Consider the following 208,269-nt stretch of genomic DNA (forward strand, 5'->3'; position numbering starts at 1 on the left):
TTGGAGTATTTTACAAGACATAAAGTGGTTTTACTGAGTATATTTTTAAACAAAATTGGGTTGGAACAAAATGCAATGTGTAAAAGTGTGCCAAGAAAAGGAGGAAGGATTTTACATATGTTTTTATATTGTAAAGAACTGGTGGATTTTTTAAAGAAAGGTAAATGTGTGGTTCAAGATTTGACTGTGGATTGGGATGAAAATAGAATAGAATGGAACAGAGTGGTGATGTTTGGTTGGGAAAGGAAGTGTCAAAACAAAAAGTTTATAAATCTGTGGCTAATGTTGTTGAAAAGTGCGATATGGGAAAGGAGAATTGTGGCAAAAAAGGAAGGAATTGTATTGGATGTTTGGAGTGTGTTTAAAAGAAAAGTCGAAGTGTACATGGAAAGACTTTATGTGTATTTTAAAAGGTGAAAATATGTTAGATGATTTTATCAGGTTTTACTCCACAAGTTTGTTGTGTTTTTAAAAGATCTAATGTGGAAGCTGCCAGGAAGTGAAGGAGAATTCTGAATTATTTAATGTAAAGGTATGATGTAAGGTGGTGTATGATATGTGATGTAAAAGTGATTGTATAAGAATAATTGTAATTTTTATTGTTTTGGAATAAAAAAAACAAAATTAAAAAAAAAAAAAAAAAACCGCCCCCGATCTCGTTTGATCTCGGAAGGAAGCCAAACAGGGTTGGGCCTGATTAGTACTTGGGTGGGAGACTGCTTGGGAATACCAGGTGCTGTAAGCTTTTCACTTCTCTTTCCGATACAGCAGAGGCGCTGCTACTTCATCAGGGAGACAGATCTTTGTAAAGCAGAGCAGCTTAGCGCTCGACTTGAATTATAGCGTTTGTAATTATAGTATTTGCAGCATCTTTAGAAGGGACAGTTGTAAAGTGCAACTGTTGCTTGCGGCCATACCACTCTGAACACGGATGGTGCAGGTTGAGTAGGCATAAGCAAACAGCAGAGCACAGTAGAGAAGCGGAGAGGTTTTTTCTCCTCTCTTTTTAGTTTTAAATTGGTTTTATCGAGAATAAGTACTGGGCATCTTCAGTTAAATAGTTTTTGTTTAAATCCCCAACAGTTCTGTAACTGTTTGGGGGAATGCTTTTGTTTCTTCAGCGTTAAAACATTTCTCTGAGGTGTTTTTTTCTCTTTAAGCTAAACAGACGGACAACATGGCAACGGAAAGAGAGACAGTCAAATCCACAATGGCACAGATTAACGGACACAGAGGGAAAATAACGATAGAAAAGCGGAGAAGATAACAATCGATAGTAAGACGAAGAAAACAGTTAAAAAGTTTGATAAAACTTAGCGTGTGTGTGTGGAATTGCAAGGAGAAGGCAAAGTTACAACGCCAGAATTGAAGAAAGCTGTGCGGGAGTTATGCGGGGATTGCTAGCATGCCGGATGACGGGAGAGAAAAATACGAGCTGACAATGATGAATGAGAAAGGCAAAGAGAGACTACTGGAGGGGATGAAGATCGGTGAGGTTACAGCGATGGCCAGAGAGCTAAACAACGGTGAGCTCGTTGTCTCGTTTCTAAACTTGCCCGGCGTACATTGAGGACGAGGATATTTTGAACAAACTCAAAAGTTGGGGAGTGTCAGCATCTTCTCCCATCAAAAGACGCATGTGGCCGGGGACCAACGTGGCTGGCGGCACCCACTTTCTGAAGGTAAAATTCACGAAACGGGTACAGTCACTCCCATACTCCACCAAATTTGACACTGTCACGGGCATAGAATACTTTAGAGTAATACATGACAAACAAGTGAAGGTCTGTAGACTGTGCATACAGCCAGGGCACATCTAGGGAATGTCAGAATAAGACAGCCAAAAAAGTATGCGCTATGCTACAACCTAATGACAGAATGTGTGTGCAACGAAAAGTGACGAGAGTGGTGATAACATGTCTGAGCTGGAGCTAGAGTCTCCCAGCCGTGCTGGTGCTGGGCGTGATGAGTGTGGTGTGGTGTGGGTGCTGTGGAGGGGAGAGAAGAGGTGAGGTTGAGAACAAGCCATCTGGGGGAAAAGTCTGAAAATATGAGGATAGAGGCAATGCACAGCTGGACTCTAACCTGGATGGCACAAGAGTACACAGACTAAGATCTGGGAGTCTAAGATCATGGAGATGACTCTAGCACCAGCTCAGAGATGGAAATCACTCAAGTTGCACAGGTCAGGAAAAGGCATAGTAACAAAACAGAACGACTTAAGAAAAATAAAAATAGGAATGTTAAGTAAATTATGAAGCTCTTATCCACTCTCTTTTTATTAGGCATTACCGTGCTGCACATGGCATCTCTCAATGCCCATGGCCTCCGCACTAAGGCCAAGATGGAGTCTGTGTTCAATTCCCTTTAAAAACGGAAAATTGTATGTCTCAGGAAACTTGGTGGGACAAAACTTCCTTAGAACATGCCTTACAATGTTGGGATGGACACATCTATGTAAATTTTGGTTCAACTAGAGCGTGTGGGATAGCTATACTATTTCATAAAAACATAGCAAATAATATTACTGAGATATATATAAGGACAGTAAAGGTAGAGTTTTAATTATTGATTTCCACTATAACAAAAAAAAAATACAGGCTAATAAATATATATGCAGCAAATAAAGAGTGTGAAAGAAAACAACTATTTATGAGCATCAGCAAAGGGGTTTGTGGAAATGTGATGATCGTGGGGACTTCAATGTTGTACTATCTCCATAAACACTTTCAAAAAACAATCACAGCAGAAAAGCCCTAATGACTCTGATCAACTTGAACACAATCTAAACTCTACTAAAAGAAGCTTCTCTAGACGACAGGTTGTTATGGGTAAAATGAAGCAATCCAGAGTAGACTCATTTTTAAAATCATTGATAGACTATACTTTCAGTATTTGGAGTGATCACGCCCACCTAATCTGGCAAATTGGAGGATGTAAATAGCCAACTAATGAGGGTGTGTGGTGTTTAAACACCAGTTTATTAAAGTATAAAAGCTTTAAAAAAGAAAATTAGAAAATTAAATATTGTAGAAGAACTCAAATTAGAAGACAAATATGTTGATAAATGGGATAATATAAAAGACAGAATAAAGAAATCTTGTATAAATTATAGTAAAGAAAGAAGATGGAAAGAAAATCGAGAGGAAGAATCATTAAGGAATCTCTTAGTCAAAGAGCTAGAATTATTAGATATAGATCCACCTAGATGCAGCAAAAGATTATATAAAGCCAAACTAGATAACATAGAAACAAACAGGTGTAGAGGTGCTGCCATAAGAAGCAGGATACAGAACATTCTGGAAGGAGAAAAATGTACAGCCTTCTTTTTAGGCCTAGAGAAAGTCAAACAAAACAAAGCCTTCATTGAAGAGATATTAGATAAAGGAGATAAAATGATAAGTAAACAAGAAGATATTCTGACAACTATAAATGATTATTACAAGGACCTATATACTAGTCAGACACAAAACAGTCAATATGCCCAGAACATGTTAGACTGTATAGACAAGCGTTTATCCCTAGAAGAGATCAAGACTGCTATAGAGAGTCTAAGTAAAAACAAAAGTCCAGGACAGGATGGCTTACCAGTAGAGTTCTATATGGAGTTCAAAGAACAACTTGCTCCTGTACTCTTAAAGTTATATGAAGCCATAGAGTTACACTAAAGCGACGCCACTCTCTCTCAAGAAAGGCATCATCACTCTAATCTTCAAGAATAAGGGAAACAGGAATAGAATAGAAAACTATAGGCCAATACGTTTACTAAACACAGATTATAAAATATTAACCAAGGTATTAGCAAATAGAATCAAATCAGTAATCAGCACGATAATAAACATAGCTCAAGCGTATAGCATACCTCATAGAGACATAGCTGACACGATAGGAACTATTAGAGATATAGTGGAGAAAATGAATAAACAGAGTGGCATCCTGCTAGGAATAGACCTAAACAAAGCCTTCGACAGGGTTGAGCACCCGTTCCTCTGGTCAGTTCTAGAAAAATTCGGTTTTGGGCCTAAAATCATTCAATGGATCAAGATCTTATATACCAATTCATATAGCAGCATCAAATGCAATGGCTTACTTACTGAAGGGTTTCACTTACAACGCTCAGTGAGGCAAGGATGTCCACTCTCCTCCATGCCGTACAGTCTGGTGGTGGAGCCGCTGGCATTAAGTATACAAAAGGATAGCAATATTAAAGGAATAACTACATCGTCCGGGCTAGAAATCAAATTAACTCAGTGCAGCGGATGATATAAATATAACTGTCATAGATAATAAAAGTATAGATAGAGCGTTAATGCATATCAACAACTATGGTGAAGCGGCTGGAGCCAAAATCAATTACAACAAATCAGAAATTATGTATTGTGGACAACAAACAGATAGATTAAACAAATGGGGTTTTGTGGAATGTAAAGATTCCAGAGAAATCTTGGGCATATTCATCGGTAAAAAGCGGAGAAAAAGCGAGAGACCAAACTTGACAGAAGACTAAATCTGAGAGGGGAAAGTAACTGTGCTGAATGCTCTGCTCCTCTCCAAACTTAATCATGTCTTAGCAAATTGTGAAATGCCAAATTGGGCCTTGGCTAAATTAAATAGTCTGATTTCATCCCTCTTATGGAGGGCAAGGGAAACATGATCGCTCACAAAGTCATAACAGCACACAAAAAAAGATGGCGGCTTAAAACTAATAGACATAAACACCAAGAGGGCGCACTCACTTTTACTTACTAAAAGTAATCAGCAACTACCTAGACTCAACGCAGAAATATTTATGGAAGGACTTCTTTACAGACTGTCTAACAACATTTGGTGAGAAAGGGGTGTACAACCTCAGTGTAATCTCTCCCAAGAGGCCTTTGAGCACTTACCTGGTTTTTAACCGGGAAGTGCTTGAGGCGTGGGCAGAGTTCTACCCCATCTAAAACCAGAGTGCAGGAGCAGAGCACAGGTGACGCAGTTGCCTTTCCTCTCTAGTCCCTGGTTCACCTTCAAAGGGCAGAGGTTAGTTAACAACACTCTAGAAGCGGCCGGCATAACAAAAGTAGGCCGGGTCACAAACTTCAGAGGGGATTTTGATATAACTAAAGTCTGCGAAACCTTAAACAAGATAAAAATTAAGTACAAGAGATGGCAGATTACTGCATTCGGAGCAAAGTTTGATCAAAGCTGGCAAACTGCATGGAAGGAACTGTTCAAACTAAACGCTGGCAAAGTGCAGGGAGATGCTCTGAAGTTCCTCCTGTGTCTTGGAGACAAAGCCCTTGATGTGATATCTGTTAAAACAAAAATCTGGTACAATATCATGTTGACAAAAATTACAAGACGTCCCACATCAGAGAAAGCCTGGGGAAAGATTTTCCCCACACAAAACATAAACGATATTTGGGGAAATATTACCATCCCTTTAATGTCACCTGAATCCTTCCACCTAGATTACAAAATAAGGCACAGACGGATTTTCACAGGCATCGTCCTGCATCAGATAAATAAAAATGTCTCGACGATAGAACGTGTCCTGTCTGCAAGACTAAGGAGGAGGACTTAGAGCACTTGTTCATACACTGCCAGAAGTTGCAGACTCACAGGGAGAAAATTAAAGAACTTCTAATGAAACACTGCAATATGAAAGGAATGAGCACAGACAAGTGGAACTGGACATTGATGTTTGGCATACCAAACAAACACCCATCACTGAATGCAAATCTTACAAACATGATACTGGCTTTCTCCAGACAAGCCATATGGACTAATAGAAACCACGCATTCTATGAAGGGAAGATTTTAAATACCCACAAACTGTTTGTAATGCTGCTCAAAGGTCATCTGACAATACTACTGGAACACAAGAAAGACAAATGGTCTGATGCTTTGACTCAGAAACAAACTTTATTTCTACTAAAAGATGGCAGAAAAATAGAAATAGTTTTTGAAAATATGTGAAATGTATAATGAATGGAGTCTGGTAGATTCTGGTTTTATCCTTTATTTTTCCATGATCAGCGCCCGATCTCACTCTGATCTCGGAAGCCAAACAGGGTTGGGCCTGATTAGTACTTACCATGGGTGGTAGACTGCTTGGGAATACCAGGTGCTGTAAGCTTTTCCACTCTCTATCCGATACAGCAGAGGCGCGCTACTTCATCAGGAGAGACAGATCTTTGAAAAGCAGAGCTCCTGGACTCGACTTTGTTAATTTCATTGTAATTATAGAATTTGCAGCATCTTTAGAAGGGACGGTTGTAGGTGCAACTGTTGCTTTACGGCCATACCACTCTGAACGCGCCCGATCTCGTCTGATCTCGGAAGCCAAACAGGGTTGGGCCTGATTAGTACTTGGGTGGGAGACTGCTTGGGAATAGCAGGTGCTGTAAGCTTTCTCACTTCTCTTTCGAAACAGCAGAGGCGCTGCTACTTCACCAGGGTAGACAGATCTTTGAAAAGCAGAGCGCCTTGTCTCGACTCGACATTGTTAATTTCATTGTAATTATAGAATTTGCAGCATCTTTAGAAGGGACGGTTGTAGGTGCAACTGTTGCTTACGGCCATACCACTCTGAACGCGCCTGATCTCGTCTGATCTCGGAAGCCAAACAGGGTTGGGCCTGATTAGTACTTGGGTGGGAGACTGCTTGGGAATACCAGGTGCTGTAAGCTTTTTCACTTCTCCTTTCGAAACAGCAGAGGGCGCTGCTACTTCACCAGGGTAGACAGATCTTTGAAAAGCAGAGCGCCTTGTCTCGACTCGACATTGTTAATTTCATTGTAATTATAGAATTTGCAGCATCTTTAGAAGGGACGGTTGTAGGTGCAACTGTTGCTTACGGCCATACCACTCTGAACGCGCCTGATCTCGTCTGATCTCGGAAGCCAAACAGGGTTGGGCCTGATTAGTACTTGGGTGGGAGACTGCTTGGGAATACCAGGTGCTGTAAGCTTTTTCACTTCTCTTTCCGAAACAGCAGAGGGCGCTGCTACTTCACCAGGGTAGACAGATCTTTGAAAAGCAGAGCGCCTTGTCTCGACTCGACATTGTTAATTTCATTGTAATTATAGAATTTGCAGCATCTTTAGAAGGGACGGTTGTAGGTGCAACTGTTGCTTACGGCCATACCACTCTGAACGCGCCCGATCTCGTCTGATCTCGGAAGCCAAACAGGGTTGGGCCTGATTAGTACTTGGGTGGGAGACTGCTTGGGAATACCAGGTGCTGTAAGCTTTTTTCACTTCTCTTTTCGAAACAGCAGAGGGCGCTGCTACTTCACCAGGGTAGACAGATCTTTGAAAAGCAGAGCGCCTTGTCTCGACTCGACATTGTTAATTTCATTGTAATTATAGAATTTGCAGCATCTTTAGAAGGGACGGTTGTAGGTGCAACTGTTGCTTACGGCCATACCACTCTGAACGCGCCCGATCTCGTCTGATCTCGGAAGCCAAACAGGGTTGGGCCTGATTAGTACTTGGGTGGGAGACTGCTTGGGAATACCAGGTGCTGTAAGCTTCTTCACTTCTCTTTTCGAAACAGCAGAGGGCGCTGCTACTTCACCAGGGTAGACAGATCTTTGAAAAGCAGAGCGCCTTGTCTCGACTCGACATTGTTAATTTCATTGTAATTATAGAATTTGCAGCATCTTTAGAAGGGACGGTTGTAGGTGCAACTGTTGCTTACGGCCATACCACTCTGAACGCGCCCGATCTCGTCTGATCTCGGAAGCCAAACAGGGTTGGATTAGTACTTGGATGGGAGACTGCTTGGGAATACCAGGTGCTGTAAGCTTTTTCACTTCTCTTTCCGATACAGCAGAGGGCGCTGCTACTTCATCAGGGTAGACAGATCTTTGAAAAGCAGAGCAGCTTGGTGCTCGACTCCAATTATCCATCCATCCATTTTCTACCGCTTGGTCCCGTTAGGGGTCGCGGGTGACTGGAGCCTATCCCAGTGACTTTGGGCCTTAGGCAGGGTACACCCTGGACAGTGGCCAACTCGTCGCAGGGCTAACACAGACACAGACAAGGACAAGGACAGACAACCATTCACTCTCACATTCATTCAATACGGGCAATTTAGAGTTATCAATTAACCTACACATGCATGTCTTTGGACGGTGGGAGGAAGCCGGAGAACCCGGAGAGAACCCACGGTAACACGGGGAGGACATGCAGACTCCACCCAGAGAGATTGTGTGATGTTGGTCCGGTCCGGGAATCGATTCCACGAACCCACAATCTCCTTATTGGGAGGCAGGAGCTTTAGCCGCTCTGCCACCGTGCACCCCTGACTCCAATTATACCCTTTGTAATTATAAAACTTGCAGCTTCTTTAGAAGGGACGGTTGTAGGTGCAACTGTTGCTTACGGCCATACCACTCTGAACGCGCCCGATCTCGTCTGATCTCGGAAGCCAAACAGGGTTGGGCCTGATTAGTACTTGGGTGGTAGACTGCTTGGGAATACCAGGTGCTGTAAGCTTTTCCACTTCTCTATCCGATACAGCAGAGGGCGCTACTTCATCAGGAGAGACAGATCTTTGAAAAGCAGAGCTCCTGGACTCGACTTTGTTAATTTCATTGTAATTATAGAATTTGCAGCATCTTTAGAAGGGACGGTTGTAGGTGCAACTGTTGCTTACGGCCATACCACTCTGAACGCGCCCGATCTCGTCTGATCTCGGAAGCCAAACAGGGTTGGGCCTGATTAGTACTTGGGTGGGAGACTGCTTGGGAATACCAGGTGCTGTAAGCTTTCTCACTTCTCTTTTCGAAACAGCAGAGGGCGCTGCTACTTCACCAGGGTAGACAGATCTTTGAAAAGCAGAGCGCCTTGTCTCGACTCGACATTGTTAATTTCATTGTAATTATAGAATTTGCAGCATCTTTAGAAGGGACGGTTGTAGGTGCAACTGTTGCTTACGGCCATACCACTCTGAACGCGCCCGATCTCGTCTGATCTCGGAAGCCAAACAGGGTTGGGCCTGATTAGTACTTGGGTGGGAGACTGCTTGGGAATACCAGGTGCTGTAAGCTTTTTCACTTCTCTTTTCGAAACAGCAGAGGGCGCTGCTACTTCACCAGGGTAGACAGATCTTTGAAAAGCAGAGCTCCTCGACTCGACTTTGTTAATTTCATTGTAATTATAGTATTTGCAGCATCTTTAGAAGGGACGGTTGTAGGTGCAACTGTTGCTTACGGCCATACCACTCTGAACGCGCCCGATCTCGTCTGATCTCGGAAGCCAAACACAGGGTTGGGCCTGATTAGTTAGTGGGACTTGGGTGCCAGGTGCTGGAGACTCTCTTCCGATACAGGAATCACCAGGTGCTGTTTGAAAAGCAGCTTTTTCACTTCAATTATACCCTTTGTAATTATATAACTTGCAGCTTCAGAAGGGCGCTGCTACTTCACGGCCAGGGTAGACAGATCTTTGTACTTGGGCAGAGCTGCTTGGGAATACCAGGTGCTGTAAGTCTCCACTCTCTATCCGATACAGCAGAGAGGCGCTGCTACTTCACCAGGGTAGACAGATCTTTGAAAAGCAGAGCGCCTTGTCTCGACTTTGTTAATTTCATTGTAATTATACAATTTGCAGCATCTTTAGAAGGGACGGTTGTAGGTGCAACTGTTGCTTACGGCCATACCACTCTGAACGCGCCCGATCTCGTCTGATCTCGGAAGCCAAACAGGGTTGGGCCTGATTAGTACTTGTAGGTGGGAGACTGCTTGGGAATAGCCAGGTGCTGATCTCTCGGAAGCCAAACAGGTTGGGCCTGATTAGTACTTGGGTCACTTGGGAATTCTCTTTCGAAACAGCAGAGGGCGCTGCTACTTCACCAGGGTAGACAGATCTTTGAAAAGCAGAGCGCCTTGTCTCGACTCGACTTTGTTAATTTCATTGTAATTATAGAATTTGCAGCATCTTTAGAAGGGACGGTTGTAGGTGCAACTGTTGCTTACGGCCATACCACTCTGAACGCGCCTGATCTCGGAAGCCAAACAGGGTTGGGCCTGATTAGTACTTGGATGGGAGACTGCTTGGGAATACCAGGTGCTGTAAGCTTTTTCACTTCTCTTTCCGATACAGCAGAGGGCGCTGCTACTTCATCAGGGTAGACAGATCTTTGAAAAGCAGAGCAGCTTGGTGCTCGACTCCAATTATACCCTTTGTAATTATATAACTTGCAGATTCTTTAGAAGGGACGGTTGTAGGTGCAACTGTTGCTTACGGCCATACCACTCTGAACGCGCCCGATCTCGTCTGATCTCGGAAGCCAAACAGGGTTGGGCCTGATTAGTACTTGGGTGGTAGACTGCTTGGGAATACCAGGTGCTGTAAGCTTTTTCACTTCTGTTTCCGATACAGCAGAGGGCGCTGCTACTTCATCAGGGTAGACAGATCTTTGAAAAGCAGAGCAGCTTGGTGCTCGACTCCAATTATACCCTTTGTAATTATATAACTTGCAGCTTCTTTAGAAGGGACGGTTGTAGGTGCAACTGTTGCTTACGGCCATACCACTCTGAACGCGCCCGATCTCGTCTGATCTCGGAAGCCAAACAGGGTTGGGCCTGATTAGTACTTGGGTGGGAGACTGCTTGGGAATACCAGGTGCTGTAAGCTTTTTCACTTCTCCTTTCGAAACAGCAGAGGGCGCTGCTACTTCACCAGGGTAGACAGATCTTTGAAAAGCAGAGCGCCTTGTCTCGACTCGACTTTGTTAATTTCATTGTAATTATAGAATTTGCAGCATCTTTAGAAGGGACGGTTGTAGGTGCAACTGTTGCTTACGACCATACCACTCTGAACGCGCCTGATCTCGTCTGATCTCGGAAGCCAAACAGGGTTGGGCCTGATTAGTACTTGGGTGGGAGACTGCTTGGGAATACCAGGTGCTGTAAGCTTTCTCACTTCTCTTTTCGAAACAGCAGAGGGCGCTGCTACTTCACCAGGGTAGACAGATCTTTGAAAAGCAGAGCGCCTTGTCTCGACTCGACATTGTTAATTTCATTGTAATTATAGAATTTGCAGCATCTTTAGAAGGGACGGTTGTAGGTGCAACTGTTGCTTACGGCCATACCACTCTGAACGCGCCCGATCTCGTCTGATCTCGGAAGCCAAACAGGGTTGGGCCTGATTAGTACTTGGGTGGGAGACTGCTTGGGAATACCAGGTGCTGTAAGCTTTTTCACTTCTCTTTTCGAAACAGCAGAGGGCGCTGCTACTTCACCAGGGTAGACAGATCTTTGAATAGCAGAGCGCCTTGTCTCGACACGACATTGTTAATTTCATTGTAATTATAGTATTTGCAGCATCTTTAGAAGGGACGGTTGTAGGTGCAAGTGTTGCTTACGGCCATACCACTCTGAACGCGCCCGATCTCGTCTGATCTCGGAAGCCAAACAGGGTTGGGCCTGATTAGTACTTGGATGGGAGACTGCTTGGGAATACCAGGTGCTGTAAGCTTTTTCACTTCTCTTTTTGAAACAGCAGAGGGCGCTGCTACTTCACCAGGGTAGACAGATCTTTGAAAAGCAGAGCTCCTCGACTCGACTTTGTTAATTTTATTGTAATTATAGTATTTGCAGCATCTTTAGAAGGGACGGTTGTAGGTGCAACTGTTGCTTACGGCCATACCACTCTGAACGCGCCCGATCTCGTCTGATCTCGGAAGCCAAACAGGGTTGGGCCTGATTAGTACTTGGGTGGGAGACTGCTTGGGAATACCAGGTGCTGTAAGCTTTTTCACTTCTCTTTTCGAAACAGCAGAGGGCGCTGCTACTTCACCAGGGTAGACAGATCTTTGAAAAGCAGAGCGCCTTGTCTCGACTCGACTTTGTTAATTTCATTGTAATTATATAACTTGCAGCGTCGTTAGAAGGGACGGTTGTAGGTGCAACTGTTGCTTACGGCCATACCACTCTGAACGCGCCCGATCTCGTCTGATCTCGGAAGCCAAACAGGGTTGGGCCTGATTAGTACTTGGGTGGGAGACTGCTTGGGAATACCAGGTGCTGTAAGCTTTTCCACTTCTCTTTCCAATACAGCAGAGGGCGCTGCTACTTCATCAGGGTAGACAGATCTTTGAAAAGCAGAGCTCCTCGACTCGACTTTGTTAATTTTATTGTAATTATAGTATTTGCAGCATCTTTAGAAGGGACGGTTGTAGGTGCAACTGTTGCTTACGGCCATACCACTCTGAACGCGCCCGATCTCGTCTGATCTCGGAAGCCAAACAGGGTTGGGCCTGATTAGTACTTGGGTGGGAGACTGCTTGGGAATACCAGGTGCTGTAAGCTTTTTCACTTCTCTTTTCGAAACAGCAGAGGGCGCTGCTACTTCACCAGGGTAGACAGATCTTTGAAAAGCAGAGCGCCTTGTCTCGACTCGACTTTGTTAATTTCATTGTAATTATAGAATTTGCAGCATCTTTAGAAGGGACGGTTGTAGGTGCAACTGTTGCTTACGACCATACCACTCTGAACGCGCCCGATCTCGTTTGATCTCGGAAGCCAAACAGGGTTGGGCCTGATTAGTACTTGGGTGGGAGACTGCTTGGGAATACCAGGTGCTGTAAGCTTTTTCACTTCTCTTTCCAATACAGCAGAGGGCGCTGCTACTTCATCAGGGTAGACAGATCTTTGAAAAGCAGAGCTCCTCGACTCGACTTTGTTAATTTTATTGTAATTATAGTATTTGCAGCATCTTTAGAAGGGACGGTTGTAGGTGCAACTGTTGCTTACGGCCATACCACTCTGAACGCGCCCGATCTCGTCTGATCTCGGAAGCCAAACAGGGTTGGGCCTGATTAGTACTTGGGTGGTAGACTGCTTGGGAATACCAGGTGCTGTAAGCTTTTCCACTTCTCTTTCCGATACAGCAGAGGGCGCTGCTACTTCATCAGGAGAGACAGATCTTTGAAAAGCAGAGCTCCTCGACTCGACTTTGTTAATTTCATTGTAATTATAGTATTTGCAGCATCTTTAGAAGGGACGGTTGTAGGTGCAACTGTTGCTTACGGCCATACCACTCTGAACGCGCCCGATCTCGTCTGATCTCGGAAGCCAAACAGGGTTGGGCCTGATTAGTACTTGGGTGGGAGACTGCTTGGGAATACCAGGTGCTGTAAGCTTTTTCACTTCTCTTTCCAATACAGCAGAGGGCGCTGCTACTTCACCAGGGTAGACAGATCTTTGAAAAGCAGAGCGCCTTGTCTCGACTCGACTTTGTTAATTTCATTGTAATTATATAACTTGCAGCTTCTTTAGAAGGGACGGTTGTAGGTGCAACTGTTGCTTACGGCCATACCACTCTGAACGCGCCCGATCTCGTCTGATCTCGGAAGCCAAACAGGGTTGGGCCTGATTAGTACTTGGGTGGGAGACTGCTTGGGAATACCAGGTGCTGTAAGCTTTTTCACTTCTCTTTCCAATACAGCAGAGGGCGCTGCTACTTCATCAGGGTAGACAGATCTTTGAAAAGCAGAGCTACTCGACTTTGTTAATTTTATTGTAATTATAGTATTTGCAGCATCTTTAGAAGGGACGGTTGTAGGTGCAACTGTTGCTTACGGCCATACCACTCTGAACGCGCCCGATCTCGTCTGATCTCGGAAGCCAAACAGGGTTGGGCCTGATTAGTACTTGGGTGGTAGACTGCTTGGGAATACCAGGTGCTGTAAGCTTTTCCACTTCTCTTTCCGATACAGCAGAGGGCGCTGCTACTTCATCAGGAGAGACAGATCTTTGAAAAGCAGAGCTCCTCGACTCGACTCGACATTGTTAATTTCATTGTAATTATAGAATTTGCAGCATCTTTAGAAGGGACGGTTGTAGGTGCAACTGTTGCTTACGGCCATACCACTCTGAGGGCGCTAGAGAGCGTGAAGGAAGTGAGGTGGCTGCAGTCAGGAGAGGAAGGTTCTCCATTTTGTTGTTTCTACTTTTGTTTGTTTCCTTTGTTTTTGTGGACTTTTAAGCTAGTTTTTTTTTCTTTTTTCTGTTTGTAAACCACCTAACAGCAGCATCTTGCTGTCTGGAGGGTGGTTAAACTTTTTTCTTTTTCTTGCTTTTTTATAAAATGGACGGATTAACGGATAACGACACTGGACTGGCTGGAGGAACACGTATGGCAAATGACACCGGACTGGCAGGAGGAACACGCTTGGTTAACGACACTGGACTGGCAGGAGAAAAACGCACTGTAATGGACATGGGACTGGCAAGGGGAACACGAACGGCAAACGACACTGGACTGGCACGAGGAACACGAATGGCAAATGATACTGGACTGGACAAACGTTTACGAGCTGGAAATGGAAATAATGAAGTAAGTGGAAAATTTGTTGAGAGAAAATATTTGAAAGAAGCTACAGTGATTGTCAATGTGGAAAATGTGGATGAAGTGAGAGCGGGGGATATTATTAAAGCAGTTACAGAACAATGTGGACATGGAAAAATCTTAGCGTTAAGACCGAGACAAGGAAAGGAATTTGAACTTACAATGGAAAAAGAAGAAATGTGCGACAACCTAATGGATGGACTAAGAATAAAAGGTATGGACTGTGAAGTGAAAAGCTTGCAAAACCGTGATTACGTTGTTTCCTTCATGCACCTGCCCGTCTACCTGGATGATGGAAAAATTTTAGAGAAATTGGAGGGATGGGGAGTTGATCCCATAAGTAAAATTAAAAGGAGATGCTATCCGGGCACCGATATCGAGGACGGAACAAGGTTCCTTAAAGTCCGTTTCCCCAAGGAGGTGGCATCCCTGCCTTACAGCACGAGGCTTGAGACAGCCGAGGGGCAGCAGTATTTCCGGGTGATGCACAGCCATCAAGTGAAAACTTGTAGGCTGTGCATGAGCCCGGACCACCTGATGAAGGACTGCCCAAATTTCACGTGCTACAAATGTGAGGAGAGGGGACATTTTGCGAGAGATTGCAACGCTGTTAGGTGCCCGGAGTGTCAAGAGGTTTTAAATAAATGTGAATGCTGGATGGAGGGAGAGGAAGGAGGAAGGGAAAAACAGGTGGGCGGACAGGTGCATGAAGGAAACAACGAGGAAGATGGACAAACTGATGAAAGACAAGAGGAAGAAGGACAGAGCAACACAGAGGAAGGGGAAAGAGAAAAAGGCAACAGTAACAATGATGTACAAACAACAGAGCAGGACACTCAATGGACGGAAATGGAAGTATCGGACAGTTTTAATGCTTTTATGGAGGACGTGGAGAGAGATGAACATGGAAGGATGGATCAAAATAAAGAAACGGACAGTGAAGGAGAAATAAAGTTGGACAACATGGACAAAGACAGAGGGGGGAGAGGACAAAGAAGAAGAAGAACATTGAAGGTAAAACCAAATTTGGAAGGTGCAAGGAAAAAAATAATGACAGAAATGAGCAGATATGATGTGTTAAGGGGCTTGGAGGGAGACAATGGTGAATAATGGTTTTTAGGTATTTATTTGTATTTCTTTTAATGGTCTTGAGTTGTGTTACTTTTAATGCAAGGGGACTGTTGGACATTAGAAAATTTGAAAAAGTAAAAGAGAAATTTAAAAGGCAAGACATTATTGCACTACAGGAAACAAACTGGAGAAAAAATGTTATGATTGATTATAAAAGGAGATGGGATGGTGGTATTTTTTATAATAATGGAGATGGGAGGTTTGGAAGAGGTGTGGCTTTTTTAATGAAGGATGATGTTTTTAAAGTGAGTAAAGTTGTGTATATGGACAGGATGGGGAAATGTATGGTAGTTGAGACAAAGTATGAAGGAAGAGATTTGATTTTAGTAAATGTACATGCACCAGTGGAGGAGAAGGAAAAGAAAGAGTTTTTTAATGTTTTAAGAAATATTGTAAATAAGTATAAAGAAATAATAATGATGGGGGATTTTAATACAGTTTTTAGTAAACAAGATATGGCTGAGGGAATGGTTTTCAAAACTGATACGGGAAGGAAAGAATTAAAAGCATTAATGGAGGAGAATAATATGATAGATGTGTGGAGAGAAAGGAATGAACGGAAAAAAGAATTTTCAAGGAGACAAATAGTGGGGAGTTTTGTATGCCAAACCAGAATTGACTTTGTTTTATGTAGTAGAAATGTGGAGAATTTTATTGAAAAGATTAAGTATGAGGAAACAAGTTTTAGCGATCACAAGTTTTTATTTTTTATAGTGGACTGGAGTAAAATGCAAAGAGGGCCGGGAGTATGGATTTTAAATACGCAGATTTTAAAGAATGAAGATTATGTTGCAAAAGTTAAAGAAATAATAGAAAAAGAAAAGGAAAATGGAATGTATGAAGAGGATAAGAGAATATGGTGGGAGAATGTTAAGTTTTTAATAAAAAAATACTCGATCAAATATTGTAGTTTAATACAGAAATGTAAAAGATACAAAGAAAGAGAAATAAAAGCAAGTTTGGAAAAGGAATTGAACAAAGAAAATAAAGACATACAAAAGATAAGGGAAATAGAGGGAAAATTAAAAGAAATAGAAGAAAAAGAATACGAGGGAGCGAGGCTAAGAAGCAAAGCAAAATATGTGGTGGAGGGAGAAAAATGTACAAAGTTCTTTTTTGATCTAGAAAAAAAGAAGGGGAAAGCTGAAACGATAAAAGAAATAAGAGGAAAAAATGGGGAAATTGTAGAAAGTAATGAAAAGATTTTGGAAGAAATAAGGTATTTTTATGAGGATCTATTTAGTGCAAGAGGTGTGGAAGAGGAGGAAAAAAAGAAATTGTTAAATCAGATAAAAGCAAAGGTAGGCGAGCAAGACAAAAAAGATTGTGATCAAGAAATCAGAGAAGAAGAGATAGAAAGGGCAATAAGTCAACTGAATAAAAAGAAAAGTCCAGGAATAGATGGTTTGGGAACGGAATTTTATGTATGTTTTAAAGGGGTTTTAGTAAAGATTTTAAAGGATGTTTTTAAAGTTGTTTTTGAAAAAGAAGAAATTAATGAAAGAACAGGGATGGGGTTAATGAAACTGATATATAAAGGGAAAGGAGAGAAGGTAGATTTAAAAAACTATAGACCGATCACGATGCTGAACACAGATCTTAAGATTTTAGCAAAGATTTTAGCAAACAGGTTAAAAGAAGTAATGCCAAGTATAATTAAAACAAATCAAGCATATGGAGTAAAAGGGAAAGATATAGCGGATATAACAATGAGTATAAGAGATACAATATGGTACATGAACGAAAAAAATGATGAGGGATATATAATTAGTTTGGATTTTGAAAAAGCATTTGATAGGGTTGAGCATGGGTATTTATTTGATGTTTTAAGGAGTTTTGGTTTTGGCGAGAATTTTATTAAATGGATTAAGATTTTATATAAGGGTGAACTAACAAAGATAAAATGTAATGGATTTTTAACAGATTGTTTTAAAATAACACGGTCAATAAGACAGGGCTGTCCGCTTTCTGCGTTGCTATATTCACTTGTATCAGAACCGTTAGGATTGGCAATTAGACAAAAAGAGGAAATACATGGGATTGAAATAGAAGAAAATAAGGCTGAGGGGAAAGTTTTTCAATACGCTGATGATACGACAATAATTGTAAAGGGAAAAGGGAGCGTTAAAGAAGTAATGAATGTTGTAAATGAGTATTGTAGAGGGTCTGGGAGTAAAGTAAATGAGGATAAAACAGTATATATGAGATTTGGTAAAGCTATGGTTTTAACAGATTGTTTTAAGTTCAAGGAAGTGGAAGAAATGAGGATTTTAGGAATTTTAATGGGGAAGAATGAAAGGAAAGTAAGAGATGAAATGTGGGAGGAACTAGTGACAGATATAGAGAGGAGGTTAAATTTTTGGAAATTAAGAACTTTAAATTTGAAGGGGAAGGTTTTAATACTGAATGTTTTAATGGTTTCTAAGCTCTGGTATGTTTTATATGTGTCTGAAATGCCTTTATGGACAGAACAGAGGTTGAAGAAATGCTTTCTTGACTTTTTATGGGAGGAGAAACCAGCGAGAATTGCACATAACACGATTTTAGGGGCGGTAGAAAAGGGAGGCTTAGGTTTAATGGATGTGGAACAACGAAAAAATGCTTTGAGAGTAAAAATTGTTAAGAAATACCTAAATGAAGAAAACAAATCTGAGTGGAAGAAAACAATGAAATACTTTTTAAATAAATGTGGTGGTTTTAACATGGGGGATGGAATTTTATGGATGAAAACAAAAATTTGGATGACTGAAGGATTACCTGCATTTTATAGAGACATTTTTAGTGCTTGGGGAAAGTTTTTAACGAAAATTGAGTATGGTCCACGTGGGAGAGAAAACATTTTAAATCAGCCTCTGTTCTTAAATAGTAACATTTTGAGTGTGTGGAAGAAGAGCCAAAAGAAAAGAACATCTATGTTAAACTGGGGGAAAATTGTGTGATATTAAGGAATGTACTGTAAAAATGTTTTATTGTGTTTTTAGAGATGGTGTTTTTAAAGAACCAATTGTAAATAAGTACTGGGTGGAGAAATTTAAAGATTTAAAAGAAGAGAGTATATGGAGAAACATGAGGGGGAAATGTGTGGAGACAAAATTGGAATGTTTGGAGTATTTTACAAGACATAAAGTGGTTTTTACTGAGTATATTTTAAACAAAATTGGGTTGGAACAAAATGCAATGTGTAAAGTGTGCCAAGAAAAGGAGGAAGGGATTTTACATATGTTTTTATATTGTAAAGAACTGGTGGATTTTTTAAAGAAAGGTAAATGTGTGGTTCAAGATTTGACTGTGGATTGGGATGAAAATAGAATAGAATGGAACAGAGTGGTGATGTTTGGTTGGGAAAGGAAGTGTCAAAACAAAAAGTTTATAAATCTGTGGCTAATGTTGTTGAAAAGTGCGATATGGGAAAGGAGAATTGTGGCAAAAAAGGAAGGAATTGTATTGGATGTTTGGAGTGTGTTTAAAAGAAAAGTCGAAGTGTACATGGAAAGACTTTATGTGTATTTTAAAAGGTGAAAATATGTTAGATGATTTTTATCAGGTTTTTACTCCACAAGTTTGTTGTGTTTTTAAAGATCTAATGTGGAAGCTGCCAGGAAGTGAAGGAGAATTCTGAATTATTTAATGTAAAGGTATGATGTAAGGTGGTGTATGATATGTGATGTAAAAGTGATTGTATAAGAATAATTGTAATTTTTATTGTTTTGGAATAAAAAAATGAAAAAAAAAAAAAAAAAAAAAAAACCGCCCCCGATCTCGTTTGATCTCGGAAGCCAAACAGGGTTGGGCCTGATTAGTACTTGGGTGGGAGACTGCTTGGGAATACCAGGTGCTGTAAGCTTTTTCACTTCTCTTTCCGATACAGCAGAGGGCGCTGCTACTTCATCAGGGGAGACAGATCTTTGTAAAGCAGAGCAGCTTGGCGCTCGACTTGAATTATAGCGTTTGTAATTATAGTATTTGCAGCATCTTTAGAAGGGACAGTTGTAAGTGCAACTGTTGCTTACGGCCATACCACTCTGAACACGGATGCGCAGGTTGAGTAGGCATAAGCAAACAGCAGAGCACGAGTAGAGAAACGGAGAGGTTTTTTCTCCTCTCTTTTTTTAGTTTTAAATTGGTTTTGTCGAGAATAAGTACTGGGCATCTTCAGTTAAATAGTTTTTTGTTTAAATCCCCCAACAGTTCTGTAACTGTTTGGGGGGAATGCTTTTGTTTCTTCAGCGTTAAAACATTTCTCTGAGGTGTTTTTTTTTTTCTCTTTCGCTAAACAGACGGACAACATGGCAACGGAAAGAGAGACAGTCAAATCCACAATGGCACAGATTAACGGACACAGAGGGAAAATAACGATAGAAAACGGAGAAGATAACACCGATAGTAAGACGAAGAAAACAGTTAAAAAGTTTGATAAAAACTTAACGGTGTGTGTGGAATTGCAAGGAGAAGGCAAAGTTACAACGCCAGAATTGAAGAAAGCTGTACGGGAGTTATGCGGGGGATTGCTAGCATGCCGGATGACGGGAGAGAAAAAATACGAGCTGACAATGATGAATGAGAAAGGCAAAGAGAGACTACTGGAGGGGATGAAGATCGGTGAGGTTACAGCGATGGCCAGAGAGCTAAACAACGGTGAGCTCGTTGTCTCGTTTCTAAACTTGCCGGCGTACATTGAGGACGAGGATATTTTGAACAAACTCAAAAGTTGGGGAGTGTCAGCATCTTCTCCCATCAAAAGACGCATGTGGCCGGGGACCAACGTGGCTGACGGCACCCGCTTTCTGAAGGTAAAATTCACGGAAACGGTACAGTCACTCCCATACTCCACCAAATTTGACACTGTCACGGGCATAGAATACTTTAGAGTAATACATGACAAACAAGTGAAGGTCTGTAGACTGTGCATACAGCCAGGGCACATCTAGGGAATGTCAGAATAAGACAGCCAAAAAGTGTACGCTATGCTACAACCTAATGACAGAATGTGTGTGCAACGAAAGTGACGAGAGTGGTGATAACATGTCTGAGCTGGAGCTAGAGTCTCCCAGCCGTGCTGGTGCTGGGCGTGATGAGTGTGGTGTGGTGTGGGTGCTGTGGAGGGGAGAGAAGAGGTGAGGTTGAGAACAAGCCATCTGGGGGAAAAGTCTGAAAATATGAGGGATAGAGGCAATGCACAGCTGGACTCTAACCTGGATGGCACAAGAGTACACAGACTAAGATCTGGGGAGTCTAAGATCATGGAGATGACTCTAGCACCAGCTCAGAGATGGAAATCACTCAAGTTGCACAGGTCAGGAAAAGGCATAGTAACAAAACAGAACGACTTAAGAAAAATAAAAATAGGAATGTTAAGTAAATTATGAAGCTCTTATCCACTCTCTTTTTATTAGGCATTACCGTGCTGCACATGGCATCTCTCAATGCCCATGGCCTCCGCACTAAGGCCAAGATGGAGTCTGTGTTCAATTCCTTTTAAAAACGGAAAATTGTATGTCTCCAGGAAACTTGGTGGGACAAAACTTCCTTAGAACATGCCTTACAATGTTGGGATGGACACATCTATGTAAATTTTGGTTCAACTAGAGCGTGTGGGATAGCTATACTATTTCATAAAAACATAGCAAATAATATTACTGAGATATATATAAGGACAGTAAAGGTAGAGTTTTAATTATTGATTTCCACTATAACAAAAAAAAAATACAGGCTAATAAATATATATGCAGCAAATAAAGAGTGTGAAAGAAAACAACTATTTATGAGCATCAGCAAAGGGGTTTGTGGAAATGTGATGATCGTGGGGGACTTCAATGTTGTACTATCTCCATAAACACTTTCAAAAACAATCACAGCAGAAAAGCCCTAATGACTCTGATCAACGAACACAATCTAAACTCTACTAAAAGAAGCTTCTCTAGACGACAGGTTGTTATGGGTAAAATGAAGCAATCCAGAGTAGACTCATTTTTAAAATCATTGATAGACTATACTTTCAGTATTTGGAGTGATCACGCCCACCTAATCTGGCAAATTGGAGGATGTAAATAGCCAACTAATGGGGGTGTGTGGTGTTTAAACACCAGTTTATTAAAGTATAAAAGCTTTAAAAAGAAAATTAGAAAATTAAATATTGTAGAAGAACTCAAATTAGAAGACAAATATGTTGATAAATGGGATAATATAAAAGACAGAATAAAGAAATCTTGTATAAATTATAGTAAAGAAAGAAGATGGAAAGAAAATCGAGAGGAAGAATCATTAAGGAATCTCTTAGTCAAAGAGCTAGAATTATTAGATATAGATCCACCTAGATGCAGCAAAGATTATATAAAGCCAAACTAGATAACATAGAAACAAACAGGTGTAGAGGTGCTGCCATAAGAAGCAGGATACAGAACATTCTGGAAGGAGAAAAATGTACAGCCTTCTTTTTAGGCCTAGAGAAAGTCAAACAAAACAAAGCCTTCATTGAAGAGATATTAGATAAAGGAGATAAAATGATAAGTAAACAAGAAGATATTCTGACAACTATAAATGATTATTACAAGGACCTATATACTAGTCAGACACAAAACAGTCAATATGCCCAGAACATGTTAGACTGTATAGACAAGCGTTTATCCCTAGAAGAGATCAAGACTGCTATAGAGAGTCTAAGTAAAAACAAAAGTCCAGGACAGGATGGCTTACCAGTAGAGTTCTATATGGAGTTCAAAGAACAACTTGCTCCTGTACTCTTAAAGTTATATGAAGCCATAGAGTTACACGAAACGACGCCACTCTCTCTCAAGAAAGGCATCATCACTCTAATCTTCAAGAATAAGGGAAACAGGAATAGAATAGAAAACTATAGGCCAATACGTTTACTAAACACAGATTATAAAATATTAACCAAGGTATTAGCAAATAGAATCAAATCAGTAATCAGCACGATAATAAACATAGCTCAAGCGTATAGCATACCTCATAGAGACATAGCTGACACGATAGGAACTATTAGAGATATAGTGGAGAAAATGAATAAACAGAGTGGCATCCTGCTAGGAATAGACCTAAACAAAGCCTTCGACAGGGTTGAGCACCCGTTCCTCTGGTCAGTTCTAGAAAAATTCGGTTTTGGGCCTAAAATCATTCAATGGATCAAGATCTTATATACCAATTCATATAGCAGCATCAAATGCAATGGCTTACTTACTGAAGGGTTTCACTTACAACGCTCAGTGAGGCAAGGATGTCCACTCTCCTCCATACTGTACAGTCTGGTGGTGGAGCCGCTGGCATTAAGTATACAAAAGGATAGCAATATTAAAGGAATAACTACATCGTCCGGGCTAGAAATCAAATTAACTCAGTACGCGGATGATATAAATATAACTGTCATAGATAATAAAAGTATAGATAGAGCGTTAATGCATATCAACAACTATGGTGAAGCGGCTGGAGCCAAAATCAATTACAACAAATCAGAAATTATGTATTGTGGACAACAAACAGATAGATTAAACAAATGGGGTTTTGTGGAATGTAAAGATTCCAGAGAAATCTTGGGCATATTCATCGGTAAAAACGGAGAAAAAGCGAGAGACCAAACTTGACAGAAGACTAAATCTGAGAGGGAAAGTAACTGTGCTGAATGCTCTGCTCCTCTCCAAACTTAATCATGTCTTAGCAAATTGTGAAATGCCAAATTGGGCCTTGGCTAAATTAAATAGTCTGATTTCATCCCTCTTATGGAGGGGCAAGGGAAACATGATCGCTCACAAAGTCATAACAGCACACAAAAAAGATGGCGGCTTAAAACTAATAGACATAAACACCAAGAGGGACGCACTCACTTTTACTTACTAAAAGTAATCAGCAACTACCTAGACTCAACGCAGAAATATTTATGGAAGGACTTCTTTACAGACTGTCTAACAACATTTGGTGAGAAAGGGGTGTACAACCTCAGTGTAATCTCTCCCAAGAAGGCCTTTGAGCACTTACCTGGTTTTTAACCGGGAAGTGCTTGAGGCGTGGGGCAGAGTTCTACCCCATCTAAAACCAGAGTGCAGGAGCAGAGCACAGGTGACGCAGTTGCCTTTCCTCTCTAGTCCCTGGTTCACCTTCAAAGGGCAGAGGTTAGTTAACAACACTCTAGAAGCGGCCGGCATAACAAAAGTAGGCCGGGTCACAAACTTCAGAGGGGATTTTGATATAACTAAAGTCTGCGAAACCTTAAACAAGATAAAAATTAAGTACAAGAGATGGCAGATTACTGCATTCGGAGCAAAGTTTGATCAAAGCTGGCAAACTGCATGGAAGGAACTGTTCAAACTAAACGCTGGCAAAGTGCAGGGAGATGCTCTGAAGTTCCTCCTGTGTCTTGGAGACAAAGCCCTTGATGTGATATCTGTTAAAACAAAAATCTGGTACAATATCATGTTGACAAAAATTACAAGACGTCCCACATCAGAGAAAGCCTGGGGAAAGATTTTCCCCACACAAAACATAAACGATATTTGGGGAAATATTACCATCCCTTTAATGTCACCTGAATCCTTCCACCTAGATTACAAAATAAGGCACAGACGGATTTTCACAGGCATCGTCCTGCATCAGATAAATAAAAATGTCTACGATAGAACGTGTCCTGTCTGCAAGACTAAGGAGGAGGACTTAGAGCACTTGTTCATACACTGCCAGAAGTTGCAGACTCACAGGGAGAAAATTAAAGAACTTCTAATGAAACACTGCAATATGAAAGGAATGAGCACAGACAAGTGGAACTGGACATTGATGTTTGGCATACCAAACAAACACCCATCACTGAATGCAAATCTTACAAACATGATACTGGCTTTCTCCAGACAAGCCATATGGACTAATAGAAACCACGCATTCTATGAAGGGAAGATTTTAAATACCCACAAACTGTTTGTAATGCTGCTCAAAGGTCATCTGACAATACTACTGGAACACAAGAAAGACAAATGGTCTGATGCTTTGACTCAGAAACAAACTTTATTTCTACTAAAAGATGGCAGAAAAATAGAAATAGTTTTTGAAAATATGTGAAATGTATAATGAATGGAGTCTGGTAGATTCTGGTTTTATCCTTTATTTTTCCATGATCAGCAGTTTTTTTTCCTCATTTCGCGTCAGGCACTTTGGAGTTGCCCGTGTCTACATTGTGTTTCTGCTTTGGAATTGCTTTTTGGTCTTTGAAGGGATTGTTATTGGTCTTGGTGGATTCGGAACCATTGTGGGGTTGATGTGTGGGTGGGGATGTGGACAGGGATTTGTTTGCTCTTGTGCTGTCGTGGGTGCTTTGCGCTGCCGTTTTTTTTTCTCTGCCCAAACTGGTAAACATGTGGACAGATGTTGTCTCTCAGGGCACTGTGACTATGATCCAAACAGGCATACGGGACCCATGTGTCCCTTTATGAGCAGCTACTTTTACAGGGGATTATCTTTGATTATTAAAAACTAATGAATCAGTTTTGACTTTTTTAGCAAATTAGGAGCAGAGGTTTGGTTGTTTCTATGTCTTTTTGTGTGGGTTCCTTATCTTGATTGGTATCTTTGTCACTATAAATCTGTATATAAATGTATGAAAACTGTATTTTTGATAAATAAAAGATAAAAAAAAAAAAAAAAACGCGCCCGATCTCCTCTGATCTCGGAAGCCAAACAGGGTTGGGCCTGATTAGTACTTGGGTGGGAGACTGCTTGGGAATACCAGGTGCTGTAAGCTTTTTCACTTCTCTTTCCGATACAGCAGAGGGCGCTGCTACTTTATCAGGGGAGACAGATCTTTGAAAAGCAGAGCAGCTTGGCGCTCGACTCGAATTATAGCCTTTGTAATTATATAACTTGCAGCGTCTTTAGAAGGGACGGTTGTAGATCCAACTGTTGCTTACGGCCATACCACTCTGAGGGCGTTGTTGAGTCCACAGGAAGTGAGTTGGCAGTAGAAGGGAGAGGAAGGCTCTCCCACACCTGTGTTTGATTTAGTAGTTTTGTGTGAGTTTTGGTAGTATTTTGTTTGTTTTTTGAACGCTTTTTCATTTTGCAAACAGCAGCTTTACGCTGTCCGTAAGGTGGTTTTTTCTCGTTTAGCATGTTTTGTGCGTGATTTCTTTGCGTTTGTTTTTTTGTTTTGTTTGAAATGGACGGACCTGGAGTGAGTGACTTGGAAATGGCTGGAGGGACGCGGCGGGACAACGACAATGGTATGGAACAACGACGACAAGCTGGATGCGGAAGGGAGGAAGAAGGCGTAAAGAATGTGGAAGAGAGGAAATACCTGAAGGAGGCAACAGTGATTGTGAATGTAGAGGGAGCGAACGACACGAAGGCGGTGGATGTTATTAATGCGGTGGCAGATCGAATTGGAGGAGGAAAAATACTGGCGGTGAGACCGAGACAGGGTAAGGAATATGAACTGACGTTTGAGAGGAAGGAAATGTGTGAAGAACTTCTAGATGGGCTGACAATAAAGGGTTCTGAGTGTGAGGTTAAAAAACTGTAAAATAGAGACTACGTTGTTTCTTTCATGCATTTGCCTGTTTACCTGGAAGATAATGATATTTTGGATAAATTGGAGGGTTGGGGGGTTTGCCCCATTTCAGAAATCAAAAGGAGGTTGTATCCGGGCACTAATGTGGAGGATGGCACTAGATTTGTCAAAGTAAGGTTCCCGAGAGAGGTGGTGTCCCTGCCATACAGCACAAAGCTGGAAACAGCTGAAGGGCCTCAATATTTTAGGGTGATGCACAGCCACCAGGTGAAGACCTGTCGGCTGTGCATGAGCCCAGACCACCTGGTGAGGGATTGCCCTGATTTCAAATGCTACAAGTGTGAGGAAAGGGGACACTTTGCACGGGACTGTAACACCGTTACAGTTTTTCTCAGTCGCTTTGGTACATATCTCAGATCAATTGAAATTCTCAAAACTACCTGTTCAATTCTCACATCATTGTGTCACTTGTGCACATCAAAAAAGCAGTTTCTCATTTCTTTGAACAAGTTGCAAATGCTTTGGTACATCCATGCAAATGATTATGTAAAATTCTCTGTTGTTTCCTACATTATCAGTTGCTTATGTCATGTTGATCAAAATGTATTATATTGGGTCTCTGTTGAATAGTCTCACCCCCCACAACATTTAGGCACAAGCTCATAGCATAAGTCTTTACATGCAAAATGATGAGATTAGAGCCACACTCGTAGACCACGTTCTCAGTCATGGGCTTACAATGGCCGAGGCTGGTCGAAGGGTGCAGCCAAATGTTGGAAGAACAACTGTGTCCTCGATTATTCAGACTTTTCGTCGACAGAATAGGTATGTAATCAATAATAATAATAATAATAATCAACAATAGGCATTGTACACTGTACTTTCCTTACTAATTTTTTTTCCCCCCACATAGGACTGCAAGACAAATTCACAGGGGTGGCAGAGGGCCCCTTTTCACACGTGAACAGGAGGAGGCCATTTGCACCATGGTAATAGAAAACAATGCAATAAAGACTAAGGGATATAAAAAAGTGCCATTATAGAGGACAACAACATCTTTCAAAACAGTCAGCATCTCAACCATTGATAGGGTGCTGAAAAGACACCAAATGAATTTGAAGCAGCTCTACACTGTTCCGTTTGAAAGAAATGGTGAAAGAGTGAAGGAGCTGTGTTACCAATATGTACAGGTAAAACATGTATGAGCATGCAGCAACTGTACCTCAGAGTAAACAGTACAACATTGTATAGTGATATACAGTACAGTGTGAACTTGACACATTGCATCTTCTTTTCTACAGCCATAGCAAATATGTGCTGTATACATTTGATGTAACTGTATCTTGGCCAAAATGAAAATGCATGTAATTCATAAAACTCATTTTGTGTCTTTTGGATATAGCGTATAATGGAATTGGAAGCAAGTGAACCACCACACAGCTTCCTCTACATGGATGAAGCTGGCTTCAACCTAACAAAACGTAGAAGGTGTGGTCGAAATATCATCAGCCACAGAGCTACAGTTGATGTGCCAGGCCAACGGGGCGGAAACATAACCATGGGTTGTGCAATCTCTGAGAATGGTGTGCTAACGCATATTCCCATTATTGGGCCATACAATACAGAGCGTCTTGTCACCTTTTTAGACACTCTCTACAGGGATCTCATCCCTGAACAAGAGAGGGGTCAGATTGGAGATGACCTGCCAAAGTATGTGATCGTTTGGTACAATGTCAGTTTCCATCGTTCCAACATCATCAGGCAATGGTTTGCTGCCCATGACAGGATGCTGATGGAGTTCCTCCCACCCTACTCTCCATTCCTTAACCCCATTGAGGAATTTTTCTCAGCATGGAGATGGAAAGTATACGATCGTCAGCCACATACACAAATGACCCTTCTGGCTGCCATGGATGCAGCATGTGACGACATCACAGCAGATGCCTGCAGAAGCTGGATAAGACATTCAAAAAGATTCTTTCCACGCTGCATTGCAAGAGAAGATGTTCGTTGTGATGTGGATGAGAATTTGTGGCTCAACAGACAGGATCGTCAAGAGGTGTAGGAAGATTGTAATTCCTTAATGTAATTTCTACAGCACCGCATGTAGAGTTTCCTATGTTCACATTTCTTCTTTAGGTTTTTTTTTGTGTGCTATTCAGTGCTGTCTTTTCATTTCTGTATCTCAATGACATGTTCTGTCAATAAAATACAGTACAAACAGTAAGAGTGTAAATTTGAATCTTTTCCATTCTCTTGCAATTACACTCACACATACACTAAGATGTAACTTACAATTGACAATTATCATCAAAACTTTAGCCATACTTTCCATCAGAACATCCCTCCAGAGTAAACTGTTATATTGACAACATGACTAAACAATTTGACTGTCTTATCTGTACACAATGACACAAGGACTTGTCATTCTGATGGCACTGACATGTTCATTGACACAGATATTTACTTTTGAGAGATGAACTAAGGATTTTGAGTAAGAAAGTGGCTTTTGCAGGTTATCCATGGTGTTTTGCTATTTGTACAAATTGTTTTGAGAAATGCACTTACTGTTTTGCAAATTGTGAGTTTGATTCAAGAAATGTACCAAAGCGAATGAGAAAAACTGTAAGTGCCCGGAGTGCCAAAAGTTTTTAAATAAATGCGAGTGTTGGATGGAGGAGGAGGAAAGAGGGGGGGTGGACCAGGTGAGCAGGCAGATGCATGAAAGAAACAACGAGGGGGAAGGAAAATCTGATGAAGGACAAGCTGAAGAATGACTACAACAAAAAGAAACGTAAGAAGGAGCGAGCAACAGAGAGGAAGAGGAAAGAGACAAAGAGAATGCGATAAGGAACAAACAATGGAGCAGGTCACGCAATGGACGGAAATGGAGATATCTGACCGTTTTAACACTTTTATAGAGGACGTGGAGAGAGGAGGACAAGGAGAGGTGGATCAAAATAAAGAGTCGGACAGTGAAGAAGAAATCAAGTTGGACAGCATGGACAAAGACAGAAGGGCGAGAGGACAAGTAAGAAGGAGAGCATTGAAGGTAAAACCAAATTTGGAAGGTGCAAGAAAAAAAAATAATGACAGAAACAAGAAACAGATATGGTGCGTTAAAGGGACTGGAGGGAGAAAATTGTGAATGAAGGTTTTTAAATATGTACCTGGTTTTCTTTTACTGGTTTTAAGTTGTTACTTTTAATGCAAGGGGACTGTTGGATATTGGGAAGTTTGAAAAAGTAAAAGAATAATGTAAAAGGGAAGAAATTATTGCACTACAAGAAACAAACTGGAGAGAAAATGTTATGATTGATTATAAAAAGAAATGGGATGGTGGGATTTTATATAATAATGGAGATGGGAGGTTTGGGAGGGGGGTAGCTTTTTTAATGAAGGATGATGTTTATAAAGTGAGTAAAATTGTGTATGAAGACAGGATGGGGAAGTGTTTGGTAGTTGAGACCAAATATGAAGGAAGAGATTTGGCTTTAGTGAATTTACATGCACCAGTGGAGGAGAAGGAAAAGAAGGAGTTCTTTAATGTTTTAAGAAGTATTGTAAATAAGTATAAAGAAATAATAATGATGAGGGATTTTAACACAGTTTTTAGTAAGTAGGTTATGGCTGAAGGAATGGTTTTCAAAACTGATACAGGAAGAAAAGAATTAAAAGCTTTGATGGAAGAAAATAACATGATGTGTGGAGAGAAAGGAATGAGCAGAAAAAAGAATTTTCAAGGAGACAAATAGTGGGGCGTTTTGTATGCCAAACTAGAATTGACTTTGTTTTATGTAGCAGAAACAAGGAGAATTTTATTGAAAAGATTACGTATGAGGAAACAAGTTTTAGTGACCACAAGCTTTTATTTTTTAGAGTAGACTGGAGTAAAATGCAAAGAGGCCCGGGGAATGGATTTTATATACGCAGATTTTAAAGAATGAAGATTATGTTGTAAAAGTTAAAAGAATTATAGAAAAAAAAAAAGGAAAATGGAATGTATGAAGAGGATAAGAGAATATGGTGGGAGAATGTAAAGTTTTTAATTAAAAAATTCTCGATAAGATATTGTAGCTTAATACAGAAATGTAAAAGGTACAAGGAAAGAGAAATACAAAAAAGTTTGGAATTGGAATTGAATAAAGAAAATAAAGACATACAAAAGATAAAAGAAAGAGAAAACTGAAAGAAATAGAAAAGAAATATGAGGGGGCGAGACTAAGAAGCAAAAGCAAAATATGTGGTGGAGGGAGAAAAGTGTACAAAGTTCTTTTTTGATTTGGAAAAAAACAAAGGGAAAGCTGAAACGATAAAAGAAATAAGAGGGAAAAATGGGGAAATTGTAGAAAGAAATGAACAAATTAAAGAAGAAATTAGGTATTTTTATGAAGATCTTTTTAGGGCAAGAGGTGTGGAAGAGGACGAAAAAAAGAAACTGTTAAATCAGATAAAAGCAAAAGTAAGTGAGGAGGATAAAAAAAGAATGTGACCAGGAAATCAGAGAAGAAGAGATTGAAAGAGCAATTAGTCAACTGAATAAAAAGAAAAGTCTGGGAATAGATGGGTTGGGAACGGAATTTTATATATGCTTGAAGGAAGTTGTAGTAAAGATCTTAAAGGAGGTCTTTGAAGAGATTTTTGAAAAAGAAGAAATTAATGAAAGAACAAGGATGGGGTTAATGAAGTTGATATATAAAGGGAAGGGAGAGAAAGTAGATTTAAAGAATTATAGACCGATTACGATGCTGAACACGGATTAAGATTTTAGCAAAGAGTTTAGCAAACAGATTAAAAGAGGTAATGCCAAGCATAATTAAAACAAATCAGGCATATGGGGTTAAAGGAAGAGATATAGCTGATATAATTTTGAGCATAAGAAACAAAATCTGGTACATGAAAGAAAAAAATGAAGAGGGATATGTAATTAGCTTGGACTTCGAGAAAGCGTTTGATAGGGTTGAGCATAGTTATTTGACGTTTTAAAGAGCTTTGGGTTTGGTGAGGCTTTTATTAAATGGATTGAGATTTTATATAAGGGTGCACTAACAAGGATAAAATGTAATGGTTTTTTAACGGATTGTTTTAGAATAACACGGTCAATAAGGCAAGGTTGTCCACTTTCTGCGTTACTATACTCACCTGTATCGGAGCCGTTAGGTTTGGCAATTGGAAGGAAAGAAGGGATATATGGGATTGAAATAGAAGGGAATGAGGCTGAGGGGAAAGTTTTTCAATATGCGGATGATACGACAATAGTTGTAAAGGGAATAGGGAGTGTTAGAGAAGTAATGAAGGTTGTAAATGAGTATTGTAGAGGGTCTGGAAGTAAAGTAAATGAGGACAAAACGGAATATATGAGATATGGTAATGCGATGGTTTAAGTTTAAGGAAGTGGAAGAAATGAGGATTCTAGGATTTTTAATGGGGAGGAATGAAAGGAAAGTGAGGGACGAAATGTGGGAGAACTTAGTCACAGAGATAGAGAGGAGGTTAAGTTTCTGGAAATTAAGAGCTTTAAATTTAAAGGGGAAGGTTTTAGTTTTAAATGTCTTAATGGTTTCTAAATTGTGGTATGCTTTATATGTTTCCGAAATGCCTTTATGGACAGAGCAGAGGTTGAAGAAATGTTTTCTCGACTTTTTATGGGAGGGGAAGCCTGCGAGGACACACAACACAATTTTAGGGGCGGCCCAAAAGGGAAGGTTGGGGTTAATGGATTTGGAGCAACGGAAAAATGCGTTGAGAGTGAAAGTTGTAAGGAAATACCTAGATCAAGGGAACAATTCTGAGTGGAAGAAAACAAGGAAATACTTTAAATAAATGTGGTGGTTTTAATATGGGGGATGGAGTTTTATGGATGAAAACGAAATTCTGGATGACAGAAGGATTGCCTGGTTTTTATAGGGAAACTTTTAGTGCTTGGGGAAAGTTCTTGGCAAAAGTTGAGTACGATCCGCATGGCTAGAATGTTTGGAGTATTTCATTAGGCACAAGGTGGTTTTTATGGAGTTTATCCTAAACAAAATCAGGATGGAGAGAAATGCAATGTGTAAAGTGTGCCAAGAAAAGGAGGAATGGATTTTACATACGTTTTTATATTGTAAAGAGCTGGGAGATTTTTTAAGGAAAAGTAAATGTGTGGTTCAGGATCTGACTGTTGAGTGGGATGAAAACGTAATGAGTGGAACAAAGTGGTGATGTTTGGTTGGGAGATGAAAGGTCGAAACAAAAAGTTTATACATTTGTGGATAATGTTGATGAAAAGTGCGATATGGGAAAGAAGAATTGTGGCAAAAAAAAGAGAAAATTGTTTTGGATGTCTGGAATGTTTTTAAATGGAAATCAGAAGTGTACATGGAAAGGCTTTGTGTATTTTAAAAGGGGAGAATATGTTGTTGTGTTGAGAATATGTTTTTTATCATGTTTTTACTCCACAAGTTTGTCGAGTTTTAAAAAGACAAAGTGGAAGCTAAAAGGTAGTGAGAAAGATCCTGAACTATGTATTTTTTGATTTTATGATATAAATGTAAAACGTTTTGTTTATTGTATTATTTATTGTAATTTATTGTTTGCAATTAAAAAAACAAACAAAAAAAACACGCCTGATCTCGGAAGCTAAGCAGGGTCGGGCCTGGTTAGTACTTGGATGGGAGACTGCCTGGAAATACCAGGTGCTGTAAGCTTTTTCACTTCTCTTTCCGATACAGCAGAGGGCGCTGCTACTTCATCAGGGGAGACAGATCTTTGAAAAGCAGAGCGCCTTGTCTCGACTCGACTTTGTTTATGTCATTTCTAATTATAGAAGTTGCAGCATCTTTAGAAGGACGGCTGCAGGTGCAGCTGTTGCTTACGGCCATACCACTCTGAGGGCGCTATTGAGTCCGAAGGAAGAGTTTTGGCAGTAGAAGGCTCTCCCACACCTTTGTTTTGATTTAGTAGGTTTGGAGTTTTTCTGTAGTATTTTGTTTATTCTGTGATCGTTTTTTAATTTTTCTTCGTTTTGCAAACCACTTAACAGCAGCGCTGTTTGTGCGTGTTTTTCTTTCGTGTCTTTTCGTTTGAAACGACGGTTCTGGAATATTCTGACATGGAAATGGCTGGAGAGACGCGGCAGGTTAACGACTTTGGACTGGATCAACGACGACGAGTTGGACGCGGAAAGGAAGGAGAAGGTGAAAAGAGTGGTGAAGAGAGGAAATATTTTAAGGAGGCAACAGTGATTGTCAATATGGAAAGAGCTAACGATATAAAGGCGGTGGACATTATTAACGCGGTGGCGGAACGGATTGGAGGAGGGAAAATTCTAGCGGTGAGACCGAGGCAAGGTAAAGAATATGAGCTGACGCTGGAGAAGGAGGAGATGTGTGAAGAACTTCTGGATGGGCTGATGCTAAAGGGAGGTGAATGTGAGGTTAAAAAGCTGCAGAATAGAGACTACGTCGTCATGTTCATGCACCTGCCTGTTTACCTAGAGGATAGGGATGTTTTGGATAAATTGGAGGGTCTGCCCTATCTCAAAAATTAAAAGAAGGGTATATCCGGGCACTAATGTTGAAGATGGCACTAGGTTTGTGAAGGTCAGGTTCCCGAGGGAGGTGGTGGCCCTACCATATAGTACGAAGTTAGAAACGGCAGAAGGGCCCCAACATTTCAGGGTGATGCACAGCCACCAAGTGAAAACCTGTCGGCTGTGCATGAGCCCAGACCATCTGGTGAGGGATTGCCCTGACTTTAAATGTTATAAATGTGAGGAGAGAGGGCATTTCGCAAGAGACTGCAATGCTGTTAAGTGTCCGGAGTGCCAGGAGTTTCTAAATAAATGTGAGTGTTGGATGGAGGAGGAGGAAAGAGGGCAGGTGGACCAGAGGAGTGGACAAATGCTTAAAAGAAAAAACGAGGAGGAGGGACAATCTGAGGAAAGACAAGCTGAAGAGGGACTGCAACAAAAAGTAATTGAAGAAGGAGAAAGCATTGGAGGGGAGGAGGGAAGAGAAGAAGAGAGGGCTAAAGATAAGGAGCAGAAAATGGAGGTCACGCAATGGTCGGAGATGGAGTTACCGGACAGCTTTAACACTTTTATGGAGGACGTGGGGAGAGGCGGATCAAAAGAAGGAGTCGGACAGTGAAGAAGAAATTAAGCTGGGCAACATGGACAAAGACAGAGGGGCGAGGGGACAAGTAAGAAGGAGAGCTTTGAAGGTAAAACCCAATTTGGAAGGGGCTAGGAAAGAAATAATGACAGAAACAAGAATCAGATATGGAGGGTTAAAGGGCCGGGAGGGAGAAAATAGTGAATGAAGGTCTTTAACTATGTATTTGGCTTTCTTTTAATGGTTCTAAGTTGTGTTACTTTTAATGCTAGGGGACTGTTGGATGTAGGGAAGTTTGAAAGGGTTAGAGAAAAATGTAAAAGGGAAGATATCATTGCTCTACAAGAAATGAACTGGAGAGAAAATATTATGATGGATTTTACAGTTTTTCCTCCATTGGTTTGGCTCATTTCTTGAAACAGAAATTACATTCTCAAAACTACATGGACAAACCTCTAAACCACTTGGCAATTGTTCACAACAGAATTAAATTTCTCATTCATTTTGCAAATGTCTAAGTACATGTCTCAGTACATCTTTGCGAATGATTAAGTACAGGTAGCCTACATTTAGCACAATTTTCAAGTGAATAGATCTTGTTGATCTAAACTAATTGTCGATTCTCAGTCTAATGATTGTTTGCTCCAAAACGTGTCAGCGTCATTTCATCGTATAAGTCAGCACATGCACAATAGTTTGTTCAATTGTCAAAATTACTCAAGAACATAATACCATGAATACCATATATGAATCCTTGGAACATTTCATAAATTATTACAGCAATTGACAGTCAGGTGAAACTAGAACTTGACTAATGAAGGAGGAGTTTCACACATCTCAGATGACCAATCAAACAGTATGTTTAGTTACCTGACAGGTGCTGTCCATGACTGTGAATGCTGCCAAACATGTATGTAAAGAGCTTGACCATGCAGGACCAGTACAGTTTCTGAACATGGAGGCACCTGGCCAAGTAAATGAACAAGGGCAGCTACCTGCTTGAGGAAGAGGAAGGAGAAGAGGAGGAGGAGTAAGGGTGCGTGGTGGTGGAATAGGGGGAAGAGGCAGAGGAGGACGAAGACACCATGCTGTCTCGGATGAAATTCGGGCCACAATTATAGACCATGTCATCAACCATGGCCTCACAATGGCAGAGGCAGGTCGTCGAGTGCAGCCTAATGTGCCTTGCTCTACAGTCTCCTCCATCATCCAAACCTTTCGCAGGGAAAACAGGTATGTTGTCAGTCAATGATGGAATTATATGTTGTATAGGACAGGACACTGTGCATAGACCAAGAAATATATTTATTTACACATTTACCTATACCTATTATGATACTAAAAATGACTAGAAAAACATTGGAAAATAAACTATGGAATAGTTTATTTTCTACAGTATTGATGATACAGTTTAGAATTGTGGTAAAGTTACTGTAAGTAAAACAACAATACAATTGCATAGGTAACTCATTCCTTAAGGAATACATAAGGTATACATTACGAATGAAGTGTCCTTTGAATTCTATGTCTAGGATTGGACGACAACCTTGCACGGGTGGCAGAAGAAAACTTCTTAGTGAACAACAAGAACAAGAGATCAGTAACATGGTGATGGCAAATAATGCCATCACATTGAGAGAGATCCGTGCTGCAATCCTACAAGATAACGCCATATTCCAAAATGTCAACTCTATAAGCATCTCCACAATAGACCAGATATTGAAAAAGCATGAGATGACAATGAAGCAAATTTACAGGGTACCATTTGAGAGGAACTCTGATAGAGTGAAAGAGCTGCGGTACCAGTATGTACAAGTAAGTCGGTTACTGGTTGTCCATCATTATAACCTTTTTACAATTAAGCAGTGGTTCCCAAACTTTTTCGGCTCCAGTACCCACTTTACCTGATTTGCGTATCTAGGTAATCCAGGTATGAAAGTACTTGACTTATCTGACTTCAACATTTTGCCTAAAAACGGCAGCTTACTGTGTGATGCAATTATCATTATAATCCTTATTTTGAAGAATATAACATACAATAAGAAAAAGGTGCGTCCCATGTAAATCTAATACTGTGGGTTTTACTGTAACATTTCAGTAAGTCTAGTCATTGTTGATTTTCCCCCTCCCCTTTCAGTCAAATACCCCCTGTAGTACCTCTGCATAGAGGTACAAGTACCCCAGGTTTGGAACCACTGGAGTAGTGGCCAGTAGTATATTGAACTTGTGGAAAACATAGAACATGCCTGTGTAATTGTCTGTAACTGTAGTGTATGACGCTTCTGTATGACTGATTTGATGTTTTTTTTTTTTTTTTTTTTTTTTTTTTTTTTACACCATTGTAGAGAATAAGGACATTGGAAGGAAACGAGACCCCTCACATCCTCGTGTTTGTGGATGAAGCTGGCTTCAACCTAGCCAAGGGCCGAAGACGTGGCCGTAATATTATTGGCCACCGGGCCACGGTGGATGTTCCAGGCCAGCGAGGGGGCAATATAACCATGTGTGCTGCCATATCCAAGAATGGTGTGGCCACTCACATCCCTAGTCTTGGCCCATACAATACATAGAAGCTCCTCATCTTCTTGGACCGCCTTCATTTTGATTTGGTCCCTGAAAATGAGAGGTCTCATAGGGCCTCAATTACCACAATATGTTATTGTATGGGACAATGTGAATTTCCACCGTGGCCCGCTCATCAGGGCCTGGTTCACGACTCATCCAAGGATGGTCATGGTTTTCCTACCACCTTACTCTCCTTTCCTCAATCCTATTGAGGAGTTTTTCTCCGCTTGGGAGGTGTTGAGTGTATGAGCGTAGGGCTCAAGATCAGAGGTCCCTGCTCCATGCAATGGATGCAGCGTGTGACGATATTACAGGTGATAACTGTAGGGGATGGTTGAGACATGCACGTCGTTTCTTCCCACGTTGCATCGCAAGGGAGAATATACGCTGTGATGTGGACGAGAATCTGTGGCCAGACGGACAGCAGCGTGTGGATGGCCAGGAGGGTAAGGACGGTGGCCAGGAGAGGGAGGGTGAGGACAGCGACCAGTAAAGAACCTCTCTTTACAGCACTGTAGGCTGCATATAATTTTCATTGTTTTTTGTTTGTGTGTTTATATTACACTATATTATGCTGTATACATTTTCTTTTTACTTTTTTCTTGTGTGAATAAAAATGGTTACAATTTCCTTGGCAGTATGGGTGCAATGTGTGATGTCAAACCTTGGAGGCTACTCTTACCCTAAAATCATATATTTCTTTTTTTCAGTTTTATTTACACCATTGTATTCTGTTAGCTAGACAAAAAAAAAAAAACAGTACAGTAACCATTGTGCCATAGTAACAAAACATCTAAACATTTTGACTTGCAGTGCTTACACAATGCCAAAGGGACAAAGCCTTTTGGGGGCACTGACTGTTTAAATGAGAAGGAAATTTAGTTTTGACATGAGTAAAATGTTTTAGGTATGAGCTTTTGCAGGTAAACCATGGTGTTGTGCCGAACCATCCACATTATTTTGACAAAAGCACCAAGACTGTTGGGAATGTCCGGTCTGTTTTGAGAAATGAGCCAAAGCAATTGAGAAGGATCTTTGCCATTTCTGTGACACTGACTCTTTATATGGAAAAGGAATTTAGTTTTGAACCATGAGTGAACAGTTTTGGTAGAGATATGAGATTTTCCAAGTGAGCTATAGTGTGCTGAACTGTAAGACTGTTTTGCCAAATTATCTTAGAGTTTTGAGAATGTAATTTCTGTTTCAAAAAAATGAGCCAAACCAATGGAGAAAAACTGTAAAAAGAAATGGGATGGTGGGATCTTATATAATAATGGAGATGGGAGGTTTGGGAGGGGGGTGGCTTTTTTAATGAAGGATGATGTTTATAAAGAGAGTAAAATTGTGTATGAAGACAGGATGGGGAAGTGTTTGATAGTTGAGACAAAATATGAAGGAAGAGATTTGGCTTTAGTGAATTTACATGCACCAGTGGAGGAGAACGTTGGAGAATGTTTTAAGAATCTAATTGTAATTAATATTTATTCTAAACAAAATTGGGATGGAACGAAATGCAATGTGTAAAGTGTGCCAAGAAAAGGAGGAATGGATTTTACATATGTTTTTATATTGTAAAGAGCTGGGAGATTTTTTAAAGAAATGTAAATGTGTGGTTCAGGATCTGACTGTGGAGTGGGATGAAAATGTAATGGAGTGGAACAGAGTGGTGATGTTTGGTTGGGAAAAGAAGGGTCGAAACAAAAAGTTTATAAATCTGTGAAGAAGAATTGTGGCAAAAAAAGAAAAAAATTGTGTTGAATGTCTGGAATGTGTTTAAAAAGGAAATCAGAAGTGTACATGGAAAGGCTTTATGTGTATTTTAAAAAGGGGAGAATATGTTGGATGTTTTTTATCATGTTTTTACTCCACAAGTTTGTTCTGTTTTAAAAGACCTAATGTGGAAGCTATCAGGAAGTGAGAAAGAATCCTGAATTTTATAAATCTTTGATATAGGATGTAAATGTCATAGTATAATGGAAAACGTTTTTTTATTGTACTATTTATTGTATTGTAATTTAATGTTTGAAATTTCTTAAAAAACAAAACAAAAAACACGCCCGATCTCGGAAGCCAAACAGGGTTGGGCCTGATTAGTACTTGGGTGGGAGACTGCTTGGGAATACCAGGTGCTGTAAGCTTTTTCACTTCTCTTTCCGAAACAGCAGAGGGCGCTGCTGCTTCATCAGGGGAGACAGATCTTTGTAAAGCAGAGCGCCTTGTCTCGACATTGTTAATTTCATTGTAATTATAGAAGTTGCAGCTTCTTTAGAAGGACGGCTGTAGGTGCAGCTGTTGCTTACGGCCATACCACTCTGCGGGCGTTGTTGAGTCCACAGGAAGTGAGTTGGCAGTAGAAGGGAGAGAAAGGCTCTCCCACACCTTTGTTTGTTTTGTAGTTTTATGCAAGTTTTGTAGTATTGTTTGTTTTTTGAACGTTTTTTCGTTTGCAAGCCACCAAACAGCAGCTTTACGCTGTCTGTAATGTGTTTTTTTCTCGTTTAGCGTTGTTTGTGCGTGTTTTCGTTTTTTTGTTTTGTCTAAAACGGACGGATCTAAAGTTAACGACTTGGAAATGGCTGGAGGGACGCGGCAATACAACGACAATGGACTGGAACAACGGCGACGAGCTGTACACGGAAAGGACGGAGAAGACGGAAAATGCTTGGAAAGGAGGAGATAGAGGCAACAGTGATTGTAAATGTAGACGGAACAAACGACGTAAAGTGGTGGATAGTATTAATGCAGTATCAGAGCGAATTGGAGGAGGAAAAATACTGGCGGTGAGACCGAGACAAGGAAAGGAATATGAACTGACGCTTGAGGAGGAGGAAATGTGCGACGAACTTTTGGATGGACTGACAATGAAAAGGAACTGAGTGTGAGGAAGGGATGAAGATCGGTGAGGGTGCAGTGATGGCCAGAGAGCTAAACAACGGGGTATCGTTTCTAAACTTGCCGGCATACATTGAGGACGAGGACATCTTGAACAAGCTCAAAAGTTGGGGCGTGTCAGCGTCTTCTCCCATTAAAACTCCCATTAGACGCACGTGGCTGACGGCACCCGCTTTCTCAAATTCACTGAAACAGTACAACTGTCACAGGCATAGAATACTTTAGAGTCATACACGACAAACAAGTGAAGGTCTGTAGACTGTGCATACAGCCAGGGCACATCCTGCGAGATTGCCCAGAATTTCTATGTCACAAATGCGGAGGCCAAGGGCATTATGCCAGGGAATGTCAAAATAAGACAGCCAAGAAGTGTACGCTATGCTACAACCTAATGGGATAGCTATACTATTTCATAAAAACAAGCAAATAATATTACTATATATATATATATATATATATATATATATATATATATATATATATATATATATATATATATATATATACATATATATATAATATATATATGATATATATATATATATATATATATATATATATATATATATATATATATATATATATATAGTTTTAATTATTGATTTCCACTATAACAAAAAAAATACAGGCTAATAAATATATATGCAGCAAATAAAGAGTGTGAAAGAAAACAACTATTTATGAGCATCAGCAAAGGGGTTTGTGGAAATGTGATGATCGTGGGGGACTTCAATGTTGTACTATCTCCATAAACACTTTCAAAAACAATCACAGCAGAAAAGCCCTAATGACTCTGATCAACGAACACAATCTAAACTCTACTAAAAGAAGCTTCTCTAGACGACAGGTTGTTATGGGTAAAATGAAGCAATCCAGAGTAGACTCATTTTTAAAATCATTGATAGACTATACTTTCAGTATTTGGAGTGATCACGCCCACCTAATCTGGCAAATTGGAGGATGTAAATAGCCAACAAATGGGGGTGTGTGGTGTTTAAACACCAGTTTATTAAAGGATAAAAGCTTTAAAAAGAAAATTAGAAAATTAAATATTGTAGAAGAACTCAAATTAGAAGACAAATATGTTGATAAATGGGATAATATAAAAGACAGAATAAAGAAATCTTGTATAAATTATATTAAAGAAAGAAGATGGAAAGAAAACCGAGGGGAAGAATCATTAAGGAATCTCTTAGTCAAAGAGCTAGAATTATTAGATATAGATCCACCTAGATGCAGCAAAGATTATATAAAGCCAAACTAGATAACATAGAAACAAATAGGTGTAGAGGTGCTGCCATAAGAAGCAGGGTACAGAACATTCTGGAAGGAGAAAAATGTACAGCCTTCTTTTTAGGCCTAGAGAAAGTCAAACAAAACAAAGCCTTCATTGAAGAGATATTAGATAAAGGAGATAAAATGATAAGTAAACAAGAAGATATTCTGACAACTATAAATGATTATTACAAGGACCTATATACTAGTCAGACACAAAACAGTCAATATGCCCAGAACATGTTAGACTGTGTAGACAAGCGTTGATCTCTTCTAGGGAGAGAGGAGCGTCACACCATTCCTTGTCTTCAGGTGATAAAGACCCACAAACTGTTTGCAATGCTGCTCAAAGAGCACTTGACAATGCTACTGGAATACAAACATGACAAATGGTCTGATGCTTTGACTGAGAAGCAAACTTTATTTATACTAAAAGATGGCAGGAAAATAGAATTTAGTTTTTGAAAGCATGTGAAATGTATGGTGTCTCTTGTTTTATCTCTATTATGTTTGTGTTTCAGATTTGCTTAGCTTTTTAAATTTGCTTTTTGAAGGGATTATTTTTATGGATTTAAATATCATGGGGTTTATTTTACAGTTAGGGAAATGAACAGGGATTTTGTTATCTTGTGTGTTTTGTGTTTGATTTGGAATTTCACTACACATTTGGTATACACATGTAAGATGATTATGTCTTTCCTGATTATAGTAACAGCACCCTAATAGGCATATAGGACTTGAATGACTTTATTTGAGCAATAAAAACTTACTTTTTTAAAATCCTTATGCTGCATTTCCTCTCTCAATATTAATGGGCTTAAGGGAAAAGGGCAAAATAGACTCATTGTTAAAGGCTATAAGGGCTGATGTGCTGTGCTTACAAGAGACAAGGTGGGATGATGAGCTTGTTCGGTATGCAGCCAAGGCATGGAATGAGATTATACATGCAACAAATGGGTCGGCTTCCTCGTATGGCGTGGCCACTTTGTTTAGGACTGACCGAACCTCCAAAACCAAACCGGTCTTTGTTGACAAGCAGGGGAGGTTTTTAATTACGGACTTTGTACATGAAAGACATTTAGAATCATAGTAGGTGATTTTAAAACGCCAAGAGATGTAAGTTAATAATAAGTACAAGGGAGATTGCAGCAGAGCAGCTTTATATAATCTTATGAAAGTACAAACTTTGGTAGAAGTGTGGCGCGTAGCTCACCCAAATGAGAGGGGTTACTCCAGGAGGCAGGTCGTACTGGGGAGACTGAAACAATCTAGAATAGACTTGTGTCTTACATCATCTAATGCAGTCAGGATGGTGCATAATCTCCAGTATGGTACGAACTCCTGGAGTGACCACTCTTTTGTTCTTTTTTTTTTAACATTTGATTTTGGTCGTAGCTATGCTCATAAGGGAGGGGGTACCTGGTGCTTTAATGCCACTCTGGCCCAGGACCCCTCCTTTAAGAAAGCAATGATCAAATTACTAAATGATGCCACCTATGAGCTCTCCCTGGTATGTAACATCAACGAATGGTGGGAAAACCTTAAATTGAGAATTAAAAAGTGTATAAATTATAGCAAGGATTAGAAATAAAACTTAAGGGAAAAAGAGTTGAAGATGTCTTAATGATGAAATTAAATATTTAGCCATTCATATTTCTAGCACGTTTTAAATCACTATCAAAAGAACAGCTAGGCCTGATTGAGAGGAATAGATGCAGAGGTGCTGCGGTGAGGAGCAGGGTACAGTATATGATGGAGGGAGAGAGGTGTACAGCATTTTCTCTAGGAGAAAATTTTTTATTTTTATTTTTTTTTTTACACACTAATTATATATCTATATCTATCTATCTATATATCAAACTTGAAAATGAGCAGCAGACTACACCAGATTCATTTTAAAATACACAGATATCATAAATATAACAGTTAAAACATCTGAGGACAGGCTATAGAAGGCCTTAATAAAAACAAGCGTCCTGGGATAGATGGGTTGTCAGGGGAATTCTACTCCTGTTTTAAAGAGCACCTGGCACCCATTTTGCTTAAGCTATATAACATGCAAGCAGAGCAGAAGGCACCAAGTTCTCTTTCAACAGGACTAATTACGTTGATTTTTAAAAACAAAGGAGAAAGCAACAAATTAGAAAACTACAGGCCCATTAGCATCTTAAACAAAATACTATCAAAAATGTTGGCTAACCGACTTTAACCTGACATAGGGACACAGACATAATAAGCTAAGCTAGTGAATGATATGTCACTCCAGGGAGTGAAGCACAATTTTTTTGTGGAAGGTAGTTGAAAATTTGTATTTGGGAATAGATATATTGAGTGGATTAGGCTGTTGTGCACAAACGGTAAAAGTAGGGTCAAATGTAATGGGACACTTACTGACGACTGAACTTGAGAGGTCTGTGAGGCAAGGCTGTCTGCTGTCCTCCCTGTTATATAGTCTGGCAGCTGAACCATTAGCAATGTTGATCAATAAAGAATAAAGAAATACAGGGGTATCAGGGAAAGGGGAAGGAACAGGTCAAAATCCTGCAGTACACAGATGACACAAATATAATGGTCAAAAATTAGGAAATTTTAGATAGATAAAACACCTGAAAACACATGAGCTAGCATCAGAAGCTAGGGTAAACTACAACAAAACAGAAATAATGTATTATGGCAAAGTAAATAACACTAACAACTGATGGGGATTCAAAGAGGCCAAGGAGTATCTAAAAGTTCTAGGTGTATACTTAGGGAGGGACGAGGGGGCAGCCAGGGATAAAAACGTGGCAGGAAGTGATATACAGAATGAGTGACAGAATTAATTTGTGGAGAATGAGAGACCTATTGTTAAGAGGAAAGGTAACTATGGTGAATGCAGTTGTTTTATCACAGACAAATCACCTACTGAAAGTGTACGATCTGCTTGTGTGCGAATGGAGAGCAAGAATCACGGTTTCCCTCCCTCAGCAATTCCATGTTCATTAAACAAGGAAAGGTGTTAACCAGCTGTCATCTGGCTGCAGCTGGTGTAACAAGGACAGGGCAAGTAGTAAATAGGATGGGGCAGATAGACCGGGCAGGGATGCTAGGCGCCCTTAATAAAAAAGGAATAAAAATTGATGATTGCTTTTTGGTTCGGATGCACTGATTTTTTTTTATTTGTTTTATTTTGTGGGTTTGGATAAGGCATGATTGTTGTCTTTTGGTTCATTAGTACTGTTTAGAGGGTTTTGTGTGTGTATTTTTCTGTGGATATATCTTGCTTTTTAGTTTTTGATTATCATTTTGGGTTTTTGTACAGTTAAGTATCTGTTTGGTGAATGTGTTTAAATTTTCTTTAATGGGTTGGGTTTACTTTAGTCTTGTCTATTTTTCTTGTGTTTGTAGCTCTTTTAACAATTTTCCTTTTTAGCACTTTAAATAAAGTCCTGATAATTTGTTTAGAATTAGATTTGATTCAGTTTTTCATCCATTCTATTCTTTGAGATTTCATTTTATATAGTTTACATATTTTGATAGTGTTCTAGTTTTAGTTTTTTCTATTGGTTTTATTTATGTCTTGGTACAGTGGTTTGGTTTCTCTTTTTAGTAGTATCAGTTGCAGTTATTTTTTGGTTTCTGAGCACTTGTTTGGTTTATTGTGTTTGATTTAGCATAATTTGGAGCACTTGTTGATGTCATGTATGATTTGTTTTTCACTGTATTGTGTGTTACATGGATAATGTGATATCTTTGTAAATAAAAGATTAAAAATAAAACACAAAAGGATGGTCAAAACAGGGTGCAGCCAGCACTAGTGCTGAACACAAAACAGACTTGACATTACCAAAAGCTTCCTGGCACTCGGTTGACCACACAAACTGAGTCCTGACCTTCAACAAGCTAAGTGGTGCCACAACAGTAGAAAAATTCTTATAGAAACAACAGAAACCCCACCATCCCAAGAAATCTCATTAGCTCCTTTTTAGTGACAGGCTGTGGAAACTGTTCAACTGCTAACACTTTGGCGCATACACAGGAGGCAGATAGGACTCACCGGGACCAGATCCTGCATGCCCACCTTGCCCCTTCACAAAACATCTCCAGAAAGCTTACCATCTCTGACTAACCTCAACCGAACAGTCTGCAGCATCTTTGGCTGCTCTGTCTCACGCCACAACTGCTCAATAGCCACTTGCTAATCCACCTCCAGTTTATGCCTTTCCACTTCCAACTTCTGTTTCTCTTTTTAAATGAGAAAACTGTAATAAAAGCAATTCTTGATGACACGTTCTATGAAGCATCTTCCAAGCGTGTAGGATAAACTACGGTGGCTGCGAAACTCGTGAAAAACGCAAAAGGCCCTATCTGGAGCAAGTGTTTGGTTTGTCCGTTCTGGGTACAAACTAATTGATTGAATAATCGTTTCAGCTGTACTTGTATAAACTGTTGGGTAGTTTAATTTAGGCCTATAACAAAACATATTTTATAAACTCTTCATATTTTGTTATGTCATGTGTTTTGTGTGTAAAAATATTAATTTGTAGAGTAATTATTAAAGCTGTCAGATAAATATAGTTAAGTAAAAAGTACAATATTTCCCTCTGAGATGTAGTGGAGTAGAAGTAGAAAGTAGCATGAAAAGAAAATACTAAAGTACAAGTCTATAGTACTGCTATAAAGTTCACATAACAATAACTCGATTCTCTCTGTATTTCATGATGTTGCCCTGTCTAGTCGATGTTTTGTATGTATTGTACCACTTTTACAAGTTTATTTACATAGCACATTTCAACAACAAGGCAATTCAACGTGCTTTACGTAACAAAAGCAACATAGGGCAATATTCATTTTTTTAAAAATGCAATAGAAGAGTTAAATAGGAAATAAAAAAAACAGGAGTGTAAAAGTTACAGTGTATTGTAAGAAGTTAATCATTATTTGATTTAATAAAAAAGGCAAAACAGAAAAGTCTTCAGTCTTGATTTAAAAAGAACAGAGTTGCAGAAGACCTGCAGTTTTCTGGAAGTTTGTTCCACATGTGGAGCATAAAAACTGAACACTGCGTCTCCATGTTTAGTTTTGACTCTGGGGACAGAAAGCAGACCTGTCCCAGACGACCTGAGAGGTCTGGAAGGTTCATAACGTAGCAGAAGATCAGAAATGTACTTTGGCCCTAAACCATTCACTACTTTATAAACCAACAGCAGTATTTTAAAATCAATTCTTTGACAGACAGGAAACCAGTGTAAAGACCTCAGAAGTGGAGTGATGTGATACACTTTCTTGGTCTTAATGAGGACGCAAGCAGCAGTATTCTGAATCAGCTGCAGCTGTCTGATCGATCTTTTAGGCAGACCTGTAAAGACACCGTTACAGTAATCAAGTCTGAAGATAAATGCATGGGCAGTTTTTTCCAAATCCTGCTCAGACATAAGTCCTGTAATCTTTGATATATTCTTCAGGTGATAGTAAGCTGTGTAATTGTCTTAATGTGGCTGTTGAAATTCAGGTCTGAGTCTATAACATTGCATTACTAATTGAAGCTGAGCGCTGACTTTTAATCGTTACTCTTTGGCTCCAAAAACAATTACTTCAGTTTTATTTTTGTTTAACTGAAGAAGGCACATCCAATCGTTGATTTGTTCATTGCACTTAGCGCTATTGGACCATATTTCCCGGTTATGTAAATTTGTGTGTCGTACTATGGTAACATTTAGTTGTTTTCCAAAATATGAGCCAGTGGGAGCATGTAGATGTCAAAGAGGTCCCAGAATGGAGCAATGAATCCTCTATCCCTACCTCAATAGACTAGGTCTAAAGGACCAGCAGAACAAAAAAAACAACACAACAGAACCAATAGACAGTGTTGCCCAGGTCAACTAGTGCACAAAAGAGACAATGATAGTGTCCCCCAAATTAATGTGGAAGTCTCCCTCTACCTAAACTGCCTATCCCAAACTAATCTACCTCACTGACCCCTAGTCTTCATGCAGATTAGCGGTGGGCTATTTAAACACTCAAACCAGTAGCTCGGTTAGGCCCCCAGCAAGCTGGTTACTCACCTGACAGCTCTGGATGTGTCCCCGAGACAACTGCTCTGACCGCACACCACACAAAAATAACAAACTAAAAAAACAAACAAACTAATGAGCCCAAATGGACCACGCTGATATACCTAACCAGGGAAACTCCACAAAAGCCACAACTTACCACACTAGAGGACCGCGCAGTCACTGCTGATAGCTCACACCTGCCCACTTGTGTCGACACACTGCAATCTCCCATGACTGAAACCAGAGGACCAAATCCAGCTTTCCTATCCTAAATGCATCTCCCAAACACAGGGTGTGGCGGACGTAACAATGACCAAAGATGGTTAGTAACTGAGCTCCAAGGAGGGTTTTTGAAGGAACACTGGACCCTCTGCCACGGCCACCTCCTACAAGAAAATAAGCCACACAAAACAACAACAGGTAGTCAGGGACAGTCGTCACATTTGTTTAATATCAAGGAGAGGTGCCTGGTTAGTAAACACCTGAGAGAGGCAGGAGTAACAAAGCTAGGCTAGGTTCTAGATGACATGGGGTGTTTTAATCTGGCAAAAGCAACAGATACAATGGAAAGGTTGGGTATAAAATACAGGAAACAACAAATAATAAAGATTGGGGCTGGGATTGCGAGTTTAACAAAACTATTCCCCATTCACGAAGTCAAAACATCGCAATAGTACGATATCATACTCCCAACTCTGACAAGAAAGCCTGCTTCCAAGGAAGCATGGCAGAAGGTTTTCCCCTCCAGCCCCATCATTTTAATCTGGTGAAACATTGACATACCACTGATCAATCTGGCTGTTTTTCATTCAGATTTTAAGTGATTTTTAGTTTTTGGTTGCGTCGTCGACACTGCAGCAGGTTGTTGCTCGATCGCTTTTAGTTTTTATGCCCTTTTCAAAGTTGATATCTCTGGATATACAGGATTAAACAAAAAAAATATTTAAAATAGGAAAACATAATACTGGAAGATGTGAATTTTGTGATCAAGAAGAAACTTTAGAACATGTTATGCTTTACTGTCCAAATATGATGCTTAGAGAAGGGAACTGATACTGAACCTTAAAGAAATAGAGATTTGATTTTTGTGATCTTTTACAAAGAAGTTAGAGAGAGAAGTATTATTTATTGTTGTTTCAATATCTTAGGAGAACGGACTTGATTGAGAGAATAGGCCTATAACTTCTTTTTATAGTAAGATTCCCGATCCACAATCCATTCCAGTTGGTGGCGGTAATGCACCATACCGATTGCCAACCGCCATAAAACATTACGAGGAAGAAGAAGAAGATATCGCTGGATACTCTGCTTTTAATTTATTGTTTAGCATTTTATTGATTTTTAACCTGATCTGCTACCTGTCTTGGCTGTGACGACGACCTGCTTAAAGACTTTTGAACTAGTGCTACCTGTCAATGGCGCTATGTGTAAATTGCAAACATGACTGCATACAGAACATTCAAAGCTTAAAAAATGTAATTTTAAAAAAAGGATGAGCTTGGGATTTCTACCATTGCAACTGCCCAGGCGAAGTACATTTCAGCTTTGGGTGCATCCGGCTGTATCGACTAAAGTACCTTTTTGCCACCCTCTGTGGCCCAGGACTGGCCATGGTCCGGCTCCATAACCTCCGGGGGAGACCCGCTTCCATCTGGTTCTCTCAGATATCCATTGGCCGGGCAAAATTCGCCCAAACCTGTTCCTGGAGCTACTGTAAACGATTTGGCTGGAAAAATTCCCAGTCTTTTGAAAAACCATCCAACAGCAACAAAGCTTGTGATTCATGTAGCCTACAAACGACACCAGTCGCCAGCAGTCTGAACTACTAAAACACTTCTTTTAAACTTGCTGGCAAAAAATGTCTCTATCTCCGGTCCAGTTCCTACGTTGTGTGGTGGGATTCACCGGTTCTCATCTTGCACACGTGACTGCACTCACACTGCTCCACACGCGGACTCTTTTACAGAGACATTTTAATCTCTTTAGGGGCCGCAAATGACTGCTCATTAAAAACACCTGTGCCACACTGGACGCTGATGCGTTGACTATCCTTCTGCCCACAGCCTCCTCGAGCTCTGGCTCCCCCTACAGGTATGGATCGTGTCTCTCACCAGCGGAAAGACAGTGGTGCCTCAATAGATTTTAGTAGCACTTTTAATATTTTAAAGAATAAGACAGATAAAGTGAAGGACTTTTTAAATTTATTAGAATGTATGGATTTTAGCTCATAATCTAGGTCACACCTTAGACCTGGTCATTTCATTTGGACTGAATTTAAATGTTTCTGTTGGTGACTTGGCTCTCCCAGACCACCATTGTGTATTTTAATGCATTTTTTTTAATTTTACATTTATTGCCAAGTTCTATTGAGAAAGTGGAAAAAAATAAACGCTCTTACTTCTGAAGTGACCTAAAATTTCTTATCACCAGAAACCAAATCACATCTACTCCCTCTTCAACTGACAGTTTTAACAATTTGTTGGCCTCAGCCCTTGATGCTGTTGCACCACTCAAAATTAGAAAATGAATTACAAAGAGGAACATACCATAGGATAATCATGAAACCACTAAATTAAAGAGGGACTGCCGGACCGCAGAGAGCAGATGGCGGAAAACTAAGTTACATGTTCATAAAGAGATTTTATTAACAGAAATTATAATAAAGCAATTCAGACTGCTAGGCAATTTTATTTTTCTAACCTCATAAACAACTAACTTATAAAATATAAGCAACCCCAGAGTGCTTTTTAACATCATAGATCACCTCATAAACCCTGTCACAGATCATAGCAAATATCTATGGCTTCTAAACGGGATGAATTTGCAGACCACTTCAAAGAGAAGACAGCCAACATCAGCTCTACTATTTTTTCAACTCCAACATACCATAATAGCTGAAGAAACACTGCCCACCATACACTGTGCCTAGACAGTTTTAGCCTGGTTGAAGCTGAAATGCTCAGGGAAGTGGTAACAACACCGATGTCTTTCACATGCACCCTTGACCCAATCCTAACATCCTTTTTTAAAAATGTTTTTAATTCAGTGTCTGAGGAGGTCCTTACAATTTTTAATCACTCGATGCAATGAGGCATATTCCCCACCGCATTTAAGACTGTGCTTGTGAAGCCTCTTTTTTTTTTTTTTTTAAAGTAGCCTTGATCCCTCCATAGATAGAGTGAGATCTTACTTCGGCCTCCGTCATACACCACCTCCCCCATTCAAACCACCATGGGATCAATTAGCAAAATATACAATCACAGCTAGTTTCTATCTGCAGGACTCAAATGGTATAAGTCATAGTTTTCAAGAAAACCTAAAAAAAAGTCTAAGCCAGAATCCTCAGATATAAAACAGCTCTTGATGATTAGCTCCAAACAAGAGAAGAAGATGTCTCAGTTCATCAGGCTCCTTAAATTTAAATCAGGTCCAGGTGGGCTGATTTTGAGTGGACTGTTGGTGAAGTACTATAATTTATTTTTTTTATAACTGTTTTCCATTATACAATCACATTTACATCACATATTTCCTTTACATCACATATCACTCATTTACCATACATCAAACATTTACATAATTCAGGATTCTTCTTCACTTCCTGGTAGCTTCCACATTAGGTCTTTTAAAACAGAACAAACTTGTGGAGTAAAAACATGATAAAAAACATCCAACATATTCTCCCCTTTTAAAATACACATAAAGTCTTTTCATGTACACTTCTGATTTCCTTTTAAACACATTCCAGACATTCAACACAATTTTCTCTTTTTTTGCCACAATTCTTCTTTCCCATATCGCACTTTTCATCAACATTATCCACAGATTTATAAACTTTTTGTTTCGACACTTCTTTTCCCAACCAAACATCACCACTCTGTTCCACTCCATTACGTTTTCATCCCACTCAACAGTCAGATCCTGAACCACACATTTACATTTCTTTAAAAAATCTCCCAGCTCTTTACAATATAAAAACATATGTAAAATCCATTCCTCCTTTTCTTGGCACACTTTACACATTGCATTTCGTTCCATCCCGATTTTGTTTAGGATAAACTCCATAAAAACCACCTTGTGTCTTATGAAATACTCCAAACATTCCAACTTTGTCTCTACACATTTTCCCCTCATGTTTCTCCACCTCTCTCCACGTCCTCCATAAAAGTCTTAAAACTGTCCGATATCTCCATTTCAGTCCATTGCGTGACCTGCTCCATTGTTTGTTCCTTATCTTTAGCATTCTCTTTGTCTCTTTCCTCTTCCTCTCTGTTGCTCGCTCCTTCTTACGTTTCTTTTTGTTGTAGTCATTCTTCAGCTTGTTCTTCATCAGATTGTCCTTTCTCCTCGTTGTTTCTTTCAAGCATTTGCCCGCTCACCTGGTCCACCCCCCCTCTTTCCTCCTCCTCCTCCATCCAACACTCACACTTATTTAAAAACTCCTGGCACTCCGGGCACTTAACGGCGTTACAGTCCCGTGCAAAGTGTCCCCTTTCCTCACACTTGTAACATTTAAAATCAGGGCAATCCCTCACCAGGTGGTCTGGGCTCATGCACAGCCGACAGGTCTTCACCTGGTGGCTGTGCATCACTCTGAAAAGTTGGGGCCCTTCAGCTGTTTCAGCTTTGTGCTGTATGGCAGGGCCACCACCTCCCTCGGGAACCTTACTTTGACAAATCTAGTGCCATCCTCCACATTAGTGCCCGGATACAGCCTCGTTTTAATTTTTGAAATGGGGCAGACCCCCCCAACCCTCCAATTTATCCAAAATATCATTATCTTCCAGGTAAACAGGCAAATGCATGAAAGAAACAACGTAGTCTCTATTTTACAGTTTTTTAACCTCACACTCAGAACCCTTTATTGTCAGCCCATCTAGAAGTTCTTCACACATCTCCTCCTTCTCCAGCGTCAGCTCATATTCCTTACCCTGTCTCGGTCTCACCGCCAGAATTTTTCCTCCTCCAATTCTCTCTGCCACCGCATTAATAATATCCACCGCCTTTATGTCGATTGCTCCTTCCACATTCACAATCACTGTTGCCTCCTTCAGGTATTTCCTCTCTTCTACACTCTTTACGCCTTCTCCCTCCTTTCCGCGTCCAGCTCGTCGTCGTTGATCCAGTCCAAAGTCGTTATCCCGCCGCGTCTCTCCAGCCATTTCCAAGTCACTCACTCCAGATCCGTCCGTTTCAAACGAAAAAAACAAACGAAAGAAAAACACGCACAAACCGCGCTAAACGAGAAAAAACACGTTACAGACAGCGCAAAGCTGCTGTTAGGTGGTTTGCAAAACGAAAAAAACGATCAAAGAACAAAAAAACCTACTACAAAAACTGCACGAAACTACTAAATCAAACACAGGTGTGGGAGAGCCTTCCTCTCCCTTCTACTGCCAACTCACTTACTTGAGACTCAATAGCGCCCTCAGGATGGTATGGCCGTAAGCAACAGTTGAGTCGGACGGAAGGTTTTTGGCAGTAGAAGGGAGAGGAAGGCTCTCCCACTCCCTTTGTTTTGTAGTTTCGCGGTGTTTTTTCGGTAGTATTTCGTTTTCTGTCATCGTTTTTTCGATTTTTTTCGTTTTGCAAACCACTTAACAGCAGCGCTGTTTGTGCGTGTTTTTCTTTCGTGTTTTTTCGTTTGAAGCGGACGGATCTGGAATATTCTGACATGGAAATGGCTGGAGAGACGCGGCAGGTTAACGACTTTGGACTGGATCAACGACGACGAGTTGGACGCGGAAAGGAAGGAGAAGGTGAAAAGAGTGGTGAAGAGAGGAAATATTTTAAGGAGGCAACAGTGATTGTCAATATGGAAAGAGCTAACGATATAAAGGCGGTGGACATTATTAACGCGGTGGCGGAACGGATTGGAGGAGGGAAAATTCTAGCGGTGAGACCGAGGCAAGGTAAAGAATATGAGCTGACGCTGGAGAAGGAGGAGATGTGTGAAGAACTTCTGGATGGGCTGATGCTAAAGTGAGGTGAATGTGAGGTTAAAAAGCTGCAGAATAGAGACTACGTTGTCTCCTTCATGCGCTTGCCTGTTTACCTAGAGGATAGGGATGTTTTGGATAAATTGGAGGGTTGGGGGGTCTGCCCTATCTCAAAAATTAAAAGAAGGGTATATCCGGGCACTAATGTGGAAGATGGGACCAGGTTTGTGAAGGTCAGGTTCCCGAGGGAGGTGGTGGCCCTACCATATAGTACGAAGTTAGAAACGGCGGAAGAGCACCAGCATTTCAGGGTGATGCACAGCCACCAAGTGAAAACCTGTCGGCTGTGCATGAGCCCAGACCATCTGGTGAGGGATTGCCCTGACTTTAAATGTTATAAATGTGAGGAGAGAGGGCATTTCGCAAGAGACTGCAATGCTGTTAAGTGTCCGGAGTGCCAGGAGTTTTTGAATAAATGTGAGTGTTGGATGGAGGAGGAGGAAAGAGGGCAGGTGGACCAGAGGAGTGGACAAATGCTTAAAAGAAAAAACGAGGAGGAGGGACAATCTGAGGAAAGACAAGCTGAAGAGGGACTGCAACAAAAAGTAATGGAAGAAGGAGAAAGCATTGGAGGGGAGGAGGGAAGAGAAGAAGAGAGGGCTAAAGATAAGGAGCAGAAAATGGAGCAGCTCACTCAATGGTCGGAGATGGAGTTACCGGACAGCTTTAACACTCTTATGGAGGACGTGGGGAGAGGCGGATCAAAAGAAGGAGTCGGACAGTGAAGAAGAAATTAAGCTGGGCAACATGGACAAAGACAGAGGGGCGAGGGGACAAGTAAGAAGGAGAGCTTTGAAGGTAAAACCCAATTTGGAAGGGGCTAGGAAAAAAATAATGACAGGAACGAGAATCAGGTATGGAGGGTTAAAGGGCCGGGAGGGAGAGAACAGTGAATGAAGGTCTTTAACTATGTATTTGGATTTCTTTTAATGGTTCTAAGTTGTGTTACTTTTAATGCTAGAGGACTGTTGGATGTGGGAAAGTTTGAAAAGGTAAAGGAAAAATGTAAAGGGGCAGATATCGTGGCTCTACAAGAAACAAACTGGAGAGAAAATGTTATGATGGATTTTAAAAAGAAATGGGATGGTGGGATCTTATATAATAATGGAGATGGGAGGTTTGGGAGGGGGGTAGCTTTTTTGATGAAGGAGGATGTTTATAAAGAGAGTAAAATTGTGTATGAAGACAGGATGGGGAAGTGTTTGATAGTTGAGACAAAATGTGAAGGAAGAGACTTGGTTATAGTGAATTTACATGCACCAGTGGAGAAGAAGGAAAAGAAGGAGTTCTTTAATGTTTTAAGAAATATTGTAAATAAGTATAAAGAAATAATAATGATGGGAAATTTAACACAGTTTTTAGTAAGCAGGATATGGCTGAAGGAATGGTTTTAAAACGGATACAGGAAGAAAAGAATTAAAAGCTTTGATGGAAGAAAATAACATGATAGATGTGTGGAGGGAAAGGAATGAGCAGAAAAAAGAATTTTCAAGGAGACAAATAGTGGGGAGTTTTGTATGCCAAACCAGAATTGACTTTGTTTTATGTAGTAGAAACAAGGAGAATTTTATTGAAAAGATTACGTATGAGGAAACAAGTTTTAGTGACCACAAGCTTTTATTTTTTAGAGTAGACTGGAGTAAAATGCAAAGAGGGCCGGGGGTATGGATTTTAAATACGCAGATTTTAAAGAATGAAGATTATGTCACAGAAATTAAAAGACTTATAGAGAAAGAAAAGGAAAATGGAATGTATGAAGAGGATAAGAGAATATGGTGGGAGAATGTAAAGTTTTTAATTAGAAAATTCTCGATAAGATATTGTAGCTTAATACAGAAATGTAAAAGGTACAAGGAAAGAGAAATACAAAAAAGTTTGGATTTGAATAAAGAAAATAAAGACATACAAAAGATAAAAAGAGGGAAAACTGAAAGAAATAGAAAAGAAATATGAGGGGGCGAGACTAAGAAGCAAAAGCAAAATATGTGGTGGAGGGAGAAAAGTGTACAAAGTTCTTTTTTGATTTGGAAAAAAAGAAGCTGAAACGTTAAAGGAAATAAGAGGGAAAAATGGGGAAATTGTAGAAAGAAATGAACAAATTTTAGAAGAAATTAGGTATTTTTATGAAGATCTTTTTAGTGCAAGAGGTGTGGAAGAGGAGGAAAAAAAGAAATTGTTAAATCAGATAAAAGTAAAAGTAAGTGAAGAGGATAAAAAAAGAATGTGACCAGGAAATCAGAGAAGATGAGATTGAAAGAGCAATTAGTCAACTGAATAAAAAGAAAAGTCTGGGAATAGATGGGTTGGGAACGGAATTTTATATATGCTTGAAGGAAGTTGTAGTAAAGATCTTAAAGGAGGTCTTTGAAGAGATTTTTGAAAAAGAAGAAATTAATGAAAGAACAAGGATGGGGTTAATGAAGTTGATATATAAAGGGAAGGGAGAGAAAGTAGATTTAAAGAATTATAGACCAATTACGATGCTGAACACGGATCTTAAGATTTTAGCAAAGAGTTTAGCAAACAGATTAAAAGAAGTAATGCCAAGTATAATTAAAACAAATCAGGCATATGGGGTTAAAGGAAGAGATATAGCTGATATAATTTTGAGCATAAGAAACAAAATCTGGTACATGAAAAAAAAAATGAAGAGGGATATGTAATTAGCTTGGACTTCGAGAAAGCGTTTGATAGGGTTGAGCATAGTTATTTGACGTTTTAAGGAGCTTTGGGTTTGGTGAGAATTTTATTAAATGGATTGAGATTTTATATAAGGGTGCACTAACAAGGATAAAATGTAATAGATTTTTAATGGATTGTTTTAGAATAACACGGTCAATAAGGCAAGGTTGTCCGCTTTCTGCGTTACTATACTCACCTGTATCGGAGCCGTTAGGTTTGGCAATTGGAAGGAAAGAAGGGATATATGGGATTGAAATAGAAGGGAATGAGGCTGAGGGGAAAGTTTTTCAATATGCGGATGATACGACAATAATTGTAAAGGGAATAGGGAGTGTTAGAGAAGTAATGAAGGTTGTAAATGAGTATTGTAGAGGGTCTGGAAGTAAAGTAAATGAGGACAAAACGGAATATCTGAGATATGGTAATGCGATGGTTTTAGCAGATTGGCACAAGTTTAAGGAAGTGGAAGAAATGAGGATTTTAGGAGTTTTAATGGGGAAGAATGAAAGGAAAGTGAGGGACGAAATGTGGGAGCACTTGGTTACAGGGATAGAGAGGAGGTTAAATTTCTGGAAATTAAGAGCTTTAAACTTAAAGGGGAAGGTTTTAGTTTTAAATGTTTTAATGGTTTCTAAATAGTGGTATGTTTTGTATGTTTCCGAAATGCCTTTATGGACAGAGCAGAGGTTGAAGAAATGTTTTCTCGACTTTTTATGGGAGGAGAAGCCTGCGAGGATCGCGCACAACACGATTTTAGGGGCGGTAGAAAAGGGAAGGTTGGGGTTAATGGATTTGGAGCAACGATAAAAAGCGATGAGAGTGAAAGTTGTAAAGAAATACCTAGATGACGGGAACAATTCTGAGTGGAAAAAAACAATGAAATACTTTTTAAATAAATGTGGTGGTTTTAACATGGGGGATGGAGTTTTATGGATGAAAACAAAAATTTGGATGACAAAAGGATTGCCTGGTTTTTATAGAGAAACTCTTAGTGCTTGGGGAAAGCTTTTGGCAGAAATTGAGTACGATTCGCGTGGGAGAGAAAACATTTTAAACCAACCTCTGTTCTTAAATAACAACATTTTAAAACAAGGGGAAAGAGATATTTTTTAAGAAATGGACGGAGGTGGGGATAACGAGAGCGAGGGATATTTTGTACGAGTTTAAAGAGGGGTTTTTACCAACACAATATGTCTTCGATGCAATGGAGGTAGCAAAAGAAGAATATAGCAAACAAGAAATAACAAAAAAATATGAAATCATTAAAAAAGCGATACCAAAAGAATGGATTGAGAGAATAGGGGGGTTGGAGGAAGAGCAAAAAGAGAAGAGCATCTATGTAAGGTTGGGGGATAGATTGTGTGATTTTAAGGAATGTAATGTAAAAATGTTTTGTGTTTTTAGAGATGGTGTTTTTAAGGAACCAATTGTAAATAAGTACTGGGTGGAGAAATTCAAAGATTTAAAAGAATATATATATATATATAGAGTATATGGAGAAACATGAGGGGAAAATGTGTGGAGACAAAGCTGGAATGTTTGGAGTATCTCATAAGACACAAGGTGGTTTTTATGGAGTTTATTCTAAACAAAATTGGGATGGAACGAAATGCAATGTGTAAAGTGTGCCAAGAAAAGGAGGAATGGATTTTACATATGTTTTTATATTGGAAAGAGCTGGGAGTTTTTAAAGAAATGTAAATGTGTGGTTCAGGATCTGACTGTTGAGTGGGATGAAAACGTAATGGAGTGGATGAACACGCCCGATCTCGTCCGATCTCGGAAGCTAAGCAGGGTCGGGCCTGGTTAGTACTTGGATGGGAGACCGCCTGGGAATACCAGGTGCTGTAAGCTTTTTCACTTCTCCTCTACAAACAGCAGAGCGCGCTGCAGCAGCTGCTGCTGCTGCTGCTGCTACTTCATCAGTGGAGACACATCTTTGAACAATATTGTAGCACGTGGAACAACCTTTTTATTACCACTAAATAATTACAAAAGATAGGCACAAAGCTGCTTTGTGATTTACAAGAAATATTCAACATTTACAATAAATACCATGTTGTAGCCACGTCAATAAGCTAACTTGATAAGCTTATTGACTGATTTGATTTTAATGATTGTGTGACACTTAGTAAGTTTGTCTTTTTCCTGAAGTTTTAGGTACCAATCAGGTCTCTCTCTCTCTCTCTCTCTCTCTCTCTCTCTCTCTCTCTCTCTCTCTCTCTCTCTCTCTCTCATGACATGTAAGATGTTTGTCTCACCTCAAACCCACAAAGAACTCAGGACTAAAACCATACGGGTAAACAAAGAAAAGAGTCACGAACCTCCAACAATATTATTTATGAGTTCCTCTTTGAAGAAGAGAGCAAAGAAATCAAAATAAGAATAACCCCACTCTCCCAAACGCAAACTGACTCCAGATGAGTAGCTCTAAAATGATTACTAATCTCTCATCCAAAAAAAAGGGAAAAAAGATTTCAGTTCACTGAACTACTGTTAAGGCCTTATACAGTTCAAAACACTGAGTTTTCTTTTTACATGTATTTGTGTTATGAGTACTATTACATCTTCTAGAATTGGATTCGATTTTGAATTGGGTATATGAGATGATGCTAAAAATAATATTTTAAAAAGAAGAAATCTCAATGAGAAATTTAAACTCCAGGTACTTCTTTGATTTGACTTGTTTACTTACTTAATGTTGATTTTTTTTTCCTCTAATGATTTTAGGCTATATGGTGCTTTTTGGATAGATAGACTGATATATAGATAGAGTGACAGAGTGACAGAGTGATAGATAGATAGATAGATAGATAGATAGATAGATAGATAGATAGATAGATAGATAGATAGATAGATAGATAGATAGATAGATAGATAGATCTTACTTCGGCCTCCGTCATACACCACCTCCCCCATTCAAACCACCATGGAATCAATTAGCAAAATATACAATCACAGCCAGTTTCTATCTGCAGGACTCAAAGGGTATAAGTCATAGTTTTTGGTGAAGAGCCACATTGGGGTTATAAATCATTTCTGTGTTATCTATGTTGTTTATTTCCGTGTGCGTCTATTGTGATTGTTTATTTTGATCCTATTGTTGTTTAGTGTAGACACTTACCCTTTATAGATGATTGATCATCCTTTTTCAAGAAAACCTAAAAAAAAGTCTAAGCCAGAATCCTCAGATATAAAACAGCTCTTGATGATTAGCTCCAAACAAGAGAAGAAGATGTCTCAGTTCATCAGGCTCCTTGAATTTAAATCAGGTCCAGGTGGGCTGATTTTGAGTGGACTGTTGGTGAAGTTCTGTAAGTGTGTAGCGAAGGCTTCAGTGTAACTTTGTACAGTTGTCCCAATTTGTGTATTTTATTCCTTCATCAGTTCCTCTTTAAATAATCCAAATATGTCTTTATTAATGTCTGTAATGATTTCAGCATTTCTTCTTTCTTTGTTGATGAGTAAGTCATGTCCGCGCTTTTTTCTCCCCTGATGAGCAGCAGCAGCAGCAGCAGCAGCAGCAGCAGCAGCTGCTGCAGCGCCCTCTGCTGTTTGTAGAGGAGAAGTGAAAAAGCTTACAGCACCTGGTATTCCCAGGCGGTCTCCCATCCAAGTACTAACCAGGCCCGACCCTGCTTAGCTTCCGAGATCGGACGAGATCGGGCGTGTTCAGGGTGGTATGGCCGTAAGCCACAGTTGCTTTGTCAAAAAGGCCCTTTATAGATGTCCATCATCACCATCACCATCATCATCATCATCATCATCATCATCACCACGACCATCTGCGAGCATTTACTTACATAGAAACATTACGGCGTATTTTTAGAAATTCATGGCCCGAAGCTCAATTTCCCCACACCAACATGAACGATGAAGCCTGTCTCTTACCGTAGTAATACATGAGACAGTGTTGCTAAATCCTATGCTATAGCGTAGACTGGTGTGACAGTGACAGGGAGACCGCAGTGTGTGTGTGTGTGTGTGTGTGTGTGTGTGTGTGTGTGTGTGTGTGTGTGTGTTATAAAGGCAGTTTTCTTTCATTACAGTCAATGGATTCGTCTCGTTTCAAAAGATCCCCGTGTAAGAATCTGAGACGAGGCGGTTACAGCATCTTTAAAAGGGCCTTTTGTGGTGCCTTGTGTGGCTTACGGCCATACCACCCTGAACACGCCCGATCTCGTCCGATCTCGGAAGCTAAGCAGGGTCGGGCCTGGTTAGTACTTGGATGGGAGACCGCCTGGGAATACCAGGTGCTGTAAGCTTTTTCACTTCTCCTCTACAAACAGCAGAGCGCGCTGCAGCAGCTGCTGCTGCTGCTGCTGCTGCTACTTCATCAGTGGAGACACATCTTTGAACAATATTGTAGCACGTGGAACAACCTTTTTATTACCACTAAATAATTACAAAAGATAGGCACAAAGCTGCTTTGTGATTTACAAGAAATATTCAACATTTACAATAAATACCATGTTGTAGCCACGTCAATAAGCTAACTTGATAAGCTTATTGACTGATTTGATTTTAATGATTGTGTGACACTTAGTAAGTTTGTCTTTTTCCTGAAGTTTTAGGTACCAATCAGGTCTCTCTCTCTCTCTCTCTCTCTCTCTCTCTCTCTCTCTCTCTCTCTCTCTCATGACATGTAAGATGTTTGTCTCACCTCAAACCCACAAAGAACTCAGGACTAAAACCATACGGGTAAACAAAGAAAAGAGTCACGAACCTCCAACAATATTATTTATGAGTTCCTCTTTGAAGAAGAGAGCAAAGAAATCAAAATAAGAATAACCCCACTCTCCCAAACGCAAACTGACTCCAGATGAGTAGCTCTAAAATGATTACTAATCTCTCATCCAAAAAAAAAATAGTAGCAGTACATTTGTCATAAAACTGTTTAGGAAAAACTTACAAGTTCATATAATGCCAAAAATATTAGCTTTGAAAACAAGAAAAATTACACAAAAGACATTTCAATATACATGTTTATAGGAGGGCTATGACATCTGGAAAATACAAGTGTGTCCCTTTCAAGCAGTATAAGGTTTACCCAAAAAAGAATAAGTAAATTAGTAAAGAAGCGCCATGGCTTTGAGATACTTTTTGGTTGAAATACAGATCCCAGAGTTCACGTATGTGAGGACTACAGCTACAAAATTACAACCGAGAATTTAGGTCACTGTGAAACTGTGATTTTAAGAATAAATTTGAAACATTGAGTGTAAAACCGTAATTACTATTAAAAAAAGGCTGTAATATTTGAAGAATAAAGTTGCAATTTTTATGAGAAAAATATTAACATCAATAAAATATTATTGCGAAAAATTGTAAATTCACCAAAAAATGTAATGGAAGTCTGTCGTAAAATTATGACTTGTTTTCTCATTAAGTTACAACTTGTTTTTTTTGTCAAACTACGACTTGTTTTCTCGTAAAATTATGACTTTATTCTTGAAATACTGAGTTATAATATTATGACTATTTTCTTGTACGGTTACAACTTAATCTCGAAATGTTAAGACCTTTTCTAGTCATATGACATTTTCTCAAAACATCTCCTTTTCTCCTCACAATACTTTTCCCCATAATGGCATTTTCTCATAAAATAAACTTTATTTTTGAAATATTAAAACTTTATTCTTGAAACCTCCAATTTTTTTATTTATCTTTTTGCCAACAGTGGCCCTAACCCACCGCAACAAATAAAACCAAATCAGAACTACAATATTTTTGGACAAAAAAATTGCATTTTTGCTGAGGGAGTGAGTTCAAATTAACAGTCTTAACATAATTAAGATTCTCTGATTTTTAACTTAAGGCTGAATCTTAATTTTGCAAACAAAATTTTTTTGGCAAAAGACACATTTACTTTCGATAAAATGATTATCCAATAAATTCATCTTTTCTGTGACATACATAATACGGGTAAACACTGCTCAGTAATTCAGGTTTCTCCTGTTTAGAATATCTCCTGTTTCCTCCAGCTGCCAGGCTGTGGAGTCTAGTATGGGTAGCTGTCGGGGAAAGCCAGTCCCTGGATGCACTGCTCCCCTCCTTCAGCAAGGTACGGGCCCTCCTCCTCGTAGCTGGGTAGGGGAAGGCCGTCCTCCTCGCTGGGATGCTGGGTAGCATCTGGGTCAGCCTTGAGACTTGGCCTCTGGTTGTCTGGGAAAGCCATGGAGAAAAGCGCATCGGGGTTGCATACAAACTTGTAGACATACCTTTCCCCAGCCACCTGCAGGACGAGACAATCAGAAGTGAGAGAAATTAAAGCTGATCATTTGACCATTTTGATGCAAATTTCGTGATTTTGTTTACACAAACTACTAATATTCAGATTTTAACCTGTTATATGACAATGTTCTGATAAGGAAGTGCAAAGTAAATGATCATAGTAAGAGTAGGCATAAAGGAATTAAGATTGTTTAAACACCGAAGGGATCAGTACACACTGACTGTCAGAGGGTTTACTTGCCCTGCCCTCCATTTTATTATTCTTCCTCCCAGCAGGAAGAACCCCACTGATTTTATCCCTGATTACCTCACCACCTCTCAGGTCCACAATTCTAGCCCCACGATCAGGACAAATTTCTATTGAGTGGAGTGTGACAATAACAGCTACCTGTGGAGATTATTACTCTTCCGTATAAGTCTGTAGTATATATGATTTATTTCTGTGGTAGATTGTTGTGTGTATTTTTTATGTTTTGTACTATACAAATCTATGCCAAGTAAAAAAGATGGATTGTACAGTTCTAAATATAGAAAGGAAAATCCCTTAGAAAAGGAAAGATAACTTGCAGCTAATACAATAATACATGTGTAACCACTTAAGAGTACTGGAGGAGAGAACTGAAACATGACCTGCCTTTACCTTCTGCATGATGCCCTTCTCGTAGTAGTATCTCAGTGAGCGGCTCAGCTTGTCGTAGTTCATGGCCGGTCGATTCTTCTGTAGCCCCCAGAGCCGAGCCACCTGAACACAAGACAGGAGTAAAAAAAAAAACTCAATAAAAACATCCAGCTGGAGTCATATTAAGGTTTGTCTTTTTTATTAAATATTATACATCCGCCAGACAATTATTTCCACCTCTGATACAATACTGAACAGTCCATAAAGCCTGCAGTTACATCAGAATGAATTCCCACACTTAAAACATTTAAATGTTCATTGGAAATTAATAGGTAATATTTGAATTTGACTGACTTCTTCTTGTGATGAATTCATGTGATGAATCCTATCCATTCATTTTTCAACTGAGAATATTTTGCCCAATTTATGATTCAAAATTTGGATCATGTGATCCTTTAATATCTCCCTGCTTTCTGAATAAAAAGGTATATTTTATTTATTTATTTATTTATTTATTAAGGTATAGGTAAGATTTAATCTATCCTTGCTTTTGCCATAACTTCACAACTTTTCGAAAATACTATTAAAAAATAAATGTTTATTTACCATAAAAGTCAAATTTAGGTTTCTTTTCATCCTTGCTAGGTTCCATCATTCCCTTCAAGTGTGAATATTTCTCCTTAAATTTAAAGAATATTTAAGCCTTTTAAAATGGCCATGTGTGGGGTTCAGCGATGACTGACCTCTTCAGGATCGATTAGTTTAAACTCCATGTTGCGTCCCGTCCAGACAATCAGGTGTCCGTTGGCTGGGTTGTCCAGTAGCGTGAGCAGGAACTGCCAGAGCTGCAGAGAGCCGCGGCGCTGGTACGGCAAACCCTCCTGCTTCACTTTACCTGCTTACAGAGTCAGATAGGACACAATGAGTACGTCTCTCACTATTTTTGGTCACGGAAATAGTCATAATTAGTTCTATTCCTCCTAGATGATCAGCAGCAGTAATTAGAAATACTAATACCACCCTTTGAAGTTCAAATTCTAGTTTTCAAGTCCACTCTGGCCAATACCACAGTCTTACCTTCCAGTCTTTCTGGCACAACACAAGTGTCGTCATTGTACAAATGTGGCTCTCTGTCATGACCAAACCCTGTGTGGTGAAAAATTTAATATTATTAGAAAAGTGAACATTTGTTCTACTGAGAAACTCGGCAGGCTAACACACCACGACAAAAATGTATTTTAAAGCAAGGATAAACACAAACTCACCGACATTGTTATTCTGGTACAAGACTGAAGACTTCCCAAATGATGACGACTGGCAGGTTTGAACCTCTGGAAGACACAAAGCAAGTCACAAGTCTTCATCAGCAAATATAAAGCCAGTTGGAAGTCTTTGGTGTCTGCGTGTTCACAAGTGTAGTCAGCACTTGCAGTCAGTGTGGTCATATATTTTGGGAGCCTTGCGAACATGACATGCTGATGACAAAATTTACGTCACATGACCAATGTGCCAACAAAGATGCAGAAAGTATCATTTGAGCCTACAGCTCTGGTACAGAAGTGACTTGGACCACATTCAACTCTTAACTCAAACATTGATAAATGTAGCAATTGTAAGTAGATGTAGCAGATAACACACTCACCTGAGTCAAAGCCAAAGTCTCTTGGCTCTTGTTTGATCGTGACATGGTTGAAGGTGGTCTGGGGCCGGGCCAGACCTGGACCAGATGGCACTGGCTCTGCGTATCGGGGATCCACCAGCTCCTGTTTGAAACCTCGTGGGACATGGGGAACCAGGGGCTCTGAAAGGTGACGCTGGTACAGCGGTCGCCCATCACGGCTCGAGGGTTGGTACGGCGTGTTCACGCTTTTCTCGGAAGGGAGGAAAGACAAGCACGGCTCTGACAGCTGCCGCTGAAACCTGTAGAAGAGGTGTAGAAAAGTGTAGAAGAACACAAGTGGAGGTTTGAGGGTTTGAACTGACTTTGTTTCCAGCTTAAATCTTATAAAAGTATGATCAGAACTCACCTTTGTTCTGTGTTGAAAGATGCACTGGGGCAGCTGATGGGAGGACACGGCAGAGCAAACTGCTGGCTTTGGTTGGCCTGTGGGAGGTTGTGGCGGTGGGAGGGGCTCAGGGAAGGAATATGGCTCAGGGGGCAGTTATTGGTCAGCTGGGGGGCAGGAGGTTGTAACTGCCTCTGTAAGGGTGGAGGTCCAGCAGGATGGGTGGAGCCACACTCTACTGGTGTGGGGACTGGAGTCAGAGCTTTGAGCCCAGTTGGCTTGTTGTCACAGGCACTGAGAAGAGAAAACAGGAAGGAGCTGTCAAGTACTTGGGTATTAAGTGTTTCACCCAAAATGTTATTGTGACTGGCTGATATAAATATAATCATACAATGCCTTAGTCTAAAATGTTGATTTTGTACCTGTAACTATAAAGGCACATGTCAGCGTTAGGTGTTCTGCAGGGAGACAAGTCTTTAGATGAACTGGGCTCTCGCTTCACTTTGCTCGCAGGTCCATGAAACATCACTGCAAAAAATAATAATAATTTTGGGTGCCCTGATATTACATTGTACATTTACCATCAACAGAGAAGACTTAATCCTAAGTAACATCTCATTTTCTGAAGGTAATTTAAAACCACAGTGTGTACAAATGTTATGTAAGTGATTATGATTATGTTTTGATTTTTACAAATACTTCCACAAGATAGCGTCAAAGCTTGAAATTTACCCCTTCACACAGGGGCTTTAAGTTTTCTATATTTTTGTAATTGTGGGACAATTAAACAATCAGTTCACCCAAACCATAAAAAAACATTTCCCTTTGACTACAGTCATATCTAGCTATGCAGATATTTTGTTACATTTAGATACCATCAAATATTATATAGTTAGATATTATTATGTACATATTATTTTAACTTTTGTTTTGTTTAAGTTTTGAGATATTTATTGCTGAGACTTCTGCCATCACCGCAATACAGTGTAGGTGAATAGAATTGTGTCCGTGGCGCTCAAAGCATTAGAAAAAATGGCCCAGGTTAACAGACAGAAATAACTGACACACCTCACTATCACCACTTTTAACAATTTTCTAGCTAAGGTACAAAAATAGTACAAAGGAGAATTGTAAACAGTTGGAATAAGCCTGGTTCTTACATAATACCTAACAAATTAAGAGGATCTACCTCCTGAAAAAGGTAAAATTAATGCCTGACATAAACAGAAAAAGATAACCAGCCTCTGACTGTTTCTTTGTGACAACATTTTAAGTTACAGAGAAATGACTACCTTGTCTTATTTTCAGAGATGTGATAGTAAAGCAAGGGTTAAACAACAATTTAACACTCTTTGCAATCAGAATCAGAAATACTTTACTTTATTGATTCCTGAGGGGAAACTCTTTCGTTACAGCTGCTCACTATCATGTCAGTGCACACAGGAATAGAAGTACTAAGCAAATCAAAATATAATACACTATGATACAGGTCAGATAAATTAAGTACAAAGTGGATATAAGTATAAAATTTAAATGAGTGTAAAGTACAAAGTGGATTTACCAGTTGATGATAAGTATGTACGGTATAAAACCTTTGGTTTCTAGCACTGCGGCTCACATTTGAGTTTTGTGTTTGAGCAGAATGAAAGAAAGCTTCCTATCTGATCTCAGTCTTCCTGGAATCTGCAGAGAGATTCTCATTAGCACACTGCAGTGACGACACCACACTGCTAATATTTCCATCCACAAAGCAATCGCTGCCAGATTTATTGTCAGAACTGGGAGCCATTCTGTTGAGGCAGCTATCATAAATACATGCAGTACGTGTTTGGCAGCAGCACTAAATGTACCATTTCACCCAACTCAGGTCTTATCTATGACATCATTATTTTTTTTTAAAAGGTACAAGCTGAGTTGCTGGAAGTCATTTTATAGCCCCCCCCCCAATTTCCTGTGCCATATGACTATCAGTTATATTTGGCACAGATCCACTGCTAGTGTGTGTGAGGGTCATATACTGTGTTGCCAGTCAACTTGAACACTGTAAACACAATTGTATTTACACCATTGGTCCTAGAGATTACACTCATTCACACTCAGAGATCAACAGTATGTGTTGGATGCTAGAAGACTGTAGGAAAAAATGTACAAAGCCTTAATAACGTCACCATCATTGGAAGACTGGACCCCCCCCAATAAAACAACCAATAAAACAGCATCAAAATGCATCAACAATGTATTAGTTCACCTCTCAATACTTTCTGACTTCTCTACCCTGTCTGTGGCTCTCAGCTCAAAGCCATTGGTACTACTGAAGATGCAAATCTTTAATCACAAATATATTAGTTTGTAGTTTTTAGCACACACATCACTCAAACAGAACTAAAGAGTGCATTTGTTGGGGACTATTTTCATCTGCGGATTAATATACATTTGGTTCTCTGGGCATATTTATGGCAGCATAATTTTGTGACAATGGTCAAAGTGTTTGTTTCAGTGCGCCACTGTTCAAAACAATGTCATTAGAACATCAAGGCATAAATAATGTGTGTAATCTACAAAATGTTTGCTCCCCTACAACTCTGAGCACTCTCTGGAGAAGTAGCTACTCACAGTTATTGGACTGGAAATCTGGGACAAACTGCTCGTCATCAGGAACCTGAGCTGTCAGAGGGGAAAAGGCAGGATATTAAAGGACTCTTCTCATCAAAATTTCGCCCTTGAATCTCCTTATACAGTGTTGTCTTCATATTTCTCTTCTTCAGTTAGTCATTTCCTACATTTCCCCGAATACCCTTTAAAAATCCATGTGAAAGGGACATGACCACACTGCTTTAAATCTGAGAAGTGCATACAGTGTATAATTTTTGTTTCCATTGACTATGTTTTTTGTTTCATGATGCTTGCAGGTCTCACCTTCCGCGATCCATATTTCCTGGAGCTGGATCAGATCTTGAAAGAGCTCTGCAAGACAGTTATGAAATTATATTAAAATGGGCGTAACAATATTTAACATGTTGATATTACTTTCCTAAGTGATACTTTTACAGAATTACCACCATTACTTTTCTAAATGCACTACTGACAGAGCGAACTGTGACATTTGCTGTATTGTGGAATTTAGTGTGGACATTATTTGTTGAAAAAAATATTTCCTAATCATTCCTGTACAATATTACATCTGTGGCAATTCTACAACTTCTATCCAGACAATAATTTATACTCATAAATAAGTATTATTATGTATGAATATTTGACGCTTATGTGCCTCCTCACAGGATTGCTAGACACTGCGTTTAAGTGTGCTTTGTAAAAGCACCTCACAAATACTCATGTAAAAGGAATTTAAATCATTCAAGACACAGAAACTAATAGTGTAACATACATTAACTAAAAGTAATGTTTCAAATCTGTAGATGCAAATATTGAAATTATATGATGGCGTTTTAAAATGTATACATTTAGATCATAATCATGTTACTCTAAACTGTACTGAACACAGATCTGTTATATGACCAGTAGTAATGGGAATAAAAAAATAAAGCCTTTTCGGCAACTGAGCACACTTCATTCTGCATAAGATGCAGTTGAAAGCTCCGGAAAAAGCTAGCAAGTAGACTTTTTAAAATTATGGATTAGATGTGACTTTTTCCATCAGAGTTAAATTTTTCACTAAATTCACAAGCATTTCACTCCATTAGGTAACCACTAAATACTGGAAACAGTAAACACTTTCACATATGGACATGATGCCATAATGAGCCTACCTTCTGTGTCCTGAGCCAGCTCTGTGTCCATGAACTTCCTCTTCCGGTCGCTGAGACATCTCTCTGCTACCTCTATGTGACATTTCTATAAGTTTACCAACAAAACTGTTTAGTGAACATAGATTGTAAAACTTAAATGTAATCAATCCTTGGTTGGCTTCTTATGCAGGATGATGAATGTATGAAATTTAATGTTTCAAACTCACATTCTCAGGGACCACAAAAGGGACCTGCTGGTCATAAAAGCCGTCCATGTTGCAGGAGTCTTCACCCTGGAGGACAGATTAGGGAACTCAGCGGTTAGGGAAATATATTTTGAACGCCCGATGCATTGGCCTCCATCCAATGTGTTTTGGCTTTTCTAACCTCCAAGACCCCACAGGGTTTATGCAACCTCCTGTAAGTTAAATATGACCTGAATATGAGCTGCAGGAGGAACTAGTCTTCAAAGACGTTTGAATATGTGATTCTAGTCTAAAATAGGCTAAACAGAAAGCAGCTGTATAGCCTAATAAAAAGTGACGTATATTTCTTTTCCTTTGTTGTGGCTGCACTGTGGTGACCTTTCTGTGCGTTTCATCAGTGGGGTATCGCTGATCATTGATTGATTTTGAATAAATCTTTTTTTAATGTCATAAAACCTAATGATACTATGGGCATTTTATAAAAAGGTCTACTAAAGTATATATATAGAATTTGTGCAACCACACATAGAACACAAGGAATACATTTAAAGAGGGTACCTTCATACTTCCTATACATCCTGCTAAAATATGCCAATTATATATAGGCTTTAAAAGGATAAAACAGACAACTGACGTTTTAAAATATAATCATTGTTTTGTGTGAGAAAATAATCTCAACTCAAAAGGTACAACCACATCTCGCAGTTTTCAAGTGTGAATGGAGCCGGTTCAGTTGTCAACACATGATGATGAAGACTATGAGATGCAGCTAAAAGCACCAAAAAAAAAAAAAAAAAATCTAGTAAGTGGAACTTTGAGTTGAGATTGTCACACATGCTGTTCCCAAAGTCAAGAATGAACTTCAATGGGCAAATTATTTTCATTTTTGTTTCTGTTTTCACTTTATTAAAAAGGGACATGCCAATGTTTTGAATATTTTAACCCATTTATTACAAATCATGTATACTTTACAACATTACTGCAAGCCCTATTCCAAAGCAGAGAATAGCGTTTCAGATTTTGTGGTAATAGATAAATGGGTCAGAACTTTGCAAATACTCTTTTAAATTCTGCAAGACAAATAGCAAGATTTTAATTTAACTACTGTAGTTGTTACTTTTTAAAGACAATGAATTTTAAAATGCCTCATCAGCCTCTCGCCTATTAAAATGCATTTTATAAAAGTGAATCAAACTAAAATCAGTGCAGTATAAGAGTAAAATCACATTATGAGCAAACTGTATCATAAGATAAAAGGTCTCATACCTTTGTCTCATAAGTGTAAGATAGTTCTCTCATGATTACAACATACAGAAGTCATAATTACGAGAAAATGTCTCTTTATGCCTTTAATGAATGCTGTGGGCTTCCGTAGGTAAACAACACCTACAACTTGTTTATGTTTGAAGAATATCATGTTAATAACAAGCAACAAGTAGTAATTGAAGTCTGGTTCATTTGTTGTAACACATAATTAAATCCCATGACTGACAGCTATTCGTGGTGTTTTCAATCCGGTATGTTAACTAGAAATAGAAAAAATAAAAAAAATACAAGATTTGTTAATGGAATTTGGCGTGGCACGAGAGAGAACAGCACGTATCGTGGGACCTCCTTGCTTTTCTCAATGAAGTGAAACTTGATCCTCGCGAGGGGGGGGGGCAGCTCACCATTGACAAATTTGCCACAGAGCACAGAGAAAGATTCACGATGCTAACAGGCCGTAAAGACAGCTGCTGCAAACGGAAATACGGCTCTGCAAAGCTGACAGATGCGAGGAAATGGACGCAGTGTTGCCTTAGATTTTTAGAAAATGGCGTTCGCCTCTAAACCCATATCTGCTCCCCTCACAGCAAGCAACAAACCGCGACAATGCGGTTAAGGTTGCTGTAACAAAATAAAGCAGAACAAGCCCACGCATGTACGCTAGTTGTTATTAAGGTGATAATAATGCAGGACTCACTTGATAAGTGAAGTGTCTTGGCGGTGTGAAAAACGACGCAGATTTCCTCCCCTACATCCCCTGCAGCTCCTCGAATAAAACTCGGCTGTGGATTTTTCTCAATGAAGAGCACTGGATCTGAACCGAGCTGCCCCGAGCTGCCCTCTCATTGGCTAGAACACAAAGTCAGTCAAAGAGCGAGCCAATCGTCTTTAAGACTGCTCTGACGTCCGTCCCTTGTGTTTTTATGAATGGCTGCGTTTCATTCATGGATCCACAGCTCTCTTAAAGGGCCAGAGCTGCCATTCCACTAAATACGTAAAAATATGATTTAATAAATAAATCCAAATGGACTTCTCAGTTTTAAATGTATATGAACAAATAAAATAATTGTACGAATAGCAATAAATACGAAATTCTATTAGATTACATTAATTTGTGTGAGAATATCCAATCACCATTCAATACCGTTTATATACTTATTTATGTTATTTATTAATGAAGCTTAGTTGCTTCTTTTAGATTGGTGATTGTTTTATGGTGACCATCAGGTCATAGTTAACCTAAAATGAACTTAAATATAAAGTTAATATGAATTGGCATACTGATAAAATAATGAACACTATGGCATTAAAGCCTGACCATTAAGAGGACACTTGCAATGCTCCTAATCTCCTTTATGTTCTTTGTTATGACATGCAAATTATGTAAACTTTTATTAAATTTTCACAAAGAAACTTGTCCATCCCCTCCATGCAAGTTAAAGAATATTCAGGCACTGTAGACATACAGTTTTTTAATATTATTTTAATAGATTAAATATCCATCAAATCTATTAAGAAACTTGATTTGCTGGATTATTAAGAAGAAATATGACAATGTTTCCAGAACAGCAACAATGTATTTAAAAAGTTTCCAAACTGGAAGCAAAGACTAACAGCCTCGCAGATGGTAGATTTGTCTAATAAGGTGTAGGAATTGTTAAGGCTGGTATCTGATTGATTCACAGAACTGTCAATCATCTGCAGCCTCATGATTGTACTAGACCACAATCAAAAAATAATTTCAGATTGAACTAAGTAGAAGACAACCAACAGAGTAAAACACTTATTGCTGCATTTTAAACAATAATTTAGAAAGTAGTTGCAGATGTCATTTTGAATTTGCAGTGAGCACTTGAAACCCCCTTGGTAGCTCTATTCTTTCAAAGTAAAAGTTCCATTTTATGACTTGAATGACCTGTTCAGGTGGACGTTTCTTTTCTTTTGCAGGGTGCAGTGATTGTTTGTGTTCTTAGAAACTGCTTGATCAGCTTCGGGGAGGCCAGAACAGATCTGTGTGCAATAAAAGTTCCAGTTCAAACACCAGCTGAGCTCAGCAGCTCTGTTACTGATTTGCAACGTCTCCTGTTTACTCGTCTACTTCTGCGTCCATATCACATCACTGATTTTTATTCTTCCGTGCGTGAGATAATCTGACATATCCTGTCAGGTAATTAGGCACTGCAGTCTGACAGTTTCTTATCAAATGTGTCTGCAGGTTGTGTTTATGATATTTTTTCTTCTGCTTCTCATTATAGCTTATTCTCTAATTACAAATTATTATCATTATTACTTTATCATTATTAATTAGTAATAAATGGTAACAAGTGTCACTCTCCAGTGGTGGAATGCGACTAAGTACATTTACTCAAGAACAAATTTAAGGTGTGTATTGAGTATTTCCATTTTGATGCTACTTTATACTTCTACGCCACTTAATTTCAGACATAATGAAATACTTTTTACTCCACTACATTCATTTGACAGCATATATAGTGCAGAAATTGCAGTATTGCTACTTTTACTTAAGTAAAGCATCTGAATACTTCTTGCACCACTGTCACTTTCTAATAAGCCATCAAGTCTGCAGTTATGAATGTTAATAAATCATTAATAGTTAGGGTTACAGGTTTCTCACTCTGATAGGCCAACAGCAAGTAGGTCATTAGTAATTAAAAATGTTACTACATTAATAAAAGCTTTTCTCTGCAACAATCCATCAAGTCTTTAATTGTAAATGTTACCTTGTGAACTAGAGCCAGCCAAAGATTATTCACAACCTGGCAACACGAAAGTTGCTGGCCTATAACTCATCTATAAAGCATCAATAATGGTTTATTAATTATTAAATAAGCCATTAATTACAAATTTTGAATATTAGAAAGTGCTACCTAAAGACTGAAGAAAGAAAAATCCACTATTGTGAGGCCAGTTTGTCAGATGGATGTTGCTGAAGTTATTGAATAAAATAATAAAAAATACGATCCTCCACCATATTTGTTTTACTGTAGATGACATTATCTGTTCAAAAGTGGCTTAAAACATCAGCCAACTATACAACTGTCCAGCACACTATATTTTTTCCTGTTGCGTCCAGCAGTTGACCAGCAGTTTGATGCAGAGCAAGTCTTCTAAAATTTGCCTAGTTTCCCTAAAATGCAGTAGATACTCATGGCCCCCAGAGGATGGACCGTAATATTTTTGGTGATTCCCTGATCTTTCATCTAGCTCCAATGGCAGGCCAAGTTCCTACTTGTAAACAAAAACATTTAATGGATAGATTGTCATGAAATGTAATGCTGCCCGGAGGATGTACTGTATACTGTATATGCACACTGTCCTGTCCTTGTTCAAAAATCTATCGTAAAAAGGGTTACTTGTTCTCTCTCTGTGCTGTCTTGTTTTTACGTATATTTGTTCCATTATGATTTGTTTTGTAATCACAAGAAATAAATATCACTTCCTGTTTCTCACCTTCCTCCCCTCATTACCCTGAACTTAACTCACCTGCAAATAAAAGCACACAAACTGCAGCAGAATGGGAGTGATTTTAAGATGCAGTCTAAAAGTCCACAACACGTCTAATGGAGCCTACAGATGGATGGAGGGCCCCCCACTCTACGTGCCGTCTGTATTCGCCCTTCTCCAGCAGGTACTGGCGTCCACTGTAGTTTGGATGCTCATAGAAGACCCAAATGCCGTCCTGCACGTGAGCTGAATGAACGTCACGGTAGCGCCAGCGGTCCAGCAGGTTGGGCAGATCCTCGCTGAATTCAATCATCTGGCCACTGAAGTCTGGACGTTCGTAGATTCGGATCCTGTGCTTACTGGAAGGCTTGAACATTAAACAACCAAAATATAATGTGTTAATTAGTGAGCTTTAGAGGTGCTGTTAGTGCAGTTAAATCTCTGGACAGAGCCAGGCTAGCTGTTTCGCCCTGTCTCTTTATGTCTTTATGCTAAGCTAAGCTAACCATCTCCTGGCTCTAGCTACAAATGTAAAGCTCTGAATTCTCACATGAAATCTAAAAAGCACTAGTGCTATGCCAGTACTTGAAAAAGTAGTATGTGTGTGTAGCTGTAGCACATTACGCAAGCTAACATGGAGAGAAGATTTTGCATATTAAAGTGAAACTGTATACATTTTTAAAATCAGTTAGAGCTATTCGAACAGTTATAAACATCATTAAATGTATAAATTGCACAGATACTTTGTTTGAGAGACACGGTTTGTGTTTTTCTTCCTAATTCAGTTGCTTTTAGTTCTTAGTTTGGTACTGGCATTGCCAAGCCCTCTGCTGGCCTGGGACAGATGAACAGACTCCCAGAGCCTCCTCTGACACACATACAGTATACTGTAGGAGCTAGCTGCTTCTTTTCACCAGAGGATAAGGAGTTTCACCTGGACAGGCCACACACAGAGAGGTTCACATTATCTCCTCCAACCTCCCCACCTCCTCTAAAGCAAAGATGCTATAGTGCAGCAGGTATTCATCTCTCATCAGCTTCTAACTGACGTTTTCATTGAACCGCTGAACTGAAACTGTTACTAGCAGGAATAAAACCCATACTAAAGTACACTGAATAAGTATTTTAAATGTATACAGACCATTTTCTGTAGTGCTAGCTCAGATTTTGCATTATTTGTGTATCTCAATCAGCAAATCCACTGAACAGACTACAACTTGGATGTTTTGTGACAGTAAGGCTAAAATATATAATAAAACAGCACATTAGCATGTAATGTGAGTACAAGGGCATTACCTACAGTTACATTGCTATTTCTGGGTGAAACTATAGAACATTAGAACCAGGACATGACTGCAGAATATCAGCATTTTGGATATAAAGAAACGGATGTAACATCCAACAAAAAGTCTTCATGCTTGGTCTGAAATAATGTTCATATTCAGCTATTTCATATGTTCATAAGTGATATAAACACCCATGAATTTAAATTACAGTAAAAAAACAAATACTTTATGCTTAGCTTATGGAGTCTGATTTCTGATTTTCCAGGACTTACATATCTGATGAGGCGACAGGAGTGGATGGTGTCATTGAAGCCGTTCCAGCTCTGGTAGTTGGGGTACTCCCCTCTCATGAGGACGTACTGGTAGCCCATGTATTGAGGTCTCTCATAAATGACCCAGGCCCCGGTCTCCACCCGGATGGAGTTACAGCGGCTGAGGTGGGAGCTGAGCTCAGGACAGTCACTGCTGCATTCGTAGTAATGACCCTGGAAGTTCTTGTCCTCATAGAAAAAGATCTGCAAGCAGGACTCTGCGTTAGACCACTACATCTACTAGCAGAAATAAGACTACCACTGCAATTATTACCAGTACTACTATTACACTGTGTGTACTGATACCATCACTACACTATTATTAAAGGGTAATTCCAGTTTATTACAACTTGGGTCTTATTTTTATAGTTTCATAGCCATCATTACTATAGGTAATCACCAAAATATTTGCTAAGATCTGAGGATTTGGCAACAGCACTACAGTGGCAGTATGACAGTGCATGTTTCTTGCCCTGTCATACTTCAAGCAGTCAGACGATCAGACAGATTATAAAAAACCAACAATTTAGCCAGATTATCTAAACCACTTTATTTGGAGGTAAAAATTAAAGTGAGCGCACCTCAAATGTCGGTAATAATCCCTCATTCCACAGGAAAACTGTGTGCACACAACTTTGGTAAGTACGGCAGGTCAAATTTGAAACAGGAAGTTGGTCTGTAAACTGTGGTGGACGTTTACAAATATGCAACTGCTTGTGTTTCTTGCCCCATTGAACGTCTCTTTAGATGCCTTATTTCCAGATCTCAGCGATTAACTCTGTGAGCACAATGTCATTGTTACAGATCAAAATGAAGATCAAAACTTTGAAAACAAGACCCAAGTGGTAATAATCCAGCATTGTCCTTTAATTTAGCTTTGTTCTGTGTCTACTGGATGTGTAAATGGGAAACTGTTTGCTAACACTTTTGCCATAAGAGCTTTATATGGTAATAAAATGGCAGATGTCATGTTTTCAGTGTGTCATGCTGCCCCCAAGTGGCCAAAACTGCACCTCCAGCGGTTTTGTCAAGGTTTCCCTGATTTGACTGGTGACAAAAGAGATATTTTTGTACAAATAAGTATGAGGCTGACAAATCACAAACCAAAATTTAGGAACATTTGGTCAATTAATTCAACTTGGTCCACTAAAACTTTGCACAGCATATAGCTCTTTATAATTATATTTTCATCTGAATTATATATACGACCATTTGCAGTTAAACGACTGCACGTTTCGACTAAACATCAGTTTGATTCTTGAGGGACATTTACAAACAATCCATCAGTTAGCATGAGATGCATCATGATATCATTGTGTTGAACAGTTACAGTACTCACCTTTCCTGTTCGCTCCATAATCACCTTATGTTCCTTCTCACCCAATCAAATTCAAGCGCCTCAGTCACACTGCATTACTGATGGTCCACGTTCATATAAAGGCTGATGAAATGCAGTGCCAGTAGAATTATTGTTATTCAAATGAGCTCTCCATTAACTTTGGCACATTAGCTGATGCTGCAGTTGTATTAAAGTAGCTGGCCTTTATATGCACGTTTGATTGCTCCTGTGTTGATGCGGAAATTTTGACTGGATGATGTTTGACTCTAGAAAAAGACTTGGTTTGGTTAAGATTTAATGTATTGAATAATGTTGTTATCGGTTGTTACGTTGCTTAGTGGAATTTTCACTTCATTATTTCATGCTGTGATATTGTGTTTTATGTACTCAATACACAATGTTTATGTTCACTCATATTACATAATTTATATTGCATATACTTTTACTCACTGACAATTACAATTTCCACCAGTCACCAGTTTTTATATAACCTTGTATACATCTTCATTATTCCGTCTGTCCTCATACTTTTGCTGCTGCGAAGACCATATTTTTCCTTAAGGATAATAAAGTTTCATTTGAATACATTTTGTCTTTAAAAACTAAAAACTAAACAGACCTATAATTAGTTTTTTTTATTTCAAAGGCTGTATATGGCCAGATACAGTATATACAGTCTATATTAGCAGCAAGGAGAATATACACAAATTATTTCAGTTATATAAAATCATATCAATCAGTTAAATATAGGATTTCAGTAGCTCTCACTGTTGAAGTACTGTTCCTGTATTGCTGTCTTGAAGCATTTTTAAAAATCATTCTTGTATTGAAACATATTCTATGACCTATTTAAGTTTGTTTTACATCTACAGTATTTTAAGGCCATAAAATGTTTGCTTAAATTTGAAATCTTTATCTTTAAGTAAAATGATATATATATATATATATTGAGCTATGATAAACTAAAACAAACAAGTAAAAAACAAGGAAACATTATTTTCAAGTTGACTTTATAATAATTGTGACATATGTAATCACCGCAACATATCAAACAAATGAAAAAGGTATAATAAATGACCAAAAACTTTATTTAAAATCTAAGCATTTGGTAAATGTGCCCATATTGGAGTGGCAAAATAAATAACTGATTTTGTGTTTAAAGAATGCAACATGTCTGAAACTGATTTTTTGTGTGAAAAAGATTAAATAAATAATGAGCAACAGTGTATCATTTTGCATCATGACTTTAGTTTTCAAGATGTATGTTCAGCCTTTTTACACTTTTCTAAAAATTACACGGCTACTTTTTTAATTACCGGCGCCCCCTGTAGTTGGTATGCTCATAGAAGATCGAGGCACCTTCGAGCACCTTGCAGGAGTAGACGTCGGTTTATGCAATCAAAGTAGTTGCCAGTACTGTAATCGTTTTCTGTCGATCGACTAATTGTTTCAGGTCTGATTGCATCAAACTTATGTAAAATATCAAAGTAAATCCGTACAGTAAAGGGCCCATTACTCTGCCCAACATGAGGGTCAGGCATCTCCACCAGCAGGTCATGTGACAGCTGCTGTGGCGTTAGTTTTGAATCATAGGCCTAGATGACAAATGGTTTCTGACCACATATATACACAACTAACAAACAGAACAAACAAAAAAATAAAGCTAAACCTAAAAATCTAAACGTCAAAAGTATAAAAGTAACTTAAACCAAGACTGTTTTAACATTTAACATATTTTGACATAATAATCTTGACTCAAGGTCGACTTAATAGCTTCTTCCAGAGCGTTCAACTACATCTCATGGTCTTCATCTGCAGAGGAGTTTGGGGTTACGACCGCCTACTATCACGTGACCGAAGTCCCATACTTATGTCACATGATGACAACTGATGATCTCTAGGCTAAATGTTGAGCAGACTTCATCCTCTGATGAAGACCATGAAATGCGGTTGAAAGCTCTGGAATGAAACAAGTGGAACTTTAGTTAAGATTTTGTGATACCATTATTCCCTACGTCAAGAATGAACTTTCATGCTCCTGACATGATGTTCACTGCGTAAAGTAAACATCATTTTTAGTAAATGGTTTGGTTTGGCATTATTAATCTCTCTTAACTTACGTTCCTAAAAATGCGCAGCCCTTCTCACCAGGCCACGTGTAGATCGATTGTGAGAGCAGCTTATTACAACCCATATTTACGTTTATTGTTAGGCCGCGACCTCTAGTGGCTGTAGTGATTACGGCGGGAGCAGAGGAGGCGACGTTGTATAAGAGCGACAGAGTCCGCGTTGGGAGGTGGTTGGGTCAAACCACAGACTGTATACAAAGATGGACGATGCGTCTCCACTTCCTCCCACTGTACAACAATGAAGACAAAATATCTCGGATACGGGAGCTGCCATCTTGCGCCGGTGACGTCATTAGGAGCCAGAGTCTGCGCAGTAGAGGTTGGGTTGGAGCCGCGGTATCGAGGTCCCGCCCACACACCCGAGCAGAGCTCAGCTGTCAATCATGACGTCAAACCCCCTTTTTATAGCATCAAATAAGTAATTAAAACCAAACTTATCAGAAAAATGAACACTTGAACAAACATCAGCATGAAAAGAACTACCTAAAATGACAGAAAAATTTATTTGACGTGTACTTTGATTTGGCCCATGTCCCATCCGCTAACATGGAGGGGGCGGGGTTTATGATCTATACTGCGGCCAGCCACCAGGGGGCGATCAAGATATTTTGGCTTCACTTTTGGGGAGCTGTCATGTCGCCCATCTTTATATACAGTCTATGGGCAAATAAACACAGGACTTTCATCCAGGAGAGCCGGGATCGTGTCCCGTGTGAAACCAAGTCAGCATTGACTTATTTAAAGTTTCAAGTTAAATAACACTACTTACGTCACGTGATTTACGTAATTTATGTAACTTGTTTTAATCCAAACCACGATCTCTTCCTAAACCTGACAAAGTAGTTTTGTTGCCTAAACCTAACCAAACTGCGACAGTTTCACAACATCAATCACGAGGGGGCACAAGCCAGTGTCTTCTTGTGCCAGTCCCAAGTCTGGATAAATACAGAGGGTTGTGTCAGGAAGGGCATCCGACGTAAAACACATGCCAAATTAAAAATGCGAATCATATAACGTACTTCAGCGGTACGCCTGTCGCTGGTACTTTCCAGCGGCCGTATATGTCGTTTTGTCATTCACAATCAACCTATTCTGTCGTTTCGGTATGAGGATGTGTTGCAGCCAATGCGACAGGACCTGATGGTGTCGTCGATGCCCAGCCAGCACATACTGGTAGCCCCGGTAACTTGGGCTCTCGTAGATTACCCAGAATCCCCCCTCCACTCTGCTGGAGCTGCAGCGGCGGAAGCACGTGTACCAGTCGCTGGAGTCATTGTCGCACTCGTGGAATCGACCCTGGACGTTTCTGTCATCGTAGAAGATGATCTGGAAAAGGAATACAAACAAACTTTTGAAAGAATAGTACATGTGTAAGGCTGTGAAGTGGTTTTTATATAAGCATATTTTTTATGTACATGCACATAGTTTTTTTGATTTATATAAGCTGTGTTGTACTGCATTAAATATGTGGCACTAAATATATGTTTTATCTACGTACCTTCTCCAAAGTTAATATCAGTAAGTTTGATGTGTTATATAAAAACATTAAAGCAGCAACCTCCAGTATTCTCTTTATACAGAACCAGAACAATAAAACTAAGCGAATGGTTTGCTTTGTGTGAACTGGATTATTCAATGAGCGGTTCAAATATTTATCCAGGCGTATCACATTGTTCTGAAGCAGTGAATCCTGTTTCCCTAAACAATGCAAATGCAAAGTGCAAAGCATCCCAAAGCCACTGGATGCAGCAAAGCGTGCTGACAAAAACAAGGCCACTGCAGGACATCTGGTTTGATATGAAACGCTTTGAGCTGAGTCAGTGACACAGCAGGAAGGCAGGAAGCCACCAGAGACTCTACAGGAGAGGGTTTCACACACTGCATAACTGATTCATATTTTTAAAAGAATTTAGAAGTTAAAAGAATTTAGAAGTAGTAGTTTAATAAAATATCTTAACTCAAGTTTCAGTTACCACAATTTAATAAAAATGACAAAATACATAATTTGTAATTGCCTTCCAGAATGAAGAAGTGTTTTCTGATCTGATGCGCCTATCAGGCAGGATGACATTATTTGTCTGTGTCTTCCAAAACTGTTGCAAAAATATCTGATCTGACAGCACTATAATTCAGGTTTGGCGAACAATTGTGGTCATGGTTAAAGAAACCAGCATTGACTGTTGGAAGGTGTGAAGTGTGTGAAGTGAACAGTGGTTTCCTGTGTGGTTTCCTGACTGCCCCACTCCGATCCTTGTCCGACAGACAAGAGTCATAATTACTACCACCACTAGAGGACGAAAACAAATGTCATTTTTGGGCGTTCATGGGAGGACAGCCTCAGAAAAAGCTATAAAGTATGACCTTGAGTTATATATTTTTTTTTGTCAAATCTAATGAAGTACTAAAATATATCTTTGCCAAAAATGCAGATTCAATTATACAATTGCAATTCCAATTCCAAATTATCCACACATATACTGCAGATATTCATGGTCCGCTGGGGATGAATCCTAATGTTTTGGGTGACCCACCTGACCTTTCCTCTAGTGCCACCGTCAGGACAATATTTGCACTTGTACACAAGAAATATGAAAAACTAATAGTCAGATTGCCATGATGTGTACTCAGCATATTCGTGCTCCTCAGAGTTCAGACACTCCATGACCTTTCATCTGGCACCACCCTCAGGTAAAACCTTACATTTTTACAACTGTTAAGGGTGCAAGAATAAGTAAATCACCAGTATGCTGTTAATTTTGGCCATCACTTTCATATTGTGGGGTGGAATGAACATTGCAGCCACTAGTGTCTGCTGTAGACATTAAGTTTTATTTTAAATATAGCAGATATGCAGTATATATATAACAAGCAAGATCAAGAATCAAGTGGAATTCTTTTGGCAAATATTATGTAAATTATATTCCGAAGGGGGATAAAATGGCCCCAAAACAGATTTATTAATAATTTCTTTATGAATGCAATAAGCACTATCCAACTCCACATGTGCATCTTTGAAAGTTTAGAGAAGCCACAGGACATATTTTAATTACTGTTTCCCTGCTATCGTGCATTGTGTAGATGAGGTCAAAGACAACTATTTTACTGAATTATCCCTCCTCTCTGGTTGAAGTGATACAAATCATTGAAATTAGGTGCAGTAGTGTTTGTTTGGAATGAAAACCTTTGGTCATATTTAGCCAGTTATCCTGAGATGACTGCTTTATTATTGCATTTTCTCAAGTTATCAAACACTTATCTCATCCTCACAATTAATTATCTTTATCAGGCCTTCTTTCTCCTATGTAATTTTTGTTCTGCTCTGCTTTTTATCAAGATTGAGGGGAATGTCTTCATGGAGATCATGAGACATTTATAGGGACATTCCACCAATTTTATTTACTCAATTTACTAGTAAGTAATCAGTACTACTCAGCCTGTAAAAACAGTATAATAATGTATAATATCAAATGTGTAATGATGTCTTCTATGGTTCTGGAGAAGCTTTGTCAAGCCTGAGAAAAGACTCAGTTTGAGTTTGGAGATTGCAAATGTATAACAGAAAGAAATGCATTACAAACTGGGGACATGGAGTTCAAAGGTGTGGGCATTTACCAGACAGGGAGGGTCTAATGAAAGAGGCTACTGAATTGCATTATGGGAGGCCTAAGAGTAAGGATATATCTGCCACTGTTGCTTCAACTCTTTTTAATCTTTAATCAGTCTCTTGGAAGTCCCCCAACTTTATGGAAGTGCAAAACTGAGTCACTGGAGTACCCCTTTAAGTTGTGATTATGAGAAAACAATGTTCCAGTGTTTAATATCTCAAATTAGTATAATCAAATTATGTGATCAATTATGTTGTAAAAAATAATAAAAAATAAAATAATGAAGTTGTGATCACAAAAATAACTGGCCTTATTAGTAACCACAGCTGCTATAGTCTTCCATATCAATGGTCTATAATTGCACACCAGTGGTTTAACATGAGACATATTTACAGAAAATCCATAAGAACAGCCAGAGTTTGCTTCTCATTTATTGATGGTGTTGTGTCAGTGTAGGCATCTGGACAGGTCTTGAATCACTTTCTGGAGTTTCACTTTCAGAGTTAAAACTCTGTGATCCTGCGGAAGGATCCGACACCAGGCGAGGCCGCCCCCCAGTCGCTGTGCTGCCGGTACTCGCCTTGCTCAAGGAGGTACTGGTGCCCCTTGTAGTTGGGGAGGTCGTAGAACACCCAGGCACCATCGGTCACCACACAGGAGTAAGCCTCACGCAGCTTGTAGGTTTCATAAACTGAAGGACAGTCATCAGAGCACTCCACCATCTGCCCTCCAAAGTCTGGTCTCTCGTACAGCCTCAGCTTCCACACACTGCCATAAGCCTAAAAACAGTAGACAAAAAGTATTCAAGAAAGCTGTCAATTGCTGGCTAGAGCTGGATATAATTTTCGATACTAGTGCTAATAAGATACCAGAGAACTTTTACTACAAATGTTAAATGTTGTTTAAACACAAGCACCTGCACATATGAAAGACTTTCAATGTCCACTTTCAGTACTTGACAGTTTTTGATACTCGGTTCGATGCCCAGCCCTATTGCTGGTCTAATGAGATGATCCCTTTGTCCTGGGAAACATACAGTATTTTCAGGTCATAGGCAACACTGAGCCCAAAACACTCATTGTCAAAGGTGTCGCTAAACCCAAAAAAGTATGAAACTTTGCAGGTTTTCAGTTTAAATTCTTAGTTCAGTTGGAATTACAATTAGTACAATAGTACATTTATTCTGTAATCGTTTAGCTAACATTTTCATCCTCTTTGTCCTTAGAATTATTTAAATATGTACATAGTGATAATAAGGCTCTTTAAAGCTGTATTAATTATTATTATTATACTTTTGGTCGCTTTGGGGCAGAACTCCACAACAGTCACACACGTTTGACATGTTGTGGCTAATGTGTTAGCAAACTATCGCCAGTCTTCACAACCAGCAGACATGGAGCAACATTAGCATTCATTTGTAGTCGTGTTTCTGGCGTTTTGGTGACTGTAAGTCCAATTTTCACTTTCCTTTTTGCTTTGTTTGGTCTCCACCAGCCCTAGAGAAAAAATATCTGGCTCTTTAGCCGTTAATTGCTCCGCTACGATTAGCAGCTAGTCGCTACCAAGGGCGAATAGTGCGAAAAGTCACTGTGTCCGTCTGTCTTTGGTGCTGGGCAGGTAGCAGCTTATCTGGAGGCTGGGAAGAAGGTTTATCACAGGGGTGAGACTGAAACAAAACACTAAATGTACAGGCCGTAAATTCAAAGCGATGAGCTGAAAGACGCTAAAACGCTCTGTAGAGCTGAGGGGAACTGCAGAGTTGGGTGATAATTCTGCCTAATGTGCTTGCCATTGTTTGCTTGTTTAGTCTGTTGGCTTAAAAGTGTTCACAGAGCTCAGTCCTGTGCCACGATTTCAAACACTTTTCTATAACCATCCAGAAACATTATACGTCAAACCTAAAATCCTCCATTGTATTTGATATAAATGCTTGAAGAAATCTGAATGAGGACTCTTACATTCTTTATGACGCGGCAGGATTTGACATTGTCGCTGAAGGCCATCCACTGCTGGTTGTCGGCGTACTCCCCAGGGCTGAGGATGTACTGGAAACCCTTGTAGTTGGGTCTCTCATAGATCACCCACACACCGCTCTCCACCCTGATGGAGTTGCAGCGGCTGAAGTATGTGTGCAGGTCAGCACAGTCGCTGCTACAGTTGTAGCAGCGGCCCTGGAATTTCTTCTCCTCAAAAAATGTGATCTGTGGCAAAGGTAAGAGGAAAAACTTCAACTACACAATGTGAGTATTTCCTGAACCTGAATATCTTAAAAGGAAAAGGAAGTGTCTTTAAAAAGCATACTGGTTGTAGTAGGTTTTATCTTACCTTCCCCATTTGGATGCACTGTAAACCTCATTCTTTGCTGCAGCCCCATCAAAGTATTTATCGATAAACAAAATGTGCAGAGTGTGGCAAGTCTTTCATACCCAAATGAGGTAGATTTACATATCAGCAAAATGGCTTGGTGCTGTTTGATTTGCCTTTGTTCCAGTCTGATGATGACTCTGTATCAAACACATGCTGGAACAGTGAAGGCAGAGGGTCAGTGTCAGACAGTGATGGAAAGAAATGATTTGGCAACGTTAAATTGGCTCCTGTATTTTCATGACACCTGCAAATGATCTGAATGACCATCTAACTGGAAAAAACATTTAACCACTGTTATTGGTTTTTTTTTCATTGGTTCATCTATTAAATGTAATTTGCTTAAAACACTGCCTGAGCTTCACTTGGTTCAGCTTTAGATGCATGTTAAAACAGATGTAAACACCTGTAATTTAATGTGTGTAATGCAGTGGTGGGAGAAGCACTCAGATGTTTTACTTAAGTAAAAGTAGCAATGCACGGTGTAGTAAAAGTTATGCATTCAAAATTTTACCTTAGTAAAAGTACAGTATTAGCAGTATTAAGTATTAGCATTAAAATATACTTAAAATACCAGATATTATATGATTGAATTCTAATTATTGATGCATTAATGTAATCACTTTGATGTTGAAGCTTGTAAAAGTGGGGCTAATATGAACTATACGGCTTGGTAGTGCATAGTAATATACAAAAATGTATTTGTTAATTTTATATTGTATTAATTATCGGAATCTGCAAAGTTATTAGCAACTAAGCTTTTAAAATTAATGTAGTGGTGGAGTACAATATTTTCCTCTGAAATGTAGTGAAGTAGCGGTATTAAGTAGCATAAAATGTTATAATATTCAAGTAAAGTACAAGTACCTTAGGTACAGTACTTGTTCCGCCAGTTACGTTCCGCCACTGGTGCAATATCTAACTGTAACTGTAAGTAATTGTGTAATGTGTAAAATAATATCCATGATTTTTCTTTTTTTTGTACATCCTCTACTCATGTTTTGACATTCAGAGCTGGTTGTAACTGTGACCCTGTTATTTCCTCCTATTATAAAAGCTGTCAGGGTGCGTTTTGAGGTGAGTTGGCAAAAAATATATGCTGGAATCTGGAATCCCTCCTTCCAGAGTTAAATGAAATTTGCTTTCTTAAAGTAGGGACATCCGTTGCAGTTTTTTCATATGAGAAATTAGAATTTATAGCCAAGTGTAGTGAAAGCAGTTCCCCTGTGGAGCCAGGAGTGTATTTATTAGTTTCAGGAATTAGACACAAATGACCTACTTAACAAACTCCCAGATGGTGTTTGATGGTCACACATGGCCAACACACTGAAGTTAGCCTTTGCAGGTCATCTTTGTTTTGCACCAAATGTGCTTTGGTGTTTTGTAGAGGTCATTTCAAGAAAAGCAGATAATGTTTTGGGGTAATTAGGTGCTACATATAATCTAAACCACAAAGTCCTCTATGAACCTATAGTACAATATATGTGACAGGTTTACAGCATTAGGTGAATGGGGAGCTTTCAGTTAAAGCATGTACTCTGAATTGATGCATGCAGGAAAGTGAACAGCACATCAGTTTCTTACAGTAGTAAGTGGATAGCTGGTTGTTTTTATTGTGTTGTGCTTTTATATGAATTTATTGTTTTCAATAAATACTGTATGGCGTGAAAAGCAACTTGCAGAGTCTTGGCTTAAGTCATGGAGTTGCAATCAGTGACTGTTGTGAAAACTTGTTGGTGTGTTCAGGTGCTTGTGAGAAAGTCATTTGAGCCCTGAGAGTCAGCTGCTGAATCTTTCTGATGGAAGAAATTACCTAATGATCCTTTTCACAACCTTCCTGTTTGCTTATTCTCCTGTGGGCTTGATTTTCTAAATGATTTTCATATCTCACTCTCAATACTGAATGTCATAGCTTCCATAGGATGTAGCATGGAAAAATAAAATAACTTTCACAAAACACTGAATAAATGTTCACTGATGGATTACTATTAACTCTAACTCTAAGTGCAAATCGATTTTCATAACACACTGACATGAAGTGAAAGGAAACAGCTGCACAGGGCTAACCAGTAGGAGTCACTAATCGCATTTGAAAAAATTATTATTTTGTATTAGAATGACAGGCATGAATCAGAAACATTGGATTTCAGCTTGCTTTATTTTTCCACACCGTACATTAGAGTTTGAGTTAACAGGAGTCCATGATGCGCCTGATGGAGCTGAACCTCGTCACGTTGCTTATCCCCATCTCTCTGAGGTTCCTGTGCTCTCCGGGCCTGAGGTACAGCATCCTGCCTCTGTAGTTGGGTTGCTCAAACATCAGCCAGTGGCCGTCCATCACGTTGCAGGACTGGCAGTCAGACATGTGGAAACGGTCCATCATATTGTCACAGTCGTCCATCAGCTCGTGCATCTGGCCTCCGAAGTTCTCCTTCTCATAGATCCTCATTCGGAAGGGTCCCCTGTGCTGTGGATGAAGAAACATCAGGGAAATGAAAATTCGACCCAACCTTTAGATCTACACATCACTGCCGTAGCTTTAAAACTGCCCTAGGCATAAAAATCACACATTGATGTCCCCATTTTATCTTTAAATCACAAAGTGGGTTTGCAAAAACCATTTATGACAGCAATATTTGCAGCAAATTCTGAGCAGAATCACTTTATCATTGGTATCTGAACAAACTGTGATTTGTGAGAAAATATTCTAAACTCAAGGTCCACTTACTGGCTTTTTCAGGATCTTTCAGCCGTATCTCACAGCCTTCCTCAGCGAATGTAACCTGCTCAGGAGTTATCACATAATCGAAATTTGGTACTTAGATTACCTGAGTAAGTTCCATTTGTTGAAGAAGGCTGTGAGATATGGACGAATGCTAGTAAGTGAACTTTGAGTTTAGAATATTTTATTACAGATGTGTTTTTAAGGTTAGGAATGAACCTCTATGCTTAGTTTTTATTCAAATATTTTCCTTTTGCATTAGCTAAAGCTGCTTTTAATGTGTGAAAAACTGAAATGAACATTCGTTGGAGTCCAACATAGAGGAGGGTGTTCTTTTAGGTCAGTCAATTTACAGAATCCCTCTTTGGCAGATTCAAAAATGCAACGCAAAAGGTTTGTAAGTCTTTTTAGTTGGTGTCATTGATGCACCAGCCTTTCAGTAGTGCCTAGAATTGCAACAGTGTGTGACTGGGCCCTAATGCAGCCGAGTACGATAACTCGTCCACCTACCATGGGGATCATGCGACTGGACCGGATGCAGTCGCTCATACTCATTCCCATTAGGCGCTGGTTGTCTGGATACTCGCCCCTCCTCACCAGCATCTGATGGCCCATGAAGTTGGGCTTCTCATAGACCATGAAGAGGCCACTCTCCACCCTGCAGGAGTTGCACCTGCTCAGGTAAGACGTGAGCTCGGGGCAGTCACTGCTGGTCTCATAGGAGCGACCCTGGAAGTTCCGGTCCTCATAGAATATGATCTGCAAAGAACAATGTGAACTCAAAGAAATATCTTTTTTAAATTTCAACTTAAGGCTCTTTTTGATTAACATTTTGTCCATCACTTTAAATCTTTTTAATGTTATTGTGTTAAGTTTCACTTACCTTCCCCATGGTCATGGTATTTGTGAGCTAATCTCGGATGTACAAGCTTCAACATCGACGCTTTTCCCTTTTTATACATTACACAGCCATAGTATTTCCACATGGCTTGTGCTGAAACCTTTGAGTCATCACTCTATATTGTAGCAGAGTGCAGCACTAAAGGGCAGCAGACTTTACTGTATGTCAGAATCTGCAATAGTAATTGTGAACTGAATATTCGGTTTTATGCTTGCTTCCAGCAACTTCAACTATTTAATTCATATCTCTTCTGTGAAATATCAAAACTGGAGATGAGACTGAACTTTATGGCAACACTAAAGGAATTCAACAAAAGGCAAGATACACTGCAGAGGCCACAAAACAACAATGCTTTGGCCTTGTAGTATTTAAAACGTAAAAATGCAATTAATAATATGTCATTTGAGGAATATTTTGCTCCTGTTATGACCTGACATGACCTCCCAAAACTACATTCAACATACAATAATAACTTTTGAGGCATGCTGTAAAAAATGAATGCAGGCCCACGTGAACCTTGTGATGAGTCATGATGTTTCACACAAAGGTGAGCAAGGTGGTCTGTGGCTGATTCCATATAAAAGTGGCACCTTGTTGGCATCATTTGCGAAAACTAAAAACATCACCATGGGCAGGGTAATATTTATTATATGTTTGTATAAAGTGAAAAATTAGTTGCTATTGAAGTAGTAATAAACTGATCAATAGTTTAGAGATACAGTGTGATGCAAACTGTTGTGCAAAGGTTCTCGATAGGGTTAGAAATACAGTGTTCCACAGTACCTGAAAGTCTTTTCCATCCAAATAATAAATCTATTCTTGAGTATTTTCATATAAGTTTCCTGTATGTTTTTTGCTGCAGATTATTTTCTACGAGGACAGGAACTTCCAGGGTAGGTCCTATGAGTGCAGCAGTGACTGCTCTGACATCCACACGCACGTGAACCGCTGTAACTCCTGCAGGGTGGACAATGGGTGCTTCATGGTGTACGACCGCCCCAACTTCATGGGTAATCAGGTCTTCTTGAAGAGAGGGGAGTACTCAGATTTTCAGCACATGGGCAGCATGATGGGCATGCCGATGATGGATAACATTTACTCTTGTCGCATGATCCCCATGGTAAGAAACGTTGGTAGTTACTCTTACTAATACTTTTCAGGATTTATTCACAGTAATTGATATCGCGGTCTGGCTAAGTGATTTAGACTTAGGATGTCCTGAGTTTGAATTAGCCAGCTAGTTGGTGCCTCTATGTTCCTGTATTTCATGCGGTATTCTTGCAGGTGCTCTGATTTCCACCCACAGTCCAAAAACATGCATGTTAAATGAATTGAAAACTACATTTCCTGTCATAGAGTGGTGAACATTGCCACAGGCTCTAGAGCAAGAAAAGTAGTCTAGAAAACCGATGGACAGATATCATGTCTTCCTTCAACAGCACAGAGGACAGTTCAGGATGAGGATCTATGAAAGGGAGAACTTCGGAGGCCAGATGCACGAGCTGATGGACGACTGTGAGTCTCTCCAGGATCGTTACTCTATGTCTGACTGCCAGTCCTGCAACGTGATGGACGGCCACTGGCTGATGTTTGAGCAACCCAACTACAGAGGCAGGATGCTGTACGTGAGGCCAGGAGAGTACAGGAACCTCAGAGAGATGGGAATGAGCAACTTGACGAGAATCAGCTCCATCAGACGCATCATGGATATGTGCTGATTGTCGTTCATTAAAAGAAACTGTGGGTCAAAAATAAAAATCATATTTTGAAGTGTCTCTTTTGCTGTTTTGCAGTTTTATTTATGTGGAGTAAAACTACATGCTTTGCAATGTAGCAGTGCTGCAAGGGGCACAACTTGTCCCGCTAGAGGTCAGAGGGAAAACATTGACATTTTCATTCCTAAATAAAGTCAGGTTTATCTTATCCGCCCTGGTATGCTGGTGCATATACATTTTTACAGTTTGTGAGAACTTCTTTGAGAACAGCGGAGTCAGTCTTCTACACTATAGTCTTTTAAATCATGTTAATATTACTGTGTAGTACTATGTATATATCACATATGCCTCAAGTTCCTGAACAATCAACTCATCACTTGATAAATTCCTAAGAAATTGTTCCCACTATTATTGCAACGGCTCCTTATTCACTATCACTGATGTAGCAAAATGCTGCTGCTGTTATTAAGTTAAGATTCAAGAATCTCACTCACAGCTAAGTTGAAATGAACACAAAAATAATATTATAGGTATTATTTAGACTGTCCATTGCAAAGATCTATTAAATTACAGCATTGCAGAGCAACTCCGTGGTTCCCCTGGTTTGTGCGCATAGTTTTACATTGGAAAAACACATTATAATATATAATATTATAATATAATAATAATGGGTATTTTGTATGTGTTTCACCTTTGCCATAACTAAAAAGATAAGAATAATATGATGCAGTTTTGTCTTTAAGATTCATTGTTGGTAAAATACTACATTTGGATGGCATTGAATGAATATCATAATTAGGCATGTTGGGGTTTTGTTTCAATCTCCAGAGCTACTTAATACCAGTGAGGATGGATAGCACTTCCAGGAGCCACTAGCAACTTCAACAACAACATAGTGATGAATTTTCTATTTTTGGAGTCTTATTATTAGTGGAGCTAAAAATGCTTAAAAAAAAAAGGTCATGTGCTTAAATTCAAAAGTTTTATCCCATTGAGAGCATGAATGTCCTCAACTACAACTTCAAATTTCATGGCAATCTGCATGTTATTATATGAGTTATCTTGTGTTCAAAGATGAGGTTTTGTCCTGAGGGTGGTGCTTGAGGGACGCTAACGGAGTGTCCAAAATAGAAAGGTTTCATCCTCTGAGGAGCATGAATGTGCTCAGAAAATGTTACATATGTCAAAAAGTTACACATTTTAGCTTTAAGTCAAGGCATATAATTTAATATTGCATCTATCTGTCTGTCTGTTATACACTGTTCTACAAACATGAAGTGTCCTATAATGGAAATGATTGCACAACAATACAAACGTAATGCAATAACTAGAGTTTGCTTTCTCATTGTGAAATCTGCACCACTACTGTTTAATCTGAGTGATTGCAGTGTTCACAGCTTTGATGTATAATACAGTAGGGACTTCCATGCTGATGAGCTGACTCACTTATTTTGTACAATTGAGGGGCAGATTCTTTTGATGTCACATGATGCATAAAAGGCAGTGCGCCAGTGAGAAGAACAACAGAAATCAAATAGCATGACCATGAACGGAAAGGTAATGAAGGGTACAGACCACTGCACCAACTGATGCATATACTGCCTCAAGCTCAATCATAATTTTATACTGTATAAGTACCAAAATGCTTCTGCCATGCAACATAGTGTGATTTGTGTTAAACGAGATATCTTATGATAATCACAGAACTCACTTGAACATTTGGCTCTGGATGTTCTCTAATGTTGGACCCAAAAACTATCAAAAACTGTGTGTCTTTCTCTCTAGATCATCTTCTTCGAGGGGAGAAACTTCCAGGGCCACTCGTATGAGTGCATCAGCGACTGCTCTGAAATTGCCTCTCACCTGAGCCGATGCAGCTCCTGCAGGGTGGAGAGCGGGACATTCATGGTCTATGACCAACCCAACTACATGGGCAAGCAGTACCTCCTGACCAGGGGAGATTATCCCGAGTATCAGAATACTATCGGCTTCAATGACTGCATTCAGTCCTGCCGCATGGTCCCTGTGGTAAATATGTGCACAATATTACCAACCAAGGAAAGACAAAGGCAGTCAGTAATGTAAAGGGACAGTCTGATGAGAAATGTGCTTGGTTGCTTTTTAACTCAAGGTCCTAATACTAGTTTTTGCTGAGCTTTTAATTGTTCACAGTCTTGATATCTCCATGACAACTTCATCTGCTGATTGTAAAATGGGATGTGTTTGAAAGCTCTGAAAAAAGCTGGCAAGTGGACATTGGACTTTTTTTTTGGGGTCATTACTGTTTCCAAGAATGTCATGGATGAACTTTCCTTCTCAACCCTAAGTTTTCTTGTATGTTGTATCTTGTTAGCTATTAAGCTAGCTAGCAATACATATAAGGTTTTTTTTAAATTATACATTTATAAACAGGATGACTTTTAAGAATATAGTGGAAACACGAGATTAAACTGATTTTTAGCTTCTCTGACATAGAAAACAAGCACATTCCTCAACAGAGTTAGCTTACAGTTGCTTCCCATTTCCTAGCAGGACCTTTAGCCTTTTTTGGTACTTATGTGTTAACAGCAGCTAGATACAACTTTAAACAGCACCATGACTCTTGTTAGATTCATTCATATATTTAATTTGATTTGACATTTTGTACTTTAACAGCACAAGGGACCCTTTAAGATGAGGATCTACGAGAAAGTGAACTTTGAAGGGCAGATGCATGAACTGACTGATGACTGCGACTCCATCCAGGATCATTATCACATGTCTGACATGCAGTCCTGCAACGTGATGGAAGGCTACTGGTTGGTGTTTGAGCAGCCAAACTATGAGGGCAAGATGTTTTATCTGAGACCAGGAAAGTACAGGAACCTCAGCGAGATGAGCAGTGATGATATGAAGTTCAATTCAATCAGACGCATCACAGAATCTTAACTGTCTAATGACTTATATTTAGCTAATAAGTTTTGCAGATGCTTTGTTTTAATATTAACAAGTTGTCAAAGCAAGAGGCAAAAAGAAGGAGCCTTGTTTTTATCTTGAAACTGTGATTTGTGCATTGTTTGCATGTAGTTCCAGTTGTACTGTGCAATCCAGCCACGATGAATTTACCTCTTTTACTGTGTGACGCACACAATAAAATGATTTGCTGCATATTTGTGTGAATTATTTCTAAACACAATTTCGATAACTGACTGTTTCGCCCAATCAGTGGTGTTTAATTTCATAAACAGATTAACATACAGGGGGGTCCAAACGTCTGAATCCACTAATCTGAAATGTTAGAAATAAGGTTCTTTTCCTGACTTTTGGCTAAAATGCAAATACTAAGTGCAAACTTGGGGTGAAAGCATATGTAGCAAATGTACAGCAACCCAAATGGGATTGTTCTACTTTGTGTTGTGGTTTGTTTGTTGTGTTTAATTTTTGACGAATAATAATGTCATTTTTTTTGTTTGTTTGTTTAAATAGGGGAGGACCCCGAATAAGCCTTTCAGGCTTCTTTCCTCTCCTTCACTGCAATTACTGTCTTTTCTATTGTATGTATTTATATTTTCATTATTGTGCAAATAAACTAAACTAAAACTAAATAAAATATTTAACATCTCAAATATGACTATACAGAACAGCAGCAAAGCAGATGACTATATTTTAGGGAACACTAAAATCCCCACGTACCTTTTGTGGGTATATATGCAGTCTATGTTAATAATTGATGTGATAAAAACTAAATGCCCATATTTGCCAGTATTTCCTATATTTTTGTTAAAGCAACTGAAAATTCTTCATTCAGTTGGTCATATTCACATGAACATAATAATGCAAGTGTTGCAATTACCATGAGAAAAGCAATGAAACCTGAGAGCACCCCGTTATAATGACCTTTACACAACAACACCTCCATTTCCTTTACCGTGTCTACTGTACTAAATACCAGCATTCAGATTTTACCTTCACCACAATGACGTTCAGTCAGTTGTCACACAGATTATGTCACATGCTTGATTTTAATGTTTTTTTGTCTGAAACAGGGGAAGACATTTAACTATTTAACTTAACAGGAGTGTTACATTAAATCCTGGCAGACATCATATACTGAGAGACTGAGTTATGCAAGATTGTTAAACCGCACATTATTTTATGGTGTATTGTAGTACACTGAGTAATTAATATAGATCAAATATAAAAACCATTAGAGTCAGAATTTTATGGCTTTATTAGAGTTGACAGTAGAGGGATGACAGGAAATGGTCGGTGGCTTATACAAATTTGTTATAAGAATGATATTTTTACCCCTTTGTACATCATAAATCTATGACAGATATTTATCTAATATGCAATATAGAATATTTATAGACAGTTTAACTAGATAAAGAATTAATAATCACAATAAGTTGTACTTAAAATTGACTACAAGTGTAGACATGTGTGGCTCTACATGTGCATGCATGTAAATTAGGCAACACTACTTTTAAATATGTGATGGCACCAGTGATTTCCAGATGCTACACTGACTAGTGTGTGGATGTTTTAACTGGCTTTTTAATGCCTTTTAAAGCGATTTACTGTATATAATATGCACTTAACTTAATACTTAACTTAAGATTTAATATCTAGGTACATGTGTGTTCAACAGCTGTTTACACTTCAGCTCTACTGTATAAAATCTGTCATGTGCAGACTGTATTGAAAAAAACATTCTAGTGCTTAGTCCATAGAGAAGATCACAATATGGGGGGATTTAAGGCAAACAAAAGCAAAACTGAAATAACTTGTGACTATGTAAAACAAGTTGTTTTGCTGACATGAAGAAAATAACTTGTAAATCATATAAAAGCTGCTGCTGTGTACAGAGGCCAGGCAGTGGTTGTGTTCACTTCACAGGATTTCAGAAAGCAGCAACATGTTGAACATTAACTCCAGCACTTACAATGTAAAATTCAAAATGTTGTATTTCCGTCATATGAAATGTTGATCTTTAAAATGGAATATAAAGGACATAATTTGCGGGCAGCATCTTTGTGGTATTGCTACTTTATGACAGAATCACTACAGCTTTGGCCACATAGTATTGTACAGTACCACTGTCGTCTGCATTAACAGGGATAAACTAGATTTCACATGTATAATATTATGTGTTCTGTTGTAGAAAGATAAAGATGTAAGTAAATTGGAGATGGAAAAATAAACTTTTTACAAACAAATATGAGCTTTCACATGAGTTTTTCATAATTTGTAATAACATATGTCATTCAATTCCAATCAATTTGTATGTTTGGAGATTTATTGATTTTATATTTTTGGTTTGTTCCACCATCAACCAGAGCAAATTCAAAGGGAAGCCTCTGCTCAAAGGAAAACTGATGATTTGCTTCATTGACCATACAAAACAAAATATTGTTCTGCTAGAAAGAGCTGACAAGCCTGTTCATTGTTCTGAATCACAATGACACAGGTCATCCATGGGTTATAAAGGCAGCGTGGAGCCCACGGCTGCTGCTACAGTGTTACCAAGGTTAGCCGACACAATGGGTAAGGTAAGGCTGCTTGTTTTGCTATGTGTTTTTTGTGCTTCTGCATATCTGCGTGGATTATTCAGCAGAAACCGGTGAACTGGACGCATTTTTTCATCTGGTATAGTATGCCCATTTCTCTTAATTTGAGCCAATATTATCTACATTTTTCAAAATCCCTCGATTGATCTTTCCAGATCATCTTCTACGAGGACAGGAACTTCCAGGGTCGCTCCTATGAGTGCAGCAGCGAATGCTCTGACCTGCATTCCCACTTCAGCCGCTGCAACTCCATTAGAGTGGACAGCGGGGACTGGATGGTCTATGAGAGGCCCAACTACATGGGCTACCAGTACTTCCTGAGGAGGGGCGACTATCCAGACTACCAGCGCTGGATGGGATTCAACGACTGTGTGCGATCCTGCCGTATGATCCCTACGGTAAGCCTCAGTCGGGCGGTTTCTGTGGGCATCACCTTACAATAGGTGTTTCTTTTGATAATCCTTCACTGCGCTAGAGGCTAATAAATCACCTCGTCTTTTCTGCAGCACCAAGGCTCTCACAGAATGATGATCTACGAGCGCCCAGAGTTCGGAGGCCAGATGATGGAGCTGACTGATGACTGCCCCTCCCTGTACGAACGTTTCCATTTCAACGACATCTACTCTTGCAACGTGAGGGATGGTTACTGGATCTTCTACGAGCATCCCCATTACAGGGGACGCCAGTACCTGATGCGCCCCGGTGAATACAGGAGGTTTAATGAGTGGGGAAGCATGAATCCTAGGGTTGGATCCATCAAACGTATCACTATGTGAGAAGAGCTGATATCCAGACACCATTTATCTGAAGTACTGTCCATAAAGTACTGCCAATAAATCTATCCAATAACCACTGTTCTGTCAACTGCTTCCTTTTTCTTTTCTTGAGGCTTTTTGAGAAAATTTTCCAGACAATTGTTATAAGTCATGCGATTATTTTGTGAGTGGGTCAAATGTTAAAGGGACTAGAACACAAGCTAAAAACAAACAAATACATGGAAACATACCATATTGATGTCTTTTAGATACATAGACACACACAGTTTAAGCCCAGCATGTTTATTGAGAACAGAGAGAGGAAGAAGGTTTGAAAGACTTCTAGTTGAAGTCAGTGATTCGCCTGAGCGAGCCAATCCTTGGACTGGCACCGCCCCAGTCGCTGTATCTGCGGTATTCGCCGGGTCTCAGGTAGTAGGGTCTTCCCTTGTAGTTGGGCTGGTCATACAGCAGCCAGTGGCCGTCAACCACATTGCACGAGTTAATGTCAGACATATGGAAGCGGTCCTGGACGTTGGGGCAATCGTCGCTCACCTCCTGCATTTGGCCACTCATGTCTGGACGCTCATACAATCTTATTTTGTAGGAACCACGGTGCTGCAGGAAGAACATTTGTGAGTCAGACAGTTTTTGTTTCGACTGATTAATGAGCTACACAGAAGTTTGTGAACATAAAAAACAGTCCATGAATAGGTTGAAGTGTTAATCTCCACCTATCTAACACTATTTGCATGTTAACACATACAGTTATACCAAGATTGGTTTGCAAAGGTAGTCTTCACCAGTTCACCTCTACCACAGTTCAGGATGATGTTGCTTTTCCATCCAACATAAATTGGTGAGGATTTATGTTCCAAAAAGTCCTTCAATGTAGTCTTAAGATAAAGTTCTGTTTATCTGTCAGTGCCACACATTTTATTATTTTGTAGTTTGATTAACTTTAAATTTATTGTTGTATTTCAAATTTGAGGGACTTCTTCAAGGAAAGCATATTATTGGCTACTTTTCAATTTCATTAAAGACCTCTATTAATGCGTTTTCTTACACATTTTGTGTCTGAACTGATACATATTGGTACAACTGATACATATAGTGTGTAGACATTCAGTAGGTTTATGTAAATCTACTAAAATATCTATTTACATCTATTTCCTTAATTTGTACATTGTTATCATATTCTTGTATACTCTTTCTCTAGCTATGCATTAAAATACAGGTAGTAGTAATATCAAATGTTTGACTCTTGTTTCACTCCTGGATTATACTTTATTCCGTTTGAATGCAAGTATTAAATGTTTTCTTTCCTTGACCGATTGCTTTTACACTGCAATAAATCAGTGTGCCCACATGGATCAATAATTTTACCCTAATTAATTGCCTTTCGACACCATCTTAGGCTTACCATGGGAATCATGCGGCAGGAGCGGATGCAGTCGTTGATGCCAATCATGCGCTGGTTGTCGGAGTACTCCCCCCTGCGGAGGAAGTACTGGTGGCCCAGGTAGTGGGGTCTCTCGTACACCATGAAGCAGCCACTCTCCACCCGGATGGAGTTGCAGCGGTTGAAGTAGGGGTGCAGGTCAGCACAGTCGCTCATGCACTCATGGTGCCGACCCTGGAAATTTCTGTCCTCATAGAATATAATCTGCAAACGATTGTCAAAGCACTGATTAATTATCAACTCAGGCTTACATGTTTTCATTCTGTATTTTTAATAACAACATATAATAAGCTTACCTTTCCCATTGTCATATTGATAGGGGCCAGACTGACGCTCAACAGAAGCTCTCTGTGCCGCTCTCCTTTTATATTAAGTAGCTGTGTGATGGCACAGCATAACGTATTGTCATCCAAATAGGTTTTATAACACAAATCTGGTTATGTATAGCGACGCACCGCAGTGTGATGATGAGTTATTGTTGTCTAGTTTTCACATGTTCATCACTATTGATCAAAACACCACAGTGCGCTAGTGACCCAGGGGTCACTGCTCACAACAGTATCAGCAAAACAACAGGCGTTATTTGTGTTCTTTTCATTCACAAAGATTCCTAACGTTACATGCCAGGGATGGAACAAGCCTTTTTCTGCCCCCCCCCCCATGAGCATATTAACTGTACACAAAAACTTAATGAGCTATAGAATTCTTTCAGATAAAAACCCCATGAAACAATGATGAAAACAATGTGTTGTACTCTTGGTTACATGACAGTAAAATCTACCTTGATAGAGCCAGTCAACCTCTTTGTTCCAGACCGTAAAGTCTCAACAACTATTAGATGGATTTTCACGAAATTTTGTAGGCATTAATGTTTCTCTCAGGATGAATTGTAATAACTCCCGACTTTTAATCTAGCGCCATCATCAGGTCAAAATTTTAATTTGCCCAATACTTTGGTTAATGAGCAAATACCTGCAAAACTAATGACACTTCCATCAGCCTCAGCTGTAGTTTGTTTTTTAGTGCTAAATAGCGAATGTTAGCATGCTAACAGACTAAACCAAGATGGTGAACATGCTTAACATTATACCTGCATGCAACAACATTAACATCAGCATGTTAGTATTGCGAACGTGACCATGTTAGCATTTAGCTAAGCACTGCGGTGCCTAAGAACAGCCTCAAAGAGCTGCTAGCATGGACTCTTCGTCTTGTTAGCTTGTGTTGAAGTCATCACTCAAAGAAACCGGCTAAATTGCTTTTGAAATAATTTGTCCTTAACTAATATTTAATTGAATGTATATTATGGAGACATGTACACCGTATCAACCCTTGCCTTGTACCACAGCATTTAGAGACCATGCTACTTTAATTTTGCAACACACATCTGTAGATGGGTTTTTAGAAAAGCACACATATTACCCGTGTGGCACCTAAACTACTAAAAACAAATAATTAAAATGTATTGGCATGCCTCATCTATCCCAGTTAGGATGAGAAACACATTATGTGCCTTGCCAAAGTTTGCTGTACGAGAGCTGTCTCTGGTCTAGCACTGCAACGTGCACATTCAGAACCACAACAATCTGTGGATCACTGTTACCTGAAATTGTAAACCTGTTAGTTATGTGGTACGTATCAACTTTCCTCATAAAGATCATTAATATTACTCATAAAATCACTGTAATAACTGTGCAATCAGTATGTTACGTATATATAATGGTTTATTTGCATATAAGTCCGTAAAACCAAATCAAAGCTTGAATGTGCCCTTTTTTTGTTGGGTACAGCTATTTTGAATGGACATTTTTCTTGATTATGTGGGCCTAACATTAATAATGACACAACATATAGGCAAATGTACAGTAGAAGGACCCTGCACCTCTTCAACTTAAGCGATCTCAATAAATGGTAGTAAATGACAGTGAGGACTCTATGTTGCCTTAGCTGAGAGATTGAAGTGGTGCAGGTTGCTTCCCCTGCACTAAACTTGCTGTACTTGCTGAGGTGGACAAGGGCCCTTGAACATGACATTATTTGTTGTTTCTGGGCCCCAAGTGACGTGAATCTATTGACGATGAGACAAGAAATTTAGGGGTTTTTGTACAAAATCAGCCCAAAAATGAGCATGATAAATGTTTGGAAAGTTGCTATATGATGGCCCAAAACATATTTGCAAAATGTGTTTTGTATTTTTTTATATATCATTCAGCAGCCTATTTAAATTTTTTAGGTTTTTGAGTTACAGATTCTTGATGAAGAGGCTTTTGGAATAATGTTGTGCATTACAGTCCAATATTACACACATGCTGAAAGGTTACTCTCAGATGTTCTGAATAAAAAAAGAATGTAATATGTAAAATATGAAAAGTCACTCTAAACAGGATAAAGCTCATCACACACAGACAGCTGACACAGAGACACACAGCCGTTTTATAAACCTCAATCCAACGTCATGAGATTAAATCTTTTGTTATTCTAATGAGCAAGCATTTGGTGCTTTTGCCACCCTGCCAAGGTCTTGATCCCATTCATAGTTAAAACCCTGATTCATCAATGCCCATGGCCTAGACTGGCACATTAGTGACTCTTCTTTTACCATAGGATGCCCCTAAATACATTTTATTTGGTATGTTTAGTGTTTCATATGCTTCAGATAAGGGCTACACTTCAGCCTATAAAATAGATTTTACACTTTGTCAAATCTGGGATAATAACCCTGATGATGTCATAGTGATGTCATCAGGGTTATTTTGGCTTGGTGAAGTCATAGTTTAACGGAGAGCCTGTGTTACAAATTTGGCATGTGGAGTTTGAAAGATGTACTTTACTGTAAAAGGCATGGGGCGTTTGCTCGAGACGCTATCAAGTTGCATTATGGGAAATGTAGCAGTCAGCTTTTCTTTTGTGAGCCCCCATCTTTATAGAAATCCAATACTACATCACTTCAGTACTCCTTTAAAAAGTCTAATTACTTAGTAGATATTGTACATTTCAGATAAGGTTTTGCATGTTTTATCCCATTTACTTCAAATCACATACTAACCAGTTTTCAAAACATGCTGTTTCAGATAGTTAATTTATTTTCCTTCTTTCCAGGCAGAATTGTTCCATGTGAATGCAAAACACAGCCACTACACCAAGGGAAACCTTTATTTCCATTCAAGAACCGGAAACACACTGAACTAAAAATAATGTCGTTAAAATAAAACAAGTGAAAATGTAAACAAATCACAAAAAATATTTTACATTAGATTTTTGTTTTGGTTATACAATTTGCCTTCTGCTTTCAATCGCAGAAAACCCCCTGAGTTTGACAAAATATATGGAGTTTAAAATACAATAAGACAAATCGCAATGTCTTAAAAGCACACCGAGTGTTCCTGCCAATTTTAAAAAGACTTTTGGGTACATTTTACCTGAATTATAAGCACAAATAGTTCAAACAAAAGCATGACAGGGGAATTAAAGCTTTAAGATTGAGTTGGTTTTTTAAAATAAAATATCTAGAGGAAAAATTATAGAATAATATGGATATCTATCATTTAACTTGAATATAATTTATATTCAATTTCAAGGCAGGCTTATTTAGTATTTGTGAACAGCCCATTTGAACTCAACAACATAACCTGCAAATCCAGAACATGAGCACAATATGAACTTTTATAACAATATAAAAGTAACTGACCAACTAATTTACACTGACAAATGACATGAAACACATAACCTTTGAGAGAACTTTTCCAATCACTTGTCCAACAAGTTACTGAATTACATATTTCTACTTTATTAATGATAAAACTATTGAGCTAGCACAAAAAAATAAAATCAAGCTTTAATCAATCTGTAGTCAAGTTCTGAGAGCATGCAGTGACAAATTTATATATCTCACATAAGTTTTGTGCATGTTGAGTTCTCATCTGCTCTAACAATTTTCTGTTTTCTCAGATTCTGAGCACTTAAAAGAATTTAATTACAATTACAATTTCTGGTTTCAACAGGCTTAATTTTTTTTTTTTTTAAATGAAAAAGCCAATGGGTACACACTGGGACGACCTGATGTTACTAAAAAGGCACGGTTTAACAGGATGACAGCTCACTTCCAGGTCAAATCCAGTGGACTTTGCATGTTATAAATACTGCCAAATCTGGGTGAGCAGGTTTAACAGCAGGGTGCAAGCGAAGCCCTACTGGTCACTCAAATATAGAGACATAACTCCACTTGAGGCGCACTTACTTTAAACATGTTCTGTGATTACAAATCTGTCCCTGTGTGCTTAAAAATCCTGACTTGCAGATATATTATTGCTCAAATTTGTTTAATGGTCCTTACATAGTTTTGTCTTAACCACATAGATTTCCAAATATAAAATTAGAATTCCTGATATACAAAATTGCTAAGTAACCAGTACACCTTCATGGATGAATTGTGCTGTCAAAACGACTAAATATGCACTTTAACATACGCCTAACAATCAGCCTGCTTTATATAAAATACTTATGTTGCTGTTACCTCTGTAGTGTTTCAACAATACCGCTGCCTGTTGCTGGTTCTAAATTATTATTAAACCAATTAGAGTTGGTTTCAAACAGATACAGGCCACAGTCTAGTAACCATACTGTACACAAATGTCTTCACATCATCACACTAAAAAAAAAAAAAAAAAAAAAAAGTAGAAAATAATGTTTTAAGCACTGCTCTAGAAGTAACTGGCTGAGGACCAATCAGACAGTGGATCAGAGGATCCTGAAAAGGTCCTGACACTGATAAAGCCGAGCAGAGGCGACAAGATGCAGCAGCTCATTCAGAGCATCCTAATAATATTAGGATTGCCTAATGAGCTCAGTGAGGCTCAAACAACTATAGTGTTGCATTTTTCACATCCTTTCAAATAAATGTGATCACTGATCCACAGAGGATGTACAGCATTGCTTCTTTGTACAGCAAGGTAAAGAGAGAGAGAGTTGACATGGTGAGAAAAAAATATCTAATATTCTCAGCTACATCATGGAAGCACCATGATGTATGTAATGTAACAATGCTAAGAAAACAAAAAAGTAATGTGTTCACGTTCTGTTCAAGTCAAATTGGAAAGACGGTTGATCTGAGCTACTACTGAAGTACTGTTGACAAGTTTTAGTTTGTTTTTATAAGAAATCATGTATCAGGTTTAAAAATGTAATGTTTGAATTGACTGTTGTTGTACATTTGTGAGGTTTTAAACTAAATAGATTTTTATCAAATAAAATGTTTAATTTTTTAACTTCAATATTTTTGCGAAAAGAAAAAAGATCCCTCAATCATAACGAGACAGGTCAGTGATGAGACGCTGTCATCATTAAATCTGAATAATTTAGACATTTGTTGTGCCCCAATAATATGAAACCTGTAAATCTGAATTTTCGGAAATTCAAGATGTATTGTTTAGCCATCACCAAGTTATTGTGTTATCACAACTACTACCGTAAAGGTTTGATTTACTGAAAAACTCATCTATGTATTATGTATTATTGCTGAGTTTATGTGTTAATTAAGAAATCAACCACAACCAGTATATACTGTGACGTACAGTATGCAATGTGAGCCACTGTAACGTAGAGTAAACTTCAATCATCCAACTGTATTCAATACAGAAACAGATCTGAGTGCTGCGAGTCTAGTGAGTCCTACAAGGTGAGAGCTTTCCTTGGTTGTGGAGAGGTGGTGGTAACAAGTGCAACAAAGAGGCTATGAAATGAAGTCATGAAACATACTGCATTATGTTGTAAAGCACAGGTTAAACAGTCGATAGATTATACATGTGTTAAATGCATGGAGAAGGACGAGGAAGTGACTAAACTGACATAAGAGGTCGTGGTGCTGTGTGGGATTTTCCCCCTGAGAAGCCGCCTGTGGGTTTAGCCTACATGAGAGGTTGGGAAGTGTGAAGCATGGAGGCGTCTGGTGGCTCTGTTGCCTCTGGCAGGTAGTGATAGTCCTTGTGGTGAATGTATCGGCGGTACTTTGGCTTCAGATGGACCCGCAAGTGTGGAAACATCAGATTCTGTAGAGAAAAAAAAAATGACATTAAGTGGAGAGGAACACACAAACGTGACAGAGTTCGGAGAGAAACAGTGGTCCAGTTCAAAACACAATTTCCAGTGGATGGATCTTCCATAGCCGTGACTACTGATTTAAGCTCCTTCCAAGTAACCTGTCCTGTCGGTCTACCATCTTTAATTCACTTAGGATCCATGAGTAAATAGGAGTACTAATTGTTTTAGGGTTGCATGAGGCTTCTGCCCTTCAGACAAAAAAACTGCCTGCTGAATGAACACAACAAACATCTCCATCACACCTTATTTTAAGGAATGCAACAGCCTGTCTCATGTTGCTTTGATGAAATTGGTTGATTAAAATTGTATGTTTGGATACTTGCCTTACTTGTATTTTTATTTATTGTCACTGTGGATCCTTGACATCTTTTGTTATCTTTTGACCTCTTTTCCATTTGGATTATAAGTCAGCCTTGTGTTTCAGTTGACAGTGTTTACCGTTCTGTTAGTACAAGATTTCCATCATTGTTAACTCTTGATTGTCCTTGCAATATAAGAAAGACACAGGATTCTTCTGAGCATGTAATTGGTCAATCTAGCCAGGCTTCATTGTCATGAAAGCATACTTAATTAATAGTGGTCAATGACACTGACAATCACCAAATCTGGTTTTGCAGCATTTCCCCTCTGTGGACTCCTTGGTTATATATTTTAAAAAAAAAGGATATTTTTTACCTTTCCAGGATCATGTTGCAGAACAATGGGTGTCATTCCTTCAGTTCTCTGAGGATACAATGAATAAACCTGCTGCACCGTGGGCTCTAAAAACTGTAAAGTATGAGAACAGACCAAAATGTGCTCCAGTACAGAACAACAAGTTTACCAAACACTCATGTAACCAGCAGAATCACAATGAAACACATCAGAAAAATTAGCAGAACAGGAAATTTAAAAGCTAGAAAATGAAAAATTAACATGTTCTAGCTCTTCAAATCATATCAATCATTTTTCTTGGTGAATCTGTACCTCTGGTGTGGTGTCCTCCATGACAGGCAGAGGAGGCTGGACAGAGCCTCCATTAGCAGGCTGGTACAGATATTCTGACTGCTGGGAGTACACGACTGGACTGGAGGGCATCGGCGACTGGACAACAAAACATTGACAACAGGTCTACAACTGGCCAAATTCTCCTGAAGTAAAAAGAAGGAATGTCCTACCTGGACATGTCCTACCTGGACGACATTCCACTGATACTGGTTTGGGACACACTGGGGAGAGGGTGAAGTAGAAAAAAAGCAGTTTGAACCCCTGCGGTACTTGGTGAAATGTAAAAAAATTGATGGATTTGCTAAAGGGCTGATCTGACCTGGTAGTGGTGATAGGCTGGTTGCTGGTAGACAGGCTGATGGGACTGAGGAAGCAGCACTGGAGGAGCCGGCTGCAAGAGAATAAACATACGGAAATCCCACATTATGTAGTTATTCATCTCGGTCACTTTTCATCACCTTTTTTCATGCAAAAATATAAAACTTTCCCAAGTAGCAGCACCTCAGTTGTGAGCATTTGTTGTTTTTCTTTGTCTTATGTGAAAGACAATTGATAATTTTTGGGTTTCAGACAAAACAAGCTACTTGAAGACTTCAATCTTGTTTTTAGGAAATTGTAACAGGCATTTTTCACCATTTTATACAATTAAAAAAACAGTTAATCAAATCGAGAAAATAATCTGCATAATTATTAATGAAAATAATCGTTAGTTGCAGCCCCAGTTAAAATAATTACTAATATCAGGGTTTGAAATGTAATTGAATATATCGCTGTAACAATGTGATAGTTATATCATCAACTACCTAAGTTGTTTTCAAAGAGAGACACCAAACTTTCTTTTATTATTAAAAGCAGAAAAGGCAACAGAAAAACTCAAGCTCTTGCTAGGCCAGCTGCCTTAGCTTAAGTAATTGGGGCTGATTGATATGTCTGCCAGAATAGTGCATTCCTGTGCCGTGCTGTTTTGCAGCTGACTTGAATGTTGTCATGTCAAAGCTACCCACCAGCATGCCTCAAGGTCAATCAGTATTAATGTAAGTCCTTAGCCTGCAGTAGTAAATGTTGCATCACACAAGTGGATCTTTGCTTTCAGTGAGGAATTAATTGTCAAGACTTGAAATGACAAGCATGTTTTTAAATGACCAGTTGTTTAATTTTGCTATTCAAGTCAAGTGTTACGTGGGTGTGATATCAGTGAGAACTGACAGGCCAGTGGCGGCCAGGAGGGCTCATGTTAGGGCAGCTGAAGTAGGCCACTCCGTTGTGGTAAGTGTAGGGATTGCCTGTGGACGTGGTCAGGTACACAGCCCCACAGGACATCGGTAGAGGCATGGCAGAGTCAGAGATGGCCACAGGGGCGCTCTTAGCTGGGAAAACAGGGAAACCACAAAACAGTAAACCTGGGCATTTCAAAACTATCAAAAACAAATGAGTTACCTTTGGGCCAATAACAATTAGAGAGAAGCCAGTACTTAGTGCCCTGGACCTTTAGAAATGGACTTATTCAATTCAGGGTTCTTATTGTGGTCCTGATGTAAAACGGTTTTCCATTACTTTTTAGTTCTATTTCAGTAAACAGGTAACGTGGTATTTTGAAATTGTGACAAAAAAACTCGTAAGACCATTAAAAATAGTGAGTGAATTGGTATAAAACTGGTAGCTGGTAGCATTGCAGCTGTTGTATAAAACAACAGCTGCAATGCTGAGTGGAAGGTGATGTACTGAAGCTTGGCAGTACCACTGTGTGATCAAGGATCACAACGGAATCAAAACAATTCAGCCATATGTCAGAGCACCTTCAGTTTTAGAGTTTTCAGAGTGTGGACTTACTTTGTACTGAAGCTTGCTGCTTGCGGACAGCCTGACCAATGCTGAGCTTCTTGTCTTTGAAACAGATTCCATTCGCCTTTAATATAGTAGTTGAGGGAATAGATGCCACATTAGCCAACAAAGACCACTACATAAACTACATCATTATATGTACCTTAAGTTTAGCAGTAAGACACTTAAATTTCCTGTTTTACTTACATCATGAAGGATTTTCAGTGCATCATCTTGGGTCTCAAATGTAACAAACCCATATCTGTTCAAAGAGACAGAAACAAGACAAATTATGCTTTATCTGGCTAACAGTACATGTATAAATAATATTCAAAGTCAAAGGATAGAAAGTCGTGGCTGCATGCATTATTATTCAGTCACTAAATGTATATGACACGGAATGACGCAATTAACTCACCCCTTTGACATTCCTGAGCGATCTATCACAATCTTCACCTCTTTTACTGCACCATGTTGAGAGAAGACATGTCGTAGGTCGCTCTCATTAACCTTTATGAAACACACACACACACATTTTTGACTGTGTTATCACCCCAAAAGAAGGTGGTTGCTGATTTGGTTCAATTCATTTGCTCCAGAATTAATCATTTCAGATAATTTATTAATAATTTTGGTCTTGACAAGGGACATTTTTGACATTTTATGCCTTTATTAGCCAGTAGAGAGCTGACAGGAAGTGAGATGAGAGAGATGAGGGATGACACAGGACATTGTTATATATTATTTTTGAGTACTAAAGTATTCTGAATCTTGGAAATCAGCTATGATTCAGACCGCATCTGCAGAATGTTTTATGTATGATTGGTCTAAAAACTATTTCTGGAGAAATTTGAAATTACTGCTAACACTACTAACATTAGACCTCCTATGAATTATGTTCATTCTCATCTCAGTCTTATCCTGACCATAGCTTGTTAACATGATTTGCTGCTCTCTAGTGTCTACCCTTCTACAGTAAGACACCCAAGCCCAAACATGCACTCTGCTTGTGTTTAGGAGCTCTCACCTTGTAGTCAATTCCCCCGACAAAAATCCGATTGGGGATAACAGTGCCGAGGCGGGGGACGTGGTGGATCAGGCTGTCATCGTGGTTTTCTGGAGGTAACACATCAGGGGTGGAGGAGCTGCTGCTGCTGTTCTGGGACGGACAGCATGATGTAAACTTGAATAAAAGAAAATGACATGATGGTCTAATTCTGGGCCAGTAATAAACAACATAGCTATCACCCCTGGACAGGAAGTAGTGACTATACTCAGATTGGATTTGGTGATTTGGTTTTTATGCACACAAGAAAAGTTTTAAAATGAGTGTGGGTCTGGACATAAGGACACTTAACTCTGTTATTACTTAATACTAGATCAAAAGAAAATATCCAGCGTTATCCCTTCCTACCAGACAACACTTACTGTTGAACTTAAATCTTTTGTTTAGCTGGCTAGCAAACAAAGCAACAAGAAAGCAAAGAACAAAACTATGTTGTCTTTAAAAATGCATCTGTTTTTTTCTAGAAATAGCGGGAAAAATAAAACCATTAACAGCTCCTTCTTAATCACTCATTGAAGTCCAACAAACAAAATAATAAACAGTAGGTCCCTGAGTCTTTTAAGTCAGATGAAGTCGATGCACCTGCAGCCAGTGTATAAAATCAGCTAACAGTAACAACATGGCCAAAGTTAATAGTTTCATGAAAGTAAAAATGTCTACAGCACAAACCAACTGTTAATTTCTGCACACTGTTTCAGTTGAGATGTCAAATGAAAACATGAATAAACAATGGCATCTAATAAAGGAGTGTGAGAATATCAACTACCAAGAAAAATCACTTATGAAAAATGTGTCTTGTAACTAATTGACTAACACAAAATAAAATCTTTGATTCATTCAGAAATGTATCTTTTTTCCTCATAGGGTAGCACCCTCAAAAAACTAACTTTTGTAGCTTATTTGTAAGCTAGCTCTGACATAAAAAAAAAAGTAATTATGACCCCGAAAAATGTTTTGCAAAAAGTTAACTTACCTTAAAGAAAATTAACCACTAAGTATCACTCTTTAGTTAGCTACTTAGCTAATTTTAATAAAATTCCTATTTTCTTAAGTTATCAAGTTAGCAGACTGAACCACTTACCATTAGCTACACAAGTTGTTAGCTTTTTCTTGCTTGGTTGATTTTAGTTAAACTGAGCTAAAGGAAAACAGTCCATAATGTATGATGAACTAATCTTACAATGTATATATATATAACAACCCTAAGTGCAACACTGACTTAAGTAGCTTCACCGTATTTAATATAAAATAACTTAGCTAACTATAATTATCATAAACACTGTTATGCTAGCTAGCTAAAGGATTTGCCAGCAAGGCGGTAAGGGCAGACTTGACAGTTCACTCACCGCGGTTTGGTTCTCCACTTCCATAGCTACATTCAGCTGGTTAACTTCTGCCTCTAAAAGACGTATGCTGGTTATAATCACAAATTAATCATGGCCCATTAATATCTTGCTAATGGTTTAGCTACCGTGCTCCATGAGTCACCTCCACCAACGGTCTGGCTCTGCTCTAACGTTAACTTCCCCTCGGTCTTCGCTCTCGCGCCCCTAGCCTCATTTATGACCTCATCACTCTGTACGTTATTCGGCCACAAAGACTTCCTTCCGCAAACCATTAGGAAAAAGTTAAAATGTACTTTTTTTTTTTTTTTACCTGTTATCTAGCAGCGGGTTGCATCTCCTAAGATATTTAGTGATGGAATTTGTCTGCTCGGAACAATAAAATGTGTATTGGGTGTGAAACCAACGCTTAAATCCAATATTACCACAGACGGTGCCGCACAATCCTGCTCTTCTTCGCTGGAACGTATTTGCGCAGGCCGCGGCAGAAATGGCCGGCGCATTCAATTAGTGAATGGGGATCAAATGTGTGTAGTTTGTGAGACATTAACACATGACAGCTTCCAAAGGGCGTGAATACTTTTTGTACGCACTGTAGAAGAAGATACAAATCCTGGAAATATACATGGAAAAAATAGTAGTTAACAGTTGCACACATTTATAGGAATGGATGGAAAATACAATTAAGAGCAAATAATTCATAGCTGCCAGATCTATGCAGTACTATATATTGCCCACACAGGGGCGCAATTTCTCTGTGAATAACACGTCTTATGGGGACAGTCTTCTTGCTGTCTGTACATCATATCCAAGCCGATAATGAAACGTAAGACCTTGGATGTGTGCAGAGATTGAAAAAGTTCTTTGTAGGCTTAGTTTCCTGCTTTTTATACTTGACACATGAGTGTCTTTTAAACTCTGTAATCCTTGATAACTTTGTGTGTTTGGCATTCTATTTTATTGTGTAAATAAGTGTTAATATCTATTTATTCTTAGCAACGACCTCTCCCTGTTTCTCTATTCTATACTTTTGTTTTATATTTTGCACTACATGGCCCTGGGAGATGCTTTGCTGTTTCGTTGTTTTATGCAATGACAATAAAGATATTTGATGAGTGATGCTTGACACATTTAGTGAGGACTAATCTTTTGCAAAGGGTATACCTACAACTACAAACTGTTTTCTTTATACTAAACTCGGGATATTTAGTCATTTTCTTCCGCACCAAATTCAAGAATGAAAACCCGAGACATTGTTTTACTAGTTTTTAAAGGAATAACTGACGTACACATATTAACCACAAATGTCAAAAATGTTTCAACTTTTCACTACACACACAAAATGGATATTTTTTAATACATTTCCCTGAAGATTGTGAGCCCTTCATCCCCAACTTTAGGAACGCTAACAGGAGTGTCTGCTCACTTTGGGCTGGTTATTAATAAATAGGAATTTAAATAAATGGATGGACAGAGAGATTTAACAGGGAGGAAAATCCTCAGAAAATTCACGTAAATCCACGTAATGCAGTCAGAGCTTCAATGCATGTTTACTTTTCCTCTCTCGATCCTCAAGAAGCCACTTGGGTGTTGCGTACAAGCCTCATGGAGCTATAATTTCTCTATGATTGGCGACAAAGTGCTCTGAAACACTGTCATTTGCATCTTGTGCCCCCTCAGACCACAACAAAGCGACAGTACAAAGCCTACAAAGTGTCTCCAACTGAGAGAAAAGCACCCGATTCATAGCTGGTAATATCAGTAATGAATGAACAACACATAACAGGGGCAAAGGGACCTAAAATTTTCTTAGGTTTCCTGAGAACACATCCATACTATTGCGGATAAATCTACAAACATCGTTTTAAACCCCCCTTTCTCTCAATTTAAAAGCTCACGACATTTTCAGTGTGTAATTCCTCTCTGGCTGTCTTGAACATTTCCCATCATTACAACCTCCTTTCTCGAGATTGTTTGTCCTCATCTGAGTAATGTGGGCCTCACCATTACTTGTCATTCATTTCCAGCTTTTCTTAATTGCCGGGTGAATTTGCCAATGAGGTCTGACTGTGCAAAATGAGAAGGGCATGTTTGATAATTACAGCAATTTACCAGCTAAAAGTCCTTTTATACTCCTCAAAGATCATTTAAGACACAAGACTTGCTTGGCTGTTTGAGTTTTCACTGAAAACAAAAGAGCAGAGTGTGAGGATTTTATCTGTTATTATTATTATTATTATTATTAGTAGTAGTAGTAGTAGTATTAATGTGTGTCTTTCTTGTGTGAACACACATGAATGGTTCTGCTATGGCAGTGGGGTTATTTTTGTTAAAAGTGTATGTGTTCAAAGCCTTTGTATTGCTGTATTGACTTAAATCAAACAGAAATTGACCACAGATGAGCATGGCATGGCAAATTTTCTTCCCATCTATCTTCTTACCATTGGACACAAACCCCTGAGCTTTACTTCATGTTTCAATACAGTATTTGGTTTCCAGTCATTCATTTCCTCATCTGCCTTGTTTACCTGAAATGTCGGCGTGTGAGTAGTGTGGCCCTGAAGTGAGCTTTGTGCTGGAGGAAAAGGACCAGAGCAGGCCAGCCCGCCATGCCAAACACAGGACTTGGGATGTTTTTTTTCCCAGAATTAGGATACAGGTAAATCCCAATCAGCACCCCAGCATCTCGAAAGGCAAGCAATGGTTAATGTCTGTCTGACGCAAATATGACACTGACGAAAATTCAACTAATCCATTACAGTACATTACACTAGGATGCAACAAGGCAAACAGCATTCAATTTTTGACAAAATTAGCAGTTTCTGATCTGCCACCTCTTTGGTTTGGTTAGGCAGAACAAAATACACTTGAAATGTAAAAAAACAGATACTGTACGTGTTTAAAGCATGAGTGAAGCGTGAGCTGTTACATGGGCTGTTTAGACAGCTGCATTTATTATAATCTACAAGTGTATCTGTTCTATCATTTGGATGTGAGATGGACAACTGAAAAATGCGGCTGAATCGGGTGTAGACAGCTTGTAAGGGATCAGGATTTCTCTCACGGCTGTCGACTTAGCGACAATTGTGAAGTTGGGCATTACCTACAACTCCACAATGGACATCCCCTTAACCTAGTTTAACACTGAGCTGAAAAACATTGCTTCACCGACCTCCTCTGAGTGAAAGCTTCAAGTTGTTCTAGAAATGTGCTCTAGGGTTCACAGGTTGTGCAGGATGGCTTCCCATCCACTGCATCCAGACAAACACAACTGACTGTGTTCGAAATTGGGAAGCCGGTGAGGGTTCTCATCCTGAACTTGCGAATAACTGGTGCATTTAGGGTTTTGGATTTAAAGAAAAGGTGTATTTTCTTTCCATTGATAGATCTAGATTAGAAGTTTGTCTCTTGTTTCCAGTCTTTGTGCTAAGCTAGGCTAAATACCTACCGGACAACAAGTCCTCCTAACTAAAGGACAAAATATGTCATTTGTTGTCACCTTTCAAACTGACTCGTGTATTTTCTGATCTAGTGCCCCTATCGGCACGACGTCATCAAAACCATTACAAAAGACGACACAAAAATGTCAAACAGCAGCATTTCGTTTTGTCAGACTACTCTTACAAAGGGCACGGATGACAAATGCTGTTGTTTCTCTTGTGAGGACAGTTTTGTTTCGGACTCACTTCACAGAAAGGAAACTGCATCGTCTTCTCATTCAACTCGGGGTTTGACGATAAACAAGTGTATTTCCCAAAATGTCGACCGCTCCTTTTCAGCTCCATCAATTTTGAGACTCACTGAGTAAACTAAAGCAAATATAGAAGAAATAGAGGTCAAATATCAGGTCAGACATGCATGTCCCATTGAGAAAGCTGCCATTTTACCTCAGTCGGTCAGTCAGTCAGACAGTCGTGGAGACAGAGGTTGATGAAAAATGAGCCATAACAGAAGGGTTCGACTCTGGCTCTGTAATTACTCTACAAATCTCTGATTTCCCCCTCCTTCATCTCCAGACTATTTATAGCTGCTGCATTCCTCTCGGAGAATAAAATGATCTCTTTGAGACAGTACAATGCCAGAAATAACAGGTTTGGACAAACATTTGCTGAGGCGTGGTGGGCCTGGCTGACCATTACTGAGTTCCACTGTGGTTTCAGTCTACTGTTTTTCCCCCTCGTACATTTATTCATCTGTTATTCTAAATGGCAGTGGGTTTGCTGGGGGAGGTGGTGGCGGGCAAGATGATGGTTCAACAAAAGAGCTTGTATGAAGTGCGATGAAATCACTTTGTAGTCTGGCACAGCACAGCAAGGTCGGCCGTTTTCTTACATGTGAGAGAGCAGGCAAAAGAAAACACACACCCTCATAAACACACACCTTCATGTCTGGGACTACTCAGGTGACTACAGGGCTCAGACCTCCCTCTTGGTGCTCCATTTTGTTTATGTTACAATCATAGGACTTCACCGGCAAATATGATCAACTAAGACATGTGGCTTGTGGCTGGAATATGTGTACATGCAATCATGCATGTGTGTCTTTGCATGTGAGTGTGTTTAGGTTATCAGAGAAGGAAGGCTTTCCTATCGACTGTGTTTCTTGTCAACTTTTGTTTATCAAGACAAAACAAAGATCATATGTAGCCTGCATAGCATCCAGGCTTCATATCCAACTTATTCCCACCAGTATTCATACCATGCTGCACTGGGAAAATAAATTTCAACCTTGCACTGTGGAACAGATGACCCACCTAATTCAACCTTATTTTATGTTTTTGAGTAGTAAGACCAAACTTTTTGTCAGTATTATATGGAATCTTCAGAGGAATTTTGGCTATCCAGATCTTATTTTGGAAATACTTTGAAGCATCTTGTATCTAAAGATATACTGAACCATCAGACCTACTCATTAAAATGCAATCCTCAAGTGTTTGTTGTGAAAAAAGTTTATTCACTTTCTTGTTGAGAGTTAGTTGAAGAGATTGATGCCAGCAGTTGGTTTCAGCTGAACATTCTGTTGCTATAGCAACCCCCTACTGGCACAGTTCCATAACAGTTGCAGTTTAACTGACATTGTTATGTCCTCCATTTTGTCAGATCTGTGACCAAGCAAATATATTTACAGACGTCTTTTATCTACTGCCCAAAAGCCCTTGTTGGAACATTATTTGTAGGTGTTACAGCTGATTTGTGATTTGTTACTTGAATTTTTATGTGATCAGATTACTTCTAACTAAGCTAGCCATTATGCTAACTGTCTGAGGCTAATTTGTTGCTAATACAACATTCCAATTAATTGTTAATTTACTGTTGGGCTACTGTTTCAGAAAAAAAACCTTAAAGGCCAACTGCCTTCACCCTTTCTTGGAAGTTTATTTAGATCGCTGCAAGCTGTGCACCTACACTCATAGTGAGTGCAGAGGACTATCTGTTAAATATGACGCTACTGCCAGGAGCCGGTTATCTTAGCATAAAGAGTGAAAGCAGGGGTAAAAAAGTCCACCACCAGCCCCGCCCCTCTAAAGCTGTCTTAACACGTTAAGACTAGTCTGTTATTTAATTAGTACGCTTTAGAGGTGCTGATGGGCGGATTTGTTTTTTACATCTGGACAGAGCCTGGCGAGCTCTTTCCCCCTACTTTTGGTAAACTAAGCTAACCGTCTCCTGGCTGTTGCTTCATACTAAACAGACAAATATGGGAGTGGTATTGATCTTCTCATCTCTCTCTTTTGTTTGTGTAATGAGTTAAATGGAGATAGCTGTGATGGTGTTATATCTTAAACAGTATTTGATTAATTAAAATACATTTAATTATCAGTCTGTGATATAATTATGGCTCAAAGTGCATGTCTACATAATGTATCTAAAATGTAGTTATGTTCAAACAGCCTGCCATACAGATATTGATATCTGGTATTTGACCAGAAAGCCTGATACTGGCCCCATATACTGCATCAATGACCCTTTGTGAGTGTAGATATAGTGCTCATAGTTCCCTTCACAATAAGAGTCTAGTTTAGTTATTGCATTTCTGTCTGGTCCCATTCTGTTTTTGTTTCCTTTAGTGATGCATATCCTTATTATTGTGTGCAGGTATGTATGGCAATCTAATATGGCAGTGTAGCATGGACGAGATATGATGCCTTTTGAGGGTTTCTGTCTCTATGAAACAAGGTAAAAACCCTGGACACCAGACCAGAATGTGATTTTACTTCACAGGTGTAAGAGTGGTGATGATATAATTGGCCTTTTTCACACCAGACATTTTGACTCGTCATAGTAGGAAAAGCAGAAAAGGTGTGACTAATAAAATTAATGATGGCTTTGTGATAGTTTAGCGTCCCAGTAAACCATGACAGTGGGACAGTGAGCCAGCATGCACAATACCAGGACCCAGAAACTGACGTAGCTAAATGGAATTCAGCCAGTTTTAATTTTATTATTTATAGGATGACACTCAGGGAAATACGCTTCTGAATTTTGCTCTTGTTGTAAACATTAATTGGAGTTCCCTCTGAGGTTTATAGTACATCACATAGCTTAATTTAGCATATTAAGAAACACAATGCTTTCATTGATCAACTTGACAGATTTGACTGTCCCAGTCCCAAGTGGCATCTATTCATATAAAACTAATAAATACATAGTGTTCAGTGTTTCCTCCAGGGGTGTTTTCATCCTGCAAGAAGGCCTTGTAAAACAACACTTAGACCAACAGATAATAAAACATACTCTACATGACAGGCATTATAGGCATTCACACGAGACAGCTAGAGTATTATTGATTAATGCCATAAAAGAAACATGTCGAAAACATTGTATCATAACATAACAACATAACTACAGTATATTGTCCTTTCTCTGGCTTTCCACTGGTTGTTTGCTCTTTTGTGAAAATGCTTTACCACAATGGTGTTGCATTCCACAGCGACACCCGATGATTTCTCTAAATGTAGACATATTATTTAGGGTTTATATGCTGGGGCCCTGGCTATAGTTAGTGGGTGTGCACACACTGACCTACAATAAAGTAAAAACACTGAACTGGGCTTTGGCCAGTGAACTAAAAGTTAAGCCAAGTCGCCTTGCTGTTTCTTTTTTATCTCCCGTAATTCCTTTATTGGATGTAGCAAGTACAAAATTGCGATTATCACTGCATCTTTGGTACGATTCTGGGAGAGGAACCCACCCATCAAGTCAGACATGGAGTCAATCCAGTTGGAGCTCATTTTATAGTGGTTGAGAGCTCCAACTAATACTCATTGGAATATTCCATTTGGGAGCCTGACTGGTAATGGTAAACAGGCGGCAGGGTCGTCCAGCAAAAATTTTGAACCTAGCTCAAAGTTTGCTGCAACGTAGAGTGACATCATCCAGCAACACACTGCGTTGGCCAATGAAATATGTGCAATGGCACATTCCTGGTAGATTACTTTGTGATGTGAATTTAATTCTACTGTTAACCTCACAATTGATCACAATTACAGTGACAACTTCACAGATTTGTAAAGATTTGTTCCAGTCTCATCATATTATAAAACATTGCGCAGTGTTTTGGTGACTGATAACCTTTCAGAATTATGGGTCTATTGCTCAGGCTGACATTGATCATATTTTATCTTCTCGCCATTACATCACGCAACATGCACCCACCAACGCAGCCCCTTGCTATTTTCTATCTGAACAGACGCTTAAATTCCCATCCACCACTGCAAAGGTTAGGGGTAGATTCTGGTTACCTCCAGCTTGATTGCGTCCCCAGGTGGGTGAGGGTCATCTTTATCATCTTTATCGCTGCAATAGCAACTCTTTAGCAGGTGAAAATAAGGGGCTGTTGGTGACAGCTTGTGTCATCGAGGTAGCACGTGTCTGTCTGCAGCCCTCCACAGGCCAACATTAGGGTCAGCAGTGAAAACAAAGTACTGCTGTGAAGAGACAAATGGATATCCCAAACTGGGGAAAAAAAAACTTGCACACCACAAGATGGGAACAAGATGTGTCTGGGTTTTAATGCATTTTTGGATAGTGAAGTGGGCACGTTCAGGCTAAAATGAGGCGTTGAGTTGCTCTTTTAAGAGTAAATAAATACCAGGCTGAAAAGACATGTTTCACTGCCCTCTCTGGTGGAAAGCTTCAAATGTGTTGCACTTCTGATTGGTTGGTTTTGGTCTGAAGTGTTCTCTGTTAATCACACCCAATAGTGATGTTAAAGTGTACTGACACACCCTGGAATACACTTCTACATCACTAAAGTACTGGAGGTTAAATAGTTGCGTGAATTCCAATGAGACCTAAATGTCACATGATACCAGAACCTGTGGACTGTTTAAAACAAAACCTTTAACACACCCTTTTATTAGTTATGTTTTAGATCTGGTTTCAATGACTATTGTCTTTTTCTACATAAAATACTGTCTGTAATTTATGGCATTACATAAGCATTTTGTACTGTAAAACTGCAGGTTATATACAAGTTAAGGTGTTGCCACTTCCCTTTATATAGTGTCTATGGCTCGAATCAGGCCTAAAAGTCATTTGGGATGAAACCAGAGAATTTCTTATTGTAGCTGTACTTATTTCCTACTTATTTCTGCTCCATGTGACATTTTGAATAAAACATGGTTCATGGGGGAGAGTGACAAAGACCGAGGGGATGACAAGTCGAGTATTTCAGCTATCATTTCGGATGTGGGATCATGAATTATTTGGCAGGAAGATAACACTAATTTTGCATTAGATTCACGGCCCAGTGCACCTGGAGATTTTCACCCCCAACACACACACACATTTGTTGCCCTGCCCCTCCTGACACCCTGTTGTTTATGTAAAGTGAATGTAGGTCAGAAATTTGTGTATATGTGTGTTTGTCTGTCTTTCTTTGTGTGTGTGTTTACTGTATGTGGCAGCAATGGACGCACAGTGTGCTATGGAGGTCTCCTGACACAACTACAAATATGGACCACACACACACACACACACACACACACACACACACACACACGTAATCCAGCGGTAGGTCAGTTTAATATTTCATTTGGCTGATGGACGGCGTCTGCTGCTCTGTGAGCCAAACATCATTACAACACACTAAGTGACTTAACTGTAATTAGAGCTGAAAATCACATTAAAGCTGCTCTGTGATACAGGAAGTAGCTCACCTTTTCCCATCACTGATTTGGGTTTTTGAAATGCATTGGGCCCTTACAGTTACAGTATTAAACACCTAACTATTTCTGGTTAAAAATAATTACAAATCAAGTGACAATTATTATTGCTAACTTTGGTGTATTATGTGTCTATACTTTTTTAAAATTGCATTTTTTCCTATAGATTACTCATTTTCACTTACCTACTAATGCACATAATTCTCAGCAACAACACTAATAATCATTAATCATTTTTTGTCATATTATTTGACACTGATGCAATGTAGAAATAAAACAAAAACCATGGCACTTTTATCAGTGATCCTGTGCATGCTGTGTGTTTGAATGTGAGTGTTTATGTGTATAATTTATGAATGATGAGGGAGTAAACAGCTTCCACTTTAGTAACATGCTTTTGCACTTTGAATGCATGTGTGTGTTTATGTGTAAGTGTGTGCAGTTCTCGTGTGGATGAATTAACAGCCTGTTTCCTTGCTTCCTTCCTCATTTAGGTTATCTCTTTCTTTGCTTCTTTTTCTTTTGTTGGTCTGTTGGTGGTATTAGAGAAAAGGTCAGGGGTCAAAATGATAATATGTTGAGTTTGGACATAATATGTAGTATCGCCATCAATAGTATGGAGCCCAAAAGTATTCAACATTAAATAACTAAGACATTATGAAATAAATACTCACACGAATAAATCTCACAGTATTTTCATGCAAATGTATTGGTTTGAGTTGATTTTTTTTATTATAGAAATTTAAATTTCAAAATGATCGAAATTCCTGGAGATTAATTTCAGCCTTCCTCTGGAGGATATTTCAAATCCAAGTAACAGGCTCTTTCAGGCACTTCTAGTAGTGCTGTTCATAGATAGATTGCTGAAGCTAATGCATCGTCACATCGCCACAAGGACTATTACAACAAACACAAAACCGCCATTTTCCTACTCATCTACAATGTCAACAACTGCTATTTTAGCAAAAGAAAACAATGGAAAGTGCCTGTGGTATCCCACAGACATACAGTAAGCCCTGATAAGCATTTTGGGGGAAGATTTAATTCACAAGGTGAAATCAGCAGTGAAAAACAGAAAGGTGTAGCAGAGGATATTGCAGCATTTTGGAGAATTGGCAAAGCTGGGAAACACGAAAAGTCAAGGACCACAATTCTTGCAACAGAGCAAACCACAAAACAATAAATTGGTTCGAAGCCCTGGATGAAATTTTAGGGCAGTGACTGGCTAGATTTTCTGAACACAATGGAAATCCAAAGAAAAACTTAAAAAGTCTTAGGTCAGGGGTTGTTAACTTCCAGAAATGGAAATCTGTTATTTGACTAAGATTTCCTTCTCAGGAAAGGTCCTCCCTGATTCTTGTGATGAAGGGCTGCAGTAAATGAGTAACATGCTTTCTTCTTCTTAATCTTGCCATAGTAGATACCACAAGACCATACTCTCCAACAGGATGAAATTGTCTTAGATTGCTACTTTAAGCATCCTTGTTGGAAACATGAACTTTTAAAACCCCACCAACCACCCTCCCTCGTTCCCCTGCACAGCACCATGCTTTATCCGTGGCGGGAGTCAGAGATGTCCTTGTTTTCTCCTCCCTCCATCCCTTTATCCCTCGCTGTGTTTGTGCTGAACAGATGCCAGCGCTGGGTAAAGTCCTCTCCAGAGGGGCTGCCAGTAGCATATTGGTTTATAATTAATGAAATTAGGGCCGCTGTCTGCCGAGGAGGCTTCGGTCCCAGTGTAGTATAGACTGCTGCCTGCCAGGAAGACAGACGACTGGAGAGATCGAAGAGGACAGACAGAGAGAGACAGATGTAGTTGGATCTTTGTCGATCCTCTGTAAGACCATGATGGTTTACTGAACACATTCAGGATCTTAATCCTGACAAACTGACAAACTGTTTGTCTTGCCTTGAAAGTGTCCTTGTCCCGTTAGTGACCAAGCCAACAAACTTATATCTGACAGTTAGCAAGCTTGTTAGCTCAGAGAGCTTTTTTCTCCCCTTTGAATAACTCTTTACTGAATAAAATGATGCACAGTCCTGAGAACAAAATGCCCAGTACGGAAAAAACAGAAAGAAATTTTGAGAGCTATTGTGACTCACTAGCGCTAGCATGTTCCTGGCTGGCTAGCGTACTAGCGGTTAGCTTGCTAGCTACAGTAGTTTACCCAATTAGTACTGCAAGTAGGCACTATGTCAGCTTCTAGAACAACACAAAGACAAATTGATGAAGTCACCTCCCAGACAAACATACAGTGGAAATAATCACGGTGAGGACTCACAACCAGCTAATGCTAGCTACTTCAATGTTACATGCCTCCGGAGATAGGGAGACTCTCTTAACCCTGGCTAACATGGAGAAATAACTGCTGGTTATGGGAGAGAGACTCATTTCCAAACTAAGACGTTGCTTAACCGCATGCAAACCAGAAAATGTTCCATCTGCACCTGAAAAAAATCTCTTTGCTGATGAAAACATCTCTATTAATCCAGTCATATGCTTTCTGGAAATCCACAAAAACGAGTTTTTCTTTTAGCACTTAATACTAAAAAAGTAACAGCATAATAAGTAGTTGTATCAAAAGGAACACACGAATGCCCAATGGACTGGTAAATAAAATCAAATTGTCATGCTATACAAACATAGATGTATATTAAATATTGATACTTGAATTAATTATTTGGTACGTTTTGAATTAAATATTTAACATTGTTTTGTGCAGATTACTTGACATTTATCAAATCAAGTCCTAGGCTAGATGCTGCTGTAAAAATAATGGCCAGTCACCAACCTGAACAGAGAAGATGTGAGAAAACTAATAAGAACTCTAACAAAAGAGTGTAGTCACAGCTCAGACATAGGCCTTTTCCACAGCAGACATTTTGACTTGTTACAGTAGGAAAAGCACAGGTGTTGATAACATAAATGATGGTTTTGTTCTTTTCAAGTGTCCCAATTACTCATGACAGTGTGACAGTGAGCCGACATGAATACCAGGACCCTGAAACTGCAGCAGCTAAATGGAACATCATTAATTTTATTATTTACACCTGTGCTTTTCCTACTGTGACATGTCCAAATGTCTTCTGTTAAAAAGCCTATTGTGTTTGTTCTCCAGAAATAAAGTTACAGCGGTGTGTGTGTGTTTCGGAGAAGGATGATGGTCAGGACACACACATACACGCACAACAGTTGTGGAATGTACTTAAGTACAAATTTTAGGTACTTGTACTTTACTTGAGTCTTTTCTTTTCATGCCACTTTCTACTTCTACCCCATTACATTTCAAAGGGAATCTTTTTACTCCACTACATTTGTCTGACAGTCATTTTTCATGCAAAAACATTGCATGGTTCCACCTTCACAAATGTGTGGATTTGCTGCTTTCCCTTTTTATTATTTACATTTATTTTCAATCATTTTGAGGTTTGGACTATTGGTTGGACAATGTGAAGGTGTCAAACCAAACAATCAATTGATTAATAGAGAAAATAATCAGTCCGACACAAAATAATTAAAAATGAGCTCCACCTCAACCAACTACAACAATAAAATCCTGCTTTTATATTAATGCACGAGTAATAGGCCTAATAATCTAATAATGTTGTACATAACAGTATAACATTTTTCTGCATTGAGTACTTTTACTTTTGATACTTTAAGAACATTTTCCTGATTATACTTACATACTTTTACTTAAGTAACATTTTCAATACTTACTTACTTAAGTAACATTTCGGCTCCCATCACGGAAGTCATTCTCAATAGAGAATTGAGAATGACTTCCGGATGGGAGCCGAAACGTCTTGATTCTGAAAACAGTGTCCAGATGACTACGACTGAAACCTTTTCTACAATGTGATATTAGTACTTTTACTTAAGTAAAGGGTCTGAATACTTCCTCCACCACTGACACAAACACACACACTCCTATTCATGCCCACTAACCTTATTTTAGTCACTTGCGAGTTCTCCTCCCCCAGTTAATCCAGTTAGAGCTCCTGAATCCAGCAGCAGCCGTTAATGCTCTCCTGCTGTGCCCTGATGCAGCCGAACCTTCAATCCACCTGAATGTGACATGATACTGCGGCCACACCATGTACACTAAGTATTACACACTCATTTGACCTTTACTACGCTTTTTTGTTCTACAAAGTTTCTACAAATATTCTTGGTGGATGAATCTGAATGCTTTTGTTGACTTCTGGACATTTCCTGTGCCATGATCACAGTGGATGGGAAAGTGCATGATGGATTTAGTATCAGCAAACATGCACACTGTCAAGGTTCAGGTACTTGGCAACAGGGGACAGGGCTCAATTGCAGACACTCAGACAGAGCAAGTTGAATTATAGGTACTTTGCTGGAATCTGTGGTCAATGAACAGACAGTTTGGAAACTTGAAGGCAGTCCAGCGGGGCAAAGCAGGATGGCAGGTCAGACACGGGCAGCAACATGGGTATCTGATAACAGGCAGGTTTATGGAAATAGAGAGACTGGGAATGACAGGGTTCAGGGTCAGGAACAAGAAAAGATGGCTGGAAAGCTATGGTAGATAAGCTATAGATGATCTGGCAAACAAGAGAACAAGTTATAGGTGTGGCTCAGTGAAGGAACAAGGAACAGGTGTGCAGAGTGCACAACGCTCAAGAAGGACAACTGGTAGGGAGATGAGGAATGGCAGGGCCAAGAGAGGAAGAGAGTCTGAAGGAGACCTCACATTGGAGAGGGACAATATGAGGCTGAAGAGGGAAAGTCTGTTCTGCAGAGAGTTCTGAATGTTCCATTCAGCACCTGGTTTGTAGTGGTTGCCATGGGAAACAACAAACTATCAGAGAAAAAGATGTTTTTCTAACTAGCTACAAAATATCAATATACTTGCCCCTTGTTTTTTAGTCATTGTTTGCTTGTATTAAAGGATTCTTATTCCACTGATTATTCCATGTCAGAGTTAATTTGCTGCCTGTAAAAACAGTTATATAATGTTTTCTGTGGCTCTGGAGGAGCTTTGCCCCCACGGAGACAATCACTCAAGTGATATCACTTTAGTCATTTCGGCTTTGAAGAATTGAGCGTTTTTTAAGCTTTTGATGTTTTGCTGTGGTAACAGGCCTTTTTCACAGAAAACATTTTGTCTTGTCATGGTAGGAAAAGCACAAGTGTTACTAATAACATTGACAATGACTCTGTTCTATTCAAGTGCCCCAGTAAGCTATGACAGTGTGACAGTGAGCCAGCATGCACAATACCAGGAACCTGAAACTAAAGCAGATAAACAGAATTCAGCCATCATTAATATTATTATTTACACCTTTGCTTTTCTATGACATGTCAAAATGTCTTGTGTTTAAAAGGCCTATGGTGCAGTATATCAGTTCATAATCTAACAGATACTGGGATACCTCTCCATTCTCTTGACTCTTTTGTTATTTTAAGTTAGCCTCACCTTTTTGGTTTGTAAGCGCCAGCCACTGATACATATTTCAGTTTACTCCCTTCAAACTAGAGGCAAAAGTGAGTAGTTGTGACAGTGCAGACAAAGAAAGGGACAAAGAAAGACATTTGGGGCTAGGCAAACATGCAGAAGATTCAGTAAATGTGCAGACTTCCTCTGTTTTCTGGCTGCATTGCATATCCGCTGCACCAGCTCTCTCTTTTCAACAGTTTAGTGCAGACCTGACTTTCAGGCATCATGTTGATAATGCATCTTGTTTGTCTCAAAACTTCACTGTTATGACATTTGTGTTCGATCACATTATAAACAGGCAGTGTGGCTGGCTGGCAATGCTGAACCACTAATTGTTATAATTGTTAGCAGTTGCCTGGGCTGCGTGTATGGGCTGCCTGGTCTGAAGATTGTGTGTGTATGTGTATTTGTGTATATGAAGATGCTCATGAGCATATATCCGTGTGTGGCTTTAAATATAATATAAACCTATATTATGTGTGCATGCATGTGTGTGTATGTATTGATATGTGTGCATGATCTGTGTGTGTGATTACTACTCTGAAGACTTCATCTCTTTGTTTACATCCCAGTTAAGCTTTAAACACTCGTGATTAGATATCAGAGAGACAGAGGAGAGGGAGGAAAGAAGAAGGAAATAATGAAAGAAGGAGGGGGGAAGAAAAGAGTAACGAAGGAAGAGCAACAACTAATTTCCACAATGAGGTTTCATATACATAAAACATATTTTATACAGTACCAAGTATTCCTTTAGCACAACAATCTACTAAAATATAATGTTGGAGTTAATGGTTGTTTGCACATGCTTTGAAAAAAGCAGGGCTATTGGCCTTTAAAGGGTTGGTTCACCCAAATTTCAAAACAACATGTATTCTCACTTACCGCTAGCTGATTTGTGCCTCCACTCCGGCACAATGGGGCTGAATGGAATATCATTTGTGACGACATATAACTACACTTAAAGGAATAGTTTGACATTTTTAGGAAATGCACTTATTTGCTTGACAGGAGATAGATGTGATGATCGATACTACTCCTATGTCTGTCTGTTGAATATGAAACTAAAGCCAGGAGACAGTGAGCTTAGCTTGGCATAAAGACTGGGGGAAACAGGGGGAAACAGCTAGCCTGGTGGAGGCACAAGGCACAATGTCTTTCTCTCACATTTATCATTTCATACCTTCAATTTCTGTTTAATGTTTAATTAAATGGAAGAACTTTCCAAGACTTGACAACAGTGCCTAAAGAATGGAACCAACTGTGATTGACTGGTCTTGCACCCTTCACCAAAAAAAGGGTCACAAAATAGTGACACAAAGTAAACTTGAAAATATCTTGTGTGAGGGAGGCGGGGCACCAGTCGACAAGCAGTAAAGAGTGCTGAGCTGTGGGCCCATGGCGGCACCGTCGAGGAACAGCCGGTGTTAATCCAACCCAGTAACGGTTCAGCAGGCTGCAGTGGGAACCAGTGGAGGAGGGAAGGAGCGTGAAATCCCAGACACCTGGTGGCTCTTTCTGCACAAGAGTCTGCAGCTGGTGTCGAGAGCTCACAGCCTCCCGGCCAGCTGTGCTTCCTCGACGGCTCCACTGGATTACACAGAGGTTACATGAACTGCTTAAAGAGTTGAAGACTTCACCTGTGGTCCATTCATTTATCCACCTTCTATGTTATGGATATGATGCATTTTGTTTGATTACATATTGTAAAAAATAATCTGTTCCATGCATATTAATTATCACTAGGTTTCAGTGGAGTGTTCTAGTGTCCCAGTAGTGTCTGTTCTGTTTAGAAAGATTGTTCCCTCTGACAAAAGAAGGTTGTTAAAGAAACACATAATTCTTGTAATTTGGAAGAATTTGTTGGTTCAGTAAACTGTCAAATTTACCATTTAGTTCTGCCAATTAGCAGCTTCAACTGAAAACAAGGTTAAATTTATTGTCATTCTCTCCATATAAAGTATTCAGTATACAGCCATTAACTAAGTAAGAAATTAAGTTATTATGTACAATAAAATTAAACCACATCACTATTTTAAAATTAAAAATGGTAAACATAATGCCATAGCAGTAAAGTATAAAGTACCAGCAAATCAGTATCAGCAATGAAATTTACTTTCGGTACAGTCCACATACAACTGCACAAACTCTTCTTTTTGAAAAAATGATAGTTTAATGGTTTGTAGGAAAATTTTTTGTGTCCCAAAGCCTAAACACTGCATTACCACTCTGAAAATTATGATCTTCTTGGGGGGTTTGCTAAATATTTTTATATTTTGCAGTTTCTGTCACACTATAATCACACCTATACGTAGCATAGCATGCTACTAGCGTGCAAGTTAGCTAACATAAGTTTAAGTTGTTGGTGACAGAGGAGAAATAGGTTTGGAAGTTCAGAAAAGATTTGAGATTGAGATTTAAGTTTATGACTTAACTAAAAATATTTTTTACTGTAGAGCATACTTCATGACATTTCAAAACAATGAAATGAACAAATTAAAATTAAAATGAGAAATAGCTTAAAGTTGCTAAAATAGTATTTGCAATGCAAAAGGAAAGAGTAAACTACATTATCTTTATGCTCCATGAGTTTAAAATTGTGAAAAGTTGTTACCTAACTGGACCTTTTCCATAAAATGGTTTCGTCACTGCCTGTGGATTTCTTTTGAAAGTCTGCTGGAAGTGGTGGATATGGTGTGAAATCCTGGGTGGTGAAGCGAGCTCACTGTGCAATGACACAATTATTTACAGAGTGTGAATTAAGCCACTGGTGCCTTACATAATCACAGAATGGCTTAATAGCTCATTAACTCTCACTTTTGCTAGTCAGCGGCCAGTGCCGGTCAAAGGTCAGGGATGCATTATGAGGTATGATGCTGCCGTTCATACTGATCGCTTTAGTTTTACCATAACTGATTTCATTCATAACTGATTTTTCTTGGTGGTGAAGAGAGAGTCAAACTCCTTATTTGCGTGGTCGATCTACTTTCTACAAGTCGCCAAACTTAATTTTTAAATTGGACGATTCTGCAAAAGTCCAGATTACATAATACTGCTATATTTATACAATGCATGGTTAAGTAAGTGATAGTACATGACGTAATACGCACACAAATGAATGCTACAATGTGAAGCAGAGTGGTGTTTCCTTTTGCCAAGGCCAATATTTTCTATAAAAGGAAACTTTGGAGTGGATAATGGATTTTACTACCACAGACAATGAGAGAAGTTTGTTTGTTTGTTTGACCCACGATTAGGTCTGTTTTCCAGTAAGGTAGCACAATGTGGAAATGCTATTGCGGTTAAAAGTACTTTGTGCACTAATTCATGGTCAGGTCACACCAGTCCGCTGTGGGACTACACAAGGTTGACTTTAGATAAAGTACTCTGAACCTCAACACTCTGCCATCTATGGGTTAAATATGAAACAAACCATTTCATTGCTGATGAACACTAACCCATTACTGATAACTTCTTAAGTAGCAGACTGCGGTTGACGGCATCAAATACTCTAATTAGAATAATTTTGCACGTAATTTTCCCATTTTCTCAGTATCAGCCCCCCCCTTATATACAGCAGGTTGTTAAGTACAACAAACAAGAGTGTGTTAAATATGATTTCCAAGGTTAGGATAAAACGAAAAGTTTCTCTCATGATATCGAGCTTAACAAAACGTTCATCAGTTGCAGAGAAACAATTATAGTGAACCACATGAATCAATGAGAAACAAAATATTTAAAAAAAATAATAATTTGCCCATTCTTAAAGTTGTTCCAAAACAGAGACTGAACACTCTGATTTAGTTTTAAATTTATTTGCTGGCAATTATTTTTATATTAACAACAAATTTAGCTTTTTACAACTTATAAATGGAACACCAAATGATCAGATTCCAGACTTTTAGAAGTTAAAGCCCTATTAGTCTTTAATTGTTTTTCATTTTCCTCTTAAAGGGATTTGCTTTGAATGTCTTTTTGTGGCCGTAAAAATGTTACTGGCTCAATGTAACGTGATTTAGAGGCGCACATCAAAACCTGCTGGTCCGCCACTAATGCAGCAGAGCCGCCATAATTACGTGTTTGTTTTTGACGGAGATGTGATGTGGTTGTTTTCTGACTCGTTTCATCTTTGGGTATTTTTACCATCTGTGTGTGTGTGTGTCATAGACCAAAAGTTGTGATGTGTAGTGTTACCATGTGTAGCTGATCACAATATGTGACACCTTTAATGCTTACGAGCACAAAACAGCACAAACATATTCAATGAGACATTTTGAGGCGTTTTTAATAACAGCAACTTTCTAGTATTTTAATAAAGCTGTCAGTTTTGATAACTTCCATTAAAGGGATCATAAACTTAAACTGTCTCAGTTGTCACACTATATGTACTCCAGTTGCTGAGGATTTAGACCAACCTCACTTCTTCAAAGGGTTGTTTGAGGCAAGGACCTGGTTTCAGGTTTAATCTTAGAACCGGCTTTTGGTTCAGATTAGGGTTAAGTATGTAGACAGTAAGTGGCTAGAAAATAGGTTATGTAAACGAGGATGATAATGTAACTTTGCATTCTATTTACAGGAGCATGTGTGCAGCTCCTGCTGGGGTTTGAAATAGATGGTGATAGGTGATAGACATATAAATTGATATACTCAATTCTACTGGATCCTCCACAACAACAACTTCATCTTTTCAATGTAGTTGGTTTTATTACAAATACATCAAACAAATATTAATACGTTTGTCTTATAAATGTCCTGTGACCCTGTCTGTGTCCTGAAAGTCATGTCATGCAATGACTGGATTTAATTTAAAAAAAATTCCGTAATGTGACTTTTAGACACAGGTGACAAGAAAAAAGGAAAATCCTGAACAAATGAGTGGAGAAACATTCCGAATGCAGATGCTTCCATAAAGGGCATGAGGGCTCACTGGTTTGTGGAGTATGCAAGTTATGTGAATCATATGCTATGGCCTTCACAGTCACCTGATCTCAACCCATCCGTGCCAAGGAACATTGACGACGTTCTGGGGGCTTGTGGTGGACAAACACCAAGACATTTAGTCCTGTTTACACTTACACGTCATTTAAAGTGTCTCTTATCCGGATAAAATCCAGATGCAATTTAATACACTTGTGTTTAGACTTGTTTAGCCAGATCAGACATCTGATTGCAATTTTGTCTTGATTTTCCCGGGCTACATGCAAATCAGGGTCGGACCCACAGCAGTCCCGAGGGTGGTGGTAATGCACTTGGTAACTGCCAAAAATCGCCAGAAGCAGTTTAGTTACAACAATCACAGTTTAGCTAGCTAGCAAAACTAGCTCAACTGTTTAGCTAGCTAAACTGTCCATAAACTATCCATAATCAATAAACTGAGATAAATACATGGATGCATTCACGAACTATGAGCAAGACAAAAGTTTTATTGTCTTCTATGGACTCTCACGCTCATACAGATAATTCAAAGTTCAAACTGATTAGGGATCAGATAAACGCTTTCAGTGTAATTTCACTGCAACTTCAGCTGTCGTCGTCACTGGGGAGCCAGGACGTCATGAATGTTTTTCCCCACAGATTACTTACTAATGTAGTTACACTTGGGATGAGTAAAGCTCACGTATACATCTTGGAGCATCATTTGGCTAGAACGCCTCTCAAATTTCAATCCATTTCATAATGCTTCTATGATGAAATTTAGGCTACATTTAGCTTTTTTGAGATCACATCACAAAAGTGTGAATGAGCTCATAATGTTGTTTTTCTTTCATTGCTCACCCTGTATTTGTCATCTGTATTTAGCCTTTATTCCAATCAGTAACGATCACATTCTACTCACTTATTTAATGCCTGCGTCGCCAGGATGATGTTAGTTGCATTGCTAGACACAGGTTTACAAAGGAGCAACTTTAAGTTTTACAATGGATAACTCAAGCAATCGGAAAACCAGGCAGGTTCAACAAGTTCAACCTAAAGCACTTCATAGTATGTAGAAGTGAAAATAAAAGAGAACGCACACAAATTTTTATTCTAATTTTGCATTGCATTATAGAACCAGTATGGCAGGTCAAGGCTGAACCAGGAAGTCGGTCATTGATGTAGGGTGACAGGGTAACTTTAGATAACAACTTTAAAATTCCCCTTTATTGTCACTTCTAAATCAGTGGTTTAGAAAATATGGGTTAAATTGTTAAAAACGTGTCCTGTGCACTTTGTTGTTACGTTGTGTCTAACAGAACTGTCATGTCCCCAGATATTAGCAAAGAAGGGGAGTAAAATGTTGGCCAAAACTTCAAAAATAAATAAATAAAAAAATAACTCTTTTTGACACTAAAAATGCTTTGATTTGCCCTTACACTCACAACTTTGCCTAATGAGGTTGCAATGCCTCACTGTACCCTTTTTGTTGCATACATGGCAATGCACACAGACATACACACACACACACAGAAGTCTCCAAAACATTACACACAGACACAAACATGTGCCACGTGTTGGCTTCACTGATTTCCGTGTGTTGTGTTCAGTGGTGTGTAAAGTGCTGCCACTGCGAGTATTAGCCTGTTTATCAGAGTGTGTATTAACGTGCTGCAGCGCAGGGGCTGGAGGGACAGAGTGTGTGTGTGTGAGCGTGCTAGCAGGGGATCACAGGTGTGTTTGCAAGCTCCACAGAGAGCCTCCTTCCCCCCATAACCCCTACGCCCCCACCCTGAGCATCCTGGGTAATATCAGCCCATGGAGCACCTGCGTCCCTATCCCACAACACAAACACACACACCTCTAATGGCCCCGTATCAGCCTGCCATACGGCTCTAATAGCCAGCTGTGAGCAGAAATCCAGTGGGCCGTACCAACACTCACTGATGCAGTTGTAATATTTGATGTGAGATAACTATGAATAAACTAGCACACTAAAAATTGACAATTTATGCTTTAGCTGTGATAACTGACTAGTTTTTAGTGACAAACAGAGCTTATGCACATTTATCTTCTAAAGGTGAAGCATCTGTGTCAGGGTTCCCACCAGCATCCTCATGTAAAAATAGTAGTTACCTGGATGTAACTCCAGTTCTATAAGTGCGTGCATAGGCCTCTAACGGGCTTCGCTATTGGTTTACCCTCACAAGGCTCTGCACCTGAGACAGAACCGCCTAATCCTGGCTACTTTACTTTGACAACTTCTTCTGTCTGTATGACACGTTCAGTGACAGTGTCAAATGATGCAACACTCTGACGGGTTACACTTTGTAGTCTAGCTATACACAAACAGCACATGAATGCTTACCCAGAGTTGCGCCTAATTTTTTTTTACACAGAAAATCTGCAAGTATTCACTTAAAGCCAAACACTTAACAGAGGAGAGGTTGACAGATGGAGATACGGACAAAGAGAGGCACATTTGTTAGCGTTGCAGTTGTTAAATTGTTTCAAATTGTTATCAGGTGCCCTGGCGAGTAGACATGAAGCTGCGCAGATTTAGCACAACTAACAAAAGTGTTTTCATATGTGGACATTTTTCAAATTTGCACCTGCAGACATGGTTTGAATAGACTTCCACATGTGAGCCAGAGCTAGCTGCTGTTAACTCATCTAGTTGATAATGATTATGATAGCAGCAAAAAGTGCCTGCAGTGATAACACACACACACACTCAACACGAGGTTGCACTTGTCCTCCGTCATGAGATGATGGACGGAGAGATTGTGGACTCCGGTATTGACCGCATCCAGCTTCACCTTTATCCCAATAGTGACAGGTGTTGCCTGATGTTTTTATCTCATACAGTGTTCAGGAGTTACAATACATGTTGTTTAGGAGATTTTAAAAGACAGTCCCTCCACCCATCTAATTGCATTGCACACTTTGAATTTTGTATTTTACAGCTGCTGTTTTTACATTCATATGTCTGTGGTTTGGCTGGTGAGGACTGTGCGCTTTGCATTTGCATTCGACAGCTGTTCTTTTTATAAAGTTTGTGGTTAGGGTTGAGGTATGTGAGGGCTAAGGATCAGGAGAGGAATGACAGCTATTTTCTTGCCTACTTTTACATGATAACATTTAGCCCTTCTCTTATATCTGTACAGTGCTGTACACTTTACACGAGTGTTTGTACTGCATTGTACTCTTGAGCTGCATGGCTAAAATTTCAACCATCAGCGAATTAATTTAATAGAAATTAACTGAATTCAGACAGCCTTGCATAAAGGAAATGCAGAATATATTGTCAAAAGTCAAAACAAATTCAATATGAGGACCTTGTTTTGTAGATTTACCTCCTGCAGATTCTCAATAGTAACTAAATACAAATGTAGTTACTTTCTCTGACAACTAGGGGCTGTTTGGTGCATTTACATGGCCTGTATAATTCTATGGGTAGCAATTGGGCTGCGTCATGGAAGAGCAGGCGTGACAAGTGGCACACATTTCACACTGGGACCAGCTTACAGAGGTTTTCAAAAGAGGCAAAGAGGGCAAACTTTCCACACAGAGAATACTTTGGAAAAGTTTTATCAGATTTTCATGTCCTGCCCACAACAAAATCAAAGAACAACGGTTAAACATCAAAGTAGAACAAATGAGAAACTTTGTGTGCTCCATCCAGGACAGAGACGACTGTCAAACTGAAATAGAATGCAAATAATGTGTTTCCATGCTCTGTTCCTTTGTGGCACAAATTACACAAAACAGTGTAAGTGACAGTGGTTGAATCCCACGTTGGACGACGGATTCAGTTTTGCAGGTGGATTGTCAACATTTACATCATAATGTACATAAATGTCCAGTAGAAAACAGTTTCATGTTGGATAATTTCTCTTCCAGTCTGTTTTAGAAATAGTAAATAAAAGGCTCATACTTTTAAAACTTAAACTGTGTAACACTGAGTTCAAACTTCCTCAGACTTGCTCGTCCGCTTTTGTCACATTTACAAAGACATCTGTGGTCATATCAAAGGAAATAATAGCAAAACTATAATTACAACAATATTCAGATTTTAGTAAATATAAAGTTAGTAATAAATATTAACAGAAAGGAACTCATTTACTGTCAGTAAAGGCTTGAGTTTCACACTCAGCTGCTGCAGGGACCTCCTAAAGCATTTTATTTATTTTTTTAAATCACAGATTACAAATGTAAAATTGCCTTCAGTTTGGATGGAGTTTGGGTGGAGGTTCTAGTGTAATTGCCCTGCATGCCTCTATTTCCCCAAAGGTGAATACCCTTCTCATGAGGTACTACTGCCCAATGTCAGTACGGTTTATCCTTGGTGCCAATTTAAAACTCAAAACTGTTTGGCATTTGACGTGTTCTCAGACTGCTGTTATAAGTGGGCAAACTGCAACTCCAGGTTTGTTCATTTAATGTCATCTATGTTACATCAAGGAGCTTGTGAGTCACAGTGGGACTGAAATTTTCCTCAAAAGTTGCTTGAGAAGTAAACAAAGTTTACTTATGGACCAGAGAATGAAGCCAGTTTCTTCGCTTTCAGTATTTCTAGTCACAAACTCATCGATTTTCTTGTGAGAAAATGTCAAATTCAATTACATTTGGACTAAACTGCCTGCCTCGCCTTACCTTAAAGGAAAATGCCAAACTCTTTTGAGTATCAAACATTTAGCCTGTAAACAAACAAAAACATACATAAATAAACATAAACCACTTTTTAGCTTAAAAGGTGGCTGAAGATTTTTATGGTGGAAAAACAATTATTGAAACTTCTCAAACCACTCCTGCAGTATGATCCACTTCTCTTCTGTCCATTCAGTATCCATTCGTCAAAATACACATCTTCCATGTTGCACTATTGCATTTAGATGATGATTTTGAAGGAACTGCATAGCTGTGTAAAAGAAGTGGATTGTGCTGCAGGAGTAGTTTACAGTCTTTACAGTCACCTTTAAAGCCTTTACAGAGGAAAGTGATTTTGGTAACCCAACTCAAAGAATTCTATTGTGTTTCAGCATAGAGTAGTGGTGATCTAATGCTGTTTGAAATGCGTTCCCATCCTCACCAGAAAAAAAAACAACTAGCTGAAACACTGAAAAATTAGGAGGAATTATGTTTTTTCTTTAAGTGGTATTGAAAATGATCCCAAATATCGTCTACAGGCAGCATCAAACCAAAAACACTGGTAGTATCTGAAGGTAGTGGTAGTACCTTTGGATCTCTTTTCAGTCAAACTTAATTAAATATTTTTCCACAGTTATTTTTATTCAGATATTAACGAGCTCTGATGATCAGCTCTGGTAAAGTTAATGAAAATGTGTGTTTATTCACAGATTGTCTGTGTGTGGGCTTCACAGTTTGACGGTGTTTGCTTCCATCTAATGTTTTCTTCAGTTCCCTCCGTTTTGTTTCTCTGCTGTTATCTCTGCTCAGCAGAGTGGGGGCTGTCCAGACTGCTGTAGGGGGACAGGGAGGAAGTCGCTGGCCCTGAGGCTTTCCCATCATCCCCCTCTTCCTTCTCTACCTGCATTTCCACATCTCTTTCTTCTCCTCCGTCTCCTCCCTCTGTTCTGAACACCTCCACTGATCTTCTCCCATCCTCGCTGGACTCCTCAGACGCAGAGAGACCCTCCTCCCCTTGACTCCCCACCGTGCCGACGCCTCCCTCTCTGGGACTCAAGCTCTCCCTGTCGTCCTCCCCGGGGACGGGCTCTCTGACCTGGTTGTGGTGCTTGACGTTGTAGCGCTGGTTCTGGAAGAACTTGATGATGGTGTGCTTGGGTAGATCTAGCTGGGCTGACAGGGTGTGGATGGCCTCCTGGTCGGGGTAGAGACCCACATCGCCAATGAAGCTCTGCAGGATTCCCAGGGCCTCAAGGGAAATCCGTGTCCGCGAGCGGGCCTTCTTTGGTCCTCCCCCTCCAAGGCCAGGGCTCATCCCGCGCTGGGTACCGTCTTCTGAGCCATGCGAGACCAGCAACGGGATGGGCTGTGGGTCTTCGTGAATCGGAGACGGAGCGGTCAGAGGTGGCAGGGGCTGCCTGTGGAGTGCCTGTTCAGAAAAGAAAATTAAAGTTAAGAAAATGAAGAATAATTTGTCAAAAAATACATTTTTGTAAGTGTAAAGATGTTACTTACAGCATTTTAAAGGTTATCAATGAGTGTGAAAGTTCATTCTTGACCTTGGAAACAGATTGCAAAAAAAAAGAAAAGAAAAAAAAAAACGCTTAACTCAAGGTCCTCTTACTGGATTTTTCTTGAGCTTTCATCTGAATCTCATGGTCTTCATCAGCATACTTACAAGTCTTCCCCCATATCTGAACTCATGTGATAACAAGTGAACTGATTAAGATCATGAGATGCAGTTGAAAGTCCAGAAAAAGCTGGTAAGTGGACCTTGAGTTGTCAGACATCATTATCACTGTCAAAAATTGTGCTATGTTGGAATAACGGCAGTAAACAAATGAGTTCATTGTGGAGACCAGCCTCTGTGAAATACTGGCGATATTTAAGTGATGCGTTTCTCAAAAGTACCACTTTTCCTTCTCTTCGCCAAATCTCTGGTGTCTTTAAACCTGAAATGGATTTTGCCTTGACGCTCCCACTGCAGTTTTTCACAGTACCTTTTTTTGTACTTTGTCAACTTCCAACCTCTTTGCTGTTTGTCAGATATTTATAGTGATGTTTCAAAATGCAAGTGGCACAGCTGGCTTGATGCATAACAAACTAAACGATCACTTGGGGCCACCACAGGGACCTCAAAGTATAACATTTAAAATTAACATTAAAAATGTATTACATTTTTCACTAATTTGTATTTTGCACATATCAAAAAAATACATTCTTCTTCTGTAACATTTTGCCTTGTATTTTCTTCTTTTAGTGGCTGCAGTTATTGCCTTTCTTCAGAAGTTTTCATATTATTGGTAAGGGTCCCCTAAAACAAGTGATTAGGTTCCCGCAACATTTTTCCTTTAAGAAAACAAATGAGTACATTCCAAAACATTATGCATACAATTTCCCACTGCTGGGACAGACTTTTACTTAAAGCTCATTGAGTAAAGCCCGTGTCAAGTATAAAATTAAAATTTTAAAATGAAATTTGATTTGAATTGCCTTTATCTAATATTAATTATTATTAATACACTATTTTCCCAGCAGTCAACATCAATTGTATTATATTCTCCCACTATTATTACTTTTGTATTTGGTATTTGCTGCACCAATTAAAAAAGTAGGAAACGTTTTACCATATTAAAATGATTCTCCCTTTACTGTTGTTGTTCTGAACATCTGCACATAGGAAAGATCATTTTAAAACTGCTAATAAGTCTCGAGGAAAAATTAAAAGGTGTTTTTTTTTTTTGGTCCTAATGCAAGCAGAGTTATTTGTCTGTATCATTATGGCAATATTAACAGTGTATGGCACCAGTTTACAGTTCCCTCTTAGGTATTTATGTAGAGAACATGCACAGATAATGAGATAAACATAGCTTTGGGTCCCCAAGAGGCTTGTGCCGGCACTGTGTAAGCACCAACACATCCATTGCTGCAGATTCAACACACAAGGTTCAAGAGAACAAGTGGATGTAGAGATACTACAGTTTTATCCAGCGAGTTTCCCATCACAGTCTATGTGCCTCGTGATGGTTAATTACAATATAGACCTTAAACTCCTCATCACCACAGTAATAAGTGAACCACTCAGCTCCTCTTTTAGTGCCCCTTTGCAGAGTCATTAAGGGAAATGTAGTACAAGCGGAAGTGTGACTGACCAGCTTCCATCACCCGCCAACATGCACGCTAAACTCCCAAATTCATCACACAAACAACCACACTACTAGAGCTTATTAACAGGGTGGGGTGGCCAGCACACCCAAACACAGGAATCCAACACTATAAATCTGTGGTCCATCTGAATTAAAGGACCTAAATAAAGATAATGATAATTCCTTTTTCTCTGCTTCAATAATTACAGGGTATGTTCTGAATAATATTGAGGTTAGGGCCAGACTGGGAGAGCATTTTGGTTTCGGGGAGAGGGTGGTATGGAGGAGTGTTTAGCAGGAAATGTGTGGGCTGGTCATTTACCACTTCTATTTTCAATGACTTATGGGACACAAGTATGACAAAGAGGAGGGCTGCTGAGAGGAGCAGGTGGAGTAGATCAGAGAGTAGAAACTTTTCTAAACAGCACACCAAGAAATCACATGCTGCTTTTTCATGCGTTCTCACTCGTAAAACACTTTGATTTGTGTATTTTGCTTGCACATGGATGCAGTGTGGTCGAGTGGTTGTGTATTTTTAACAATTGGATTTTCACACAGATGTTTTTTTCTTCAGTCAGATTTTCACCAGTTTTAATCTTAATAAAACAGGAACTAAAAATAATGATCTGTAACTACATTTACCATTGTACCGGGACACAATACAAACTTGCTGCTATATTGTAGGATAGCATCAAACCCCGGCTACTGGCTGCATGTTTGTACCTGCTGGTCTGGGATGTGCAGGACGGTGTGGAGCCTGTCGCTGTGCTGCTGCCTCGACTCGTCTTCGTAGACCTGGTCTCTTTCGGTTTGCTGTAACGCCAGGAACCTCCTGATGGTGCACAGGTTCTCCCACAGTGTGCGGTTCTCGGGGCTTGGGCTCTCTTTCCATCTGAGCAGCTCACATAGCCAACCCTGGAGGAGAGACGTGGAGGAAAAGAGGAAAAGTCAAATCTCTTCCCCGATGAAACAAAGGTTTGAAGAAAAAGCAGGAGGTGTTTGAAAAGCTTAGACTTGATGCACACGATTGTTTGTTTGTTGTGGGCATGTTTGGAGCAGACTGCCGGGCTGTGTGTGGCTGTGGTGTCCATCACTGCAGGGCTTATATAACTATGTTGTGTTTCCTGACAAAAAAGTGTTGCTAGTTGGACTGAATGACGTGTATCACATACTCAATATCTATTTCAGCACATTTGGTGGCTTTGTGGATACAGTCTCACTCCATCTTTGGTTTTTGATCATGCTCCTCTGAATTGTTTGACCAGGGTTAATGCTAATTCCTAAACTACCTGTACAAACTACAGTGTACAGGTAGACCACATATTCAAATATAATCTGGAATAAACACACTATTTATTATGTAAGGATAGAAAAGAGTAGATGTTATTCCCTGAGAGGAGAAAGAAAAAAGCTGAAGGAAAAAAAGTCTGAGGGAGCAGTGAGTGTCTGCAAGTGTGTGTGTGAAGATTGGATTATCTCTGCTAGGCTGACCCAGGATCTGCCACCAGCTGTTGTTTGTGCGCAGCCTTCGGCCTGGAAATTAATGGTAATAATGTGATCATCCCTCCGTCATCTTGTCAATCTTTTCCTCCGCCTTGCATCCTTCTGTTCCTCCTTCTCCACTGTGCCCCCTCCCCCCCCGCTCAATTTCAGTCTGTTTACTGCTTTATCATTTCAGACTTTTTAGCATCTCATACATTATCACACACTTCCCGTCTGTGTTGGTAATAAAATTAGTCGTATAAAGTTGAAGTTGAAAATGTGAAGGCATTTAAACTGGTTTTGAAACCATCGACTTCCTCTCTTTGTCTCCCCCTCTCTCTCCCTCCAGTGCAGACTCTGCTTTGATCTCGCCTTCGATCACCCGCATTGTTTATCTGAGGATGGAGACATGATGCCACAGCGGGTAATCAGATACCCCACACGCCCACACACACAGTCACACACCTGAATGTTATACCCTCATCAGCTCCTTCAAACATCATCAACTCAGCTTGGAACTGTGTACAAGGATGTATTACAGGAGGTTTGTGTGCGTAAACTCATTTTTATTTTTAAACAACTCAAGGCAACAGCAAACTTTTTGCTCAAGCTGAAAGATTTTCATCTCGAGTGTCTTTAAGTTACTTTGAATCGCATAACAGCAACTTTACCTCCTATCTGAATGCAAGTTTAGGCTTGAGTTTTTCTGCAGCCCACCCATGTAGTTAAGGTACTATAATACAATCAAGGAGTGCATCTTTAAGCACTTCAAAATAGTTGCTTCATTGGGACTGACCTGACTTTTATTGGCAGCTACCTTGGCAAACAGAGCCTGGGAGACCTTCGCCCTCTTCATCTCCTGTTGGATGTCTTCGTAGATCGCTGATGTAATATTCACCAGTGAGTCCAGCTTCAATGGCAGCTCTGCACCGGACACGCCGCCCTTTGTCTACACAGAGCAAAACACAGACACTGAGATGAAACTTAGAAATAGATGTTTTTTTTACATTCACATGTTGACATAAAAAGGTGGGATTTTAAAAAAGTTGATCATTTATTCCACATTTGCACAGGTGGCCAATTTCACTGTTTATTCATCACAGTTTCACTATTGTCAGATTTATGTTTAATAGCGGCTTGGTGGATTTCTGCTTTAATGTATTATTCATCTCCTTGCAAAAATGAACAGCAACATTTATTGCAACAATAACAGCACAAAATGTGAAGAAAAAAGTGGAAAGTTATTTAAAAAATATCATGATTCTGTATATGCACTACATTATTTGTCACTCTGTATAGTATGCTTTTTTTAAAGCCCATTCAGCTGCTGGTAAGGAGGATGGTTTGCGATTGTAACAGAGTTTATAAAGTTAGATAAACTAATCTGATTTATTTCTCTCACTGCCCACATGCAGAGCTGGTATTAGTCCTTACACTTGTGCAGTCCTGTGAGTGTGTGTGTACCTGTGTGTGTCTGTGTGTGTTGGTGTTGGAGATGTGGATGGAGGAGTGGTTGTGGCTGGCGTTAGTGCTCCTCTCTCTCTCCTCCTGGTAGATGCGATCTCGCTCGCCCTCTGGCAGGTTGAGGAAGTTCTGCATGGCCTTCAGGTTGACCAGCAGCGACTGTGAAGCCGAGCGAGGATCCTCCTCCTTACGAAGGATCTCAGACAGCAACCCCTGCAGCCACACACGACACACACACACACACACACACACACACACACAGTGTTACTCACAAGGGGTGAACATTATTACATCATCTTTGGAACACAAGATCATTTTATTGCAATTTACCTGTGTGCGGTTAAAAGCCACGCGGGCGAACACAGCCTGGGAAATGCTCGCCCTCTTCAGCTCGTTCCTGACTTGCTGGTAAATGTCGAAGGAGACTTCGGCCCCTGAGCAGTTGAGGCCGGGCTCAGTGGCCCCGGAGCCCTTGCAGGTCCGTGAGATGGGCGGGTGGTTGAGGAACCGCTGGTCGACTCCCTGTGGGTGCTGGTGGGCGAGCAGGCGGCTGACTGCTAGCTGCTGGTTGATGAGGTGGGCCATGGTGAGCTGCTGACGGACGAGCTGTGGGGAGAGCTGGGGGGACAGGAGCCCGCTGTGGCCCAGGAGAGATGGAGCCTGGGGACGCAGAGGAGGACTGGGGTGGTGCTGGCTGGCGGGGTGAGGCAGGGAGGTCTGAGTGTCCCCGAGGCCACTCTTGATGGACAGAGCTCCAGGGCCACCCAGGGTGCCCAAATGGGTGTGGGAGGGTAAGAGAGAGGGAGGACGCTGGCTCAGGATGCTCAAGTCCAAATCTCTCTCCACTGTGTGGACACACACACACACACACACACACACACACACAAAATGTACTTCAGAAGATCTTTCAATGATTACATTTGTTTCCTAACCCAAATCTGAGTCATAAACCTCAACATGCACACTAAACTAAACCTAACCTTAATATTAAAACCTCAGTCTGTGATTGGTGCCATGGTACATGGTCATGCAGAATGAGCTTTCAGCCTTTTCTATTCTATTCATTTGGTCACTGAAGCCCAACCCTCCAACATGGCCACCACAACGCGCATTATGTCGCTAGAAAGTTGTCAATAAAAGATGAACATACCTTTTATATCTGATTTGTCCTGTGCTGACCACATCTTCTCAATGTATTCACCTGAGGGGAAAATATCAGAGCAGTGCGTATAGTTGGTTATGTCTGTTTTTTTTCCTCCCGCACACACACAAATGTATTTCAAAATGAAACATGAAATTTTCCATCAAACTGTTCTCACACCACTAACATAATAACATTTCTGTATGCTACTACAGCCTAAATCAGGCAATATTTAATTCAAAATGTCACATTTCCATATCATCTCTATACTCTGTGTGCACAGCTTTTTTGGTTGTTGTTGTTTTTTTAAACAGAGCTATTGGTGCACAAGTTGTTTTTTTAAATTTAGTACATCCAAAGTTCTATAAATAAGAAAAAACCCACATTTGTAGAAAAAATTGCCAGGCTTATTGTGAAGGGGTAGCACGTGAAATTTGGTCATTAAGGTAAAAACAGATAAGGCCACGGTATTTACAGCATCGCAAAGGATGTGTAGAACCATTAGGACTGTGCTATCGAAAACCTTTCTAGGATGTTTTTGTACAGCTTAGGTCGGTCTAGGGGTTCAGGGGATGATCTCATAACCACAAAGTCTTCGGTTTAGCGTGGCACTGAAGTCCTATTTTCACTCACTGTCTCCACGTTCTGCAGATAAGATCAAATAACTGAAGAATGTTCCCTCTTTATCGCTGCATTGAACTTTTCTGTTCTTCTGGATTTTAACTGCCTCTCTGCTCGTCTCCACATAAATCTGCTTCTTATTATGAGTCTACTGGGTTTGGTTGAGAGTCACATTTTAGGTTATTAGGGGAATAAAAGTTGGAGTGAGGTTTGGCAGGGCTTCAGACTTACCTTCCCAGTGTGTGTATGTGTGTGTGTGTGTACGTAGAATAAATGTAAGAAGAGCTCTTATTCCTGGGTTTTGGTGGTGTGTGTGTGTGTTGGGGGGTTGCTGCTGTTTTCCATTACGAGTTAAGAGCATTTAGTTTTGTCATGTGTATTAAGGGTGACATTAATGCAAACCATGTGTGACAGTTCCTTCCTACTGAGAGCTGTCACTGACAGACGTCTCATGCAGCAGATTAGACACATACAGGCTGACACATGTGCTCATACACATACAGGGGGTGGACAGAAGAATGGAAAAACTTCATTAAAACGGATCACATTTAAAGCAACTGAATCACAAAAACAAAGGCAGCCAGGCAGGTGAGTCATATTAAGTCGAGTTGTGATTAGTAGTGAGTGTCAGTTTTAAAAAGAGCTCTGACAGTCTCCACCTTTATGAGTTTTTAAAGCAGCATGAGGGAAATAAAGTATAAACAGCTGAACAGTTGATGGCTGAGGTGCAGAAGAGTTGGTCACTGAAACTGTAGAAGTTTTTAACAAGGCAAAAGAATTTAACAAGGAAACGCGTGCCTCCAAACAGCATCAGCTCACAGATAGACAGACACTTAACTGAACATAAAGCTAGCACCGAAGTGAAGCAACACCTGCGACAGACTGTTTACATGCACACAAGGAACCAGATTTCTGTAAAAAAAACTCTGTTTACATGCACCACATGTGTTTGAATTTTAAAATACAGATTTCTGTTCAGCTGTGGTCACCAATTTATTTACATGTAGGGCTTCGACTTTTCCAGATACCAAAAAGATCAAATAAGATTTGATTTAATGGGTCGGATCGCCCAAATTACAAAAACTTGTCTCACTTGTCTCCAGTTGTATCTAGATAGTTTGGGTTTATCTGCCGAGGTTTTGAGATATCCGTCTCGTTTCTGATATTTCTGTCTCCAACAGAATACAATGGAGGTGAATGTTACGAGCACAAATCCAGCAGCTAATGAGTTACAGCGTGGTCTGTCCAGTCACTCTCTGCTCTCTCTCTGTATATCTGTCATTTGACCATCCAGTGCCTTGCTCAAGGGCAGTTTTTGGGCACAAAGGGAAGGCCTTACTGATTCACTTTGTGCTATAACATTATCCACTCTGTTTCATCCAAGGAAAATCTGCTGGTTCAGAAATATAACAGAACTTTTTTCTCTCTTCAGGTGGACTTGAAATTGGATGAGAGTGAGATGTAAGAGTTACCTCTGATGCGTTTGTACCTCTTGTACCAGCGTCCAAACTCCTGGCATTTAGAGGTGGAGACGTTGGCGTAGTAGCAACTGTTCACTATCGCTGAGATCATACTCTGATAGAAAGCGAAAAAATACAATTACTTGGACATAAGTGAACACGACGTTGTAGCAAACATACAAATCTGTGACACTTCTCATTTTATTATTGATTAGTGTTTGTCACATGGGGTTAGGACCACATAATACAAAAGCAGCTCTGAGAATAAAGTCAGCATTATTCATCTCAGAAAAGTGAGAGATTAATCTTAAAACTCCTTCTTTCAAACAATTCAACCCAGAGTCAGTTCATGAAAAGCCTGTGTATAGTCTTGGGAGTGGCAGTGCCTTGAGACTGGGTGATGAGTTTTTGTTACAGAAACTGAGAAATCTCAGCAGATGACCGACTCACTGTGGATTTATTAAAACTCTTCACCCACCCGCCCTTTCCCAACATGTACTGTGTTCAGTTCTGTGGAACAGGAGATGCACAAACTCCACATGAGTAGTGAAAGCTCATCATGGGAAACACTGAGGATTAAAACTCACATGAGTCAGGCTGCAAACACACACACCACCCACACACTTCCCCTAATCACTAATTACATCATGACTAAGTCCTGTGTATAAATCACAAGTTGAAATGACACACTCTCAAGTCTAATGACTGCAGGGTGTGTGTGAGCAGGATAATTGAGGTGTGCATGTTTGCATCCTTTCCCATGGGATGGTATCAATATATGCGTGTGTGTGTGTGTGTGTGTGTGTGAAAGAGAGAGCGATTATACAGTGCATTAAGTGTGTGGTGAACTGATGATGAAACCACGCGTATTTAGAGAAAATACTTAGCAGCATCTCAGCTATCTGTGTGCACGTGTGTGTGTGTGTGTGTGTGTGTGTGTGTCAGAAACAAAATCAAACCCAGATAAACATTTATCTCTAGAAAAGGAATTTAAACTAATATCTTCTTACTTGCCACTTGCACAAATGTTTAATGAAAAAGAGGTTATCTGTCGTCTGTCACCTATCAGCCAGGATATCGGAAAGTAAGTATGAATAAAACAAACAAAACAACAAAATGAAACAAAATTAATTTTGAAAAGTTAAAAAAAAAAAAAAAAAAAAAAAAAAACTCTTCCAGAGTTTGGGTGTACATTTCAGCATATTATTGCCACAAGTGATCTTCTAGCAGAGCATATGAAAATAAACTCCCCTTCAAGGCATTTCACATCATTTATATCAGTGGATTTTTTTTTTTTTTTACATTGAACCGAAATTCTTTTACATACAGACCTTTCAGACACTCTGGGTGTTTAGTGGAGACTTTATGTACTGTAGCTGCTGTGGTGCCGTAGAGAACTTACCTGGGAGAGAGGACACTCCTTGGCCAGCGTGCTCTGGTTGGTCTCTCTGAGCAGCTCTTTGAGGGCGTTCCTCACTGTGGCGTGGGTCCACTGCTCTGACGGCAGCTCCTCAAGCCGCGCAAAGCTGCACATGCAAAAAGCTTTGTTATTGTATACTGAATCAAACTTCCATTAATTTAAAGCAGGGTTGTAGGATGCTGTCACATTGGTCAAATCAACCAAAAACCTGCTCTAATCGTTATGTATATTAATTTAAAGAAGCAGTAAGCGATTTCCCCTAGTTAAACATATATATATTAAAAATCAGTCCAAAGTAACAATTAGCAACTTGACAAGCAATTCCATATGAACCTATTACATGTAAAATAAACCTAATAAACATGCAACACACACGGCTGACCTGTGCAGTAGGATCCGCAGTGTAACCATGTGGTAAACATCCAGCAGCATGTCAGCCACTGTTGCCTCTGGAGCGTCCGTTAGGTAGTGGATGGGTATCGGCTTCCACCTGCCCACTTTAATGATGCCTGGAGAACACAAACCAACAGGGCAACAAATACACAATTAAAGCACGTGTTCATAGTCTGTTTAAAAGTCTAGATTTAAAATAGGAATAATCTATTGGTTGTTAGAAATCTAGTTTTCGTGTTCTTGTGTTTTCTTATCAATGTAAATCTAACCTGCTTGTGTTGTGTTGTGTGTGTTGGGGAGCGCTCCCATTCTTGGAGCATCATCCTGGGTTGAACATTCCCCTGGCCTTCCTACAACCGTGACTGGAAGTGCAAATCTAAACAGGCCTAATCGCGTTAGGATCTGCTAAATCAAACACAGACCCTGCCTGGCCTTGGTCTGCCAGCCTCAATGTGTGTGTGTGTGTGTGTGTGTGTGTGTGTGTGTGTCTTCATTGCATGGGGATGGTGGTGATAGGGGCAAAAGAACAAAGGCTGTTCTCTTGGAACTCTACAGTTGATTAATCAGAGGAGAAATGTAAAATCAGCTCAACATTAAAGACCGAAGCAGGCTGTGAATGAGAATGCCGTTTTGATGTTGATGCACTGAATAAACACTGAGGTCATTGTTCTCCTGTGTGACAGCACAATATTTCTTCTCAGAAATGTATATTGTGTGTCCTGCAGCTGACTTTGCTTTAGAAATGATTGTTATTACTTTGACATGTCACCAACAGGTTACTGACATGAATTTGCAGATATACTTTAACATTTTAAATCCTGGCCCAAAAGAAATTAAATGACTGAACTAAAAACTGATGTCAGTGCAGATGAATATTTTAGGATTAGTCAAATCTCATTTTACCAACCAACCCACACTTATCTCTAGAGCACAGTTGATTTGAGCTCATCACAGATATCAGTATCTGCTTACATGTTGGCCACTAAACAACATGATACTGCAGTACAAAAATGCCAAACAGTTGTTTGAAGTGAAATAGTGTCTCCATAACACTGTTTGTCTTGAGAGCAACTGTAAAATGTCCCGCTCATATCTTGGTGACAATTCTTTAATGACTAAATTTAAGGGATATTTATTAAATATGTTCATGTTCATATTACATTTCTTTATACCAGCAGATATATTGGCAGATTTTTTTAACTCTCAAATATCAGTATTTAAAATCCAGTATCAGTTGGGTTCTCATACAGCTTTTATTGCTTTATATAATATTTACTGGGTCATAGAAATCAGTATTGCTTCAGTAGCTACTGAAAGCATTCATCACAGCACCTGACAAGTTGGAGTCAGATATTAATCTTGTTTCAGACCTCTGAATCGCTGCCCACATCTCCAATTTTTTATTCACAAATACAAATAAGTCTGGTATAGTACTCATTAGCAGCTGCTTCCCTGGTTGAAAAACAAACGAGCCAATCAGGCATTAGATTGGGGATACGGACATCTTTACCAGGGCGAGAAAAATGGTCAAAACATGGCAACAAATATGGAGGAGACCACAGTCTTAAATTAACATATTTTTTCGATTGTCGTGAAAAACTATTCCTAGCAACCGTTACCAAAGCTTCTGTTTTTACTCAAAATGATGTTGGCAGGAAGGACAGATCAGTATAGAAATGATGAAGAAATGTATGAAATTAAACATATTTGAAAACATGTCAGAATAACATTGTCCCTGAGCATGATTAAAATCACTTTCAAAATAGTAAGTGTATTTTAGACAGGTCTGTGCAGTATGTTCCTTAAAATATTAAAGTTTGGGGTGTTTCTGGGATCCTTTAGTGGTTTGCAAGCCTTGAAACAGGGTAAATGGTTATTTTTAAGTGAGTATTATCAGAGAAAGCTTCCCAAAACATGGCCTTAAGTTAAATTTAGTTTGATTTTTTGCTCAGCAATTCACCTAAGCCGATGTTAAACCCAGAGCAGAAACCATATACTCTAAATAAGAAATAGCTTCTTTTTAATTAGCCATAATGTGCAAGTTAATTAAAGAAAAACCCCTGTGCCAGTTAAGAGTTTAAAAATACTCGTCCAGCCAAAGTTATGCAAGATGCAATTCAATCGCAGAAGAAAATAGAAGAGACTCTGTATAATTTTGGTTGTGACCACACTGGGGGAAAATGCAAGACTCCAGCCAAAAATTATTTATTTGAAAAGAAAAGGCTTATTTCTCAGAACAAAACCTAGCCATTGGGAGGGGCGAGGGGGGTCGCAGGGCGTCGGCCACTCGGTTATAGTGCCCTGTGTTTACGGGACACACAAGGAATGTCAAACTGCCCTACTCTGTGTGTGTGTGTGTGTGTGTGTGTGTGTGTGTGTGTGTGTGTGTGTGAAGGCCGTTGTTTCATGGTTGACTGGATGTTGTCTGCCTTCTTGTTTTGATCTCAAAACGATTAGAAAAAAAGTTTTGGTGCTGGTCTGAGACGCACAGATAGAGACTTCGTGTTTGGTTTAACCTTCATGCTGCCAGGTGGGTGAACTGAATCACATCAGGAGATAAGTGTTAGAGAGAGCAGACAGATTTATCTTTAAAATACCGTCTTGGTAAATACCTTTTCTGTTATCATCTAAACTTTTCAGTACTCATTGTACCCATGTGGCAAACCCCACCCATCTGGAAACCAGCTATGATCTATTCAACTGCTGCTGGAAATAATTAATTACTCATCAATTACCAAACAAAGTGGTAAGAAAGACTGAAACATGAGATGTTTCCCATTAGCATGTAATAATGGAAAAGTTTAGATACCTATGTTTCCCAGATGTGATGTAAAGAGGCAGAGGCGGATGAATTTTTCGTCAACAAATGAAATGAACAAAATATTAGTTTTAATTTGGAGTCATCAATAGCTATGACCTGCAGAAAAACAGGGATGTGACATCACTGAAGCATGGGATTTGGGTTCACTGCTCGCCCTCATCTTGGTGCCAAGAAATCCAAATTTTGTCAAAGTGGAGGAAGCCTGGGTGGAGCTGAGCAGGAAGTGGAAACCACCCTGGCTGTCAATCAAGCAAATATGCCTTAAAACACAGTTCTGTTTAAGCCTTAATATCTTCTTAATGGAGATATATTACAAGTTGTGTATTTAGATGATCAGACCCTCATTTATTCTGGATTAAAGTTATTGATTTAGCACTTCTAGACAAACGCTGAGAATTGTTCCTTTCACTTCAACTCTGTCACACGTTTTCTTTCCAAACTGGATTTCTTGAATACTTACTGAAATTATAGTGCACTGTCAACATAAGTCAACATAAGTGTTCTCTTGCTCGTATGGCTAAACTTTGAGCTTTTTTCATGTAGGGATAAGCTCTACTTAAACTTCTGAATCCAGAAGAAGGAATTTCTGAATAAAAAAGATGCAGAATTTCAGGACTAAAGAGTACCGTTTCCTGCAAATCGGCCTTTCAGTCATGTGGGGTGTGGAATTCACAGAATTCATTACACACAGCTCCAGCCAGTAACAGTCTAATTTATGTGATTGAGAGAATTAAACTACTGAGTTTTTGGGACAGTCCGCTTGGTTGCAAAGGTTTAAATTACAAAAGCAGATGAATCTCAGATAAACTTTTCAAATGCTACTGAAAAATTATTTAAACTGATTGTGTTGCTTTTCTAAACACGATGACATGCTCTATTTTATCATAGTGTGTATCTGAAGTTTGATTATATTAATGATTTATACTAATAATTTGTCCACTTTTTAACCATTTCCACCAAGTGCTAGTGAGAAAGTTGTCTGAAGTGAACTGAAACGAAGAGAACCTGAATATATTGATTTGAACCTGCACACACCCAGACTCTACTTACCACTTGCCTGTACAGCTGAGCTGTGCGAGTATCCCAGAGCCACCAGTGCCGTCTCTACCAGCTGCGTGAAGAGGACATCCTTACGAACCAACACAAACTCAGCGTGACGGTCGCCATGCCCCTCACAGTCACCAGCTACGCCCACATCCGCATGCTCCACCACACAGTAGACTGGGATCATCAAACCTGGCAGACAGACCCAGAGAGAGTTATAGGAGGAGAGGGTTACGCCCCATTGGGACGAGCCTCTTGTGTGAGTGTATGGGGTAGACAGGATGTCATGTGGCCCAGGTCCCACCACTGTTTTCCCGGGGGGGGGGGGGGGAGTAAATGTGGGATCCCTTTAGGAACTATGGTTAAGGTGCAGTCAATTTTATTTTTATAGAGCCCAATATCACAAATTTACCTCTAGGGGCTTTACAATCTGTACAGCATACAACACCCTCTGTCTTTTGCCCCTTGATTCGGATGAGGAAAAACTCCCCAAACTTTTAACAGGGAAAAAAATGGAAGAAACCTCAGGAAGAGCCAAAGAGGAGGGATCCCTCTCTCAGGATGGACAGACATGTAATAGATGTTGTGTGTACAGAATAGACCAACATAACAAAGTTACAGTATGTCTGTCTCTAGAACTTTTCTCTGTCAAAATGTACACAAATCTAGCGGGGAGGAACGTTTTTGGAGGATTGTAAAGGTTCTTTTTGTCATCCATGTTTCAGAGTTGTGAACAGGATCTGTGTGAAAGGGATTCCTATAGAAACCAAGGCAACAAATTTCTGACTGTTCAGTGACGTTGTGCGTCAGTGTGCTGCTTGGTGGTCTCAGTAGAAGACTGGTTAAACTGGGCAGCTGCCAGTGTGAATGTAAGTCAGTGTAAGATTGTACAACTGTATTTGTATTTGCACCACGTATTAAAACCCACAAGGAAAAAAAAAGACTTCCCAGAACCGCTCTTAAAGCGCTGCTGCCGGACATAATATCTACATCATTTAATGCTCAGGAGCAATGTCATAACTCCAGCGGTAAGACCACTTCCTGTGTATCGGTCTAGACTCTGTATTGAGAGCTCCTCCAGGCCTGGAACCATTCACACCCATCCAGTCCACTGCTCTGGCCCACAGGAACTGCTAATTAACAAGCTATCAATCTTCCTCCTGACGAGGCAGCGACAGATCAGCCGAAGCCAAACCACAGCAGCATCAGGCACGCTATCGGCCAATAAGCCAACCACTCAGTGAAAGGGTGGAGAGAGGCAACCCAGCCGAATATCTGTGTGTGTGGGTGTGGGTGTGTGTATACTGTTACAATGTTTGTGTGATGATGCATGATGATGTTTTCAACTGCATGAGAGAATAATGGGCATCTGTGCGTGAGTGTTTTCTGTGTTAGGTATTTTGAGTGTACATACTGCTCTGTATTACCAATGCAGAATGCATGTGTGTGTGTGTGTGTGTGTGTGTGGCCACCCCACCCACAGACAGTAGACACCATCATCGCCCACATGTCCTTGGTAGACTATTTGACAGTGATAGAAGTCTTCATGCTGACATTTTAGCACATTTTGTGATGAGTTATTGTAGACTCTTAATTCTCTCACATACAGAATAAGGACCATGACCACACTCGAAGGCAGGGCGAAAAGCCATTATAGACAGAGGCAAGATCTGGTAATTATTCACATGGAGAAACTCCACACATTTATTAGACTTTCCTTGAAGGCATTCATGGTGTTGCAGTTGTTTGCACATGCGAGAAATGATGTGTAGTAGTTGTGTCAAAAATTATAAAGTTTGAGAAGTTCACAACCTGCAGACTTTCTCACCTTCACACATCTAAGCAGTCATTGTGTGAAGTTTGTCAGAAGCTGCCCCACGCCTCCAATTCAAATATTGGAAAGGTGTGGAAGAAAGGGGTTTCAGATGCTGTGCAGCCATCCAACAAGCACTTCGGCTGAAGCATACTGACGCCTGCACATCACCTCAAGAAGTAAGTTTAAATAATTTACAGGTCACATAATAAAACACAATGTCCCTTTTACTTTGGATAAAGTTAGTGGCCTACTATCATTCACCTATTGTAATTACATGCCAAATCTTACGGAGCATGTACCAACAGGGATAAACTGTAAAGGCTATACAATGGGGCAGTCTGGCAGCTGAGTAGTTAAAACATATACTGTATAACTGATGTCCCTGCTTCAATACTGGACCTTTGTTGCGTTTCATGCTTCTCCACAACAACAATTTTAATCATTGGTTAATTGTTTTCAATTAATTAATATCTGGCTTCTTAAAATTAAAAAGGTGAGCTATGGGATTCTAATCCAATACACATCTTTGTCAAATTCAGCGTAAATCTCCTCACGGTCCGCTAGCTGTCTGTTCTGTGTGCGCTGAAACAAACTCTGGTGTTTGTACACAGCCCTGGCTCTGTAAATGGGAAACTAACAAAGTGGCTCGGACCGAGCCACACAACACTGCTCCAGCCATGATTTAAGTGTCAGGTAACGTTAAATGACTTGCCCACGGACATTCAGCTTACTTTCTAGTTTGCCAAGATCTGCTGCTGTTGTGATGTTTGCTATAGTAGCAGGAGAGCTGTGAGTATTGCTGTCTGGAGCTGGTTTGCTGGCTCTGGGAGTAACAGTACTGTGTCGGTATGGACAGACATCTGGGGAATGTTTCCAACATCTAACGTCATCCAATTGAATCCAGGCTTTGAAGCATTCAGCTTCCCCTCACCAACTTGACCTACAGTATACCTATGAAGGCACAGTACCTGTATGAAGGTACCTAGTAAGTGGTCACAGTGTGCTGAGCGCACTGTATATGGTCATGATTACATGTATCTATAGGAAGCCCGTAAAGACTAGACTGGGCTTTTGGGAGAAGTGTGTGTATGTTGATTTGCTAAATTAGGAACAGGGCATTATGTTGTAAATTCCTGTAAAATCATGTGTGATTAAGGGGAGACTTATTTTGAAAGGTACAGGTTAACACTTATTTTTCCTACAATTCCTGAAGGGTTGCCAATATATTTTCAGGTAGAATTTGTATATGTATTAAGTGATGTTTTTTTCATCTTTATTTATTTTTCATGCATACATTTGCTAATTTGCTTTGTGTACTGTTGTGAGAGAGCATTTAGCAACAGAGACCCTGTGAATTGCAGGGAAGTTATGCTGGTGCCTCGCAACAAAATGCAGGAAGACAGTTAAGCTCAGCCCTTGTCCACGAAACAAACCCACTATAATTGCAAATCTAATATATTGATTAAATACTTGCTGCTTCAGTCCAAATATACTAATACTTTAAATACACCTCCTAGTGGTCTCAGCGGAGTGCCGTTCTGTCTGGTTCGCGGTGCTGCTGGGCTGCCGTTGACCTCCAGACGGCTCAACTTGGAGGCAGGGCTCTCCCCTCTCTCCTCTGGGCTGGCGCTGTCCCGAAGGCTGGGGCTCTCTGTTCCCCCACCTGCACCTCCGCGCTGCTCCATCCCCCTGAAGACTCCAGGAGCAGCACCCAGCACAGTGTGTGAAGCTAGGAGAAAACAAAAGAACTTGCTTTAATGCTTAACAAGAAATACAGTCAAGGTCACATCGAGCTACAGTGATAAGGACACTCTAAAATGACAACATCTGATGTGATGATTAATCACATGAATTGATTACTATAACCTGATTGTCCATGGAAAGTCCTTAACCTTAGTTAGCCTGATTCTAATGCTACAGTTTGATTTTATACCATGTGTATATTTGCAAGAATAGCCTATACTACCATTTTTTCCATTAAGTGAAAATTGTAGTTTTCACATTGAAATGGCAGGTGTTTTTTTCCAAAACAATTTTTTCCATGGGGACAAGAAAGACAAATTGTTTGGCTTGAAAACAGTTAAAAATATACTTAAAGACACAAAATATTGCAAAAGCAACAGCTTCAATCCACAGAATTTTGTATCCGTTACGTTTTTGATGTCAGATCCTAACAGGAGCATGAATACGATCGTTTGACTAAGCCTACATAAAAGAAAACCGTGCCCTGTATATCACTGAAAACAGATGATCACATGTGTATTTCACTTGTATATAAGGTTTGAGTTAGCGAGGGATGAGGATGATGTCCTCGCACAGCGCATCTACACACTGTGTGTCAAGTTCAGCATCTTTCATACTTTGCCAATGTTGACAGTGAGGAGCCATTACAAACCGTTTCATCAACAACTGTCGCTTTTGTTGTTCAGTTCCTCCCCAGCCAACACAGTGAACGCATTTCTTTGTTATTCACATACCAGAGAGGCAAGGACAACCGCAACAGACAGAGTCAAGAGGCATCGGCGGACGAATCACAGGTCAACAAGTGGCGCTCACAGATACACAATACAGACAAGTATATTATTCTCTGTTTGACACGCAGGTGGAAACAACACGTTGTAATGACAGAGGTGAGGGTGTGTAAGGCGAGTATGGAACATTATGATTGCATGCTGCAGGTAAAAATACAACCAAAAAGCACATAATAAAACTTATTGTATGAAAATAGTCTTGTTGTACTTCAGCTGCATACTGTTCCACAATGATCACCATTATATAGTCACTTATGCAAATGAGGCCATTACATGTTAATTAACGCATTATTTAGCAGAAAACATTTTTATGATATAGGTGGTATTAACATCAACTATGTATGTTAAATCATGAAGATATTGTAGTAGTTTTAAGAAAATCGTTTCCTTTCATTAATGTGCTAATTTATGTGACAAGGTGTTTCAACTAATCAAATAATCTCATTTACATGGGGAACCTGTGGTGTAAGTATGACGTTCCTGTCACTGAGCTACCATGACGACATAAGGCAAGTAGACTACCGTGAAGTATAATGGATAGAATTTTGGTTGTTGTATAAGTTGACATAACAGGACATGAGACAACATGACAGGACATCACAAAGAAGGACATGACAGTGGGACACTGTGCAACATAATACTGAATGACATGACTGAACAAGCCAGGAAAGGACATCATAAGTACATCAGAATACATGACAGTACATGAGCCAACAGTTTCACATGGCACTACATAATGACATGACACAGCAGGACAGGTCTGGAGTCTGTCATCACTGTGAGGTTGCCAGCAGAGACTTTAGGAAGTCACTGGGCACCGTAAAACCACAACTTGTCTTTTTAAGACTTAAGTTTTTGTACGGATTAAACGAGATATTATGGGTTAATTTTTGAGCTTCAGAGGTGCTGGTAGGTGGACTTTGCTTCCCTTGGACAGAGCAAGGCTAGCTGTTTCCCCTTGTTTCCAGTGTTTATGCTAAGTTAAGTTAACCGTCTCCTGGCTGTAGCTTCATGTTTAGCACACAGTTGAGAGTGGTATCAATCTTCTCATCTAACTCTTTGCAAGACAGCGAATACATACATTTCCCAAGAAGCCAAACCATTCCTCTAAAAGATGATATTTTTACATAAGATCACAAGAAACAAAGCGAGAAGGCCCAAAGATATGTGACATCAAGATGATATTAATTTATAGGTGCCTAAACTATAAATGAATATACTTTATCACTTTCTCGTCTTACACTCAGCATTCATATACTGTAATCTGCTGAGGCTCATAAGCCCAAAGTATGGACACTAAAAAATGTACACTGTTGAGTTAATTGTTTGTGTTGGTTAGACAACTGCATATGGTTATTCTATAAAAAATAGAAAAGTACATAAAAAACTAAAAACAAATATTTGATTACGTTACCGTCACTTACAGAACCATATGAAACATCATGTTTACATGTTTTTTGTTTACACCTTTTTATAGTTTCAAAACTATAAAAATGTTTCTTTGCACTGGTTTACTGTCAGAGAACTCTAGTTTAAACATTTGAAAGTTAGCGAAGCCTCAATATGAACAGTATACCCAAAATCTGCAGCATCATGCATGGCTATGTAAACTCAGTACAGTACATTTGGGGAAAGCTGTCTGCTCTCTCTACTTTGTGACTTTCCTCACACTGCGGTTTCCACTGGTATGACCGTAAAGCCGGCAGCCACACATGGATCTGAACCCAAAAGCAACACATGATTATAATAAAACGCATATGCAAAAATTAATAGCTGCTATTAAAAAAGCCCGTCCAACACAAACAAGACAAAAAAAAAAATTCACACAGTATGGAGCACGATTCCCTCCTCCACTTTGCTTATGAGAGAAAGAACACCCATTACAGTCTGTCCCCTTTGACTGCATTTAGCTGGAAATTATATGATTGAAATAAATGTAATTATAAATTTGCCCTCAGACTTAAAAACTCAGTCTCACAAGAAAACAGATATGGATTTCATCTCTGTGCGTCTCATTTCACACTTGTGCTTAGTCTAGCTTAGCACAAACACTGAAAGCAGAGGGATGCTGCCAGTCTAGCAGCATCTGCTCCTTGTTGATGATTGGCTTGTTGGCCTGTGGTACCCCAGACCCAGTCACTTCCTCTTACGCCTCTTTCCAAAACACACCGGCGCTCAGATAAACAACTATAAAAAGACAAGAAAAACAAGGAAGCAAGTAGAAACAACACGTGCTGTACAACCGCGACAAGAGTTTTGACAAAGAAACATCACGCGTGACTTTTACTGCTTTCTTTATCTACAGTGGCCTTCCCATGTGCTTGCTGTAGCTTTCTCCACAGCGCCATCTACAGTGTTGGAGAGCAATGACAACTCCTTCTCTGTAGCAGTCTCTTGTTCAGCAACAAGGACAAGGATTCCTCACCAACATGTCCTGTTTGACATGTTTGGTTTGGTGTGAATAGAACTAAACTCTTTTTCTACGATATATGATTAAAAAGCAGTTTTGTTACTAAAAGACCACCATGTCGATCCTGCTGCGGATCACTGTCCCTCTGGGTGCAGCTGTCCCTCCCACGCTGCCTTTGCTAATTTACCCATCAATCCTTTATCATAAAACAGATTTAATGATTACTGAGCATTCTCCAGTCCACCAAAACCAAAACACATCTGAAATTTCCCCCAAAAATCTGTTTCCCCTGGCAGGACTCAATTTCACTCCAGGGAGGGAAATAACTAAATGCTTTATTTCCATCTAAGACATTTTCTCAAATCAACACACAAGAAACAAAGACACAATGCCAATTAAACTCTTTTCATATCCATTTTAGCACGACACAGGTCCAGTCTAGAAAACATCTAAGTGCATAATGATTAGATTGCATGTCAACTTTCGACACTTAACTGCTCTCTAGCGCTCTCTCCTTCAATTTGTGTTTGGTCTGCTTTTAATAAACACATTTTTGGAATATTTAGGGAAATTAATCATAATCAGCCTCCTTCCCTCCTTCATATTTTCTCCTTTAACCAGACCAATATTTAAGTCATTAATGAGGAGACATAAAATGTTGAGGGGGGAAAGAAAGATGGTTGTGGTGTTTGAAAGAAACTCACAGAGCACTGTGCAGATACAGACACACAAACAGTAAATACAGTAATAGAACAACATGGTGTGCCGTCAGTTTGTGTGGCTCTTAAGTATTTGACAGTCTGTCTCTCTATTCCAGCACATTGGGATTTGAGGTTGCTCACTTTCAGCTTTAAAAAGATGTTTGGGAGTGTTCACATCCATATTGGTATGGACTTTTAGTCCTTTTAGTTTCAGCACAATACAGCAGGACAATAATCCTAAACATATAGACAAGAAGAAAAAATCCCGTGAAGATGGCTGCATCACCAGGGAACATACTGAGTCGTGTCAGCGGGTCGAAGACAACATATTGGGCTTTTTCACAGCAGACATTTTGACTTGTCATAGCAGGAAAAGCACAGTTTTTAATAAAGACATTAACGATGGCTCCGATCTATTCAGGTGTGACATTGTGACCGTGAGACAGCATGTGCGATAACAGGACCCTGAAACTGAAGCAGCTAAATGGAATTCAGCCATTGTTAATTGTATTAATTACACCTGTGCTTAGTGTCTGCTGCAAAAAGGGCCTTTAGACTGCAAAAGACATGCAGCCAAATATCAAATATGATGACTCCGATAACATTTAGTCCCCTAAAATTGCAGGTCTATGTGCAAGAAAGGGCCTGAACTGTTCTGATGTGTAAACAACCTCGAATTTGAGCTGAAAGTCAGCACTTTGAGTTCATAATTATGGTTTCATTTTAAATCCAATGTGCTGGAGTACCGAGCAAACAACAAAATATGTCTCTGCCATAATACTGTACATACAGACTGCAATATATCTGAGAAGTCTCCAGGTTTTACTTTGTGAAGTTGACCAGTTAATTCAGTAAACCTGCTTCTTGGAACAGTTAAAGTTTCATTTTAGTACAACTTCACCATAAAAATCTCTTTTTTTTTATTTTGACCTGGCATCATATCTGTATGACTGGGATGTCTCTATTTAATCAAGGCAAGTTTGTACATAAGCCATTTCATCTTTGCAAACATAATGAGACTAAATAAGGGCTAAATAAATGCACTTGAGCTCACTGTATGGTTATGTCTCTCGTCTTTAAGTTGAATCGAGTGAATCTTTCTCCTGTGTGCACTGACGTAAAGGCGAGCTGCTGTAACAAAGAGTTTCCCTTTGGGGATCAATAAAGTATTTCTGATTCTGATTCTGAATTAATTTATTATTTTCTCATTTATTCTCTGGCTTCCTCAATCTGTTTCATACCAAGTGTTTTGCCTTCATACTTTGACTTTATACTTTAATTCAAGCTTTATGAATCAAAAGTTACATATTTTCAGAGCTCAATGTTTATTTTCATGTCAGACGGTAACAGAATACAGTCATTTACTTGGCTAATACAAATACTTTCATATCATTATTACAGTGGGGGGGGGGTAAGACCTTGTTTCGTTTGGACCAATAAAAAGTGTCTTTCACTCACTCATTCACGCACACACACACACACACATAAAACCACTTCACGCATCGCAGTCAAAGGGTGTACAGTCAAGAGACCACACACTCCCAACATAAACTCCGATCACTTTACTAGCACACATGGAGGCCAAATGTACAGTCACACTCAGTAGCCTCCGACTGACAAATCACGTAGAAACACACTGAGAACCTCCACCGGCTGCAAACTACTGTAGTAGATTCATTTAGGCAGAGTCTAATTGGCTTCAAGGCCAAAAGCATTTTAGATCTTCACTGTAATGGATACTAAAGTGGAGTTTGGTGACACCCAAAGGGTTCGTGGGGTCCTTACGTTACAGTAGGACTGGTTGAATTTTACTATAGTTTAGTTCAGTAGAAATTCTTGGGGTCTGGTGACACCTACACGTTTGTGGGCAGGGTCCAAATGACCCTGAGAGGGTTCCAGGGTTTCCAGTGGCTTTTAAAAAGGGAGCTCAAGGGGTCCTTGAGTGGATTCCAGGACATCACACAGGCATGCAGACAGACAAGACGAAGTGAAATCTCTAGGTCCCCGTTTTGTTTGTCTCGTGCAAAAATCGGCTTTGCAAGTGTTTTATGAGGAAGGAAATGCATTCATCACATTTGTAAGATCTCAAGGATACACACAATGTGTTTTGGTGAGTAACACTGAATGTAAACAGAATTTTTGTTTGTTTACAAGAAAACCAGGCCTCCACAGGGCACCTTTAAAGCTGCTCAACCAGCCTCACAGTCAACTCTTACTACACATATGTGTACTATATTGCTTCAGTTAGCAGCTGATGGAGGATATACTTACTGCAAATGCATAGTAATGCAATACAAGTATATTTAATACCAGAAGCAGAGGAAAACTTTGATCACAACAGAGTCACCACACGAGATTTTTACTGGCCACTATCTACTTTCAGACAACTGGTATCTGCCGTATTCTTATGGCCATAAACCTGGTTCATCATATGAAACACTACGGAAAGTGACAGCTCTATTTTTGACAACAAATACCAGAACGTTTCTATTTGGTTTAAATGACAACAAAATCCTCACAATTAATGTTTTGTTTAGTTTCATCTCGGTTATTCAGGGTTCAAATATTTTGGTTAAAATTTAGGTTTTGGTCTGGCCTTCAGATACAGATGCGCAGAGTCTACATTTGGTAAAAATAAATTCAAATGTTACATTATATCAGGAAATAGATAACAACAGTATGCAAGGTCTGAGTGAAATGATCAGTTCTCCAATTACAGTAGTACGCTTGATGCAAGTCACTTTATTTCTATTTTTCTTCAAAACTGGATGAGAAGCTTTTACAAAACCACATCAGACAATGGGAGAGGGAAAATAGGGAACAAGTTTTTGTATTCTACTTTCAAAATGTCAAAACTGTTCCATTTTTTCCAATGTCACTGGATTTAAACGTGAAAATTCCTGCACATGATGTACATTTTCTACTTTGTTTTCCTTTTACTTACCTGAAACCCCTCTTAAAGACTTTATTTTCAGACTTTGCTTTTTGTTTCCACTGTTGAAGTAAAGTAAAAGAAGTAGGCTACATTTAAGTCCCCTATGTATGAGACTGTGGGAATAATAATAATAATAATAATAATGATAATAATAATAATAATAATATTTATGTCATTATGATCATCATCATTTTGGTAGTTTACTTGGCTACAACAGACCAAAGCTATTTTAACCTTAACTTGAATCAAAATAGCATATTCTTCTATTGTGGTACCATATCATATTATCACATAACATTAATAAGTCATATTTTGTTACTGAAATGCTCATAATATTAGATTTTATTATCTTTATCTATACATGGCTTAATTGCTGAGGCAGCTAGTTTACAACCTGTTTCAACAAAGATGTAGCCCCTACCTGGCTCGCATGAATAGCCGACGAATTTCATTCAAATACCTCTCAAATAACCATTTGTTCATTATTTATTACTTATTATCAATAAATGTAAACATATCCTAAATACTGACTAAATCTTCAGGACATTCTGTTAAATTCGGCATATGTGTACAAGTGAACCTACCTACTTTATTGTCGTTAAATGTCAACTTTTATAGCTGTTTCTCCCTACTGTCTTCGCTCCCCAAGGCAGCATTACGGATATTAACGTTAACAGCTGCCTCTTAAAGCAGAGGCTTTCCACCTGACCTGGACAAACACAGCTGTAGCTAATAAAATTAGGCTAATAATGGCTCCGTTTGATTCAAGGTGTGCCAAATGATCCGCTATTGACAATATATGCCAATGAGCACTGACAAAAACGGCGGCGACAAAATAGTCTCCCATTGTTAATGCTCAATGGCACATTAGCTAAATCAAACGTTGTAGCTACTACTAATTTTATTAGCTGCAGCTGTGTTTAACCAATGACACCTCTGTGAAAAGGGTCAGTTCAACTAAAACATATAGAAATAATTGATGCTTTGTTTGCTTGCCAAACTGAACAATGAATTAGTCTTAAATAAGTATATAATATTAATTATAATAGGAATTATGAATTTAATTTGGTGTGAGGGGTCTTGTTAAGAGAAACTTTTAAGCTTAGTGCTAGCTGGAGCTGGATTCTACATGTAGCTACTTGGGGACTGTGGTAAAAGTGTAATGTAAGTAGTTTCAAACTGTTTGTTTTTCTAATAATTGCAAATGTTGTCTGACAAAGATAATTATAATAGATGAAAATGTTTTAAAAAGGCGCACCACCCTGCTGCCCTCCCTGTGCATGCTGGGATAGATGAAGCAGTGAAGTTATGATAAGTGACACTTTTTTTGTCCTTTCACAGTCTATGTGTTACCATTAGGGAGTGTATATGTTGTATAGCTTTCAAATAGCTTTGTATTTTCAAGACCAAAACCAACAAATGCCACTGAAAGGTGGATCTGCTGGTTATCTGCAAATGAAAGCATTTAAATGATTGTAAAGATATAAAGAACTTTACTTCAAACAGTTAAGAAAATAAATAATTGTATTTTAATCTCCCATTTACCAGCTTTTCCTATTTTTCAACTCTTCACCAGGCTATATACAGTACTATATATTGAGTCATTTCTCTTTATACCAGTTTGCAAACATAATATTTTCCTTTTTCCTCACAACATGAAACTTAAGTAATCATCCTTTAGTAATTATAAGTGGCTATGAAAACAAGAAGAGCTGGCTGAACATGACAGACTTTGAAATTTTGAAAACTGATTTGAAAATTTGATTTATTTCTAAATATCGGTGACCCCTAGTGCCAATCCAAGGACTGTGTGAAAAGAAAGGATGTGACTGTGGATATGTGTGTGTGATTGTTCAAGAGTTAAAATTAAGCTTCTACCTCACACACGGGGATGTTTTTAAGTTATATGCTCCAAAGTGGTTGTCAAGTTATTTGAAGCCTGCATAAAAATATAAGTATTTTTATCAAAACAAAACAAGACACTTTAAGAGTTGCAATGTAAGTGCTGTGAAAGGAAGAGAAAGTGTCACTCAATAAAGATTAGAGCAACTACATTTTTTAAGGAATTATCCGTTCTGTAATACTGATAACACGTTTTTTTAAAAACTGATCAAATGAGAATAAATCAATTCAAACTTAAAACAATTTTTTTTTAATTATTCAAAGCATCTCCGTAACATGAAATGACCATATGTATAGCTTTACTTAAAGTGTAAGCTTACCAAATATTGGATAATGCAACAACTTGTAATGGATTTTCAAGATCATTAACTTAATTTTCTAAAAGAAAACAAACTTAATTTCAATCATATCTCGGAAAAGTGACAGCTCTGTTTTTTATGCTATTAACATCTATTTTTGTTAAAAAAAATATATGGTCAAGGTTACGTTTGGTTATAGTTAAGTGAAGGTTTTTGGAGTTCCACTATCAATTTACTGTAATAAAACCAACCAGTTTAAGTCCACAAGATCAACTATTATTTGTATAAATAGTGTTAAAAGCATGGCGTTTACTAACATACAAATATTTTATGCATTTTTCTCATGAAATTAGTCTTAAATTGCCCTAAAACTTGATACTGTGATCTCTTTGGTCTCCTCATGTGTGAAACATTACTTTTTTACATTACATTGTCAGGCACGTCTGGATATTTGCAACATTATCTGTCATTTTGTTTTAAATTTTTACTATTTAAGAAGGGCTTTCTAGTTTTTTTATCTGTAGTTATAAATCAGTTGTTACATACCTGCAGGTGAAGAACTTTTTCAGTAAATGCTCACTCACTTTTTAAGAAGTCACTGTGCTTGCTGGGGAATAAACTCCATGAATTGGTGAAAACGAGTGAATCCAGCCTGAGAGAATAAGGATTTTCCAACGTTTCCCTGCGTAACAAAAACAGCACCACAGCGGAACGAGCAGGGAGATATAAAGACAAGGAGGGATGAGGACTGACTGCTGCTGCCTGTTGAGTAAAGAGCAGTATGACACATGTAGAGAGAGGGAGAGAGGGGGAGGGAGACAGGGAGGGAGGGATTGGGAGGGAGACCCGAAGACAGATTGACAAACATGAAAAAATAGTTACATTTGTTGCTGTCTTCAAATAATAATCTTTAAACTCTCCAGCAGAGTATTGTTTCAAGTAGGGGAGAAGTTGTACAGTATGTGGGTATGAAGAGCTACCTCTTTATTCTAGAAAGCCAAATGAATGATGTGATCACAGATTTAGAAAGGATAATTAATTTCCCAGATGTCACTATAGCAGAGTGCAGGAGGAGGAGAGCAAGTGGAAAGAGTGCGAGGGAAAAAAGTGATTTATGTCAGAAGTTCACCGTGGTGCCGATACTGTGATGCTCTCTGTAGGGATTCGGCACTGAGGAGATAAACACACATTTTTACAAATGATCAGGATGGACATAACAGAGAAGCTGATTGTCTGCCCCCTACTGGTGGTAAAAAAAGAGATTGAAAGATGGAAAGGTACAAAAATATGCTTTGGGGAAGTTTTTGACCTGAGTTGAACATTCCAAATCCTTTCACTACAATTAGTAACTTTGGCCCTACCTCTAGCATGCCCTCTTTAACTGTATATGATTTTGGGGTATACACTTACACTTAAAAAGTGATTTAAATGTTTTGCTCCGCTTAAATGGAATAAACTGTAGCAGGATTTATGGATTGGATTGCCAATTTTGATTCTTTGGTTGATTTTAAAGTTTTAAAATCCACCATGTGGACTGTACTTGTGTCCCAGTGGTCAGATCTGAGTGAGTGTAGATCATCATTCAGTTTATTGCCGGTTTGATGCCCCTCTATTCTTCTGCCATGCCGTGCTGTATAAAGCACCCTGTTTAAATAAAGGTTGAGTGAATGAATGAGACCAGATTTTCTTGATGGGCATTAAAGCTGTTTTCGTGACAGAGAACACGTCATTTTTCATACATGGCCAGAAGACTTAATACATAAATGTACACGACAATACTTTTCTGGACATGGAAAACGAGTCATTTTTATGAACAATTAAATCAATTTTTAAAAGTCCTGGCCTGTAAAGTTGATCAGTTTAATTATTACTAACATGTTTCCTTTAAACTTTTCCTTTTGTCTTTACTCTTCATTAAAGTAATAAAACAAACTAATTAGATTTGGAGTCACCTCTGTCTTGGAATATCCACGCAAAGCCTGTATTTTCATGGTTTTATGGTTAGTAAGTAAGAGAATGTAATTTGGGATTATGTTGTTCTTACCTGTGTAGGCGCTGTAGCATCTGTACATGATGCAGATAATCGGAGAAACCGGTCTGGATAAGTACAGATCTGAGAACATAACAATTAGTCTGCTGTACAGTATTTAGCTGAAGTTAGATTTTCAGGCCACCCTAAAGATTTTGGAATTGTTCTCAAAATTTAATACAGAAGAAGTTTAGGGCGAAAGGTAAAAAAGAGAAGAAAGAATTCTCAGATTAATGTCTGTAATCGCAGATATTTGGACCTCTGGTTATAAATCATGATCTCTGACGTTAAACATTTCGAATTCTGCTTTAAATCATTTACATTCTAGACTTTCATCTTCTGCAATTCTGAATTGAATCTCAGAAGTGTGAGTAGTATACTCTCCTAATTCTGAGTGAAATCTTAAAACTTTTACCTCAAAATCTTCAGACTGAACTCTGGTTTTTTATATGATGTCAGTCAATTTACCAGAAGCTCTGTATTCCTCAGTTGGATTCAGACTATGAAGACCACTCATTTAATGTCATTGTACAGTATGATTGTAATGTTGCATTGTAGACTTTTCATTGTCCTCATGAGGAGACAAATGAAAAATTCCAACTCTTCACTTTAAAAAAAAAAACAGATAAAAGTCTTTCATATATTCCGCCCATCCATCACTTATATGTTTGTTAGTGTGTCTCTCCAAATAGCAGCGCTGGTGTCCACTGGCAGTGGTCAGCTTTCCTTGATTTATTCTACATGGAAGAATAGTCAGCTATCATTACCACTCAGCCTGTCTGCCTTCCTGTCGCTCCTCCTCTGTGGTTTGTGTGTGTGTGTGTGTGTGTGTGTGTGTGTGTGTGTGTGTGTGTGTGTGTGCAAACTGCCAACACTTGTCTGTTGTCTGTCCTACATCATCTTAAGTGTCTTTGACAGCTCACCGCAAGTCTCACACCATGAGCAAGAGGGGTGTGAGTGTGTGTGTGCGCGCGATGGTATGCGTGGCAATTAAAGAGTGCTTTCACAAGGCTCCAATGAAAACAAGGCAGCGCTTATTACCTGTAACAGCAAATATTGATGTTCTGCATGTGTTTATGGTCTGAGCTTTATATGTACTAACTAAGGCCTTTCTGTTTTACTTACATAGCAAACAGTATACAGACTGTGGTGGACCAAAAGCTGTATTAAAGCAGAGGAAATAATTATTTTATACAGAATCTGGACTCCTGCGTTTGGAGAGTTCCAGATTACTTTTAAATGAGTCAAATGTCTCTTAAATTTTTTCTATATGTGTAATTTTACATGTTTAAAAGGGTTTATGTGTTTGTCTTTCTTTGACTGATTTTGTTTCGTTTCGTTGTGTATGAAATGTGTCTCACCAATCAGATTTCAATTTTTAATCTGCTAATTATTTTCCAGATGAATCGATTCATCGTTTGGTCCATTAAGTGAGAGCCCAAGGTGAAGTCATCAAATGTCTGTACACATGTTTTGTACAAACAGTCCAAAACCCAAAGATATTCCATTTATTATGATGTTAAGACGAGAAAAAGAAGCACATTCTGACAACTGTTTGGTATATTTTATTTAAATGATCTGTTATCAAAACAGTTGCAGTTGATTCTACTTTGCTTTGACAAATTACAGCGAACTGTAGAAAACCTCTGAGGAGCTCGTTGTTGTCTTTTCACTGTGGAAATGCTGCCCCCTGTGGTGTCTGCGGTAATGACATGTAGTTAATGGCCTCACATCACTAAGACAGATAATTATGTTTATTCATTAATTATTTTATTTGATTATTTCAAAGTAGGCCCAGTTCATACACAATTTAAACACACTTAGTTCTGCGGCCCAGTTCTTCCTCATTCCTGCCCACAAAGTGTTCTGTCCAAGACATTCAGACAAATGTCTTTCTAACAGTTTCAGTGGCTTTTAATTAATTTAATTAATTCCACTCTGACTGCTGACATTGTGATTTGTAGTGAGAGCAGGAAGCAGGTGGAGGAAAATCTAGAGAGATGGAGGTCTGCTCTGGAAAACAGAGGAATGAAGCTTAGCGGCAGTAAGACAGAATACATGTGCGTCAATGAGAGGGACCCAGGTGGAACGGTGAGGTTACAGGGAGCAGAGGTGAAGAAGGTGCAGGACTTTAAGTACTTAGGGTCAACGGTTCAGAGCAATGGAGACTGTGGAAAAGAGGTGAAGAGGCGAGTGCAAGCAGGTTGGAACGGGTGGAGAAAAGTGTCAGGTGTGTTGTGTGATAAAAGAGTATCAGCAAGAATGAAAGGAAAGGTGTTCGAGACGGTGGTGAGACCAGCGATGTTGTACAGCTTAGAGACAGTGGCACTGAAGAAAAGACAAGAGGCACAGCTGTAGGCAGCAGAGCTTAAGATGTTGAGGTTCTCTTTGGGAGTGACGAGGACGGACAGGATCAGGAATGAGTACATCAGAGGGACAGCTCATGTTAGACGTTTCGGAGATAAAGTCAGAGAGGCCATTTTGAGGTGGTTTGGGCATGTTCAGAGGAGAGACTGTGAATATATTGGTAGAAGGATGCTGAGGTTGGAGCTGCCAGGCAGGAGGTCTAAAGGAAGACCAAAGAGGAGATTTATGGATGTAGTGAGAGAGGACATGAAGTTAATTGGTGTGAGTGAAGAGGATGCAGAGGACAGGGTTAGATGGAGGCACATGATTCGCTGTGGCGACACCTGAAAGGGAACAGCCGAAAGGAAAAGAAGAAGAATTCCACTCTGACTGCCCAAGTGTCTTGAAAAAAGTTGGTAAAAGTTACGTTTTTCCATCCGGTGTTGAAGTCTATTATTAACCCTTCAAATAATATGTCCCTATGTTTCCCGCAGTGTTGCATTGCAGAGAACTCTAACAGGTTGGGGTTCGGGTTAAGACAAGGGCATCAATGGGGAAACAAAATGTGAAACAACACCGGCATCTGGTGGTGATTAGAGAAACTGCAGCTTAGAAGTTCAGCATTATATCACCTTGTCAAGTCCATACAACTCCCCCACAGCTCTTAGTACTGTACCAGCTCAGAGTTGAGCTGAACGGTGTTTTCAGAGCTTTATACAGCGTGTAAATCAGCATTGTTGTCCTTAATGAGGATTGCATTGCTGTGTTTAAGTTTCGCTCAGTGCTGCTGTGATGATAAACATTGCTGGTGCTCATGAGAGCTGACATGGCTGTTTTCTCTCCTCAGTGCATGAGGTCTGTAATATTTGTATCTATGTCAGAGTGTGTTTGTGCATATCTCTCTGTGTGCGTGTAGTGTGTTTACAGTTTGCTGCAAAGAGTTGGTCAGTGGCCGAGGTCTTTATGCAGCGTAATCCCACAGCCTCTTTCTGGAAAACATGACTAGCAATGGAACCACTGAGTCAAATTTTGGATCTCATTCTCATGACAAAGCAATTGTCTCAATTATAGAGGGCTCTGAAGGTATAAAAGAGAACGAGGGCGCATATGAGCACACACACACACATTCAGGAGAGACCCCACGGTGGAGCACAGCAGGTCCCAGGATGGGCAGGGTGAGTAGAGGCAAAAGATGTAAAGTTACAGTTAAGTGACTGTGTATGAGTGAAATTTTACATAATGTAAATCAGTTGACCTTTTGACATTTTATTAAACAGGATATGTTTAATAAAACATAGTGTGAACAGAGGCCATGACAGTTTCATCCTTTTGTTAAAATACTATACACACAACTTTATTAATTTGTTTGACAGCAGCGACAAGGTTTGTTATACAACCTTCTGGGTTTTTCAAAGGTCGCTCGGTATTTATTTGACAGATAATTGGATGCCTTTGCTAAAGTGAATGGAATGTTAATACATGAGAGGCGCAAACCTGTTTCCTTTTGATTGACCCATGCAGTGGGATTCTTTGGCACAAAGCTTGTAAAAGTAAGCTCAGAATCATGAGCGCAAAATAGAGTTTATGGACAGAAACCCAAATGTTAAGACTTTGAATACGAGTCCGTACTATACGAGTTTAGAGACTTAAACTTAATTTACAAGCTAACAAAACTAATATTACAGGCACAAAACTCAACTTAAAGTATTTAACATTTCTTGATATCAGATTCACTCATGTACCTTCCCCCAGATCATCTTCTACGAGGACAAGAACTACCAGGGTCGCAGGTATGAGTGCGACAGCGACTGCACCGACTTCCACTCCTACCTGAGTCGCTGTAACTCGGCCCGTGTGGAGAGCGGGACCTGGGTGATCTACGAGAGACCAAACTACATGGGCTACCAGTACGTCCTGACCAGAGGCGAATACCCCAACTTCCAGAGCTGGATTGGCCTCAATGACAGAGTCAGCTCCTGCAAGATGATTCACTTTGTAAGCTTTCGAACGTACTTTTCTAGGATACAGTGGTGATGATGGCATTTGGCTTTTCTCACTCAAAATGAAACACCAGCCTGAGTGGCAGTAGCCTGTGATGCTATGCTACTATGCTATGCTATGCTATGCAAGGTTCCTCCATTTTTACACATTTTCAGGGATATCAGCCTATAAAATCTGCAAGAACACCTGACCAAAAAATGTCAAATAATTTTTAAAAACTGCAGAGAAATTGATTTTGAAGTATGAAAACACTTGAATTTGAAGATGCTGAATTACGTTGCAACAAAACATCTAATGCATCATATCTTCTTAGTTTGGTCCATCACTGAGTCTTGAAAACCCCTCTCTGTTTCCCTTTTGTCTGCGTCCTCCTCCAGGTCAGCGGAGATCCTTACAAGATCCAGCTCTATGTTAAAGGGGACTTTGCCGGTCAGGTGTTTGAAGCGACTGAGGACTGTCCCTCCGTGCTGGAGAAGTTCCACTGCAGGGAGGTTCACTCCTGCAGGGTCCTGGGAGGCTGGTGGGTCTTCTACGAGCACCCTCACTTCAAGGGCCGCCAGTACCTGCTGGAGAGAGGCGAGTACCGCAAGCCGGTGGACTGGGGTGCCGTCTGCCCCACTGTACAGTCTTTCAGAAGGCTAACTGAGTAGCCACTTTCCTTTTGTTTCACCTTTTCACTGGCTGCTGATTGGCTCACGATTGACACCTGAGAGACCAAGACAGCAGCAGCTACAATAAAAATGAATGATGAGGAATTACAGGGTTGTGTCATCACTGTGTGTGAGTGTCTGGCAGTTAAAAAAAGGAGCTTGTTTAAGGGTCACTTGTTTAACCTCAAGTGACCCTTTTTCCGTTGAAAGCTTCAGAGAAAAGATAATAAGTAGACCTTGAGTTATGAATTTTTTGTCAGACAGAGCTATAACACTGCTGAGTGTTAATAGCAGAGGTGTGGACTCCAGTCACATGACTCGAGCTGTGAATCTGGTGACTTGACTTGACAACTCAACTTTATTTATAAAGCACTTTCAACACCACAAGTGGAACCAAAGTGCTGTACACAAAATATAGAAAAACAGAAAACAAACATATGACATACACACCTACAAAGCATTGTCAAAAGCTAAAGAAAACAAATAAGTTTTAAGCGCACTCTGAAAAACACCCAATGAAGGACAAGTTTTTAGAGACAGAGGAAGGTCATTCCATAGCCTAGGAGCTGCAACAGAAAACGCCCGATCACCTTTATATTTTAGACGCGTACGTGGAACCACAAGAAGCAACGGATCATTTGAGCGCAGAGATCTGCTGGATTGACAGCGGCTGATTAAATCAGTAACATACTCAGGGGCTAGACCATGCAAAGCAACAGTGCTTTGTATTGAATTCTGTATCGTATGGGTAACCAATGTAGTTTAATTAAAACCGGAGTAATGTGTTCTCTCTTCTTAGTACCCGTTAAAAGTCTAGCAACTGAGTTCTGAACAAGCTGCAAAAGGGAGAGAGAAGCCTGACTCACACCCAAATACAATACATTACAATAATCCAAACGTGAAGACACAAAGGCATGAACAACCTTCTCCATATCATGAAAAGTAAGAATAGATTTCAATTTAGATATTGATCTAAGATGGAAGAAACTATTCTTAACAACAGCATTGATTTGCTGCTCAAATTTGAGCTCAGAGTCAAAAATGACACCAAGGTTCCTCAAGCTAGACAGTTTTTTCCTAGGAAACAACCCCAGGCAGTCAACATCCACACACCCCATATTTCCAAATAAAATGATCTCAGTCAAGAAGATAAAGGCTGTGTGTGACACCAGTGACTCATGACTTCACTTGGACGTTTTGCTATAAAATAAGTTTAAAAAAACCCTCAGTGTTTCTGATGACAGGTATCCTTTGAATCAATCTAACAGCAGCAAGCAGCAGGGAGAGGTGTGTTTGGCTGTGCCGACCTGCTGACAGATAAATAATGACACTGAAATTTATAGTAAATCACAACCAAACTATGATAGTAACTTTGCTTATATAGTTCTTTATAACTAGGCTTCTGGGTTTTAGAAATCTGAATGTATTTTGTCAGCAATTCAGGCATCCATTGGCTTCCAAAATGACTAAAATTGATGCCAGTGGGTGTGGTCAGAAGTGTGCTCTTTTGCACCTGTAATCACACTCAACAGTGATGTCACAGTGTACTGACACACCCTGGAGTACACTTCTACATCACTGTAGCAATGTGGAAAGTTAAAGCCCTGGAGGTCAGCAGAAACAAGATTTTGAGGGGGTGTTAAGTTCCTGCTCAGCATGCCTTGGAAATTAATGTTAATGTACGTATGCATGATTTATAGTTAAGGAGCTAAAACTCGCAAACTCATTGTTATTGTCCTTTACGTTTCTTCCTACATTTGTCGGATGTCTCTAAAAAGCAGTGGCAGAGTGGTTTTAAGGAGATTTGGGAGATTACTGAGGGTTCATTTATATGATTAACTGTTGAAAGAGTTTACTACTGAAGGCTCAGTCTTCTTGCTTTTATATCACTCAGTGTATGCAGAAGTGTTATCCTGTCAAACAAATCAAAATGAAACTGTAAAACAAACTATTTTATTATCACATTACAACTGGTGCTCATGATCACAGTTTATAGTAGTTTCAAATTGATGCATTTACATCTTGACTCACATGCCAAACGTCAGGCAAATGTCTGTCATGCAGTAAGTTGTGTGGCATGCTGGTTGTTCCTGTCTGTCAGCCCCGGCCAGTGTCCGGATCTTCTTCTTCTCTGTTCACACCGAGGGTTGTCCTTCATTGATGAAGCTGACCTGGGCGGTGTGCTCCCCCCACTCCACCTCCTGCAGGTTCAGGAGGGGTTCTTGGGGGCAGGATGCCATGCTGGAGGGCTGGAGAAGGGGCTGGAGCTGAGGCTGGGAGAGGGAATGGGGATAAGACCGGGATATGAACTGGGACTCGGGCTGGAACTGGAGCTGGGACTCAGACTGGGACAGGAGCGGGAGACGGGATTGAGGCTGTGTTGGTGGCTCACTACCAGGTCCTGATAAGTCCACCAAAAGAGGAGTGATGGATGAAGAAATAGAGGGGATGGAGGAGGAGGAGGAGGAGTAGTGATGTGGCACGACTGTGTGCTCATGGGGAGAGCTGTTGAGTGACGGGGGAGCTGAGCAATGAGACACTGGGGGAGCGGTACTAGCCTGCTGAGGAACTGGAGGATTATGGGGGGTGATGGTTCGGGAGGGTGAACACTGAAGCGGATCAAACTCTCCTTGTAACACCTTCGTCAAGCTCAGCTGAGAGGAGGACAGCTCAGGTACCAGGATGCATGGAGGATTTGGATCGTCTGAACAGTCCACAGGTGCATGTTGGGTAAGAAGAGGTGGGGCCGGGGAGCAGCTGTGTGATGACACGCTGGGAGGCGAAGTCACAACACTGGGTATCAGCAGTGTGGAGGTGTTATGGAAGAGGGGTTTGAGAAGACGTGTCATTTCCTGCAGCTCCTGACTGACAGCGGTTACCTGACGGGAGAGGACGTTCATCTGGAGAGAGGGGAGTCAGAGGGAAGAGTCATAAATGCTGGTGTGTAAGGAAAACTAGCCATACAAGACGTAGGTCACTTTCATACAATAAAGTCAAATCTTGGATTTAATCTCTGAATTCACTGCACTTTAGACGGAGCTAAGTTAAGTCTTTTATTAGCTTAAAATATATATAATTTTATTTTTTTAAATAATGAAGAAACCGTTGATGTGAATAGTTGCATTACAACAGCATCATAAACAATAAATAGCAATTGATAAAGTGCAACAACAAGCACTTCAGTTGAATCAACATGTGAATTATTATTACCAATTAAAAAGATAGCCAACCATTTACAATAATGAGCTCTTTGCAGCTTCTTCTCCCACTTCAGCAGAGTGGAATGCAACCAAACTTGATGCAAACATGTTGCTTGGTTTTCCATAACAACACACATGGAGGGTTTACAGCCGAAATGGTTTGCTTGTAAGAGCCAGGACTACTGATATCTACATTTAGAGGAAATTACACAAATCGGTTCATGAGTAAGCCTCATTTAAACAGCAGGCGGACTGCTGGCGTCACACTGGGACTGATAGAGTTAAACCTAAACACCAGTTTAACTTCAATAACTTGCAAGTTAACTTGCAATAACTATAAAATATATGTATACATGCAATGGCATTTAATTTGGGGATTTCAGCCAATCAGATTTTTGTCAAAGTCAGCAAAAGCATGACATAAAATACAGTTTTCCTCTGCAACACCTTAGTGTGACCAGCCTTACCTCATGTTTTAGCTTAGCGATAGTCTGCATGGTGTCGCCCTCATCATGGGCCCCTGTGGACATATATAGAAATTCATACACGCACACATGCAATAAGGACTCCAACAGCTGATTGATAGTCAAGAATAGATTAGTGATTCATTCAAAAATGTAGCTTTGCAGCTCAAAGGTCATATTAGCCTTTGTGTGTGTGTGTGTGTGTGTGTGTGTGTGTGTGTGTGTGTGTGTGTGTGTGTGTGTGTTTGTGTGTTAACCTGAGGTAGCTGAATCAGGGCTAGGTAGGAAACTCTGAGTTGCCCTGGGAGAAAAATCAAACTTCTGAGCTGAACTACTTGGGTTTTCTGTCTCGATCCCATCCACAAACCTGAGGACAGACAGGAGGAGGGAGTCAATGACTTTCACCCAAGACAATAAGGTAACAATGCAAAAATTCTGCCATTAACAGCCATTAAAATAAAAATAAACTCTATGGGAATAAAGCGATTTCTTTAATTTCCAAATCTCACATTATTCCCAGTCAGTATACTGCACTGTCGGAACTGATAGAAAGAATAAAAGCGAGACTTCCCCACTGACAAAATCTGAGCAGTCAAATCTGCATATGTGGATTTTAAGACACTTTAATTTCCATATCAAGGCTCGCTGGTTAATGAGTCAGTGTGAGACAATAAGACAGAAGTTCCACATGGTGGCAGCAGACTTAAAAACATTTCTACCTTATATCACAATGCCAAGATAAAAATAACATATCTCTATACTGTCAGGCAAACTACAACTAAGAGTGAGTTGGATCGTTACACATGCAGGCAGGTACAAATGGCTTTTCCTTGTTTAAGATAACATACAAGATCCCACATATCCCTTGTAACTTTACATTATTCATAAACACAAACTGGACATGGTTTAATCGCCAAAGTGACAAAAAGATTACTCGTTCATTCGCTGAATCCGAGTGCAGTATATCATAAGAAGTGTCTTCTTTCTTTGGGATCCAACGAAAATGTCAGAGGGCTGCAAAGCTAATAATAACCGAATCATATGAAAACCCTTCTCATCAGGGATCTCCTGGACCCTGATTAAGGCACTGGCTGATTTCTTCAGATATCTCTTACGCCTAAATTCACTCTTACCCTTATCAGTAGTGGGAGTGAACAGTTTCTACTGAAGGTGGAGAAATCAGCAGGGTTAAATCCTTTGGGAGCATCGACGTGCTCAGCGAATTTCATGATAATTCGCCCTGTTAGCTTATAAAATATCCTGTGTGCAAAGCTGACATTTTGGTACGAGGATAATACTGGAGGAAAAATCATGCCGTGTCCAATATGTAAATGGTGCTCAATAAATTCAATGGCAATTAAATGACGTTACCCAAACGTTTCGTTATTTGCTACTTATGTAAGTGGCAACTTTGCCTGAATGGTGGTGCAAGACAAAAGATCAGGGAGTCATCTGAATCATGGGATTCATCCTCTGGGGACAATAAATATCAACGGACAGGGTAGTTTGTTGCATCTCTCCCTCGCTTCCTGTCTTCTCCCTACTGTCTGTAAAAAAAAAAAAGTTGGAAAGCTGGATGGACAGACAGCCATCCTTAGGCTTTGATATAAGTAGGACAAAATAAGCCTAATCAGTGTACCAGTTCTGAACCTTCCTCCACTACTCTTACTAAATATGCATACACTCAGAGGAAACCACAAAGTTCATCATAGAAGAGTTTTACCGCCTAATGATGTAGCATGCAAATTAAACAAATAAGTTAAAAAACAGTATAAACTGAATCATTGCTGTATACTTGGTAACGGGGAAACTACATTTTTGTGGTTGCCTCCTTTGTGGGAAACCCTTCTTTTTATATATAAACTTACATTGTAACAGTTTCTTCATCAGGACATTAAAATTATCAAAGTTTCCCCCTTCCTGTGTCGCCTCAGCCAAAACATTTCAGCACAGAAAAAGGTTTTTAGTTTCTATGATCTGCACTAACACACCGATCGCAGAGAGTTTCCTGCTTCTGCTCTCTACAAACTCTACAAAGTTCACCAATATGTCAAATTCAAAATCACGGCGTGCATGCTGCACCTCCGGGTGAATGGATCATGACACAGAGCACTTATGGAAATGTTATCCAGATGACGACAGTCAGCAGGTCAAAGGTCGTATTCAAGGCAGAGGAGGAGGAGAAGCTGCACACACACACACCTGCATACTAATTACCAGCCAGACCCCCATCCACTCTACACTAATAAAGACCAACTCTGACAGTAAGCGCTCCTTCATTCACTATTCCCTCTTTGTAGGACACTGAGATTTTGGACATTAATGAATCATAATTTTGCGGCACCACTGACAGGTGCAGTATTGCTTAACGAGAGCAAAGATGAAGAATACCATAGTGGATTTGTTTTTAGCAAAAAGAAGTGTACTTTAAGTGCTCTGGACACAATATCATTTGTTCCACTGTGGGCATAAATTTTACTCTTAGAATTCACACAAATGAAATAGTGAAAAGTTAATGAAGTGCACAACACTATATAAATCTGTATGTAGCAAACAGATAGTGATTTCAGTCAAATACATACAGTGGTTGGTACAAACAATTACATTACATCAATCAAGACTACTCTACACTGTGGAAGTCCAGACCAGCCAATATTAAAATTATTTATTTTATTTAATCTAATTGAAATACATTTTTTGATGATGTATGACAAAATGCATGCAAAATTTATAAGTGCTAGTTATTAGTTATTACAGCCAAAATTACAGATTTTTTTTAACGAACTCTCACTACTTCAAAGGATAACGCTGCCATAACAATAAAGACATTGAATGTAAAAGGGACTTCATTTTCAAAAAATTGACAGACAATGTGCGTCCTAACCTTGAAAATAATATTACAAACTGGACTTTCAATGAATGAATTATGTTCTGATTTTAGCTTATTTCTAATAAAAATTAAATAGAAATGGCCTTTTTATGAAATCTGCCAAAATAAAACCACTGTGCAGGAGTTTACATCCTATTGGCTGAAATAAACCAATCAGAGGACACCATTTCACTGCTCTGGTTTCTGGCCATGGTTAAATATGAAAATAAACAAAAAACCTTTTTCCTTGTTATTTTATTTTCATCTTTTTTTCTTTAATCATCCTGCTGGCACGTGACTGCATATTTCCTTTAAAAGGAGAATTCATTGATGTAATGCATGCTCTGATGAGCAGATTTGTTAGTCTGTTAGCTGTAAATAAAACTCAAATCAGTCAACATTAGGTTGCTTTTTCTTTACCACTGTAATGCTGCTTTTCCCCTAAATATCGTTTTGGAAAATCAACACAACTTGTGCTTGTGTGCACCCTCACACGGCTGTACCAAAATATATTGATTCCTCCAGCCGAGCGTCTGCTGCCACCTCTCCTGGGTCTCCATGCAAATTGGCCTGTAGATGGTTTGTGTTTATGAATAAACTACCACTGAATGAACTCCTCCAGCCAAGCTAACACTTAGTACCCAGTCAATAAATCAATGAACGGTTCCTTACCGAGGGCTGAGGTCCGGCTGCAGGCAGCTGAAGCTCACCACGGGGATCTGCAGGCTGGCCGGCCGGGTGTGATCGCTCGCCGTTCTGAAGGTTCTCGGCGGCAGCAGGGGGGAGCGTAGAGGGGAGCGCAGGGGGGAGCGCAGGCCTCGGCCCAGCATGCCCAGGGGAGGCATCTTGGGGCGAGGCGAGTGTTCACCCTCGGACCCTGATCCCTCCTCGTCCTCCTTGATGGATGGAAGCTTCTTCATGATCCCTCCGTTGCTCTCGCAGTCTGCCTGAGGAGAGACAAAGACGGCAGGATTCAACAAAATGTAATCATTGAAGATTTATCTGGAGCTGTCTCACCATCATCTGCAATTTTTTACATTTTTTTGCAGCTGTGAGTGCCACCTATATTTCCACAAATCAAGTTTTTCGGTGTGCATACTGACAGTTTTCAGAATAAGTTTGTCACTTTTCCACTGTGAACACACCTCATACTTAAAACCTGGAATTGGGACACAGCGCAGGAATTAATGAGATGTGAGGAAGTTGAAGTCGAGCGTTGTTTCGCGCTTTGACCAGATGGGGGCGCTGCTGAGCCATTGACAGCCTCACTGAGAGTGAACAGTTGCCATTCACAGTAGCTGCAGTGACGCTGATATCCATTTCACCGTTTCTCATTCAAAACCAAGCAAGCATCGACACCATTCACTCCCAGAGACATTCAGCTCTTCTGAAGGCTTTCTATGATCTCAGATGAAAAAAATATCGATAGATGTTTAGGACTGCTAACAAATCACAACAGATTGACCTTTCAAAGTAAAATTCCTGCAGTCAGCATGTTGCTACTGATGGCTAATAATGGATTTGGGAAAGATTATTGGAGTTATATTTCCTGCAGCTTCTCTGGACTGTAATTTAAAGCTCATTAAAACACTGGCAAACAAATCCCGTCTTCTCTTTCCCCTCTTTCCCCCCCATCTCTCCTGTTTTCCCCTGTCACCACCGCCCTTCCCCTTCTCTCCCCTCTAGTTGTTGTCTTCTCCATCCTGTCTTTAGCTCACGTGCCCGGCTGGTATTTTTAGATCACAGAGGTTCAATTTTAGCACAGAGGTTTGCCTGGAGGGATCCGAGCGGAGAAGGGACTGTTTGGAATGTCAGCACGTGCCACTTGATATGCAGCATGCCACTATAAGAGCATCAGTCTATTATGTGTGTGTCTTTGCGGATGTAAAGACAGAGAAATGTGTGTGTGTGTGTGTGTGCATTGCATGTTGAGATATGGTCATTACACATATTTGTGTGTGTTGTGCATATGAGATGCAGCATGGGCCAACATGTAAACGATGCAGCTTCCAGCATGTTACAGGTGTGTGAGCATGTGTGTGTGCATCTGGGCCTGTATGTCATTCTGTATCAGCGAGGACAAATATGCTGCGTTTTGGTACGTTGGAATGTGAGGGTATGATGCTGCATGTGTGTGCTGTCTGTGTGTCGGCACGTGAATGCAAATATCAGCGAGGTTCGTCCCCCTGCAGCTTCCTTTCATCCTGATGTTTTCTTGTCTCGTCTCCATCTGGTTGTTCTATATTCGTCCAGCCAGGGATGACCCTGCCCCTCCCCCACCCCCCTGACAACGATATTTTTAGTCCCACGCTGCGCTCGGTGGAGGATGCACTACTGCTGTCACTGTATGTGCATGTGTGTGTGTGTGTGTGTGTGTGTGTGTGTAAGGTGAAGACAAGAATGCGGAGTTTTATGTGCACGCCAAGTGTAAAGTTTTATATTTATGCTTTTTAAAGTAACTCACTTTTAAAGTACTACTTTCTCTCCTGCACTTTATTTCCTTTGTTAAATTTGGAACTATTTATTAATGCACTGCAAGGAATATACTGCGCTTATACTTAATTTCTTTTTTGTTTACTCTGTACTTGAACTGACTTTATTTTCCTCTTCATTGTGTTTGAAATGCAGTTTTAATGAACTTCTTTGCCTTGTTTGATGCCGTTTGAATTGCCTCTATGTTTGAAAGGTACTGTACCATTAAACTTGCCTTCTCTTGCCTTTATGTGCAATTTTAGGATATCATTTTCACTTAAGATTAAGTTCGGTTTTCTGAGTTTGAGAGTGCGATAAGAAGAAAAGATTTTTATTTTTACTGACAGTAGAGTGGACAACAGAAATGGAGCTGCTATACAGCTGGAAAAAACATGGACAACCAGTTTCACTGGCCCTCCATATTCTAATAATTTTTTTTTGTAATTTTGCATAAAGTAGATAAAATGGGATTGTACTTCTGGTGATATACAGCCGTATTGACACTGAAAACTTTAGTTATCTTTGTTGACAGGACAAATGCAGCACGTGTCCAGTACTACTCTCTGTTCAGGAAGCTTATTTTGATGCTTCTATCTAGCAAAATCCAGCTCGAAGCACTTCCAATTTATTTTCGTGACATTTAAACAGTTTGTTTAACCTGCTTGAAAATTGGATTGTTTGAGAACATGGTATATATTGTATACCAGACTGTATACAAGTGGGTAATACTAGACTTATCTATGGGAAGCTGTCAAGGTGCTTTAAGAATTTAACCTTTAGCACAGTGAAGGTTGTAAAGTGAAGGTTTTCTAAAAAATCATGTGTCCCGTAGGCTTACCTACACAAGCCAGGAAAAACACAAGTCAATTGAGTATTATTTAATTATTTTTCATGCTGTTATACAGCCTCGTCTCTTGATATTTCTCTTGGATCTCTGCTCTAATTAACAAGCTTACTCACAGTGAAAATATGACTTAGTTATTCCAAGTATATGCTGGTTATTCATGCGTACGCTATAGCTGAGACCCATCTGTAAATCCCTGGCATCTGAATCGTCCATGTTTAGCTCATGTCTTTAACTGTTGGCTGCATCTCAAGCAGAAGCCGTTGCTTCCTCCTCACTCCCAGTCCAGATGGCTAATCCTTTTCAAGTGCAAAGCCATCACTCCGGCATTGCATAAAATGTTGGGTGGAGGAGGTCACTGCACAGCTGAGACTAATCTAAAAAACAGACTTGTGGAACTTACCGAAGATTTTCTTTAAGGCATTTAGAACATGAGATGATTCATCTCCAATGCACGTCTATGCTGAGCAGTATGGTAATTTTAATAATGATAGTGATAATAATACATTTACAAATAAAAAAACCCAAAAATCTGGACACCGGTCTTACACTTAAACAGTTTACAGAGAGACTGACTGTTATCACTGCAACACTGTTACAGAGTGAGACATAAAAAAGATCATTGACAAGACGACTGGTAGCCTTCACCAACTAACTGCATGTTCTGCAAGTTTTATGGGTGTCTGGTAGCTGGCATATAGTGGAAGGAGTGATGAGAAATAAGGTCATCTTAGTTTTCACAAGATATATAAAAAATCAACTGGAGCAATAAAGGCTCTAACATGGTCTTATTTGTTTACAGCAATTAAACCGATGTTTGCTGCCACTTTTTTTCTCGGTATTTGTGTGGTAATTGATGATGGTCAGAGGGAGCGGGCTGCATTTCCAGGGAGGGAATATACAGATTCAGAAGTGAGTTGTTACCCCAAGTGAAAGTGTTCAAGTACCTCAGGGTCTTGGTTCACAAGCGAGGGTAAGATGTAACGCTATATCGATGGGTGGATTGGTAGAGCATCAGCAGTGATGCAGGTGGGAGGGAGTGAGGAGGGAGGGAGCTGGACTGAGTGCAAAGCTCTCAATATACCGGTCGATCCACGGTCCAACCCTCACCTACGGTCATGAGCTTTATATAGTGACTGAAAGAATGAGAGACAAGGTCCTTCTTGTCGAAAAGAGACAATTGAGATGTTCATCCATCTGATCAGGATGCCTCAGATCATGTTCAAATGGCAAGAGATCCCTGAGCAGACCCAGAACATACTGGAGGGGTTACGTATCCTATCTGGCCTGGGAACATCTGGCAGGGGATAAGGATGTCTGGGCTACTTTGCTAAGCCTGCCACCGCCTCGACCCAGACCCAGGTAAGTGTTTCAGAAGTTACGTTTAACCTTTGAAACCAAGATTTTCACTGCAGGGGCCCTTAAAATGACAAAAGCAAAAACATGTAAAGTGGCCAGCAGCTTGATATTACGCGTGTTTACGGAGATCAGAAAAGCATCAGCCATTATCGTACCTCAGTGTTGTGTCCCTCCCGAAGGTTGTACGTCAGATCATGCTGGATCTCAGTGATGAACTTCTGGGCGTAGTCAGGGTAGAGACAGAGCACCTCGCGAAGGCCTTTGAGGCTGATGTACTGCAGGTCACAGTACGTCAGGGCCTTCACACAGGCGTTGGTCTTAATCACTTCCTCCTGGGTCAGACAGTCAGAGCCAATCAGGTCACCACGACCTGGAAAGCAGGGATAGAGGTAGGGCTGTAGCCGTAGGTAAAGAATGTGTCTGAGGCCACCACTTTTCATTAAAAATGAATGTGAGGCAGCAGTTTTACTGAGCTTGCTATCTACGGTGTGTCTTTACCCAAACTGTAGCCTTGATCTAGGACTGACATACTTTGTGTCACTTCCTTAAGCTGGAAGCTAATATATGAGCCATAATGCATGGCAAGAGATGTATTTCATATTGGGTATCATGGTGTTTTGTTAACAGAGTCCAATATTATCTATGATGGTACAGCACATAGTGCATTATCATGATTATACATGATTAATCTTCTTTCGTCTAAAGCGGCTATTATCTTTGGTCGGTCAGTTACTTTAACTGTTAGTGTGCTGTTGTTATGGTTACTTGTATCTTGTGATGGAATGTAACTAAGTACATTTACAGTACTAAGTACAGTACTTTTAAAGAACTTGTAATTTTTATACTCCTACTCCACGACAAGTCATAGGGAAATATTATACTTTTTACTCCGGTGCTTTTATCTGACAGCTGTAGTTAGTAGTTACTTTTCAGATTAGGCTTTAGGGAAAAAATGCATGATTATATAAAAAACACTGCACTGTCAAAGATTAAACCAGTGGTTTCCAACCTTCTTGACTTGTGAGCAGTGTCTAGTTACCCCTTGTCATAATCCAGATGTCTGTGAGTTCCACCAAAGACAGATTTCCGCTATAAACTTCTCAGATGGTTTAATCTAGAGAACTGTTTGAGGCCCAAAGAGGTAAAATTATCCATTATTTTAGCAAAACATCTGTCTAAAGTCCAAAAAAATTTGTGTAGCAGAAATTAGACGGTGTAGTCCCTCATTCATCCAGGAGTGTTCTATCCGAAACATCTTGATTCTGAAAACAGTGTCCAGATGACTACGACTGAAACCTTTTCTATGTAGCAGAAATTAGTTTTTTCTCCCATGAATCATCTCACAACCCATCAGATTTACCTTGTGACCCTTTGGAGAGGTCTGACCCCTAGGTTGGAAACCACTGAACTTAACTAGCTAACTGTATATTAAGTAGTTTAAACTAGCTCCACCTTGAGCAGCTACAACAGTAAAATGTTACTTACACATTGCATCAGTGTTAACAATCTAACTCAACTCAACGTGATTATTAAAAATAACACACTCTACAGCAGAGAGGTTGAATATATGGTTATGAATATTCACATGTATGTGCATGTACATACACAGCAGGTCCATGTGTTTTCCCTGTTTCCTCTATAGGCAGCAGTCACTTCATTATTTACACCAGTTAGGTCATTAATATGAAAAACAGTGTTGCCACTTTGCTCCCTCTGCTTTATACGGACCTGAAATAATTCCAGTGCTGTTTTTTGAGTCTGTTTGTGTTTCTCTATTCTGTTTCATCCATGTTATGCAGAATGGAAAGGAGTGTTAGTGTACGTGTTGTAGGACAAGGCTCTGGAGAGGCTCTTATTCTGGAGGAATGACAGGGAGGCAGATTTTGTGGTTCTGGCTGTTTAATCACCTCACCTATTGGAGACATGTAGTATTGTTTTGTTTTGCACTGTGTTAATGCAGTTTTGTGGCCTTTTTCAGTTGTTTTGGCTGCGTGGGTTTAGTGGATTCCTTTTTCCTGTTTGTTCATCATGTCCACCTATTTATGATGGTTTGCTGGTAACAGTAGGTAACTTGAGTATTATTAGATTATTGATGTTGAGGTGTTCATTTGTGAAGTTGGATAGTTTTATGTGTCAATGTCGCTCAGTCCAATTTTGTTATTAACAGTATTAAAACAATATAACACAAAATGAAAGATTTTAAAAAGATTTTTTTAATATATTGACAATGGATCAAATTACTATATGTAATGTAAAAGGTGTCACTAGATGTGCCATACCACAGATAATTATTGCAAACTCTGCAGAGTTTTTTAGCTCTTTGTTTTGGTTTTCTGGCCCACATCAGATCTCATCAACCTCCTTTCCAGCAGCAGCAGGCAGCTCGATTTAGTGCGAAAGCTCTGGTAAACCCATTTTATGCTACCTGCCCTGCACCAATGAGCAGACAAAGTTAGGGACTAACTGGTGAACATAATGGAGCATTTAGCAGCTAAAGAGCCAGATATATTGCTCAGGAGTTGGTGGAGACCAAAAACAGAGCTATAAGCAGAGTAAATATTGGACTTACATTCATCAGGAGGCCAGAAACATGACTCCAAATGAACGCTAACGTTGCTCCATGTCGGCTGGATGGGTAAATAGGCAACGGTTTTGTGTTTACAGTTTGTTCCGCTACCCCTATGTGGCAATAAACACAATCACTTAATGCTGTTTATGGATTTCCTGTAGGGCTTCTGGCTGCTCCCCAAACTGTTCCATCAATCCCTGAGTCACACTCCATCTTTCACCTGATGGGGTGTGAAGTGTTTGCCCACAGTGGCAGTTTAATATGGAGATGATTACAATTTTTATCAGCAATAGGCTGCTCTTCTTCATTATGTTCTTCTTCATAAAAGCTGTCTGGCTAGCTATTAAATGTTGGCTGTCTAATAACTTTATCAGTGGCAAAAGCCCTTTCTCATCTTCTGCTCACAATGCTGCAACTCCAAAATAGACCAAAGAGAACTCTTGTATCCTTAATTCATTCTGCTTCACTGCACTCCATGGTCTTGCTCCAGCATATTTTACAATATTATATTATACATAAACTCTTATATTCTGTAACAAAACACTCTCTTAAGAAATCTTCCCGGCAGGTACCTCTTTTAAATGTCTACATAAAACTCCTTTAATAAATTGGCTTTTTTGTGGGTGTCTTGATTTGTCTAAATTTGCTGAGTTTTTGACCAATTGTGTTGCCTCATTTTGTGGTTTGCTGGCTCCATCTTCTCCATTACTTCATATGGACCCTGCCTCTGGTAAACCTCTGTGATTGCCTGATGGTATAAACATCATATAACGCAAGGTAACAGCTGGTGCTGATTCTTGTTGTGTAGCTTTTTAAGGTACCATTGAATCCCTCAACCAATCCATCAGTCCAGGGTTGGTAGATTATTACTTAATTACTAAAGCTGCATCACCTGAGTCTCTGACATCTCTTTCATCATCTTAGATATGAAACATGAATGGTATATATATGTATACAAGCCATTTCCAAAGTAAGTAGTGGAGATCGACATACTTCAGAAAATAAAAATGCTGCCACTATTGTGTTCCCTTCTCAATGCCATTCAACATACCATCCTCTTGCCGGAAGTAAACGCTGGTTTTTGAGTCACTTTGCTGCCGAAATCTAGGAGGGCTTCTATGGTTTGGGGTCCAAGACAGAGAAGCCCTTCAAGATTCAGGTAGCAAAACGACTCACTCAGACTGCAGGCTCAACGGAATGAGTTAATATGGAAATTGGATGGATGGATGGAGCCAACCCTCCCATAGTGTCTCATTGTGGAAATGAGTGCTGTCCATGGTGCTGAATCTCAATAGAGTTGGCTATGTGGTATGGGGGTGTGTTTGGAATGTATTGCATTATATATTATTATATTTTAATTATTTAATATGTGCATTTTAAATGTAAATGTATCATCGTAAACTAAAATATATATCCTGGTAATATTCTTTCACTTAAGAACCTGCAATTTTAATACTGAATATCAAGTCGTTTTTAAATCACATATCACTATGTTGTTTATACTAAAGCAGCTAATTCCTGATTTCTGAGCCATTGTTCGAAATCTTTACATTTTCATTCCAAAAACGTTGGAAAAGTTTATCATGCGATAGTCAAAATTAAAATTAGGACAATATTAATACATACTTTAATACAAAATGTTGGTTGAACTCTGTTTTTTGTTCTTTACCCAGAATGGCCAGCACGGTGTTGTCCTTCAGTACTTCCATGGAGCCTGAGCATACAAAGTAGATAGCCTGGAGGGCGTCGCCCTGGCGGATGAGGAACTCCCCAGGAGCGCAAAAGGAGGTCTTGATGATGAGGGACAGGGAGCGCAGACACCCCCTGCTGGCCGATTCAAAGAGCGGCAGCTGCAGCAGCTCACTATTCAGGTGCATGGCGATGTCAGCCCTCAGCTCATCTGGGAAGTCCTTCAGCAGCTGTGGAGGGAATGAGAAGGAAACGTTTGACCTCTGCAGTGAAACAAAGGTACACAAAACTATTTGTATGACTGCAAACTAAGGATGAATCTCTCTTAGCTTTGGTGGCTTCTCTCCTTTGTGTGTCATCATTTGAATGTGACTATGTGGGAAGGTGGAGGTAACAGGCAAAATAAAACCTTTCACCTTCCCACATAGTCACAACCAACTGATACATGCATGACCAGCAAACCGTTTCTGGCTTTTCATTTTGTACATTTACTCAAATGTCTTTCATAACTGCAAATGCAACAGCTCTCATGAACTTTGTGGAGTGAATTCCCACTGAATGTGCGGCAGAGTTGCAAAGCAAAAATCTCTGCAAGGGAAAGTTGTGGGTTATTACCTTAAAGCATTAGCGTCTGTCCACCATCATGTTATCTCTTTAAAAAGGATTATCTAGATTTGAAGCCATGGTAAAATACACCAAGAGTGAGTTTAGTGTCTGTGAGGTCATTAATCCATGAAATTAAGATATCTGCCACAGCGTGCTAGAACCCAAAACAAAACCAAAATCCCTTCAATGACTTTGAGCCGTTTCTTTAGTCTGCTTGGAGGGCAAGTCGCCGGATTTGCACTTTAAATTTTGGAAGCCAGACCAGTTGATCTCATTATAACTGACAATCCAAGCCACAGAGGTCATATACCCATCTCTGAAAGTTAAAGGAACGGTCGCGCATTTTCAGAAATATGCTTGTTTGCCATCTCGCACATGACATTGATTTTCAAGACTGATAACAGTTGGATGGTGCAGGAAGTGTTTAGCCTAGCTTAGCACAAAGACTTGGAAACTCTTTCCAATAAGACTGCTTCACATTCATATAGCTCCATATATTCACATTGTCTTGTGGCAAAGCCATTTAATCAGTTAATGTATCTTGATCAGTCATTCTTGACGCAGTGAGTCCCTCCTACCTCGCTGACATCGATACCGTTGTTGACTGACCAGGTCGTCTGGAAACATTCCATCATGCGTTGCTCAAGGGCCTTGGGCAGCCTGTGCACTCGGATAAAGTCCTTCAGGTCCTTGGTGCGGGTGTGGTAGAGGGAGCGGCGTGAGTACATCCTCTGGATGATGGCGGTCACATTACCAAACACCACAGCATGCATTAATGCTAGAGGGGAGACAGACAAAGAGACAAAAACACCAGAAAAGCTTATCTTAGTAGAGACTTAGTAGAGACTTATGCCATTGTTCAGTTATGGGGTAACTGTACTATTTCTTTAAAAAATGCGCAGTTTTAGGTTGTGTTTTTGTTTGATTAAAACAGCTTTAATTACTGGATAATTGGCAGCTCTGATCAATGGTAGAAAAATAAATCTTTTACAACACTAAGACCCTTTACATATGATCAGCGGCAGAACTGCTTCGCACCGCTGTGAGCCATTGTTTCCCTATGGAAAGCCTTGGGTTGCTGCACTTAGTTAAGTCAGATTGAACTTGTTTGTTGGTGACCTGTCGATGTGAATTTAATTTGGATAATTACCAGTGCCATCTCCTGTGTTAAACTGACATACATAATTCACAAACGTCTTTGCTAGGCTAATTGTTAGCTACGTTAGCGGTGAGGCTCTGATGGCAATGTCGGTCAGTTGATCAGTCAGTCCAACACTTTTGGTCCAGATAGAAATATCTCGACAAACCAGCAGGTTAATGTCTTCAATTATCCAGTGAAATATCATCCACTAGATGAATTGACACATTTGGTTTAGACATTCATGGTTTCCAAACGATGTGTCCCAGCGTTTCTGGTGATCCCCTGACTTTTCAGCGCCATCATCAGGTTAAAATATACATTTTTCCAATACCTACGAAACTAACGACATTAACATCAGCCTCAACTGTACGTTGTGTTAAGTGCTAATTAGAATGCTAATACGAGAAACTGAAATGGCGATTATGCTAAATATCAGAATCTTAACATTTTATTTGTGACCATGTTAGCATGCTGACATTAGCATTTAGCTCAAAGCATTGCTAGAGCCTCACAGAGCGGCTAGCATGCTATACTGTTAACCTGGAACACATTGGTGATGTGAACCTACAGACTTATACTATACCATGTACTATATATTCATTAGCACAGGCTAACAAGTTTTCACAAATTAATACAAAATCCTAATATCCTGGATTTTTCCAGTTCCACTGAAAAGAAAGTATGACTGTTTGGTGTTGTGTTTTGCCCACCTCCAATCAGCATGGTGCAGATGGAGAAGATCTTCTCAGAGTCTGTATTGGCTGAAACATTGCCGAAGCCCACACTGGTCAGACTGCTAAGAGCAAAGTACAGTGACGTCACATAGGAGCTCCTGACAGAGGGGCCACCACTCAGTGTCGTCCCCGAGCCGTTCGGCGTCCTGGCTCTGGTCCTGCTACCGTTCAATTGGCCTGAACCCAGCAAACCCGCCACATTCAGCGGCTCCAACCCTGAGCCGTTCCACTGGCTGTAATTGGTGAGTCCTGCTGTCATGGTGCCTTGAGGAGAATCAGAAACTCCCAACAGAGAGGTCAGCGGTGCCAGGAAGTATGGCGTTCCCAAGCGTTTGGCCAGTTCATGGAGCCAGCCTGGTGGGGGAAGAGGGGCAGTCCAGAAGAGTCTGTCAGCTTAATGAGAATGCATCCATGCTTGTTATAATACATTTACTAGAAGGCTTCATTAGTAGTGGTAACAAGGCTGGAAGGGCAGAGTGATTATTTCAGTGTTGGTGTTGGAGTACAGGCCAGACAGTACCTGCTAGCTTTTCTGATAATGCCAGCTTTTATTTGCATTTGGTGAAAATCATTTGTCTAGTTATTAAATTCGTATACTTGTCTGTGTTTTCCTCATATTTTGGCAACTATTTTCTTTGAATGCCTTTTCCTCTCAGTATATTCTTAATTGTTTAACCCCTTCAGACCCAGCACCCATTGTAATGGAATAAATGTATAATGTTAAAAGTAAATTGTCAGATTTCAACAATGTGAAAAACACTTCTTCATAACTGAATGTTCATGCTGATGAACAGAGTGACATAAAAAAGCAGCAGATCACAATTTTAAAAGGATCATTCATGAAGTTAGCGCAATCATTAATTTTTTTTTTTTTTTTTTACAGTAAATAGTCATTTAAAATGATCAAATTAATATTCAAGTTATGAAGTTAATTCCATAACATTTATAATACAGAGTAACAGATACAGGACTATTAGTTATAGTCATCATTTACAACCACGAATGTCACATTTGAGATGCCTCCAAATGCACTCACTCACTGCGGTGGACATGTAAAAAGACATGAGGATGATTTCAAATGCTTTTTGTGACCCCCTGACCTTTCATCTAGTGCCACCATCTGGTCAAAACGTCCCTACACTTTGGTCCTAATCTACGAGGTAACTGGACATGAGATGTATTGAAGCAATTTAGGGTTTAGTATTTTGCTCAATTACCAGCCCTACAGTTAATGGACAACCCGCTCTTCCACCTAAGCCATAGCCGCCCCATGTGTACAACTGTGCCCATGTACAGTACATCCTGTGTATTAGCCTTTTCTCTATATTTTTCCACCATTCTTACTCATCCCTGTTCTTTAGTCTCTTCCTGTCTCATTCCACATTGCTGATTTAAATCACTTGAACAGGATAACCACCATCACCCCATGCACCTCACAGTATTGTTGTTGTTTGGCACCGGTGAGCACAGTAGGAGGGGAGACAGAGCACCATAATTAGAAGTGTTTTCTCAGCACACACTCTGCACTGTGTGTATACAAGCATGTCTTCATTCTCTGCTCTGATCGGTTAAAATGATACAGATGATCTTTGTTTTGGTCTCCACTTTTGGTATTAAGTTGTGCATTTGCAACGGACATTCGAAGTCCCTAGAGGATACATTCTAATGACTTTGGTGATCCCCTGAGTTCACCACCATCATCATCAGGTGAAAATGTAGTGTTTTGGTGCAAGTGTTTAGTGCTAATTGGCAAATGTGCATACATATTTTCAATGAGTGTGTTAGCACGCTGATTTTAGCATTTAGCTCAGTGTAACTAGCATGAATCCCAGCTGACCACAGGTGTTGTTTTATATAGGAGGATGAAAGGATGAAACAACCAACCTAAAGGCCAGCAGGTGAGTAGGATACATTTTGGTTGAAGTATCACTTTGCAGTCACATGAAGTACTCTGCAATAATAATCATTGCCATAATATGTACATTTGCAACAATAAATGCCTAAAAAATGACAAAATGTTTGATTTATTTAAACATTTTTTTGTTAGCTACTCTCACAATACTGCCCCTCTACTCTTCTCATCAAATTAAACCATTCAAATCCTTCCATGAACAACACACAGAATGCACAACACAGACACAAACCTATATCCCAGGAAGCGGGGCTATTACTTTCAATCTCGCTGCGTCCGATAAAGTACCAGACACAGGCCATCCAGTGGCCCAGCAGGGCAAACGTGGACATGAGCAGGGTGAGGACCACTGCGCTGTACTGGGAGTAACGATCCAGCTTCTGTAGGAGGCGCAAGAGGCGGAGGAGGCGCACCGTCTTCAGCAGGTGAACCCCGAAGTTCTGGGTGAGAGAGGAGTCATGGATTTCAAGGTATGAACACAGCTAACACAAGATTTAAAAAGTGTAGCTCAGATTTAGTTACTCCTGGATAGATACAGTAACCTATTTCCTGTGACACAATTAAAACAAGATTTCATGTGTAATTTAAAAAGTTTCCCATCACGAGCCAAAGGAAGTTTGTAATTAAAAATTACCCACGTACACTGAGAATTTCAATCAATCATCTTGATCCTCCATCTCATTCACGTTGCAGAAAAACAGTCAAAAGTGGCTCCACAGATAGTCTGAACTTTATAGCTCAGATGGGATTAAAAATACTCCAGGACACCAAATATAACTCAAGATGAACTTGGAGTTAGTTTAATTTCAAGTGCAGCTTTTATCAGAGAAGCCATTCAGAGAAAATCACTGCCATTATCATCCTTAACTGGGAAAATTCCTGTGGTCCTGAGGTAAAACTTACCTCATCAAACATCGATTTTCTCCCTTAACCTCTATATTAACCACGGTTGCAATTCCCTGCTCATTTCGCTGCCCAGTAACTGGTCTGTTAATTAAAGTATTGATGAATTAAACCCCACTCAGATACAAATTAAATTCTCTAGGAATCTGGATATGGATCAATTCAGGGAATTTAATTCTGTACAGAATGCACAGGTGTATAAAAGCTCTGCCTCAGCCCAGTATTAATCACAGACACAAACACCTACTGTTGCTGAGCACATTCAGTAGTCCTGACTGAAATCAGTACAGAAAGACACCATGTGATTTACAGTTTATCGCACCAAAGAGTTCTGCTTCCTGTTAAACCCATTACACCAACATCCAGCTCTACCTGAAGCCCATTCAACAACATGAAACAACTGCAAGTTTTAACAAAAAACATTTCCCACAATTCTAAGGCTGTTGCTGGTTAAACATCACTAGAGAAAAGTCAGAAAAAATGAACATAATCTTGTCTTGAAGAAACATTTTCCTTGTTATTACAATTAAACCATCTTGTGACCCTTTAGATTCTCTGTAGCACAGTGACCAAGTATCTGTTAAACAGCTAGCAGGCTCTGCACTCACATCATCCGGCTAATCTACTTGCCTCTACCTATAATTTGTCGTCAGCGTACTCATTTATCATCTTAATTACCTGTTACCTAATAATGAGTTTCTTGTTAAAGCTCAGCTTTCCTCCCTCGAAGCCACTACAGCAAATAGTGAGAGCAGGTTTTCACAAAAATATGGAACAAAAAGTTGTCTATTGTTGGTTGTCTTTTTTCAGATAAAAAACAATGTTTTGTTAGCTCTTTGTTTCCCTTGCCATGTCTTTGTAGCATAACAGATTGTGTGTGTGTGTGTGTGTAGTGTGTTGTGCCTTGGTGTTCACTGTACATTTGCAGGCTCTTTCACGGTCTTATTAAATGAATGAATCGAATAGCAGAAGAGTGCTATTGATAAAAGAATGACATCTGTTTCTACTGGCGGGGCCTATAGAGCCTCTGCCTATACATCACACATACACATAAACACACATAAATTACACCTAAAGACACACAAGTGCAAGCACAGTATAACAGGGTATATGTACTTTCCTCATACACACACGTGCACACATTATATAACAAACACATACAGTACACAGCTACACTGTATAGCTGTGTACTTTATGTGTGGACAGTGTGTGTGTGTGTGTGTCAGAGAGACCCACCACACTGATATTGAAGGCGTAGAGCAGGTCAAAGGGCAAGGCGGCGATCAGATCCACAAACAGCCAGGATGTGACGTAGTGAATGCAGATGCAGCGGGGGTCATACACGACCTGACCAGACGTGCTCACGTAGGTAGTTCGGAAGTTCAGCACGATATCTGGCACACAACATACAACTTAACACACAAGTGCTGCTTGGAAACACTCAGTGGAGGCTGGGATGCTGTTAAATGGTGCTAATGGTTGAACTCTTAAAATCGAATTAACTCTCCTTACAGCTGTCATCAACATGCATCTCAGGGAATTACAGTTTGGCAGTAGTGGAAAAGTAGGTAGAGAGTAGTAGAGAGTTAGGTAAGAAGCTCAATACCACTCTCATGTCTGTATGATAAGTATGAAGCTACAGCCAACAGCCTGTTAGCGTAGCTTAGCATGAAAACTGGAAACAGTTACTAAAGCAAGTGTAAACAGAGGTTTTTGATTCTGTTGTAAAGCTATTTCCAGCAGCGCACTGAAGGTCTCAGTAATAGTGAGTGCTATGTTAAGCTAAACTGCAGGTACACTGGCCAACACTGTGGCAATAAGGTTGTCCAGGTTGTGAAAATACTTCCTTTAACAAGCCTTCCTCAAGTGGGATTAATGGACTTGGTTGCCAGAAGGGAGACAGCAGATACAGTAGAGAAGAAGTGCAGATTGTTAAGGAGGTTACATTAGCATACAGCTCTTGTGCATCAGGAAGTGGCAATGCAGACTATGGGCCAATTAAGAGAGAAGGAGTGTTGGTTTCAGACCTGCTTGACTGGATTATGTAAACCAGAAAGGAGTTCCCCCTTAAACTGATATTAGAAGAAAGTGGAAACACATTTAAATGGATAGGAGCCAAGCTGATGCCAAAGCAAAAAACATGAAAAAAAAAAAAAAAAAAAAAAAAGAAAGAAATTATACAAAACATGTGAAACCAGTCTTACCAATGATAAAAAGTATCTCCACCAAGATATCGCTGACACTCGGAGGGTTACGTGCCGCTGAGCCGCCGTCCTCTCGTATCTCAGTGAAGCAGACATTATAGGGAACAGTGACAGCTACGTAAAAGGTGGCCAACAAGATCAGCCAATCCCAGCCAGCCTTGAACGCACCGTAGTGAAGGAGGACGAAAGGGGACTTCTGGATGTCCGCCACCTTGTACTCTGGGACCGGGTTCGCATTGGCCCCGAGAACACTCTTGATATAGCGTATGGAAACATACACACAAATTGATCAATACTGGATTGTCTCAACTGTGGGGAGACATTTTGAAACAAATATTCCAAAATGTGTTGCCTTCAAAAACAGTCACATCAGACTCCATATAGTAAATCATCTTAATCTAATAATAAGACAAAATACAATGTGTCCCTGGTGGTTTAACTGAGTATCAAGTTAGCTGATGCAAAAGGATGAAACCTTTTAACCATGATATCTGATATCAGCAGGCCCCCCAACGAATTCAAATGACAATGAGAGCTTTTATACAAATTTCTTTCCTCTAAAACGCTTAGTCATTAAGATCACGTTGCAAGGACAGTTTTGCACATTTTGTCTCATCCCAGTTTACAAGTTTTCACCTTATTGACTTAATGCAAATCAAGTTATGTTGCAAACAAAGCCCTTGAAAACAGTACAGGACAAGCAAATTGCCCCTTTACCAGCAAATGCAAGTCTGTAAAATTAATCTGCTGATATTATATAATCCTCCTTAGTGCAAGACTGAAAATCTAAAGCCTTGCTAGTGCCTCCTTGAGGCTGCAATGTTCATTACACCTCTGTAGTGCTAAAGCGTTGGACAGAACAAACAATACACTAACACATTTGCTATTCTTAGAGCCTAACAAGTAATGAGGCTGAGGATTGTGCATGAGAAAAAGCCATGGGGCCATTACAATCAAAAGGTTCATCATCTGGGGAGCATGAATGTGAAGGCTGAAACAGTAAAAATACAGTCGGTCAAATCCTAAGTAGGACAAGGTACCAAAATAAACATGTCTCACATTGTTGATCTTCAGCTTGCTCTTGGTTTTGTCCTGTTTCTGTAGGTGTCCAGACAACTGGTAGAGGACAGCCCGACTGCGGCGGCGCTCCATGTTGAAGCCTGGAGGGCGGCTGATCTGGCGGATCTCCAGCCCAGTTTCCTCATCTGAAAACAAGGGCACAAAACTAGAGAGGCATACAGACATGTGGCAGAAACTGCCATTGTACAAATCTGTGGTTCCCAAACTTAAATAGAAAAAGGTTGCATAGTATGAGGGCGACCATTTTTAACACTGGATTCATTAATTTCAATGAACTCACTGCAATCAGTGAATTCCTTTGTGAGTGCAAAGTAAATCTGCTAAAAGTTTTTGCGCCAAGTTCAACTTGATATGTATATTCTCACCGTTGACCAATGTTGACAATGCTGACCTTTGAGGAAAAATAGAGCTGGAGAGTCCAAAATGAAGGAAGCTATTGTAGCCTCTTAGCTGTGTTGCGCTCGCTGTCCAGATTAATTGAACACTCCTATGTTATGAGTGTTATGAGTATAAACTGTTCCACAAAAGAGGAATGATTTGCAGACAGTGGTACAAATACGTCTTTTAGAATAAACTGTGAATTTATTGTCCTTTTTGCGACCAAGCTAACAAGCATATTAACTTGCAGTTAGCAAGCCTGTTAGCTCAGAGAGCACTTTTCCTCCTTCAATAACTCTTTATTGAATTCAATTTTGTACAATCATGAGAACAAATTGCCAGCTAGCGGCCCAGTACAGAGAAAATTGAAAGTTTTTAGTGTTGTTGTTACTGACGCTAGCGCTAGCATGTTGCTGGCTGGTTGGTGTGTTAGTGGTTAGCTTGTCAGCTACAGTAGTTCTCCAACTAGCCATGCGAGGAGTCACTACGTCACCAAGCTTCTAAACCCACATTCTGGTGTGACAGGGCTTTTATGCTATGACACACAAAAAGCTCTGCAATCGCTTTTGTGCTTTTGATTTTCTTTTTACGTTTAACATTGTCACCCATTTCAGGGCTGCCAACTCCCACGCATTGCCCGTGAGACTCACCCATTTCACACGCTCACACGTCCATTTTCTCACGCAGTGAAAAACAAATGTATAACTGATAACTCCAGCTGATGCAACACTGGACAAGTGGACCCACTCTCACACTGTGAGTCTCAGACAGTTTGTGACTAGAGTGATAACATTACTGGGAGAGTTTTGCGATAGAAACATTTTAAAATGAAGCGTTGCCAACAACAGCAAGTTTGATGAATTAATCTGTGTCTGTCATTGATTAATTGATGTCTTTTACCATCTTAAAATGTAAAAGTTAAGTATGGATACATGAAGGTAAGAAAAATTATGTTCAAAAAAGGCATGTATTTACGAGGACTTCCTTGTGCCTTTTTTTCAGAAGGTAGCCTATTTTTTGCCCCTTGAACTGATTTTTAGGGGTATTTACTAAACTCAGAAATAATGTATAATTATTGCATTATATTGTCAAATAAACACTCAATTTACTGCACAAAGATTTGTTTTGTGAGAACAGCAAAAAAAGGGGCACTTTTGGTCCAAGCTCTGTTAATTTCTGACCTGTCATGCTGTTGCTGCACCTTCTCTTTCCCCGTCTGCTGTAGAGAATATCGATAAATTAAAAGGGGGATGGATTTTGTTCATTGTGCTAACAAAGGGATGGCATATACCCCCCACCCCCTGTGGTTGATACCACAGCATGTGATGTTCAGTAGGGTTGTAGGTTATGCAGACAGCAAGACAGCTTTTTCTGATGTGTTTTTACCACTTTTCTGTCAGAATGATTAAACTAAGCATGATAGCCATCTTAATCATAATGTGTTGCGTTTAAGTAGCTGAGAATATGATAAATGCATGTAGAAATGCAGAAAATGATATTAAAATCCTTTTTTTCCCTGGGGGACCACACTTTTACACCCTTGAAGTGAGTACAAATTTGAAAATCAAATCACCAATATAAACCATTAACAATATATGTGAACAAAATTCAATCATACCTGCTCTTTTATTTAACCCTCCAGATTCTCATTTTTCAATGCCCCCTTCCCCCATCCTCCCAACTCCACATTTCAACAACAAAATGACTCCATAAATTCACTAGAATGCAGGAAAACAGTCTCTGAAATTAACAATTTTCTGGGGGAAGATCTCCAGATACCCTGGTTACGTTTGGTCTCCCGATATAGGTTATGATGTCTGGAGGTTGGCAAGTATGCCTTGACTTTTCATCTAGACATGCTTATAAAATAGTAAATTTGCTGCTGAACTTTTTAAACGAAATTCCTGGGGGTTGAGGAGTGATGACCCCGACCCCTGCGGTGGGTAACGTCACAGAAGACCTACTCATAAAAATGCACTTCACCAATACCAAATCTCACTCCAAACTTGAAAAGTTGGCAGCCCTGATTTGATATAGATTTTAATGTTGTTGTTGTTTCTTACAGCTACAAAAATTCAAACATAAACCAAATTTTGGAGGCCATTTAACACATTACACAGCCTATAAGGTTATCAAGGCATTAGGTTGTTGAACCCATACTGTCTTTACACTCCTGTGAGTCATTTTAGCACATTGCTTGTGTTATGAGCTGTGGAATTCATAATGCCTTAGAATCCCTCAACCCATCATGTTATTGGAAGTCAATTGGCAAATGTTCTGCTGAAACCAAACATTCACCACAGAAACCCCTCAAATTAACCTTTATTACCCATGTACAAGAGGGATGCATGGGTAATAAATTACCCAATCGTAATTTAGGTATCCACTGGGCAGGCATTTACCTCATAGATTTTTTCACAACCAGACCTTACCAGAAAAGCATAGCAAAAGCAATTGAACAGAGAAAGTTGGTACAATTTGCTTCAAAGAAACACCACATAATATATGAAAAAAACTATCACTTATTATACACTAAGGCTGCTGAAAAATCACCTGCAGTAAGCATTATGTTTCTACTCTTGTACAGAATAACACAAAGTTACATGTTGTCACACTGTATTTAGCTAGTACATGAGATAATAGTGTGGTTGTCATCAAGCACAGTATAATAGTATGTAAGCTATTTATAATGCCTTTACATTGGTTAACATACAGGTTTATATACTTGTAAAATGATATAGGTCAGTTTTGCAGAAGGGCCACAGCACATTGGTAATGTCCTGTAGCAGGGTGGATGTTAGTGATTTAAATGGATGATCTGGACTGTTTATGCACTTGTTTTGGTTTATCATATTGGCAGGTCTACCATGCAAAAAACTGTAAATTGTAATTATTATTATTTTTTTAATTTGGACAATAGAACTGACAAAGAATATACTGTTTTGCTAAAAAAGTAGAATAGATTATTTACTTGGTGACTGCTCCCAAATCCCCTCCATTATATCCCCGTTCATGTCTGCTGACAGATTTGTGCCCCAGCTGCAAAGCCTCTATTGGATCATTTCATGTGATTTATAGTAGAATTGGACAATGCTTCACTTTCTCTTTCTTTTCCATGCTTTCTCTCACCAGTGTCAGATTCATTGCCATGGTCCAGGTCCCTATTTTCTGTGATGTCCTTATGTGAGACCAGGAACAGAACCACCTCACTCTTCTCGTTCTTTATGGGCACAATGTCCAGCAGACACCAGAATTTGGAGCCTGTTCAAATCAAAAAAGATTTGAATACTAACCTGCAATCCACAAACATATCAGGTTTGACTTAAAGATAATATATTTTTGACAGTCAATGCCAGTATCAAACATGATTCAATTTGCTAATATCCTCCAGCCATCGAGTCTTACCACTCTTCTTGTACAGAATGATCTCAGTCTTGAACTCCCGACGTTCATCCAGAGCTTTCTGCATCTGTGAGGTGAGGCGGTCGCTGGTCTCGCTGCCGTACAGGAAGTGACACATGCAGCTCTTCTGCATCAGCTCACCACGGGCGAAGCCAGTCAGTTCACAGAAGCCATCGGAGCAGTAGACTATGGGATAGAGGGACTGGACCTGAGCGTTCCCCAGGACAAAGTTACTGTCTGGTTGGAGGAAAGATGGGAAGGTAATAGGGACAAGACACAGAAAAGGGAAACAGAGAAACAGGGATAAAGCAAGGTTAAGAAAGACCACGAGTATTGTGGTGTTTCAGAGGGTCTCCAGAAACACATTTTGACCTGATGGTGGCACTAGATGAAAAGTTAAGGGATCACCAAAGTTATATATTAAATATAAATATTTGTCAAGATATTTCAGTCCGGAACAAAGACCGACTTTGCCATCCCAGAGCCTTACTACTAGTGTGGCTAAAAATGCTGATACTCTTATCACAATCCCCTTCAATTGTCGTTTGTAAAGCTTACTTTGATTACTTTTCCCCTGTGTTTAGCCTCTTAGGCTATATATAGGCTGACCTATCACTGTGATTGGTGGAGAGAAAACTCACTTATCTCATCTATATTTTGGTTTACAGATGATCTTGTGTAATTATAACATTCTCCTGAAACAATGCTATGGTAGAAATGATTAAGCATTATTCATAATTAACTATCCTGTCTCTGCCAATGCAAAACAAAATGTGATTTGAAAGAGAGTTAGTGCAATAATAATACAGTAATATACATAGCATTTCCAATTATTTTGTTTGACTTTAACTATTATGGAAAGTACAATAAGCAATTTCATCAAAATGTGTTATTTGCGTAATTGATGTAAATATACACCCTAAACATATATAAATGCAGGGAATAGCTGGAGTACTGCCTTTGTTCTGTTACAACTACAACTCCCAGGAGACTTACACATAGGTTACAAAATACTAATTCACAATTAAAAACAAAGCCAGCAGGATGATCATGTTGCAGCTGTGAACTGTGCCTTTAAGGACGGCAAACAGTTTTGTCCAGTCACGTTCACACTACATGCTTTACTCAACCATGGGGTCATCACCTACAATTTCACTAAGATGTCACATTAATTCAAAGAAAACATGATTAAAATTGTAAGCACGGCTCTCTTTTTTTCACAGTGTTCGTTCTCACTTGATGTTCGCCTCTGCACTCTGAAAGGCTTCGGAGTAATTCTGCTCACTCTGAGGAGTTCTCCTCCGGGAGGATTTAACATGCCTGCTGCTTTTCATTGATATTAATTTCATCTTCTTTTCTTCATCTCCCGCTATTGTTCTCTCCAAATAATCTTTTCTTTTTCTTTGTTCGTCCCATGCGTCTTCCCCTCCTCTCTCTGCCTTTATGCCCTCTACAATTTTCATCAGCAGCAGCTTTTTTTTTATCAGACATTGTATGATTTTGGGATACACAGATAAACTTGACTTCACTTTTCCGTGGAGCTCAGACATGCCAGATTTGGTTTGTAAAAGTAATCTCTGCATGTTCACAGCCTCAGGCAGTAGTTAACATTAAATAAGAATTAAACTGCGCAGAAATAAATAAAACCAGGCACACACTGTATATATACTCTATAATGTGGGAATCAATCATCCCCTCCCCTCATGTATGTATGCTCATGTAACTTACAGTTGTGATATACATTATCTGAAAGGAACCTCAAAGCAGCATATTTCTCTGCGTTAATATCCTTTAGTCCCAATTTATGCATGAAGGCATGAAGATGGATGGCATGCGATGTATTTACTCACTGGCTGGCCAGCCCGTCTAATAAAGGGCAACCATACCGAGCAGTCAGAGGTGAACAGTGCAGTACAACAGACAGTTAAAACACATTTAGATCACCCTGCCTAAAGGAGTTGATCAACCACCAAGTACTTTTTGGTTTCCATAGACAGTGTCGCTGTCCCATGATGCTCTACTGTTTCAGAGGCTGTTCTCCCTTCACAAGAGTGAAGAAATTGAAAGCTATGTGCACAATATTATAGTAAGGGTAATCCAACACTATTGCCAGGCAGATAATTGACATTGGATGCTGCTACAAAATCCCAGATTACGTTCACTGTTTTTAAAATTAGTTCTATTTACAACATCTGCGTATGGCAACTGTGGTTGAGGTTAGGCAACTGTAACACTTGGTGAAGGGGAGGAAACGATCATGGTTGCAGTAGAAAAAAAGAAAACAATAACTGTTGGATTGAAAGTGTGATGCGCATGGTGCTGTCACATAGAGTTCAACTTTGGTGAACGATGACACGAGAATTTGTGCCACCGATCAACAGCAAATCATCTTGACAGTGCTGACCTTTGAGGGAACGGCGAGCCATACAGTGTAAAATGGAAGAAGCTATCATATTAGCTATGTCGAAGCATGCAATTTCATATAACCCTGCTCTGCTGAAGTGTATTTGCTGCAGAAAAGAGATGTACTGTAGCATGGTTTGCACTCCTGAACCATGGATGGATGTTACAAATACATGCTTTTGAATTTGTTTTGGTAACTTACTGTCCGGTTAGGGGCCAAGAGCACAAGTAATCACTATGTCACCAAGCTTCCAGGACCACTTATTTTGTGACTGTACTGTTTGCTGACTGGAGTATAAAAACATATTTTTTTTTTTCTTATAATAGCTCAATAATGTGCTAAAAACTTTATTTCCCAATTATAAGATGATGTTCGATTTGAATGATTTCTGCGGAGAAGTTGGTCTGATTTACCAACAATCTTCCAAACAGTTCATTAAATATAAAATGTAAAACCAAAAACGCATGTAAGCATACTGTATGTTAGTATATTACCAGGCTGTGATATAAACAGGAGCTCTGACAAATGGTTTGACAGCCTGAGTTATGGGAACAATCTTGAATAATTCATTATGAAACTGAATTAGGTACAATAAGTGACTCACACAGCCAAGACATTCATTCCACTGAGATCATTAATGTCCATACATAAATGAATCTGGAAGACTTGAGCACTCACTTTGAAGAATGTGAGCAATATAGGAGAATGAGAGGGGATCGACAGAGTGAGAGGGAGCGAGAGATAAAGGAATAGAGACAGAGAAAGTGAGATTACATGAAGATGAACTGGCGACAATGAAATTGAATAATTCATGCATTAATAAAGCATGTCCAGTGTAAATGCTCGTGCCAAAACTACTTGAAGCCCCACTCAGACAATTGCCTTTCTGTGCAGGAGGCTCATGGGAAGTCACACATTTCCTCTGAAGTAGTACAACAACTTATGAATCACAATAATCCAACTGGCAAAATGATGTCCTACAGTATACTGTATGTTGTGTTTAAAGTGATACATTGCTCATTAAAGATGGGGAGGAATTTCAGATTTATACACATTCACACATACAGATTGCAATTATACCTCTGACAACATTTCTTGGAGGCAGAAATAATCTCATTGGTCAAGGTAAACCTCAGTGGGTGGAGCTTAACAGCCACAATTTTTTAAAAGTTAGCCAAAACACAGTAGCCTATTAAAAAAACACAACTAGGCTAACAATAACTTTTTCCATTCATTAAAGGAATGATTTGACGTTTTGGGAACTACATGTGCGCTTATTCACTTTCTTGCTGAGAGTTAGACAAAAAGATGGATACCACTCTCATGTCTGTACGTTAAATATGAAACTAGAGCTAGGAGATGGCTAGCTTAGCTTAGCACAGTTTCCCCCTGTTTCCAGTCTTTGTACCAAGCTAAGCTAGCCATCTCATAACTGTAGCTTCATATTTAACAGACAGATATGAGAGAAGTATTAATTAATCAGCACACTCGTGAGTTAGCCTGAAGGCAAAGCTCTAGATTTCCCTGTTGATCTACATTTCAATCCTCAGCTACAGACATGAGCTTTGGTTAATGACTGAAAGAATAAGATTGTGGATACATTCCTTTCTTTCAAATTGCTTATTCTGTAGTCTTCTGAGATAAATAAGTAAATGCCGCTCAAACAGTATCGTTGCTGCTTGATCCATCATGGCCGGCAAGTCTCCACCATGTGTCAGAGGAAGTTTATGTTTCTGTCGAGAGCCATATGGACTCCAAGTCAATCAAGCAGTACAATCTTTAGGTGCTTGTAGCTGACGACAGCTAGGGGTCTGTGAAATCACTCTGCAAACTAACACAATTTTGTTTTCTGAATAAAAAAGGCTTTTTTAAAGGATTATTTTGTGGCTCTATCAAAGTGTCATATGGCCACAGTTAATGCCAATATGTCACATTTTATGCTGCTGCTTTTTGCTGCTCAGCTTCTTCACCAAATTTGCAACCGTAAGAACAACAAACCACTGTGCGACGCAACGACTGTGAGGACGTGTTACTCATATTCAGCCAGATGGCATTGTAGTGACAACAGCAACAGCGGCGGCACTTCCTTGTTGTCAGTTTTACCAGGTGTGTTAAATAAATGTAGAAATGGCCGTAATAACATCTGGTCATTCAAGCTGGGAGGGAGGAGGGAGGCTGTCCACGACTTTGACAGAACATAAGAATAATGCAGCCGTCAATTTTGAAGAGTGTGACAGAATATAATAGGATTTGATGAATCACTCAAAAAATAGGCTTGTACGTTTGAGATGATTAACTGGCAGAAAAGAGGAACATATTAATATTTAAGAGCAGTGAGCCCATTTTGCATAAAAACAAGGGTAGTGCTTTCATTTACTGGGCCTCACTGGAGCTTTCAGAAGAGCATTAAAGAAAAAGGACCAACTCCTTCCACACCAAACGGGAATATACAGCGGTCAGCACTGCACTTACATGAACATTTCCCCCCAAAAATGTGATGTGAGACACAGTTCTGTGCTCCATCATTTTCTTTTTACTCTGGCCGTATGCTGTGATCATTTTCTCCTTTGTTGTATTCATTTTCTGCACATTCCCCAGGCACTAGGCAGGCCCGTCACTTCCACACTACAATCCAGGTGTAATAACGTGCGAGCTGAGCTACAAAACCACTCAGACTCAGCCCCTGAGCAGCTTAGGGACTCCCCGACAAACCCTGGTACTGATAACACTGACAGCGACAGCCCGCCACAATACATCATCACCAAGCACAATGTAAGCCAAACACACACACACATGCCGCACAATGTTTGTTTATAGCACTTTTTAATGATACTGCGTTGACTTGCATTCATTCCTTAGAGGCTTATAAAACTGCAGGATATTGCGGTGTTTACATTCATACATGCACATAAAAAATCACACCCTTTCCTCTGATGGATTTGCCAGATAAACTTTACATACTTCTCTACTTTTTTCTTACATAATTTAAATAATTAAAGGTCAAAAACCCTCACTTCTCTCATAACTAGTATGTGGGATGCCACCTCATAGTGTAACAAGCTTTTTTTGCAACTGCCATTGAGTCAGTCACAATGGTGGAATAAATTAATCAATGATTCTTTGAATTTCATCTCAACAATAACTTTGTTATAATACCATAGAAATAACTCCATTTTATTTATAATCTTGAAGAATTGCAGCTATTCTTCACCTCTTCTGCTACTGAACTGCTATGACTTAACGTCTGCTATGACTTTGGTGATCATGTGACTTTTCCTCTAGCAAGGAGTGATATGTCTCTACAACTATTGAATGGATTGCCGTGAAATTTGGTACACACATTCGTGTCCTCTTCAGGGTGAAGTCACTGTCCGATACTTTGGTTTATGACTCAATACCTGCACATCTAATGACATTCCCATCAGCCTCAGCTGTATTTTGTGTTTAGTGCTAATTAGCAAATGTTAGCATGCTAACAAGTTAAAATAAGATGGTGAACATGGTAAAAATGATGCCTTCTAAACATTAGCATGTTAACATTGTCATTATGAGCATGTCAGCATTTAGCTCAGGATAGCTGATTTGCTTTAATGTTTTCAGTCTGATATATCACTTTGCAATCAAATCCATTTTATTATTATGGCAATATATTTCTAATAATACTTACTATAATACTAGTCATCTGTCATCCATTATAATATCACATCAATTGATGATGGTTGAGAAAAAACACTGAAAGCAAGAGTCCGTGCCGAAGAAATGAAAGAAAGAGCTGGCAAACAATAAGGAGATGCACACCGGCAGCTAGATGATTCCTGCGTGCAGGATTATTTGTTAAACCAGCGCTTTCATGTGTTTCCTAAACCGATTTTCATTCTGCATCAGCTTCAAAACTTTACAGCTTTGTGCCAGACAAAAACACAGAAATCCATCACTCTGAAGTCACTGCTCTTTCTTGTTCGCTCACTTTTTTTTCTTACTAGAGCATGAAGATGTGTCCAAGCCCAATCAAAACTACTGCATGACCTCCAGTAATCAGTATGAACAAATAATACACTGTGTGTTCTTCTGACAAGTATTTCCATACTATAAAGCTTCAACTGACTGCAAATGTGTTGTCATTTTTGATAACTAATTAATGATTTAAGTCATTTATTTAAGTGAGGAAAATGCTGGGATTGCTGCTTTTTCTCTGTTTCACATGTAGATTGAATCCCTTTGGGGGTTTTATACAAATTGAGCAATTTGAAGACAGTCCTGTGGTCTCTGGTAATTTCTAATGGGTATTTCTCATTATTATTTGACATTTTACAGGCTTAGCAATCAATTGATATAAAGTCAGTAAATTAATCTAACGATAAATAGCAAAATATCACCAATGTGTTTTATTGATCAACATGGTAGGAGCCGATTTCTCACATTTGCGTTTGAATATGAGGACTTCAATATTCAGAAATGTTGTGCTTACAGGGAAATGAAAGAATCTTATCTCCATTGCAAACAGCCAGTTTATAGTCCAACATGCCGAACATACACAGAACAAATAGTCTTCCACTAGGGGAGGAGGAGCCATCAATTATCAATTAGTACATAATATCTGTACAAAATTTCATGGCAAGCCCTCCAATAGTCGTTGAGATATTTCAGTCTGGGCGATGTTGACCACCTGACATTGCCATCCCTGAGTGATTAATTGAAAATATGTAACCTTTGTACTCATAAATATGTATGTGGTGTATTGAGATGTCTCTGGGCTCTAACTGAAGCTTTCTCCTGTGATGTGAGGGGAAAAAAACTAGAGAAAATCCCCTGGAGTCTCCCTGGATATCATGCTGCATTAATGTTGTATGGCAGAGATGGTAGATCCCAGAAAATACTGTCAGCCATGTACAGTTATACAGTTATTTGGTTGGAGAAGCTCCTCATTAAAATCCCCCTACTGTGTTTTAACCACAGGCCTGCCAGAGGTTAGGAGCAAGAGTCTAATCATGAATGACGTTGTCCAAGCACGAGGAAGTGCTGGCGATCACGTCATCATCTCTTTAGATCCAGCAAAAGTTTTCATTCACTGTAGTTGGCTCAGATTATGAGTAACAGAAGACAAACAGGCATATGCTGATATTTTACCTAATGAACAACACTGCTCAACCGAAGGAGCCCTGTGTCTAATGGATCTCCTTCAGCCGGCCCGTACACTGCAGCTGCTGCAAGAAGCGATCAGATACAGGAAAGTGCAATCAGTTCCACTCTCAGATTAGAGTAGAGCTGATGACACAAAATGAAAAATTCTGATTGAATTAATGCTATCTCGTGAAACTTTGCCTTCAGGGGACATACAGGAAACATCAAACACAGATGATTATTGATAACTGATAAGACAGAACAGACTGATAATAACATGTAGCACCTTGCAGCGGGAATGCAGCCGTAATCTACACAAATGAAATGAAAATCTTCTGTATTTACTGTAATTTACAGACGATCCCGCTCTGATTCCTTGTACAGTATCTCCTTCATCCACACATTCTGTCTGCTGCTCAGTCCTGCCTGTTAGTTTGCGCCTTCAGGACTGTGTTATGTAACAGTGTTAAGCTATAATAACTGCAGTTTGCATATTGATTGACAGCGATTTCTGTATGGGTTTACGTGGGATTAATGCACAGACTGATGCGTAGTGTTTTGCAATGAATTTTGTGTGAAACAGGTGAATAATAACTGTTTAACTGTGCCAGTGTCATTAAACAATGTAAAGTACCTCCAGCTCTGCCTGACTCAGTTGTTTTTCTTCCAATTCTAAGAATTGTGTGTTACTGTGATGATTTTAGTTAAAAAAAAAAACTGAATGTCAGAGATTTTTAAAGTAGTTCAGGTGCCACCTTTACTGTATGAATGGATCTATGTCTTTAATAGCTGATGTAAGGCTTTGAAATGTTTTGCTCACATGGAGGAAGCTAATTTCTTCCCCTGGCCCCCCTTAGCAGGCTGTGACAAGTGAAGTATGACTGAATCTAGAGTAAAGGCAGTGGTATATTGAGTCCGCATTGAATTGAATTGCAGCCTTTTAAACTGATTGACAGTTACAAATCACCAGTGCCTTTGAATGGTAATTAATACACTGACTCATAGAATTAATTAACACTATACATTAACAGCGAATCAGTACATTACAGCTTGTTATCAAAGTGATGCCCGCTTTAAATACAAATTAATACAGAAATGGAATATAACCTATGCTATCTAAAATAACAATCACCGTTTTTTTTTTGCAGTTTACTGACATTAAGGTATGTTCAAATGTTTTGGGTAAAAGGGTAAATTATCACTGACTGTAATGTAAAAACAATCAAATATAATACATGTCTTGGGTGACTTCACACTTCACACCATCTGCATTTCTTGTGCATACATTGACAAAAATATGTCATTTATTTTTGCATCAGGCTCTGTAAGGACCAGCAGACTGTGGTTAATTCATCTTTAAACTGGGTGCTTAGGTAGGAGCTTCATTAATTCTTAATACGTTAAACATTAGTCTTTCATTCATCATAATTCATTCATCAAATCCAGCATGCTTATGGTCTATTTGTGTCTTCAAGTGTCCTCAGTCCTGATTAAGCACTTTGCAGGACTTTGACTTTGTATTATCACAGTTCAATAGATCTGAATGAGTGAACAGTAAACAAACAGCTTGAAACATCCACTGCGCACCATAAAATTAGGGGATTAGTGACCATTGACAGATAAGAAATGTACTCACGGGTCCCATCGAAACGGGTGGCGATGGTATCCAAGAAGGTGTTTTGTGGCGCGATCAGACCCCGCATCACCGGCATCCGAGAGCGGGTCGAGCCGCGTCGCTCCCGCCTTTCCGAGCCATGGCTCTCGCCGGCGGTGGACACGAAGCCCGGCAGGAACTTGGACGTGGTCCCCGGCGCTCCTCCTAATCCCTGGAGGAGGGCGCCGAGCCGAGACACCCGGGACTCCACGGTCCAAACACTGTCCACCGACCACCGAGCAGGTGATCCGCGGCTCAGAGGAGGAGAGAAGAGCTGGAGGCTGGAGGGGAGAGGACGGAGGGTTGGAGGGACGGAGGGACCACAGCGAGGACGGTCACATTTACGCACGGGTGTGCAATCCTCTCCTCCTCCCTTTCCCACTCTCTCTTCCTCTCTAACACAAATACTTGTTTCTCTCTTTCTCTTGCCATTCGCTCTTTCCTTTTTTCATCTGCCAGCGCACCAGCCTCTCTCTATCTCTTTGAAATTCTATCAGTCTCTCTTCACCTCTCAGCCTTTCATGTTCTGATCAATGCCTGTTTCAAGCGGGTAAATGAAAGTGTTATTCTGTCTTTATTTGGGCTATTGCTAAGGAATTAATTTAATATTATCACACTTGAAGCTGCAAAATGAACGTAATGAACAATTTAGTCAGAATGGACAAAAGACTAAAACCTCTCTCTTTGTGGAATTATTGTGATGAATATTATATGTCATAGGCTACTATATATCTAAATGTGATTTTTTATTAAATGTGTTCTACATGGGAGAAATTCACATTTGCTTTTTTTGTGTGCAAAGGATGTATTCCTGATTCTGTATTTTATATGCATACACTATAGCAGTATACAGAATGCCAAGGCTGGCAGTATGAACTGGAGAAAATGGTTAAAGATAGTTTTTTCATAAGGGATCTTGCTGGGGCCCTTCTATGTGGAGCCTGCACGTTCTCCCTGTGTCTGTGTGGGCTTCCAGTTTCCTCCCACAGTCCAAAGACATGCAGGTTTGGTTAAATGGCAACTCTTAATTTGCTACTCGTGTGATTGTAAGTGCCAGGTTGTCTGGATGTACCAGCTCTCTATCTATGGCGTACCCCGCCTCTCAACCAATGTGAGCTGGGAAGGCAGGTATACAGTAGATAATGGATGGCTGTATAGACTTTAATAAAGATAATGCACACCCTCCAATCAATAGATGTTTTTTGTCTAATTGTACCTGTTTGTGGCAACTTCCATGGGTTTATACCATCTATTTCACAGCTACTTTTATACAATTCCTAAAATTATCCATTCTCCCACACCTGTAAATAGAAAACCCAAACCAGTTCTAATTGCTGGATTAGCCTTCACTCCCCCCTTGGTGTTTAATCTCTTATCGGTTGGACCGGATGTATCGGTTTTAATCAGTTTTATTGCTCTTATTGGTTTTTACTGTTGAATGTATGAACTGGCTTTTTTTAAAATGTATTTTAATATGAATGATTGTAAGGATGCCCCAAGGGGACAATAACGTAGGCCTATATATCATCTTATCTTGTCTCAAAGGGCCCCAACAGTGCTGCTTGTTATAGGCTTGACTCTGTCCATGTTTCCCACTGTCATTACATTTAAACACTAAATGAAATGGCAATCAAATATATGAAAATGGTGAAATGGTGAGGGCGCGTACTACTTGACTGTCATTTATACCCACTATAAAGCCACTTTATAGTGGTTTGTTTTTGATTTCTCTTTATAAACTCAAGCGCCCAATGGCATGCTGGGCTGTTAGACACTTTTATCATAGCTCCATCCATAATACTAACCACAGACAAAACTGAGAATTTAGTTTTATACTTAAAAGCATTAAGAAACTAAACAAACTGTAACATTAAGGCTTTGGATGTGGCATTTTGTGTATTATTAAAGCTCTTCATACTGCAGGTGTGCCCTTCGGGTGTGGCCTCAACAGACTGATGCTGTCTGCAGCTACATGGACTTGTCGGTTCACTGTTAAGTACGCTGGAGGAAACAGTAATCTCACATAGCCGGCTCTCAGTCTCTTTAAGCATTCACGAGTCGTTCAAGCACAAACATTGGTTAGAAAAACACTGAACGACTGAGCATATTTGTTTCCAAACTGAAAACCCTGAGCTACTTTTTCTGAACACACTCGCTTGCACTATGGCTGCCTCAGGATTCCCAGCAGTGGAAAGTAAGCATCTACTTCATTACACTTCAAAGGGAAACATTGCACTTTGTCCTCCACTACATATTACACCTGTAGTTAATCATTACTTAACAGTTAGACAGGGGCCATTCTGCTGCCTGTTGAGTGCTTCTTACTTTTGATACTTTAAGAATATTTAGCTGATAATACTGCTGTACTTTATTAAGATGCTTCTTACTGATAATCCCAATTTATAAGGAGATTTTTGTTACAGATGTCTGGTTTGCATGAGATTAACCATCATTGTCACCAAAATCAGTATTTACTTGGTGGAAGGAGGAGGAAGGAGGAGTGGGGTGGGGGGAATGACTGGTAGCTAGTTCTAACAAAAATTGATTTTTGCACTTTGGTCATGATGTTAAAAGAATGAACCATGACCACATGGTCCTATTCACTAACACTGAAGTGCAAGCCATGAGCAGTATTAGTAAGGACGCAGTGCCCTCTACAGGACATGAGGCTCAAGTGAAGCGACATCTGAAGTATTATAAGGGGCAACAGTCATCTATAATGTCACTTATCAAAAACATTTTTGGAACGCCTTTTTCCTTAAAACGTCCTAAATATTTTAGTATAATCTACATCAGTTTAAAAAGGCCTATTTGAAATGTTCTTCATCAATACAATACTTGTGTCAGGCCATTGAGGGTCTTAGCTTTGGGCTAATGTAAAAAAATTATATTTTATTGACTTTCTGACATTTTCCATGAGTGAAACTGCTTGTCATTAAGCTTTGTAATGCCATTATCAGTGTGATTTTGTTTGACACTACAGCAATACAAAATCCAACACGGCAGAGGCGGATGGCCCTCCACCACTGAGTCTGGTTTGATCAAAGGAAGTTTGATTGCCAACTATTTAGACAATTTTTAATAGTATGCTGGACTAGCAATACAGTACTGAATTTCCACATAACTAACAAACATACAGATGCATTTTAAGGTTTTTGCTTTACAATGAAACTTAGGAAAAGGGTTTATAAAGCTTTCAGAAAATGTATTCATTCATCAGTCTGATGCTTTCACACCAGTCCATCCATTTGCTTTTTGCCTTGACTTGAAAGTATGCTTTTATCACACTGCTCTTCAGTTGAATTATTCATTAATAAACTAAGACAAGCTGAAGAAACGGAAGATGATTCCCCCCGAGGTGTCAATAATATGACATGTGAAATACTAACATGATTTAAGTCCAACTATATTCACTATTCTACAAGTATTTGATTTAACATCAGGCAAATGGATGAAAAGTCACATCGCAGACTATGTTCTGTGACCAAATCCAAAAGTAAGAAATCTGCCGAAAACCCTGTTTGATCGAGGCACTCAACACAATACAGTACATGCTTCATTTAAAGCTAACTTTGCAGAGACATCAGAGCTGCATTTTAAGTTGATGTCTAGACTCAAAAATTGGCTCAAAATGATGTAAAATCAGTTGTAACTGTTTTTACCACCTTCAAGTCATGTCTTGGTCTTCTCTGAGATCTAACTGGAGTTTCTACTGTTTTGTTATCAGCCAGGAGACTCAAGTTTTTAGCAACATTAGTGATGTGGCTTTAGGGGTGTTCAGTCCACCTCTTGGTCCAGACTGAAATATCTCGAGAAATTTTGGATGGTTCACAATAAGTTTGATATTCAGGTCCACAGAGTCAGATCCTAATAAGTTTGTCCAATCATTTGGTTTATGACTAAATCCCTGCAAAGCGAATGACATTCCCATCAACTTCAGCTGTACTTT

At 39.5% G+C, this 208,269-nt stretch overlaps 15 protein-coding genes, 2 long non-coding RNA genes, 23 other non-coding genes and 3 pseudogenes across 59 annotated transcripts in view; 32 read left to right on the top strand and 11 right to left on the bottom strand.

Moving 5' to 3' along the window:
* LOC122872071 overlaps window positions 1-1,287 on the top strand; it is a 15,888-nt gene extending 14,601 nt beyond the window's left edge. Inside the window, exon 4 of the long non-coding RNA XR_006377004.1 lies at window positions 1,169-1,287. This is a non-coding gene — a long non-coding RNA (uncharacterized LOC122872071). The remainder of the gene's footprint in view (window positions 1-1,168) is intronic.
* Window positions 1,288-1,557: 270 nt separating this feature from the next.
* Window positions 1,558-29,119, top strand: LOC122872061. Of its 3 annotated transcripts, none has more exons than XR_006377002.1 (4): window positions 1,558-1,682; window positions 19,751-20,263; window positions 26,891-27,167; window positions 27,380-29,119. XR_006377002.1 is itself a non-coding variant. In XM_044187756.1 (4 exons), the coding sequence occupies exons 1-3, from the start codon at window positions 1,638-1,640 to the stop codon at window positions 26,939-26,941; spliced, it is 609 nt and encodes a 202-aa protein (XP_044043691.1). In that variant the 5' UTR covers window positions 1,558-1,637; the 3' UTR covers window positions 26,942-26,966; window positions 27,380-29,119. The 3 variants fall into 3 exon arrangements, 2 of the variants coding, with proteins under 2 accessions (XP_044043691.1, XP_044043689.1); XM_044187756.1 differs by having other exon boundaries at window positions 26,891-26,966; XM_044187754.1 differs by lacking the exons at window positions 26,891-27,167; window positions 27,380-29,119 and having other exon boundaries at window positions 19,751-22,069.
* On the top strand, window positions 6,274-6,392 carry LOC122872530. Its single transcript, XR_006377192.1, has one exon. It is a non-coding gene; the product is annotated as a 5S ribosomal RNA (ribosomal RNA).
* Window positions 6,553-6,671, top strand: LOC122872495. Its single transcript, XR_006377157.1, has one exon. It is a non-coding gene; the product is annotated as a 5S ribosomal RNA (ribosomal RNA).
* Window positions 6,834-6,952, top strand: LOC122872496. The gene has a single exon (XR_006377158.1). It is a non-coding gene; the product is annotated as a 5S ribosomal RNA (ribosomal RNA).
* Window positions 7,115-7,233, top strand: LOC122872577. The gene has a single exon (XR_006377221.1). It is a non-coding gene; the product is annotated as a 5S ribosomal RNA (ribosomal RNA).
* LOC122872578 lies at window positions 7,397-7,515 on the top strand. Its single transcript, XR_006377222.1, has one exon. It is a non-coding gene; the product is annotated as a 5S ribosomal RNA (ribosomal RNA).
* On the top strand, window positions 7,678-7,791 carry LOC122872549 (annotated as a pseudogene).
* LOC122872505 lies at window positions 8,365-8,483 on the top strand. The gene has a single exon (XR_006377167.1). It is a non-coding gene; the product is annotated as a 5S ribosomal RNA (ribosomal RNA).
* LOC122872579 lies at window positions 8,638-8,756 on the top strand. Its single transcript, XR_006377223.1, has one exon. It is a non-coding gene; the product is annotated as a 5S ribosomal RNA (ribosomal RNA).
* On the top strand, window positions 8,919-9,037 carry LOC122872580. The gene has a single exon (XR_006377224.1). It is a non-coding gene; the product is annotated as a 5S ribosomal RNA (ribosomal RNA).
* LOC122872553 lies at window positions 9,635-9,756 on the top strand (annotated as a pseudogene).
* Window positions 9,959-10,067, top strand: LOC122872544 (annotated as a pseudogene).
* LOC122872507 lies at window positions 10,228-10,346 on the top strand. Its single transcript, XR_006377169.1, has one exon. It is a non-coding gene; the product is annotated as a 5S ribosomal RNA (ribosomal RNA).
* On the top strand, window positions 10,507-10,625 carry LOC122872581. Its single transcript, XR_006377225.1, has one exon. It is a non-coding gene; the product is annotated as a 5S ribosomal RNA (ribosomal RNA).
* On the top strand, window positions 10,788-10,906 carry LOC122872525. The gene has a single exon (XR_006377187.1). It is a non-coding gene; the product is annotated as a 5S ribosomal RNA (ribosomal RNA).
* LOC122872582 lies at window positions 11,069-11,187 on the top strand. The gene has a single exon (XR_006377226.1). It is a non-coding gene; the product is annotated as a 5S ribosomal RNA (ribosomal RNA).
* LOC122872584 lies at window positions 11,350-11,468 on the top strand. Its single transcript, XR_006377228.1, has one exon. It is a non-coding gene; the product is annotated as a 5S ribosomal RNA (ribosomal RNA).
* LOC122872583 lies at window positions 11,626-11,744 on the top strand. Its single transcript, XR_006377227.1, has one exon. It is a non-coding gene; the product is annotated as a 5S ribosomal RNA (ribosomal RNA).
* LOC122872585 lies at window positions 11,907-12,025 on the top strand. The gene has a single exon (XR_006377229.1). It is a non-coding gene; the product is annotated as a 5S ribosomal RNA (ribosomal RNA).
* Window positions 12,183-12,301, top strand: LOC122872586. Its single transcript, XR_006377230.1, has one exon. It is a non-coding gene; the product is annotated as a 5S ribosomal RNA (ribosomal RNA).
* On the top strand, window positions 12,464-12,582 carry LOC122872515. The gene has a single exon (XR_006377178.1). It is a non-coding gene; the product is annotated as a 5S ribosomal RNA (ribosomal RNA).
* On the top strand, window positions 12,740-12,858 carry LOC122872508. The gene has a single exon (XR_006377170.1). It is a non-coding gene; the product is annotated as a 5S ribosomal RNA (ribosomal RNA).
* Window positions 13,016-13,134, top strand: LOC122872587. The gene has a single exon (XR_006377231.1). It is a non-coding gene; the product is annotated as a 5S ribosomal RNA (ribosomal RNA).
* On the top strand, window positions 13,297-13,415 carry LOC122872588. Its single transcript, XR_006377232.1, has one exon. It is a non-coding gene; the product is annotated as a 5S ribosomal RNA (ribosomal RNA).
* LOC122872509 lies at window positions 13,568-13,686 on the top strand. The gene has a single exon (XR_006377171.1). It is a non-coding gene; the product is annotated as a 5S ribosomal RNA (ribosomal RNA).
* LOC122872054 lies at window positions 13,814-15,517 on the top strand. The gene has a single exon (XM_044187734.1). It carries the CDS (start codon window positions 14,082-14,084, stop codon window positions 15,450-15,452), a length of 1,371 nt encoding a protein of 456 aa, XP_044043669.1. The 5' UTR covers window positions 13,814-14,081; the 3' UTR covers window positions 15,453-15,517.
* A 17,285-nt stretch (window positions 29,120-46,404) lies between the features above and the next one.
* LOC122872070 lies at window positions 46,405-49,042 on the bottom strand. The gene is made up of 2 exons (XR_006377003.1): window positions 48,415-49,042; window positions 46,405-47,223 (listed from the first exon to the last, which is right to left on the bottom strand). It is a non-coding gene; the product is annotated as an uncharacterized LOC122872070 (long non-coding RNA).
* A 10,048-nt stretch (window positions 49,043-59,090) lies between these two features.
* LOC122872458 lies at window positions 59,091-59,209 on the bottom strand. Its single transcript, XR_006377122.1, has one exon. It is a non-coding gene; the product is annotated as a 5S ribosomal RNA (ribosomal RNA).
* A 452-nt stretch (window positions 59,210-59,661) lies between these two features.
* LOC122872562 lies at window positions 59,662-59,780 on the top strand. The gene has a single exon (XR_006377205.1). It is a non-coding gene; the product is annotated as a 5S ribosomal RNA (ribosomal RNA).
* A 1,366-nt stretch (window positions 59,781-61,146) lies between these two features.
* Window positions 61,147-70,428, bottom strand: LOC122872053 (ETS translocation variant 5-like). Of its 4 annotated transcripts, none has more exons than XM_044187731.1 (13): window positions 70,290-70,428; window positions 68,348-68,413; window positions 68,142-68,226; window positions 67,291-67,338; window positions 66,988-67,038; window positions 64,797-64,902; window positions 64,396-64,668; window positions 64,011-64,288; window positions 63,634-63,699; window positions 63,446-63,514; window positions 63,112-63,263; window positions 62,384-62,491; window positions 61,147-61,750 (listed from the first exon to the last, which is right to left on the bottom strand). In XM_044187731.1, exons 2-13 carry the CDS (start codon window positions 68,393-68,395, stop codon window positions 61,517-61,519), a joined length of 1,518 nt encoding a protein of 505 aa, XP_044043666.1. In that variant the 5' UTR covers window positions 68,396-68,413; window positions 70,290-70,428; the 3' UTR covers window positions 61,147-61,516. The 4 variants fall into 4 exon arrangements, with proteins under 4 accessions (XP_044043666.1, XP_044043665.1, XP_044043668.1 ...); XM_044187730.1 differs by having other exon boundaries at window positions 63,112-63,266; window positions 70,290-70,427; XM_044187733.1 differs by having other exon boundaries at window positions 62,390-62,491; window positions 70,290-70,426.
* A 2,562-nt stretch (window positions 70,429-72,990) lies between these two features.
* On the bottom strand, window positions 72,991-78,413 carry LOC122872064 (gamma-crystallin M2-like). 2 transcript variants are annotated; one of them, XM_044187760.1, is made up of 4 exons: window positions 78,194-78,413; window positions 75,994-76,095; window positions 74,616-74,858; window positions 72,991-73,424 (listed from the first exon to the last, which is right to left on the bottom strand). In XM_044187760.1, the coding sequence occupies exons 2-4, from the start codon at window positions 76,009-76,011 to the stop codon at window positions 73,152-73,154; spliced, it is 534 nt and encodes a 177-aa protein (XP_044043695.1). In that variant the 5' UTR covers window positions 76,012-76,095; window positions 78,194-78,413; the 3' UTR covers window positions 72,991-73,151. The 2 variants fall into 2 exon arrangements, with proteins under 2 accessions (XP_044043695.1, XP_044043694.1); XM_044187759.1 differs by having other exon boundaries at window positions 78,114-78,413.
* Window positions 78,414-79,115: 702 nt separating this feature from the next.
* On the bottom strand, window positions 79,116-79,705 carry LOC122872067 (gamma-crystallin S-like). The gene is made up of 2 exons (XM_044187764.1): window positions 79,621-79,705; window positions 79,116-79,448 (listed from the first exon to the last, which is right to left on the bottom strand). Exons 1-2 carry the CDS (start codon window positions 79,666-79,668, stop codon window positions 79,143-79,145), a joined length of 354 nt encoding a protein of 117 aa, XP_044043699.1. The 5' UTR covers window positions 79,669-79,705; the 3' UTR covers window positions 79,116-79,142.
* Window positions 79,706-82,179: 2,474 nt separating this feature from the next.
* On the bottom strand, window positions 82,180-84,061 carry LOC122872445 (gamma-crystallin M2-like). The gene is made up of 3 exons (XM_044188692.1): window positions 84,053-84,061; window positions 83,686-83,958; window positions 82,180-82,506 (listed from the first exon to the last, which is right to left on the bottom strand). The coding sequence occupies exons 1-3, from the start codon at window positions 84,059-84,061 to the stop codon at window positions 82,231-82,233; spliced, it is 558 nt and encodes a 185-aa protein (XP_044044627.1). The 3' UTR covers window positions 82,180-82,230.
* Window positions 84,062-86,267: 2,206 nt separating this feature from the next.
* Window positions 86,268-87,644, bottom strand: LOC122872446 (gamma-crystallin M3-like). Its single transcript, XM_044188693.1, has 2 exons — window positions 87,324-87,644; window positions 86,268-86,558 (listed from the first exon to the last, which is right to left on the bottom strand). The coding sequence occupies exons 1-2, from the start codon at window positions 87,642-87,644 to the stop codon at window positions 86,280-86,282; spliced, it is 600 nt and encodes a 199-aa protein (XP_044044628.1). The 3' UTR covers window positions 86,268-86,279.
* Window positions 87,645-88,338: 694 nt separating this feature from the next.
* Window positions 88,339-89,432, top strand: LOC122872069 (gamma-crystallin M3-like). The gene is made up of 3 exons (XM_044187766.1): window positions 88,339-88,350; window positions 88,577-88,834; window positions 89,154-89,432. Exons 1-3 carry the CDS (start codon window positions 88,342-88,344, stop codon window positions 89,430-89,432), a joined length of 546 nt encoding a protein of 181 aa, XP_044043701.1. The 5' UTR covers window positions 88,339-88,341.
* A 1,536-nt stretch (window positions 89,433-90,968) lies between these two features.
* On the top strand, window positions 90,969-92,513 carry LOC122872066 (gamma-crystallin M3-like). The gene is made up of 3 exons (XM_044187762.1): window positions 90,969-90,986; window positions 91,215-91,457; window positions 92,085-92,513. The coding sequence occupies exons 1-3, from the start codon at window positions 90,969-90,971 to the stop codon at window positions 92,355-92,357; spliced, it is 534 nt and encodes a 177-aa protein (XP_044043697.1). The 3' UTR covers window positions 92,358-92,513.
* Window positions 92,514-94,915: 2,402 nt separating this feature from the next.
* Window positions 94,916-95,830, top strand: LOC122872065 (gamma-crystallin M2-like). Its single transcript, XM_044187761.1, has 3 exons — window positions 94,916-94,960; window positions 95,134-95,376; window positions 95,485-95,830. The coding sequence occupies exons 1-3, from the start codon at window positions 94,952-94,954 to the stop codon at window positions 95,752-95,754; spliced, it is 522 nt and encodes a 173-aa protein (XP_044043696.1). The 5' UTR covers window positions 94,916-94,951; the 3' UTR covers window positions 95,755-95,830.
* Window positions 95,831-96,020: 190 nt separating this feature from the next.
* On the bottom strand, window positions 96,021-97,752 carry LOC122872063 (gamma-crystallin M2-like). The gene is made up of 3 exons (XM_044187758.1): window positions 97,492-97,752; window positions 97,157-97,399; window positions 96,021-96,351 (listed from the first exon to the last, which is right to left on the bottom strand). Exons 1-3 carry the CDS (start codon window positions 97,504-97,506, stop codon window positions 96,076-96,078), a joined length of 534 nt encoding a protein of 177 aa, XP_044043693.1. The 5' UTR covers window positions 97,507-97,752; the 3' UTR covers window positions 96,021-96,075.
* A 2,578-nt stretch (window positions 97,753-100,330) lies between these two features.
* Window positions 100,331-108,798, bottom strand: LOC122872057 (protein boule-like). 5 transcript variants are annotated; one of them, XM_044187738.1, is made up of 12 exons: window positions 108,654-108,798; window positions 108,512-108,564; window positions 107,127-107,258; window positions 106,518-106,609; window positions 106,307-106,361; window positions 106,109-106,184; window positions 105,485-105,645; window positions 104,598-104,669; window positions 104,449-104,499; window positions 104,258-104,374; window positions 103,967-104,059; window positions 100,331-103,239 (listed from the first exon to the last, which is right to left on the bottom strand). In XM_044187738.1, the coding sequence occupies exons 1-12, from the start codon at window positions 108,781-108,783 to the stop codon at window positions 103,099-103,101; spliced, it is 1,173 nt and encodes a 390-aa protein (XP_044043673.1). In that variant the 5' UTR covers window positions 108,784-108,798; the 3' UTR covers window positions 100,331-103,098. The 5 variants fall into 5 exon arrangements, with proteins under 5 accessions (XP_044043673.1, XP_044043672.1, XP_044043671.1 ...); XM_044187737.1 differs by having other exon boundaries at window positions 104,464-104,499; window positions 107,127-107,282; XM_044187736.1 differs by having other exon boundaries at window positions 107,127-107,282.
* A 22,830-nt stretch (window positions 108,799-131,628) lies between these two features.
* LOC122872050 (DNA-binding protein SATB2-like) lies at window positions 131,629-161,054 on the bottom strand. Of its 9 annotated transcripts, XM_044187713.1 has the most exons (13): window positions 158,510-158,617; window positions 151,022-151,240; window positions 147,702-147,887; window positions 143,820-143,946; window positions 143,420-143,543; window positions 142,030-142,132; window positions 139,946-139,996; window positions 139,126-139,640; window positions 138,796-139,008; window positions 138,128-138,280; window positions 136,573-136,764; window positions 134,219-134,262; window positions 131,629-134,132 (listed from the first exon to the last, which is right to left on the bottom strand). In XM_044187713.1, exons 1-13 carry the CDS (start codon window positions 158,538-158,540, stop codon window positions 134,102-134,104), a joined length of 1,989 nt encoding a protein of 662 aa, XP_044043648.1. In that variant the 5' UTR covers window positions 158,541-158,617; the 3' UTR covers window positions 131,629-134,101. The 9 variants fall into 9 exon arrangements, with proteins under 9 accessions (XP_044043648.1, XP_044043642.1, XP_044043645.1 ...); XM_044187707.1 differs by lacking the exons at window positions 134,219-134,262; window positions 158,510-158,617 and adding an exon at window positions 160,874-161,054; XM_044187710.1 differs by lacking the exons at window positions 134,219-134,262; window positions 158,510-158,617 and adding an exon at window positions 160,836-160,854.
* A 3,964-nt stretch (window positions 161,055-165,018) lies between these two features.
* Window positions 165,019-167,390, top strand: LOC122872062 (gamma-crystallin S-like). Its single transcript, XM_044187757.1, has 3 exons — window positions 165,019-165,839; window positions 166,417-166,659; window positions 167,043-167,390. Exons 1-3 carry the CDS (start codon window positions 165,663-165,665, stop codon window positions 167,313-167,315), a joined length of 693 nt encoding a protein of 230 aa, XP_044043692.1. The 5' UTR covers window positions 165,019-165,662; the 3' UTR covers window positions 167,316-167,390.
* Window positions 167,391-169,252: 1,862 nt separating this feature from the next.
* On the bottom strand, window positions 169,253-205,459 carry LOC122872048 (potassium voltage-gated channel subfamily H member 8-like). 2 transcript variants are annotated; one of them, XM_044187702.1, is made up of 15 exons: window positions 204,303-205,459; window positions 195,145-195,378; window positions 194,869-195,000; window positions 191,341-191,486; window positions 190,282-190,534; window positions 189,314-189,471; window positions 187,434-187,614; window positions 185,239-185,616; window positions 183,966-184,165; window positions 182,762-183,011; window positions 178,679-178,893; window positions 174,521-174,795; window positions 171,237-171,346; window positions 170,983-171,035; window positions 169,253-170,215 (listed from the first exon to the last, which is right to left on the bottom strand). In XM_044187702.1, the coding sequence occupies exons 1-15, from the start codon at window positions 204,376-204,378 to the stop codon at window positions 169,451-169,453; spliced, it is 3,426 nt and encodes a 1,141-aa protein (XP_044043637.1). In that variant the 5' UTR covers window positions 204,379-205,459; the 3' UTR covers window positions 169,253-169,450. The 2 variants fall into 2 exon arrangements, with proteins under 2 accessions (XP_044043637.1, XP_044043636.1); XM_044187701.1 differs by having other exon boundaries at window positions 187,407-187,614; window positions 204,303-205,458.
* Between the last annotated feature and the right edge of the window lie 2,810 nt (window positions 205,460-208,269).

This window comes from Siniperca chuatsi, linkage group LG24 (assembly GCF_020085105.1).
Source record: "Siniperca chuatsi isolate FFG_IHB_CAS linkage group LG24, ASM2008510v1, whole genome shotgun sequence".
NCBI lineage: Eukaryota > Metazoa > Chordata > Actinopteri > Centrarchiformes > Sinipercidae > Siniperca > Siniperca chuatsi.

Excerpts from the sequence above, each read along its gene's own strand:
- LOC122872061 (XM_044187754.1), top strand. The coding sequence starts at position 1,638 with ATGTGGCCGGGGACCAACGTGGCTGGCGGCACCCACTTTCTGAAG. Across the intron at positions 1,683-19,750 it reads GCGGCACCCACTTTCTGAAG|ACGGACAACATGGCAACGGA; the intron begins GTAAAATTCACG and ends TTCGCTAAACAG.
- LOC122872054 (XM_044187734.1), top strand. The coding sequence starts at position 14,082 with ATGGACGGATTAACGGATAACGACACTGGACTGGCTGGAGGAACACGT.
- LOC122872053 (XM_044187730.1), bottom strand. The coding sequence starts at position 68,395 with ATGGACGGCTTTTATGACCAGCAGGTCCCTTTTGTGGTCCCTGAGAAT. Across the intron at positions 63,267-63,445 it reads TGTGCCAGAAAGACTGGAAG|CAGGTAAAGTGAAGCAGGAG; the intron begins GTAAGACTGTGG and ends TGACTCTGTAAG. Across the intron at positions 61,751-62,383 it reads GCATCATGCAGAAGGTAAAG|GTGGCTGGGGAAAGGTATGT; the intron begins GCAGGTCATGTT and ends CTCGTCCTGCAG.
- LOC122872064 (XM_044187760.1), bottom strand. Across the intron at positions 73,425-74,615 it reads CCTGTCGCCTCATCAGATAT|CCTTCCAGTAAGCACAGGAT; the intron begins GTAAGTCCTGGA and ends TTAATGTTCAAG.
- LOC122872067 (XM_044187764.1), bottom strand. The coding sequence starts at position 79,668 with ATGTTTTTATATAACACATCAAACTTACTGATATTAACTTTGGAGAAG. Across the intron at positions 79,449-79,620 it reads TGATATTAACTTTGGAGAAG|ATCATCTTCTACGATGACAG; the intron begins GTACGTAGATAA and ends TTCCTTTTCCAG.
- LOC122872445 (XM_044188692.1), bottom strand. Across the intron at positions 82,507-83,685 it reads CCTGCCGCGTCATAAAGAAT|GCTTATGGCAGTGTGTGGAA; the intron begins GTAAGAGTCCTC and ends TACTGTTTTTAG.
- LOC122872446 (XM_044188693.1), bottom strand. The coding sequence starts at position 87,644 with ATGTTAATCAAAAAGAGCCTTAAGTTGAAATTTAAAAAAGATATTTCT. Across the intron at positions 86,559-87,323 it reads CCAGTCGCATGATCCCCATG|CACAGGGGACCCTTCCGAAT; the intron begins GTAGGTGGACGA and ends CTTCATCCACAG.
- LOC122872069 (XM_044187766.1), top strand. Across the intron at positions 88,835-89,153 it reads CTTGTCGCATGATCCCCATG|CACAGAGGACAGTTCAGGAT; the intron begins GTAAGAAACGTT and ends TTCCTTCAACAG.
- LOC122872066 (XM_044187762.1), top strand. Across the intron at positions 91,458-92,084 it reads CCTGCCGCATGGTCCCTGTG|CACAAGGGACCCTTTAAGAT; the intron begins GTAAATATGTGC and ends GTACTTTAACAG.
- LOC122872065 (XM_044187761.1), top strand. Across the intron at positions 95,377-95,484 it reads CCTGCCGTATGATCCCTACG|CACCAAGGCTCTCACAGAAT; the intron begins GTAAGCCTCAGT and ends TCTTTTCTGCAG.
- LOC122872063 (XM_044187758.1), bottom strand. Across the intron at positions 96,352-97,156 it reads CCTGCCGCATGATTCCCATG|CACCGTGGTTCCTACAAAAT; the intron begins GTAAGCCTAAGA and ends TTCTTCCTGCAG.
- LOC122872057 (XM_044187736.1), bottom strand. The coding sequence starts at position 108,783 with ATGGTTTGCGGAAGGAAGTCTTTGTGGCCGAATAACGTACAGAGTGAT. Across the intron at positions 106,610-107,126 it reads TCGGGGGAATTGACTACAAG|GTTAATGAGAGCGACCTACG; the intron begins GTGAGAGCTCCT and ends TGTTTCATAAAG. Across the intron at positions 106,362-106,517 it reads CGCTCAGGAATGTCAAAGGG|ATATGGGTTTGTTACATTTG; the intron begins GTGAGTTAATTG and ends CTCTTTGAACAG.
- LOC122872050 (XM_044187704.1), bottom strand. The coding sequence starts at position 158,540 with ATGAAATTCGTCGGCTATTCATGCGAGCCAG. Across the intron at positions 147,888-151,021 it reads TCCGCTGAGACCACTAGGAG|GTTTGATGATCCCAGTCTAC; the intron begins GTGTATTTAAAG and ends TCTGTCTGCCAG. Across the intron at positions 143,544-143,819 it reads CTGCGGATCCTACTGCACAG|CTTTGCGCGGCTTGAGGAGC; the intron begins GTCAGCCGTGTG and ends TTGCATGTGCAG.
- LOC122872062 (XM_044187757.1), top strand. The coding sequence starts at position 165,663 with ATGACTAGCAATGGAACCACTGAGTCAAATTTTGGATCTCATTCTCAT. Across the intron at positions 165,840-166,416 it reads CAGGTCCCAGGATGGGCAGG|ATCATCTTCTACGAGGACAA; the intron begins GTGAGTAGAGGC and ends ACCTTCCCCCAG. Across the intron at positions 166,660-167,042 it reads CCTGCAAGATGATTCACTTT|GTCAGCGGAGATCCTTACAA; the intron begins GTAAGCTTTCGA and ends GTCCTCCTCCAG.
- LOC122872048 (XM_044187701.1), bottom strand. The coding sequence starts at position 204,378 with ATGCCGGTGATGCGGGGTCTGATCGCGCCACAAAACACCTTCTTGGAT. Across the intron at positions 178,894-182,761 it reads CACCGTGCTGGCCATTCTGG|GTCGTGGTGACCTGATTGGC; the intron begins GTAAAGAACAAA and ends CCTGCTTTCCAG. Across the intron at positions 174,796-178,678 it reads GGGAGGGACACAACACTGAG|GCAGACTGCGAGAGCAACGG; the intron begins GTACGATAATGG and ends GTCTCTCCTCAG.